The following is a 288358-nucleotide window of genomic DNA, read 5'->3' as shown; positions in this document are numbered from 1 at the left end:
TTAATTCCTGGGGCAAAGACGGCGAGGAATAGAACTAACTTTTCTATCCTGCTTAGTTTTGAGTTTTTTTTTTCAATTTGTTTACGTCGCACCGACACAGATAGGTCTTATGGTGACGATGGGATAGGAAAGGGCTAGGAACGGGAAGGGAGCGGCCGTGGCCTTAATTAAGATACAGTCCCAGCATTTGCCTGCTGTGAAAATGGGAAACTAAGAAAAACCATATTGAGGTCTGCCGACAGTGGGGTGCAAACCCACTATCTCCCGAATATTGGATACTAGCCGCACTTAAGCGACTGCAGCTATCGATTTCTTTAGTTTTAAGGTTACGGAGGGCCTGTACGGGGATGAGATTGCTATTTAATGCTGTTTTCTTATTGTATAGAAATATAGTATTATTCAGATAAATATGGCATGACCTTTTCAGAAGTTATTTACTGTTTCAGTATAAAACTAACTTACTGAAAATTATTTTACGACGTTAGATTACATTTTGATAATAGTGGCGCCATATTCTAAAGGATATGTAAAACAAAGCACCTTATTCGACCACATTGTGATTTAGCAGTTGTTGACACGACGGGTAGCAAGCAGTCTCTCATTGTGTCAAGTCCTTCACGAGCTATTCAGCAATCTCAGCGTGTGAGCTGTAGGTAATTTATGTGTTTTCTTGTATATGAAAACTTTACTACTGCACACATTCGTACACAATATTTGAATTATGATTTCTGTGACAAGAATAGGAGCCGTTAAATAGAGTGAATCGCCGAAAACTACCACCGCGAATATTTTCGAATTGAGATGTGAAGTTGATGCACTGTTTTCGCGGAATGTAAGTACATACAAGGCTATACAACGGTTCCAGCAATACTCGAAAAGTGGTTTTCGAGCACTGTTTTATATTGTTTAATTGAACAGTGCCTATTAACACAAGGGAATAAAAGTAGAGAAGATTAGAATCACTATGGCGGTCGTCATTTTATCTGGGAATGCAGTCTGCTCCAATTGAAAGTTGCATATTCAACTAGTTATACCAGAGAATTATTTTCCTTGATGGTATATGTACACTCTTCTGACATGATTGCCATATAACTGGTTTTTGAGGTGCAAAAATAACTTGCGTTTCAAAAATAAAAGTGTGTTATATATAATCCTTTATTTAAGTAAGTGGCCCTCAACGGGTTTGCTATAAGACACAGTAATGTACAGTTTTTATGTATTGCAATATAAATGGTTGCCTAAAAGAAAAACGGACCCATGCACAGCCACCGCGGCATTCATGGGTAGGTAGCTTTCCTTGACGGCAAACCTCTTCCAAAACTCGGCCTTCATCCCCGGTATGGTACCTCTTGCACCCACTAACACTCCGTAGTCAGTGACGGAGTTCACAATATATTTCTCCATGGTGCAATTGGATACTTGAACGTAGATTGCATCGTAAAAATATGTCTATCCTTTTGTTTAATATTTCCGAGTGCAGTAATTTTGTTTTCCTCTTTTCTTTTCAGTTGATACGCGAACAATTGTACCACAAATTACGTGGATTTTGCGCCTAGAAAGAGTATTAGTATGTGGTCCATTGTTAGGGATAAGTTCATTTAAATAACTCTTGAATACTCTGAGTGAAATTGCTTAAGATAAGAGACAGTTGTTGATTCATTCTTCAAGCGAGGAGATTTGCTTATGACCGGGCTCGTGAAATTTGAAGGATAACTCTGTACACAGAAATTAAAGTATTTTGAAATAATCGAACACTTGTCTAACGAATGACGGAGAACATCATGTTAACTCTGTCTGAAATAGGTAGTAGTACTCCATAATTGACAGTAAGTCCGGCTCCATGGCTAAATGGTTAGCGTGCTGGCCTTTGGTCACAGGGGTCCCGGGTTCGATTCCCGGCAGGGTCGGGAATTTTAACCATCATTGGTTAATTTCCCTGGCATGGGGGATGGGTGTATGCGTTGTCTTCATCATCATTTCATCCTCATCACGATGCGCAGGTCGCCTAAGGGAGTCAACTCAAAAGACTTGCACTTGACGAGCCCAGGATTTCCCGGCACAAAAAGCCATACGCCATTTCATTCATTGACAGTAAAATTCATAGTAACACATGTACAAAGGAAATACAGAGTAGTCACAACGATAATGATGGTGACGATGATGATGATGATGATGATGATGATGATGATAGCTTATTCTTGTACAGAGCTCGATAGCTGCAGTCGCTTGAGTGCGGCCAGCATCCAATATTCGGAAGATAGTGGGTTCGAACCCCACTGTGGACAGCCCTGAAGATAGTTTTCCGGGGTTTCCCATTTTCACACTAGGCAAATGCTGGGACTGTATCTTAATTAAGGCCACGGCCGATTCCTTCCCACTCCTAGCCCTTTCCTGTCCCATCGTCGCAATAAGACCTACCTGTGTCGGCGCGACGTAAAGCCACTAGCAAAAAAAAACTCATTCTTTTATATCCCTGTCGCATTATGTGCCTTTAACTCGGACATTCGTAATTACATGAGGTCGGTAGCCCAGTTTATCGACCAAACCTAGGGCCCAGGTTCTTCAACAAATGTTACCGGTAAGTGTTAACATTGCTGCTAAGGGAACTTAACACACAATTTAAGAAAATAGCCGTCTCATCAAGAATTGTTGACTCTTAAGAAACTGTTAATACCTGGGTGAAATTAACATCGCAGCAACCCTATGTTAAACCTCTTAACACGCGTTAAAATTTCAAAATGGTAGAATGTAGAAGACGTAAGTTTGAAGTTTTACTGATGTACGAAGACTATTTATAAATTGAAGAAGGCAAAGGAAGACCTATATTAAGGAAAAACGACATTTAGAGTTGTCAGAAGAAAGTTTTCTACAAAGATATATCATTACCAAAGTCATAATGAACAAGATACTGGAAGAAATTGAAAATAGATTAGAGTGTCCCACAGATTGAAACTTATCAGTGTCTTCAGTACTTCAGACCCTTTTCATGTAATGTTTTGGCGAATATGTTCATGAGTGAAAGACAAGAGTGTGTAGAATTCTGCAAAGAATCCCTGCTGCCATTGCAGCATTAACGAGGTATTACATTATTTTCCCCGCAGTAAGAGAATGCCCGAAAATCATTCAAGACATCAATTATCGCATTTTCCCGATGATCTAGCAGCCCTAGATTGCACTCAAATAGGTATATATTGAATGTTGTGATGTAACAGTCCGTTCTTTCATTTTTCAAGCATACTCGCATACTTTCAAATTGAATCTATAACAACACTTGTCTCGCATTCATCATAATAACTCTTTTGATGCATCTTACTTGACATGTTTACGTCGTATCGGTCTCCGCTAACCATAACCTATAATAATGTCAACCATGTGTGACGAAATACTAATTCAGCACACCATTAGGAGCGCTTTATGTAAAGAAACAAAAGACGCTCACTGCAAAACGCGTTCAGAAATCTCTCGAAAACCTGTTAATTTGTCTTTAACAATTGTTTCGTAACAAATGTTGGAAATATGTTTGTGAAACGGGGTACTTTTAACCGAAGTGTTAAATTAATAACAATTGTTAGTTAACATTTGTTAAGTAAAATTTAACACAGAGTAGAAGAAACCAGGCCTAGTTGTTGATCTTTACTGAGGTAATCACATTAACGAGGTTGTAAAGAAAGGCTACAGATCTCTTCACATGGTTACGAGGGTATTTAGGGGTTGTAGTAAGGATGTAAAGGTGATGGCTGGTAGTCTCTGGTAAGACCCACAATTAGAGTTTGGTTTCATACACACCTTCACTAGGACTAGGTACTTGATACGAGAACTGGAAAAGACCGAAACGAAAGCAGTACGATTTGTTCTTGACGATTTCCGACAAAAGGGTAGTGTTACGAAAATGTTGCAAACTTTGGGCTGGGAAGACTTGGGAGAAAGGAGACGAGCTGCACGACTAAGTGATATGTTTCGAGCTTTCAGTGGAGAGATGGCGTGGATGTCTTTAGTAGACAAATAAGCTTGAGCAGAGCTTTTAAAAGTAGGAAAAATAACAGTAATATGAAAATAAATGTGGAATTCAAGAGGATAAATGGGGGTGAATATCCATTTATAGGACTAGGAGTACGGGATTTTAATTATTTGTCAAGGGAAATGTTCGACAAATTTCCAAGTTCTTTAAAAATCTTTAAGAAAAGGCTAGGTAAACAACTGATAGGGAATCTGTCATCTGGGCAACAGTCCTAAATACAGATCATTGATTATTGATTTGATTGGCCAATTGGATTTCCTAACACCGGCACTATGTGTCCCCCGAACCTCAGTATTTAGTTATTACGTATCTGTGTGGTGGATGGGCATAGTATTGATCTTCTTAATGGAAAGGTGTACATTAATATAAATACAAACAACCAGATTCCAGGCCGAAGCATTAACCAGACTTGACTAAATCCGCCCCCTCCTCCTGCCCCCCACAACAAAAGAGCCGGGGCCTGATAAGCGACCTGCGCATCTGTGATAATGGAGCCCTACCTATGCTGAATTCTAATACTGAAGACGGCATTCGCAGCCAGTCCCCAAACTATCGGAATTAACCAATGAAGGTTAAAATCACCCAACCCAGCCGTAAATCGAAGCCGGGCCCCCTTGTCCTCCGACCGCAATGATATAGGCGGTTAGTCGTTTCCTCCTGTTCCATAGATGGCGAATTCGAAGTTGGCTGAGGTCGAAAGCATTTGAGGGCATTTAATTTCCACATATCTGAGTTGTTGCCTTCCAGCGCATCACTGAAGTCCAGTATCTCGTAAAATCTATAGGAACTGAAGGCACGTTAAAAATATAACATCATTATTAATATTTTTTCCAATTTGATACATTTTATATCCATAAATATTTGTTTCCCCATGTAGGCTTTCTGTTTAATAAATTTCGCAATGACATCTTTAAGTAGTTTTAGTGTTCTGTGTTTTGGAACCAGCAGGTACTTGCCGTCAATATTATCAAGAATTATCTTCTAATTATTGTCAAACACCATTTATATAATGCGATAAATTACAAATAAAGATTTCCATTCAGCTATGGGTGCATCAATGAAAAATGGACATTTTTATTTCAAAATTTTATTTAGATAGTTTTAAAAATCTATGAGACTGTATCTTCATGGTAACCCTTATACAAGTGCAACTATCCATTTTGGATTCTCTCTCAATTTCTCCTCTTTAAATTATTCGAATATAAGATCTTGATTTTACATTCTTCTCTTGGGAAGCAGATTCTAGTGTATTTAAATATTTTAATAATAATAATAATATCAATAATAATGGTTTTCGTTCATCTGACTCCATTTTTCATTTACGGAGATTCCAAGATACCGGAATTTTGTCTGATAGGAGTCCAGCAGGTAGATTTACCAGCAAAAGGCTGGCGTATTTGAGCACCTTTGAATAATCTCGGACTGAGCCAGGGTCGAACCCGCCTTCTTGGACTCAGAAAGTCAACGCTCTATCTTCTGAACCACTCTAAATTCTTGAATGGTGAAGGTCATATGTGGACCATCTGAACGGATTGGTCGAAGATATTTGTCTGAAAGTAGTTGGAAAAGCTATACTACTACTATTATTGCTGCTCTAAGAAGAAATGAAAGTGAAAAGAGGTGGTGTCAATCTCAGTGAACATTACAATGCTACACGCTGTTGGAAACTGTATCAGTGTAACGATTTTAATTAATTTGTGAGAGCAAATAGCATTCAGCTTCCTCCAAGTACAGACTGTCCAGGGGACAAAGCATCCCTAACATGTCATATGTAATATGTAATATCAAATTTGAGCGTCCTCCTCTGAAAATATAGAAAGTTATTACCTTTTTTCTGCCAGAATAAATAATCCAGTGTCCGCCTCTGTGGTGTAGTGGTTAGCGTGATTAGCTGCCACCCCCGGAGGCCCGGGTTCGATTCCCGGCTCTGCCACGAAATTTGAAAAGTGGTACGAGGGCTGGAACGGGGTCCACTCAGCCTCGGGAGGTCAACTGAGTAGAGGTGGGTTCGATTCCCACCTCAGCCATCCTCGAAGTGGTTTTCCGTGGTTTCCCACTTCACCTCCAGGCGAATGCCGGGATGGTACCTAACTTAAGGCCACGGCCGCTTGCTTCCCTCATCCTTGCCTATCCCTTCCAATCTTCCCATCCCCCTACAAGGCCCCTGTTCACCATAGCAGGTGAGGCCGCCTGGGCGATGTACTGGTCATACTCCCCAGTTGTATCCCCGACCAAGAGTCTGAAGCTCCAGGACACTGCCCTTGAGGCGGTAGAGGTGGGATCCCTCGCTGAGTCCGAGGGAAAAGCCGAACCTGGAGGGTAAGCAGATGATGATAAATAATGCAGTGCTGTAGCATGCTGCCGAATATGTCTATCTACTGTTTTGCAAGTAGCAGGACAGATCCTTAAACTACTGAATAATGTTTAGTTGTCGTGTGATATTTTTCTGGCACGTTAAGGCGCAGAACAAGCTCTGGACGTGTCCCTCGCCGCCATTTCAATTCGCTGATCCAGCAACACCGTGCGGCGCGGTGAGCGTTCAAGGGTCCTCAAGTGAGCCTGAATAGCGAGCCGTAATGAGGAGGTACACTCTCTTCTAAATAACATACATTGTATTGATTAATATAGGTCACAACTTGAGCTCGAAATAGATAGGTTTTTAAACCAATAACTTAGTAGAAAAGAATAGAAGCGTTTAAGCTGTACATCTCCACCCAACAAAAATTCATTAGCGCCGTGTTAACATGAAGTATTTCTGCCAGAAATCCTTCAGTATGAAATGAAAAAAAAGTTATTAATTCATCACTATTTCTTATAAGGACCATGGCGAGATGCTGACAAATTGAAAACAAATTTCTAAATCATCAGGAGCAGAGTATAAAAAGAGATTATTTCGATGTTTTAAGGGACAAAATACTCGTTGGCTGAATGGTCAGTGTACTGGCCTTCGGTTCAAAGGGTCCTGGGTTCGATTTCCGGTCGGGTCGGGGATTTTAACCTTCATTGGTTAATTCCGACGGCCCGGGGGCTGGCTGTTTGTGCTGTCCCCAACATCCCTGCAACTCACACACCACACATAGCACTATCCTCCACTACAATAACACGCAGTTACCTACACATGGCAGATGCCGCCCACCCTCATCGGAGGGTCTTCCTTACAAGGGCTGCACTCGGCTAGAAATAGCCACACGAAATTATTATTAAGGGACAAAATACAGTTTATCGCCCTCTCGTAACCTAAGTGGATGGTTGTCTAGTTGTACTTCCTCTTAAAACACTACTCACCGGGCGAGTTGGCCGTGCGCGTAGAGGCGCGCGGCTGTGAGCTTGCATCCGGGAGATAGTAGGTTCGAATCCCACTATCGGCAGCCCTGAAGATGGTTTTCCGTAGTTTCCCATTTTACACCAGGCAAATGCTGGGGCTGTACCTTAATTAAGGCCACGGCCGCTTCCTTCCAACTCCTAGGCCATTCCTATCCCCATCGTCGCCATAAGACCTATCTGTGTCAGTGCGACGTAAAACCCCTAGCAAAAAAAAAAAAAAATACACGCTACTCACCATCACCAACACTTCAGCTAATCCTAAGAGGATGGAGATATCTAAGACGAGGTTTTTTTTTTCAAAAGATGACGTATCGGAAATTATTAAATGTACTTACACAAATAGACACAGTTGCAGGCGCGCTTCTGCCTTTAGATCACATGTTCACGTGCCCCTCTATCGACTAAAACTATGACACGAATATTTTCCGGGTGTATGATTGTTTTAAAAATAATTGTCACCATACCAATGACGACTGTTGAATCTGAACGGTTCTTCTCCACTCAGAAAAGAATAAAGACATGTTTGTGAAGTTCCATGGGGAATGAGAGGTTGAATGCACTGGCGATGTTATCGATCGAGAAGCAGATGGTACATTCCATACCGGACTTCAGTAATCGAGTAATTGAAGAATTTGCTACTGTCAAAGACAGGAGAATCGAGCTGATATACAACAAATAAAAAGGAGGAATTAGTTTAATTGAATTGATTCCTAGTGTTCCTAACATGTTGAATGTGCCCCACCCATTTTAACATCACGAGTCGCCACTGCACAGTTGTCAGTCCGTCAGGAGATACTGGAGGTTCATTAGGCCGGTTGTAGTGATGGCTAACCTGGGACCGTTAATTTTCTGCATAATGCATGTCGTGCTGGAAAATTGCTATTACTGATCAGCTTATAATATACTCCTGGGTATATATGAGCCTTCTACAAAATTCATCTTTGAATTGTAGTTTTTTGTTCTTTGATTATTTTTTTTTACAAATTGCTTTACGTCGTCGCACCGACACAGATAGGTCTTATTGTGAAGATGGGATAGGAAAGGGCTAGGAGTGGGAAGGAAGCGGCCGTGGCCTTAATTAAGGTACAGCCCCAGCATTTTCCTGGTGTGAAAATGGGAAAGTACGGAAAACCATCTTCAGCACTGCCAACAGTGGAGTTCGAACCCACAATCTCCTGGAAGCAAACTCACAGCTACGCGCCCCTAACCACACGGCCAACTCGCTCGGTGAGTTGTAGTTATTTCTGTTGTTTTACGTCGCACCGACGATGGTGACGATGGGATAAGACACAGCTAGGACTGGTTTTAATTAAGGTACAGCCCCACAATTTTCCTGATGTTAAAATTTGGAAACCATGGAAAATTGTCTTCAGAACTGCCGACACTGAGGTTAAAACCCACCATCTCCCGAATGCAAGCTCACAGCAATGTAACCCAACCCACATTGCTAACTCGCTCGATCTTTGAGTTGTAGCTTTCACAGTCTGTTGAAATTAAATTTCGTTCTTCGTCCAAATTGGAGTATATTTATTTACTATGTCGTTTCCGAAAACTGGGATGGAGGCATCATAATAGGCTGAAAGATTATAAACAACCGGAGATATGCTGATGATAAATGTCAGCATCTAATGAAAAGTCCGGCTCCGTGGCTGAATAGTTAGCGTGCTGGTATTTGCTCCAAAGGTTCCGGTTTCGATTCCCAGCAGGCTCAGGTATTTTATCCTTAATTGGATAATGCTTCTGGCTCGAGGGCTCGGTGTGTGTGCCGTCTTCCATCTTCAAAATTACAGTTCATCGTAGGCATGGTCCTATCCTCACAGGCACCCAGGTCCCCTATAGGCGTCAGTTTGAAAGACCTGAACCAGGTCTCTCCAGAGGCCATGCGCCATTAACAAATGATCTAATGAAATTCAACTTCCGACCATTAATCTCCCACTGAGCGAAATATGTGTAGAGTTTGGATTTGATGTAAATACTAACAAGACCGGAGTAATAAAACCATACCACTCAAATAATTTCTATCACTTCAAAAGTATTGGTTATGAAGTGGCGGAAAGCTTTATTTACCTGGACTCCACTGTAACAAATCTCGTTAAATGTGAGAAGTAAATCCGAAGCACTACAATCAACAGAAGAGCCGTGGTGAAATTGATGATTATTTGGAAAGATCGTCACATATCCAGGTCACCAAAGTTGAAATTAGTCAACTCGCTCATATTTTAATTTGCGACATAATGCTGCTGATACATGGAAATCAAACAACAGTGACCAGCGAAGAAGTGATTCATTTGAGACTTGGTGCTACGCACATCGCATTAATGACTCTATACTGAAATAACTCGGAGTTTCAGCCCGACTTTCCTCTCGAATACAGCAACAAGCACTGAGGTTCTTTCCTTAGGAAAGCAAGATTTTCTGAGCACTTCGGAAGGCTCGCGTACAGTGGGACCCCATCCGATGCACTCGATTACGCAGATCAGTCATACTGGATTTTTTGAAGTAACAATCCATATGGCTAACTAGAAAGACACTTAGAGAAGATTGTCTCATCCGCCTGAGTGAGAAGTCAGAGGCAATGCCACATGTTACTAATAGCCTCTCCTTTTGAATTCTTGGAGATGTTACAAAAACTTCCAACAGAACGATAGAGTGAATTACAGATCTGTCGTCTTTCTTCCGTGGTGTGATATTTGATGTTTCGGTGTTGGTCATATTTCACTATGAATTGTAATTTTATGACATTTGCAGCACTACAGAGGTTGTTGTAAAAAAGTAAAAGAAAGTCCTAGTTGTATTCGCGAGTCTGATTATCGTATTAAATAGATTGTGATACCTAATTATTGCACGACATATGATATATTATGTTAAAATTATTAGCATCTCGCGACCGTGATAAGATAATTCTGGCCGTGTGATAATCCTATGAAGGTAAAGTAAGAGAAAGCTTACTTACGGTACACTTTTCGATTTCGACCGACGTAAAGACATTGCTGCTGTAAATGCAGTACTAGAAAGAAAGAACACTGTTACGTCGTTTATTTACAAGAGCGTTCAACATATTCCAGAACAAGATTGCTAAGGAAAATATGACACAGGAAGATGTTTTCACCTGTTTTAAGCTACTTGAAGATAAGGCCGATCGATTGTTTACACTTGGCGAGAGAATTCATGAAGCTTGGCGTATCAATGAAGTCACCGGCGAAGATGAAGCTACGGAGTATGAAGAAGTGGAATCATATCGAGATAAGTGGACAACAGTGAAATGTAAGTACAAGAAGTTCAATGAATGTCATATACCGTGTGATGTTTCTTCCACAATATCGAGTGTTTCTCAGACTAGTAGACTGGTTAGTAAATTGCCTAAGTTATCGTTTGTCAAATTCTCGAGAGATGTTAAGCAGTGGCTATCATTTAGGGTGCAGTTCAAACGAACACACGAAAGTAGTGAGCTGGATGGTGCAGAAAGGATTCTCTATCTAAGAGAATCTATGACTCCTGAAACAAGGGTTTATGAACTTGTGAATGGTTTTCCACCTATTGCTGAAAATCATAGTAAAGCTGTCCAGTTATTAAAAACACCCTATGGTGGAAAGGATTTAGTAATAGACATTCAAATAAGAGACACTATGAATCTAGTGACTGAGAAGCCTTCCTTGTCAGTGTTGTATGATCGAATTGAGGATAATGTTAGGTCGCTAGAATCGATGGGTCTAATTACTGACAACTATGACGCATTTTTATTTCCTCTAGAGGAGTCTTGTTTGACTGATGAACTAATCCGTATGTGACGCAGAAGATGAGATAATATGCAAGAAACTGGGTCACAAGAAAAACTCAAAAGACTGTTAAAATTTCTGAAATCTGAGTAGAAAATTAAGTATACATACAGTTAACTAGGAAGATCAGTAACACTCAAACATCAAAACCTTTGAGAAAATCTAATGTTCCAACTGCTCAAGGTTTAGTTTCCACTGGTGGTGTTCATAGACACCAGGTGTTCCAAGAAGTGGTTTTCCTTTGACTGGTCGAAAGAGGGACTTGAGCTTCCTGGATGTTGTCAGCTCTCTTAATGCACTCGAGCGGTTATCAGTATTATTCACCTTCATGTGCTTTGCCCTGATGAAAGCCAGTGAAACTTGGCTGAAACATCGGTTTGTTTGTTAAGACTCGTTAATATAAAATGGCTTTAATCCAGATATAATCTTCTTCTACCGCTTTTCCCACATGTGTGGGGTCGCGGGTGCGAACTGTGTCACACATGTGGATTTGACCCTGTTTTAGGTCCGGATGCCCTACCTGACGCCAATCCTACGGAGGGAAGTATTCATTATTGGGTATTTCTGCGGAGTTTGGTAGTGTAGTTTGTTGTCTGAATATGAAGAGGAATGTGTTGGGACAAACTCGGACACCCAGTCCCCCATCCGTTGGAGTCAACTATGTGCGGTTGAAATCTCCTGTCCAGCCAGGAATCGAATCCGGAGCCCTTTGAACCGAAAGTCTGTACGCCGATCATTCAGCCAAGGATCTGGACGAATCTTTCTTCCTCCAAAATATTTCTAGTCACTTCAGTCCCGAGAATTGTACGTTATTAAAATTAAAATATCTTCACTAGCCCCAACATGTCCACTTTATAAATTGCACCTTATATTATTTAATCAATATGTCTTACTAATTGAGGATATTAAGTCACGCTGCACGATCGAATAAGGAAACCGAACTGTTCTAACCTTCGGAACATGAGGTGCCGGTATTTATCCTGGATGTAGTTTTTAGACGGGCTCATTTTGATTTTGGCTGGGGGGTTTAAGGCTGGATACCCTTCCTGACGCCACGTGATATTTGAGTTGAAAATTCCTACTCAAGATCGAGCGGGATTCAAACTTCCGCCATGCGGGTGAAAAGACAACAGCTACGCCACTGCGCTAATCACGCGTTGGCAGGCATGCGTTCAATTACCCTTATACACCGGCCGGGATTTGAACAGCGACCGTCTTGATGGGATGCCACTGACAATGTCACTCGTTTACCACGCCCCAGCACCTCACTTATGATAACATATTTCCCTAGTGAAAATAATCTCCTCCTTTGTGCAACGACACACACGATTCATTCACTGTGTTCATGTCAACACTACACACAGTATCACTGAGCTACAAAGCGCTCTTCGTCCTCATCTGATGTAATGAGCGACAGTGATCCAGCTGAACGAAGACGCCCTCTCCGACGTATATCGACGTGGGACGGGGCTGCTTTGATCTTTGTCGTCAGTCTTGGTATTTGAATTGTAAAGCGAGCGCCTGGGATTCACGAAATATGGAAATAAATCCAGTGTAGGCTGATACAATCTTCGCGAGGGACCGTCCCTGAAGACTAGAAAAACTAGATTGGCCACAACGAGTGTTCTGTAGCATTACCGCCCTCGTGGTACTACCTTCAGTTCCAAGAATGGTAGGTTATTAAAATGAAAATATCTTCTCTAGCCCCAACTTTATAAATTGCACGTTGTAGATCGAATAGGGTTACTGAACTGTTCTAACCTACGGATCATGAGGTGTCAGTATTTATCCTGGATGTAGTTTTTAGATGGGGATGTCCATACTCAATCTATTTAAATGCTTGGATAGTTTCCGGGGGCATTTATCATAATTCACAATTCACTGTCAACAAACTTTGATTTACCAACTATCACAGATTTACACACATCTGATATGATGAAATTCTTACCAAAGAAAAAGAAAATGAACGGAAATTCACAATAAACAATAAGCTAAACATTCAGGTACATAATATTGTAAAACCAACAGATCTGTTGAATCTATTTTCTAAGAAGCCTCGAAAATTGGATTTAGATTATAAACTAAACATACAATTCGCTGTAAAACTGTTGACCTTGATCGTATTGTTCTTGTTCTGTGTTTTAATGGAAGATGTTGTAGTGTACAGCAATCTGAATACTAACATAATTCACTTGTATCAGTGTCTTAAGATGACAAAACATGCACCTTCATTATGTTCTATCAGCATTTTGTAACTGTAAACCCCCATCGGCCGAAAGAAAGAATCACCGTAGGGTCTTGCCACAGGAGATGGAAATGCTATCCATTTACGGTATATCATAGGTAGTATATTATACGCAATAATTCTCATGACACCGTAGTCGTGGTACTGAGTCTGTATGAGGTGTCATAAAACTGCGCACCCTTCCCTTGCAGCAATGCAGGCAAGAAATGTATCACCACTGCACACAAGGTGACAGGTAGCTGATCTGAGCTTCCTCCACAAGATTTTAAATAGATATTTCCGCTCGGAATATCTTATTTTACTGCCCCTTCCCATTCACCAGATTCAAAGAAATTTTCCACATTCCTCACTCTCTGCACAAAATTGTCTTTTTTTATTTGCTTTACGTCGCACCGACACAGATAGGCCTTATGGTGACGATGGGATAGGAAAGGCTTAGAAGTGGGAAGGAAACGGCCATGGCCTTAATTAAGGTGCACCTCCAGCATTTGTCTGGTGTGAAAATGGTAAACCATGGAAAACCATCTTCAGGGCAGCCGACAGTGGGTTTCAAACCCACTGTCTCCCGGTTGCAAGCTCCCTGACCGTAAGAGCACCTCGCCCGGTGCAAAATAGTCCAACGATCCTTCATGATCCATCTCCCAACCCGCTTTCTGCAATATTAAAAATAGATACGAGGTTGAGGTACAATCCAGTAAAGGTATATTCCAGAACAGGATAAACAGTCTCTTAAAATAAGTTAACGTGAAATGGATTGCTGTCATCTTGAACTACAACGACTTGACTATGAACACGGAGATTCTCGTGGTTTCCGATTTCGAATGAATGAATGACAAATGTTTTCACTCCCCACCCTGAGGGGGTGGGGCGGGCCACGTAGAGGGTGACGCCCTCTCCCTGGCCAGAACCGATTTCGATAGTCATTATTTATTAGTACCTGATCTTGTTGCATATTGGTTATGTTTGTTATATTTTGTTATCAAACTAAACGTTCGTTAATTCGTCTGTTGGTAGTGCAAGTGAGATGTGCTCGGTTTAGCTGTATATTTTGCTTTGCCAGGCTGAGTGGCTCAGATCGCTGACCCCAACTTGGCAGGTTCGATCCTGGCTCAGTCCGGTGCTATTTGAGGGTACTTAAATACGTCAGCCTCGTATTGGTAGATTTACTGGCACGTAATAGAACTCCCGCGGGACTAAATTCCGATACTTTGACGTCTCCGAAAACCGTAAAAGTAGTTAGTGGGACGCAAAGCCAATAATAGTATTATTAAAATTTTGATTTATGAATAAAGACAGAAAGTAATAAACAGTACTCCAATGGAAACGATCACAGAGGTTGTACATAATGGAACTCGATGTAGAATAGAATAGAATAGAATAGAATAGAATAGAATAGAATAGAATAGAATAGAATAGAATACTCCCGACTCCCAGTTCCGGATGGCCTGAAACTGGGGAGAGAGCATTCGTTTATTGCAATTCATTAAATTCAATACATGACTTATATTTCCCTCTCACTATTATTTTACTATTACTAATATAATTTATTTTGTCCTAGACGTTAACAATATTATATAGTCTAGGACAACATGTATCTTGTCCTTCCTTAGCTTATTTAATACAACAATTTCTATATTACTACATTTAATATTAATTAAACCTACTAGTGGTGCTAATATTTTTCCATCTCCTTCTGCCACATTCTACTTTTAATTTACATTCATAACCAAAATATTTAATTCTCAGTACATCATTTCCCCTACATACTAACAGTAACAGTACTTTTAGTTAGTGCTAATCTCTTTTCATTTCTTTCTGCCACATGCTTCTTAAAATACAAAAAAATCTATTCTTCCTAGGTTGCCCCATTCTTTATTTAACAATTTAGCTATTGTATAAAATTCCTTCTCTCTTTCTACTTTTAATTTATAGTCATCACCAAAATGTTTAGTTCTCAGTGCATTAGTTCCCCTATATGTTCTCAATAGATGAGCCTCTTCCATTATTTCTCCACAGAATAAACAATGATTTTCATTATGGTTCTCTCTCAGTCCCTTATTTTTATATATCCCCATTAGCCACCACACCTTTTAGTTCTCTATTTGGGAGTCTTTCTTTTCTTATTGACATATTTTGAATAATCCCGCAAAATTCTGCTAGTGTTCTTTTGGTTTCACATTCTGCCCTAATCATCTGTTTCTCTATGTCCCTCACTCTAATCGTTAATTTTTTTGATGAATCTCTTCTCTTTACTGTTCATCTCTTTATCCCAGTATTCTCCCATTCCTAGTCTGTCTAGCGTACTTTTCACTTTCGACACCTAATGATCATCATCTAGGTGTTTCATCTGGTGTTGGTATGCTAGGTTCAATATTTCCCTCCCTTCTCCCCTTCTTAATCTTAACCAATATTTTACTACTTTCCTGCTTATATCTGCTTGGATGCTGATATCTTCACATAAACTTCTAGCTCCACTATTTGCTATGTATTCTGGTAGACCCATTATTATTTTACAGAATTTATTACTTATTGCATCTAATTCTTTTTTGTCTACTTCGATACCCCATGATTCTGCACCAGACAGTGATCTTGATATCACAAGAGCATTAAAAACATTTTTTGTGTAGCTTATATTCCATACCCGGCATCTTCCTCTCTGATGACCTTATACGTGATAGGGCGGCCAGTCTTTTCAATCTGGCATGTCTTGTTTGTTCCTTCCACATCGCGTTCAATGTTATTATGATCCCTAGATATTCTAATTTATTTACAACTAATTCTACATCTTCTAACCACCAGCGCCTTTCGTTTCTCTTTAATTTCTTTCTTTTACAAACCATTACTTACTACTTTGCATACCGACTGTCGTTAGTGATAGCAGAAGGATGTCGTCTGCGAAGACTAGGCCAGACATTTCTTTGTTGTTTAAGCAAGGGCTTGTCCTATCCTCCTTACCCTGACAGACCATTACATCTTTAATAAAAAGTAAAAACAAAATTGGTGATAATTTACATCCCTGCTTAAGTCCAATATTCGAGTGTATCCTGCCTACCATTAGATCTTCCTTAACTTTATAATCGAGCATATCACTTCTGCATATAATTCTTCTATGGCTTTAATCATTTTATTTGACATCCCGATTCCAGCCAGCTTCGCAACGACAGCCCGTCTGCTAAACGAATAAAAAGCTTTTTGCAGGTCTATTGCTGCAATATATAATCCACCTCCTTTCCTCTTTATGTATTTATCTATTATTGTCTTAATTATATTATCTGTAGTTCTCATCCTTTCCTAAATCCTGACTGGTACACCGAGAGTATAGAGTAATTTTCTGCCCATTTCATAATTATTTTTGCTAAAATACCGATGTAAATCTTACTGAGCGTATCCAACAATGTAATATCTCTATAGTTATTCGTGTTCGATCTTCCCCCTTTCTTTTATATATCGGGAAAATTACTCCTCCTTGCCAACATCTCGGAATTTTTCTGCCATCAAAGATTTTGTTAAATATTTCAGTTATTATTTCTAGCATCTGGCTGTTATTCCCTATCTCTTTCCAAAATCCATACGTAATTCGATTGGCAGCACCTGATTTTCCTCCCTTCCCTTTTTTCAATGTATCTAGTACCTCATCTGTGGTTATTATATCGTCTAGTACAGGCAGAGTAAACTCCATATGTCTCAGTATACCAATCACATTTTTCTTTCCCATGTGTCTTTACCCCCTAATGACCCCTTAAAATGCGTTAACCACTCCTCATTGCATATGCTTACTTGATTAACGCTTTTTTTTGTTGCTGTTTTGCTTTACGTCGCAACGACACAGATTGGTCTTATGGCGACGATGGTATAGGAAAGGCCTAGGAAGGGGAAGGAAGCGGCCGTGGCCTTAATTAAGGTACAGCCCAGCATTTGCCTGGTGTGAAAATGGGGAACTACGGAAAACCATCTTCAGGGCTGCCGACAGTGGTATTCGAACCCATTGTCTCCCGGATGCGAGCTCACAGCTGCGCGCTCCTAAACGCAAAGCCAACTCGCCCGGTACAGCTTTTATAATCTTTACATATTGTGCTAATTCTTTTCCATAATTTTGCCTCTTTGGCCTGCCAATTCCTTTTGTTTTAGCTCATTAAATCTTTGTATCTCTTCCTCTTTTGACAAAAATCTGCTCGTAAATCCTGCGATCCCTCATTTCGGTACATTTTCAATACCTTTATCACTTAATTTTTTCTTCTCTTTACACTCATCAGCATATCATGCGTTTTGTTTAAATTGCCTTCTCTTACTCACAACCATTTTTTTTTACCAGCTACTGTGGTGTAGTTTGTCAATGTGGGGTGCTAATAAATATTATATTCATACCAATGGCAAAAAGGACGAAAATCTTAGCATAGATAATAATAGGATGGTCGACCCACAACATCAAAGATCGTCAAAAGGTAATCATTAGGACACCATAACGCTAAAGGCAAACAAATGTTATTTCACTGGTGGTGACTTGTCGGACCACGGAAAGGCATGCGCTTAATGCCTCGTTGGGTCAAACCTAGTATATCAGACTTATTATTCATCAATCAGCAGAGCCAGCGGACGCCACGGCGGGCTAACCGAGAGGGGTGTCCGTGGTAAGTACAATGTTTCAAAAAAAAATGGAGAAGGAAAAGGTAAAGAGCGAGAGAGAACGTACAACAAACCAAATGTAAAAAAAAGGAGAATTGATTTAAAATAAGTTGTATTTAAACTTCAAACGACTAGAATAGGCAGTGTATAACAAGCAAAGAATGGGAATTACAAACATTTAACAAGGACTCAGCCCGTTTGACAACCAAAATACAATCAAGAATAATAATAATTAAGAATTCTTGGGAATAACGATTATGATTTCAAGAAAAGCCCAAGACCAGAGTTCGACAAAAAAACAGAATCAGCACCTATATAAGTTCACAACCTTTTTTTAAAAAACACTTTAGTTAAGAAATAAAGGGGGTATATTTGAAAAATAATGATTTAAGGCCACCCTTACAATCTTCATTTAAAACCCAAAGGAGGGCAAGAAAGTTATAGCACGTCGGGAGACAAACATTTTTAAAGCTCAATATCGGAAAAGAAGAAAGGGAAAGAAAAAGGAAGCAGAGTGAGAAGGGAAGAAGAGAGAAAAAAGGGGGGGGAAATCCTTCCAGGCTGCTTAAACGCTATCACGTTGGCAATGTAAGCAACCACTCGGGCCTGTAAAAAGGTTCAGGATGTGGAAACACTTCTATCACTTGTCCAAGCACAGTTTATTTTGGCGTATGAGATAGATAAAGATATCAGTCTGAAGGACTTAGTTAGAATGGAGACCATGAAGCCACTAAATAATTTAACATTCAAAGTTCAAATCTTGATATAGACCACGAAAGATATAAAAGGTTGTAACATTTTGCTCACCCAGTCTGTTGGTAAACAATGCAGCTATTCACAAATAAAAGTAGGTAAAACGTCGCAACGGGCCAGCCGCTAGCGAACAGTTCCGCTCTCTCCACTCGTGTTGTTTTCCAACTCAATGTCTGACCGTGGAAACTAAGGAATAGCCTGCTTATATAGGTGGTGAACAGATTCGAGAAGTTACTCGATGAAAAATACGTAGGTGTGACGTCACAACGAGGAAGCAGCAACAGTGCCGGAGAACAGGCCAGTTAGTGAACATCTGGGCTAGCTAGCAGATGAATGCGACAGAAGACAGAAGGTAAGATGTAGTAGAGCGGTCGTAACACTACTTCTATTGGTCTTTCAAGCATTCTTATTGCTCCACCTATGTTGTTATCCTCTATCATATACTCGATACCTATCTTCAAAATTTCAAAAGTTTTACCCCCATAGTAGTCCCTAAATTCGTCTCTCTGTTGCTCACTCCACCTGTATCTTACTAATTTTCTCTGTCCATAGTTAAAATATTGTTTTCCTTCTTGTTTGGCTTCGTCTCTCAGTAATCGTATAGCAACTGGGAAATGATGAGACGCCGTCCAATTTTTTACCTGAATGTCCTTAACATAAGTTAAAGCCTCCCTAGATGCCAACACCAAGTCCATAACACTCCCTCCTGACTCGACTATGTATGTTAAGTTACCTGATTCGTCCCCCGACCAGCCCCTATTCAAAATGTACAATTCCTCTATCGCACACATTTCTAGTAATTTCTCTCCATTTTTGTTACACTCTTTTCCTTTGCTTCTCCTTTTTCTATTAATATTTCATCAATTTCTTTATCGTATAATGGATTATTTACGCCAACCCTTACGTTGAAATCACCCATTATAATTATTCCCGCTTCTTCATTTCCTAGTTTAATCTGGTTTGCAACATCAATAAGCTCTTCAAAGAAGTTTTTCTTCTCAAACGGGGACCCCGATGGACGGTTGTAACCAAAACCAATGAAAATCTCTCTCCCACTCTGATTAACTTTCTTTACTTTTACCCAAATCATTTCCTCACATCCCGATTCCCATGTCTCTACCTACTTGCATATTTCCTCTTTTACGATCACTGATATCCCTCCCGGTAACGCCCTTTCAGACTCATTTTATGTTTCGTTCTACTCCAGACCTTAAAACCCGGTATTTGTACATTGTGGCCAGGCGGCAACTAAGTCTCTACTATCCCAATAACCTCACTATCTCGCATTAGATCTATAAATTCATCATTTCTCAGTCTGCTCAATATACTCCCGATATTTATTAATTCCACTACCCAGTCTAGTTATTTGTTCGTGGGTATATCTGATGTCACCAAGGCCTTACTTCTCGTCATTCGTGCTTTTTCTAACTGTATAATGGATCCACTTGGGGAGCTAACTATTTCCTCTTCCAAACCCCTAGCTTCCTCAGACCTTGTCAACCCTTTTTTAGCCCAAATGTTTTTCTTCTTTTCTCCCTGGGTTGTCTTGCCACCTAGGGACCACCTCTTCTTCTTGAGTTGAGTTCCTGGGTTAGTGATGCCTGGTTTCGCGCGCCGCGTCATCTAGTTCACTGTCCGTGCTTTGTTGATTGCCACATGCAGCTGCTTTGCTGACTCGGATCTACTATCGTCACTCGCTAGACCGCTGGCCTTCCGTATGGCTGACACATCAGGGCAATGCTCCAGCTCGCAGAGCTGAATAACAGTCCATATCCTGCTCCAAGAATCGCCCGCTGTTATAAGCCTGTTTCCACGAATAAATGCTTTTAGCCCCGAAGGCCGCGCCTTCCCTTGATGAAAACGTAATGTTCACATATTTTCCATTTCTCCTTGATCAAATTATTTTTATCATATTTTTGTGAACTTCAAGCTCTTCGTACTTTCCATAAAATTTCGAGTCTTCAATCTAGATACCATACATACTTTCACTGGTCTTCTTCCCACATTCCTTCCTAATCTAAAGGCACTATCGATATCACTCTCGTTGCACTCGACCTTCAAATTCTCCCTGATTAAGGAAAGTATTCTGTCTAACATATCATTAAAGTTCTCTCTTTCTATTTCTACCAGCCCGTAGATTATTTTCTCTCCCTATCTTCCTTCGCTCGTGTCTTTTCCTTTTCTTCGAGGTTCCTTAACCTTTCTTCTAGCTCCAGGACTTTCGTCCTCATTTCATCTATCTCGTTTTTGTTCTGCAGTACGCTCTCTTTAATATCCTTGGGTACTGTTTGTATGAAGGTCTTCAAATCCTTGAATTCACTCTTTTGTTCCGTTAACATTTTCTTGGTCTTCTCCGCTTGGCATTCTTGCATGACCTCCTTGAGCTTCTCAATATCTTCCCATGACAGCTCCACTCCACCGATCACTAGTAGCAACCTCACCACCACCAATTAAAATACTATTTGCGTGATGTTGAAACAGATTTTCACCGTTTGAGTTAATTTCACTTTCAATCTGCCCTGCCATCTGCCTATAGCACACCTGTATTGATCAACTGAAACTCCCATGTTAGCACACTCCTATTTTTCACACGCTCAGCACCACGTCCTTTCACCTCGCAAGCTGAATTGCAACTGTGGAACTCCATGTAGCTTCCTCCTAGTGACCCAGTTGGGCAACAATGGTCACCTTTGTTGAAGATCGGGCTAGACGGCATCCTATCCAGTTCCGTTCATGCACCGTAGGTAACTCGTTGGAGAACACTTTGGATTTCACAAGTGGTACGTACTATGGCATCGTTTTGTAGGAACAGCATATTCTAGTTGCACATTAGGGCATATTCTGTACATGCCGCGTCCGGCTCCACGGCTAACGATTAGCGTGCTGGCCTTTGGCCACAGGAGTCCCGGGTTCGATTCCCGGCAGCGTCGGGAATTTTAACCATAATTGGTTAATTCCGCTGGCACTGGGGCTGGGTGTATGTGTCGTCTTCATCATCATTTCATCCTCATCACGACGCGCAGGTCGCCTAAGAGAGTCGAATCAAAAGACCTGCATCTGGCGAGCCGAACTTGTCCTCGGGCACTCCCGGCACTAAAAGCCATACGCCATTTTTTTGTATATGCCGCGAAATATTCCATGCTCCCTGCACAAACACTAGAGATGAACCGATATTGTTTGTTACGTCTCCCAAGACATGATTCATGACATTGGTCCTGTTGTCGCTACTATGTACTCTATGGAATGTGTCACCTGGGCTACGTCACACACGCTAATGATCACCATTACTATCAAATCAGAATATATTCTCGCCCGTTTTGTGTTGAGAGCTACTGGACTATTTCTTACTCTGTTGCTGACGGCGAGTACTGCTCGTGTACAGGTTTAAGCAGTACCCACATCGACAAGACTGGTGCGTGGCTGTATCAAATTATGCACATCATTATTTGACGCATTCATTCCACACAAATGTCATGGTTGCCAATGGTAACTGATTTCAGAAGAATGTGAGGAGTTGTTAAAGATATGGCGAGGAATCAGTCGGAGTTCCAGTTTACAGGAAATACATTATAATGACTGAAGTCCAGAAGACCTGCGCGGCGCATCATACTAGGCTGGGCGAGTCACAATTCCCCATTATCGAAGGTTGGACGGAACAATGACAACAGCCATCTCTAGCTAAGCAACAACGTATGAACACTCAGACAAGGTGTGTTGGACTCCATCTAACCAGACGTAAGTCAAAGATCTTGAATTGCATAAGAACTGACCAAGATGTGGTTATTCTCTCCAAAAATTAGGATGGCTGACTTCATCAGGCTATATCTTCAGAAACATACTACGGATCGTTCAGTATGTGGTCATTTATTGCTCTCCACGAGTTTTCCACGGCTTCTTAACGGACATCCTTGATGCAGTAGATGGAGTCGCTCTGAAAATATGAAATACGGTATTTTATGTTCAGTTTAAACTTTCCTGCTGCATCATTTCACTTGTACATCACAACCTAGATAAATATAAAAATACGTACGATTAATGAAAGCGTATTCCTATAATTTTATTACATTCTTGCCTGCATCAATATATGCAAAGATTGCAATTAGTTGTGGGTTGGAATGGTTCTGGAAATACGTAACTAAAGCTGGCATTCGAACAAATGTGCTTATATTAACAACATGGAACCTTACATGAGTTACTGTAGTAGGCTGTAAGATAAATTGTTATTTTCCGAGAATGAGTGCTCCATTTGACTGTTACATAGATTGCAATATAGAAGGTGTATATAAAGTCCCATTTTATACTTCGAAGGCTTGTGAGAGTGACCAGGTAGATAACATTTTGAATAGTAACCCATGTCCACAAACGTACTGTACCACTTTCCCGTTACAAGCAAAACAAGCGAGGTGGATATGCCGTGGTGGCCCAATTAACTAACCTGCATGTTCGCCAAACTTGACGCCGCTGGATTATTCCCTGTAGGGCCCACATGGAAAGTCGGATTTACAAGACCCAGGTGGAGCCAGAGGAAGACCAGGGGCCTGTTCCACGAACGAACTTTGCAACTTTTCAACTTTGCACTTTTCACTTTTCAATTCCTGCAAAGTGCAAAGTCTTTCTGTTCCACCATGAACTAGGCTGTACTTTTCAATTTCTCCGCAAAGTGAAAAATCTTTGCGAATAAGTGATCCGATCGAGTTTATTCCATGAGCAAACTGTATAGGCCTAATGCTCTATTATTTTAATGCTTTAATTTTCGCAGCGAACTTGACAGTATAATAGTGGTACCGGTTTAAGTTTTTATCATGGGAAAGAAAGGTAAAGTATTACAAGAAGCTGGCTGTGCTGAAAGTTGTCAAGGACAAACGTGACATCCTTTTTGACAACTTTAAAGATAATCTCTCAAATGATGACACACATCAATGTTAACGAGAGTACCGTCAACATATCCACGCACAGAAGGAAATTCGCCTTTCATTAGAAATCCCGTCGCTATATTATGTGGATAATCAGGCCATCCTACTGTTAGGAAATATTACATATACTATAACATCTACGACTTTGGTAACAGTACTGCAAATAATTGATTTTGATGTCCCATGCATTGCTGCTACACAGTACAGCTGGACACCATTTAATAACCAATGTACGCATATAAGTATTTGTTCTTTTTCGGAAAGGAATTGACTTCTTTTTATGGCATGTTTCAATAAATGACCGATAATTTCAGGAATATAGTCAGTCTGTGTTGAGGTAAAACGAAATCACTCGCGAAAGTCCGTCGAAGTGAGGTTATGAAAATTAATCTCATCTTTGTACGTTCTCTTATTGTATTCTTCATCACTGTCCTCATTTGATGCTAACAAAAGCTCACGTCGTAACGTGTTTATATCGCTAAACAAAATTCTACGCCGAGAAACTAGTGTACATACTTGTTAATTAACAGATGAAAAGGGAATCATCTCTTTGCAATATTTATGAAAACTTTTCACTTCATTTCTTTGCACTTTGCATTTCTGTACCAATGGAGGAACATAACAGGCTTGAAAAGTGAAAAGATTCCTAACTTTTCACTTTTCACTTTGCAAGCTAAATCTGAAAAGTGATGGTGGAACAAAATTTGAACTGAAAAGTGCAAAGTGAAAAGTTGCAAAGTTCGTTCGTAGAACAGGCCCCTGCTTGCGCGGGTTATGGCCGCAGTAAACGTTTGCCTACCAGGTGTTTGTGAGCGAGTACCAGAACATGATACCCAGGCACAATGTTTGTATCGAAGTGGGGTGGTCGTCACGTCAAATCATTCTTATTAATGGATGCAGAAGCAGTCTAACAACGCACGAACTCCACTACGCTGATTGACACCACAGATACGGGGCATTTGGACACGTGATGTTGTTTTGCTTGTATCGGGGAAATGATACGTTTCCGAACATGGGTTCCTATCCAGAAAATTATCGACTTGTTCCGACCACTACAAGCAGTAGCGACGATTGGAAGTAAGAAGTGGGGGGAGGGCACAAAAATGTATAGACAGAAAATTGTACCCGGGTTTAAGGGATAAAGGTATGGGGAATTAGGGAGGACATAAAATTTGGAAAAAAGGAAAGCTACAAAATGGTAACTTTTTAATGCTGTCTGAACGAATTTCTACAGTGACGTAAAGGTTGAGTCTACCAAATTTAATGCGATATTAATAGTACTATACAATAAAACTTTCACCAAAGGGACACTAATTACAGATTTATTAAATTAAATATAAATTCGGCGTGATTATACAATTAAAATGACATTCAGTATTTGACTACGTACTAACAAAGTAACAGACTTTTCTTTCTTAGTCTGTTTATCGTCCAGGGTTGGTTTTTCCCTCGGACGTAGCGAGGGATCCCACCTCTACCGCCTCAAGGGCAGTATCCTGGAGCTTCAGACATCGGGTCTGGAATACAACTGGGGAGAATGACCAGTACCTCGCCCAGGCGGCCTCACCTGCTATGCTGAACAGGGGCCGTACTGGGAGATGGGAAGATAGGAAGGGATATACAAGGAAGAGGGAAGGAAGCGGCCGTGGCCTTAAGTTAGGTACCATCCCGGCATTTTCCTGGAGGAGAAATGGGAAACCACGGAAAACCACTTCCAGGATGGATGAGGTGGGAATCGAACCCACCTCTACTCAGTTGACCTCCCGAGGCTGAGAGGACCCCGTTCCAGCCCTCATCCCACTTTTCAAATTTCGTGGCAGAGCCGGGAATCGAACCCGGGCCTCCGTGAGTGGCAGGTAATCACACTAACCACTACACCACAGAGGCTGAAAGTAACAGACACTAGATGGAACTGCAGTCTGCACAGATACATTTACAGAGTGAGACTGCCAGACTGACGAATGCGCGCGGCAAGCGGGTGAATCATACCTGAGTGTCCATGACGTTGACAAAAATATACCCATGCTACCCTTCCTCAATGCACTTGCTACACGCTGCTGCGCTGTATGAATCGGTTAGCCGTAACGGACGACATTTTTTGCGTATTTCCGCTGAGTATTTTTCTTAATAATTAAAATTAAAGGAAGAAATTAGCTTAAAAGCAGTAGTGGGTTGTACAAATTGCTTTTTTTAATATAATTTCTGGTTTGATGCGATTTTTTGGTAACTGTTAGGTTCTTCAGTCTGTCGAAACTTAAAAAAGGTCACGTGGCTAAATTGGAAAGTTGGGGCGACTACCCCCCCCCCCCCCCCCCCACCTCGCTCCACCCTAATCGCCGCTACTGACTACAATCCATCAAAGTGTATAACATTAATTTAGATATACCCTGTAGAACAGTTTTTCACACCTTCCTTCTATTCATAATGATCTCTTCCATAATGTCCGAACTCAAGGAGAACTCGAAGGATGAGTCAGCTAAGATGTTCACCTCAAATAACTCGTAAACCTTGAAAGACAACGAAAATCTGATTTCGCTTTCTGTGTTGTTACTAAGAAGGCGCATCATTGAACTTGCAGTACTTTTCTAGAATGTCAATATCTGCCTAGATTAGGGCCTCTCAAACGCCCAAAATCTCACGCGTGCAAACTGAAGTGCAGAGTTCGTGTGCACAGTGCATCGGTCCCACTCGGCTCAGACCAACGCTTCATCTCTGGGCTACTCGGCTAAGCTCGGCTCAACTCGGCTCGGATTTGGTGCGCTACGGAGTAAGTGAGGAAGAGGGAGACAGGCGTGGGGAAAGAGAGAGACAGCGCTATTGCTCCAAATCGAAGAGTGTGGGGTCTGCACCAAGCGAAGTCGTATTTTGCATCGCACACAGCGCAATGCACTGGTGCATTGCACCCTGAGACGCCCTGGCCTAGATACTCAACCAAAACCCAAACCCCATGGCGCAACAGCTCCGAAAAGCCATGGCCTGCCAAGCGAATGGTGCTCAGCCCGAAGGCGTGCAGATTACGAGGTGCCGTGTGGTCGGCACGATGAATCTTCCCGGCCGTTATTCTTGGCTTTCTATACCAGGGCCGCCAGATAGCTCCTTAAATTGCAATCACGTAGGCTAAGTGGACCTTCCCTTCCTTAGCCAGAAATCGAACCCGGGGCATCTGAGTAAGAGACGGGGTTATCTAATATCTGCCTAGATAACGGCACTAATTTATATTTATGAAATGGAAGTGTTTTCTACACTTAGGATTAGAGTCATGGACACTGTAAAATCAGGAGTACCGGGTGAGTTGGCCGTGCGGTCAGGAGCGCACAGTTGTGAGCTCGCATCCGGGAGATAGTGGTTTCGAACCTCACTGTCGGCAGCTCTGAAGATGGTTTTCCGTGGTTTACCATTTTCACACCAGGAAAATGCTGGGGCTGTACCTTAATTAAGACCACGGCCGCTTCATTCCCATTCCTAGGCCTTTCCCGTCCCATCGTCGCCATAAGACATATCTGTGTCGGTGCGACGTAAAGCAAAATAGCAGAAATAAAATCAGGAGTGTAATATTGTCAAAATCCGACAAGTATTTCTCGAGAAAATAGAATGTGTTCAAACGTGCTTCGTTCGCCAGCTGTGGGCCACTGTATTCACTAATCAGGTAGCCAAGACACGTGCTGTGAATGAATCCTGAAGAGTTGATAAAATTATATCCCTCACCGTTTCCTAGCAGCAAGGTGTTCGCCCTGATGTGCAAATCTTATTTAACCAGTGTCACTGGATATTTGAAATTATACCGAAATTGTATTCGTATATTGGGTATTCAGCCCGAAAGCAGGCTTAATCCTCAATAGCGCCACCATCAGCTATCAGAGATGGCTACGACAATATTAAAAGTTTTAAATCATAAAGTGTTGTACATGAATGAGAGAACGAGTATGTAGCTGCCAGAAGGAAATGAATAATTTTTGTATGTTAATAGGCTTAGAATTCATACGTAGCGTGTCCCTTGTTCGCCTGGTTAGTGATTCGTTCAAATAGGATGGCCCACGACTGGCTGACAAACGAAGCTCCTAAAATGTTACTAGTTGAATTTTAAATAACACCACTAACTTAAAAATATCCATGAATCTAGTGCTAGGTGTAGAAAGCTGTAGAGTTCCAGTTCAAAAATTATGTTAGTATTATTATCTCAATAGAATGATACTGACCCTCTGGAAAAGTACTGTAAGTTCAATTAGAGTCCCTAGGTAACATCACTAAAAGTGAAAATAGATGTTCAGTATTGTTAACTGTTTACGAGTTCTTTTGGGTGAACTTCTTAGCTGACTCATTAACAGTACAATTAAAATAACTTTGTGTTTCACAGTCAGACAAATGCGCGTAAGCACGTGTGTAGTGCAGCAGGCTGAAATTTGTGGAGGGCCGATGACCTTAGATGTTAGGGTCCTTTAAACAACAAGCAACAAGCGAAATTTGTGGACGGAAGGGCAAGAGAGGGTAAGATAGAGCAAGAAGCTGATTGGCTGCTTTCAAGGACAGCTCTGGTTGCCTAGACAAAGCTTTGCTTTTACGTGTGCACGGGCTGTCACCGTTAGATGTCGGGATCACAAAGTTAATTTAATAGAACTGTAGTTTCTGAAAATGTTTCATTGAAATAATTTTCCAATATGGTTTATTACTGTTAAGTTTCAAAATAAACCAAAGTTTACCTCTTTCTTCCGGCGTTTCTACGGAGATACAGCTTTTTGCCTCCTTTCTTCTTACGAAGTATTTCAAGAAGTAAGATCGTAGTAGACAAACCACAGCCGACGAGACAGATAGAAAGTATTGCTATGACGTCATGAAGCTCTAAGCTCTTTACCCCTTGATATTGAAATTTGGACATTGACGAAGGGTAGAACGACAGGTATAGCTTTCGAATCAGTCCGGATCGAACCATTTTCTGTAAACTGTAAAATAACAATAATAACAACAATAATAATGTTTACTTTAGACTTCTAACTGGAAATACTGGTCCTGTTTTTGGGGGGTATTTACCTATCTAGAGGGAAATTATCAATAACGATAAATCAATACGCTCTCCTCTCTGGAATCTGAAGCTTTCCTGTACCTCCTCAGATAACCGTTTCACACCCGAGGGTCAAAATTTTACGAAAAATTGAGTTTTATATTTTTCATTTAGAAAATAATGACTAATTATAGGGAAACGATCTCTAGAAATTTAACACAATTGTTTTTTCTGAAATTTACAACAAACACATTTGTGTGATCTGGGTCATAATGTTTTCTCAACTCCTTTGTCTTTATAATAGGTTAATGACACATATTGTTGTCAGTTGCTTCGAGTATCTAGGATCTATTGTCACAAACACTGGAGACTGTGAGCCTGAGATCCGCAAGCGCATTGTGATTGCGAGAAATTCAACAGCAAAACTTACTCGCATCTGGAAGAACACCTCCATCACTTCCAGGATAAAGCTCACCCTCATGCGAACTCTGATCTTCCCTATCGTGACCTATGCAGCAGAAACTTGGACGATGAAGACGGCGGATCGCCGCAGGATTGATGCTCTAGAAATGTGGTGCTATAGGAGATTACTGCGAATACTATGGACAGCACACCGTACTAATGAATCGATCCTGCAACAGCTCGACATCAGAACAAGACTGTCGACCCTTATCAACCAAAAACAACTTGGATATTTTGGTCATATTGCCAGAAGACAGGAGGCAATGGAAATACTTATCATAGAGGGAAAAGTCGAGGGCCGAAGACCTAGAGGACGTGCACCGTTACGATAGATGGACCAGATCAAGAACTTGACCAGGATGAGCTTACAGCAAGCAAGTCACCATGCCCAAAGCAGAGACTCCTGCAGGAGGATTACCAAAAGGATTGTCGCGTGATGCCACTACATCCTTCCGAAGGGTTGGATTAAGAGAGAGACACATATTGCTTAAGTACTTCATTTTCAACGGTGACAGACAATTTTATCACTTTGTATGAGATTTTCTAAATTAGACTGTATTTTTAAAGCTCAAATTCACAGTAATTATATAGAGTTATAACAGTTAAATGATATATTCCACACTCTTGCGAGGTGACCAATTCCAAATGTTCTTTGCATACAGTTCTCGTCGCAGTGTTCTGTCGCTAATAGGTTATGATGGACCTTCATTCACTGACTGCAGCAATTCTCCTGTCGGGTTTGGATGCGTTTTTTTTATTCACAAGCCGTGAAACGCGTCTCCGGTCCCTCTCAGTCAGAATCTTTTTCCGACCACAATTCTGACGTCGTCTTTCGAAGCCACATGTAGAACACCACTGCTTGTAAACACGTCGAACAGTCTGCTGCGAAACACCAACAAATCCAGAAACTTCACGCAGCGTTTGGCCATGGGAATGTTCCAAACACGATTGCTCCATTATGCCACCCTAACACATCCTTACGTCTACCCATGCTGACGTAAACTATCCGCTTGAAACATTAATGTTTCACCGATCGCTATTGCCTTATGCTCACGTAGAGGCAGTGCGCATACGGTTGTGCACGGGACGCCATCTGTGCATGCTTAACGATCCATCTGTGTGCGCACTAGATTGACAAATTTTTTGTTCTGTGAGCGTATTTCACCCTACATTTACTCTAATCTGTTTGAACATCTAGGCTTCACTGAAAAGGACTAATAGGGAAATGGGGAGGGAGGCACTTTCCTGTTGTCTTTCTCACCGAGACAGAAGGCACTTTTACACATCTGTCGGCCAAGCCCACTGAATCTACACACCAACTGACCCTAGAAGCGAAACTTTCTCATCATTCATCATAGACTCTGGCTGCATCATATTGTCAAAGCTAAAGATGAGACTGAGGCAGATTTATGAAAGCAACAAACTTGCTCTAGCCCATACGAAAAGATACACTGTAAACTCTACATCTCTGGGCTGATTAGGTGATGTTATACAGGTAAAATGCTAGTCCGCCCTCCGGAGCAGGCTTTAAACAAAGCACTATCGACCTCGTATGTCCTACCGAAAATCAAAATTATCTTTGCATGGGACTTCGCGTCACAATCAAACATGGAAATTATATAAATATTAGAACAATACAGCTATAATTAACAATACAGTATTGTAAGCAGTGGAAATACTTAAGTTGTGTGTGAATTTCACATGATGATGCTGGATTTAGAATGTTAAACTAGTGGTATTCCTTACAATATTCTCACTCCATGGAATTGCTTATTGTATTTTCTGTTGTTATTGTTGTGTAATTATGTTTTAACTTTGCTTTATTATCACAGTATTGCAAGTGATCGTTGCGATCATTACCACCGGTATATTTCCCAATTGCTATGTATTTGTTAATAATAATAATAATAATAATAATAATAATAATAATAATAATAATAATAATAACTTACGTGAAGTTGATCAGGCGTAGATATGGGCTCCCCTTAGCAAACCCCATAGCACACAGTAGAGGGAATGAAGCCTCAGGCAGGGCCTCTAAGCTGCATGGTACAGTATCAATGGTATTATAGTAGTCACACTCCGTCATGAACGCGTACTTGCCAGTGCAGCAACGAGTGAAGCCTTCCATGTTATCAAGAGGTTGCTTGTGCCTGTTGGGATGAATTTTCTTTTCGTATACTGCCTGCGCGATGGGCTCCTTGGCCATCTGTCGAAAAAGTAAACATTTAAAACCTAATTCTTTTACACACAATATTAGATTACAATACGTTAGGTATCTGCCAACAGCCAACATACTGGAACACCATAATTCATGATACTTTGATGTCGAAAGTGTTCATTACCACGATGGATGACCGCATGATAATAAACTGAAAGAACATGTCCGTACAAGCATTGCACCCATATCCCTTACCTTACAAGGGTACAGTATATAGTTTTGATACTTACCCTCATAATGAAGAGAATGATTTCTAAATTCACGCCAAAACATGGATGTTTAATGTATTATCAGTTCCCAAAATGAAAAACTAACTTTTGAAGTCAGGTATTCCGCTTGAGTTAACGTTGTCACACTCAAAAGCAAAATCACTCGGGATACTGAAGCACAGACGTTCATAAACTTCCGAGACCAAGTGATTCCACACAGCGCACACGTTAATATCCTTAGCGAAATTGCCAAGGAGGGTGGTCACCGATACAAGGTAGTCTTCAGAGATTTGACGACGATTCTAACGAACACACTGTCCCACACGAATTCGGGAATCATTGATGAAAAAGGGGAGTGTGTATGCGAGGATCTTCAAAAGGCAGAAGTATTCAGTCAGCAGTAAAGATTGTTGGTTACAAGGATAATGTCCAGATAGGGGAGGTGACAATACTAAAGAAGTGTTAAAATGTTTCTATGATAACGACATTTACAATAAAATACAAACTGAAAACTAGAAGAGCAGCCGGAATCGAAAGATTTTTTTAGATATACTGAAGACAGTTGTTTGGGATATAGTACCAATTCTAAAGTACTTATTTCATTGTTGGTCGCATGAAGGAGCTATACCAAATAAATGGAAAGTTGCTATAGTAGCCCCTGTGTATAAAGAAAAGATTGATAGACATAAAGCTGAAAATTACAGGCCAGTCAGTTTGACATGCATTGCATGTAAGCTTTGGGAAAGCATTCTTTCTGGTTATATTAAACATTTTTGCGAATATAATTGATTCGATAGAAGGCAGTTCGGGGCTAGGAAGGATTATTCCATTGAAGCTCAACTTGTAGGATTCCAGCAAGACATAGCACATATCTTGGATTCAGGAGTCCAAATGGACTGTATCGCGATTGACCTATCTAAGGCTTTTGATAGGGTAGATCATGGGAGACTACTGGCAGAAAAGAGGGAAATTGGACTAGACAAAAGAGTGACAATGTGTGGCTATATTTCTATAAACTAGATCTCAGAGAATGGGCGTAGGCGAAGCTTTATCTGACCCTGAAATAATTAAGAAGGGAATTCCTCAAGGCAGTATTTTTGGACTTTATATATATAGTATAATATATAATATGAGTGAAGAGGTGGAATCAGAGATAAGGCTTTTTGCGGATGATGTTATTCCGTATAGAGTAATAAATAAGTTACAAGATTGTGAAGAACTGCAAAATGACCTCGATAATGTTGTGAGATGGAAAGCAGGCAATGGTATGTTGATAAACGGAGTTAAAAGTCAGGTTGTGAGTTTCACAAATAGGATAAGTCCCCTCAGATTTAATACTGCGTTGATGGGGTCAAAGTTCCTTTTGGGGATCATTGTAAGTAGCCAGATGTTAATGTAAGGAAAGATCTTCATTGAGATAATCACATAAATGGGATTGTAAATAAAGGGTACAGATCTCTGCACATGATTATGAGATTATCTAGGTGTTGTATAAATAATGTAAAAGAGAGGGCATGTAAGTCTCTGGTAAGACCCCAACTACAATATGCTTCCAGAGTATGGGACGCTCACCAGGAATATTTGATTCGGGAACTGGAAAAATCTAAAGAAAAGCAGCTCGATTTGTTCTGAGTAGCGTTATAAAATTGTTGCAAAGTTTTGGCTGGGAAGGCTTGGGAGAAAGGAGATGAGCTGTTCAACTAAATGTTATGTTCCGAGCTATCAGTGTAGCGGTGGCGTAGAATGACATTAGAAGACGAATAAGTTTGAGTGGTGTCTTTAAAAGTAGGAAAGATCACAATATGAAGATAAAGTTGGAATTCAAGACGACAAATTGGGTCAAATATTAATTTAAATGAAAGGGAGTTAGGGATTGAAATAACTTACCAAGGAAGATGTTCAATAAATTCCCAGTTTATTTGTAATTACTTTAGGAAAGGCTAGGAAAACAACAGATAGGGAATCTGCCATCTGGGCGACTGCCCTAAATGCAGATCAGTATTGATTGTTTGACGATTTATGATTTAATACGTCTGTGCAGTCACAGTTAGACCAGAGTGCTCTTTATCGCCGATGAATTATCGTCTGCGCACGACGTTACTTCGCTATTCACGGGCGAATCCTTTCTGGTTATGGAAGGGAGGAGGAGTAGGATACATTTTGTGATTATGTTACTTTAACTACATGCTCGTGGTTTACCGCACAATCCTCGAACTTTTGGATGCTAGTTTGTTGATTGGACATCACACTTATAGAGCCCATTAGTGGATTCTCCTAATAATAATGTTATTGGCGTTTACGACCCACTAACTACTTTTTACGGTTCTTCGAAGACACTGAGGTGCCGGAATTTAGTCCAAAAGGAGTTATTTTACGTGTCAGTAAATCTACCGACACGAGACTGACGTATTTCAGCGCCTTCGAAAACCACCGGACTAATCCAGGATCGAACCTGCCAAGTTGGGGTCAGAAGACCAGCGCCTCAACCCTCTGAGCCACTCAGTCCGGTTGGATTCTCCTTGCACTCTGCGTGTCCTGAAACATAGATGAGGACATTTTCTCTGGTGTTCTTTTGTGGCAGATCAACGATCCCCTATCGTGGGCATTCTCTTTTCCCTATCTGGTCATGGGGGAAATGTGCACAGAAAAGAACCTTGAAGTACTCTTCCCAATAACGGTTAATTTTCGGTGCCATTTTACAACTTATAGGCACGACACCTTACCATACTACATGAGACTTCAGCCTAATAAACACAGCTGTAACGAAAAAACATAGTAATAGAAACAGCTCTAGGGTTGCTAGGCCGTATGCATTTGCAGCATTTCGCCAAAAACGTGCCACTTGGCCTCATCACTTGAACTGCCTCACATTTCCAAGCAGTGGAAAACTGATATAATATTAATCAAAACAGTTATTTCATTCCTACCCCCATCGTGGGGGTGAGCGGGCCATGAGCTATACAGTAGACTCTCGGCTATCCGGGTCGTGACTATGCGGCCTACTTAGTACTTTAATACAGTACAATCTTCTATCTTAATCTGTTTTCCCTCCAGGGATGGCTTTTCCCTCGGACTCAGCGAGGGATCCCACCTCTACCGCCTCAAGGGCAGTGTCCTGGAGCTTCAGACTTTGGGTCGCTGGATACAACTGGGGAGAATGACCAGTACCTCGCCCAGGCGGCCTCACCTGCTATGCTGAGCAGGGGCCTTGCGGGGGGATGGGAAGATTGGAAGGGATAGACAAGGAAGAGGGAAGGAAGCGGCCGTGGCCTTAAGTGAGGTACCATCCCGGCATTCGCCTAGAGGAGAAGTGGGAAACCACGGAAAACCACTTCCAGGATGGCTGAGGTGGGAATCGAACCCATCTCTACTCAGTTGACCTCCCGAGGCTGAGTGAACCCCATTCCAGCCCTCGTACCACTTTCCAAATTTCGTGGCAGAGCCGGGAATCGAACCCGGACTTCCGGGGGTGGAAGCTAACCACTACACCGCAGAGGCGGACATACAGTACAATACTCTTCCAAAGCTTTACCATGCGGGCTCATGCTAAAACACTATGCGGTCTTTCAAAATGTTTTATGCGTATCTTGTGCTTCTGGCACATGTTGAATCACAATTTTATAAGGTACGGTACAGAATTGTTAATACGTATGTATAGAATGAATTATAGGAGAAAGAAACTCTTGAAAACACGAGACCACCGGGCGAGTTGGCCGTGCGCGTAGAGGCGCGCGGCTGTGAGCTTGCATCCGGGAGATAGTAGGTTCGAATCCCACTGTCGGCAGCCCTGAAAATGGTTTTCCGTGGTTTCCCATTTTCACACCAGGCAAATGCTGGGGCTGTACCTTAATTAAGGCCACGGCCGCTTCCTTCCAACTCCTAGGCCTTTCCTATCCCATCGTCGCCATAAGACCTATCTGTGTCGGCGCGACGTAAAGCCCCTAGCAAAAAAAAAAAACACGAGACCAGAAGCTTTCTTTCAGCGCTTACAAATAACAATGAACACACGTAGAGATCAGTTCTGTTGGCAACACTGTGTTTTTTATTCGTCAGAAAAAACTTGTAATCACTATGGATGAGAAACTACGTGCAATAAGGCACCTAGATTCTGGAGTAAGAGCCTAAAGTATTGCTTTGGAGTTAGGGGTAGGAAAAAGTACAGTTGTAAACTGGCAGAGAAATCGAGCAAACATTGAAAAGTGGTGTGCTGGCCAAGGTAGCGGAAGTGGGATGAATGTAAGAAAAACGATGTTGAAAGCTAAGCATAATTTCAGAATGCAATTCGTACGTACAGTCTCGAAACTACAACACTGACCAATAGAGATAATTCCAAACTTCAGGTAGCTGAAATGAAATTCCTACGCACTATGATCCAGAAAACCAGGAAAGACAAAATTAGGAATGAGAAAATTAGAGAAGAAGTAGGAATAGATGATTCTCTCCTCAATAAGATTCAGATATCAAGACTGAAGTGGTTTGGTCACATGAAGAGGATGCCAATAAACAGAACTGCAAGGAAGGAATTTGACAGAAAGGTAGAAGGAAGACGACCCGTGGGAAGGCCACGAAGGAAATGGATAGATTTAGTTAAGAGCGATGTAATGCTGAGAGGTCATGATTGGGACAAGTTGGTGGAGGAAGAATGGTACAAGGACAGGATGAGATGGAGGAGGCTCATATACCACACCCGGGAAACTGGAGATGGTTTAGGATGATGATGATGATTATTATTTTTGTGGCGAACGCTTAAGAGAAAAAGGCTTGCCCGTTACTTAAAAAAAACAGGAAAATAGCGTTGCAATTTCAGTGACAAACAGAACGAGAATGTCCATAATTTACGGCCAGTGATTGGTAGTTAGATCGGTGGAGAAAAACGATTCAGTATTCGCCAGATTACCATTAGTGAAGAGGCTTTATCCGCTGACAATGAGGCTGTGCCATTGTTTAATCATTTCTGATACGTGCAGTACAGTACGTGCATATATAACAAATACTTATAACTAGCATGCACTACGTACGAAGTCATAAAATATTAATCATATTTGATTTTGATATAAAAAGGATTTTTAATGGTACGGCTGGGGTTGGAAGAGTATTTATAGAACTCCGGCTTTTTTTTGTTTTCCGGCTTTACGTTCCGCCAAATTATGCCGGATAGCCGAGGGTCTACTATACTAGGCAGTAGGGCCGTGCAATTAGTGAATCTGAGCTCATTACGTCTCCACATTTAAAGCACAGGTCGTTTGGTCAGAAAACGAGCTTGCTGCTAGAATGAACAGAGACACATTCATAAATGGACGAGTCTGGGCAGACTCGAACCACACTCACTGCTGGTCAGTCGAAATGGGCGATATTTAAACAGTGATCAGTGTGAATCAACCTAAACTCGAAATTCGATAACCGACTCGTTATACCAGACCACTCAATAGTTCAGCCACTCGGTGCGTGATCAAACCGCGAGTTGTTGCCAGTTTTCTACTTCACGTGTATGCGTTACGAGTGTTAAACGCAGTGGTTCTGCAAGAAAGATGTACGGAGAACCAATGCATGTGGCAACAGTGAGTCACTTGATCTTCCGCGTTTCCAAGCTACTCGATCTGTCCAGACACGTTTCTGCTCATTGCGATCAGACAGCTTCGACAGCTCGGCAGACTCATTTGTTCAGGGAGGTTGACCATCATTTCGAGTTTGGTTCTTCCACACACTCACTGAACTGCGTACTCGAGCAGGACGCTCTGAACAAGTCTAGACTGAGTGGGACTCATTTCCTGAAAATGAGTTTGACCGAGACTACTCGTCGTCTTGCACAGCTCTGCTAGATAGCTCTTAGGCCATAGAAAAAGAAGAGAGTTATTGAAAGTTAGTTGCCAACTGATAGCACATTCCCACCAGGATTGCTAACCGGCTAAAAGAGAATATAAAAAATCTGTACTGCCTATAGAGGTGCGATGAAAATTAAAGCTTTCACAGCTGCAGGTCCAAACAGGCATTCCAGTCCAACTGATGAGCCCAAGAGGCTAGCTCTGGGCGAAACGTTGCAAAAGTACACAACCTAACAACCCAAAAGCTGGTTTTATTCCTGTAAGTTTTCGGTGTGCAGCCGTGAAAGCCTTACTTGGAACAGCAGAATCGTCACTATAGTTCAGTCTCACAGATAGAGTTGGCGTTGCAGAATCATACAGATATATCCCGAACAATCTTCTAAAATTCTGTAACGTGACTGAACTCTATCGTTCCCTGATTTCTTCATTTCGAAAGTCTTTGAAACATTAAACTTTAAAATAATAATAATAATAATAATAATAATAATAATAATAATAATAATAATAATAATAATAATAATAATAATAATAATAACAGACCACAAATTTGTCCTTTAAATTATTGTATAACAGGATGGTGTTTCTTGTTCCCAAAGACGATGGAAAACCCTATTCTTTCAAAAATACTGTTTTTAAATGTCAAACCCTTTTCGAAAATCAGATCTTAACTATATTTTAACATTCATTAACAAATTATAATGAGCTATCCAGTAACTTTATTCTTAAAGTGATCATAAAAATTCATACACTTTTATCCAATCAGCCCAGCTCGCACATTTCAGTTCAGAGAAAATCAAGGCTACCCTTAAATCCATAGATTTTCGTTCCAGTTAATGAAAGAACGTCTTTTGGGAAATACGGTACTGGGTTTTAAAAATGCTAAGTTCTGCTCGCAAAATAAATCGTTTGTGTAAATATACAAAATATATACTCATTGTGTTGACAAAAGAACTGTGTTTTAGGTATAAAAAGAAATACTATAAAATATCCTACATAAAAATTGTTGAAAAGTGGTGTGTCTTCCCCTACACCGAAATCATATTCTTCATTCTTGGCAATGCCTTCCAGACTTGTGAACGGTAAGGATATTTGACGCACAGTGAGAAAGGAGATGAATACAGCAGAGTAGGCAGTGAATACAATGGCTGCTGAAATAAGTGCTGTCCACAGAAGCAGTCGCCCGGATGATGTTCTAGGGACGGTAGAGAAACCTGTAGAATAGACAGAGGAACTCGTGTATCAAAATTTCACTCTATTTTATCGAATTCGTAACAAATGTCCTGCTAATAGTTTTCTAACCTTGTTGGCAAAAAGCTCCAATAGTAGACAGTAATGATTCGGAAATGCTGAGGAAAAATGATAAGCAGCATGTTGATACCAAAATAACTCCTCCTATCGCCATCCAGACATTGCCACTGAAAGGAGAGAGGTATGCCCACCAGCTAATGTCTGGAGAGACGTGGATGAAGATACAGGATCTGAAACACACAAGAGAGATATGGTGGCAATATTCACACGACACAGATAAGTAATATATGTTTATGTCAATAGAAAATAAATTTTGTCTCCAGTTTGGTCAAAATTCTTAAAAATGCTTGTTTATATTTCGGCTACGTGTAAGTAGCATCCTGCTTCCGGGACTTTACCGAGCTCAGAATATATTGAGCAAGCCTCGATCTTAAGGAAGTAATGGAGTCCCATATCGACTATACAGATGAGGGACCCCATGAAAACTGCTTCGCGAATAAAATGGATATTAATTTGGTTTATGGAAGATATAATGTAGCACTGTTTGAGTCATCAAAGGGGATGCGTCTGGATGTGTTAGGATTTGATGATGTTCGGAAATGGCGAGATAACGAGAAAGAGATATGAGATTATAAAATGTTGTTAACAGATGTTAAAAAGAGAAGGCCAGAGTTTGGGGTTGGACTTTCCATCAATAATACTATTGCACGCAACATAGTTTCTGTTAAGCACGTAAATGAGCAAATGATGTGGGTAGATATAGCAGTTGGAGGAATTCGTACGAGTATTGCCTCACTGTATTTACAATGTGAGGCTGCAGATGAGGATGAAGTTGGTAAGTTCTATAAATCACTGGGTGACATCGTAGTCATGGTCAACAGCAAGGATCGAATAGTGCTAATGGGCAATTAACTGCAAGACTTCGAAAATAATAGAACAGAAGGATATGAGAAGGTGGTGGGTAAATGTGGCAAAGATATGGAAGATAATGGGAATGGGAAGCGTTTAACGGACTTCTTATGCTTGTATGAGATTAACAGTTACGAATACATTCTTCAAGTATGACACTAATCACCGCACCACACAGGAGGGTAGGGACACCGTATACAAAATAAACTACATACTCTGACAAAAGAAGTTAAGCACTCAGAAGGAGTGGTCCAATATTATCCCATTTCGGTATATTTGCATACCATTGATGTGTGAGTAAATGATTAGATTTACAAGGATCTGTAATGTGTAGAACGTCTACCAGAGTGCATTCGTGATGGCACTGTCCTGTTGTTGATAAGTTGTTACCAGTCAACTGCTGTGAGTGAGACAGTTAATCAAGACGCGCAGAGAGGACTGCGTACAGTACGAAGCACCGGCGATGCCTCGCAGACGCGTTAGACAGCCTATCCTCCAACTGACAGCATTTGACAGAGACAGCATTGTGGGACTGCATGAGGCTGGTTGGTCGTATCGTGCAATTGCCAGGCATGTGGGTCATTCAAATGCCGCAGTGGCCCTATGTTGGACTCAATGGGTACATGAGGGCACCCAGTCACGTCGTGTAGGTTCGGGTCGACCAAGAATACCCCAAGGGAGGACCGTCGTATGGTGCGCCAAGCATTCCGGGATCCCATAACTTCGGCACCCGCCATCCGCGAAGATGCACAGGAGACTCTGCAACATCCTGTGAGATTCCGCACAGTGTCTCGACGACTCGCATCCGTCGGATTGGCTACCGCCCCATGCGTCGGTTGCCATTGACACCAGAATACCAACGCCTGCGTTTTGAGTGGTGCCTTGCCCGGGAGGCATGGACAGAGGACGACTGGCGTCGCATCATGTTCAGTGATATATCCCGCTTCTCCATAACCTCCGATGACCATCGTGTGCGGGTTTGGCGGCATCGAGGGTAGAGGGAAGGTCCTGCCCATATTGTAGAAAGACACACAGGCGTAATCCCTGGCACCGTAGTGTTGGGAGCCAAAGGATATGCATTCAGGTCACCTCTAATAGTGCTTTGGGGACTTAGACGGCACAGCAATACGTCACAGACATTCTGCGTCTGCACGTCGTACCACTTATGGCACAGCACTCTGGGACAGTGTTCCAACAAAATTATGCATGTCCATATACAGCACGTCTGTCTATGGACTACCTAGAGCATGTTGACGATCTCCCGTTGTCAGCAAGATACCCGGACCTTTCCATCATTGAACAAGTGTGGTATGACATTGGAAAGGGACTCCGTCCCAGTACCAAATTTCGGGATCTGTAGGTACAGCTGCAACAACTGTGGACGAACTTGCCTCAGGAGAAGATCAGGCTTTCTGAAACAATTCCGAACCGCATAAGGGCAAGAGTTGCGGCCAAGGGATGGTGCGACACCCTACTGACCTGGCGCCAACATTCCACCTTATCTCTTTCATCACATATTGTATTCAGTTTAATAAAGGCACATGGTCTTTCAGCATTTGTAGTTTCATTCACTTTCAACCTCTCCTTTTTGGTGCTTAACTTTTATATCAGGATGTGTATATCATAACCGACTTTGAATTCAGGAAATCTGGTATGAATGTGCGGGTATTCCGGGCATTTTTCGGAGGTATTGACCACTATCTAATCTGTAGGGAATTAGGTGTTTCTAGACCTAGTATAGAGTAAGTAAAATCAGTCTGCAGACGAATAAATGTAGAGAATCTCCAGGGCGAGGGAATCAGACAAAAGTACAGTGCATGGAAATGATCAATGAAAAATTCTAAACAGTAGACAGAAGCAGAAAAAAGAAAAAGAACAGATGTCATACAGCGATTCTGTACTAGAAACAGCAAAGGAATGCCTTGAAACAACTGTATATATGGGTGAAAGCGAAAATCGTGATGGAATGATGTAGTGAGGGCAGCTGGTGAACGTGAAAAGAAGGCGCATCAGAAATGGCTCCAAAGAAGGAATGATGCAAACAGGGAATTGTATGTAGATAAAAGAGACAGAGCGAAACAAGTAATAGTTGAATTCGAGAAGAAGTCAAGGGAAGATTTTGATAAAAACTTGGAAAGGCTTGGTCAAGCGGCGCAGAAACTTTCGTGGATAGTATAAAGAATCCCAGAAAGGGAGGAAAAACGAAATGAGTAATGTTTTGAACAAATATCGCAGGGAATTATAGGATGGAGAGAAGGAACATTTTGAGAATAGTCTCAACGTAAAAGAAAGTTTTTCTGTTGACGTTGCAAACAAGCGTGATCATTGGACAGGCGAGGGACTCCTTGGAAAGAACTTGGCGAACGAAATGGAATTCGATGGGGAGTTATCAATATTAATGGGGCTTATGGAAGACAAATTTAGAACTGGCTGAGTCAGCAAAGAGGATGCATCGAGATGTGGTAAGAGTAAGTGATATTCAGGTAAGGGGAAATAACGAAAAAGAGATTATAAAGTGTACTTGACGGGTGTTAAAAAGGGAAGGGTAGAGTGTGGAGTAAAGCTGTTTATCAGGAATACTATTGCACGCAACATAGTTTCTGTTAGGCACATAAACGAGCGAATGATGTGGGTAAATTTGTCATTTGAAGGAATTAGGACTAGAATTGTCTAAGTGTATTTACCATATGAGGGTGCAGATGAGGATGAAATTGACAAGTTTTATGAAGCATTGAGTGACATCGTAGTCAGGGTCAACAGCAAGTCTTGTGGAGAATTATCTAATTGACCGTACCTGTTCGCTGCACAGCTAAGGAGTTTCAGCCTCCATGGACGTTAATATACTCTTGCTATCTACTTAATATGGACTCCATGAAAGTAATAGTATAGTAGTCATGGTGATGTTTTGATGCTGTTGTAGCAGAGGATGATTCGTTTTAAGAATAAATCAGCAACCTATGACATTTCAGTGTTCTTATGAAATAAAATATCACATAATGGTGCCGAAACCCGTTTATGGAACGATCAGCGGCAAGAAAGACGCGGACTGACAACAGTAAGCAGCATCACGCAACATCACGGTATCAACAAGAAACCAGCTAACGCAAGTAAGATCTCTACTTACATTCAATTTCTTAAGCAACGGATATACATTTGAAGGAATATACGAAATTATGTACCGGTACATTTCAGTGAAGTGTTACGAAACATCAGTGTACGTTTCAAAGTGCGTCGCAAAAACAGTGAATATTACAAGTGTGTAAAGCCTCTGTTGACAGGATCAGCACTATACGAAACCAACGCTTAAGATTTAACTGTCGTAAAAACATAATACGGAAACCCGGACTGTTCACGAATGCAGTGTAACTTCAGGTTGCAGTGAAATACCAATTACATTACAGATATAGGTTAAAGACAGGAATACGGTTATGTCCATGTACGTAGTGTGTGTTATTTTCGTTAACGGTATTCATGCATAATTCAGTTCAGTGAAACATGGAAAATACGAATATTAACGCACCTACTGCTCAGTTTACAGTTTCAAATGCAAACGTTTTACAGACTGAAAGACGCATTCGAACAGCAACCAGATCGTCGGAAACTAGACTTATTCAAAGACTACGAACAGCGATCGAAGATGGATATGATGACATCGAAATGGAAATATTAGCGCAAAGATTACACGAACTACTACTAGATTTGAGCGAAATTCAGAAACGGATACAGGCTTTGCAGGAAGACGATGCGAACGAACGGGATGCAGAAAAGTGTGAAAACCGTCGAATAGAAGGCCGAAAGCTAATTGCAATAGCAAACAAGAAGATCACAGAAATTAGGTTTCCCCAGCAGCAATCAAACGCAAAGAATGACACAACTATTCTTCAGTCTGCAATCGTGAGACCACGCTTACCTAAGCTTGAAATTAAACCTTTCATGGGCACCTTTTCAGACTGGCCAAGATTTTATCAGCAATTTGAATCAGCATTTCATAATAATTCGGCAATTACGCCAGTTGACAAACATCTGTATCTATGGAACTTGGTAGAAGGAGAAGCCAGACATCTCATCAGTGGGCTGAAAATGTCAGAGGAAAATTACAAGATCGCACTTCAGAAGCTGAAGGAACGCTTCGACAACACTAAATTACAGCAACAGGAACATATCGATTTCTTCCGTACCTTGAGAAAAAATTCAGATCCAACTACTACCGAGCTGAGAAGCACATATAACAGTTGACAGATGAATATTGCAGCTCTTAAAGGACTTGGGTTTGATGCCTGCATGCTTGGTTCCTTTTTATCTGCAGATATTTTACGCGCCTTTCCAGATGGAACAAAATTCGCCTGGTACACTACACAGGGCGATGATGATAACTTGGATGCCCTGATGAATTTCCTGGACAAATGGGTTCTCAGCAAAGAAAAATCGGAGAAGTTGAACGAGTTCAGTGACAGTTTAGGAGAAGAGTTATCTACAACAATGAATCTACACACCAGTCAATACAAGAAAGAAATGAAAAAAGGTAAGCATACTGAACAGAAAAATAACCCACCTAAACTAACGTACAGCGATGAAATAAAAACAAACCCAATCACATGCGCCTTTTGCGATAGAAGAGGCCACTGGAGTAACGAATGCCATAAAATAGTCTCAGTTGCAGCCAGACCAGAAAAATTAAAGAAAGACGGACGATGCTTCATCTGTTTAGGCAAAAACCACAAAATGAAAGACTGTAGAAAGAAAGATCAGAAATGTCGAGTCTGTAATAACACAGGACATCATAAATCCATTTGCAAGTCACCCTTGAATACAATAACGGTAGTAACCACAGGGGAGTCACTTACGAAAGAAACAACTGTTACAGCTGTTCATACTACAGAGACAAGGAATACACAATTGCATGAGATGTTTTTGAACACAGCATTAGTTTGGATTTCTGATCGCAACGGCATTCAGCATATGACAAAAATACTACTTGATGCCGAAAGTGAACGCAGTTATATCGCCAAAGATCTAACAGATAAACTAAACTTGGAAAAAATGGGAAAAGAGTCCTTAATTATTTCAACGCTTGAACATCACGGTAAAGCAACAATACACAACCGAGTACGATTTCAACTTACAGGAGCAGCCACGGGAACTGCAATCAAGATAGAAGCTTTAGAAGCTACACATACTTTTCAAGCTCTGAGACCAGTACCAATGGATATTAGGCAACAATTCAGCAGTTTAAAATTTGCAGATGCGGATGAAATATCGAAGAACATCCCTATTGGAATATTAGTTGGCTCTGATTACCATGAACGTATCTTCCAAGATGACATCATCCGCTTATCAGACTCACTCACCATTCGCAGAAGTATTTTTGGTTGGATTATATTTGGAAGTCGCACTGGGATTTCGATAAAAGAAACAACTTCATACTTCATTCACTCAGAAACAGACAACCTATTGAAGAGATTCTGGGAGCTAGAGAGCATCGGAATCAGGGATGACGAAACTCGCAAATTCATAGCCAAGGAACAGAAGATCTTGACAATAACCAATGAACAATTTGCGATAACTGAAAGACGGTGCACAGTATTCCGACCTTGGAAAAAGGATGAACCTAATCTACATGACAACAGGAATATTGCGTTAAATCGTTTCGATAGTTTGAAGAAGAGATTTGCAAGAGATAAGAAATACGAAGAGCGCTATGTACAAGCAATGCAGAAACACATTGAGAACGAACAAGCTGAATTCTGTAGTGAGGAATCACAAAGAGGCAAAACATTCTTCATGCCACATCATGCAGTAATTCGAGATGATCATGAAACAACCAAAGTGAGGATCGTATTTGACGCTTCTTCACATGAGAGGCGAATTGTCTTTGAACAGCAACTTAGAATCTGTCCCCAATCTGAATCCAGATTCAACAGCAATCTTACTTCGGTTACGAACGTTCAACAAATACATTGCAGCAGACGGGAATCAGAGCCTTTTACAGTTGATTCTGAATGAGAAAGACAGAGATTCCACTCGTTTTTTCTGGTTTAAAATGATTCGTTCAGAAGAAGGATGGCTGAGAACCAACGAGACCACAATATACCGTTTCTGTCGACTCCCATTTGGGCTGACATGCAGCCCGTATCTGCTGGCAGCAACTTTAAGACAACTAGTAACGGTGATGAAAGACAAATATTCAAACGCATTAAGAATTCTAGAAGACAACGTGTATGTTGACGATCTAGCAGCAGGCGGAGACACAAATGAAGAATTGATAGACATTTATACAGAGATGAAAAATTGTTTCAACGAGATCAGCATTCCACTTTCCAAATGGTTATCAAACTCAATAACAATGAACCAGATGAGGCGGAAACGAAAGAAGTGGTCCGCCAAAATACATCTATTTTAGGCATTCCAACTGATACAGATACGGATGAATTCTACTTCTCGTTCGAAAATACCGTAAGTACAGCAGCACTCATGCCCTGTACTAAAAGAGTTGTCCTGAAGACTGCACCAAGAATTTACGATCTATTAGGCCTCCTATCACCAGCAACAATTACAGGAAAGATTATTTTCCAAGAAACGTGGCTGAGAAACCTCGACTGGGATGAGCATCTGCTACATGATTTAGTTCAGAAGTGGAACCACTGGCTAGAAGGTTTAAAAAACCTACACACAGTTAAAATCCCACGATGGATAAGATCTTGGATCAAGCAAGACCAGACCAGAGAATTGCACATTTTCTGTGATGCCAGCGAACGAATATATGGCGCAGCAGTTCACATCAAGACGACCATAAACGAAGATGTCAGGATCGAATTAATCCCAGCCAAAAATCGACTTGCACCAGTTCAGAAAATATCCTTACCACGACTAGAACTCATGGGAGCTATCATAGCAGTTCGTCTTTCGGAGTATGTCAAACGTGAACTACACTTGGAATTACACCACGTCCAATTTTGGACCGATTCAACCATTGTATTACACTGGATAAGAGGAAACGCGTCGGAATGGAAGGTGTTCGTCTCGAACAGAATACATGAAATTCATCGAAAGTCACACCCAACACAGTGGCGTCATTGCCCTGGCAAGGAAAACCATGCAGATCATATAACAAGAGGGCTAACAGCAAATCAACTGTGTGAAAGTAACTCATGGTGGCATGGTCCAGACTGGCTTGTAAAACCAGAAGAGTATTGGCCGAAATCAGTTGAAACATCAAAAACATAACTTGATAAAACAGGAACAGAACGAAAGAAAACAGTTTCCCATGCTACCGCAGCTAAACAGTCAGAAGCGATTTTCGATATTACAAGATATAGCAGATTAACCAAAGTTCTCAGGATCACAGCATGGATTTGGCGATTTACACGAAATCCACGCTATCAAGAAAAAACGTTAGGCCCACTCCAATTAGAAGAAGTCCAAACTGCAAAGCTGTTCTGGATTAAACATTCATAGAGAAAATCGTTCTCAGAAGAAATAGAAGCACTACAGAAAAGGTCAGAACTACCCAAGCAGTCCAAATTTAGAAAGTTTTCTCCATTCATCTAAGGCGGCATCCTAAGAGTTGGTGGACGTTTACAATTTGCCAATTTAGATGAAAACGAGCAACATCCCATTATTTTAAATGGTGACCACCTTTTCACGAAACTGTTAGTAGAAGAAGAACACAAAACCCAATTTCATGTAGGAACTCTAATTTTGTTGAGTGTTTTAAGGACAGACTTTTGGATACTTCGAGGACGACAGATCGTCAAGAAAGTCATTAGACAGTGCTTACCGTGCAAAAAACTGAAAACAAAGGCAGCTTCGGAAGTTGAACCCCTCTTCCGGCAGAACGCGTAACTCCTAGCAGACCATTTGAGACCACTGGTGTGGACTTCGCAGGTCCGTTATATTCCAAGAAAGGAGGCATATTACGGAAAAGATACATTGCATTGTTCACATGCGCTGTCACACGTGCTGTACACTTGGAGCTTGTGACAGATATGAGTACGGAGAAATTCATTCACCCCTTGCAGCGATTTATTGGACGAAGAGGTTTATGTCGAACAATTTGGTCAGATAAGGCACGAACATTTAAGAAAGCTGAAAGAGAACTTAGCACATTATGGGAAAATCTGAAAACAGAAGAGATTGTGCATTTTTTGAATGGTAAAAATATTCATTGGCAATATATAGTCGAACGCTCTGCTTGGTGGGGAGGATTCTGGGAGAGAATGGTACAGACAGTGAAAAGCTGTTTGAAGAAAGCCTTAGGAAGCAGGCGGTTCGATGATGAAGAAATTTATACAGTTCTCGTCGGAACTGAAGCAACAATCAACAGTAGACCCTTGACATATGTGGAAAACGATCCTCAGCATCGTGCGCTGACACCAACACATTTTCTTATTGGTGATAACACAACAAGGCTACCAGATAGAAAGACCAATGTTGAAGATAGTAACAAAACAAAAGAAGAAATGGATCAGATGTGGATAGAAAAACAGTCTGCATTGAACACATTTTGGAAGCAGTGGAGGAACGAGTATCTATTGGATTTAAATCGTTTCCATGAAGTTCAGCAACGGAACCAGAATCGTCCACTTCTTCAACAAGGAGATCTGGCGCTGCTAATTGACGATAAACTACCAAGGCAAATTTGGAAGCTAGCTAGAATCTCCAAACTCATCATAGGACGAGATGGGAGGATCAGGTCCTGTGAGCTGACTGACAAAGAGGGAAGAATGTTTCGAAGACCCATTCAACTGGTACATCCATTGGAGTTGAGCAACCGTGATACGGCTCAAGGTGGGGAGTGTGGAGAATTATCTAATTGACCGTACCTGTTCGCTACACAGCTAAGGAATTTGAGCCTCCATGGACGTTAACATACTCTTGCTATCTACTTAATATGGACTCTATGAAAGTAATAGTATAGTAGTCATGGTGATGTTTTGATGCTGTTGTAGCAGAGGATGATTCTTTGTAAGAATAAATCAGCAACCTATGACATTTCAGTGTTCTTATGAAATAAAATATTACAAGGCTAGGATAGTGCTAATGGGCGATTTCAATGCGAGAATTGGGAATCGAGCTGAAGGATACGAAAGGGTGATTGGTAAATGTGGGGAAGATATGGAAGCTAATAGGAATGGAAAACGTTTGCCAGACTTCTGTGCTAGTATGGGATTATCAGTCACAAATGCATTCCTCAAGCATGGGAAAGTAGGGGCACCAAACCCATAATAGAAAATATCATAACCGATTTTGAATTCAGGAAATCTATCAGGAATGTGAGGGTATTCCGGGGTTTCTTTGACGTTAAAGACCATTATTTGATATGTAGTGACCTAAGTATCTCTAAACCTAGGATAGGAAAAGATAAATCTGTCTGTAGACGGATAAGGATAGAAAATCTCCAGAATGAGGAATTTAGACAGAAGTACATGGATATGATTAGTGAAAAGTTCCAAACAGTGGACAGTTAAGCAGGTTCATGATAGAAAGAGAATGGGTGACATACAAGGATGCTGTAGTAGAAACAACAAGGGAATGTCTAGGAACAATTGTGTGTAAAGAGAAAGCTAATATCTTGGTGGAATGATAAAGTGAGAGCAGCCTGTAAACATAAAAAGAAGGTGTATCAGAAATGGCTCCAAACAAGGACTAATGCAGACAGGGAATTGTATGTAGAGGAAAGAAACAGAGCGAAACATATAGTTGTAGAATCCAAGAAGAAGTCTTGGGAAGATTTTGGTAATAAACTGGAAAGGCTAGGTCAGGCGGCAGGGATACCTTTCTGGACAATGAAGAAGAATATTAAGGAAGGAGAAAAAAGAAATGAATAGTGTTTTGGGTAAATCAGGTGAACTCATAAAAGTTCCCGGGGAATCACTGGACAGGTGGAAAGAATATCTCGGAAATCTTCTCAACGTAAAAGGGCATCTTCCTTGTGATGTCGGAAACAACCGATCTCCTGGGGAGGAGTACAATGATATTGGAGAAATTACACTTGATGAAGTGGAAAAGATGGTAAATAAACTCCATTGTCATAAAGCACCAGAAATAGATGAAATTAGACCTGAAATGGTGGAATATAGTAGGAAGTCAGGGATAAAATTACTTCATATAGTAGTAATATTAGCATGGAGAGTTAGTAAGATAACTTCAGATTGGACAAAAGCAGTAATTGCACCTGTCTACAGTATAAGCAAGGGAACAGGAAGGACAACTATCGAGGTATCTCATTAATCAATATAACAGGCAAAGTTTACACTGGCATCTTGGAAGGGAGGGTGCGATCAGTGATTGAAAGAAAATAGAATTAAATCCAGGGTGGTTTCAGGCAACAGAGGAGCTTTTAGGATCAGATTTCCAGTATGCGGCAAGTAATTGAAAAATGCTACGAGAGGAATAGACAGTTATGTTTATGTTCCGTAGATCTAGATAAGGCATATAACCGAGTACCGAGGGAAGAGTTGTTCGCTGTACTGGGTGATTATGGGATTACGGGTAGATTATTAAAATCAATCAAAGGCATTTATGTTGACAATTGGGCAGCAGTGAGAATTGACAGTAGAATGAGTTCTTGGTTCAGGGTACTTACAGGGGTTAGACAAGGCTGTAATCTTCCCCCTTTATGGTTCATAGTTTACATGGATAATCTGCTGAACCTTATTAAGTGGCAAGGAGAGATTCAGTTAGGCAAAAATGTAGTAAGTAGTCTGACCTATGCTGAAGACCTGGTCTTAATGGCAGATTATGCCGAAAGCCTGCAGTCTAATATCTTGGAACTTTAAAATGGATACAATGAGAATGATATGAAAATTAGCCTTTCTAAGACTAAAATGATGTCAGTAGGTAAGAAATCCAAAATAATTTAATACCATATTGGGAATGCAAAGCTGGAACAGGTAGGTAATTTCAAGTATTTAGGAAGTGTGTTCTCTCAGGATGGTAGTATAGTGAGATGAATCAAGGTACAGTAAAGCTAATGCAGTGAGCTCGCAGTTGCGATCAACAGTATTCTGCAAGAAGGAAGTCAGCTCCCGGAATAAACTCTTTACATCGGTCTGTTTTCAGACCAACTTTGCTTTGTGGGAGCGATTGTTGGGTGGACTCAGGATATATTATTCATAAGCTAGAAGTAACAGGCATGATTGCTGGTACAGACAGGTGGGAACAATGGCAGGAGGGAAATCGGAATGATGAAATAAAGGCCAATTTAGGAATGAACTCAGAGAATAATCAGTTCTCATAAATCGACTTCGGTGGTGGGGTCATGAGAGGCGAATGGAGGAGGATAGGGTACCTAGGAAAATAATAGACTCTGTTATGCATGGTGAGAGGAGTAGATGGAGACCAAAATGACGATGATTAGACTCGGTTTCCAATGATTTAAAGATAACAGATATAGAACTAAACAAGGCCACAGAACTAGTTACAAATAGAGGATTGTGGCGGCGATCAGTAAATTCACAGAGGTTTGCAGACTGAACGCTGAAAGGCATAAAAGTTTATAATGAAGATGTATGTATGTAAAAAGTGAGGTGTGAAAATGTTTTATTGAAAACTGTCCACATTTGTATTCACGATAACAATTGTAGTTTCTCAGCATATTTACTCTGAGAAATGAAAATTGACTCGTATTGTGTGCTGTTATTCCAAAGATGCATACCTACGTACTGTTCAAGACAATGATTACAATTTTATCACAAAATTCGCCTACATATGCTTATAAACAAACTGAATGAAACTGCACTAATACCTACTTACAGTTACAGGTAGGCTTCCATTCCAGTACCTTCTACATTTATTGTGAAATATTTTAAGTGCTTAATGTTAAAGTTGTGAATGTTATTGTTGTAACGTTCCAGACGTCACAGTGTAATTATGTTAATTTTATTATGTGTAATTAATTCAGGAATTTAACGTCATGATATTTATCTTGGTATGTAATTTTATTATAATTCATGTTTAATCATTTGCTCACTATCATTTCATTACTTTGTAACTACGACTTGTAAACGAGGGCTGAATATCCTAATATTAACTTAGAGTCTTGCGACATTCGTTTAAATTTAACTTGCAGTAGATTTTCCTCTATCTTGCCACATCACCGAGGAAGAAGGAAGGACAAATTTAGACATCAAATTCTGGGAAAAGCGAGCACGTGTTCAAGCGTTGTAACGAAAGCTACTGTATTTCGACCAGAAGAATTCAAACTGATCACCGCCTATATTTTCAAAGGAGCGTCATGTTGCCATGGATACTGAGTGAAAGGGCTAATAGAAGAACAGTTGATATCTTGGTTGGGACCCATCAACTCTAATATCTGGAGTGGGGAGAGACGTGTCAACTGATTGGACCACGTGTAGCGACCTGTAATTAGAGCCAGAAAAGGTTATAAAAGGGCGTGTTGGAGCTCTTGGCATCATCTTCTGGATCTTCTTGATTATTCTTCTATCGTGTATTTCGCTTTAGGTCTGATAACTTGTCTTATGGTTGTTGTACCATAGTGGACCAGTGTGATAGTATATCACTTCTACATTCATTACTTCGTTACCACGACGTGGTACTTAGGAATTTCTGAATGATGGGTGTATAGCCACTCTCATCAGGAAGTACGAACAGCTCTGTATTAGACCAGTTTATACCAGTCTAAGACAATAGGTAGTATTAAACTAGATAGAAATGAAACTTCAGTGCACATTTTCAGTAAAGTTGGAAGGATTATTAATTGAGTATCCTCTCCACATAACCCAAGGAGGTTTTTCTAACTATGACTTAGGGCTCGTCTCCAATATATGGGATAGAGCATAACAGGGAGTGATAGTTTCAAAGCCATCATCCAATTAGTGGTTGATGCAATTTGCAAGGCAGGAATGGTACTTAGCTACAGATGAAGATATCTCAAAGACGACCGGTGATGTCCCAGCTACAAGGATGGAAGCTTTCCAAGGACCAGCAGAACAAGACTACATGGTGAGCAAGCGAGTTAAAAATATTGCAAGTTTTCGCGAAGTAGAGTCATTCAACTTTTTGTTAAATTCATTTCCTATTTTAAATTCAGTTCTCGTTAAACCGTCGTCATTTATATTCAATATAATAAATAGTATTTTCCTAGTTTACTTTAATCAATCTGCCTTAATTAGCCTTTTGATTTCTAATTCTCCTGCTTAATGATTAGTGCACTGATAAGAGTCCGTCCAAGCTTGATTACAAATTTTTATCTTTAAGTCATCAACTTAAAGATTGGCGCCGTTAGCTTGCATGGTTGCATTTCTCGTTCAATTAGTGTTCTCAAAGAGGGGAAGTCACATAAATGCCGCTCCAACGTAGGGCGAGAAAATCATTAAGTACGGAGCAGTTAATGACAGTAACGATATCAGAATTCGTATTATGGAAAAAAAATTTGGATATCCAAGTTGCATTAGGAGTGTTTGATTGTGGGGAGGGTCATGGCTGATCAGACGGAAGAGGAGAGGATGTTGCGCAGTGGACGGGCGATAAAAGGCAATAACGTATTGAGTTTAGAGGAAGAGTTGTGTAGTCTAGTAGAGGAAATTGAAGATAGAAGTGTAAGTAGTATGGAGAGTGAAGGCAAGCAGAAAGAAGTCAGTATGGAGTCAGATGATAGTAGGATGGGGGGCGAAGCGGAAGTAAACACTAACAATGAAAGTAATAATAATGATCAGTTAATGGGAATGATGCAGTTAATGTTGAGTAAGATAGAGGACAGTAAATCTGAAATAAAAAACTAATTGGAACAAATTAAAACAGATATAGAACAAACTAACACTAAAATTGAGAATATTAAATATGAACTTAAAGAACAGTTAGAGAAAACTAAAGCTGAATTAAGCAGGGAGATGAGGGAAAATAAGGAGGAAGCGAATCGGAGAATGGACGAACACAGTAGGCAGTTACGCGATCTGGTGGTAAAAAATGAACATTTTAATAAGCGATTAGAGGAACAGAAAAGTGAATGTGAACGGCAAGGGAAAGAGGTAGAAGAAAAGTGTGCGGAGCAGAGAAGTAAATTCCTGGAATTAATGGGGAAGGAAAGCAACTCTACTAGGGAGGAAGTAATGAGGCAGGTCACTAGTATTGATAAGAGAGTTGAGACTCAAAAAGGGGAAATACGGGTATTCAAAGACCACGTCCAACAAGAGATTGACACAGTAAAGCTTAGAATAGAAGATGAGACCCGGGCAAGTGAAGAAAGGTTTGCGATAGCTGAAGATAATAAGATTGAAATTAGGACACTGAAAGAGAAGCAGGTTAATTTGGAGAGCGAAATTTATAGGAGAGACAAAGATGTAGAATGCCGGATGGAGAAAGCAGAAAATCAGTTAAAACAGGTGGCAAAGGATAAACAGGTTTTCACGGGAAAGCAATGTCTAGGAAATAGCTACATTAGGGAAATTGAACTACCTAAATTTAATGGGAAACAAACGAACCCGCTAGATTTCCTTAAGATGATAGAAAAACGGTTTGAAAAGCGTCTAGAGGAAGGGTCTATGGACTGGGAAGACGTTATGGAAAATATTGACCATGCTTTTGCAGGAGAAACTCGGTCTTGGTTCATGGTATATAGGCAAACGATGACGAACCTGAAAGAATTCAGAAATAAGTTTAGAGAGAAATTCTGGAATGAAGCGATACAAGCTCGGGAGAGAGAAAGGGTGGTATTTGGGAGGTACAAACAGCATGAGGGAGTCACTATGACCGAATACTTCCTGGCCCATGTCATGATTTGTCAGAACTTAGATGGTATAACCGAGGGGTCTGATGTAGTTAGACTACTTTTGAGACATTTTCCGGACAGGGTGAGAGAAGCGGCCTGCATGCAAAGAGTTGGTACTATTCAGGAGATGGAGAACCTACTAGGCAGTTTTGATGCTTTAGGTAACCTTAGGAGTGGAACGGAGAATATTCAGAGCTTTAGTCATCACAACGGAATGAGACATAACGGAAGAACACAGAATCACGAAGCTCGCAATCAGTTCAGACCTCAGCATAACAGTAGGAGCGGAGCGCCTGAATATAGGACAGGAAATTCCCAACGGGGCCCAGAGCAATGTACTAATGAGTCCAACGTCAATACACAAAGGGAACCTTTAAACTAACTAGAGGCTGTAATCTTAGGTCAGAATTCCAGCCTAGTACGAAGGTAGCGAAGTGTCTTGTCATGAAAGTGTTACCATATGACCTAGATGTTAGAGACGATTTGTTGTATGAACCTGAGCAGAATAATGGAGATTCAAGTAATAAAGTAGTCAATCCCGTTGTTAAATTGAAAGTTTGGGGGGCGTGGGTTAAAGTTTTTATTGATTCTGGTAGCCAAATATCATGTATTAGTTCTCAGTGGTATGAATCATTAGTGAAACAGGGTATTCAGTTGGAGGAAATGCCTGTTAAGTCTACTTTCATCATTACGGCTGTTGGAAAGAGGTCTAAGCAAATTTGTAAACAAGTAGCTGTTCCGATCTGTATTAATAATTTTATTAGCGTTCAGATATGTTTGGTAATTCCGCATTTGATATTTGATCTTATCTTGGGATCTGACTGGTTAACGTTAAAATTGGCTGAGTTAAATTACAATGATTCAGTGCTAAATTTGAGGTGGAATAATGAGGATATCAAGGTCAAGTTTGAGGAGGAAATTCAGAGGAAAACGGAAGTTAGTACAGTGTGAAGAATGAGAGAGGTTTCTAAAGTTAATGAAGAGGCTAGTGAGGGCCTGAAGTTGTGCCAGTTGTGGATTAATGAGGTTAAAATATGTGGCTTGAAAGAAGCCGTAGGTAGAAATCAGTTAAATGAAGTCCAGAAGGACAAGTTATTTGAAGTGTTATATGAACACATGGAGATTTTCTCTGAGAAACCTGGTGTTACCCATCTGTACGAGCATTCTTTTTCTGTGCTGGATAAGAGTCCATTCAGCGGACCGCGGTATCCGATACCACACAAATATGCCATAGCCGTAGAGGATCAAATTCAAGCTATGTTAGCAGACGATGTGATTGAATTATCAAACAGTCAATACGTTAATCCCTTAATTGTCGTGCCTAAGTGTAATGGATCAATACGTCTGTGTATTGAATGCGAGAGCGTAGTGAATGGTTCATATAACAGTAGTTTACGGAGATACCTGTCGTGTGAGGTGGCTGAACCGGATTGTGAGATATAGGTCAGTAACACGGGGAAGTTGCTACCTGTTATGTCAGACTACGAGCGGAATGAGTTTACGTCTCAATTGTGGTGGTATTTCCTAGTTGTGTTTGTAAACAAGGGAGGTGTTTGTGTGTAGCGGTAGATTTACGCTCGTTCATTGACGATAGATCATTCTGTATGTGAGGCCATGAAATTTTATATCTTATCTGTTTTCTGAGATGTTACCGAAGGCTAATTAAAGCTGACGACGGCAAATAATAAATTTTCCCGTATGTGCATTTCTAACTTTCAATAATTTTACCGTGAGTTTGAGTCGCGTGTGTATTCGTGTGAAGTGTATTGCATCATGCTTCAAGATAAGGTTGAAACATTCGAGAGAGTGATTAAGGTGTAAATTGGTTTTATCATTTGTTTTCCATGGTTTTAAAGTAAAAGATTGGAAGAGAACGTGTTACTGCTATCTAGCAAAGAATGTCGGAAAGATGGAGAGTAAAAGGACTAATAGACACTCGGGAGAGTTTGTAATCTGAATTGTATATATATTATGTTATATTGTCAAAGATAATCTTGTTTTAAAAAATGGAAAGTTGCTCATATTGGGCATAATTTAGTATCTAAACCTCAAGATGAACTGAAATAACAGACATTCGCAATGGTAAGCAGTCTAAGAGAGATATGGAGACAGTGAGATATAATTAATTGTATGAAAATAATGTCGCTCGTAATGGGCAGGTAATAGAGGTATTTCAAGTCAATGTGGGAGTAAGTGTGTGAGTTCTCAACTCATGTGATATTTGTTAAGAACTAATGGGGGCGTATGTAACGTTCCAGACGTCACAGTGTAATTATGTTAATTTTATTATGTGTAATTAATTCAGGAATTTAACGTCATGATATTTATCTTGGTATGTAATTTTATTATAATTCATGTTTAATCATTTGCTCACTATCATTTCATTGTGTAATTATGTTAATTTTATTATGTGTAATTAATTCAGGAATTTAACGTCATGATATTTATCTTGGTGTGTAATTGTTAATTTTATTATGTGTAATTAATTCAGGAATTTAACGTCATGATATTTATCTTGGTATGTAATTTTATTATAATTCATGTTTAATCATTTGCTCACTATCATTTCATTACTTTGTAACTACGACTTGTAAACGAGGGCTGAATATCCCAATATTAACTTAGAGTCTTGCGACATTCGTTTAAATTTAACTTGCAGTAGATTTTCCTCTATCTTGCCACATCACCGAGGAAGAAGGAAGGACAAATTTAGACATCAAATTCTGGGAAAAGCGAGCACGTGTTCAAGCGTTGTAACGAAAGCTACTGTATTTCGACCAGAAGAATTCAAACTGATCACCGCCTATATTTTCAAAGGAGCGTCATGTTGCCATGGATACTGAGTGAAAGGGCTAATAGAAGAACAGTTGATATCTTGGTTGGGACCCATCAACTCTAATATCTGGAGTTGGGAGAGACGTGTCAACTGATTGGACCACGTGTAGCGACCTGTAATTAGAGCCAGAAAAGGTTATAAAAGGGCGTGTTGGAGCTCTTGGCATCATCTTCTGGATCTTCTTGATTATTCTTCTATCTTGTATTTCGCTTTAGGTCTGATAACTTGTCTTATGGTTGTTGTACCATAGTGGACCAGTGTGATAGTTTATCACTTCTACATTCATTACTTCGTTACCACGACGTGGTACTTAGGAATTTCTGAATGATGGGTGTATAGCCACTCTCATCAGGAAGTACGAACAGCTCTGTATTAGACCAGTTTATACCAGTCTAAGACAATAGGTAGTATTAAACTAGATAGAAATGAAACTTCAGTGCACATTTTCAGTAAAGTTGGAAGGATTATTAATTGAGTATCCTCTCCACATAACCCAAGGAGGTTTTTCTAACTATGACTTAGGGCTCATCTCCAATATATGGGATAGAGCATAACAGGGAGTGATAGTTTCAAAGCCATCATCCAATTAGTGGTTGATGCAATTTGCAAGGCAGGAATGGTACTTAGCTGCAGATGAAGATATCTCAAAGACGACCGGTGATGTCCCAGCTACAAGGATGGAAGCTTTCCAAGGACCAGCAGAACAAGACTACATGGTGAGCAAGCGAGTTAAAAATATTGCAAGTTTTCGCGAAGTAGAGTCATTCAATTTTTGTTAAATTCATTTCCTATTTTAAATTCAGTTCTCGTTAAACCGTCGTCATTTGTATTCAATATAATAAATAGAGTTTTCCTAGTTTACTTTAATCAATCTGCCTTAATTAGCCTTTTGATTTCTAATTCTCCTGCTTAATGATTAGTGCACTATCACCCCACCCCTGTGATAAGAGTCCGTCCAAGCTTGATTATAAATTTTTATCTTTAAGTCATCAACTTAAAGATTGGCGCCCTTAGCTTGCATGGTTGCATTTCTCGTTCAATTATTGTTCTCCAAGAGGGGAAGTCACATTGTTGGACTTAATATTTTTTTAGACATTGTTGGTCACTTTATCTGTCAGTGTGTTTGGTGCTAGTAATAAATGTTTGTCTCCTTATTTTGTTTGAATATTACTCCGCCAGTCCACCTGAAATATTTTATATATACTGTTTGAGCACACCTCAGGGACTGGAAGCTGAATGATTCCATTCATGCATTTTTATATGTTTCCTGTCTCAATGCATTTGATTCTGTTATTTTTATTTCCATGTGTTACTTGGGTCCTGATGTGAAATCCATTATATTTCGTATATTGTGCTCTGCTATCTTGCTTTCGAAGATATCTATTATTTATATCAGCTTTGTGTTTATGTATCGATCATTCATATCAAGGTAAAGCTACTTTGTGGTAAGGTTATGGTTGAGGTTATGCTCCTCAATAACATAGTATACCATGCAAACGAGGGATATCAGATCATTATTTTACAATATATTAAGTACTTGAAAATAAAAATATATGAATTGTAATGTATTAGGAATGGAAATAGTAGAACTGTATCATAATCGTCATAGTAGGTGATAGGGCGTTGTAGGAGGGAAGGAGGATCTGTGGTAAGCATAACCAGATGTGCGTCACTACACCGGAAATTACCTCTCTGCTTTATCTGTTAATAAATGCATATTAGTTAATTTCTTAAGAACGTTTTACATTTGATAATCACTCGTGCATAAGCATGTTCACTCCCTGTCCTAACATAAAATTTGCTGATCGCAACATATGACTCTTCTACAGAGAGTCGCCGCTAAAAGCTAGTCTCATTTAAAAGTGCATTTCCGCGCATGACCACCCCGCCTGTGACTGCTGCACTACAACCAGGCATGACTTAATTTGCTCTCAGCCGGGTGAAGGACTTAGCATCTGTAGCGCCACGATCGGTGATTGCTTGTCGAGTGATCACGTATGAGTGAACAAGAAGCCGATTGAAGCCGTGCCTGAGTGGACGAGTACAGCGCACGCGGCTTTGCCACGCGTTTGCAGTGCCCTAGTATTATCTGTTCTGTGTTTCTGTGGAGGTTAGTAATGTGATGTGTTGTATGTAAATGAAGATGTGTATTAAGACAATCACATATTCCAAGCCCCCGAGCAAGAAGAAAAATGTGGTTAAAATCCCCGAACGAGCCGGGAAACGAACCCGGAGTCCTATGGACCGAAGACCATTACACAAACCATTTATCCAGGGAGCTGGATGGTAAGATATTTGGACTGCAGAAACTATACCTTGTCATGAGGAGAGGTACGGTGTAGTCTATGACGTATGTTCGATCCGCGGTAACGTATCCTTCAACCATGGTTAAATCGATCGTACCATTGATCATCATGCCGATTGCTCCACGCCATCTTCCATCTTCAGTCAAGTAGCCAAAGGAATTGTCATCTGAGAGGTGTACCTTAAAGCTGCAAAATATCAAGGCAATTAATTGAGTAAACTTCCGATACGACTATGCAAATAGATATGAGGTACAATTGGTCCTACAATTGACAGACTATTATACAAATGAGTGCCAGTGTGATTAATTCTTGGTTGATTTCTATGACCCACCAGAAAAACATAAATTACTGTTCACGTTTCATCTACAAAGAAATGGTATAACTTTGTCTCCCTAAACACGACAGTTTTAGAAAAGCTCCATATTTCCATCCATATTTGACAACAAAGTCTCACTGAAGTAAGGAAGTCAAATATTTAAACTTCATTTGCTGTAGGTCTATTTATGCAACTACACTTAATCACATTCATCGGCGCCTCACGCAAGGGGATTAGAAGAACTTAATTAACAATATCATGTATTCAGTAGTGTGAAATGATTTATGGTAACCGTACCAATGTGGTGTCTGTACTGGTGTCTGTCATCTAAAATTAACTAAGGCTAAACGTGGGAGGAAAGCGACTGTGCCTGTGTATTAAATACCATCCCAGCATTCATCTGAAGTTGAATAGATAAACAACAGACAACTATTTATATGTATACCATAGTTCATTTCTTTCCTTAATTAAGGTACAGCCCCAGCATTTGCCTGGTGTGAAAATGGAAAACCACGGAAAACCATCTTCAGGGCTGCCGACAGTAGGATTCAAACCCACAATCTCCCGGATGCAAGCTCACGGCCGCGCGCCTCTAACCGCACGGCCAACTCGCCGGTAGTTTTTTGTTCTCGGATTAGTGAATGTATACAGGGAGTCTTATAACAGCTGTAAATATTTATTGGGTGTGTTGCTATCTTATATTTATTATGTGTTAATGAAGTGTTAATGTACAGGTTATGGTTAGTACAGAATATATATAGATTATTTTCAATTAGTGGAGAAATAATTGGAAAACCTAGGTGCAGTTCCTATCTGTCCTTTTGTGTTGAGGGGATTAGGTAAGGCCCAATCAGCAGAACCAGCTTTTTAGCTCTACGAACACGACCAGAGTGGATTTTTTAATTATTATTTCTCTTGTTATTAATATTCTAAATTGAAGGATCCTATGGTGACTCTGGTGCCCATTTACCTGCACTTTCGGCGAATTATAAATTATTATTATTATTATCAGTATCGTCAATTATTTATTTATTCATTCATTTTAAATTTTATTTCATTGGAAGTCGCCAAATGGTAATTACATTAGCGTGAGGCGATTAATCATTTATTCATATTTTATTACAATTGTCACTCAATAGTGGGTCAATGGTTAGTGGTAAATGACAATTAGCGTCCAACAGAATGGCAGTTATAATTAAATTACAACACTTCGATGAAATCGTTTGTAAAACCACTCAACAGCTACTCAAATGAAGCCAATTAAAGTTACTTATGACGAGCATGCATTGTGAACAATTCTTTTGTACAATGCTACGTTCTCTAAGATGATTAATATCAGTAGATTCCCGGAAACTATACTCTTGGTAACTCGACATTCCGTAAAACTCTACATCTTCAGAAGTTTTTATTTCACAGAGGATAAATCATGAAATTAGTCTCTGTATTCTTTACTTATACCGGTCAAGGAGTATGACTAGCGGCAATAATTTTTAGAATGCACTGTCATACTGTACATAGCAACGTTCCAGGTGACAAGTGACTTGTTCGGAGAAATTCCTGCTTACCCCAAGCTAGCAGCTCTTGAAGGTTATTGTCAGTTACCCATAACTCACTGCATTCATATATAGTTTTTCCGTTCATTATATGGGGTGGACTTTCCGGTGAAAAATGAATTGTAAAGATTAAATTGCATGCAGTATCTGCACGAATTTCTTCCAGTTAAACTTTCCGTGCACTGAATTTGCCATTTCTAAATGGTTCGTTGTGCGGAAAAGTTTTCAGTGTCATTGCCGTGTTGTTTTACTAGAGAAAATGTCGAGTAAGAAGAAGCGAATACAAAACAATATGACTATAGAAATTAAATTGGATGTGTTAAAAAGGCTAGATTAATGGGAAAATATAAATAACTAGCTGATGTACCCGTGCTTCGCTACGGGATTCTCAGAAAGACTGACTTGGTCGTTTTCCTAACTGAATTCAACATAGGTCATTATAAAAACGTCAGTAGGAATGTAGCGTTTGAAAGCAATGTTATCATATAAAATACTCGATCAAATAAAAAACCGCACACTTTCTCACTTTCAACGAACAGTACTACGGTGCCGATCCAACAGTCCAAAGTTCCAGAGCTGGAACAACCAAGTCGCAGACTGCCATGAACACTCCTCTGTCATTATTCCATTAAATATGCACACTACGCATTCCAATCAGTGCCTCAGAGTAGGGATTGAATAGCTCGAATGCTATGATGAACCATTGTGTTACGTACCTGCAGTATCAGAAAATGTATGAATCAGAGGAGTGGCATGCTAAAGAAGAAAGTTTTCCAACTCCCTAGCTATTTCCCGCCAATGTTCAGTCAGGCTGTTATACTCGGAACGCAGTAGTAATCCCATCTATCGGAGTTGAGCGGCGCGAAGAACATACAACAAACAATGGTCAATGTAAAGTTATTGTTGATCAGTGTTATGCGCTTTGGATATTTTAGGCCTTCTGAAATACCACTCTTATCATAGTCGGTACAGTAAAACTGAATGAAACATAAATGATCGGAAATTGTATTGTCTATAACTGTTGTTATGTAGTACCGTACTATTCGATAGCATCAATAACATAGGTACCGGTATTTAAAAATTAAATTTCAGGCGCCTTCCCCTAAACTACAATTTCATCTCGGGAAAATAAAATTATTTACAGCTTAGACTGTAGTTTCTTATTCCCGGACTCTATATAGCGGTTTTCGTTAAATTCTGTTAACCCATTTTCTCGTGGCTCGGCGTTGATGTGGACTTAGCAACAAAATTACAAATTCATTAATATCTGTTGTTATGAGAGCCGGTACGGTAAAAATGTATAAGACATAAATGATTGGAAATTGAATTCTATATAACTTTAGTTATATAGTATTCATCGATAGGACTGCTCATAAAATAAATATTCGATAATTCAATTTAAGTCCTTCCTCTAAACTACCATTTCACTCAGCGTGAATAAAATGATTTATAGCCTAGATTGTAGCGGCTCATCCCCCGACTTTACATACCGATTTTCATTACATTCTCTTCAGCCGTTTTCTCGTGATGCGTGTACATACATACAGACAGACAGATAGACAGACAGACAGAAATTACGGAAAAGTAAAAAGTACATTTTCTTGTTACTATGGGCATGACCTATACAGAAATACCATTCTTTTCAAATTCTGAGCAATGTACAGACAAAACTCTTATTTTATATATATAGATTTTCATTGAAATGAGAAATCGGACGGATAGCAATAATTGGCTCTATAAGCAACAGATGAAAGAATGAGAATTAGTGTATGAAGATTGTATGAAATAGAATGTTTTCGCTATTTTCTTATAACTGGAAATGGGTTTTATATAATCCATCCAAGAGTCTGTAAAATTAGATATTTTCGTGACTTGACGCCACCTCAGTCTTCGAGTTTGTGAGACTCTACTGTATCAGGCTGTGGGTGTACTTACGAGTGGGTCGATATTAACAAAGTAATAGCTCTGTTTATCCCTCCCAATGTGTGAGTTTGAAGGGTAAACAGGTGTTCTGACGCGTAGTAAGTTGACGCTTTAAGTGCTGTGGTGAACATGTTATTTACAGAATTAGATTTTGGAGATTAGTTTATCATCAAAGTTACGACTCTTACAGTTCGTTGTAAATATTACAGAATAACTTACTAATCTGTCCTTTAATGTTGTCTTCAGTGTTCATAGTACTGTATGTATGGTTTGTTCTGGAGACATGTAAGCCTCTCATAAACCAACAATTAGGCCCATGGTAAGTTGCGAAAGCACTGGAGTCATGGTAGTTACAGAATAACTTGCCCAGAACTGAGCAAGGAAGATAATGAGCTATTCCGGGCTGAATAGCTCAGGTGGTAGAGCGCTGGCTACCTGAGCTCAAGTTAGCGGGTTTGATCCCGGCTCAGTCCGATACATCAACGTCGTGTTGGTAGATCCTACAGGACAAAATTCCGTTACCTCGGTGTCTCCGAAAACCGTAAAACGAGTTAGTGTGGGACGTAAAATCAATAATATTACTTATTTTAATTATTAGAATGCGCGGTTTTAGTAATACCTCACTCTGCAGCAGGCCTGTGGCCCTTGGCTCGAGAACTGGAAACAATTAAAAGAAAACCAGCATAATTTGCTCTGGGTGATTTCCGACAAAAGTGTTGTAAACATTGGGCTGGAAAGACTGACAGTAAGGAGACGAGCTGCTGACTAAGTGGTATGTTCAGAGATGTCAGTGGAGAGGTAGCGTGGAATGACATTAGTAGTCAAATAAGTTTACAGTAAATTGAGTTTTTCAAAGTAGGAAGGATGATAATCTACATAAATAAAATCGCAACGACCCTATGTCTGTACTGTAATAGGAACGGACGTACGCTTTATCGGAGAGTGTGGGTTGACGCCAGAGCGTGTACGGTCCATGCTAGGAACCTCAGAGACAAGGGTATTTGAATAAGTTCTTTTGAAATTTAAGTAATTGTTTATTCAAGTTATGCAAGAAATATGCCACCTTTTACAGATGTAAAGGATGGATTTGAGAAATTCCAAACACTGGTTGGAAGTGACGCTGTCTCTCGGCATCGGAATCGGAGATATCCCACGTTGAAGGACGCCTTCCCCTCACCATGGATCTCCTCTCAGCAACATGGCATCACGTTATCCCACGGTGGTTGACAGGTCTTGAAGGTCCGATGAGGATCGGGATCGAATCGAGAGTCTGACGCCTGATGATCGATTACATGCAATGTGGAATTATTGACTTAGCATTTAATTTCACTTAGGTCCCATGAAGGGAGTAAAGAAGTGTATAGCCATCGCACAGAATGTCAATGAGATCTCGTACGACACTTCTTTACTGCACTGCACATTTTGCGAATTAATACCTTCACTGAATATTACTACTCAACACAGTTCGTAGAATTTACAAGTTCCACAGTCATAACGAAAGAAGAAGATTAACATAGTTCAACATAAATGAAATGATTGTCGTTCGATGCACTTGTCGACGTAACTCAAAGTAATAGAATTTCACAGTTCATAAGAAGATTAACACAGTTCAACATAAATGAAATGATTGTCGTTCGATACACTGTTCTAGTGCACCAAGCCTACTTAAGCGAACACAGTTCAAAACCTCGAGTCTATGCTGTCACTAAGGTACAGTCTCATGAAAACAAATTCTGTTATTAAAGCACAGCTTCTACGAAATAAATTATGTCACTAAGGCATAGTCTCATGAAAATAAATTATGTTATTAAAGCACAGTTTTCACGAAATAAATTAACTAATTAAGGCACAGTCTTATGAACTTAAAAGGCATGTTTATAACGGGATCATCATAGTTCGAAGGAAAGAAATTAACACTGTCCAACAAATAAATGGCACAGTTTTTAGACATTATTATGATACAGTTCGTTGCGAGAAACTGACATGAGTCAAGTGGTCTCGTTTGTAACTGAACTATCACTTCCCTGAATATGTACAATAACACGACGACAAATTATTATGTGGCGAGTATGCCCAGTTTATGCAAGTTGATAATAATTTATGGTTATTCGCTCGGATAATTTATTCCCGTTCTCGAGGTTGTTAATTACTCGAACTGTTCAAGTTTTATTACACGAACCTATCAGCTGTTGACGACTCAAAATATTATATAACTTCCAATTTCGCACAAAAATAGAGTTCAAAGTTTCCACCTTCGACACTTAGAAATGTGTACGTCCACACACGCGAACACTTGTACTTTCTGTAAACATAACTACCGTCCGCAGTCTGCCGAACAGAGTATCGATCTCTGACCGATATCTTCCACAGCTGGCCCGTACACCGTGGCAGCTGGGAATACACACAGACACTGATTTAAGCTAACTCAACTACCTCCTTTTATACCCGTAGTCCGAGCATCGTGGTTTCTGATTCGTCAATTTTCTATCTTCAATTTCTCGGTTATCTCATCGTCGATTTTAATTAAATTTGGTATTCTACCCTCTGTTGTTCTGCGTTACACGATGATGCAATTGGCATTTTTGTATAGCACTCGGTTCTGGAAATCATGAGATGGAACTAATCGAATGTTCGATGGCTACGTCATATGTCCCTGGCTGACTTTTCATCAGTGAGCAGGTTGCGTGCATAGCTGCTACATCCGTCACCTGCGCGCACAGCGGCCTTTTCAGATCTCTCGTAGAGCTGTTGTTATGAGTTGCGCTCGTTTACACCAGAAATACTTTGATAATGAATGTCGCAGTCACATTCCCGTTTAAGTACATTAAATATTTTGGCGACATTTTCGTACAGTTATCAGTTTCGGGTCTAATAATGACGATCTACATATTTTTTTAGCTTTGGGGTTCTGTTTGTTGGGTTGTCTGATTGAGTTCTTTTAACTAGAACGAGGAGCAGATTTCTTACCTATTTAAATATAAACATAACGACCAATGCGTCTGTACATTTAATATTTTGGCGAAATTTTCGTACAGTTATCCGTTTCACTTGTAATAATGATTAATGACCATCTGCATATTTTTAATCTTTGGTGTATGTTTTCCGGTTTTTCGGTTTTTCGTGTTATCTGAGTTCTTATAACTGGAGAACTACTGGATATATTTCTACCAAACTTTAAATATAGAATCCAACTGCACTTGGATAGGTTTTAGGGTAAAAATTATTTCTAAATCCCTAAATGTACTAGGGGTTTAGAGGAATATTGAAACAGAGATTTTACCCTCCCACAAAAGGTACCAGACCAAACTGGATGGGAATAGGCCAACCTTGATGGAAATCCATTTCTAAAACTTTTTCCTTATGTGCATTTTTTCGATAGGAGAATCACTAAGGGAGATAACATTAACGTACGGTTATACAGCCTAAGTCGCAGTAGGCATTGTGTGAAAGGTGTTGCAAGCTTTCTTATCTCTGTAACTAAAGCCGCAACGATCGTGTGTCTGTCCATTGACTATTTTGGTGAAATTTTCGTACAGTATCAGTTTCAGGTGTGATGATGACCATCTGCATACCTTTTAGCTTTGATGTCTGTTTTGTCGGTATGTTTGTTTGTTTGTTGTTTGTTTGTTTGTTTGTTTGTTTGTTTGTTTGTTTGTTTGTTTGTTTGTTTGTTTGTTTGTTTGTTTGTTTGTTTGTTTGTTTGTTTGTTTGTTTGTTTGTTTGTTTGTTTGTTTGTTTGTTTGTTTGTTTGTTTGTTTGTTTGTTTGTTTGTTTGTTTGTTTGTTTGTTTGTTTGTTTGTTTGTTTGTTTGTTTGTTTGTTTGTTTGTTTGTTTGTTTGTTTGTTTGTTTGTTTGTTTGTTTGTTTGTTTGTTTGTTTGTTTGTTTGTTTGTTTGTTTGTTTGTTTGTTTGTTTGTTTGTTTGTTTGTTTGTTTGTTTGTTTGTTTGTTTGTTTGTTTGTTTGTTTGTTTGTTTGTTTGTTTGTTTGTTTGTTTGTTTGTTTGTTTGTTTGTTTGTTTGTTTGTTTGTTTGTTTGTTTGTTTGTTTGTTTGTTTGTTTGTTTGTTTGTTTGTTTGTTTGTTTGTTTGTTTGTTTGTTTGTTTGTTTGTTTGTTTGTTTGTTTGTTTGTTTGTTTGTTTGTTTGTTTGTTTGTTTGTTTGTTTGTTTGTTTGTTTGTTTGTTTGTTTGTTTGTTTGTTTGTTTGTTTGTTTGTTTGTTTGTTTGTTTGTTTGTTTGTTTGTTTGTTTGTTTGTTTGTTTGTTTGTTTGTTTGTTTGTTTGTTTGTTTGTTTGTTTGTTTGTTTGTTTGTTTGTTTGTTTGTTTGTTTGTTTGTTTGTTTGTTTGTTTGTTTGTTTGTTTGTTTGTTTGTTTGTTTGTTTGTTTGTTTGTTTGTTTGTTTGTTTGTTTGTTTGTTTGTTTGTTTGTTTGTTTGTTTGTTTGTTTGTTTGTTTGTTTGTTTGTTTGTTTGTTTGTTTGTTTGTTTGTTTGTTTGTTTGTTTGTTTGTTTGTTTGTTTGTTTGTTTGTTTGTTTGTTTGTTTGTTTGTTTGTTTGTTTGTTTGTTTGTTTGTTTGTTTGTTTGTTTGTTTGTTTGTTTGTTTGTTTGTTTGTTTGTTTGTTTGTTTGTTTGTTTGTTTGTTTGTTTGTTTGTTTGTTTGTTTGTTTGTTTGTTTGTTTGTTTGTTTGTTTGTTTGTTTGTTTGTTTGTTTGTTTGTTTGTTTGTTTGTTTGTTTGTTTGTTTGTTTGTTTGTTTGTTTGTTTGTTTGTTTGTCAGAGTTCTTATAACAGGAAATCTACTGTATATATTTCTACCAAATTTCATGTTTAGGACCCACCTGTCTTTGGGTAAGTTTCAGGACCAATATTATTTCTAAATCACTCAATGAACTGGAGGTTGATAGGGAGATCGAAACAGTGACTTCATACTTCCACATAATATACATGACCAACCTTAATGTAAATCTGCCAGCCTTAATGGAAATCAATTTCCAAATCCTTTTCCTCTCATGTTGACCTTTCCGATAGAAGGATTAAGAAGGGAGATATCGTCAACGGACATTTTGCAGTCTAAGTCTCACCGGACTTAACCCAATAGCGGGTACAATTTGTAATCTGCTCATTCAGAATTGTGATTCCAGGTGCACTGACGCCAATACAAAATTTGGTGTTAGCGATGATGGAAAGACTTTTCACAATGTGTATTCGTTAAAATAGGTCTGTCAAAAAACTGTATACTACAAACGTTTAAGAATATATTATTTCCGTTCTTTTATGCCGTATGTGTATTTATCGTACGACGGATAATAACGGAGATGTTTACGAGAAATTATATTTTTAGTCCAAGTCGCGTAGATCACTTGGTGCATGTCGGTTGAAGGTGGGTTATCGGGTAGAAATGAAGAGCCATTGTACTCTATTCGATATCACACATAATAAGGAAGGTTAACGATGCTGAAAACAGGAAAATCAAGTAAAAGTTTGGAAAAAGGAAAACTACGTGTTGAATATTAAGAGCTCAGATGGAAAACCACTTCTAGGGAAAGAAGACACGGGAGAAAGATGGCAGGAACATGTACGACAATTGTATCAAGGTAAAGAAGAAGATGATATGGTACTGGAACAAGAAGAGGCCGTTGATGCTGATGAAATGGGAGACCCAATTTTGAGGTGAGAATTCGACAGAGCATTGAGAGACCTAAATAGGAATAAGGCACATGTAAAAGATAACATCCCCTCTGTATTACTGACCGCCATAGGAGAAACCAGCATGGCGAGGTTATTTCATTTAGTGTGTAAAATATATGATACAGGAGAAGTGCCATCCGATTTTCGCCAGAATTATGTTATACTTAATCCCAAGAAATTCGGTGCTGACGAGTGCAGCGCACCATTAGTGGGAAATCAAAGAGGAATTTTGAAAGGGAATCACAATCCGTGGAGAGGAAATTAAAAGCCTGAGATTTGCCAAGGATATTGTTATTTTATCTGAGTCTACCAAAGATCTGGAGAAATTGGTGAGTGATATGGACAGAGTCTTGGGAAAGGGGTACTGGGTGAAAATAATTAACTTGAAAACAAAAGTAAAGGAGTGAAGTCGAAGGAAGTCAAGTGATGCAAGAAATATTAGATTAGGAAATTAAGTCTTAAAGAAAGTAGATGAATATTGTTACTTGGGTAGTAAAATAACTAACGATGGTAGAAGTAAGGAGGACAGACAGTATAGACCAGCATAAGCAAGGAAGGTCTTTCTTAGGAAAATAAATTTGCTCACTTCGAACATTGGTATAGGAATTAGAAAGATGTTTTTGAAGACTTCGGATTTAGAATGTTAAACTAGTAGTATTTTTTGTAATATTTTATTTCCATGAAATTGCTTGTTGTACTCTTGTTGTTGTACTCTAGTAGTAGTAGTAGTAGTAGTTGTTGTTGTTGTTGTTGTTGTAGGGTAATTATGTTTTAATTTTACTTTATTATCACTTATTATGTTAAGCTAGTAGTAATCTTAACCTATAGTATTCCAATCCGTAGTGTTAAGCACTGGAAATACTTAATTTGTGTGTATTTGTATATGATGATGCTGGATTTAGTATGTTAAACTAGTAGTATTTCTTGTAATATTTTCTTTCCATTGAATTTCTTGTTGTACTCTTGTAGTTGTAGTTGAGTAATTATATCAATTTTACTTTAATGTTACACTACTGTAAGTGATATTGTCACCGGGATATTTCCCATGCAAAATTTTAACTCGTATTACTTATAGAAGAATGCACTCTATTGCAGCTAAAGCGGGCCTCATGATCAACATTGGAAAGACCGAGTTTATGACCAACATCAAAGATGCCCCTACAACAATGGGAGTCAGTGATACAAAACACATCAAGAGAGCTAAAAATGTGAAGTACCTCGGAGAGTGGGTATCGGAGGACCTAAGTGAAACGATGGCTCTTGAACAAAGGAGAATCAAATTAGACAAGGCCTACCATGCCTGCAGAAAACTGTATGCCTCAAAGCATTTATCAAAGAATGTAAAACTGAGACACTATAATGCAGTAGTCAGACCATCAGTCCTCTATGCAGCAGAATGCCTATCCCTAACTAAAAAACCCCACCGAGAGCCCTGGAAGTGCAAGAACGGAAATTCCTGAGAAGAATAATAGGGCCAAGGATCCTACCAGATGGAAGGCGATGGTACAAACCCAACAATGAGCTCTACCAGCATCAAGAAAACCTCATAGATGCCATCAGGAGAAAACGTCTGACTTTCTATGGACACCTATACAGAATGGATCCTAATAGATTATCCCATAAGATCTTCAAGGTTGCTAACAAAGGCAAAGCTACTGGATTCCCCTGGACCAAATAAGTGGACAAAGATCTTGCAGAGCTTAATATTAATCAAGCCGCCATTACTGACAGAAATGCATACCGTTTAATGGTCAAAACTAAACCTTTCCTAACATCCCTTACATCAGCTAGCCACAAAGGAGCCGGGTATTGGTCAGAGGAGCGCAGGAAAGAATTCAGCGAGAAAATGAAGGAATACTGGGCCAACAGGAAGGCTCAAGAGGCCACTAAGAACACAATCCAGTATGCTAAAAGGGGCAGACGAAGACAAAAATACAGCTAGAACACAAGCACCGTGGTCCACAGATGGCCTAAACGCAAAGAGAGAGAGAGAAGAATGAAAAAACAAGTTGAAACTCAGTTGGGAAGAGATCAATTTGGCATCAACTTAAAGCAATCCTGACTTTACGTCGGATCTTACAGGATCGAATTAAGGAGGGCAAGCCCACGTAAATGGCGTTCGTAGATCCAGAAAAGGCATTCGATAATATTTATTGGACCAAGATATTTGAGATTCTGAAGGTGATCAGATACTGACGAAGAAGAACTATGATCAATTTGGCATCAAAGGAAATGTAGGAACTCTTAAAGCAATCCTGACATTACGCCGGATCTTACAGGATCGAATTAAGGAGGGCAAGCCCACGTAAATGGCGTTCGTAGATCTAGAAAAGGCATTCGATAATATTTATTGGACCAAGATATTTGAGATTCTGAAGGTGATCAGATACTGACAAAGAAAAATTATCTACAGTGTGTATAAAAATCAGTCTGCAATGATAAGAATCGAAGGTTTTGAAAAAGCAGTAGCAATCCAGAAAAGAGTGAGGCAAGGCTGCAGTTTGTCCCCCCTGTTCTTCAATGTTTGTGTAGAACAGGTGGAAAAGGAAATCAAAGAGGAGTTTGGAAATGGAATCATAATCCAAGGAGCGCAAATTAACATCCGGAGATTATCCGATGATATTGTAATTTTAACTGAGCATGCAGAAGGTATGGAGAAATTGCTGCATGGCGGGGATAGTCTTGGGTAAAGAGTACAATTTGAAAATAAATAAGTCGCTTAAAAAGTTAATGGAGTGCAGTCGAACGAAGTCAAGTGTTGCAGGAATTATTAGATTAGGAAATTAAGTCTTAAATGAAGTAGATGAACATTGTTACTTGGGTAGTAAAATAACTAACGATGGTAGAAGTAACAAGGACAGACAATATAGACCAGCATGGAAGGTCTTTCTTAAGAAAAGAAATTTGTTCACTTCGAACATTGATATGGACATTAGAAATATGTTTTTGAAGAGATGTTTGGTTTGGAGCGTGACATTGTATTGAAGTGAAACATGGACGATAACTAGGTCAGAAAGAAAGAGAATAGAAGGTTTTGAAATGTGGTTTTACAGAAGAATGCTGAAGGTGAGATGGATATATCAAATCACGAATGAAGAGATACTGAATAGAATTTGCGAGAGCCAGCCACAGTGCGACTTCAGTGGTCAGAGAAAGAACAATATGTAACCGAGAAGCAGGAAGAATTTCGCACAACTTCAGACCTAAAACTGTACTGTACAATAAACTCTGTAATCGTCCTCATTCTGTCTCGACTTTGTTCATCTTTATCGTACTTCACGTTAGGGGCATGTGCTTTCGTAGAAAAATATATTTAACATGTCATATAAAATGTTTGAATATAGGCATGTAAATTCGTATAAATTTATGAAGGAAACATGTAATCCATTACAAATACCCGTGCGATGAACGGGTACAAATGCTACTATAAATGCTACTATAAAGGTAAAGTTGCAATTTAAGACCACAAATTTGGGAAAATATTTATTTATAGGATGAGGAATTATAAATTGGAAATATTTATTAAAAGCGATGTTCCAATTTCTTTTAAATAATTTAAGAAAAGATTCGGTATAATTGATGGGGAACATCCACCCGTGCAACAGCCCCATATGCAGATCAGTTGTAATATTGATTGATTGATTGATTGATTGATTGATTGATTGATTGATTGATTGATTGATTGATTGATTGATTGATTGATTGATTGATTGATTGATTGATTGATTGATTGATTGATTGATTGATTGATTGATTGATTGATTGATTGATTGATTGATTGATTGATTGATTGATTGATTGATTGATTGATTGATTGATTGATTGATTGATTGATTGATTGATTGATTGATTGATTGATTGATTGATTGATTGATTGATTGATTGATTGATTGATTTCAATCCCATTAAAATCCATATTTATTACTTCTGTCAAATCCTGTGTCGGACCTTCAAATGTAAACAAATCGACTGGCACAACAGTAAGCTGTTCAAGTCCCAGCTAAGGTTGAAATTGAATACTTCCTAACACAAAAACTAATTAAATGAAGTACAAGTACGATCAAAAGGCAAGAGCATGTTAACAAAGAGATATTTAGTTAGTTGATAACCTTTGGTAATAAAAGTTGCATTCCTTAAAAACGAGTTTAAATTATAACATTCACTACAAAATTTTCCTAAACACTGCTTGTCTCTTTCCTAATATGATAATACTCCCCAAGTGCTTTGGCAAAAAGTGTATTAGACAAATGTATGTTCCTTCCCTTTCCTTCACTATCTCAGTTTCGTTTTGGTTTTAAGAATTTCTACTCTCAATGTGCCGTATGTTCATTAACTATATGTACCCATTGTTTATTTATTACAACGCCGAATTCTCCCATCAAGTGCCAAATTAAGTACAACTGGAAAGTTAACTCCATACGAACACAATGGCTTCACTTTTTAAGCCACATTGCCTCACATTAACTTCGTATGTGTAATGTCCTGATTAATGAATACCATAACCTTCGTCTTAATCAAGCTCTTTCAGTTCATGCTGATGTCACTGATGCAAGCCTCAACAAGCTACAGTCGAGACATCCATTACATACAACTGAAAGGCTAGGTGCTGAGAATTTCGATCTGGTTCAACATTGGTCGCTTACCTGAAAATTGTTCGTTCCACCAGTATTTCATGATATGTCATCAATCACAACAAAGATTTCTGATTTCGGTCTTCCCCATGCGATATGGTAAAGATTAAACCACATCAGGACCATCTCCGGAGTATTTGCTGACTCAACGGTAGAGCCAATGCAAAGACGCTGAACATCCAGCAATGTGCCATTAGAGCCTTTACTTCTACGTTAGCGGACCACTTCGAATTTCTAATTTCTTTATTTGCTGTATTAGATTCTTTTAAAAATTAGTGTTTGCCATACGGTTAATAATAATCCTATCAGAATGGATCGCGGAAATTCGAGGTTCACGGCCTTTTTTCTGGATCGAAAGTAACAGGTTCAGATACTGTCCTTCTATGTTTTAAAAAGTTTCGTCTGTATGAGCGAGAAATGGTACCCATTTGTAGATATTCACTGGATGATTCAATCAAAACTGAATTATTTTATGACACAAAATGCTGGGTTAGATTTGGAGCTAGATTAATGCAATAACTACCTTCTACAGTTTGTTAAGCACAATTGCATTTTCTGTATGAAGCAACTTCGCTTTATTTGTTTACATTGTAAATAGTTCATCTCCTTTTCTCCTCGTCTCTTTAACCTTCTTTATATTCTTTCCATATTATTTCCACTTCCCTAATTCAGACCTACTTCTGTCTTCATTTTAAAGTAAATTCCTACTCCTCAATGTATTGATCTGATAATCTTGTTATTGTTTATTTTCCCAATCACGGACGAGAAAACATCCGACATGGAGCAGAGATGGTAACATGAATGTCTTCTCGGAGTATGACAGTGCGTAGTGATTCATTTGATGACGAATAGAGTTGTGATCTAACCTTTCACTTTTGTAAGAACAGTCGCAGTGGTGGTGGTTGGTCGAGTTTCTCTTCCGAGGACGTGGAGCAAAGTCTTCGTGAAACGAGCGGTTTGCCTCTTTCACATGGAAAAAAAATATCATGGATAAAAATACTTTATTGAGAAAGATCGCAGCACAGAACGGATCAGCGCTCATACCCGGAGTGTTCATCTGGTAAGTAGGCAAACCTTCATTACACTTTCTGAGGTCATGCACACGAGTCCCATGGCTGTATAGACTATGACTACTATGGATATGAGGAAGAATTGTGTGGTTCACCATTTTCAGTGTTCTTATTCCATGAAAACGCGTTTCTATTCTGAAGTCAAGCATTTGCTATCAGTAAAAGGAACTTGGAAGCAAATGTGGTGTACAATGAAAATGAGAAAACCCATACAAGATACCATTCTAAAATTGTGCAAGAAATGAGCCCTACATTTTAACAAGTCTCTTCGGAATATATTACTCGTCCCTAAACCTACGATGCAAAGCCTTTCCAATATTGCATCTTAAAATATCCCCCGGTTTTCAATATAGTGTTTGTCTTTTCTCGGAGCTTCTTGAGTTATAATTCTGGGTTATATTGTAGAGACGAGTTCAGTGTATTCGTTAATTTACAAATCATAGGCATAGTCTATAGTATTTCTTCTTTCAGAAAATAAAAATAATAGCCATAGGCTTATTCCCTAGTAAAAGAACAAATGCCACTACTTAATAGTTTCAAATTTATGTAACGTATCGTTAATCTTAATATACATTCCTCTAGGACTATACTCTTAAGATTACCGGGCGAGTTGGCCGTGCGGTTAGGGGCGCGCAGCTGTGAGCTTGCATCCGGAAGAGAGTGGGTTAGAACCCCACTGTCGGCAGCCCTGAAAATGGTTTTCCGTGTTTTCCGATTTTCACACCAGACAAATGCTGGGGTTGTACCTTAATTAAGGCCATGGCTGCTTCCTTCCCATTCCTAGGCCTTTCCTATACCATCGTCGCCATAAGACCTATCTGTGTCGGTGCGACGTAAAGCAAACAGCAAAAAAACTCTTAAGATTTTCTTCTCTTCCCTCTCTAGTTAGTTGGATGTAATCCATTGTGCGGGAGAGACGAAATCGTACGCTACGTCGCTAACTTACTTCCGAGTCGGCTGTCAGAGAGAAACTCGCCTACATCGAGACTGGTCGGTACACGTATGCACAGAAATGGTGTCCCGATATAAACAAAGCATGGCATCTCCTCCCCCACCCCATCTCCTCGTTTAACGCATTGCTGCCAGTAGCCAGCCCGCTACAAGACATTGTTTTAGTTGTAATGGGCGCAGTGGTAGATGTATAGCAATACACGCACTATGCCTTCAGCACTACCGTTTCACTCCTTTCCCCTCCTTTTCGGTACTGGAGTGGCCTTCAACACTACTCCTTAACTCTCACCCCTCCTTTTCAGTGCTGGAGTGAGACGGTGTTGATTTTTATATCAGGACACCATTTCTGTGCATGCGTGTACAAGCTCGCTGTACTAGTCGGCCGGCCCGGTTGAGTGTCAAAGCGGACAATACACCTCCATCGAGAGTCACTGGTACAAGCTCGCTGTACTAGTTGGCCGGTCCGGTTGGGTGTCAAAACGGAAAATACACCTCCATCGAGAGTCACTGGTACAACCTCGCTGTACTAGTCGGCGGGTCCAGTTGGGTGTCAAAGCGGAAAATACACCTCCATCGAGAGTCACTGGTACAACCTCGCTGTACTCGCCGGGTAAGAGAGTCGAGCTTGTGCAGAACAGGTTTTTATTCAAAGGTATACAAAGTTTTGAGGCTGGCTCTTCTCACTTTTGTGGCAGGAAGTCCTCTACAAGGTTCAGTGAAATATGCTCATCACAAGTAGACGATACAAAATTCCATAGACACATAGATGCACACAAGAAAAAAAAAGACAGTCTGTAATTTATCACTAAGTTGAGGAAATGCTAAATGTTCGTAGACGTACCTGAAATTTAAGAATGCTGATAACTCAAGCATTATTTTTGGAAAGAAACCATTAACGTAATATTCAGCATCATCTCCCTGCCACATAACGTTGAATGGGGGCTCCTGCAATCAAAGGAACGAAAAATGTTTTGGATTTCATTTTTTTAATAATACCACTGATCAAATGAATTAAATAGCAACAGAATACATCTAAGCTTTATTTTTTAATAAAGCTATTCAACATAATTTGTATACATCATCGATTTGTAAAACAGGGCCAAATCAACATATGCGACATAGTTCGCATCCACGACCCCACAGGTATACGAAAAGCGGTAGAGAATGATATTTAACTACGTGTTATGGGTCGTTAAGCTATAATCTTTAATTCTGGAGATGGCGAGTTTCGAACCTCACCGTTGGCAACCCATAAAACAGTTTTCCATTTTTTCTCATTTTCATAGCAGGGAAATACCGGGCATATCCCTCGTTCAGGATCGCAAAACTTGAGTGTGTCATAAACAAGATTAGCCTAACAGTGTTTCCACTTACTCGTGACAGGGTCTTCACTTTCGTCTTTTCTTAACCGACCTCCTTTGGTCAAGTCTTGTTCTATTCCGATCCTGACAGTATTGGGTTTGCAAGATATGGGGAGTCACTTTGTGGTGTTCTCAGCGACCTTTCCCTTTCTTTTGTCGATACGCTCATCCTTAGAAGGATAGAAAATCTTCCATTTTCCTGCTACCTGATTGAACTTTCCCTCAAAACAATAATCACCACCCCGACTACTAACGGGACGGCGTCTTAATAAAAGCCACGGGCACTACCACCCATACGGGCTGCCTAGCCGAAGCGGTAAGATGTGAGTTTGAGCCCCCGTTAAGAGGTAAAAAAATTGAAGAAGCAATATATCCACTTTTGCAGGCGCACATGATTCTGAGGTTCACTCTGCCTACACCAAAAATGAGTACCAAGATAATTCCTGGGGATAATGGTGGATGGGCATAAAGTTAACCACTCTACCCCCCATATTAGTGCTGAGGTTAAGGATTGAGGAAGTCTTTACCTTCCACTCTACCAATGACCTGTATCGAGATGACTTTCCCACCTTCCCTGTGGAAGAGGATTGGGCATATCGGACATATTCCACTCATCCAAACACGTTATATCTTCTCCTGATCTGTACTGTCATTTATTGTAAAATAGGTGTATTATCATACTACCATGTCTTCATTATAAACTGTTATACCCTTCAGCACTTAATCTGCAAACCTCTCTTATTTCATTGAACGCCTCCATAACCCCTTATTTGCAATTAGCTTTGTGCCCGCATTTTGTTCTGCGCTCTGATTGAGTTATCACATTGACCTTCCTCTACTCCTTTTATCGTCCATGGCTGAGTCCATTATCCTCCTAAGTAACCTACCCTCCTCTCTAAATATAGAATTAATGCAATAAATTAAAAAGAGAGAGAAGCGGGTTTACCAAGAGAACATGTCCCAACCTTTCATCAAACATCCACCACACGAAATTTCTCTTCCCCTTTTATTATCACCTCTCCCAAAAAATCCCTTAAAACCAAAAAAATATTCCCTCTTTTCATCAAACACAAAATTCTGATCTTTCCCAATTTCTGCCATCACACGAAGGCGAGTCTAATGAAAACCTTAAAAGCATAATAAAATATCGAAATGTTGCGCCATAGTCACGCTCGTTGGCAGTACTGTTACTAAGGCTTTAACGAATATCGTATATGTGGCAGCACATGCAGACAAGCCAATACCAACACAGCACCAGAGTAAAAATGGCCGCCCATTTTAGATATGTACGAAAGGAAAACATCGGCCTGTTATTGTTTTGAGCAGTGAAATCTTTTGAAATATCCATCAACGACTGAGGATTAGGCATGGTGATGCATGTTTGTCGCTCGGCCTCATACTGAGCGTTCAACAGTTGCGACAACCAAGACCTAACTTTTGAGTGTCTTACACATTCATCATATCAACGAGACGTCGGCTGTAGTAATTACCATACGTTCGGGCCACACAAGGAGGCTCCGGGAGGAAAGACGTTTCATTTGAATGAAGATTGAGGCCGTGCACGAGTGGCTGCACAGACAACCAAAGGACATTCTTCTGGAGGAACCCATGCACCTTGTAAATTATTAAGAACTTGTGATTAACATAATGGAAACTTGGCAAAAACTGATCCTGTTGTGTACCACTTTTGCTCAATAAAATTGAAAAAAAATAAGGTTTTCATTTGACTCGGCCATCCGGCTCATGTCTTGGTAAGGGAGTGGGAGTGACCCACACAAGTCAGTTCACAGAATCTGTGAAGTATTGTCGCACTACAGAGATGACGAAGCTACCTTCAATTTTTCCCCCATCTGGTCTCCAGAAGGAAGCAGGCAAGTTATTATCGCTCTGAGGGTCCCACATATTGCTTCTTGAATAACACAGATCTCCGGAACACATACTAAAACTAGTGTGATGTACCTGACTTCTATTACTCTAGCGATATTTAAAAATATTCGTGGTTCGATCCCCACTGTCGGCATCCCTGAAGATGGTTTTCCGTGGTTTCCCATTTTCACACCAGGCAAATGCTGTGGCTGTACCTTAATTAAGGCTACGGCCGCTTCCTTCCCACTCCTAGCCCTTCCCTGTCCCATCGTCGCTATAAGACCTATCTGTGTCGGTGCGACGTAAAGCAAGTAGCAAAAAAAATGTTTATATTAGTACGTATCTTTTCATTTCTAGTATGAAACATGTTTCATTTTCACATTTTGACGTATTCTCTGCTTCAAGAACAGCAGCCAAATGTGTAGCGTCAATGTGTTTGTTCCCTTTCCCACCCTATATCTTTCGCGCTGACCGGCGCAGAAGGCTTGTGTTCTCACTCCTACTTCACAGATTCCGTGTACCAACTACACGTGGCCCACCTAACTCTCATGTAGGGAATGAAATCATACACACCGACTTGTAAAATGTCATAGTATAGGGATCTGGTATCGTGTAGGCCCTCCTCTATCTTGGCAAAGTACAGTATCTCCTCTTAGAATCGATTCCTCAAGTGGAAGAAATACCTATGGAGAGATTTTGACCCATGCCGTTTGGATAGCTACCCACAGCCTCGTGCTATTCGTAGGTGCAGGGCCTTGTGTGTGAATGAACCTCACCATGACGTCCCATAAATGCTCGACAGGGTTCATATCAGGCGAGCGAAGTGGCTACAGCAGTCATTGTAACTCTCCATAACGCTCCTCAAACCAATTCTGGACAACTTGGTGGGCCCAATGACATGGCCCATTCTCCTGCTTCAGGGCTGCCGACAGTGGAGCCCGAACCCACGATCTCTCGGGTGCAAGCTCACAGATGCGCGCCCCTAACCGTATGGCCTACTTGCCCGGTAACTTTATAAGTATATAGTGTTTCACCCATTGAAAGTACATGGCGAGGAGGATGCTTGTAACTGTTGCTGTTCATTCAGTTCTATAGTACATATCCAGCAGTGGAAGAGAAATAATTTACTTCAGAAGCGGCTGCATTGAGCACTATGGACGTGAATTCCATGAAAAGCTGCGAGTTGTCAGCATGCAATTCAGCGTAGAGCAATCACTAGTCACCGATCTGTTCAGGTAGATCATAGGATCCAGCCCATGCCACGTGAATACGCCCCACACCATTATAAAGCTACGACCAGCCCGTATGGTGCCTTGTTGACAATCGGAGTCCATAGTTTCATGAGGCTTGCACCATATCCGAACCCTACCATCAGCTCGAAACAACTGGAACAGTGATTCATAGGACCAAGCTACATGTCGACAGTACTCCTGGGTCCAATTAACAACGCCATGTGCCAAGCTGAGTAGCTGTACTCGGTGTCGTGGTGTTAACAAGGGCACTCTGGTACGTCTTCTGCTCCCACACCCCCACCGACGCGCAGATATGAGCTTGCATACGGGGACAGAACGCCATATCTGCATCTGGTACCTCCTGTACTGAATGTGGATGTGATTTGAGCCAGTGTGGCTTCTCTGCTAGCAGGCGTAACTCTAGCCAGATGCCATCAATCGCGATCATTAACCATCCATGGTCGAGCATTCCGCTTTTCACTGTGGGTGGTAATGTGCCTTCCGTGGGATATTCCCGAGACACACGTGACACCGTCGATCGAGGAATGTTATTAAATGTCCGCATAACTTCAGAAATGGAATGTTCCATCCATCTGTCCCCGCAATCATGCCCCGTTCGAAAGAGATTCACGTCGCCTTGCAGCGACCAGTACAGACGGTGTTTATACTCACTCTCGATATGTCAGATCACATCTAAGAGACGTCTGGGCTCTTCCAAGACGTCACAGTACGGTGGTGCCACTGGCTATTACCATTAAATACTGTTATCCCATGACTTTCGGCATGTATGTGTATACAGAGAGATGAATGGAAGATACATAATTAGAGAACTTTATAAGTATATAGTGTTTCACTTTTTAAAAGTACATGATGTGGAGGATACTTGTAGCTTTTGCTGTTCACCCTATTCTATAGTATACCAAGAAGCAGAAGAGAAATAATTTACTTCATAAGCGGCTGCATTGAGCACTATTCCCTGTAAGTTGTTTCTTCTTTCATAGAGACTGCTGCTGGGAGCTGTAAGACCATCTGTAATGCTCCAGCTGCCCCAATGTGACGTCAAGAGTGGAAGGGTGCTGTTTATTCGATACACCTCTGTTAGCTCCATGATGTCCAAGTCAGGTTTTGGTCGCACAGCCACCAGAAATTCACAATTGAAGGGAATGTTGACGGCGCTAAGGGAATGTGCCATAGATGTTGTGGAGTTGGACATGAAGAGCAACCAGCGAGATTCAGATACATCCTTCCTGGTAAACAACTGAACAAATTGTTAAACATCGATCACTCTGAAGCGCTTATGGACATGTGTACGTGAAATATTGAAAAATAATTACTTACAAGCAACAGACTTTGGTAGGTATTCTCTGATTCATTCAGAATAACATTGAGACCCCGATTGCGTGTACATGGCATGAGAGTGTAATTTCTGATATCCAGAACGGCAGTTGGCATTTGCTTTCTTGAAAGGAGGAGTAGCATTTTCAGTACTCTTGTTTTCTTGAATAAATCTAAAAAAGGAAAGAAAGAGTACTGTTAATACTTCAGATAGACGTTCAGCTTATTAGATCGTGTCGAGTATACAGGGTGGTAGGAATCGAGTTAGCAAACTCACCAAGATGTGAAGGCTTGAATCAAAGTATGAATGATCAAGATAGTAATCAATACTCAATCACCACATTTGCCACGTCGGTTAAACTGAGCACGTGAATGCTTCTTAGTGTTAAAGTCATATGAAACGTAAGTATTTGCATACTAACGCAGTTTATACTTCATATGCTCACCCTTTTTCTTTCAGATAATGCCGTTTTCATTAACGATCATGACAGTTTACGTCACATAAAGAAATATCCTCCCGAAAACCTTTCTCCATATCTGAGTTGCATTGGTCGTACCTATGTGATCCCTAACTCCAATTTACTCCTTATGATATTCTCCTTCACATTCTTCCATTTTAGCTCGGTGCATTCCTACCACTCTACATATATAGCACATACCAAAGAGATGTTAAGTCCAGAACAAAAGAGGCCCACCGAACATCGGTGAGAGCCGAACCCACAACCTTTGAAAAGACCACCGTAGCTCAATGGTGGTGAACCGAACGTGAAATCTATTTTTATATTTTTGTTTACAATTTGTATTACGTCACACCAACGCAGACAGGTCTTATGGCGACGATGGGATATGAGGAAAGGGCTAGGAGTGGGAAGGAAGTGACCAAGAAAATGGGAAACCACGAAAAACCATTTTCAGGACTGCCGACAGTAGGGTTCGAACCCACTATCTCCAGAATGCAAGCTCATAACTACAAATGCTCGGTACGTGAAATACGACGGCTCCCATCGGTCTCCGCTTGGCCACTTTTAGTCTGCATTTGATACTTCTTCGACGTATATTGTGTGAAACATTTGCGAATTCACAGGATGAACTCAACAAATGCATGTCCCTAACCGCACAACCAACTCGCCCGGTGTAGCATTTGTTAATAAAATCACTAATAACGTAGTTAATTGAGAATTAAATTTCACCTAGCGGGAAAGTGAACTGGGTAGTGTTGTAATGAATTCTCAGAGCATTTTACAAGAAGTTTTACTTCAAACAGTGTTAGTGAAGTTGAAATTAGATGGAAAGGAGAGAATAGTGAGGGCTATTATTGACAGTGGGTCCCAGGCTATCGTATATCCTACGGAAGACGGCGGCTGAGATGAGTTACAAACCTTTACGAATGGAAAAAGTAGTACATTCAATCTTCGGAGGAATTGAAACAAGTAACGGAGAACATCGCCTTTTTGATATAACCCTGAACAGTCTGGAAGATGATCAGTCAACTGAGGTGCAAGTGCTGGATCAAAAAGTTGTTTACGGACGAATACCAAGACTGAAGTATGGGCCATGGATGAAAGAGATGAAGGAAGAAAACATATGGATTTCCGACTTCGGACTAGAAACCCCAGAGATCGAAATCCTTTTATGTGGCGATGTGGCTGGAAGGCTGATGGTTGGCGATGTTCGTAAACTGAAATCAGGTCTGGAATCTATAAAGACGTTGTTCGGTTGGACGCTGATGGGAAGATTATTGACAGACAGTACAACTAATTTTGTACCAATGGTGAACTCTATGTCTATCCCGAGTGCGTCTATAACAGAGCTTTGGAGATTGGACGCTATCGGCATAAACGACGCCATAGAAACCAAAACTAGGGAGGAAATGGAGTTAGCTGCTCTCACGTAATTTCAAGAAACCTTAAAATTTGATGAAGGAAGATACGAAGTGACACTTCCTTGGTTGGAACAACAGTACTTCAGACGAAAGAAAGAATTGACTGAAAAAGGATGTATTTCTGCAACCGACCGACTAGTTGGAGAAGGCAACTTTGAAGCTTAAGAAGCTGTTTTAATAACTGGCTTCGTGAAGTCGAGGAAGTCCCAGAAGAAGAAATAAAGAGCATCAACTATTACTTGCCTCACCGAGGAGTCTTCAAGTAGAACTCAACGACAGTTGTGAGACCAGTCTTCGATGCCTTCTGTAGAACTAAGGATTCCTCCTCTCTCAATGAATGCTTGGAAAAAGGACCAAATGCTATGGAAGTAATACCCGCTATCCTCAATACATGTCGTGAGTATGAAATAGGAGTAGTGTCAGACATTAGAAAGGCATTTCTTCAAATTTCTGTTAATAAAGATGACCGTGAATACTTAGGCCTTTTATGGTGGAAGGTTTTTGTTAAGAAAAGGCTGAAGATCTTTCGTCATCGGCGAGTAGTCTTCGAACTCAACTGCAGCCCCTTTCTGTTAGGAGCGGTATTGGATTTTCACTTTAAAACATCAGAGAAACCGCAGAAAACTGAGAAAGTCTTTCTATGGAGACAACTGTGCAACCTCTGTTAACACACCGGAATAGTTCAGTAAATTTGTTGATGAGTCCATGCACTTATTAGCCAGGGCACGATTCGACTTTCGAGGCCAAGAGAATACCTCCTTGGAGCAAGAAACTATACTAAGAGATAGAACTACTTCTGTATTGGGTCTGGTATGGGATCGACAGGGCGATGTCTTGTCCCGTGAGAAGATTGAAATGAAGTGTCATGATGGGAAAATCACGAAAAGAAGAATGCTAATTCTCACGCAGAGTTTATTTGATTCCATCGGATTCACGCGCCATCCTACGATTATCCCTAAATTCATATCACAAGAATAAAGGCAAGATGGGATGCAGAGTTGAGTGGCGAAACAAGAAAAATTTGAAAAGTGGTTAAAAGACATAGAGATTTTGACAAAAGTACGAATTCCTAGACGATTTATAAAATGTTCGAACCGAGCAGCTTGAACTTTAGACACCTTTTGTGACGCTAGCCAGGCGGCATACGCCGCAGCAGTATTCCTCCCATCTAAAAATGACCTGAGGGCGAATGTCCAACTTGTTCAAGCTAAGTCTCGTGTGGCACCCCTGAAGAGCACGATTCCAAAGCTGGAGTTATTGACATTTCGGCTAACTGAATCAATGAAAGGGATTTGGTAACTGTAACCACCTATTACTGGACAGATTCGCCAACTGCGCTTTGTTAGATAAAGAGGAGTGACACATGGAATACATTTTTGGCGAATAGAGTGAAGTAAATAAGGACCCTTTCGGATACAACTTATTGAAACCATGTCTCTGGATCAGAAAACCCTGCACTGCAGCACAGTTGTTGGAAGGTAAATGATGGGAGGGACCAACATGGCTGAAACTTAGCAACGATCGGTGGCCCTATACCGATCCGTCTCCCAATGAAAATGAAGTCTGCAAAGAAAGAAGAAAAGGAATTGTCAGTACACTGATATCGTCAGAAGACGAAGCGAGATGGTACCTCTGTTACTTTTCGAAGTATTGCAGAATCATGAGAATGTAGCGTGGATGTTAAGGTTTCTGTACAACGTTAAACCTAAGAAAGATATTCTTCGGCAGAGTCGTCTGTACCTGAAAATAAGATAGCTGAAAGGAAACTGTTGAAATTGATACAGAGTGAAGCGTTCTCTGACCGACAGAAATCTGATTTTAGTACCTTATGGTTTTAGAGGGTGAGGAAGGTATTTTTTGAGTCAATACTATAATAACACAACGATGTGATGAAAATGACTTCAAAGCCCCTATCTTGTTACTTTCTTAACATGAATTTGTTGCCGTGATAATTAGGAAGGACAACGATTCGCAAGGTTCCTTCGACATGTGTCAGATGTAGAAGGTTTGGTGTAAAGAAGATTGAAACTTAACCAGCATCTCTTCCGAAAATAGAGTGAGAGACGTCACGGTGTTTGACGTTGTTGAAAATGACTTGCCGGGACCTCTACATTTAAGCTGTGGGAAAAAGGCTTGGATAGTGATTTTCCCTTACGCCATTTACAGAGCAGTACATTTTGAATTAGTTACGTCCCTATCGACTTCAGAGTTTGTGCAGGATTTAAGAAGATTTATTGCAAGACGCGATCCTCCTCAAGTTGTCTACAACAACAATGGAACAAATTTTGTTTGCACTGAGAATCTATTCAAGTAACTCGATTGGAAGAAGATTTCTATAGAATCTTCGATCATGAGAATAGATTGGAAATTTAACCCTCCTTCTGTTGCAAGTAGGCCTAGGATGTATGATGGTAGCGCATCATCCAAACGGTAAACGCCTTTTACGTCGTGTCGTGGGTCGTGCATCTCTGAATTATGTGGAAATGTTGACCTTACTTACAGACTGTGAGGCTGTCATCAATTCTTGACCCCTTAGCTATTTATCGGAAGATCCGGAAGATTTAGTGGCATTAACACCAGCAGTATTTCTGCAAGACATTCAGAAGGTGGGAGTGCCAGATCTCGATTCCATCGAGGAAACCATCTTCTGCAGGAGGTACCAGTATTTACACAATCTGAGAGGGGAATTCAGAAAGGGATTCAGGGTTGAATATTTGGGCCAACTTTTACAGCGGGTTAATACACGTGGTCGAAACCAGATACACTTGGGAGCAGTTGTGGTCATCGGAGATGATAATAAGCGAAGAATCGAGTGGCCTATGGAACGAGTGGTAGCTACATATATTGGGAAGGACAGTGTTGTTCGGGTGGTGAAGGTGAATACAGCTTCATGAGAACTAACCAGACCTTTTCAATTACTTTACCGTCTAGAAACTTCCTCTGCAACGAAAAGAAAAAAGCATGATATGGTGCAGGGTGACCAGATGCCTGTTCTCAAAGCCATTTATAGGGTTCCTGATAGTGTAACTACAAGAACTGGAAGAAGAATAAAAGTTCCTCCTCGTTTTCTTCGTGATTAATGTCCGGTTCAAAATTTCATTGTCTTGCTTACAAAGTTTTGATTTTAATCGAGAATGAAAATCGAAAGGTGGGAGGATGTGACACTCAGACACACAGACCGGTGTAAGTAGGATATAAAATGATATTACTCCATGGACGAAATGTCCTTTTTATTTAGTGTCGTCTATGGTTTTTTTATTCATTCGTTGTCGTCGAGAAAAAAGAGAAAATGAGATAATGAAACTGATTGATTATTTTAAGGTCTCCTTGTGAACTGAAGCTTTTTTCAAGTCGTTCCGAGTTTCAGTCATTCAGGTCATACACTAAATCGGATAGATTAGTGTCCCTTGACAAGTGCTAAGAGTAGAGAGGATAAATTATTTAGGCTGTTCACTGAACGAGAGATGGGATCAGTACCAAGATATAGAAATCCCAATTTGGAAATCACGGACGGCAATCCATCGGATGAAGAAAATATTATGTAATCTAAACTTAAACATTCATCTTCGAACCCGAATCAAGTGCTTCGTCTTTTCCACTTCGTATTACGGTGCTGAGGCTTGGACACTCACGCCCGTAATAATATACCGTTAAATACCTTTGAGCTCTGGTGTTATTATCGTATTCTCAGAATATCTTGGTTGTAGCACGTAACGGACGAGTTGGTTATGCAGCGCACGAGAAAACAATTAGAAGTAACAAAGACCGTCAAAGAAAGGAAGACAGCATACTTTTGGCCACATTGTGTTTAACGACAAATACCACCTCAACTACTGATATTTCAAGGAAAAGTAAAAGGAAGAAGAGGCTCTGGAAGACGCATTTCCTGGTTGAGAAACTTCCGCCAGTGGTGCAGTTCATCATCGCCTGGCTTATTTAGAGTAGCTGTTAGTAGGGAGGCTTGCACCAGATTGACCGCCAACGTCCATTGAGTATATGGTACTTCCAGAAGACGAAGAAGAAGCTGTTACAACGTCACAGGTACATGAATGGGCGGATTTTAAAGAAACTTGGTATTTCAGTTTAGAATAAGGTTGAGAATGATCTTAGCTATAAGTTGTTCAAAACATTTCAGCAGGAGGGGATGCTTCAGAAGGGACCTAAAGCATAAAATTCGATGTATCTCTCTTGCGGTTGGTTCTACATGAAAATCACTTATGGTAACATGTATTTAGAACTTTTGTGGCATGCCTTTTTCCTATACAGTGAAAAATAGTGGAAATATCAGTGGCAGTTGTGTGAAAGTTTAAGTCCAAGAGCCGGTAACTAACTCTGTAGACTGTAAAGAGAGTTACTAAGGAGATCATTCCAGCAAATGTTTAAAGTCTTTGAACAGCTGTATTTTTTAAAAATAATATTAACCCGATACTTGGCTTTTTTCTTGTACCGGAAGTAAGAGATCAAATCAAGATCAGCAAAAATACAAAAAGTATGAAAATACAAACGGCCACAGAGAGCAAGGAAGTGAGTACGTGCGACAAGCTGCTGACAGGCTGATTCATGCCCACTTATTTACCGCAGAATCTGGGGAACATCATGAAGAATGTATTAATGCACATGCTAAGTGATTGTGCCATCAACGACGGGTACTACAGCTAATAACACATAAAGCTACCTATATGTAATGACTTCAGATGTCGTCTACTTTCAAACATACATCAGGCAAGAAATGAAAGTGCGTTCCTTTTCTCTCAGTAGCGTTTAAATTATTTTCCTTTAATTCCAAATGCCATAAACATAATAGTTATTACAAATATCAATTAAATATGCATGGGAAGAGTTAACTTACCGAAGGACGGTTCATTTTGTTGTGTCAGGAGAAATACACATCCTGATCTGAAGTAGTCTCTTACAGACAAAATGACTTCTACTTGTGATTCCTCGCATGATCTCACCACAGTGAGAGAAGAAAACGTCCAGATACAAAGCAGGAACACATAACGTAAGCCAATATTCCCCATCTCACTTCCAGTTTCCTAACATCTGTAAATTATGAAATATTGAGTATTAGTGAATACATTGGATTATAATACATACATACATACATACATACATACATACATACATACATACATACATACATACATACATACATACATACATACATACATACATACATACATACATACATACATACTGAACCAATCAATCAGTCAAAGTCATGAAAACTGATCCTAAACTTAGTAGCCACCATTGCCGCGAGATACGTTGTTGGGAAATGAGCATTCATTTTTGCATCATTACTTGAGGATCACCCTGCGTCTTCTTCACTTTTTGTATCCACGAGGCAGGAGATTTGAGGTTGGACTATAATTTCTTTATAAGATTCTAGGGGGGAATTTCGGTTGAATTCGAGTATACCTGTGGCTAATTTCTAAAATACGATGATTATCCAGATGTAAATTAAAACTTGGATTGGCACAGTGGAACGCCCAGTAAATTGGAAGGAATTATCATGTTATCAATTCTCTTCTGACCAAAGATGGAAAGAGTGTGTTAGACCGTGAGAAGATTCTGACCTACCAAAAGCCACACGCATATGTCGTCATGGTCGGGGAAAAATTATTTATCCGACACACGCTTCAGCATTTTAGACCCTTTAGAGGAAAATTAAAATTATGAAATCAGAAAATCCGTAATTCTCGAAATTTTTCAGCAATATGGATACTAATTACAGAAATGAGACATACAGGACGACATTTTTGGTAAAGGTTAGGCAATAAATCAATCAATACTGATCTGCATTTAGGGCAGTCGCCCAGGTGGCACATTCCCTATCTGTTGTTTTCCTAGCCTTTTCTTAAATGATTTCAAAGAAATTGGAAATTTATTGAACATCTCCCTTGGTAAGTTATTTCAATCCCTAACTCCCCTTCCTAAAAATGAATATTTGTCCCAATTTGTCCTCTTGAATTCCAACTTTATTTTCGTAATGTGATCTTTCCTACTTTTAAAAATGCCGCTCAAACTTATTCATCTACTAATGTCATTCCACGCCATCTCTCCGCTGACAGCTCGGAACATACCACTTAGTCGAGCAGCTCGCCTTCTTTCTCCCAATTCTTCCCAGTCCAAACTTTGCAACATTTTTGTAACGCTACTCTTTTGTCGGAAATCACCCAGAACAAACCGAGCTGCTATTCTTTGGATTTTTTCCTGTTCTTGAATCAAGTAATCCTGCTGAGGGTCCCATACACTGGAACCATACTTTAGTTGGGGTCTTACCAGAGACTTATATGCCCTCTCATTTACATCCTTACTACAACCCCTAAACACCCTCATAACCATGTGCAGAGATCTGTGCCCTTTATTTACAATCCCATTTATGTGATTACCCCAATGAAGATCTTTCCTTACATTACAAATTTTCTGGCTAACTCATTCCTGGTTGCCAGCGTTTCGCCCCCGTGTGCTAGGCTGGGCTCATCAGTTGGTACCTAGCACACCTACGAAGACGCATGGCTAGTGCATACCGTGGAGGCCACTGCGAAGTGCCAAGTAAAATAAGCATAGTGACAGACATACACAACTGCATCACAGAAGAAAATATTTGGTTTCTATTGTAATAAAATATGTGTATATTAGTAAGTTGTAAAATACAAGTGTAAATTATTCTTGTGATGTAAATTAAGAGGAAGAATTTGTGATATGTTGTCCATGTGCAGTGATATGGCTGGGTAAGGGTTATAAGCACAGGTGAACTGCCTCACCTGATGGCGTCCACCATTCAACAAACAAGGTTAGTGACATAAATTGTGTTATTTAAGTGTATTCTGCATCATTATGTTTCATAAGAAAATGGTCAAAAGTTTCAGTCCGGTATCTTTTGTTTTTTGTGCGTAAATAATTGAGCGCTTTCTGACGCAAGATTTTGCTCTTGTGGTTATTGGCAGAAATATTGTGTGAGAGGTCCGATGTCCAAATCTCAGATTTTCGGTTAAGGGTTGTAAATATTATTCGTGAAGGTATCGTGTAAATATCGGCTATAGTCCGTAGTTTTGTTGTAAGAGAATTTATGTGTTGAGAATTTTGTGGGTAAAATAAATAATATAAAAGTATTTCGAGTGTTGGGAATTATTTACCATTATCAGTTAAACTGTTTACCGCGTCAAAATTTTAGTGGGGATTAGCGTTGTGCCGTATTTTCTATGGGACAGTGAGAAGTTTGAGGAACTTGAAATAAGCCATGATGTTATATGTAATATTTGAAATTAACACAGGCCATGTAAAGTCTTTAGAGAAACTATCTGTGTTCGATTAGTTACGTTTAGAGCCAATGGAGTTGAATGTGAAGAAACTGAATCGCTGGAATGTATATGAGAAAATAGGTAGAGTGGAATGCATATGTTATTTATTTAGGCAGTGGAGATAAGATAACTCCCCTGATATGATCTTGAAGTCTGGGAAGTAATGTCCGATGGAAATATGTAGTGGGATGCCAGATGCGGCATTTATGATGCCTGTGGTTCGGATTCCGAGCGAATTTTTTTATGACTCGAGAGAGAATTTATTGGGAGAATGATTCGACCATCAGGTGGACGAGAGAAGTACGGCTTATTTCAAAGGGATTTTCATTGTGTTAAAGTTACCGCAAACAAGCAAGCAACAACAGATGTTCAAATCAGTGGTTCACTTAGCAAGGGGAGCGAGAAGGCAACGGTCTGAGATTCTGAAATAAAATATTCCGTAAGTTTGTTGGAGATAGATACGAAAGTTTAATATTACATTTTAGCATTTTTTAAATGTGATACTCTCATTTTGGGATTTTACAAAGATTAAAGGATGTTCCAACTGCGACATTTATTGAGGACAATAGCTAAGACTGGGAAGAAGATGATTTTTTTTATATATTGGAATAAATACTTGTATTTCGTCAGCTACCGAATCGGCCAGATTCTCAATTGGTTTCGTGAGTTCGTTATATTTGTTGTGAGATTTAATTTGTATAGTTTTGCCAGTGTTCGTGTCATTACGTGTGACATTGAGTGTGGCTTTGACTCACATGTATTTATATGAAGATGGTTAGATGATAGCCGACCACACGGGATAATTTGTTGTAAATGATGTTAGAATAATGTAGGATTAAGAGACATAACGATGCAAGAATGATTTTTCGTGTCGTTATTCCATGTTTTATGAATAGCAGGGAATCAACGTCCAGCACTGGAAAGGTCACTAGTTTGTAAAGTTAGTTTATTTTTTATGATAGTTGTTACCAGTTTTAGACAACTTACTCTGCAATGATCAGTGCTCAGTTTATTTTCAGTGTTAATCATTATCCAGGTCAGATAGACAACTCAATCTCGAATGATCAGTAGTTAGTTTGTTTTCGTGGATGATTGTTAATCAAATTAGACATCCGGTTCAGTATGCAATGATCAGTGTTTAGTTGTTTTAGTGACATTCGTGAGTTCAATTAGATGGTTAGCTCAGTCTGCAAGAACTAGCGGTTAGTTTATTCCAGTCATAGTTAACATTTTGTGGATGATCATTACACGTTCAGTTTAGTCTGCAATTATAACGCGTCAGCTGATTTTATTGGTGTTGATCACTGATGTTAAATGTTCAAGATAAAATTTAATTTTGTTTATGATAGTAGTGGTTATAGATTTGAGTAGCACATTTCTCCGATGGTCATGACGATGGTGGTAATTACTGAACCAAGAAACAAATCTTTCTTTTATATGAGTGAGATGTTTCACCTTTGTTTCCTACCACAGTGGTGGTAATGATTATTGTAATTAACTATGTTTTCCACATTTTGATGAAGACCATTTGTTCAATATAAGTTCACGTTAGTTGCTATTGATAATCTGGAGATGTTTATTATGAGACCGTCCATTTACGTTACTCTTTATTATTTTTTCATTATTATTCAGTGAAGCGACAAAATTAATTTTCGGATATCGGTGCTTATTGGTTTATTCATTTTAAATTAGTCTATTATAAACCGACATAACCAGAGAGTTATTTGTGTGTTAACTTAAATATAAACTCAAGCTTTTTCTTATTAAATATTGCAGTTCAGTGGAACAGTATTCTATATAATTTAAAATAGTTCATTATGAAAGTAACTTCATTTCTGGGTGTTTGGCTGTGACACATCCACTTCTTGAACATTATTTTAAGTAATAATTAGATTTCCTTATGCCACCCACCGATTCATGTCATCAAGTGGCTGAAGATCATGTGTTTCTACAGAGATTGGGGATTTATAATATTGAATTTTGGAGCACCATGCCTTGCCAAGGAACAAGTTAACCTGTGAAGTAAATTCCTTTTTTTTTTTTTTTTTGAATAAATAATTGCTTCAAATATAACCAGAGATGTTTCGATTCGATTAAGGGTCCATTCGGTGGCTGATGATATCCTACGTGGTATTTTGTAATCGGTGGATACCTTAGTTAGAGAAAAATTCGGAGTCCGCTTGCGGAAAATGAATCTTCACGGACCAAATGAATCGACTTGCAATCCGATAGTCATTTTCAGTTTTTTTCTCTTTGCATGTTTTTCTTATTGAATTATGTTCTAGCAATGGCAATTTACGTTAACTTAACCCAATAACAATAACACCATTTTTTCTCAAGTCTTTGCTTTATCCACATTTAGATCAAATTTCTGTCAGATGTTCCATTAATGTCAATCTTTTTATTTGATGCCTCACATCTATTGAACTCAGTATTCTTTTTTCATAATAAATCCATTTAGCCCACTTCTTGAATAGTATTTTAAGTAATAATTAGATTTTCTTATACCACCCACCGATTCATGTCGATAAGTGGCTGAAGAACCCGAAACCCCTCAAAATAGGAGCGTCTATATTTACAGGAGCCAGAGGCAGATGTTGACAATCGGTAGGCAAGGGGGCAATACATACATACATACATACATACATACATACATACATACATACATACATACATACATACATATACATATATACATACATATATATATATATACATACATACATACATACATACATACATACATACATACATACATACTTCATTATAGACTGATACGCCTTTTAACGTTCAGTCTGCAATCTTCTACGAATTAACTAAACGCCTCCACAGTCCTTTATTTTCAGCTAGCTCTATGGCCTCGTTTAATTCTACACCCCTCATCATGAAACCATTAAAATCTGAACCCAGTCATCGCCACCGTGATCTCTCTCTCCTTCTTGTATACTCCATGTACGAGTTCAATATTTTCATAAAGAACCTATTCTCCTTTATTTGCCTCACATGACCCAACCACTTAAGCTGGTTTATGCGTACAGCTTCATCCACCTGGTTTATTCCTAACAGCCTTAAACTACTCATTCCGAGTTGTCCGGCTCCATGGCTAAATGGTTAGCGTGCTGGCCTTTGGTCACAGGAGTCCCGGGTTCGATTTCCGGCGGGGTCGTGAATTTTAACCATAACTGGTTAATTTCGCTGACACGGGGGCTGGGCATATCTGTTGTCTCCATCATCATTTCATCCTCATCACGACGCACAGATCGCCTACGGGTATCAAATCAAAAAACCTGCATCTGGCCAGCCGAACTTGTCCACGGACACTCCCGGCACAAAAAGCCATACGCCATTTCATTCCGAGTTCACTCCTGTCACTGTTTCCATCTCTTTGTATCAATAATCATTTTCGATACTTTTATGTCTCTTACTTCTAACTTAGCCGAGCGGAGTGGCTCAGACGGTTGAGCACTGGTTTTCTGACCCCAAATTGGCGGGTTCGAACACAGCTCAGCCCGGCGGTATTTGAAGGCGCTCAAATACATTACCCTCGTATCGGTGGATTTACTGGCACGCAAAAGAGCTCATGTGAGATGAAACATCTCGGCATCTCCGAAAACCATTAAAGTAGTTAGTGGGACGTAAAACCAATAACATTATTATTCTTTCTTTCTTTTTTCTTTCTTTCTTTCATTCTTTCTTTCTTAATCCGTTTACCCTTCAGGGTTGGATTTCCACTCGGACACAGCGAGAAATACCAAATCTACCTCATGAAGCGTGACACTTTGGGACAGAGTGTACAATTGAGAAGGAGGACCAATACCTCGCCCAGGAAGTCTCACCTACTATGCTTGTGAGGGGATGGGAAGATTGGAAGGGATAGGCAAGTAAGAGGGAAGGAAGCGGCCGTGGTTTTAAGTTAGGTACCATCCCGGCATTTGCCTGGAGGAGAAGTGGGAAACCACGGAAAACCACGTCGAGGATAGCTGAGGTGGGAATCGAACCCCCTCTACACAGTTGACCTCCCGAGGCTGAGTAGACTCCGTTCTAGCCCTCGTACCACTTTCCAAATTTCGTGGCATAGCCGGGAATCGAACCCGGGCCTGCAGGGGTGGCAGATAATCACACTAACCACTACACCACAGAAGCGGACATTATTATTATTATTATTATTATTATTATTATTATTATTCTTTCTTCGTTTAGGCCTGCTATGGACCACGTTATTTCAACCGTTTGCATCCTTGAGCTTTAATTCTTCCCCAGTACTCACGCATTCTCGTTCTGTGAGCCTCCTTTCTTTCATTATTATTATTATTATTATTATTATTATTATTATTATTATTATTATTATTATTATTATTATTATATAATTCGCTGGGGCCATCAAGGACCACGTTAAGTCTTGTTGCATTTGACACTGAACTTGGCCTTCTTTAGAGCCCAAATTTCCCTCATTCTTTGCGAGTGGGCCTGCTTACGCTCCTCTGTCCAAGGGGCACCGTGTCTTCTCTTCGGCTGCTCGTCTCGGTTTAGCCCGTTCGTCAATATTTTCTTGCGGAAGAGATCTCTGTTAAGGGCGTATTCAGCTGAGATATGTAGCATTTGCAGGTCTTCTTTGGTATTTCTAAACCAGGGAATTGTGGTTTTGGGGTTTGAATCAAAAAAGTGAAAGATTTCTTTAGTTAACTTTCTTCCGTCCATTCTTTTCAGATGACCATAAAATCGTGCCCGTCTTTTTCTGATTGTGTCGGTAATTTTCTCTATTTTGCTGTAGACTTCCTTGTTGGATCTCTTTTGATGGATTCTATTTCTGTACTTTGATCCCAAGATTCCTCTCACAATTTTGCGTTCTTTTTTCTCCAGTTCTTCAAGGAGTCCTTTGTTGGCATTTAGAGACAGGGTTTCGGCTGCATATAGAACTACTGGCTTCAGAACTGTTTCATAGTGACGTATCTTCGTGTTTTGAGAAAGACATTGTTGTAGATTGTGCGGGATGTTTGGTAGGCTATTTCCAGTTTGCGTACTCGCTCCTGAAGTGCTTCTTTGTCCAGTCCATTTTTCATGATGATCTCACCCAGGTATTTGAATTTGTCTACTCGGGTGATGTCCCCGTATTTTGTATGGAGTTTTGGTGGAGCCTCTTTGATGTTAGTCATTACTTCTGTCTTCTCAAACGATATCTGCAAACCAGTTTGTTTGGCAATTTCCTTTAAAATTTCAACTTGAGCTCTAGCGGTTTCTATGTCGTTTGAGAGAACAGCAATATCATCGGCAAATGCTAAGCAGTCTGTTGCGATCCCCTTGGATTTGGTTCCTATTCTCAATGGACTGTAGTTGGTTTCCTGTAATCTCACCCGCCAGGTTCTGATGATCTTTTCAAGAACACAGTTGAAGAGTATCGGGGATAGCCCATCACCTTGTCGGACTGCTGTTTTGATGTCAAAGGAATGCGAGAGACATCCGTGGAACTTCACCTTGGATTTTGTATCGGTCAGGGTGGCTCTAATTAATGCCAGCAGTTTCAAATCAACTCCAAATTCATTTAAGATGTTTAATAGGACTTCCCGGTCAATGGAGTCGTACGCTTTCTTAAAGTCCACAAAGACAGACACATACTGCTTGGACCTTAGTGTACAATATCTGATGATCGTCTTGAGATTTTGGATTTGTTCAGCTGTTGAGCGACCTTTTCTGAACCCTCCTTGGTATTCACCTATTTGATGTTCGACTTGTGCTTCCAAACGCTCCAGGATGGCAAGTGATAGAATTTTTTAAGTCACGGGTAGCAAGGATATTCCTCTGTAGTTGTTGATGTTCTTCATGCTGCCTTTTTTGTGTAATGGATGGATCAAAGCTATTTTCCAATCTTCGGGTAGGGTCTCCTTGTTCCAAATTTCTTCTATTTGCTTTTGCAAGATATCAAGTGATTCCTCTGGGGCATATTTCCATAGTTCTGCTACTACTGAGTCTTCCCCCGGCGCTTTGTTATTTTTGAGACGGGCAATGTGGCGCTTGATTTCATCTCTGTCGGGTGGTCTGGAATCTGGGTACCTGAGTAAGGGTTCCTTGGTCTCAATGGCGCTTTGAGGTTTAGAGCAATTAAGTAAATTCTTGAAGTAATCTGCCAGAATGCTGCAATTTTCTTCATTTGATGTCGCCAGTGTGCCGTCCTTTCGCTCAAAGCATAGAGATGGTGGTTTATAGCCAGTGAGTTTGCGTTTGAAGGCTCTGTAGTACTCTCTGCTTTCATTCTTCCTAAAGTTTTGTTCTATCTTTTCAATGAGAGATTTTTCGTATTTACGTTTCTCAGTTCTGAACACCCTAGCTGCTTGGGCACGTTGAGTTTTGTAGGTTTCCCAATCATTTTCTGATTTCGTAGAGTAGTACTGTTTCCACGCATTGAGTCTTTCTTGGAAGACTGATTCGCAGGTACCATTCCACCAGGCATGCTTTTTGCCTCTCTTGATTTCTGTAACGTCTTTGGCGGCCTGAACAAGGAGACTTTTGGCGTTGTTAAAGTCAGTGTCATTTGTTCTAGCCTTCTCCTGGAACTCCTCGACCCTTTGCCGAAGTTTATCATTGTCGAAGCGTGTGATCTGTTTGGTTGTCTTCCTTGTGTTTGCGGGAATTGGTTTGAATTTGATAAGAGACATATAATGATCTGAGGCCACATTGATGCCTTTCTTTACCTTGACATTCATAACCTCAGGGCTGTTTCTCCTGGAGATTGCAACATGATCAATTTGGAACTCTCCGAGAGCTTGGACGGGAGAACGCCAAGTCATTTGCTTTCTGGGTAGATGGCGATGGGTCGTCATGACCTGCAGGTTGTGATTTTCGCAAATGTACACCAGTCTTTTGCCGTTGGGATTGGTTCTTTTGTGAGCAGGGTAATTTCCTATAACTCTCTTGTACTTCTGTTCACGACCTAGTTGGGCACTGAAGTCACCCAAAAGTAGCTTGACATGGTGTTTGGGGATTTTGTTTAATTTTTCATCCAGTAGGTCCCAGAAATTATCAACTTCGTCTGGATCAGACTTGTTCTTATCGTTTGTAGGAGCATGTGCGTTAACTAGGGCGTAGGTTTTGTTCGCGCATTTAATTGTGAGTATAGACAATCTGTCATTCACAGGTTCGAAATTTGCAACCGATTTAAGGATCTTGGTTCTAACAGCAAACGCGGTTCCAAGCATCACAGCTCCATTGAGGATTCCTCTTTGCGCTTTGCTCTTGAAAAATCGGTAGCCTTCAGATTCAAAAATCTCTTCATCTGGATACCTTGTTTCCTGTAGCGCCATTATGGATATCTGATTTTCGTGAAGAGCTTTGGTGAGGGTTTTCAGCTTGCCAGTTTGTGTAAGTGAATTTATGTTGAAAGTTGCTAGAAATTTTTTAGATTTTGGCCTGAGTTTTTGACTCTTCGGGGTACACCGAGACGCTCCGACTCGTCTCTTGCATGATGTCGAGTCTCCCTCAGAATCCGAACGAGACTCGTGTGCCGTGGCGTTCACGACGAGGGATTTATCCGAAAATTTACCCCCTGGGGTATGTTTCTTGAAATGTTGTGCCATCATGCTTTTTGACTTGACTTTGCTTTGGACGGGTACCCATCCTTTTACAACTAGGGTTGTTAGCCCTAGAGGTTGCCTCAAGATGTTTTCTGGCTTCTGGTCATTTACCAGTCTTCGCCGTAACCCTGGCAAGGGACCAGTTTTTTTCACGGTGGTATTTTATTTCCCTACTACCCTCTGACTCTGCTGGAGGCAGAGCCAGCGAGCTTCCCCAATTCCAATGGGACGCGCCCGATGGAGGTAACCGGTAAATCCCCACACGGGTTATTATTATTATTATTATTATTATTATTATTATTATTATTATTATTATTATTATTATTATTATTTCTTCGTTTCGGCCTGCTGTGGACCACGTTATTTCAACCGTTTGCATCCTTGAGCTTTAATTCTTCCCCAGTACTCACGCATTCTCGTTCTGTGAGCCTCCTTTCTTTCATTGTTATTATTATTATTATTATTATTATTATTATCTTTGAGCGGAGTAGTCACGCGCTTTAAGGCTCTAAGGGTAAAGAGACAAGCTCTGCATATGAAGCAAAAAAGAAATACATTTTTCAAACCTCCATAACTTTGCTCCTAAGAGTCCTAGGTCAACGGTTGTCGTGCCTTTATCTCGGTCTGAGAGAAATCTTGCTATCAGTATCACTACATGAGCCGTCTAAATTGAAGTCACATGGCCGATTTGTTTCAAAAATGTATTCGACTTCAAATTCTGAGCCCTTCCCTTGTTGTAGTTTTCTTTTGGGGTTCAGACTATTTTATTATGCGGATGCACGTAAGGCATCTTAACAACCTTCGCATGCCTTTGGATTTAGTGGTTATTAATCGCAAAGCACTCTGCTAAGTTTGCGATATTAAGGCAAAAACGAAAGAATGACGTAGTTTAAGAAAAATTGCCAAAATAACTGGAACAACTGTTGCTTTTGCCACATTTATTTAGTATATAAACAATATTATAGTAGACTGTATTATAGTTTCCTTCTATGAATTCACTTATTTATTATACTTGGGCTAAATCCGTAGCAGTTCTAGTAATTCCGAAACATGGTATGGCTAATTCCGCAATAATTCGTGAACTACTCTGTTTGAAAGTAGCAATAAATACTGTATTTACCTTAAAGAATTCTGTTATTCAAACAAAGTAAACAGTATTAATACTGACGTTTGTTGAGACTGCCAGCAATGGGATCCACTATACAGTTTACAACCTTTTCCATCAGAGTACAAGAAAAACCCGCCTGGTCGCCATGATCGTTAAGGCTATATGGCCTGACACTGTGGTTCGCCGGTTCGAGTTCCGTTGGTATTTTCACCGTCAAAATTTTGGCCGGCAGGGTTGGAGAGGTGATGGTATATAATTTATAATCACTCGCCTGCGTGCCATAAGCGTACATTCAATTCCAACCCTCTCCGCAGTGCTTATATGTAGTGGGGCGCTGTGAAAGCCAATCACACCAGACACTGTTGATGGTGACTCGTCCGTCAGATGGAGATGTAAACTCTTCAGCAGACCCCTTGGTGCTGTTCGACAGGAGCAGGCTATGTTCCGTCGTCGGGTTTCACCCTCTCACTTACTTCTAACATATATAACGTCATTCATTTCATCCCATGAACTCCTCTGATGAGCCTGGCGTCAGGAAAGGCATCCAGTCGCCACAAAGATGCATTTCACTTCATACCCGACCCCGTAGAGAAACGGGACAAGGGTTTTCCGTACCCCATCAGAGTACAAGATGTTTAGAGAACGCTAAAAGCCGATCAGACCTTCTCTTCGCTCGGAGTATAGCTGCTGTAAACTTATACTTCCGTTACTGCGGAATTAGCCGAGTCTTCCCTACCTTAAAACCATCACCCTATTTAAAGCTACCATCACCCTCGTTTCCAATTGAGCCCAACAATTGTTAAATGTATTCTCATGTCCTATATTTCCCACCAAAAGGCACCTCAACCATTCGGATCGGATCTTTAGTTCCGGAGTTTTATGCTCGAATTTGAGCCGCTTACCCTATGGCTCGAATGTACTATACATAGCCTGCTTTTATAGAAATTGTCACGTCAAGAGATAAAAGTTGTTTACATCTTTTATGCAGTATTTTCAAAGCCATGATAAATTGTACTAGACTGCTATTAACTCATTGAAAGATACTACCGGGACATGAGAATTGCGAGTTTACAATCATCTCATCAGTTCACAATAGTTCATGACAGACCTTCAGGTTTAGATATCATGTTAAGAGTAATTACGGTGGTATCCAAGTCCATTGAAAGACCCCATCGGGACACGAGAGGTGCATGTTCTCAATCATCTCGTAAGTTCACGATGGTTCATGACGGAAGTTTAGGGTTGGATGTCATGCAACGAGAAATAATGGTCGCATTCAAGTCTGTTGAACTTCGTACGTTATATGAGGATTGGCACTTAGTAGTGCCAACTATCTTGTTACATCCAGTACAAAGGGCTACCTCCATGAAACATCCATGGTCCCTCATGTAGTCACCAGCAATGTGTAGAACCCGTGTGCAGCGATGCTGATGTAGTATACCTGTTGCAGCGCCTATTTACTGGATAGTGCGAATGGAGCGGTTAACTGGCTGAAAAATGTATGGAACACTTCAGAAATAAAGGACACCACGAAGCTGTCCCTTCATCTTCGGAAATAAATGAAAATCGCAGAGGCTTAAGTCCAGAAAATATAGGAGACGGTCAAGCACTTAGCAGCACCACCGAGGGTATAGGTCAGCCACCGTCTGTGCCACATCCGCTCCAAAATGTCCCTGCAAAATTATGAGAAGAGTCTGCAGAAAGTGTCTCAGCTATATTATGTATTCAGGGTATGTCCTTGAAGTGCTGTAGGGTATAATCACAGTCGTACCTTTACACTGCTGGTGTTCTGACAAGCTGCTAATTTTAGTAGGGACTCGTAATGATGCCACTCATTCGATTGGTATTTCATTTTTGGCTCGTATGATCGGGTCCGTGTCTCATCCAGCGTAATGATACGACGCAAGATAGTCTCCCGATCTTGTTCATAGCACTAGAAATGAGTTTGTGCAGTATCGTATCGTTGCCATTTCACCAATTGCGTCAACATGTTCCCCTTTCGAGAACACCGTAGCTATTCACCGTTAGTCTGCCAGCCTATAGACGACGCTCTTCTTCGCAGTACGGCACATACGCTGAATGCTGGGTGGGAGAGTCTCTGTACTGTAAGGTAGGTTAGGTAAGGACCTCCTAAGGTAAGGTATAGGTGATAGACACTGGGTTTCCTTCCTGGTTTACATGCAGAAGGGTTGAGACTCTTGAAGTATTAACCCTTCTACTTCGGTTCATTAAAATAATGATGCGCAGTATCTTAAATCATGCCCACAATTTAAATATAAGCAATAGAGGACGAATAATCCAATAAATATAATGAGAGAGTTGCCTAGGGCCTCATTGCAATAAAACTATAATATTGAAGCAAGGACTCATTCTTAGCTTCTTAGCTGATCTTCGTAGCTTCGGATGATTAACTCCACATGTCGATATGACTCTCCAAGGTTATAAAATAGACATTTATTCATAATTCCATATTATTAGATTAAAACATACGAAATATTCTTTCATACGGACAACAAAATTTCGAACTACTCAGCTCTGCATTCCAACTTTTCTCGCGCGGTTAGAAAGATAGGGGAAGTCTAAATACTAATTCCAACAGCTGCCAGAGGGGGGAGGGGGTAGAAATAGCAGCAGGGTGCATATTCCAGCGCATTCTGGTAGTCGCACCCAACAACTGCGGCAAAGATGAATAGTTTGAATCTGCCCCCGTCACTTTTTCCTCTCTAATTTTCCTATCCCTAACCACTCTTTCTATTTTCCAAGTACGTCGGACACTTCTCCTTCTTCAAGCCATCCCATTTGGGATATGCAGCTTAGGAAATACGGTAAGGAAATTTAATTTTCTACACATGCCTGGAACTTCTTCACTTCCCAACATGAAATGAGCAATTTGTGAAGGTAATTTGAATCCTCCGACCGGCACAAGTCAATTATATCTATGAAATTTTCCAATAGTCATAGTCAATCACAATCAAGAGATCCTACACCAGCGTTCAAAGACCTATCAAGATGTTGCGCCTAAAAAACCTATTTGTCTCAACCATGTTGGGAAGTAGCATAATGCTACCTGGCATGTCATACCATTGATGCGATTTTTTCACATTCAGTTTCATATGACATAGGCTCGACCAGGATTACGGGATATGGTATTTTCCATATCAGTTTTTCCAGGTGCAATGAAGATATACTGCATGCAGTTTATGCAATATGAATTAAAATCATATCAAGCAAACAAAATATTAAAATGTTCTACAATCTTCAAACTTCAGTGCCTCCTGTCTTCTTCAGTCTTCAAAGGCATGTAATATCATTCTTCCAACCGATGCTATTAATAGAATAGATATACTAATTCCAGATCAACACATGAAAACTATGTTTTTGATATAATTTCATAATAGAATGAGAGATCACTTTAAACGGAGTGTCTGAATACGTTCAAATGCTTGTCTGTATTTCTAATCACTGTCTGAAGACAAATTCAATTCACGATGAAAAATACGCTTCCAAATATATATGTTCAGGGATGATTTTTCTGAAAGTAACAGACTGCAAATAATTTATGAGTGAATGTAAAGAATTCCCCACGTATCTTTTAAAGGGAAAATCTGCTAAAACTCTTTAAATTATGGGGGAACTCTATACAATCACTAAAATGTTATGCTGCAGTACCATCGCGTTTAACACTCTTAAAATTTACTATAATGATATTTTACTTAAGATGCTTAGACATATCCTCACTCTAATATTCTCCTATTAACTACAACAAGAACAAAGAGGGATAAAGCTGTTCGAAACTGTACTGGGTATCTATTTTAACTGAGGCAAGGATGAAAAAGAAAGTAACTGTATGCAGATGTGGAATCTGTGCAGGAGTACTTACTGCAATAATTCCATTGTATCAATGTATCTGTGGTTTATGCTGGAGTACTTCCTGTGATAAATTTGGGCTGGAGTGAAAAAGGAAGAAGCCGTATGCAGCAGTGGAGTTTGTGCTGGAGTACTTAGAGACTAGGGCTAGGGAGGAAAGGGAAAACGCCGCATGTATCTGTGATCTTAGTTGGAGAAACTACTGTTATAAACTGGGTCTAGGATGAAGAGGAGCAGGCCCTATGTAGCTTCTGTGCTGAAATAGGATAAGATCTCATAAATTGTACCACTTCGGGAATTTTTCGAACTTTCATGGAGAGTGTAATAGTTTAATGAAAATCAATGATATCGTACAGCCGGTCATTTAGACATGTACATATTTTTAAATATATGTTTTGGGCTTAAAGGCTGTAAGAGAAAAAGTGTGATTATGCAAATCGGTACAATTGTGATCATATACTATAAATTGTACCACCAGTATTATAAACTGTACCATTAATAACATGCAGGACTCTTAAGTGTGAACTATTTACAACACAGAATGCAACACGTATGGCATTTACCATATTATGCTTCTCCCAGGAGCGTTGTAACTCGTGCCAGAGTAATGTTACTATCTCTGCTTGTGGGAATCCCTTTGTCAGTTGCTTGGTTATAATACGTATCCAGTGGTTTGACGAATTACACATCTCACGGCTCGAGCGTGTGAATGGTATGTGGTGGAAGGCAGATCATTATCCCTGGCCAGATTTATGACGTGGAGATTTTTGGTGTGTGTTATTATGAAAAATAATTATTAGTGTTAATAATTAGAATTACATAATTTCTTATTTACTATATAATATTATTGATTTCTTATTTGCTATTCTGCTGATTAAACTTGTATAAATATCCCTCTATAGTTATTTTTTAAAAGTTCCTTTAAAATGTACCTGTACAAATTAGAAGAAGGTAGTGGTACAATTTAAACGACACGTCATTTTCTTTCCAGCTAAGGACCATTTTTACAACGGATTAAAAACATTTAAAATAATCCTGGCCTTAAATATGACGGCCCCCGTGGTGTAAGGGTAGCGTGCCTGCCTCTTACCCGGAGGCCCCGGGTTCGATTCCAGGCCAGGTCAGGGATTTTTACCTGGACTTGAGGGCTGGTTCGAGGTCCACTCAGCCTACGTGATTAGAATTGAGGAGCTATCTGACGGTGAGATAGCGGCCCCGGTCTAGAACGCCAAGAATAACGGCCGAGAGGATTCGTCGTGCTGACCACATGACACCTCGTAATCTGCAGGCCTTCGGGCTGAGCAGCGGTCGCTTGGTAGGCCGAGGCCCTTCAAGGACTGCGGTGCCATGGGGTTTGGTTTTTTTGCCCTTAAATATTGACATATAAGTTAAGTTATTTACAGTATATTTGGCATGAGACTGGATTCAGACTTACCTGTGATTGTGTAGAGGCTTAGATTTTCGCGGAGTTCTTTACTTCTTGGACCACAAAAATGAACAACCTGCTGCCTCCAAGGTAATACTGCTTCTAACTGACCCATTTTTACAAGAAATTCTCAACTTCTTCTAATATGCAATGCTTCCAGTAGGCAGCGCCACTTCTTGGATAGATCACCGAATATTCGAGTGGTACAATTTAAATTCTGATACAATTGATGAGATCTTGCTCTACTTATTGTAATAAACTAGGAGAAAGGTGAAAATGGAAGAGGCCGTGTGCAGCTTCGGATTATTTGTTGTAATAAACTTGGCTGGGATCAAAAGAGAGAAGAAGCGAGTGTAGCCGTAGAATCCGTGCTGGAGTATTTATTCTATAAACTGGTACCAGATTGAAAAGAGAGGAACCCATGTGTATCGATGGTCTATGCTGAAGTACTTATTGTGATAAACAGGGGCTAGTGTGGAAATGGAAGAAGCCGTATGCGGCAGTGGAATATATGCTGGAGTACTTATCAGTTGGAGCTAAAGTGAAAAGGGATGAAGTCGTGCGTAGCTGTGGAATCTCTGCTGGAGTACTTATTTTAAGTATCTGGGGCAAGGATGGAATCTGCATTGGAGTAGCCATGGGAGTTATTTGTGGGCAGGATGAAGAGGAATGAAGCTGTGAAATCTGTCCTATGCCATTCATTACCATTAACTGGGACTAAAATAGAGAGAAAGTAGCCGTGCGTAGCTATAATTTGTACTGTAGATTACTGGGGGCTAGGATAGGAATACAAATAACTTTATATGTCTTATATGTCTGAACGTGAGGTGGATAGATCGAATCACAAATGAAGAGATCCAGTACTGAATCGAATTGGTGAGAGGAGATCGATTTGGCTAAATTTGACAAGAAGAAGAGACAGAATGGTAGGACAAGACACCCAGGACTTGTTCAGTTAGTTTTTGAGGGAGGTGTAGGTGGTAAGAACAGTAGGGGCAGACCAAGGTATGAATGTGACAAGCGGATTAGAGGATTCATGGAAACGTTAGCACAGTACAGGGTGTCATAGAGGAGAGCTGCATCAAACCAGTCTATGGACTGATGACCCAACAACAACAACATGTCTTTGGTGTGTTAACTGGTGGATGTGTATTTACTGTATATTAAATACCAAGACCATCCAGGTAGGACACTGTTTCTTCTTCCAATCACAGAATTAGCTCATTTTGCTGCATTATTGCGTAATTAAATACCTGATCTTAATAATCTAATGTAAATGTAGACACCGATACTCACACAGTTTAAATGTAGTGATCAGCGCAGAAGAAGCAGTGCTGCCGTCATGTAAGTTGTTCCATTTCATATTATAAAGATAATTTACTCGCCCAGTGATCTATCAATTGATTTACGACAACCATTAGTTAAATGAACGCTGTGAATGACGAAGGTAACTCGTGTGGCTATGTTTATCTTACATCACTCCCTGCTGCAGTAATCAATAACAAACTTTGCCGTCAGTTCCTCATTAATACATTCCACTTGATGGTGATCATAGAACTGTTTCACCTCAGAATGTCAAGAAATGATATATGTCTATATGACCCAATTTGTTAACGTCCTCATGCATTATTTATATACCTTGTAATGGTTCAGAGATCTAAAGGTGTATTTTTCTGTTGCTAATAAATCATGAGCTGAATCACTAATTTACTACATGACGGCATCATGTTCGATACTATTGTTTTTAAATGGACACACATTACAAATACAAGTTCAGATATATGTATCAGAAGTTCCAGGTTACCTTCACTCGTGCAAACAGTTCAACACACAATATCTTAACACTCGTATGTGATGTGGTTTGCCATAATGGAATATCGCTAAACTTTTAACATTCAAAGACCTATCATTACTGCCTACTGGCCATGGGTACGTATTGCAAGGCGCAAGTATACTTGCACGATCGTAGGTCGGTAATGCCTTTGATGATGAGCCAGAGGTAGTCCTGAAGCTTGTGGTAATGTGATGGGGAGGGCCCACGGAAAATAAACGGTGGTTGGTACGCATGGATGTTGACGGGGTGGAAGAGGTGCCTTTGGTTGTAGGGCTGTTTTGTCGTCTGTTATGTAAAAGAAAACCAAGGCTTCACTGGTATATGTGTTTGATTGGCTGTACCGTAAAAGTACAGTAATAGGTTAAAGCAGCAAGCTAGAAAATTGTACGGTTCAAATATGAATCACTATGCATTGTAGGGTTAATATACTGCATGAAGGCAACATGTTCAATGCTGTTATGCTGACACACCGGTCACCTTACAAATACAAATTCAGATAAATGTGTCAGAAATTACATCTTACCTTCATTCGTACAAACAGATGGATTTCGCGTGACTCACCGCTATCCACATAAACCACGTTATGCTTGTAAGATCTCAGTCTGAAACCTTCCGTCTGCTAGGTAAATGCTCTTCCAGTGCTCGAAAAATAAATTCTATTTCGGTAATGAAATCCGCAGACAGATCTAATCTCCGGCTACAAAAGGGCGCCACTTCAGGCGGTGGGTTGCCTCTTGGAGGAAAAAAATTAGTTTTCCAAACAAGGACAGATAAGGCACTGCTCAATTGTATCAGGGTGCCTACAACGCCAACAGTCATTATGCTTCACCGGGCGAGTTGGCCGTGCGGATAGGAGCGCGCAGCTGTGAGCTTGCATCCAGGAGATAGTGGGTTCTAACCCCACTGTCGGCAGCCCTGAAAATGGTTTTCCGTGGTTTCCCATTTTCACACCAAGCAAATGCTAGGGTTGTTCCTTAATTACAGCCACGGCCGCTTCCTTCCCATTCCTAGGCCTTTCCTATCCCATCGTCGCCATAAGACCTATCTGTGTCGTTGCGACGTAAAACAAATAGCAAAAAAAGTCATTATGCTTCCAGCGCAAAACAAACAAGTCACGACAACACGCACAATACCGATAGCTATAGCGCTCCCAGCCTTAACAAAAATAAGTCACACAGCACGCATTCAGCCTCCAGTTACGACACAACTCCTTGAATTAAAATGATACTAACAATTCTAACACATGACTTATTGACTTGGGAGCTGTTGGTAACATAGAATTCCGCTTTCTACATATGATTTGCCGCATATTGGTAATATGGTAATGTGGTAATGTAATCACTGGCACTGATCACTCTTGTTTGACCTTTTTGCCAAGTCTTCACCTGATATGGCCTTCACAAGTGTTCAAATCCGCGGGAGAGGATAAGATAACTGAAAAAACTAGAAAGGAATAGAGAAATGATTTCGTTGAAGTCTGCTTACGTTACTACTTATAATATGCATATGGGGTAGTATTTATGTTCGAATCACCATTGAGAATATTACACTCCTCTTTTTGAGTGTCAGTGACGATATGCACCATGTTACCATTAAAACAGCGGATATCACAATTACCAGCATCTAAAAGTCGTCTATGGCCATCTCACACCTTCCAGACACTTCTTCATCCTGTTGTTCATACTGGGTGATTTCAATAGCCCCGATGTAAACTGGAAATAGTGGATAAGTGATGTGAATAGAGAATGCTTAACAAGTTTGGCAGAGCAACATGATGTTCATCTTGTCTTTGACGTAAGGGATATGTTTGTTGTTTAAAGGGGGCTAACAGCTATGTCATCGGCCCCTGGTAAGGGATAGAGCCACTTTAAAGTGGCAGGCGCAGTGAAATATAGTAAAATCATAGTGGGAAGGCAGGGACGAAATGGCCTCACAGAGTAATAAGATTAGTATGGAATGTTAGGTACTTTCTTATAGGTCGAAAGCAGTAATTGCACCTATCTATAAGGGAACAGAAAGGATTGCAAAAACTATCGAGATATTTCTTTGATCAGTATATTGGGCAAGGTGTTCACAGGCATTTTATTTATTTATTTATTTATTTATTTATTTATTTATTTATTTATTTATTTATTTATTTATTTATTTATTTATTTATTTATTTATTTATTTATTTATTTATTTATTTATTTATTTATTTATTTATTTATTTATTGTTCCACAGGCATTTCTGCCCACTTACAGAACATTCCAATTTCTTATTTCTAATTTTATAAATAATTTACAATACAAATTAAAATATAAACCTAATATTATACTTATGAACTATGGACTGTGGTAAGTGTGTGTTTCAAATTATTTTAGTTCCTCCTAAAATATACATTATTAATCTAAATTAATCTAAGGACTAAATTATTCATGGTACACAATAATGCAGTTCTATTTACTTTATGTCTTCTCAGCGAGTTCCCTTCTGACTGACCTTAACAAGATACTCTCGTCGTGAAATATGTCCATGTTTGGCATTTTATTAATTAACTGACATATTCTGTTTAATGGCGAATTCGTATGGTGATTTGTGTTTGACCTTTTAACAAAGAAAGTTAAATTATTTCTATTGCTTCCAAACGGTGGATGTTTGGTAAGGGACAGTGCGATCAGTGGTTGAGAGTAAGTTGTATAAAAACCAGTGAGGTTTCAAATCACAGAGGGGCTGTCAGGATCACATTTTCAGTATGCACATGTAATTAAAAAATGCTACGAGAGGAATAGGTGGTTATATTTATGTTTCGTAGATCTAGAGAAGGCATATGACAGAATACCGAAGGAAAAGATGTTCGCCATACTGGGGGACTATGAGATTAAGGGTAGATTATTAAAAGCAATCAAAAGCATTTATGTTGGCAATTGGGGTGCGGTGATAATTAATGGTAGAATGAGTTCGTGGTACAAGGTCCTTACAGAGGTTGCAGGTAGGGATTCAGATAGGTGGGCATGTAATAAGTTGATTGGCCTATACCGACGACTTGGTCTTAATGACAGATTGTGCTGAGAGCGTATAGTCTAACATTTTGGAGCTTGAAAATATGTTCAAAGAGTATGATATGAAAATTAGCCTTTCCAAGATTAAAGTGATGACAGTGTGTAGGAAACCTAAGAGAACTGACCATCAGTTTGCTAATACAAGGCTGGAACAGGTAGATGATGTCAAGTATTTAGAATGTTTATTATCCCAGGAAGGTAATATAGTTAGTGAGTTTGAATCAAGGTGCAGCAAATCTAATACAGTGAGATCGCAGTTGCGATCAACAGTATTATGTAAGAAAGAAATCACCTCACGGACGAAACTGTCTTTACACCAGTCTATTTTCAGACCAACTTTGATATACGCGAGAGAAAGATGGGGGAACTCAGAATATTTTATCCATAAGTTAGAAGTAACAGACATGAAAGTGGCGAGAATGATCGCTGGCAAAAAAGGTGGGAGCAATGGCAGGAGGGAAATAGAAATGAGGAGATAAAGGCTAAGTTATGAATGAAGTAGACCGATGAAGCTGTGCGCATAAACCGGCTTCGGTAGTGGGGTAATGTGAGGCGAATGGAGAGGGAATAGGTTACCTAAAGAATAATGACTCGGTCATGGAGGGTAAGAGAAGTAGAAGGATATCAAGATGACGATGGCTATCTCTGTTTCTAATAATTTAAGCTGAAGTATAGAACTAAACGAGCCACAGAACTAGTTACAAGTAGAGGATTGTGGCGGCATTTAGTAAATTCACAGAAGCTTGCAGACTGAACGCTGAAAGGCATAACAGTCTATAATGAATAATATGTATGTATGTATGTATGTATGTATGTATGTATGTATGTATGTATGTATGTATGTATGTATGTATGTAGGTAGGTAGGTAGGTAGGTAGGTAGGTATGTATGTATGTATGTATGTATGTATTGTCCCCTTCAAATTTGGCCTACAATAAGTATTTTATTGTGTCTGCGAGTGCAAGGTTATTATTCCATTAGCACGGGCGATATTTTCTAACCCTGTGTTATAGAGACGTTCCCATTTGTACGAAACCGGTCTTGCAAGCAAGGGAGCAGAGTATTAGTTTTTTATTGAGCTGTCAGCTGTCCACACGTGACCCACTGAGAGGAGCCAAGGTCGCCCCGGTCTGAATTACGCATGTCCACGTCTCAAATGAAAGTATTTTCGAGAATTGTAATAGCCTATCAGGGGCAAGACGACGGCCAATTACGAACCATTGTGGTGACACGCCCTCATTTGTGAAGTGCTTAAATACCCTAGTTTTCTGAAGAAACACTCTCTTATATTCTTAACTTACGCTCTTACTTACGAGCTACACTTGCTGCTGCTTTCCCTGTACGCTGTTTCACGACGCAGAAGCTCCGTCATTGGACTTGGATTATTTTATTCGGCAGTGCAAATCAACTACCTTCATTAACACCTTAGTCAACGAGTCTGGCAGATTTTCATAGGCAAAGTTACGTGTCATTCATCTTTAAAACTCATCGCGTGTGTGTGCAGAATATCTTCTAAAATTGCTTGTTAGTTTCAGCTTCTACTGTGTTAGAAGAAGGAAGAGGATCGCCATGTGTTGATTCGAGTGAATCAAGATGTTCCTACACCTTGAAGAGGAGAGCCACTACAATTCTGCATTGAACATCACGGCTACAATGGTGTTTTAAAATGTAGGCGACTTCTGACATGGGGAGATAGCGACCGGAAGCAGATAGTCCACTACATGTAATCCAGAGATTCCAGATCACCGGCAGAGATCCAGTTTCATCGTTCATTTAAGTACCATTTTTCTAATGTTTATCTGTTCATCTTTGTAGAAATAATGCTTACTTATTCATTAGTGGTAATATTTCTTCTAGTCTTGCAGTAATTTGAATATTTTTCATCCTTCCTTCACATGGAATATGGTACTATTTTCATTTGTATGTGAGTGATTATTTGTTTCTATTAGAACAGTTAGAACGTGCGTGTGTCTTCTACGATTATTCTAACTGTTCCATTTAATAGTCTAGTGCGATTTAAAAGTCATTGTCCTCACCGATAATTAATAATTTAATTTAATTTTGAATTTTTCTCGGAAGTCGTGTGGGACAGATTACGGCACGTTTTGTTACGCCCGATTTCTATTGAATAATTTCTTCTTCTATTATTATTATTATTATTATTATTATTATTATTATTATTATTATTATTATTATTATTATACATTTTTCACCTCGGGTCAAATGAATGGCTAAGGGTCATGAGTTTAAATATTGCTTGATCTTGTGTGTAAGATATTAATGTGTGCTCAATTAGGATGGATATGAGCCTGGAATATGGCAGAATCTTGACGGATCATTTATTGTATTTATTGACTTGTGAATGGATCATTTATTGTATTTATTGACTTGTGGATTCATTTATTGAGTTTATTTGAAGAATACGTGTGGTTAGACGTAATTCCTTCAAGTGTGAGCAGGTGTTAATTGATAGACGTGGAGTTGAGTAATAATAACGTCGTGACTCATGAACCATGAAAACGAATGCTAATATTTGACCTGTAGTATGTGCGTTTCTGTAGGCGACAATTTTTCCAGATATCAACCGCCGATGTTATCATGACCAACGTTGTAAATTTCATCACCTTTGACCAAGTGATCATCCAGACTTCATCACATTTCTGAGAGACGTGAATGGATTTTTCTTTACCCCATACCGTCATCGAGAGAATCCATATGCCTAGGATAAAAATCAAAATATAATATTCAAAGTCTACAATTCGTTGTAAATAATGTAAATAATTCTCGTGTGCCTTAGTGTGAATGCTGTATGTGTGTGGTAATAATTTCAGTGGATTGTGATATGTTATTTTGACTGTGGTTGCGACCCGGCCACGTGTTCGTTACATTGGGTCCTGCTTATCAGCATCGTTGTTTGAGTTGATTTAATTTTTGAGAGTTGAACCTTTAGTAAATTTTATTTTGAAATTAAGTTGAGAAAGGTTCAGAGTATCATACAGTAATGAATAAGAAAGAATTATTTCAGTGGACGAGATTCATTATCATTACTACTGTAAAACTTACAATGCTGAAAATCCTCAAGACGTCAGATGTTAAAGATTGACATCATGTTTTGTTCAATCGAATATTAAAGAAAGTTTCAGAGTAATAATTATTATTATACAAGCACGATTTTGTGAAATTAAGTCAGATAGAGACTTCTTTGAGTAATATTTCCGGTAAAAATTTGCTTATTTATTTTTCCAATTTAATGGAGAAGACATTTAATTCAGTACTCTAAAGGAGTAAAATTTCGTTTGAGATAATGAATGTAGAGATAAATGGATCTGATATTTAGATGTGTAAAACTAGTATGAATCAGACAGTCTTTTTTAGACTGAATTATTTTTAACTTGTAAATATTAATGACATTGTGAAAGGAGATTCTCCCATAGAAAGTTCACTTTTTTCTTGTGTTCGTTAGAAGTAGGCTAATATCCATCTGTATATTTACAGAATTAATGACGTCAAGGCTATTGGAGGAATTCAATGCTGTATTTGAATGAACTGGCAGAGAAGAAAAATATTGATTTTTCGTCAAGATTTATTTAATTTAATTTGTTATTGTTTAAGTGCTAGTTGATAATAAATGTCAAAAACCAGTTGTTTGATATTTTTGTATTATTGTCGCTAGTCCTTGTCTCTTTTCCTGCCTTCAAAATAAGCCAAGCCAGAAAACGAACGGTCCACTCGTGAGACTCTAATTCTCCGGCTGAGCAAGCCGGGTAAGAAGGGGACAGTATGTATGTATGTATGTATGTATGTATGTATGTATGTATGTATGTATGTATGTATGTATGTATGTATGTATGTATGTATGTATGTATGTATGTATGGTCCTTATCTCTTAAGTCATTCGCACATGAGTTTTCTATTGAGAACCTGTATGTGGAGTTACCTAAAGAGAAATATGAGTTGTCATACTAATTGCGCACCACTTTTCGACCAACACAAGAGGGAAATTTGAAATAAAAAGCCATGCATAATCGGTTCGGAGTCCACCATAAAACTTCAGGTCCTGTGGGTATTATCCCGACATCAACAGTCATGTTAAACTACAAGTTTTCCGTGGTTTACCATTTTCACACCAGCCAAATGCTGGGCCTGTACTTAATTAAGGCCACGGCCGCTTCCTTCCAACTCCTAGGCCTTTCCTATCCCATCGTCGCTATAAGACCTATCTGTGTCGGTGCGACGTAAAAGCCCTAGCAAAAAAAACTACAATGCATCCTTTCGTACAACTTCAACAGTTTGTGATCTATTTCAATATAGCAAGCCTAAGTATGAAACAAGTTGTCAGCAATTATCGGCTGTATTGACTGAAAAATATGAACCTACAACCTGTTTTCCAGTCAGTGACCGGCGGCTGTATTGACTAAGTAGCTTTAATACAAGGTAGCCTACACGAGATTTTTATTTATCGTGTATCTTCTGACTGGTAGGAGACAGCACTCTCCACACACACTTTTCCGACGATCATATCAGACGTCGGACAAATTCTACACTCATCAGAGAAACATCCTTCCCAGTTTCTGTCAGGAAGGGATTACATGGGCCTGTTGCGGATTCTTCTCGGTTCCCCCGAACCAAGATTCGCAAGTAGTGGTCATTAGCTTCTGTTGTTGACAGCGGGTGACAATGCGAGAACGATATTCAAGAACAGTTTACGTCCTAACAACGTCACTTCTGTGTACATCAACCAGGTGGATAGTTTTCCTCACTCGGATGTCTTGTTGACGCAATGTAACAATGTGCGTAGGATCAAATGCTGAACAGGCCACAAACTGCGTTCTGTGCATGTTGTGTCCAAATTAGATAGAGCGCACTCCTTCGGACTCTCCTGAGATTGCATATCGTACTTCCACGCACACCGAAGAGGGGCCGTTATAGTGCATTCTGAGGTCTCTCTTTAATGAGACTGCTATCGCGGCGGACTTCCTTTAGGAGCACCCAAAATACATTTAGTATAAAACTTTTTGAAATGTTGCGTGTATAGATGCAATTGTATCTCATTTCTCTGGAATTAGAACTCATACACACGTTGTCATGTTGCAAACTATGTCAAGCTCTTGTTTCAACAGTGGCATTGGCAGGTCTTGGAACACCCTCCGTACTCACCAGACATGAGCCCTTGTGATTTTGACCTGTTTCCGAAGTTGAAGGACCCCCTCCGAGGCCGCCGATTTCCTGACGTGGCATCTGTACTCCACGCAGCAAGGCGTTCCGTCGCAGTCATCAACAGAGAACACCTTGCTAAAGGTTCCCCAACGGCTTCCCGACATTTGGCAAAAGGTAACAGACTTTTCGTGTGACTATTTTGAAGGAATGTAATGCAATTGTACTTGATAGTTCATTAAATATTGCGTTCTATCAATATTGCTACCACTTTATGTACAGCCCTCGTATAAGGAATTCCTTCAATAACTACTTCTGAAAATCTCTTTGTAATAGCCACTATATTTGATTTTTTTCACTGCCTTGTAAATACTACTCCTCAGGTTACAAGTCAGAAAGAATTGCGAATCATCTTCGATCATTTCCAAACAGTTGCCTTTTAGATCTAATAATCTCATTTCGATAATATTTCAGTGATAGTCGACAGTGATTGGTTGAAACTGACACGATCTGAAAATTATATTGGTCAATATTCAGTGCATGGCAGATGAGGTAAATAGTCGATTAAATTGTTTAGGTACTAATGGATATGATTACAAATTGCCTTTCTTAATTCCTTCTGCCATTACTATGGACCTTGTGTGAACGTGTCTGAGTCCTCAAAAGCGCATGTAGTTCATGTGTATGTGACCCAGAGTAGTAAATACTTACCCTTCTAGCGCTGCATATTATATGCTAAAGAACTGGGGCTATTTTCCTTTCGAGAAGGTATTTGACTATAATTTTGCACTCCCACGTTACGACACTTAATGGAGTAGAGTGTCTCCTCTTCAGACTTCGTCAGGAACACTCAATTTTAATAACATGATTATTAAATGAAAATCCACAGCCTGTTTCCAGTCATCTGACTAGGTCAGGAATGGAATGAATGAAGCCCCCATCTAGCGACGAGGACAGGAAATGTGCCGGCTGCCGAAGCCTGTCGCACTCCGCTGGGGCAATGATTAATGACTGACAGATGAAATGAAATGATATTGGAGAGTGTTGCTGGAATGAAATATGACAGAAAAAATCGGAGTACTCGAAGAAAAACCTGTCCTGCCTCCGCTTTGTCCAGCACAAATCTCAAATGGAGTGACCGGGATTCGAACCACGGTATCTAGCGGTGAAGGGCCGGCGCGCTGCCGCTTGAGCCACGGAGGCTATGATTATTAACAATAACAAATTATTCTTTTTCCTCAAATTTGAATGTATATGATTGTTATCTCCGGAGAATTATAAAAGAAAAAGTACACATAGCAAATTCGTGCACTGAGGAGTAACTAGGAATACAGTATGTGAATATATTCCCCCATAGTTTGAAATGAAGAGCGCCGAGTATCGTGGTGGGTAATTCCATAGATACTGACAGAATTCGGCAAAAACCTTTGCCGCAGGTCAGCATCATGTTACATAACTTCACTGAGTAGTAATTTTAGAATATTGGCTGCTGAATGCATGATTCGAAGCAGTGTATCGACTCATTCAAGTGTCCGAGTGAATCGATTCACAGGAACGGCGAGCTCACGGCACACGATTCAGCTTACTCCCAGCGGACAGTGCTGAGTAGCGCACTCACGGCTCACTAGCGGGACACTGGTCGTTGGCGGGGAGCCGAGCTTCCGCTGCAGCGAGACAGTGAATCATGGCACACCGAAAGAATCGTGAAGAAGCACGGCTCAGTGAGACACAAGATACATACGGCTCCTTATCGGCACACTGGACACTGGCGGAGAGTCGAGCTCTCGCCGCAGCGAGACATACAGTGAGCTATGGCACACCGAAGGAATCGTACGCAGTCACGGATCAGTGAGACAACGCACACACGGTTCATGATCGGTACACTGGACATTGGCGGGGAGCCGAACTTCCTCTGAAGCAATACATACAGAGCCATGGTACACTGAAAGAATCGTATGCTATAATGGACTCTCGAGCTCAGCTCATTTGAAAATAATACCCACTTGCATTCACTGTCCTCTTCTTACAGGGATGTTTAAATAGTAGATGGATTTATTTGCAGTGTTAAAAAGGTGGTCAAAACATAATTCTAAAGTAGCTAGTAAGTAGCTAGGGTATTAGTTTTTACTATTTATTAGTTTAATGAATCTTAGTATTATAACTTAATTGATATTTGACAATTAATTAAAGTCGACTCTAGCCTTGCCTTTTGACTATGCGTCATGCTCATGACCACTCAAAAGTACCTGTTTTATATTGGGAAGAACGGCTCAGTATTCTCTCAGTTCATATGTCACATCGTTGCTCAAGACTTCAATCATATGTGGGCAGTAAGTGAGCCGACTGACGCAATAACGTAACCAGCAGTATGTTGAATCAGAAAACCAGTGGGCTACTGTACACCTCGGGCAGCCTATACAAAATATGACGATTTTAAAAAATCCTCTCGTGATAGAAAGATACATATTTTCAAAATGACTGAGCGAGTTGGACGTGCGGTTAGCATCGCGTAGCTATGCGCTTACATTCGGGGGATGGTGGCTTCGAATCCCACCGCCGGCAGCCGTTAAGAGGCGGCCGGAGTCAGTTCTAAATCCACATTTTATTTCAAAATATCGTCACTAGTCTCGTTGCTGTCGACAGCTAACTCCACTGATAGTTACATCGCGGGTGCATAGATGTCAGTAAGAAAAGCCAAGGCTGAGCGAGCGATTTCCCTCTCACCCTCCAGCGTCACATAGTCTGTCACCAGGAAATTGTGATACAGTACTTGCACGGAGCTGATGGTGTTGACATTTGTACGGAATGCGAAACATTCCAGGAAATTATTGAACATGGGTTAGTGCTGAGCAAAACAGTCAAAATAAGGTACTGTTTCCGACAAAAATAAATGAAATGGCGTATGGCTTTTAGTGCCGGGAGTGTCCGAAGACAAGTTCGGCTCGCCAGATGCAGGTCTTTTGATTTGACTCCCGTAGACGACCTGCGCGTCGTGATGAGGATGAAATGATGATGGAGACGACACATACACCCAGCCCCCATGCCAGAGAAATTAACCAATTATGGTTAAAATTCCCGACCCTGCCGAGAATCGAACCCAGGACCCCTGTGACCAAAGGCCAGCACGCCGGACACTGTTTCCGATGTTGAAATGAAGTAGTGCATCAACCCCGTCCCTGCCTCACGTCTTTCCCTGTACCGGCCAGTCAGTGATACATAATATAATTCTATCCAATGAAAATACAAACTGATATAACAGAAGTTAATTCATTTACGCATTTTTTTAGTCACACAGTGATACTTTGGACATACGATAAAGATTGTAACACGACCAAGAACGGAATTTTCCAACAACCCTGAGTTTAAAAAAAAGCCTTACAAATTTATAACAGTTTTTCCCCTTGGAAACAAACAGTTCTGAAATATATAAACAATGTATAAAACATCCCATTGCATATTGTGTTAAAATTTGAATTCGATCAAATAACTTGTTTTCGGAGACGCAGAGGTGCCGGAATGTTGTCCCGCAAGAGTTCTTTAACGTGTCGACCTTCCAATACCACCGCACTGAGCCAGGATCGAACCTGCCAAGGGGCAGAAGGCCTGCGTTCCAACCTTTGAGACGTTGTGAGAGTCTCTTTGTCTTTACAAAGACGGATTGGAAGTCGTATGTTTTCGTATAAGTTTTAAATAATAATAGTTACAGCACCTAAATATCCATTAGTTCTGTATCTCATGACTTGAGTGGAGTGTAATTAGAGTAACTACTAAGCTCAAAAAATACAATTTCATTCTCGCTCTCGGTGACGTCAGGCGCTTTAGCCAATAGCAACGCTGCTCACCGGAATGACCTATCTGACCTGTGAGTTATTCTAGTTACGTTGGAAAACCCCATTCCAAGAAATAAAAGGATTGTAAACGACGGTTTTGTATACCTACCCGTTATGAAACTCTGAAACGGTGCTGGTGAAGAAAGCGCTGAGGGGCACTGCAACTTCCCTCTGTAGGTGGAGGTAGTAGAATAACACCCACAGTATCCCCTGATGTCGTAAGAGGCGACTAAAGAGGGCCCCATGGGCTCTGAACTTGGGAGCCTGGGTTGGCGACTACGGAGCCCTTAGCTGAGTCCTAGCTTTATTTCCACTTACATGTGCCGGGCTCCTCACTTTCATATATCCTTCTTCAAGTGTCATCTTTTTTCTTTTTTTCTCTTGTTGCTAGTTGCTTTACGTCGCACCGACACAGATAGGTCTTATGGCGACAATGGGACAGGAAGGGGCTAGGAGTGGAAAGGAAGCGGCCGTGGCCTTAATTGAATTGATTATTTCAGAAAGCAGTCAAGTGCCAAAAAATGGAAAAATGAGTTAATGGCAGAATATGTTCCTAAGAGGGTATACGCACATTTTGGTGCTGAAACCAGTCAAGAAACGTCGTCCTATAATGGTCAGGCATTACGTTGAATTTCGTATTTAGTTCAGAAACCAGTTAAGTGACACCGCTTGGTTGGTTTCTGCGGTAAACTGCTGGTACCTTTCCGGTTGGCGCTGCTGTTCTGAATCCAGAATAACCAGCTGTTCATCTGTTTTTGTTGTCATTGTTGTGTTTCTGGTTTTGTGAACAACTGATTCAAAAAGTGTTTCTTTTATTTAGTGCAGTGTTTTTTTATATTCTTAGTGATATGTCTGAAAATTCAGAAGCGGGTTCGAATCCCACTGTCGGCAGCCTTGAAGATGGTTTTCCGTGGTTTCCCATTTTCACACCAGGCAAATGCTGGGGCTGTAACTTAATTGAGGCCACGGACGCTTCCTTCCAACTCCTAGGACTTTCCTATCCCGTCGTCGCCATAAGACCTATCTGTGTCGGTGCGATGTAAAGCAACTAGCAAAGAAAAAAAATTCAGAAGACGAACCTGTATCTAAAAAGGAAACAGGAGTGGTAGACAAACAAACTCACACGCGCAATACTATTCGGAATGCAAGGGTAAAAGGAGAAGGTTACATTTCTTACTCAGACAAGGAAGTACCTGGTCTGAGCCCTACATTATTCTTTGTTATTGTTTGTTTTAGGTGCCCATCAATATCAAGAAGATACGTGAACTAAATGCCTTAAAACCTTACCTGATGGAATATGAACACTTTTATGACAGCATTTTACAATGGCCTACTACAGAGACAGAATGTGCTGTGGAGTTTGTTTATGAGGACTGATTACCTCTTGCCATGATGAGCAGGCATTGCTGATTTCATCCTTTTGTATCAGCAATACAGTCTAAACCTATTAAAATATATATTTTAACAAATATGGGGTTTATGACAAAATCCCTTCAAAATTCAATAATTATCCCATAAAAATATGTTTGCAACACTCGTTTATTTCAGAAACCAGTCAAGTGGAAATTTTTTTCAGTTTTTTACAGCATAGTTAATAAGCACAAAATATTTTTCCTTAGATAGAAATTATTAAGAGAGATAATACTTTCAAGCTAAAATATTAAAACCCCTACCATAACATTTTTCTGATGCTAGACAGTTTTTTTTCATTTTCCCAAAAAAGACAGACTTGGCGCTTGACTGGTTTCTGAAATAATCGATTCAATTAAGGTACAGCCCCAGCATTTACCTGGTGTGAAAAATGGGTAACCACGGAAAACCATTTTCAGCGCTGCCGACAGTGGGGTGGTGGTGATTATTGTTTTAAGAGGAAGTACAACTAGGCAAACATCCTCTATTAACACTAATCAGAGGGGGAAAAAATTGAAGGGATCCGACACTTCGAAAAATGAAGATATCGGTCAAAGGAAGACAAGGACCACGAAGGGCGTGAAAATGAAAGACTCCTTAGCCCGCGCAAACCTAATAGCGTCGGGGTCGGAAGAGAACAAGAGTAGACCAAGGGAGGTCGGATAGGACAGATGAACGTGAGGAGCCTGGCACAAGTAAGTGGAAGCAATGCCAGGATTCAGCTAAGGGCCCCGTGGTCGCCAGCCCACGCTCCGAAGTACAGAGCCCCTGGGCCCCCTATTAGTCGCCTCTTACGACAGGCAGGGGATACCGTGGGTGTTATTCTACCACCCCCACCAACAGGGGGGCGACAGTGGGGTTCGAACCTACTATCTCCCGAATACTGGATACTGGCCGCACTTAAGCGACTGCAGCTATCGAGCTCGGTTTTTAAGTATCTAGAACCGCCACTGCCCATATTGTAATAGGCTACAACTGAAAGAGGAACGACATATATTTATAGCAATTTATTCTTATTCTACTAAACCTTAAAATAGTTTTATAAATGTATACACACAGAGATAATACAGAAACATTAGTAGCGACTGCTATTCAGTATGCGGATTCTCAACCATTACTGCATCTCTTTCTGTAACGTTACGCCATTTAGCCATTCTTTTAGTGAGATATGTTGTAGCTTATTCGAACTGACGATTCACCTCCGACCTACAATTACCAATAAAAATAAGTTAATTGTCTTAGTTTGAATAGTAAGCATCATTGCGTCACTAACATAAGAAAGGCAATTCAGTAAGTCGGATAACACCTACTTCAGATAAGGCAGCTGTTTTAAGTTCATTCGCAATTTCATGGTGTTCTTCACCAACGTATTTGTCATATTCTTCGGCGTGTTTTAAAGAATAATGTCGATGAATGTTAATTTTTTTGCTAGTGCTTTTACGTCGCACCGACATAGATAGGTCTTATGGCGACGATGGGATAGGAAAGGCCTAGGAGTTGGAAGGAAGCGGCCGTGGCCTTAATTAAGGTACAGCCCCAGCATTTGCCTGGTGTGAAAATGGGAAACCACGGAAAACCATCTTCAGGGCTGCCGACAGTGGGATTCGAACCCACTATCTCCCGGATGCAAGCTCACAGCCGCGCGCCTCTAACCGCACGGCCAACTCGCCCAGTGTTAACATTTTTAATAAAGTTTAATGCCTTATTACAAATCAAGCATTTTGCCATTCCATTGCACTCGGTAAAAAGATACGGCATAATAAAACACGACAAAATATAACGTGCTATTGAAAGGTCATACCACAACTAGCGAGTAACAAAGTATTGTCAGCGTGTCCACTGACCACAACTAGCAAGTAACAAAGTATTGTCAGCGTGTCCACTGACCACAACTAGCAAGTAACAAAGTATTGTCAGCGTGTCCACTGCCGCTTGTTATGAAGCAAGGGTGAGGAAGCGACTGATAGCAGCTGAAGATCTCACTCACCATACCCCTGCATGGGTAAGAGCTAATCTGTCATCATCCCTCTTCAAGGACAAGGCTTTGTGAAGCTGTGGCATCTGACGGAAACTGGCTGAACTACCAGCACTAGAATTCGGCCGACACTCGTAAGTCAATAAGCAGAGCTTTATTAAAATCACGATTAAATATATAAAGAATCCCTAATTTTGAAGTATGTTAAAGTAGCCCCTTAGAGAAAAAAATAAACTTCCCTACGGTATAGTTTGCTTCTAATTTGAACACCATCTTGACTTAAAACAAGTTTAGGAAAACCGCGGTTCAGAGCTGAATTTCATATGGAGATTTTTATTTTAACTACCATTTTATAACTATATTTGCATTTCTTTTAGAAATGCTTTTACACTAATGAAAAGTGTATCACAGACTACCGTGCGCTATAAAAACAAAATAATTTTACCTTGTTCCCTTTACTTATAAAAACTCTTACAAACGTTTGAACAATGTTACAACAATTACTGAACTGGTGGCCGGCCGTTCCAGCTCCGTCCGCCTCTTAAGGTGGTTTTCCGTAGTTTCCCCATTTTCACACCAGGAAATGCTGGGACTGTACCTTAATTAAGGCCATGGCTTCTACCTTCCTAATACTAGACCTTTCCCATCCTGCGTCGCCGGAAACCTTCGATGTTTGAGTATGTGTTTACAAAACTGTCTTGCAAACGAATAGAGTCTACGATTTCAAAAGCCGAGTTGACTCGTGAGATACGATTTGTCAAGTACTCGTCTAATTGATCTCCTTATTAGAGTATGAGGTGCTATTCTAAAGTCATTACAGAAACGTCACCATGACTACGGACTATCTACAAACCTCAGAGATGACAACGTCACTGTTGTCCTTAAGAGGTCATGCCATCTGGCTGCTCGCTTACAAGTGACATGTCACTGACCTATATAAACTTAAATTTCTCGTTTATTCAGATACAAAACTTACCATTCAACTCTGATAATGGAAACACAAAATAGGTAACATTAGTCTATGATGTTCAAAAATTCACACCATATAAATGCTGCTATTCACGTAGTTCATGGGAGTGGTGCATCAAATTATTGGCTGCAGAATATGGGGTTCATTTTCCTGGGGGCTACCATTGTTGAGAGGAAGTAGTATAATTTTAAAGAGGCAATGATTTTCTTTATTCGAAACAAGAACTCTAGATACAAATGAGATTTCAAATATCATCATTAAAACTGAGTTTACGTTAGAGCTACACTCGCAGGTATTGCAACAAGTGGCTGTCCTTCCTCTCTCTCCAGTCGATGACCCTCTGTACCACCATGATGGTGGTTCCCATGACACACCCTAGGGCCACAAGTGTCAACAGAGGTACCACGTCCCAGAAGTCAATACTGCCTGCCACTTTCACATTGTCTTCTCTGTAGAATCGAGGCTGTTTGTCCAGCTGCTGTCTTCTCACAAGACCGTAGTCCCTCATCTCCCGCAACCTACAAACGAGAACTCATTTACAAATATATAAAGCTGGAAGCATTCTCATTATTTTGTAATTCTCATCTCGACTTTAGTTGAAAATGGTTCTCTAAGACAGGTTTGCCCACTGAGGGCAGTGCAAGAAGAGGGAGTGGGAGCTATCTGCTCAAACATTTCACGTCTGAACAGAGACATGTGTAATATTATTCCCTAACTCTACTTCTTTCTAACCTGCATCTCCTCCTCCATCTTTTTATTTCTCTGTTGTAATATATTTTCCCATTCCATATCGCCATTAAAAGTTTTACACTCTTCAACAATTGTTTTAAAACTATCCCGTAGTCATATTACATTTTACATATTGCATTACTTGTTAAAAGTTCCCACATGCCTCTCTTTTCAACCATACGATATTGCCTAATAGTTCTACTTTTACAACCTTCCTTTCTATGGCATTTATTTTACCTCCCTCTCTTAATGAAATGGCAAGTTTGAAAATTATTATTATTATTATTATTATTATTATTATTATTATTATTATTATTATTATTATTATTATTGGTAGTAGTATTTCTACCAAAACAGCTTCGTGATCACTTATACCATTCATCAAAGTTTCTCAATAGAGCTCATCTGGTTTTATCAGCGCCACGTCTAGAATGATTCTCCCCTCTGGTGGGCTCCATCGCTTTCTGATTCAGCTTTCTTTTCCACATTGACTTATTTACCATTTGTTGGTCAAACTATATGTTATTCGCATTAATTTCCCAGTTTACATTTGGTACATTTAGATCACCCGCTACCATCACGTTTCTTTCAGTGTCGTTTCTCACATAGCTGATTAGCTTATCAAATAATTCTGTGCCAGCGTCGTTTCCAGGTCTGTACACACCAAAAACATCAATTTGCCTATTTAGAGTTGACCCTTGCACCTAAAATTTCAGGCTTCTCCTCCTGAGTTTTTACTAACTTACAAAGTTTTCTTTCACCGGTATGAATCCTCCTCCTATCGTTCCTATCCTGTCCTTACGGTAAAAATTCCAGTTTCGTGAAAAAAATTCTGCATCCATAATACCACTCGTGAGCCGTGATTTAACTCCTATTACGATATCTCATATATATATATCAATTAAATTAATTACATTTTTTGACAGTTCTTTTATAGTTTAGCATTAACAACTATATGATATCCTTACTTGAAATCCAGCTCCCAATACTTTCATTACCGCTCCTTAGTCCATCCCGTTTCCCTGAATGTATCTCCACATAACTTTTCTAATCAAACCCCCTAACGTATACATAGCCTACTATTTCGGTTCAAATCAGCCCAAGTACAGTTCCCCATCTCCTATCCACCCATTAGGATCTAAAAATCTCACTCCAAATTTCCCGCATAACCCTCCATAATGTCATTTAAATCCCCGATCACACTCCTGTAAGTATCCCTTCTACACAGTATTATCCCATTGATAACAATATCTACTCCCTTAAACTTCTGGAGCGTTGTCATAACCAGATCCCATACATCCCCAGCTATGCTGGTACCTGTTCCTGCTTTCCTTACATTGTTGGTACCAACGTAAAAATCACCTCCTCATTTCTTTCCACTTTCCTCAATATAGCCTTAGCCTAATTTCTGGGTACACTCTACGCCGGTTCCCTTTCTTTCACATCATTTCTCCCCATACCTAACAAGACCACAGCTCTAACCCCACTCATCTCATTAGATCCCCTTCTCTCCAGATCTATCATAACTTCCCTTACGCCTGCGGAACCTACTCTCTCCTCCTACCTCCCTCTCTCACGACCCTGTTCCACATCCCTCTTAGTACTTTACGTTCTCCTTTCCTACCGTTCCCTTCTCTCTTGCCTCGCCCCTCCTCTGTAACACTTCCCTGTTCCCCATCTTCCCTTTGCTGTTCTACCGAAGTGACTCATACTGATTCCTCGCCAATGCCTTTCCTGAACTCATGAAAGACCGTAAAAATAATTATTGATTTCCCTTCCACTTTAAGCATTAGCCCACCTGTCTTCCACAGCTTATCCCCTTCCTTTTTTTATTGGCTTTACGTCGCAATGACACAGATAAATTTTACGGCGACGATGGGTCAGGAAAAGGATAGGAGTGGGAAGGAAGCGGTCGTGGCCTTAATTAAGGTACAGCCCCAGCATTTGCCTGGTGTGAAAATGGGAAACCACGAAATACCATCTTCAGGGCTGCCGACAGTGGGGTTCGACGACACTTTCTCCCGAATACTGGATACTGGCCGCACTTAAGCGACTGCAGCTATCGAGCTCGGTACCCTTCATTTCCCTCCTTGCCTGCGTCATCCTGTGCATCCATTGAGGGAGACTTACCTTCATTCCTGTCCTCTGTTACAAGCCTAAATTATCTCCCTCAAACACACGATCTCTTCACTCATACTCCTTAACGCCTACTCACGCCCACAGTCCCTGCATCTGCTTCCCCCAGCCATTTTTTTATCTTCTTCCCAGAAATAAGATGTTACATGAAATATCAACAGAAACAAAATAGCGTGTTCTGCAATTTAATAGTTGAATTCACTTTAAAGAAAGAAATTTTGTGACGTTTTCTCAGGCGTTGCTATAAGTGAAAGCGGATTTCTGATACCTTTAAAGTTAGAAGTGAATGAGGTTAACATTTTAATTGATTAACGTTAACTATCCATAAGTAAAGGTTATAATAAAAAGCAAAGCAAAGTCATCTCCGTACAGGCCATGAAGGCCCTTGGAGGGGTGGAAGGTAAAGGCTTCCATCATTCGTAGCCTCGGTACTTGATGGGGTAGAGTGGTTAACTCAACGCCCGGCCGCCTTTGCCCCCAGGAATTAACCTGGTACTCATTTTGGTGTAGGTTGAGTGAACCTCAGGGCCATGTGTACCTCCGGAAGTGGAAATCTCGTTTCTTAAATTTTACGACTTCCTGACGGGGATTCGAACCCACGTCCTTACGGGCGAAAAAGGTTATAATACATGTTTTAATTTCTATATAAACGGTATTAATTAGATTTTCATAAAATTGCGCATTTTCGAATATATTTGTAATTATGAAATCATAAATTTAGGTGATATAAACAACCGTAATATTTGTGTTTGTAACATTATTAAACTTGCATAAAGCCAAGATGACGTCAAAACCAGAAGATCTACAAATATACGGCGAAAAACTAAAATACTACAAGAACCTACTACACAAAAACGCACTCAATACATAGAGAAAGAAGGTGAAAAAACCGCTGAAGAAGCAATAAAAGACCCATATGCAGCCATCAGACCCAGAAGATCATCAAGAAGTAGCAACGTAGAAATAGGAACCTGGGAAACGCACTTCACTCATATTCTCAACAATGCAAGGGAACAGGCGGCGTACGAAATTGAATACAACAACCAGCTTGAAGCGATACCTCCCATCACCAAAGCAGAGGTGTTAGACACTATCAAAGCTACAAAATGCAAAAGAGCCGCTGGACCAGACGGGTTTTAGAGCACCTTAAAGAATCCGCGCAGCATCTAGCAGAAATATGGTCCAAACTGTTTAATAAATGCCTAGAATTAGGAAATATTCCCGATGAATGGAGAAAATCAACATTTATAACCCTCTATAAAGGGAAAGGTGAAACCAGCGACCCAAACTCATACAGAGGAATCGTTCTAGAAAGCAATATCTTCAAGCTGTTAACAAGAATCCTAACCAACAGGATAGTTGAAGAAGTAGACCCCAAAATGCCAGAAGAGCAATTTGGATTTAGAAGAGGAAGAGGAACCCTGCATGCAATCCAAAACCTACTCAGTGACATAGAAGAAGCACAACGGCTTCACAAAGGAAAATTTTATGCAGTCTTCATTGACTATACAAAAGCCTTCGACATAATAGACAGGAAGATACTAATGTCAAAACTCCAAACTATGCTGGAAATACTCCCCTTACAGCTCTAATAAGAAATATTCTGGCATACAACCAGATCACCATAGATGATGCGACCCATAAAACAAAGGAAATCACCCAAACTAATGGAGTGCTGCAAGGTGATCCACTCAGCCCCCATACTATTCAATATTGCCACCGCGGACGTAACAAAAGCAATCAGAGAAAGAGCAAAGGATGCAGTGATCTACATATATGCAGACGACATGGTCCTAGGGTCAACAAAGAAGGAAGAGCTCCAACACGCTTTTTCAGCGCTGGCTGAATGGGCAGGAAATAACAGCCTGAAAATAAACTGGAAAAAACTCAACAGATGGTCTTTCGGAAAGGCGGACGAAACGCAGCAAACGACAACGTAGAATACGAAGACGGCAAAGTGGAAATAGTAAACTCATTCAAATACCTGGGAATAACCTTACAGACTACTGGGACGTTCAGACTACACATAAAAGACAAAGCAGTTGCAGCCATGAAAGCCATGTACGACATCAACAATCTACAGCAGTTATCCTTAAAAACAGCTACGCGCCTATTTGACACAACGATCCTACCAATACTCACCTATGGAATCCACTTGATATGGGAAAGACTAACAAAGAGAAACCTGGCCACCATAGAAGGAGTTAAGGCAAAATTCCTAAAGACCGTAATGGGCATCTCAAAATACACGCGTTCCCGCCTAACATACGAACTAGCACGGGAACCCTTTCTTATTGAAGAACTGAGGATAAAACTACCACTGCCATCCACAATGAATGTAGAAGCACACCTAGCGGAGAGACGGAAGAAGAGAGAAGAAATTCCGCTAGAGTTCTACAGCATAGATGCCATGTTGGATCGAAATTGGACGAACGCCAACCAGAAGCTAAGACATGTGATAATAAAACTAGCAGTACACGGGTACCACCATAAAATATGTAAAAATATGTCTTATCACGACCCAAATGAAAAATGTGAATGTTCACTGTGTGATCAGTTCTGTGACATGTATCACATCACAAGATGTAAAAACAACAACAAATCTCTATGCGATTATAGCAAAGACTAAAACGGTCAATGATCTTTGTAATGCACATTCGTGCGCTTTTCTAATAATAATAATAATAAACTTTCCTGGAAAACACTATAACATCTGGCTCAGTGTTAGATCAATTTTCTTTTTTCACATCATCTGAACTTGTGTCAGAAACGATGTACAGGCAGAGAATTATACTCTAATATGAAAATGATGGTATACAAGCAGACACTCGAATTCGTCGTTATATTAAGATTCTATATGAATACAAAGACAGCAGATAGGCGGTGATGATATTTCGTTCTCATCCTGATACTTACTTGGAGTTGAATAATTTTAGATATGGTGACGTCCTGGGCAAGAAGAGAGCTGTCGTTAAAGGAAACGAAGACTCTGGCAAAGTCGATAGTTTACAAGGAAGTCTGTTCTCCAGAGCTAATATGTAGTCGCATTCTGTCATGAAGGCAAACAGGTGATTACATGCAGTTTCAAATCCAAGTAGATTGTCTTCAGGAAGGCTATCCTTGTTAGGCAGTAATTTATTTTTATATATTTCCTGCAGTACCACATCACTGGAATTCTGAAATCAAAGAAAAACAGATTTATGTTTGTAGTTGGATAGATAGTAATTTATTTTTATATGTCACTTCTGGTACCAGTTTATATGTAGAGAATAAAACAGATTTCTGTATATAGCTAGATACTCTGATATAATAATAATAATAATAATAATAATAATAATAATAATAATAATAATAATAATAATAATAATAATAATAATAATAATTTCCAGATACATTTTATCTCGGTTCATGTAAAATATGTTTGGTGGCAATGTAGGCAAGAGAAATTTTCTCAGAAAGTACTAGCCTTAGCCTTCATTTCGTTTAATAAGGAAAGTTCACGTATCGAATTATTATGTGAAATGGTACACTGGACAGTTTCTCGCACCTTTGTAGGTTCAGGTTGGATTTTTTTTACAACGAGACTTAAGAAAGAAACCAACTGTGCTAGTAAAGATAGTGATCGTACGAGTCAGAACAGCAAGATGCAGGAGAAACAAATGGATGTCATCTTAGAAAATCGTGACAGCATGAGCAACTAAATGGCGAGCACCTCGGGAGAACCTCGGAATATCGTCACTCCATGAAGAAACCACGATGATAGAATGACAATCTTTCTTCATGTCCAAATGAGTGTTTAATTAAATATTTTGTCGACAATTTTCCTTTCTCCCTTTATTTCTTATGAGCACCCCTTACTCCTAATTTCAACGCGTAGACCTCTATGATGTTAATATTTCAATGTAGAATCTTATGTACTTGCGAGTAGATAGACGAATATCTTGATCTATCTTCTTTAGCACATGTCTCACAAGGTTTTGATATCCTGGAAGTAGCTGTATAATTTTGATTAGTCTGAGACCGTGAGGTTTATTACGAGTACGTTGAATAATGTACTATTTTCCTTTTCTTTTTTGACTAGTAGTCCACCTGGTTAAGGCGTCAGGTCCTTAAGGTCTGACACCGTACGCAGATGGTATGAGTCCCGTTGGTGGAAAACATCACCATCAGTGTTGTATGTCCGGCGCTCCCTTCTCCTCCGCCAGCCAGCTGCACGCGCGCCTGTGTATCATTCTGCTAGCTTCGACGCGCAGCCCTCAGTGCGCGTGCCTGACCATCGAGTGTACTATAAATAGGAGCTCCCTGACTGCTCACTTGCCCACTCGCCCGGTGTCCAGCTCCAGAATACACCCTACGTCGAGCACGGAGGCTACTCCTCTTGAAAATGTGCTTCGACCAGGTGGACTGAATTTCTGGCAGTACGAGGTTTCACCTCTGGTCACCGCTCCCTTACCTGTTTCCGCTGCCTATGTTCGTAATTCTTTTACAAGCCATTTTCATTCCCTAATTTACGCAAGCTCCCTTAGTTTCACTAGGTGGAATTTCTTCAATCAATTGAACTTGCTTTTTAGGAATTCAGGCACTTCAACAAACAAGGACTCTCAAAGACATTTATGTTAGTGTGCCAGATAGTTCTCGACTATCAACGTGTCAATTCACAAAGACTATCTTTTCAAGATAGAAGTGTATATAAAGACTGTAAACCTGTACATATTGTATAAAGACAGACTTTTCTCAAGATTCAATATTCCTTTTTGCTTCAAAATAAATTTCAGTTATTTGTGTAAATATCATAAAGTGAAGCAATAAAAGTTGTGTTTTGTAAACTTCATCCTTGGTTACAGCAGCAACTCTATGGCGACGAGGTAAAAAAGCAACTCTGCAATTCTTCGACCCCAGTTGCCAACTCTATAGCGACGCGGTAAAACAGCAACAAACTACACGTCATCAGCCCCAATCGCCAACTCTATAGCAACGAGGTACACACGACACTACAATTCAACAGGCCCAGTTGTCAACTCTACGGCGAAGTGCTACATAACAACGACACTCCAACCAGTTCTGACACACAGCTTACCTTACTCTTTCTTGCACGCATCTCGCAATGGCTACTGCGGAACAACTTGCTACGGTCTTCCAAGCCTTACAGCAGCAACAACAACAGTTTATGCAACAACAACAGGCAGCATTAATTCAGGCTATTCAAGCTATTTCTGTCTCTACACAGCCATCAGCTATTCCTCCGTTCTCTGCTTTTGATCCGGCTAAGGAAGAATGGTCAGTTTATTTAGCCCGTTTACAACAGCATTTCATCTGCCATTCTGTCACTGATGATCAACGCCGCCGCGCCCTATTTCTTAGTTCGGTTGGCAATGCTACGTGTGAATTACTACGTAAATTAAGTCCGGAAGAACACTTATCTGAGGTACCCTTCACGCAGCTCTTGGCCCGTCTCACGGAACACTATGCCAAAGCTCCTCACATAGTGGCTGCTCGCTATAAATTTTTTCAGAACAGAAAGCAACCCCATCAGACCCATACTGAATGGATAACTGAATTACGTGGTCTAGCTAAACCCTGCCAGTTCATATGCTCCAAGGACGGTTGTGGTTCATCCTACACTGATTCTCTCATTCGGGACATGATAATTTTACATACTACTGAAGACAAAATACGTTTTGACGCTGTCAAGCAGAGTAACCCTTCTTTAGAAGACGTCCAGCGTATTGCTACGGTTTATGAGCTTACTACCAAGACTGCCGCAGCCATAGCTTCTCCACACGAAGTTGCACAAGTCTCGCCTCAGGCCCGCAAGTCCTCTGCTACAGTGAACCGTACGGATAAGGCGCTCTACACCAAGCATTCTCGCCAGGTTCCCTCTCGTAATGCTACACGGAAGCCCAATTCTAAAAGCACCTCGAAACTCCTGCCTTCCTGCCGAGGTTGTTTCAAGCATCATGAACGTCGTGACTGTCGTTTTTTCAAAGCTACTTGTGAACGATGTAATAAACTTGGACACATTAAGACTGTCTGTCAAAGTTCGCTCCGCCCTGCTAAGACTACTGCAGCACGCCGGAAGCATATACAGCCCCGCCAAGACATGGAAGTTGATCAAATCAATCTTATTCTTCCCACAAAGGATTCTCACAAAATCATCATTCCTCTCTCATTCTCTGATCGATCTGTCGAATTTCAATTAGACACTGGATCACCTGTCTCTATTATTAACCTGACTACCTACCACGACTTAGATTCACCTTCATGCTCTCCAGCTGACATCCAGCTCGTGACATTTAACAAGAAGAAAATTGACATCAAAGGTCAAATCAAGCTTCAGGCTAGTTATAAAGGAATTCAGAAGGCCATTCCTCTTCTCGTAGTTAACAACTACACTGCATCAAACATTATGGGCATGGATCTATTTAACTTATTTGGTTTCCAGATACATGACAACATTAACGTCGTATCTACATTGCATCCTACTTCTGACGTTACCGCTCTCCTAGCGCAGTTTCCTGAAGTCTTCGACTCTCAGCTCGGAACAGCAAAAGACTATACAGCTCACATACAGCTGAAATCCGGAGCTAAGCCTCGCTTCCTCAAAGCTCGTCCAGTACCCCTAGCACTTCAAGACCAGGTCACGAAAGAATTAGAAAGATGGATACAAACTGGAATTGTTGTACCAGTTACTTCTAGTCAATGGGCTACTCCACTCGTGGTAATCAAGAAACCTGATGGTAATGTTCGACTTTGTGGCGATTTTCGATCTACAGTCAACGCACAACTCGACACAGATATCTTTCCTTTTCCACGTCCAGAAGACTTATTCCGTCGTCTCTCTGGTGGACAATTCTTCTCTCGAGTTGATCTTAAAGAAGCATATCTCCAGCTACTTTTAGACGAAGAATCTAAGAAATTTCTCACACTCAACACTCCTCTCGGACTGCTCCAGCTCCAGCGGCTCCCATTCGGTGTTTCATCCTCAGCGGCTATTTTTCAGCGCTATTTGGCTCAACTCACCGCCTCCATTCCCGGTTGTGCTAACTACCTGGATGATATTATTGTTACTGGAAAAGATCATCAGGAACATCTAACCAATCTACGCCTCCTTCTCCAGAAATTGAAAGACAATGGCTTACGAGCGAATCTCGCTAAATGTACCTTCTTTCAGCCTCACGTTCACTACCTAGGACATATACTTGATAAGAATGGAATTCGTCCTAGTACACAGAATGTCTCAGCGATAGTAAACATGCCAGCACCTCAGAACCTCAAGCAGCTTCAGTCCTTCATAGGCAAAGCGAACTATTATAATAAGTTCATTCCACGCTTCGCTACAGTGGCAGCTCCATTAAACGCTCTACGTAAAAAAGGTGTTAAGTTTCAGTGGACTCCGCAATGCCAACAGGCATGGAAAACAATCAACAACGCCTTAATTCAAGCTATACAACTCACTCATTTTCAGCCCGACAAGATCATCACGCTAGCTACTGACGCTTCAGACTACGGTGTCGGTGCCGTTCTCTCCCAGAAGGATCGTCATGGACAAGAACGCCCCATCGCCTTCGCTTCGAAAACACTTAATGACCATCAACGTCGATACTCACAGATAGAGAAAGAAGCTTTAGCCATCATCTTTGGTATTCGCCGTTTCAATGAATATCTCTATGGCAACCATTTCCTGATCATTACCGATCATAAGCCTCTCGTACACTTATTCCATCCTGGTAATAAGATCCCAGAGAATTCCCTCAGAAAGCTTCAAAGATGGTCCATGTTCCTTTCTGATTATTCCTATCAGATTGTATATCGAGCCACATCCCAGCATTGTAATGCTGATGCCCTCTCCCGCTTACCCGTTGGTCCTGATACTGCCTTCGATTCTCAAGAATCTGAATGTCTTCAATTGGACATAGACCTTGAAGATACTGTATCCAGTTTTCCTATTGATGCTACCTGCATAGCTAAAGCTACGGATAAGGACAGTACACTTGCTACTGTACGTACTTACATCCGCAACGGTTGGCCTCTTCAGAGCACACTTCCTGCCCACCTGGCTCCTTATCATCGTATGCAGCATCGTCTCACGACTCGTGCCGGAGTTGTATTACTAGAAGCAGGCACCATCTTCCGAGTGGTTATCCCACTTAGCCTACAGAAAAAAGTTCTCGAATTATTACACCAAAGCCATTGGGGTATCTCCAGAACGAAGCAACTCGCCCGTCAACACTGCTACTGGCCCGGTATTGATGCCGCCATCGAAAAGCTAATACGTCATTGTGAGCAATGTCAAACGAATCAGAACGCCCCGTCTTCTGATCTTGCTTCATGGCCTCCTGCTACTACTCCATGGGAACGAGTTCACATCGATTTCGCAGGTCCTTTCCTCAATTCCATGTGGTTAATAGTCATCGATTCACTGTCCAACTTTCCATATGTCGTGGATATGCATTCGACTACTACAACCGAAGCTACCATTCGTGCTCTCCAGAAAATCTTTACTACAGAAGGTTTACCGCAAGTACTCATTTCGGACAACGGACCTCAATTTACAGCTACTGCTTTTCAGAACTTTTGTACACATAATGGCATTCGTCATATCCTAGCACCCCCTTTTCACCCTCAATCTAATGGTGAAGCTGAACGCTTCGTACAAACATTTAAAAGAAGTATGAAGAAAGCTGTCTCTTCAGGCTTAACTAAAGACCAAGCCTTGCTCCAACTCTTAAACAACTACAGAACTCTACCCGGCGCGGATAATATCACTCCTGCACAGAAGCTCCATGGACGACCTCACAGAACTTTACTTTCTCTGTTACAGCCTCTTCCGACCCAGCGTAAGACCTCACCAACGAAGTTCTCCCTCAACGACAAGGTCTACACCAGGACATTCAAATCCAACCCACTCTGGATACCTGGAGTCATCTGCAGATCTTTGGGTCATCGTCTATACGAGATACAGACTACGGAGAAACGTATCTGCCGCCATCAAGATCAGATACGTCTGCGCTACCGCCCCTGTCCAGCTATTGATGCTATTGCTAAACCTGATAAATCTATTGCTGAACGAGCTTTAGATCATTTAATAACAATGGGTTCCTTTCAGGACGAGACAGCGCCACTCCGCCCAGTTCCAGCCCCGGACAATACAACAGAGAAATCAGCAGCTCCGCCCCAGCATCGCAGTCGCCGCCAGCGCCGCCGCCGTTTCACGCCGTACCGGCGTATTTAGGAGGGGAGGGTGTTGTATGTCCGGCGCTCCCTTCTCCTCCGCCAGCCAGCTGCACGCGCGCCTGTGTATCATTCTGCTAGCTTCGACGCGCAGCCCTCAGTGCGCGTGCCTGACCATCGAGTGTACTATAAATAGGAGCTCCCTGACTGCTCACTTGCCCACTCGCCCGGTGTCCAGCTCCAGAATACACCCTACGTCGAGCACGGAGGCTACTCCTCTTGAAAATGTGCTTCGACCAGGTGGACTGAATTTCTGGCAGTACGAGGTTTCACCTCTGGTCACCGCTCCCTTACCTGTTTCCGCTGCCTATGTTCGTAATTCTTTTACAAGCCATTTTCATTCCCTAATTTACGCAAGCTCCCTTAGTTTCACTAGGTGGAATTTCTTCAATCAATTGAACTTGCTTTTTAGGAATTCAGGCACTTCAACAAACAAGGACTCTCAAAGACATTTATGTTAGTGTGCCAGATAGTTCTCGACTATCAACGTGTCAATTCACAAAGACTATCTTTTCAAGATAGAAGTGTATATAAAGACTGTAAACCTGTACATATTGTATAAAGACAGACTTTTCTCAAGATTCAATATTCCTTTTTGCTTCAAAATAAATTTCAGTTATTTGTGTAAATATCATAAAGTGAAGCAATAAAAGTTGTGTTTTGTAAACTTCATCCTTGGTTACAACAATCAGAATGTTCGCAGGCAGGGTTGGAGAGGTAGTGGTATAAACTTTCCGATGATTAGATTGCGTGCCAAGAGCATGGGTTGCATTCCAAACCTCTCTGCAGTGTTCATATGGAATGAGGGCAATTGACGCTGTTGATGGTGATTCGTCCGTCGGATGGAGACGTTAGGCCTTGATCTGACGCCTTGGTGTTATTCGACAGGAGTAGGCTATGTGCCGAAACTGTGTTTCACCCTCTCCCTACCTCATTAACGTCATCACACAACCCAGGAGCAGATGCGCAGGCCGACCATGGACGTCAAATAGTAAGACATACATCAGGCCTCTCCTGAGGCCGTACACAATCATCATTGACAAGTCCTTTATAATAATACATTTTATTGCGCACAATGTGCAAATTTTACATATTATATCAAGTAAATTACAGTTCACTCAAGAAGAACTTTGTCCAGAGCAAAATAGATTCAGAGAGACTGTTCTGTTCTTACACTTCATTACGTGATATGTATCACACTGTTCATTGCACAATACACATACACACTCCTGGCTGGCCCGATGGTAGGATTTCTTGGCACAGATACGGTGGTGAAAGCCGTGTATTGCAAAGCGTGTCACCAAATGTCTCAACTCATATTCTTCTTTCATCCAATCCCTATACACAGATAGACGTGTGTGACCGTATATTTCACCTTGCAGCCAAAACTACCCCCTGCAGACCTCTGGTGTTTATGTGTGGTAGTAGCCTTGAGTCTTCCATCGTGCACTGTGGTGGTGTGGGAGATGTGTGGGTTGAAAGTGGCCGACTAGCATATAAATAGGTGTGTGTGTGTGTGTGTGTGTGTGTGTGTGTGTGTGTGTGTGTGTGTGTGTGTGTGTGTGTGTGCGTGTGTGTGTGTGTGTGTGTGTGTGTGTGTGTGTCCGCCTATATTTCGCCTTGCAGCCACAACTACCCATCGCAGACCACTGGTGTTTGCGTGTGGCAGTTGCCTTGAGACTCCCATCGTACACTATATTGATTGCGTGTTTGTAGCTGAGGTGGCGTGGTAGATGTGAGGCTTGAAAGTGGCTGATATCGTCATTGAATGTATTAAAATGAGTGATAATGTACTGAAAGAATCGGAGTGAGATGTACTCTAGAAGGCTGTGATGTGTATTCATTGGTTTTATATACCATCTTTGATACATCTCGCAGTCGCAGGAGTATGGCAATCTCAGAACCATAAGAGTTTGCTGCTTGAGTACATCTGTGAGTATTTTCTGTGATTCTTGAATATAAAGCACATACTCACGGAAACAGCTACTTAACAATATCACTGAGGCAGTAATCCTAACCGGCAAAGAAAAAAGGAAAATTGGTTTTCATACCAAAAATTCCATTGTACCCCGAAAAGAGAACAAAATTAAAAGAAGGCTCAGAAAAAGTGTGGTCTTCTGTATTATATAGAGAAAACCACACGGATGTTCAAAAATACCCTGCTAAGCGGGTTGTGTTCAATTAGTCTAATTATATACCGGTAAGTCAAAAAAATCAGATACCCACCTTCTACCATTATCATTTATTTTTGTGGCTAGATATTGTTTTCACATTGATTATTGAATATAACTGAGGTTGAGGGTTATTTTATTCGGACAGCGACGTCCGCGTAATAAATTAATTTGTTTTATTTGAGATGTCTCCATTTTACTTTTCCATTTAAATTGTTTTTACCTTTTTTTTAATGAGTATCAAGAGAATGCCTTAAGACTATCCTCTCTTGTAATATTTAAAACAATTTCAGAGTTCAACGTTCGTGTTTAAAACACATGTTAGCTAAATTTAGGGACTTTTAATATATCTCAACCCCACACCCACATCTACTTTTTGCTTAAAGATGTTACTTAGGAGTAACATAACCAAAATCATCAGTTAGATGGGTTTTATCCATATAAATAAAGTTGTAAGAGGTACGCTGTCTGTAATTTCGTTTGTTTTGCCAATTATTCAGATATTGATCCGTTTTAGGTCAAATCAAGACCGTATCAGTGGTTTTTTCGTGTCTGTCTGTTTGTTCCACCATCACGGCGAAACGACAGGATAGATCTCTACCAAACTTCACATTTAGAGTATACTCATCTCGGGGAAGGTTTTGATATGCATATGATTTAAAATCTCTTAATAGACGGGGGTTTATAGGAAAACCAGGAGTTTTCTTCCACTTTCTCTTATACTATTGATTTTCTGTAAAATCCGTGGACTATGTGTAAAACTTCTCTTCATTATAAACAAATTTTATTAAGTTCATTATTTCCCTTACTATTCAAATGACGGAGAAAATTACTATTTTCTGCGGGTCTCGTGCTCTGCACTGAGTGACCGACAGACCGACAACGAACCCACAGGTTACCATGGCAACGTCTCCAACTGCTTGGCTGCCGGGAAGTAAAGTATTGCCATTTTCATCATCATTCCTCTAAACTCGTGGTTGTTTCTTGGATAGAAAGCAAGAGAGACGTCAATCGGCCATTCTGCGGGATATTAGCAGAATACCGTTGGAGGTTACAATCGTCCTCGAATAGCACTAATGGGCGCTGTTAATATTTGAATATAGTACCGCGGAGTGTAGCCCATTATTTCACACCGTAAATTGTTATCTGGCCTTTGCTATCATTTATACTGTATTTCTTTTCTACATATGTTTTCCGCTTTAATATCTTGCCTCTGCCTTGCCTCTTTAGGCTTAAATAATAACACCATAAGTCATCTTTTTATCTGTTTACCTAAGAATTCCTGCACCTAAATTTCTCCTCTGTTAACGCCTTTACATATCCCTAACTCATATCATCACAATTTATTGAGGGACATTTTGCTTTCCAATACATCCACTTCGTATTTACATATTTGTCCTATCCGGCTGTCCTCCGTTATAATCCTATTTTCTATTATTTTCAACTTTCCTAACTGTATTACTTTCTTCCTTAATTATTCCGTATGTACGCGAGTGCTAATCGCGTAACCTGGACATTCTTTTCTTTGAGGAAAACTTCCAAGCTGTTCAAGCGTATAACTTTTGGCTCCGTAAAATATCGAAATATGGATGCATTTTAATGACGGTGCAGACCTTCGTTTCTGGGTAATTTGTGGCTAGACGGTAAGTCGCATTACAAAACGGATAGCACCATCGCCGTTGAATTTGAAGAGATCTACAGCTTACGTTCTATGACTTACTGCCGTGCCTCGATTGTTGATACGTTAGATAGCGCTGCATTTCTCGATTATAATCAAATCTCTCCAAATCGATTGTGACTGGCATTAGGAAAAGGAGCCTGTCTTTATAATGAAAACTCTCTACATCTATTGTAAATGGCAGCTGCCAAGTGAGCCTGCCGTTATAGTAGAAACTCTCGATTGTGATTGGCAGTAGGAAATGTGGCCTCCCTTTGTATTCAAAACTTCCCCTGTGCCTACTATGTCGTAAACAACGTCTGGCGTCCTCCCTGTTTTGTTTCTTGGATAACGCTAAGAGACATGCAATTTAATATATTCTTACTCACTGCCTTTACAATAATTTACGGAGAAATCCGTATAGAATGTAGAATACGGTAGCGAAGCACTGGTACATTTGCTAGTTGTGAATAAATGTTGCTTTTCACCTCACATTATGTTCCACGAATTATTTTATCCTTCTTAAATCAACATTTCCTGTAGGAACCACATTTGATTGCTCATTCAATGGTAAAGAGCGAAAAGATTTGACTGCATGTGGTATCTCATGGTTTAACGTTGAATAACCACTTCAAAAGCACGATTACGGATTGACTTAATTGGAGATCGGATTATTCATTCTACAACAGTGCCACAAATTCTCAAAAATGTTGACGACCTCCCACTCCGAAATTTATCATTTCCGGATTCTGTCATAAAAATCTTCCGTTTCCAGGCCAATGATGCTCCCTTCGATTGTTGTGCCTTCCGAAAATGCAGCTGGAAGTTGTTCATAATTTGCGCAGTTGTTTGTTCAGTATGTCGTCGTTCACCAACTTGTTTGGTGCTTGTCTCCTGTTCTCGAGATTTCGGAATCGAGTTCCAACGCAATAGTTTAGCATTTAGTACTTGACTGTGCTTAAATGTGAGAGATCTGTGCAAATTAATTCTTGACATGGTACAAAATTTCGATATCTCTTACGACTACTAGTCTTTCAAGGGATACTTCAAATAGCATGCCTCCCAGTAGAACCACTCAACCTCGAATACTGCAGTCATTCTAGAAAGGGACTTTTCATTCAGACAAATTGCATCCACTATAGTTAAATGGTGGATGTAGCTAATGTTCTATAACACGTCTTTCAAGCCGAAACTCAAAACAATTTTAAAAACTACAATATTCATATTAGTAAGGACGCCACAATGATACAGTATTTTAATTTACATTCACACAAATACACAGGATGGTGACAGTGGTTTCCATACATTTATTCAAGAAGAATATGCATAGGAAGCATAAGCATATGTATAGGAAGTAAGCCACTTCATACGAGACAAATAATAATTATTCACTTCAAATTCTCTTCATGATAGACATAACGAGTGCAAGTTTTGTGAGTTACTGCTCAATTGGTATTGCTCACATCTTTGTAAAGACCGGGCGAGTTGGCCGTGCGGTTATGGGTGCGCAGCTGTGAGATTCCATTCGGGAGATAGCGGGTTCGAACTCCACTGTCGGAAGCCATGAAGATGGTTTTCCGTGGTTTTCACGCCAGGCAATTGTTGGGGCTGTACCTTAATTAAGGCCATGACCGCTTCCTTCCCACTCCTTTCCTGTCCCATTATCACCGTTAAGATCTATCTGTGTCGGTGCCGGGCTGAGTGGCTCAGACGGTTGAGACACTGGCCTTCTGACCCCAACATGGCAGGTTCGATCCTGCTCAGTCCGGTGGTATTTGAAGGTGCTCAAATATGCCAGCCTCGTGTCGGTAGATTTGCGGGCACGTAAAAGAACTCCTGCGGGACAAACTTCCGGCACCTCAGCGTCTCCGAAAACCGAAAAAGTTGTTAGTGAGACGTAAAGCCAATAGCATTATTATTATTATAAACAAATTGTAAGAAAATAACATCTGTGTAAAGACCACATTGAGCGCACCAAATACCCTAATAATTTCTAATTATTCATTTTCTATTCCTGTATCATCCATATGCCATAAGAAATGTAATATGCACAGCAAGCTGATGATCACTTTGTGCATACTCCTGAATTAAACAACAAACCAATATACTGGAAGGTAATTGGGATAATTTTTTTATAATTCTCATTCACAAAAAGCCTTATTCTGATAACAGTTCTTACTTATATATAAATATAAAGAACTGGAATCGCAGTTAAGGCTTCTTGCAGATTATTTTATATAGCATAAAGTTACAAGATTGTGAGGTGCAAAAGGATCTAGACGATGTTATGAGATGGACAACAGACAATAATAATAATAAAGGGGGTGGAAAGTCGGGCTGTAAGATTTACCATGAGGAAAAGTCCTCTCATTTTTTATTGCCGTGTTGATGGGGTGAAAGTAATGAAGATCAGTGGAAGTACTTCGGTGTTAATGTAACGAAAGATCTTCATTGGAGTAATCGCATTAACGAGGTTGATCTCAACATCTCTCTTTATATCTCTCTTAACCAAAGAAGGTATTTATGGGTTGCAAATTAGAGTATGGCTCCAGTGTACGGGACCCTCACTAGAATCACTTGATTCGAGAAATGGAAAATATCCAAAGGAAAGTAGCACTATTTGTTCTTGGTTATTTCCGACAAACAGTAGTGAATGTTGCAAACTTTGGGCTGGGAAGACTTGGGAGTAAGGAGACAAGGTGTTCGACTAAGCGGTATATTCTGAGCTGTTACTGGAGAGATGGTGTGGAATAGTATTAGTATATGAATAAGTTTGAATAGAGGTTGTAAAAGTAGGAAAGATCACATGAAGATAAAGTTGGAATTCAAGAGAACAAATTGGGGAAATTTTCGTATATAGGAAGAGCAATTAGGGATTGGAATGATTTACCAAGGGAGATGTTCAAGAAATGTCCAACTTCTAAATCATTAAAGAAGATACTAGGTAAACAACTGATACAGAATGTGCAACCTGGACGACAGCCCCAAATGGTGACTGATCATTAAGTACTTTTCTTCTGAAGCCATCATCATTTCTACCCAAATATTGGGCGTGATATCCAAGTGCATCGTTACTGGCTTCTCAACAATGTGGCCGTGATTTAAATCCTGACCAATGCATGTCAGAAATGTTTATGAAAAGTCGCCCCTCTGCCGCTTGGATTTCACGTGACTATGATCACGGTATCAACAGTCACGTCAACCTACAACGTCATCGTTTCCATTCGAATAGGTAATAAAACCGATGTGACAAAACTGAGGTGACCATTGGACCTGGCTTGCAATCGTCCTTGAAATATTAGTAATTCAATTGTAACAGAGCTGTAAACACTTCAAATAACTGATGTGAAAGCCAAGAGGTGGCAGCACTGTATAATTTGGTGTTTGTAGCAACAGCTCAGAACAGACTCCTGCAGCCAGACCCACCGCGCAGCACTTCGAACCCACGGGCTCCGGCAGCCCAGCCCGTGCAGTGCCTTTCTCTTTCTGACGCGGCAACGTACTGCCCACAGCACTGGGCTCATACGGCCCACCGCAGTCCACCGCACTGGGCGGGCTCCGTGGAATATCCTTGAGTAGTTCTCCACAATAACATGTGCGCTGTGCACAACGAAATGTTCACGTCACACTACTATTCGGATCATTCACTCTACGAATTCCGTACGCTACTAATATATTGCAAAGTAGGCTAATCGCATTTTGAAATTAAACGGTAGATATTTCTCCTGCACTATAATAATAATAATAATAATAATAATAATAATAATAATAATAATAATAATAATAATAATAATAATAATAATAATAGTAATAGTAATAATTGAAAACAAACAAACTTTATTATAAACTAATATTCGTTTGCAATTGACATCAAGTTAACTGAAAATGAATCTAAATAACACGAAGCATATTCTTAGGACTTCATTCGCGTTTACCTCAAAATAAAATATAAACAGAAATGACGTGCAATTTGCCAACAACAAAAACAATCCTGAACATAGCTTTTACTTAGTGTGAGTAGTTTATTGGTCATTGTTAACGTGGTGGAATGGAATTACTGTGAATGAAAAGAAGAGCATCAGCATTGTCGTGCGTTGATAATGAAGCCCGCTGAACTGCAATTTATCTCTGAAGCTGAACATGATGCTTGCATACATATTACTTTCTTAGCAATCTGGTGAAATTTTGAATAGTTTTGTCCATTTGTTCTCCAATAGGATGCTATATCTATCTTCTTGCATTCCACATTTTTTCTTGGAATAGGAGCATCATGAACGTCAGTCCACGAAGAAAATTTCATTACTTTGGCAGGTTGTGGCATAGTTGTGGAGTCTGATGAAATGGCGTATGGCTTTTAGTGCCGGGAGTGTCCGAGGACATGTTCGGCTCGCCAGATGCAGGTCTTTTGATTTGACTCCTGTAGGCGACCTGCGCGTCGTGATGAGGATGAAATGATGATGAAGACGACACATGCACCCAGCCCCCGTGCCAGCGAAATTAACCAATTAAGGTTAAAATTCCCGACCCAGCCGGGAATCGAACCCGGGACCCCTGTGACCAAAGGCCAATACAAAATCAGTCCGACTCCTTTAATCTACACTAATATAATAAAGAGAGAGCGCGAATTTTGTTAGTTTATGTATATCTGGAGGGTAATCTCAGAAACTACTGGACCGATTCTAAAAGTCCTTTTACTAATGTAAATATACATTATCCCTGAGGGACATGGACTGTATTTTATTTTCAAAACAATTCGAGGTAGGGGCGACAGGGAAAGCATAAAAATAATGTATATATTGAACCCGAGTGACTTAGGCCCATAATCAATCATGATTTGATCGGTAAAATAATATGGTACATTTATTGAAATACAGAGGAGTGTATTTGAAAATATTTCGTTTAGGTAATGTCGAAATCAGAGCGAAGGAAGGACGACAGACTGGAGCCTGACGGATTAGCTCAACCCGACAACTTTTAGCTACTTCACAGCAGGGAATATCATTAGTTGGCGTACAAGGAAATACAGAGTCCACAAATAAGTCTTGGTCAGAAAGAGGAAGGGGGAGAGTCATACAAAGAAAACCCACCACATGAGTAAGACCTTGGGATATTTTTGGTAGGACGGAAATTCCATGACCTCATGGAAAATTACAGCGGCTGAGTGTACGTTCGCTAGCCTAAGTTCGAGCAGGTGGAGATTTAAATCACGTGACCGCTTGCCGGCCAATAGTAAAAATTTGATGGGAGACTCAGTGATACCATCTTAAGGAATGATGGATGAGATATTTTCGTAACTACAAAAGTATTCAGTAATAAATTAATATGAGTACGCGGATGGATGTAATGAATTTATTAGATGTCACGCATGGAAAAATAATCAATACTTATTGGCAAATTAATTAAATTGAAGGCTGGATTTCTTGGAAACCGGACAGCTTGAATCTCATTGGCTGAAAGAAGACCACGTTGTCAGGGACGCTTACAAAGGCGCGAAATGTGAGGAGCTAAATCCACCCATATCTCCTAAATCTGTGATCACCTGGAGTTCATATTTTATCCAGCAGATATGCTAGCGGAGTGGATTAATTTGATGTAAATTTTAACTTCCAATTCGGAGTGCAAGTACCGATATTAAAAATCCACCCCCTCCCTAAGGGGTATGACGTCAACGAATCCGCGGGAAAAAGGCTTCATCCATATATACGGAGCTGAATTGACGGTCGCCAGCCACTTGTCTTGAATCGTTGGAGCTGAATTGACGGTCGCCAGCCACTTGTCTTGAATCGTTGGAGCTGAATTGACGGTCGCCAGCACACGTGAATTGAATATCGGGAGCTGAACTGTTGGTCGCCGGTAACTTAGAATTCTACGGACGTACAGTCATTTAATGGCGCGAGCATCCGCCAGTGTTTGTAAAGTGTGATCGCGCTCAAGCAACATGTTAAATCTGGAAATAGTTAACGTAGGATAGTGTTTTTTTTATTTTATGAATAATCAGTGACGTAAAGTAATTACCCTGCAAGAGAGTAGTATAAAATATATCACCATAAGTACGTACATAATAGACTGTGTGACGAACAGTACTTTAAGGAAGTAGTAGCCTGTACTTAGCTATACCGAACCGATGTAAGGAACACGTCAAGAATGCCGTATAAATCGGGCGTATCGCGACGGGCGAAATAGTTGACACCTCGTCGTACGTGTCCAGGTCCATTGTGCGGTAGGTGGACGAAGATTAAATAGTGTAAATATATTAAATTCTTGGGTCTAGGATAGAAATTTGTTGTATCCAAATTAAAGTATACAGTGTTAACGTAGTAAATGGTGAAGGTTTGTGGTAATCAAGATATGAGTGTAAAATAATAATAATGTGCCAGGAAATCTTTTGTGAAACTACGCCATCAAGGATGGAGGAGTAAAACGCAGAGAGGGGCTGGATGAAGCCTCTCGTCTGCAAAGCTGCAATGGAATACCGATAACTAAGATGAGTACTAAACTGTAAAATATATTTGGGAAATGTTATCGTGATGGGAAAAATGGGAATAATTTGATTATACTTGGTTACCTTCTGTAACAAGATGGGTCGCTTAACGACCCCATCCTAAATTTGTAGCACGGACAGTAGTAAATCATAATAATGTAAATAATCGGGTCTTTTATGTATTCAGTTTGTTGGAGATGTAAATTTGTATATATAGTGTAGTACGTTAAGTCATGCATGCATTCATATTTCTTTGTAGTCAATAATTTTCTTTACATTTGATTTTGATTATGCTAGTTAAATAAGACCCGATATGTGCTTTTATGTTTTGTCATTTTAACGAGCCATTTAATGACATGGAAGGAAAATCCAGCTTCGCCATACCAAGAGTGTTTTGTTGAAATTAATATGGTCATATTTTCAAAGTGAAGTTGTTAAATTTGTGAGATGCGATTAATATAATATTCCAAAGTAAATCATATCTGGAGTGTTTAGTGCCAGAATAAATCGAATTTGTAAAAGGGGTTATGCGTTAAACATAATAAGAGTGGACTACCGTATTACAGGCGAAATTATTATTTTTTTTAAATATTAATAATAATAATAAATAAATAATATAACTATTTTTTTTAAAGAAGATATTTTTTTATATGATTTGGAGATAATAATAATTTATGTGATCAAGTGTTGAGTTTATTGGGAATCATTTAATGACGGGAGGTCGTTTTAATTTGGAATTAAAGTGCGTGATAACTTAATTTGATCGATTAATAATATTGAAATGTAGATCGGTGTTAATAATCCGTACATGTTAATGAACGTGTGGTTTAAATTACGGTCCAATTTTTTTTACGTATAAATGTCGCGTTTTGAAGTTGCGATTCATTAGCCGGAACATGTAGTGCTAATATTACGAGACCATGATTGTCCAATTTTGGTAAATATAATTTCAAGATGTTACGATTATTTGTGGAGAATGAACTAAGGCATAGATCCAAATGAGATAGAAAATGTGAAAGAATTTGCAGTCAGATAATAAAAGGTCGTACGATGTCCGAAATGAATAAATAAGTCAGTCGATAATTCTGTGAGGAATAAATAAATGAATCGAGGAATATTGAGATAGAGAGAAAAATAAATTCCGTACGAGAGACACTTAGGATATTGATATGAGTGTAAAATGTACGGGCAGTGTCACAGAGAAATACTGAGTTACGCAGCGGGTAGAATTCGAACCCGTGACAGCATGTACGAAATAAATAGACTGCACAGTTATTCGTTGAGATACAAGGGATCTAAGGATAATGAGAGTTCAGATTCCACAGAAATGGTCGTATATTGTATTCATTGTAATAACGAGTGAGGACAATCATGATGTCGTGATAATAATAATAATAAATATTGCAGATAAAGGATTGGACCGCCTTAATTAATTGAGCGTTGATAACGATGTTAAACGGGAATCTAATTGAGAATATGCAACCGATAATAATAACAATGTAAGGACGATGTTAAATCACCGCGGTCGGATTAATAATAATTGTCATAATAATAACTGTAATGATGTCGTTGGTTGATCAGTGAAATGTTTGTAATTGCACCGATATCTTAATATATAATTTGGCGGAAGTGACCGGTCCATTAATAATAATAACCTCTTAAGTGACGTGAATAACAATAATAATATCTTGAGTCACCTATTAATTAATAATAATAATAACCACGAGAGGGATATAATAATAATAACAGTAATAACCATTTGTGTTTGCATCCCGCATAATAATGATGATATTAATCAAACGTGACAGTGCCAGGAACCGTTGAATAATAATAATAATAATAATAATAATAATAATAATAATAATAATAATAATAATAATTTCGAGGATGATAATATCGTGAATTAAATTATTTGGTGACGATATCCCTCTATTCGTATGTTGAACAATGAGAATGATAATATTAGAGTCATTTGGTACCTCTTTATTGTACGGTTTCCGTACGGGACGATGTTACAGTCATACTTGCGTGTTTGTTTACTTCGCTCGCGATGCGAGGGGGGGCCATGGCCACGGTATTTCCCACCGCTTCTCGTTATCTCATCTGTGTCAGTAGTCTACTGAGGCTAACTGGTGACAATTCAGATCACATGTAAATAATATGTATATGCTAATTCATTGGTATGGCATCAGCTGGATATCGTAAGATAGGAACTGTCCGTGGAATCCAGTTTTCGCACTTCACGAGAAACATTACCCAGTCCGAGTACCGGTCTCGGAAAAATGTATATAGCCGGAGTACATCATCTTAGTTAAATCGGGAAGCCGACCGTAACATGGGTTATGCTCGGGCTCCCGATAGAAGGAAGCTATATCCTTGAGTAACGGTTCGATTCAAATGGAATCGATCCGTAAATTATACCTCCAAAATGTCATTTTATTTCAGAAGCAACGCAGCAAGATATTGATACCACTTGCGGTATGGCAAGTGATTTATATATGTAACATGTGTGTAAATTCAAATATTGTTGCCACGTGTATCAAAGTTTTATACGTCAAATGGCGTAATAAACCGCTCCTTCTGGCAAATTATTTCAATGGAAACCACTCTCATAATCTTTTTATTGTAGTTAGATGATGCCCTTTTTAAAGTAACAGTCACTTCCTAGTCCTATCATGGAGTCCTTAAATCCAAGTTATAATCGAGCCTTCCCCCTTTTAATTTTAAGTTGCTCCGTTCATCCCCGTGTTCTATTATGCCGTTATATTTATATTTGATGATTTAAATAATGAACCGACACCCCTGAGATAAATGCTAGTCTGGGACTCGGGAGGTGGACGGGTGCAATATATATAAAAGCAAGTCGGGCTGGAGCGATGTATATATAAATATTTAAAAATGAAAAAAGACGTGAGTTATGGAGGCACTTCCAGAAATCTCAAAATTTGAAACTTGGTACGGGAAAAGCTGATGACCCCAGGATCCCTAGAAAAATCGGAAATTCTCAAAATTCCCTGAAAGGGGCACGCTGGGGGGTTCAAATTTTGGGCTCTGCATAAGAACGCAGTCGTATAATATATCCGAAACGACAACCTATAGGTTTCGTGGGCTTAAAAATGTTCGGGAATTTCCTAATTTTTATCCCCCAACCCCCAAAACAAGATGGCGGCACAACCTGCCAGACGAGGTAGACAATTGAAATTTGGTGAAATTATAGCCCTTGGTCCCTAATCGACGGAAAAATTCCAAGATGTTCAAATATTTCACTTTTTACCCCCAATGATATCGAAATATAGAGGCAATTTTAATGACTGTGCAGACATTCCTTTTGAGTTTTGTTTTGTTTGGTTTTTTTTTTTTTTTTTTTTTTGACTAAACGGTAAGTCGTATCACTAAACGGATATCACAATGTCCCTTCAATTTGGAGTGATTTACAACTTTGGTCCTGTGACATTTTGTCGTATCTCTCTCCCTTATGCGTTAAATTTGGCCGTATTTCTGGATTGTTCGTAAATTTGTGGTTTTTTACAAGTATATTTCATTGTTCGACACACTTATAGAAATGATAGGATCATCACGTTAGGTGCGCACATTGGCACGATTAAGGGCCATATGTGAACCAAATTTCATGAATCTAGCTTAAAGGCATAAAGTAATGTAAAATGTTAAAAATGTACCCAAATTTCACCCTATTCAAAATTTGAACTCAATTTACCCCCTTAATATGGGAGGTACGAGGAAATGGTTTAGAAAAAAACATGTAGAGCGATAAATGTGGCGTCTGATGGCATAAATCGTTTCTTAATATCATGCACCGTTCAGGAGATATGAATCTCGAAGTGGAAGTCTGCACTTTTCAACGTGCTCATGCCTATCCGTCATCTATCTATCTATCTATCTATCTATATATATATATATATATATATATATATATATAATAAGAGTTTTGTCTGTACATTGCTCAGAATTTGAAAAGAATGGTATTTCTGTATCGGTCATGTCCACAGTAACAAGAAAATGCATTTTTTACTTTTCCGTAATGTCTGTCTGTCTGTCTGTCTGTCTGTCTGTCTGTCTGTCTGTCTGTCTGTCTGTCTGTCTGTCTGTCTGTCTGTCTGTCTGTCTGTCTGTCTGTCTGTCTGTCTGTCTGTCTGTCTGTCTGTCTGTCTGTCTGTCTGTACAAGCATCAATAGAAAACGGCTGAAGAGAATTTAATGAAAATCGGTATGTAATGTCGGGAGATGAACCACTGCAATCTAGGCTACAAATTATTTTATTCACGTTAAGTGAAATGGTAGTTTAGGGAAAGGCCTGAAATGTAATTCTCAAATAAGTTATTTATGTTATTTGTGGTCGTATCGATAAATACTACGTAACTAACATAACTTAAGTTATGTCGTAAGTTCGTAGTAGTTATGTAAGAAGTTATGAAATTTCCGATCACTTATGTCTTACACATTGTTACCGTACCGCATATAATCAGAGATATTCATGAATTTGTATTTTTGTTATTTAGTCCATATCAGCGCCGAGTCACGAGAAAATGGGTAAACAGAATTTAGTGAAAATCGGTATGTAAAGTCTGAGAATAAGGAACTACAGTCTACGATATAAATAATTTTGTAAGACACACTAATATAACAAGAGTCGAAAGAAAACTAATGTGAAGGCCTGCAATATAGAAAGCTCATAAACTTTATCAACAATAACATTACACTGACCATTGTTTGTTGTGATGTGCTTTTTGTCTTCTGTTTCCTCTAATCCCCGATAGATAGGATTACTGCACCGTACCGAGGTTTTTTTTTTAATTTGCTTGACGTCGCACCGACACAGGTAGGTCTTATGGCGACGATGGGATAGGAAATGAATAGTGGTGTGAAGGAAGCGGCCTTGGCTTTAAGGTACAGCCTGGTGTGACTGGTGTGAAAATGGGAAACCACGGAATACCATCTTCAGGGTTGCCGGCAGTGGGGTTCGAATCCACTATCTCCCGGATTCAAGCTCACAGCTGCGCGCCCCTAACCACGCGGGCAACTCGCCTGGTCGTACCGACTGTAACAACCTGCCTGTATATTGGCGGGAAGTAGCTGGAGAGTAAGATAACTTTCTTCTTTAGTATGCCATTCCTCTGGTTCATACATTTTCTGATATATCTGGTACGTAACACACTGGTCCATCATAGCACTCGAGCTAATCAATCCCTACTCTGAGGCACTGATTGGAATGAGTAGTGTGCATATTTAACGGAATAATGACATAGAAGTGTTCACGGCAGTCTGCGACCTGGTTATTCCAGCTCTGGAACTTTGCACTCTTAGATCGGCACCGTAGTACTGTTCGTTGAAAGTTAGAAAGTGTGTGGTTTTTCATTTGATCGAGTATTTTATGTGATAACATTGCTTTCAATCGCTACATTCCTACTGACGTTTTTGTAATGACCTATGTTGAATTCAGTTAGGAAAACCACCAAGTCAGTCTTTCTGAGAATCCCGTAGCGAAGCAAGGGTACATCAGCTAGTAGGCTAATATAGGCGAAATATCGAATTTGTCGTGCAAAGATAATACTAAGCTCATTTTAAGCCCCTTGACCCAAAGAACAAATCTCGGTAAGCCCTATTGGACCGAAAACTATGTTTTACGGCCCTGAAACCGACCGTTATGGAGATATTGGCACCACACTACTCCTGCTCTCGAAATCGGATAAGGAAATGAACTGCCGTAACCATGGCAACGCGAGCTCCAGGGTTCTACAGCAGCGCTATTATGTGTGTACGTTTGGGCATAGCTGCCAACCAAAATTTGTATGCATAATCCCTGAGCATATCTACAATATATCTCCAAAAATTAACATGTTACAGATGTGAACTGGTATTCATAATATCTTTTAAAAATAAAGAGACATGTCTCTCTTTTTTGTTTTAGGAAAATCCACGTAGGAGGGGGTGGTGGAAGGGCTGATAAAGGGGTTGAATTCTTTTTTTGCGGGTACTTATTCTCAAAGCCTGAAGATGTTACAGATGTGGAAATACGTATTTGTAATCTCCTTTAAAAATAAAGAAACGATGTTTTTTTACTTGAGAGAAGACGTTCTCACGTGTACAGTTCTATGTCGCATGGTCATCTCAAAAGGCAATACGACAAACTTTGTTTACAAAGAGTTTCTGCGGTACATGGAACTCAATATTTCAGTGAGGTTTTATACTTCAGGGATTTTCAGATAATGTCTTAGTACAGTACCGAGGAACGATTACTTTTATCAAATTACGAAATCCACGCGAGAAGCCGCGAGTAACTGCTAGTGTGTACATAAAGTTCACTGCAGATCGTACAGCACACAAAATTAACGTCTTTCCCATCACCGTCAACTGGAGGCTTGAATACCAACCAAATACGACTTTTAAGTTTAGGATCCGGTTCAGAAGTCTTGTATTGTGCGGTTTTTAGTTCGTTTGTTGCTTCTTTTTTTACTTCAAGGTTTTTTACCACGGTTTCTTTTCTTTTGGAATTACAGTCCACATTCGTTTCCGATAACAGGATAGACGGAGAAGTCAAACTGGAAACCACAGCAAATTTGATCGGCTCCACTCGACCGTAATGCAACGCACTCCGCGGACACGCAGTACACTGTACACATTGAAGCAGTCAGCCCATAGAACTACCACAGCGCTATCCTTGGCTCACCGCGTACGAATGACAGAGCGCTGGCCCAGACCGGCCCGTGCGATGACGTCACGGGCTTCGTTTGTTCGAGCCTTTCAAAGCCCATTGCAGTGTACTGCTGAAGCAGCTCATGGGCTGGGCCTCGCTGCAGGACTCTAGCTCAGAACGTGGTAGGTCTGAGACACGCGTACCGGTACGTTAAGTAGAGGACTAATGATTACGTCCAAACGAATACGAGCATGGCATGACTCAATTATTGTACAAAGAACAATCGGTGCTTTTTTTACCTGGGGTTTTGTGGATTACTCGCCTTACAGCGACAGTCCAGTCTTTAGTCTGCTGGAAAAAAAAAAAACCTGAAGAGTCAACATTTCACCACCGATCAAATGATTCCTGATTTTATGGAAGAGTAGTTCAATCAGCAAACATCATCATTCATTTTGGAGGGTACAGAAAAAATTCCAGGGATGGGAAAGGTATCTGAACTGTGAGGGTGATTATCCGTACAATCTAGAGGTCCGCATGACCAAGTGAAACCATCGATTAAATTAAACAATCAGCGAACTACTAAATGTTTCTGAGGAGAAGTATTGTATACAATAACCAAGAAAGAAATATTCGTTTTAATTCGTAGATGTTTGGTCATTTCTGGTAGTAATGTCTTCTTGGTTGTTCATAATAAGTATAGAAGCTAGGCTGCGGAGATGACAAATTGAAGAAAGCACAACAATACTTTATTAATTTGGTTTTTCGTTTTAATTGCTATTATACGCAAGAAAATAGTTTTCTTTAAATTATTATACACTAGTCATGTATATAGATAAAATAAGAGTTCCGTCTGTACATTGCTCAGAATTTAAAAAGTGGTATTTCTGTATTGGTCGTGCGTGTCCAACAAGGAAATGCACTTTTTTTATTTTTCCGTCATGTCTGTCTGTCTGTCTGTCTGTCTGTCTGTCTGAATGCGCATCGCGAGATAATACCTGGAGGGAATTTAATGAAAAATCGGTACCTAAATTCGGGGAATAAATGTCTACAATCTAAGCTATAAATAACTGTATTCACGCTGAGTGAAATGGTAGTTTAGGGGAAGGCTTAAACTTTTATTCTCAAATATCTATCTTATTAGTGGTCCTATCGACAAATAGTACACAACTAAAAGTTATACAGAATTAAATTCCCGATCATTATATATTTTTACCTTACTGGTTTTGCTATTTGCTTTACGTCGCACCGACACAGATATGTCTTATGGCGACGATGGGACAGGGAAGGTCTAGGAATTGGAAGGAAGTGGCCGTGGCCTTAATTAAGGTACAGCCCCGGCATTTGCCTAGTGTGAAAATGGGAAACCACGGAAAACCATCTTCAGGGCTGCCGACAGTGGGGCTCGAACCCACTATCTCCCGATTACTGGATACTGGCCGCACTTAAGCGACTGCAGCTATCGAGCTCGGTCATTATAGTTCCAAGTTTCATTATGATACAGGTTCTGCACCAATCATAGTTCAAATTGTCATTATGATACAGGTTCTCCACCAATCATAGTTCAGATTTTCATTGTGATACAACTGTTTGACCAATTAGGTAAGGATAGCATCGCACCTGCGCTCAATGCACTAACTTCGCACTTGTTTCCAAAATCAAACATGACGGACATACATATTAACATCAATGCACCTTCTACTTCCAATATTCCACAACCACACGGCACATTCCCGCAAATTCACTTCACCAACTGTGCAATAAACAATTTGTATTTGAAATAAAGCTAGGTTATGATAACCTTCTATCAAAGCTTTGAAAAACATTGTCAAGGTCTCTGATCCACTCACGGAAAATCAACAACCCAGCTCATACGCTCTGCGCTCTGTTCAGTAAACTCAACTGTCAAGCGACATCCCGACAGATATAATGAATATTTTTAAAAAATATTTATAATTATCGTCGAGTCGTATGAAACCATGTACTATTATTCACGCTGGATGAAGTGGTAGCTTAGGAAAAGGAACCTAAAATTTAATGTTTAAATACCTATGTTATTGGTCCCATCGAAAAGTAGTATGTAACCAAATGTTGTCGAGAATACAATTTCCCATCATATATGTCTTATACAGTTTTACCGTACCGACTATGATAACAGTATTCATGAATTTAGACTTCTGTTGCTCAGTCCATATCAACGCCGAGCATGGCTATCATGGAAATATTGTTAAATCGTGTTCATTGACGATTTGTTTTGTCGTGATTGTCGTCGTAAAATCGCGTAGTCAACGGTCCATATTGACAAGGAAAGTTGTGAAGATGATTATAAAAATATACGAAAAAATCGTGAAAATTAAGAGAAGAGGGATTCATGAAAGAAGGAAAGACTCCCTTTACATTAGATTCTCTTATATCACAGAGTCGGAAGAAAACTAAATGAGAAGGCCTACAATATCGAAAGCTCATAAATCTGATCAACAGTAACTCCGATAGATGGGATTACTGCTGCGTCCAAATAAAACAACATGCCTGAATATTGGGCAGAAAGTAGCTGTGGAGCTAGATAACTTTGCACATTCTATATGATTATTCCGTCAACCACAGACAGTACAGCTAGCTACCGCAAAGAAAATTGTAAATATGACTATCGAAATGAGAAAAGGTCGTGAGGGAACGTAATAAAAGGAGGAAGAAGGATTTCCTTTACATCTGGTGCCCTAATGTCACAGTCAAAAGAAAACTAGATGTGAAGGTCTACAATATCAGAACCCAGTACTTGGCTTTCTTTTATACCGGAAGGAAGAGACCAAAACAAAATCAGCAATAATACAAAACAATATTAAACTGCAAAGGGCCACAGAGAGCAAGGAAGTGAGTACGTCACGACAAGCCACTGACAAGGAGAGGCATGTCCACTTACATGCCTCAGAATCTGGGGAAGTGAGGGGTGGACAAAATATATAATCATGCACATGCTAAGTAATCATCCCGTGAACGACTGGTACTTTAACTAGTTAATTAATGTAATTATTGTTTAACGAAATTAAAATAAAGTCCAATATTTAAATCATTTAGCATAAGACTAGATCCCCTTGCTTATGACATACAGTATTTTATAGTTATGAGTTACGAATCGCAAATGCCTATTGACACAACCCATATCGTCGCTTAAGAACCAGTACGGTACAAGGAAAAAAAAATGTAGATTTTACACCAGAAGAAAGTCTCACGAATTGGTCTCTTGCAGTGAAATAGCTCAACTTATTTGTAAGTATGAGAAGAAACTTTGTAATTTCTGTACTTAATTTTCCATGTTAGTTCCGCGATATCTAATCACCACATTTAGCTCTACACGGTTAGCTACACGGCATTTTTTTTTTTAAGAAACGTTATACTCATGGACAAGACAGGTCCACTATGGAAATTCTGGCCGAGTACAATGATCACATCATGTAAATATTTCCTATTTTCACTCCAGGCAAATTCTGGGGCTGTACAGTACCTTAATTACGACCACGGTCACTTCCTTCGCACTCCTAGGTCTATCCTATCCCATCGTCGCCATAAGACCTATCTGTGTATGTGCGACGTAAAGCAAGTAATAAAGAAAATTATGTAAACCACTTTATGCAGGACTTAAGTGGACTCTCAATCTCCCTTCAGTATGGTATTGCTTTGATATAATATATGTTGTCCAATAATTAGAGTGTAAGCTTCTAGAAACCAGCCTCTGTTTCAACTGAACAACCCTTATATATTTCCGAAGCTCTGCATTTCCAACTTCATGTGAATGTTTCCTAAATAAAAGACCAAAAGGTCACAAAATTGTATACAGTGCTCATTACGACGGGAATCCCTCGCTTTGTCCGAGGATTAAGCCGCGTTTCGTGATGATCTGAGAAAAGAATTGGAAGTGAAAGGTAAAAATTCCAATCAATTGTGTGTGGTTGCCCTGAAGTCACATTTTAACCTTTCATCCATTATTTTCATTCAGATAGAGGACACGATATCTGATTGCATAGTTAAAACCTCACATGCAATGAATGGGATGCAAACCACGCCTTGATGCACTCGGCTATAATGTCCCCTATTGCAATAAAAATTATGGAAAATGAGGCGTACAGTGCAACATGACGACCGAGGTAGTTTGCCGTTGCTTCTCTCACTGGGCCAGAAAGTGTAATTGTTATGTCTTTTAATGTGAAGTGAATTAATTACCACTCGTCTTTTATGAAGTACCGGTAGTCTACTTTCTATATAATGCTAATCGTGTTTCTTTCTTTCTTTCTTTCTTTCTTTCTTTCTTTCTTTCTTTCTTAATCCGTTTACCCTCCAGGGTTGGTTTTTCCCTCGGACTCAGCGAGGGATTCGACCTCTACCCACTCAAGGGCAGTGTCCGGAAGCGTGAGACTTTGGATTGGGGAATACAACCAGGGAGGAGGACCAGTACCTCGCGCAGGCGGCCTCAACTGCTATTCTGAACAGGAGCCTTGTGGGGTAGGGAAGACTGGAAGGGAGAGACAAGGAAGAGGGAAGGAAGCAGCTGTGGCGTTAAGTTAAGTACCATCCCAACATTTGCCTGGAGATGATGTCGGAAACCACGGAATACCACTTCAAGGATGGCTGAGGTGTGAATCGAACCCCTCTACTCAGTTGGTCTCCCAAGGCTGGGGCTGTACCATAATTAAGGCCACGGCCGCTTCCTTCCAATTCCTAGGCCTTTCCTATCCCACCGTCGCCATAAGACCTATCTGTGTCGGTGCGACGTAAAGCCACTAGCAAAAAAAAACATTCTGCTCCGGCCTGTGCCAAGAGACTGGTTCAAAAATGTCTCGTCCATCAAGAAATAGTTACATGTATTAACTGGTATTATCATAACCGAACGAGTTGGTCATGCGGTTAGAAGGTGCGCAGCTGTGAGTTTGCATTCGGGAGATAGTGGGTTCGAACTCCAATGTCGGCAGCCCTGAAGATGGTTTCCCGTGATTTCTCATTTTCACACCAGGCAAAATAGTGGGTCTGTACCTTAATTAAGACCACTGCCACTTCCTTCCCACTCCTAGCCCTTTCTTATCCCATCGTCGCTAAAATAAGACCTGTGTCGGTGCGATGTAAAATAGATTGCAAGAAAAAAAGATAATAACTTATGTAAATTCAAGGTATTTTCAAATTTAATTTTTATTACGTGGAATGTGGAAGGAGAAAGAAATTCGATACATGCGATTCGTGACTTAAAAGGAATTGACCAATGGAGGAAGATTTTGCCCCCAAACAATAGCAAGCAAAGTCATCTCCGTACAGGCTATGAAGGCCCTTGGAGGGGTGGAAAGTAAAGTCTTCCACTATCCGTAACCTCGGCACTTGATGGGGTAGAGTAGTTAGCTCTACGCCCGGCCGCCTTTGCCCCCAGGAATTAACCTCGTACTCATTTTTGGTGTAGACTGAGTGAACCTCAGGGCCATATGCACCTCCGGAAATGGAAATCTCATTTCTTAAGTTTTACGACTTCCTGACGGGGATTTGAACCCACGTCCTTCCGGGCGAACTGAACCGAGCACGCCTTTACCGCCTCGAGCAGGCACCCCTCCTTTATAGCATAGGTAACTATAATAGAAGTATGGAAACAGGTAAATAGCTCTTAAGAACACCTTATCTTCCCCTTGACGCCAGCTGTATCGTATGTCATCAATACAACGACATGTCTTTGGCGATGCAAATTGTCCGGATAGACTGATTATATTTGAACGAGAAGAGGAATTTCATTCACCGTAATAATGAATAGTGCAATGTATTGTAAACGTTGATGAAATGTGTGCATGACGTACATAACCTGGGGAGGAGAGTGTACATTCAGTTCAACAGACCATGAACAACATCAATAATGTCCACACCAACATGTAGGCAGTCTAAGTCTCCGTAAATCACTGTTAGATTAGATTGAAGCGATTACATACAGTGATGGTAGTTACCAAACGCACTTTACAATATTGTTGAGTGGCGTAAGTCGACCAGAATTCAAACAATTTATCACTGTAATAATGCTTTGTTTGCCAATTGTAATTTTACACTTAAATCCCATTTTTCTTCCATAGTATTCTGCCAAATGTAACAAAACTTGTACGTTATATGTATCACAGCTATATTAAGAAACCTGCTTATGAAATTTTTTACTGCAGAATTTTTTCAAGTAGTAGGGATTTTTAAGTTCAAAATTTTACAACGTAAAAATAAAAAAAATAGTACGATATGTCTCCTTATATAAAATATGTACAGAAAAATCGATACGGAATGCTTTTAAAGGGAGTATTATCTACCTAATCACGAATTTACGTTAACATGTTAACTAAATTTCATGAAAAAATGGAATTAAAGATTTCAAAAAAATATTTTGGAAAACGATTAACTATATATGAAATAAATGTTCGTGATATCTTTAATGTAGGTGACATTCCCACAAAGTTTCGTGAAAATCCATCCATTAGGTAAAAATATATATTTTTTTCTCCGAAGTGTCGCCTTAAGGGGGCGTGATTAGCGCAGTGGTTTAGGTGCTCGCACTCCAGCCGGATGACTGAGGTCGATCCTGCTTTGGAATTTTCAGCTCAAAAATCACGTGGCGTCAGGAAGGACATCCGGCCCTAAACCCCCAGCCAAAACCAAAATGAGCCTAGGTGGCTCCAGTGACCCCTGAAATAACTGGGATAAGCTGAAGAAAGTTTAACAAAGGCATTTTAAATGGTCTGAGTATTGTCGTCGTAAGGAACTTATACACTAACATTCCAGACAATGTTATGAAGTATAGCGAGTGAGTGGCTGCGGGGTTTGGGTCGCGTAGTTGTCAGATTGCATTCGGGAGATAGTGGGTTCAAACTCCACTGTCGGAGGCCTCAAGATGATTTTCCATGGTTTCCGATTTTCACATCAGATCCGTGCCTAAATCAAGGTCACGGTCGCTTCCTTCCCACTCCTAGCCCTTTCCCGTCCCATCGTCACCATAAAACCTATCTGTGTCGGTGCGACGTAAAGCAAATTGTAAATATATAAATGCCATTCAGAAAGAAACGAGCTGGAGACTACAAAAGGAAAACCTGTACCGTTATTTCAAAAGTATTGTCCAGCACTGTTCAGGCACTTGTCCCACTGCGACACGAAGCTGTGAATGGCCGTCTCGTAAAATTCCTGGAGCTGCGTTGTGAACCACTTCCAAACGAACTGCTTGACGTCGTCGTCCGAGGTAAATCGTTTGCCTCTCAGAGCCTTCTTTAGCTCACATTGGGTTTTTTGGGTGTCGACGACCCTGCATGCTCTCACTGGAGACTTTGTCGTTTTGACTCGGGTTCTAAATGATGACACCATGTCTCCTCTCCAGCGACCACTCGTGACAGGAATTCATTCCCTTCCTTGGCAAAGCGCAGTAGATATTCAAGAGAGAGTCCCATTCGACATGCTGGTTGAATACTGTGAGGCCCCCACTGGGCGCACTTTTAGCGAAATTTCAATCTGTTTTTAATGATGGTGTGAACACTACCGACGCTAACTCCGACCTCTACGGCTACTGTAACTCGCCAGTCTTGCATAATGAGGGTGTCCAACTGCTGGACAATGGCATCGGCAATGCGGTGTGGCGTTCATCGGCCAACGACATCCGTCCTTCCCTGAATCGCTTGTGCCACGCATTGACACTTGCAACGGATATGCAGTGTTCTCCGTATACTTGTGCCATTCTTCGATTACTTTTCGTTCCCCGCACTCCTTCTGCTATCAGAAAACGCTCTACGCCCTTTTGCTCTTCGTTTAAAGCCCCCATTTCACTGTTGTCAGCACGACTGTGTGTGGTGGACGATCAACGGGTTTGCGTGCTCGATCTGTCGTCACGTGATGTGCACACATGTCCCTCCAGCGGCGAGTTTAGGACATCAGCGTTCTTATATGGACCCCACTTTATTCCGCAGGGAATTGTATTACAATTCTTTCGGTGGTTTTAATTTTACAGCCACCGGGCGAGTTGGCCGTGCGCGTAGAGGCGCGCGGCTCTGAGCTTGCATCCGGGAGATAGTAGGTTCGAATCCCACTATCGGCAGCCCTGAAGATGGTTTTCCGTGGTTTCCCATTTTCCCACCAGGCAAATGCTGGGGCTGTACCTTAATTAAGGCCACGGTCGTTTCCTTCCAACTCCTAGGCCTTTCCTATCCCATCGTCGCCATAAGACCTATCTGTGTCGGTGCGACGTAAAGTCCCTAGCAAAAAAAAAAATTTCCAGCCGCCGGCTCGTTTCTTTTCGAATTGCCCTCATATATAGGATATTTTCAAAATTACTGCATCTACCCTAAATGGTTTATAATTCTAGTGTCTTGGCCTCTCCCTACCCATTTTTACCCCATTACTCTTCTCTTTAAAACCAACTGAACAAGTTCTGCGTGTCTCACGATGAGTCCTATCAATCCCCTTTTTACTTGACAATATTCTACAAATTGTCTCCTCTCAGAAATCGATCAGAATCTCTTAAATTTAATCGGATCTACCCATCTCATCTTCAATATTTCTAAACCCCACATTTCATGAGCTTCTACTCTCTTTTCTTTATCCGTGCCTCTTATTGTTCATATTCCATTTCAATGCAGCGCCACGCACCACTCAGAGGGATTCAGCATAATTCTAATACGCATATCTAAGTATGTTTGAAGTGGACATATAGATTTTCCTTGCTTACGCTAGTCTACATTTTATGTTCTCCTTACTTCTTCCATAATTCAGTTTCTACTTCCCAAGTAACAATATTCACCTAATTTATTTAAAACAATTTCCTAATCTGATATTTCTTGCATCTCTTGACTTCATTCAATGTAGTTAATTAAATTTGTGAAGACACTGATGAGGTGAAATTTGACTAGTTGAAGAAGATTGAAATAACATGTCGCGCGTACCCAGAAATTGCTTGCTAAGTTTTACGTGAAAGTGTTGAGGGTGAAAATACTGTAGATATAACCATATTAAGGAGCCGAACCCGGGGCCCTATGAACCGAAGGTCACTACACTGATTGTTCTTTTTTTTTGCTAGTTGTTTTACGTCGCGTCCGCCTCTGTGGTGTAGTGGTTAGCGTGATTAGCTGCCACCCCCGGAGGCCCGGGTTCGATTCCCGGCTCTGCCACGAAATTTGAAAAGTGGTACGAGAGCTGGAACGGGGTCCACTCAGCCTCGGGAGGTCAACTGAGTAGAGGTGGGTTCGATTCCCACCTCAGCCATCCTCGAAGTGGTTTTCCGTGGTTTCCCACTTCTCCTCCAGGCGAATGCCGGGATGGCTCATAACTTAAGGCCACGGCCGCTTCCTTCCCTCTTCCTTGCCTATCCCTTCCAATCTTCCCATCCCTCCACAAGGCCCCTGTTCAGCATAGCAGGTGAGGCCGCCTGGGCGAGGTACTGGTCATACTCCCCAGTTGTATCCCACGACCAAGAGTCTGAAGCTCCAGGACACTGCCTTTGAGGCGGTAGAGGTGGGATCCCTCGCTAAGTCCGAGGGAAAAACCGAACCTGGAGGGTAAACAGATGATGATGATGATGATGATGATGATGATGATGTTTTTCGTCGCACCGACACAGATAGGTCTTACGGCGACGATGGGACAGGAAAGGGCTAGGAGTGGGAAGGAAGCGGCCGTGGCCTTAAGTAAGGTACAGCCTGGTGTGAAAATGGGAAACCACGGAAAACCATTTTTCAGGTCTGCCGACAGTGGGGTTCGAACCTACTATCTCCCGAATACTGGATACTGGCCGCACTTAAGCGACTGCAGCTATCGAGCTCGGTCGCTGATTGTTCAGCCACAGAGTCGGCCATACTGGAGATGGGTGAGACATAAGTATGAATACGACAAACAGATTAGAATAGATGAGGGACTCATTGTACATATTTTAAACTTAAGATAGAATGGCTGGGGTCGTAGGATCAAATGGACCACGGGTCTGGCACTCAATCAGAAATGGTATTATATGAACATTTTTCCAATTATGTACTAGCACTCTCTTCACCTGATATCTTAAGAAACTTAATTTCCTTCCATTGTACACAGTAGTCTGGACGGTTCATCAAAAAATTGTATTTGATATTCAATGGTTCATCAGTTGACTCTCATACAGTTCGGAACACCGGAGAAAAGCAATGACCCTTGAAAATGTCAAAGTGTTTAGCAAAACGTTGTAACATTCAAACCCATTGGACTACTGTTTAGAAACGCAGAACATGTTTTCTTCCTACCTTCTCTAGTTTATTAATTGCATCCTAATCTATATATATAAAATAAGAGATTTTTCTGTACATTGCTTAGAATTTGAAAAGAATGGTATTTCTGTATCTGTCATGCCCACAGTAACAAGGAAATGCATTTTTTACTTTTCCGTAACTTCTGTCTGTCTGTCTGTCTGTCTGTCTGTCTGTCTGTCTGTCTGTCTGTCTGTCTGTCTGTCTGTCTGTCTGTCTGTCTGTCTGTCTGTCTGTCTGTCTGTCTGTCTGTCTGTCTGTCTGTCTGTCTGTCTGTCTGTCTGTCTGTCTGTACACGCATCACGAGAAAACGGCTGAAGAGAATTTAATGAAAATCGGTATGTAAAGTCGGATGATGAACCACTACAATCTAGGCTATAAATTATTTTATTCACGCTGAGTGAAGTGGTAGTTTAGGGGAAGGCCTGAAATGTAATTCTCAATTTATATATGTTATTAGTGGTCTTATCGATAAATACTACATAACTAACATAACAGTTATGTCGTAAGTTAGTAGTAGTTATGTAAGAAGTTATTAAATTTCCGATCACTTATGTCTTATACATTGTCACCATACCGCATATAATCACAGAGATATTCATGAATTTGGATTTTTGTTACTAAGTCCATATCAGCGCCGAGTCACGAGAAAATGGGTAAACAGAATTTAGTGAAAATAGGTATGCAAAGTCCGAGAATAAGGAACTACAGTCTACGATAGGGCCTATAAATAATTTTGTAAGACGCCCTAATATCACAGAGTCGAAAGAAAACTAATGTGAAGGCCTGCAATATAGAAAGCTCATAAACTTTATCAACAATTACATTACATTGACCATTGTTTGTTGTGATGTGCTTTTTGTCTACTATTTCCACTTATCCCCGACAGATAGGATTACTGCAGCGTACCGAGTTTTTTAAATTTGCTTTACGTCACACCGACACAGGTAGGTTTTATGGCGACGATGGGATAGGAAAAGAATAGGGGTGTGAAAGAAGCGGCCTAGGCTTTAATTAAGGTACAGTCTGGTGTGACTGGTGTGAAAATGGGAAACCACGGAATACAATCTTCAGGGATGTCAGCAGTGGGGTTCGAATCCACTATCTCCCGGATGCAAGCTCACAGCTGCGCACCTCTAACCGCACGGCCAACTCGCCTGGTCGTACCAAATGTAACAGCCTGCCTGTATATTCTTCTTTAACATGCCATTCCTCTGGTTCATACATTTTCTGATATTACTGGTACGTAACACACTGGTTCATCATAGCATTCGAGCTACTCAATCCCTACTCTGAGGCACTGATTGGAATGAGTAGTGTGCATATTTAACGGAATAATTACAGAGGAGTGTTTACGGCAGTCTGTGGCCTGGTCATTCCAGCTCTGGAACTTTGGACTGTTAGATCGGCACCGTAGTACTGTTCGTTGAAAGTGAGAAAGTGTGCGGTTTTTCATTTGATCGAGTATTTTATATGATAACATTGCTTTCAATCGCTACATTCCTACTGACGTTTTTGTAATGACCTATGTTGAATTCAGTTAGGAAAACCACCAAGTCAGTCTTTCTGAGAATCCCGTAGCGAAGCACGGGTACATCAGCTAGTATTTTATAAATGTAAAGTAGTACTCTTTGTACTAACAAAAGATGTCTGATAGGATTAAGTCAATAATTTAAAAATTATGCATTCGGAGGTTCTTGATATCTATTTCACCTCCATCCATAATCACTAACGACGCTCCGTATTATTAATAATGGTTAGAAGTTGTGACAGGTTAAAAGCTACATGAACACGTAGCGATCTAGTCTTTAGGTGCTTAGTTAAAAACATTTAATAATAATAATAATAATAATAATAATAATAATAATAATAATAATAATAATAATAATAATAATAATAATAATAATAATAATGCCCCTGTCATAGAACTCAAGTCTTTTGCCATCCGGGCAATATGCCTACCAATTTCGACATTCCGATTGTACTGCTCTCTAGCAACGAAAACGGGATTCTACGAGACATTCCCTATGGCTCAGTTGATTGAATTGTATCGCGTGAAACTAAGTGTGCCGCCAAATATCTTTAATATGACAATGACATGGAGTGTCAATACTTTTGATTGTCCTTCAGAAATCAAAACCGTGAACTTGGGTCTATGAGTCGGACACGGTACCGAGGCCAAATATGTATTTCATGTTCCCACTATCTATGTAAGACCTTCAACTCTACCTTGTCATCAACGAGATTGTATAGAAAACAAGCCGCTTGGAATTAAAGGAACAGGTAAATAAAATATAGTGCCTTTGAACGTGAGAATACAAACGACAACCTTGGCCTCAGTACCATCTGGACCGAAGGAGAACGAATGTTAATCACAAATGATATCTACCGAGCTCGATAGCTGCAGTCGCTTAAGTGCGGCCAGTACCCAGTATTCGGGAGATAGTGAGTTCGAACCCCACTGCCGGCAGCTCAGAAGATGGTTTTCCGTGGTTTCCCATTTTCACACCAGGCAAATGCTGGGGCTGTACCTAAATTAAGGACATGGTCGCTTCCTTCCCCCTCTTAGCCCTTCCCTGTTCCATCGTCGCCATAAGACCTATCTGTTTCGGTGTGACGTAAAGCAACTAGCAAAAAAAGTGATATCTAATCAACGTTTCCATATAATCATTTGTATCCAAAGACTTTAGAGTTTACGTTTTCTTTATTATAACTAACTACATTTCAGTTTATGAATAACGGATTACATTACGAGCACTGAACTAAATTAGTCCGAAGAAACTTACTTCTAAGCCCAAGTCTGGATAGAAACCTCCAAATCAGCAAGTAGAGTAGCTTTAGGAAGGTTACGTTCATTTGATAATTCTATTTTTCTAGAGCTTACTCCAATACTTGAGTCTTTTTATACTCTTAATCACTTACTTGGAATGTTGTATAGAGTTCCGAATCGCGAAGCACACCAAAGCTGTACGTATTATCTCTTAGAATGTCTTCTAAACCCGCGAATGGTAGAACCGTTTGGCTCGTCGTTAGTTCCGAGATGAATGTTGCTGAATATGCAGTCAGGATGGTATACGCCGTAACAAATCCCGTCCACTGAATAAGGCGCCCCGACCACAGGTGGTGTGTTCTAGAATAAGCTATATAGAAAGAAAAAGTATTATTTTATAATTATTTCTGGAAACAGACTTAGATATTCCTCACCACACACACATATCTACGTACACCTGCCGATACAGAAAGCGAGCGCGAAGAAAAACCCTCTGCTAAGCAGTGAGCATTTGTTCCTTGGCCGCTCACCAGGATTGTAATCCTGCCTCATTCAGGGTCTCAAGGCCGTCGTAAAATGTATCATTCGACTAATCGCCTTGCTTTTGCCGAGGACAACGTTTTGCTGTCAATAACGGCATGATTAAACAAAGAAAGTTACCTGACTCGTCATAAAAGTCAGTGTAGGAATAAAAACAAGCACATTTTATCCTACAGAGACTCGAACTCTTGACACCAGAGGCAAGCGGAAGAACTCACGATTTAGCACGCATGGCTACCGCCTTAGCTGGCAGAGCTTGCATGTTCGGAGGCATTTCACAAAACTATAACACGACCACCGGCCAAAATATAGTTGCATACATTACGACTAATGTGGCCAGTAGATGGATAAATTAAGTCCCAGGCGAGGGACGTAACAATCCATGTCCTGTGTCCGTATAAGGACAACGAAATAGACCGTAACTCACAAGAGAACTATCCATATGGTCATATCGAAATCGACAATGAAATTTCGAACAGAGTATGAGGAGATCACAAAATAGCTATGTACAAAAGTTCAGCTGCCAATTCGAACTGAAAGTTGTCGAAATCTTAATACAAAATCCGTGTGACAACGCAACTACTGGACAACCCTTTTACCTTGCTGGCTCGCTCGGCGCACAGCGGAGTAGAGTTGCAGTTGTGCTGGAGAGAGAGAGAGAGAGAGAGAACGAACTGGCAGGCTACCATGCGCCACTTCACTTTGTTAGGGAACGAATGAGAAACATAAATGAGATTAATCGAATGATAAAAGCACAAATATTTTTTGGCACCGTGCACAACGAATATGCACTTTAAGGCCACATTGTTCTTCACAGTCTTCCTTACTTGTTTGAAGGCAATATGTCGCAGGCACTTCGAAATAGGAAGGTCTCTCCGTTGTGTAATTGGTTGCAAATCACAAATATTTCATCATGTCCTTGAACCACGGAGAAGAAAATTGAAAATGAATGAAGGATTGTATTTTCAGTATGCTGTTTCTCTGATAAACATCAAACTGAAAGTCTTCGCAAGTCGGCACAATGTCTATTAAACGGCGATACAAAGCCATCCATTTACGGCAGAAAACTTCAAGGGCTGTAATTTCCCTGTAGTGTCGGGACGAATCTGGAGAATTTCTATACTGTTGCCTGCAGGAACGTCTTCAAAACAACTTTTATCACTATAAGTAGTCTAGGAATCTAACAGTAGAAAATACTTATCTTCCGCGAATGGGAAGAAGAATCCTTTTAACCAATATTTTAATTCCTTTCTTCCCATTTTTCCTCATTTTATGGCTGTTACAATCATATTTCTGACATGAAACATTTCTTTGCAAACTCTCGGACCGAAAGTTCCAGTTGCCTTCTGTAGTAAAATAAATAATTTCAGGAAAAGAGTACCGGCCATATTGTAGGCATAATTTAGTACGCATGAGTGAGTGCAATAATTGATTGAACAACTGTTTCTGTATATTTCTCACCAACAAACGATAGAGTCCTTTCCTTTTTCAATTCGCGCACGAAACCACTCTGATCAGTATTGTATTATTGAAGAAGTGGTGTAGTCTAAAAATCGCCCTGTAACTGCTTCCACAAATTTCTCTGCCACTTTATATTTTTTGTCTTCTTCTTGCAGATACGCAAAGATACAAATTTCGTGATGTTTCTATTTTTTTTATTCTCTACTTTTTCTTGAAACGACGCAACCACTAGTAGATGCGCTGAAATTAGTTTTTCCCATTGAAATCTGTCTTGAAATTTCCAAGGCTCACAGTCGCAGGTCTTCATCACATATATTCCGCTTCAGCCTTCTTGCTTCTGCAAAGCGAGAAAATAATTTTGTATGAATCAATTTCCTGTGTGCAAAGGGACTTAATCATGTACATTGTAACTGGTTCTTCCACCTGTACGGTTGTCGTAGTGACGTTAACTTACGACAACTTTTGTGAACAGCGGTTAATGAAAGCCGCATCTTACACCCCTTAATTAACCATAAATTTACAGCTTTCCTCTTGTACGCAAGATCTAAGGTTTGTTTCATTTTCTTCTGTGGACTGGAAACATAGCTTGAATTAGTAGATTTGTTAGGTGACAGTGGAGTCTCTTCACTGGATTGACGGGAATCAGACTCGGGGCTCAAATTCGGATACGTAACACCTCTCGTACCTGGCAATGTTGTGCTGCCTACTCTTTCAGATAATGCAGATGAGGTGTCACTACTTCGACTGTCATTATTTTTCACTGTCACTATTTCACACGACTCCGAAACGATGTTGGCACATATGGGATGATTTTCAATTAGTCCGATCACATGTCGACCCATCTCTCTTTTCTCCGAAGTTATTTCACGTTAAGAGGAGAAACATTTTTCACAGAAGTAACGTAATGCATACTCCAGAACATTAGCCGGATTCTGGACTGCTCTCTCAAAGGAACATGTGTTACCTGCCTGGCACAGAAAGCTCAAGGTAAAGCCCTCGCTTCAGCTGGTCACCAGAGCTGTCCACGTCGAGCTACGTATAGGCCCTATGCTAACGCGTGCCTTCCTATTAGACATTTCCGTACCGAGCTCGACAGCCGCAGTCGCTTAAGTGCGGCAGGTATCTAGTATCCGGGAGATAGTGGGTTCGAACCCCACTGTCGACAGTCCTGAAAATGGTTTTCCGTGGTTTCCCATTATCACGCTAGGCAAATGCTGGGGCTGTATCTTAATTAAGGCCACGGACGCTTTCTTCCCACTCCTAGCCCTTTCCTATCCCATCGTCGCCATAAGACCTATCTCTGTCGGCGCAACGTAAAGCAACTTGCAAGAAAAAAGACATTTCCATGTCGATTTCAGGACCTTACAGCTCGAAATGGCAGCTAAAATTTTTTTACATTGCTTTCTTAGAGACCCCTCATCCTCTCTGAGAAATTGCATTGTCGGTTTCGATGTGACCGTATGGATAGTTTCCTTGTCAGCAAGGCCATGTTGCATGTTGTATCTTCCAACTTGTACGTGTTGTAACCAACTATACCTTCCAGGGACCGCTTACTTTCTCTGTCGGCAAGTTTGCATACTTACACGCATATGTAAATACTGCTCCCTATTTATCCGATCTAACTCAGCGAACATACGAGAAATCCCAAAGTGGACCGTTCGTTTGCTAGCTGTCCCATTTTTAGAGGTATTTAAAGGACAAGGCTTGACGACAATACAAAAGAAAACAATTTTAATCAGGCCTGACATTTATTTTAAGATCACAAATAAAATCAAGATTTAACAAAAATCGTCTCTTGCTAAACGTTGCCTGAATGACAGACGAATTTACAATTTCAAAAATAAATGTATAAATTCATATTGCTGGGTTTTTGCTGACAATGACATACATGCAATATTCTGCAAATGAATAAATAATAAAACTTAGCCTTTCATTCTGGCTGCGCAAAATTAAATAAATGGAAGAACTCCTTCCTATCCTTGGATAATTGATCTATCCTCATAAGTTATCCATAAATAATAATTCTGTGTATCTGAAATGGTCCATCTTATTTCCCTCATTTATAATTTTTAATTGCCCTTATATTACTTTCTATAACAAATTCAACAACAAAGTGGTCAATGAGTTTCAAATCAGATTTTACATATATCGTTCTTACAAAATCTATATGGTCAGTACCTCTGTAGATTGTCTTTAAGCTTAATGTGAGCCAAAAGATCTGAAACTTGGCATATGTATTATGCACATTTTGTAACTTTGCTAAAAGAAAGCTTGAAATTATCTGCAAGGCTTTGTGTTGTGTAAATTATGAGTTGTTTCTTGCGCGAAGTTTAAGTCTATCGGTCGATCACAATAGGCGTCTGCAAGCCGCGGTTTATTTACTAACCGTCACCACAATCCTCTGTTTGTAACAAGTTCTGTGGCCCCGTTTAGTTCTATACATCTTATCTTTAAATCGTTAGAAACTGAGTCTAACCATCGTCGTCCTGGTCTCCCTCTACTTCTGCTACCCCCCATAACTGAGTCCATAATTCTCTTAAGTAACCTATCTTCGTCCATTCGTCTCACGACCCCACGATCGTAGCCGGTTTTTTAGTATAGCGTCATCCATCGAGTTCATTCCTAACTTAGCCTTTATTCTCACTCCGAGTACCCTACTTCCATTGTTTCCACTTGTTTGTACCAGCAATCATTCTCACTACTTTCATGTCTGTTACTCCTAGCTTATGAATAAGGTATCTTGAGTCCACCCAGATTTCACTCCCGTAAAGCAAAGTTGATCTGAAAACAGAGCTATGTAAAGATACTATCGTCCGGGAGCTGAGTACATTTTTACAGAATACAATACTGTTGATCGCAACTGCGAGCTCACTCCATTAGTTTTGCTGCACCTTGATTCAATCTTTTGTCCAGCGATGAAGTCACAGCAATAAAGCAAGTTGAAATTCTCCAAGAATGTGCCAGAAAGGTCGGACTTTATTTCTCCTTCCAGAAAACTGAATTTACGAAGGGCGTACTATATTGTTTTACACTTTACTTTTTGTATGTCCGGGTATGGTTCACATTTCACTTTTGAAGATGGCGACGTGTAACTAGTGTCTTGTTCCACCGTTTGGTAGCAGCAGACGCACATGGGCCAACGCAAGGTCTATATATAGTACGCGAACCTGTTCTTGATACCAAGTTCCGATTCAGCACTAGGGAACTCAGGTCAGGACATGCACAAGTAGCCGCCGCCATATTGGGACTAAGTCTGGGCGTTCCCCACAGTATATCCGTGTTGGATACAGGCGAGTTTCGGATTTAAAAATGGATTTAAGAACAAAAAAGCTGTTAAAATTAGTTTTTTGCCTTTGATTACATGTAATTAATAGTTTTCTGGGAGCGTGACCAGACCTGTATATATAGACCTTGGGCCAACGAATGCACTCGTCATAGTCATTTCATAACAACACTGTCAGCACAGGAGCAGACAACATGGAAAGCAACCATCAGAGACAACGCTGTAATATAGTGTACAAATTAGGTTTATGGAATAACATGGTCATCGACCACGTGCACAAAGTTGGACATTTAACTCTTTTGCAAATAATGCAGCTGGTATTATGTTTAAAGATGTTACGATATGTCGGGTATTCAGCCCGAAGGCTGGTTTGATCTTCCAAAGCTCCACCAAAGGCTGCCATAATAGCCTAGGCGTCACTAAAGAGGCGTACTAGGGAAATTAGGAGTGAGGTAGTTTCCCGTTGTTTTCCTCACCGACCCAGAAGTTGTTATTACATATCAGTCTGCCAAGCCCATAGAAATGCGTGCACCAACCGGCCCTATGAGCGATATTTTCACGCCATTCATAACAGGGACTGGCTGTATAAGTAATGGTATTAGCATCACTCATACCTCAGTGACTTTCATATTTTCAAAGCCAATGATGACACTGAGACGGGCCAATGAAAGTAACGAATTTATTCTAGCCCATACCAGCGCTGTATGACTTGGTTCCTATGGAAAGAAGGCGTGACCACTACAGAATTTCATCGGCGCTTGGTGGCAGTCTGTGGAGAACATTCGCCGTCACGGAAAACAGTTTACAACTGGGTGGAATGTTGGAAAAGAGGGCGCACATCGGTGAACAAGGGAACTAGTTCTGGAAGGAATGTCAACACCAGCCATACGAAAAGCAAATGCGTGTGGACGTGTGCAGAGAACTTTTGTAACGCCATGATCAAGATCCAGCCGACTTCATGGCTAGGCTTGTGACTGGTGATGAGACATGGCTCCTTTACCATTAGCTACAAACGAAACAACAATCGATGCAATGGAAGTATAGGGGCAGTCCACCGACAAAGAAATGTCGAACAATGCCAATGAATTTCTGCAGTGGTCGCGCCATCTTTCCATCGGAACCAAGTCGTATAGGGACCGTGCGCGCACGAGATTTTTAGTAGCTAGCGCCCCTAACGGGAACAGCTGCAGTCGTTTGATGGGGCACTCACGAGACCATTGACAGTGCAGTTCATTACAACCAGGGCAGTTAGTTTTGACTTGTGATTGTAAAATAAAGAGGTAAAGCCGGACAATAATGGCTTCGACTGTAGCAGCGACCGCTATAAATTATGTAGGGTTTCAGTCAGTGCAACACTCAGATTATTTCCGGGAATCCGCGCTAAAGGAAGGTGAAGATTTAAATAGCAGTAACCATGTCTTTGACGTGAAGGAAAGGTTAGGGCAAGAAATATTCGGCAAGTGTCTAAGGGAAATGAGTATTAATGTCACCATACAACGTTGAAATCAAGGTATTTACTATATTTTATTCCTACTTCGGGAAATTGTTAATTATTTATTCACATTAACTTTAGTTATAAATTATTGAATCATTGCGCGGGGCCATTGCATACACTGAGTCATGTAAGAGTTGTAATCATGAATTTAGAGTCGGATGCCTTTCCTGAAACACAATTCTTTCAACTTAAAATCGCACTTCAGTGACACTGGGGTTCAAACCACGGTCACTAAAGTCAGAGGCTAGCAGCTAAGCTAACATAGGAAAAGCAAGCCAATTTTTCTCAGTTATTCTACTATATTATAAAGGAGGTAGCGAGCGGCTTGCTTCAAGTTCCGGCGACTGTAGTTCAAATCCGACAGAATTTCACTTTATAAATAATGAGTGAGGAAGGACAACCGACCCGCAATTCATGGCGACAACTTCTTCTTGAGTGTACTTCCCCTGCAGGCGGATTAAGCTGTGAATGATGATGAGATGGTTCAAAGATTATAACAAAAATATTTAATTCCTAAAGGTGATGCGATAAATAATTCCTCATTATAAGTATTTTTATTTATTTTCACGTTGACAGTAACAGGAACATTGTTGACGGTGATTGTGGATGCAAAGCAGGTCAGTCGAAACGCTGTAAGCACATTGCTGCTTTGTGTTCCTTTATTAACTCCGAGAGGGACTCCTCCAAAACAACCATAGTGCAGCAATGGAAAAAATAAACCTAAGTGCGCTCGTAAGGATCTATGTTCGAAAGGAAAGAAGATAGCAGAACTGTTGAAACCATACGTCTACATTGCTGAACAAACAGAATCAAGCACTTTCAATAAAACTTGTTTGTACCAACGAGTAAAAACATATTGAGTGTGCCCTCACTGATATGCTTAAAGCCGAATGTGAGAGTGAAAATTACGTGGTGGCAAGTTCCATTCTACAAAAAATTATAGATGATGCTGTAGAACGTAACGAAATTGAGGATTTGATCAAGTGTCTGAACGAAGTACAAAATCAGAATACCCATGCAGTCCATAGGTGCTATTTTGTTACAAAAAGGTCCGCTGTTAAATTCAATCAAACCTGTGAATTATCTCGATTTCTTGCCTCAATATGTGCAACTATTTTATATCTTATATGTTACAGTTACAATAGAACAGATGTACAAAATCGCATTTGACACAAGGTTTCAATATCGCTGTGCTGCATGGTTCAAACAAAGAAAATTACGCTTATCTGCCAGCCAGCAAGCTGATCAGATTAAGACACTGAGAAGTGGTGGTTATGATCAGCTTTCAAGGTCATTTCTAATTTCCACATCCCTTAACACTCCTGCGATGAGGTACGGTAGGAACACTGAACAACTTGCGGTGGCTGAGTACTGCAAACTCAATGACTGTTTTGTAAAACAGGTGAGAGTGTGTATCAAAGTAGAGCACACATTGCTGTGTTCGAGTCCAGACGGGATAGTATTTCATCCCAGTGATTTTTCTCTCCTGGAAATTAAGTGTCCTTTTTCGTGTAAAGGAAAGCCTATTATTCAAGATAAACGGAGCAATGTACCGTATTTGTATGTGATACAACAATAATATTAGAGATAGTCACGTCTACTACACCCAAGTGCAGATATCCATGTATGTTTTGAACATCAACTTATGTGAAATGTTTGTATATTCTCCTAAAGGAAGTATCACTGTGAAAATTTCAAGGCATGAGCAATTCCTGTGTACTGCCATTCCCTTACTGGAAAGGTTTTATTTTCAGTATTATCTGCCATTAATTTGGAATATGTCATTACGGGTACCGGTAGTGTCACATTGAGGGGCACGTGTATGCACTTTTATCTTTTTATTTTGCTCACTGACGTACTTCAAAGTTTTCAATGCAGAGAACTAACAGTAACAAAGATACATTTTATTCGGTCCCAGGCGCTATCAGGGGTTGAGGAGACATTGCTTTCTCTTTTTTGGCTAACGTTGAGAGGCTTACCATGCTGTAAAACCCACCTTATGTCTCATAATGAAACAGGGTGAACACAACGAGGCTAGTTCATTTTAATTTGAAGCAGAAGTCCCCTACAATAAATGTTAATGTCAATTCCTTGCTGGGAGATGAGTGAAAGTTTAGTTTACTTTTACTCGTTCGACTCTCCATTCTTTCAGTTAACACCGTCATGAGCTAACTCGAGCGCTGGCTTGCAGCTTACCCCATCAAACGTTTTCTGAAGTAGTCGCAAGAGCGCACAACTCGCCATTCGCACGGTCCCTATAGCGCTGTCCCTGACGGTTGCTTTCCATGTTGTCTGCTCCTACGCTGATAGTAGTGATGGGCGAATGATACGGAAGTTCGAGCAGGCTCGAGTCGGCCCGATACGCTACGTAGGCTCGATGCCGTATCGAACCTGTTCGAACTGTCAGGCGACACCACACATCGACTAAGCGGAGCGCGGACGGAAAATTCGTCCTATTAGATTACTACTAGGTACACTCAGTATATTTATGTGTGTGCGGGGGGGGGGGGGTGAACACAACGTTCTCAGTGAACGGAAAGAGCATGTGTTTAAGTCTTTCTGGCAGTACGAACAACAGATTGGTAATATTTATTTCGTTAATATGTACCTTTGCATTTTACATTTTGTCCGCTCTTCAGAAATACGTTTCTGTATAACTTTGTCGTGTTTTGCAGGCTTAATGTTGTTAATCATTATTTTCAAGTACCGATAGTTAACATCTTTTTCGTATGCTACGAGCTATTATTTTCTCATTAATAATTAGTAATACATTATTATTTTATTTGCTATTGGCTTTACGTCGCACCGACACAGATAGGTCTTATGGCGACGATGGGACAGGAAAGGGCTAGGACTGGGAAGGAAGCGGCCGTAGCATTAGTTAAGGTACAGCCCCAGCATTTTCCTGGTGTGAAAATGGGAAACCACGGAAAACCATCTTCAGGGCTGCCGACGGTGGGGCTCGAACCCACTATCTCCCAATAATACATTATGTCCGCCTCTGTGGTGTAGTGGTTAGTGTGATTAGCTGTCACCCCCGGAGGCCCGGGTTCGATTCCCGGCTCTGCCACGAAATTTGAAAAGTATCACGAGGGCTGGAACAGGGTCCACTCAGTCTCTGGAGGTCAACTGAGTAGAGGTGGGTTCCATTCCCACCTCAGCCATCCTGGAAGTGGTTTTCCGTGGTTTCCCACTTCTTCTCCAGGCAAATGCCGGGATGGTACCTAACTTAAGGCTACGCAGGTGAGGCCGCCTGGGCGAGGTACTGCTCATCCTCCCCAGTTGTATCCCACGACCCAGAGTCTGAAGCTCCCGGACACTGCCCTTGAGGCGGTAGAGGTGGGATCCCTAGCTGAGTTCGAGGGAAAAACCGACCCTGGAGGGTAAACAGATTAAGAAAGAAAGAAAATACATTATTATAATAGACGAATTTGTTATTAGTTCAGACAGAGCAGACCATGGCCGGTAGAAAAAAGTCATGGACTTGGGACTACTTTGAGGAGCTTCCAGACAAACGAGTAAAATGCACTCGAAGTGATAAAATATTAAAACGATAGTAACAATATATCGACGATGATAAGATACTTAAAAATTCATAATATTCGTCCTTCGTCGAATGACACCATTCCAAATGAGGGGGAAGACACATCCACGTAAACGACGTCGACATATGCAGGTAAAATATTCTTAATAGGTTCCGTTTTGTTTTTCATGAATAGCACAGTGGACGGCCGCTCGCATTTGACTGGCGAAAGGCTCTACATAGTTTACTGTTGAGGTATACAGATTATACCGATTTTACGTGCGTAAGCATTACGTTATGAAACCATCAATTTATTAATTGATTGGCAATTAGTCCGCCTCTGTTGTAGAGTGGTTAGTGTGATTAGCTGCCACCCCCGGAGGTCCGGGTTCGATTCCCGGCTCTGCCATGAAATTTGAAAAGTGGTGCGAAGGCTGGAACGGGGTACACGCAGCCTCTGGATGTCAACTGAGTAGAGGTGGGTTGGATTCCCACCTCAGTCATCCTCGAAGTGGTTTTCCGTGGTTGCCCACTTCTACTCCAGGCTATTGCCGTGATGGTACCTAACTTACGGACACGGCCGCTTCCTTCCCTCTTCCTTGTCTATCCCTTCCAATCTTCCCATCCTCCCGCAGGGCCCCTGTTCAGCATAACAGGAAAGGCCGCGTGGGCAACGTACTGGTCATCCTCCCCAGTTGTATCCCCGACCCAGAGCCTGAAGCTCCAGGATACTGCCCTTGAGGCGGTGGAGGTAGGATCCCTCGCTGAGCCCGAGGGAAAAACCGACCCTGGAGGGTGAGCAGATTAAGACGAAGAAGAAGATGGGCAATTAAAGAAAACGATGCCGAAAACCGAAAAAGTAGCTAGTGGGTCGTAAAACCAATAACGAACAATGGGGTTCTTTACTTCTATGGTTATGGCCCCAAACAGAAAATAAACACCCCTTACATCCTCGTTTTAAAGCGCTGGGTAAATCGGGCTAGAAAAATATAAGGGCCAAGAAAGAATAATAATTTTATTGGCTTTACGTCCCACTAACAACTTTTACCGTTTTCGGACACGCCAAGGTGCCGGAAGTTAGTTCCGCAGGAGTTCTTTGCGTGCCATTAAATCTACCGACAAGAGGTTGACGTATTTGAGCTCGAACCTCGGCGCGTATCGGGTCGGCTCGATCCTGCTCGAACACGGGTATCGTTCGCCCATCACCAGCTGTAGCCCGAGTCAATTGCGCCTTCGGTCACGTGACTGCTCGAACCTCGGCGCGTATCGGGTCGGCTCGATCCTGCCCGATCACGGGTATCGTTCGCCCATCACTAGCTGTAGCCCGAGTCAACTGCGCCTTCGGTCACGTGACTGCTCGAGCTTACTTCGAACAGACTCGAACCTCGGCTCGTATCGGATTGGCTCGATCCCGCTACAACACGGGTATCGTTTGCCTATCACAAGCTGTAGCCCGAGTCAGACTCACCCTTCGGTCATGTGACAGCTCGAGCTTGCTTCGAACAGGCTCGAACCTCGGCTTGTATCGGGTCGGCTCGATCCCGCTACAACACGGGTATCGTTTGCCTATAACTAGCTGTAGCCCGAGTCAGAATCCGCCTTCGGTCATGTGACAGCTCGAGCTTGCTTCAAACAGGCTCGAACCTCGGCTCGTATCGGGTCGGCTCGATCCCGCTAGAACACAGGTATCGTTTGTCCATCACTAGCTGTACCCCGAGTCAGAATCCGCCTTCGGTCTTGTGACAGCTCGAGATTGCTTCGAACAGGCTCAAACCTCGGCGCGTATCGGGTCGGCTCGATCTCGCTAGAACACAGGTATCGTTTGCTTATCACTAGCTGTAGCCCGAGTCAAAATCCGCCTTCGGTCATGTGACAGCTCGAGCTTGCTTCGAACAGGCTCGAACCTCGGCGCGTATCGGGTCGGCTCGATCCCGCTAGAACACAGGTATCGTTTGCTTATCACTAGCAGTAGTCCGAGTCAGAATCCGCCTTCGGTCTTGTGACAGCTCGAGCTTGCTTCGAACAGGCTCGGACCTCGGCGCGTAGCAGGTCGGCTCGATCCCGCTAGAACACAGGTATTGTTTGCTTATCACTAGCAGTAGCCCGAGTCAGAACCCGCCTTCGATCACGTGACTGATCGAACTTGCTTCGAACCTCGGCGCGTATCGGGTCGGCTCGATCCCGCTAGAACACAGGTATCTTTTGCTTATCACTAGCTGTAGCCCGAGTCAGAACCCGCTTTCGGTCATGTGACACCTCGAGCTTGCTTCAAACAGGCTCGAACCTCGGCTCGTATCGGGTCGGCTCGATCCCGCTAGAACACAGGTATCGTTTGTCCATCACTAGCTGTACCCCGAGTCAGAATCCGCCTTCGGTCTTGTGACAGCTCGAGCTTGCTTCGAACAGGCTCGAACCTCGGCGCCTATCGGGTCGGCTCGATCCCGCTAGAACACAGGTATCTTTTGCTTATCACTAGCTGTAGCCCGAGTCAGAACCCGCTTTCGGTCATGTGACACCTCGAGCTTGCTTCAAACAGGCTCGAACCTCGGCTCGTATCGGGTCGGCTTGATCCCGCTAGAACACAGGTATCGTTTGTCCATCACTAGCTGTACCCCGAGTCAGAATCCGCCTTCGGTCTTGTGACAGCTCGAGCTTGCTTCGAACAGGCTCGAACCTCGGCGCCTATCGGGTCGGCTCGATCTCGCTAGAACACAGGTTTTGTTTGCTTATGACTAGCTGTAGCCCGAGTCAGAATCCGCCTTCGATCACGTGACTGCTCTAGCTTGCTTCAAACAGGCTCGAACCTCGGCTCGTATCGGGTCGGCTCGATCCCGCTAGAACACAGGTATCGTTTGTCCATCACTAGCTGTACCCCGAGTCAGAACCCGCCTTCGGTCATGTGACAGCTCGAGCTTGCTTCGAACAGGCTCGAACCTCGGCTCGTATCGGGTCGGCTCGATCCCGCTAGAACACAGGTATCGTTTGTCCATCACTAGCTGTAGCTCGAGTCAGAACCCGCCTTCGATCACGTGACTGCTCTAGCTTGCTTCAAACAGGCTCGAACCTCGGCTCGTATCGGGTCGGCTCGACCCCGCTAGAACACAGGTATCGTTTGTCCATCACTAGCTGTACCTCGAGTCAGAACCCGCCTTCGGTCATGTGACAGCTCGAGCTTGCTTCGAACAGGCTCGAACCTCGGCTCGTATGGGGTCGGCTTGATCCCGCTAGAACACAGGTATCGTTTGTCCATCACTAGCTGTACTCCGAGTCAGAACCCGCCTTCGGTCATGTGACAGCTCGAGGTTGCTTCAAACAGGCTCGAACCTCGGCTCGTATCGGGTCGGCTCGATCCCGCTAGAACACAGGTATCGTTTGTCCATCACTAGCTGTAGCCCGAGTCAGAACCCGCCTTCGATCACGTGACTGCTCTAGCTTGCTTCAAACAGGCTCGAACCTCGGCTCGTATCGGGTCGGCTCGATCCCGCTAGAACACAGGTATCGTTTGTCCATCACTAGCTGTACCCCGAGTCAGAACCCGCCTTCGGTCACGTGACAGCTCGAGCTTGCTTCGAACAGGCTCGAACCTCGGCTCGTATCGGGTCGGCTCGATCCCGCTACAACACGGGTATCGTTTGCCTATCACTAGCTGTAGCCCGAGTCAGAATCCGCCTTCGGTCATGTGACAGCTCGAGCTTGCTTCAAACAGGCTCGTATCGGGTCGGCTCGATCCCGCTAGAACACAGGTATCGTTTGTCCATCACTAGCTATACCCCGAGTCAGAATCCGCCTTCGGTCTTGTGACAGCTCGAGCTTGCTTCGAACAGGCTCGAACCTTGGCGCGTATCGGGTGGGCTCGATCTCGCTAGAACACAGGTATCGTTTGCCTATCACTAGCTGTAGCCCGAGTCAGAATCCGCCTTCGGTCATGTGACAGCTCGAGCTTGCTTCAAACAGGCTCGTATCGGGTCGGCTCGATCCCGCTAGAACACAGGTATCGTTTGTCCATCACTAGCTATACCCCGAGTCAGAATCCGCCTTCGGTCTTGTGACAGCTCGAGCTTGCTTCGAACAGGCTCGAACCTTGGCGCGTATCGGGTGGGCTCGATCTCGCTAGAACACAGGTATCGTTTGCTTATCACTAGCTGTAGCCCGAGTCAGAATCCGCCTTCGGTCATGTGACAGCTCGAGCTTGCTTCAAACAGGCTCGAACATCGGGTCGGCTCGATCCCGCTAGAACACGGGTATCGTTTGTCCATCACTAGCTGTACCCCGAGTCAGAACCCGCCTTCGGTCATGTGACAGCTCGAGCTTGCTTCGAACAGGCTCGAACCTCGGCTCGTATCGGGTCGGCTCGATCCCGCTACAACACGGGTATCGTTTGCCTATCACTAGCTGTAGCCCGAGTCAGAATCCGCCTTCGGTCATGTGACAGCTCGAGCTTGCTTCAAACAGGCTCGAACCTCGGCTCGTATCGGGTCGGCTCGATCCCGCTAGAACACAGGTATCGTTTGTCCATCACTAGCTGTACCCCGAGTCAGAATCCGCCTTCGGTCTTGTGACAGCTCGAGCTTGCTTCGAACAGGCTCGAACCTTGGCGCGTATCGGGTCGGCTCGATCCCGCTACAACACGGGTATCGTTTGTCTATCACTAGCTGTAGCCCGAGTCAGAATCCGCCTTCGGTCATGTGACAGCTCGAGCTTGCTTCAAACAGGCTCGAACCTCGGCTCGTATCGGGTCAGCTCGATCCCGCTAGAACACAGGTATCGTTTGCTTATCACTAGCTGTAGCCCGAGTCAGAATCCGCCTTCGGTCTTGTGACAGCTCGAGCTTGCTTCGAACAGGCTCGGACCTCGGCGCGTAGCGGGTCGGCTCGATCCCGCTAGAACACAGGTATTGTTTGCTTATCACTAGCAGTAGCCCGAGTCAGAACCCGCCTTCGATCACGTGACTGCTCTAGCTTGCTTCAAACAGGCTCGAACCTCGGCTCGTATCGGGTCGGCTCGATCCCGCTAGAACACAGGTATCGTTTGTCCATCACTAGCTGTACCCCGAGTCAGAATCCGCCTTCGGTCATGTGACAGCTCGAGCTTGCTTCAAACAGGCTCGAACCTCGGCTCGTATCGGGTCGGCTCGATCCCGCTAGAACACAGGTATCGTTTGTCCATCACTAGCCGTACCCCGAGTCAGAATCCGCCTTCGGTCTTGTGACAGCTCGAGCTAGCTTCGAACAAGCTCGAACCTCAGCGCGTATCGGGTCAGCTCGATCTCGCTAGAACACAGGTTTTGTTTGCTTATCACTAGCTGTAGCCCGAGTCAGAACCCGCCTTCGATCACGTGACTGCTCGAACTTGCTTCGAACCTCGGCCCGTAACGGTTCGGCTCGATCCCGCTTGAACACGGGTATCGTTTGCCCATCACACGCTCGAGCAGTCACGTGATCGAAGGCGGAGTCTGTCTCGGGCTACAGATAGAACGTGCAGATTAGCAAACAGCATATGAAGTGAAGCACCTTTCACACATGTGTGTGTATAATATTTATAACGAAGGTGCGTGCTTTCACATATTACTACATTCAGTCATTGACGTATATCTTATGAGGAATAAAGGTTGGCCATAAAATTAGAAGGCTTAGATTATGATAATTGTTACGGAGTTTTCCGTGGTAGGTAGAGGTGAAAGAAGGTGCGGGTGTGAATAGGTCTCCAGCTACGAAAGCAAAATTAATTTAAAATTTAACAAGGTTATATTTTCTTTTCAAAAACAAAGAAATAACAAGCATGGCAGGTACAAAGTAGCAAATCCAAAGGGTAATTACAATATTTACAGGAATTGGGCTTCGCGCCCTGATTTTACACTGCTTGGGCAATCAGCTCAGGTTTACCCCAAACACGAGTTTTAACAGAGGGGCAGAAAACCCCATTCATACCTAGGAGCCCTTGCTCCAAATTACACAGAAAAGCCTCTACGAGGCATACAACACTCAATTTTCAAAAGAGCCACTCGCTCTCAAAATTTAAGCCTCTCCCAGGCCACACCAAACTCCACCTTCAAGTTGTCCTCACTGGACATAGACACAGGGGTAAAATACCCAACCTACTGAGGTCTATTAAATAAAAATGGGCAATTACATGACCTCTAAAATAACAATTTGAGAGGAGGCGATCTTGCACTCCTAATACACTTGTTTTTAAAAAACCTAATCTGGCTCTAGGGCACTAATGCAAGGGCTAATCCCATACTACCGAGGTGACTTTAGAAAAGAGCAATTTGTTTTACCTTAACGAAGAATAGGTTGAGAAAATAAGTTCACCTCAAGACAATGTGAGTGGGAGCTCGAGAGGGTTAGCACTCTCTATCCCAATATGCAGCTTAAAAGAGAATAGAAGAAAAGATCGTTACATTTTAGGAAAAGGTTACATGGAGGAACGCTTCGCACCCGCCCCGAGAGTTAAACTGCTGAGCTAGCAAAGAAAGAATTTATTAATCGGCCATTACCTTATTGATGACCGCTGCCGAGGAAAGAGGCGCTTCCCGCCTCCTGCTATGTACTTTATACACTGAAAGATGGAACAGAAGTGGCCCGGAGACCCAAAAATCAGCAGTTTATATCCTCTCGCGGAAGGTTCTAGGTGTCAGGGGAATGAAAACACCCTCCCACAAACTTTTTATTGGCTAGGGTACAGAAACATATTCAAGTTGGGGGACGATACCTATGATTGGTCAGAGATTAATAACAGAAATTCGGGATTGGTTAAATGCAAAACAAGGGGAAAGAGAGGGGTATACAGCCAACTTAAACAATAACAGAAAAAAGAATTTAGCAAAGACAAACATATGAAATAAAAATTTCTCCAACAAAATAGTTCTTTGACTCCGCACTAGGTTGCACTATTGTTGATCTTCAGTAGTGTCCTCTAGAAGAGAAAGTTCACACTTCTTACTTCAAGCGAAACAAAAACACATCACAAATGACACAGTTCAAAAACTCAAAATTTTCCACGTGGTGACATCTTCTGAGAAAGTAGAGAATTAATAGCGTAGATAAAGTTCAGACTTCCTCCAGCAGAGGAGTTTCAACTGGCGCACATTTTAAATTAGCGGAGTGGAGGTGTACCGCCCGGTACAATAATATGCAATGAAAAGGACAAAGCATGTATTTGTAATATTCCCCGCGTATTAACAGAAGTATTTCCTCCCAAGGCAGTACTTGTGTGCCGTGTAACAACTGCACGTTGGACGCAACATTATGAATAAAAAACCAAACCAGACCCCATGGCGCAACAGCCCCGACGGGCCATGGCCTACCAAGCGACCGCTGCTCAGCCCGAAGGTCTGCAGATTACGAGGTGTCGTGTGGTCAGCACGACAGATCCTCTCGTCTGTTAATCTTGGCTTTCTAGACCGTGCAAAATTATGAATACGGTAATATTATTCTTACAATGCGATGCTTTGGGCGGCTAAGACAGCTGGCAGCGCCTCAGGCGAGGTTCTCCTTCTGTCCTCAATGTTGGGGGGTTTGAATCCACTCCTTGGGAGAGTATTACCCTTGTTGCTCGTATAGAAGACTTTGAGTAAGAAAGGATTGACATCTCATCAATCGTATACACAAATACATGTATAAATATTATGATGCAGCAATGTTACTGTCTGATTGCGTGGTATATAGGCTATATGAAACTCAAACGTGACTCGCGATTTCAAGCTGTATCATTTACAATAATTCAGGTCAATCGGGTCAGTAGTTTTCGAGCCCATCTGGAATAAATAAAACAAGACATCATCTTATGGTTTTAAAAATCCTGATCCTACCGGGTATCGAACCCGGGACCCCTGCAACCAAAGGCCAACACGCTTACCATTGAGCCACACACCCGAGCGAGAAACGTGTCAACAACAACTGCAGGTAAAATATACATTTTTAGTCTTTGTAACCATTTACATATGTAACTATTACGACACGTGAATGGTTTCCTTTTTCTGTCTTTATACGGCCCAAACAACACATTTTAGTAGAGAATTGGTTTATTCGGATGGAGGCATGTGTAACGAATCATCGCACAAACAAACATTTTGACTGTCTCCAATATATAGGTATGGGTCGAAATTATATTATGTACAAAATACACGGAAGTAACAGTAGAGAGGACGAACCGGTACTGTCCAGCATAAATACTCTTACATATCCTTCTCAAGTTTGCTGGGTGTTAGTAACAGCAAGGCGCTAGGTTGCGGCGCGCGCAAAAGCTCGAGCAAAGCTCGAACAGGCTCGAGCTCTGACGTCATCTGTTCGAGCAGCTCGAGCCGGGCTCAAGCACATCACTAGCTGATAGTGTTGTTATGAAATGGCTATGACGAGTGCATTCGTTGGCCCCTGTGCGTGTGCTGCTACCAAACGGTGGAAAAAGACACTAGTTACACGTCACCACCCTCAAAAGTGAAATGCAAGTTGCTTTACGTCGCACACACACAGATAGGTCTTACGGCGACGATGGGAGAGGAAAGGGCTAGGAGTGGTTAGGAAGCGGCCGTGGCCTTAATTAAGGTACAACCCCACCATTTGCCTGGTGTGAAAATGGGGAAACCACGGAAAACCATCTTCAGGCCTGCCGACAGTGGGGTTCGAACCCACTATCTCCCGAATACTGGATACTGGCCGCACTTAAGCGACTGCAGCTATCGAACTCGGTCAAAAGTGAAATGTGAACCATACACGGACGTACAAAGAATAAAGTGTAAAAACAATATAGTACGCCCCTCGTAAATTAATCATTAAATCATTTATCGTCGTTATTTAATTACCATTAAATCCCACTCTTTGGTTAGACGGTCAGCGTAAATATCTTCACTTCAGAGGGTCTCGGATTCGACTTCCGGCCGGGCCGAGGATTTTAACCTCGTCTGGTTAATTTCTCTGACTCGGGGACTGGATATTTTTCCCAATACACTCTTCATAAACAATACACCACACTACCAACTACCACCGAAACATGCAATAGTGAATTCATCCCTCCATATAGTGTTGGTGCCAGGAAGGACATCAAGCCGTAACAGGATTAAATACACATGTGCAATACAGTTCGCACCCGTGACCTCACCGGAGTGTGGGAAGAGCAATAGAAGAAGAAGAAGAAGAAGAAGAAGAAGAAGATTAACTTAAAAGAAACCTAAGAATACTGATGGTCTAACATTTGAAATCGAATATGAAATGTTGAAACCGAATTAGAGCAAGTAATTTGGTACAAAGTTGTGACCGAGCGAGTTGGCCGTGCGGTTAGGGGCGTGTAGCTGTGAGCCTGCATTCGAGAGATAGTGGATATGAATCCCACTGTCGGTAGCCCAGAGGATGCTTTTCCATTGTTTTCCATTTTCACAGTTGGGGCTAAACCTTAATTTATTAAGGTCACGGCCGCTTCCTTCCCATTCCTAGCCCTTTCCTATCCTGTCGTCGCCATAAGACCTATTTGTGTGGGTGCGACGTAAAGCCAATTGTAAAAAAGAAAGTTGTGAAGACTGTTACTGGAAGGAATTAGGTGTGGACTAGAAGGACAGACGACAAGTTGAGCAAAACTGGCAGTGGTGATGTAATATTCTCTACTCCTTTCCTGATGCGGTCTCGGGGATGAGGTGAGGTGAAGTTTCAAGATCAGACGCCCTTCCAGACGCCAAACTCAGTTGAGCAGTTAATGATTAAATGAATGACGGTGAATTAAATTGGGTAAGGGGGTAGAAAGAATCGGCTCTGGCCCATGAATAGGAACTTTCGCGGCATTTGTCTGGAAGTGAAGATGGAAACCACAGAAAACTATTCTCAGGACAGACGACGGTTGGGTTAGAACCCATATTACTTAAATAGGATGGAATGTTCTACTTGAAAATACACCGTAAATGCTAGTCATAAATAATAGCCCCATACAAATTCTGGTCAAGAAATATAATATTACACTGTGAGCAGAAAGCTCCCCAGACACAAAGGAGAGAATCACGAAAGCCGAAGCCAAGGAGATGACGTTGCTTGTAACGTATGAAACGACGTGCCAGCAGGTCTGCAGATGCCAAGCAACAGGAAATGCATAGGAAACAAGCGCCTACAGCAAGCCACAGCGTCGCAGAGAAAGGAGACAGGATGGCCTTCCAGTGAGCACCAGAGGAGTCCTCGGCGCGAATGAATATGCAGGACCTGAAAGAAAACAGGAAAACTTTAGATTTCGTTATAATGAAACACACGAGTCGGAATATTATGACTCTATCCACATTATAAGCTGATGAATCTTCCTTCCTTCCTTCCTTACGCCATATCTATAAAATCAAAAGTAAGTTTGTTTGTTTGTTTGTTTCTTTCTTTCTTTCTTTCTTTCTTTCTTTCTTTCTTTCTTATACATACACGCCTCCACTGACCAGTACCAAAATTTGCACCAAGGTTCATGAGGCACTCGGACGGGTCGCACAGGTAGTTATATAATGAAATCTATACATATAAAATAAGAGTTTTGTCTGTACATTGCTCAGAATTTGAAAAGAATAGTATTTCTGTGTCGGTCATGTCCACAGTAACAAGGAAATGCATTTTTTACTTTTCCGTAATTTCTGTCTGCCTGTATGTATGTATGTATGTATGTATGTATGTATGTATGTACATGCATCACGAGAAAACGGCTGAAGAGAATTTAATGAAAATCGGAATGTAAAGTTGGGTGATGAACCACTACAATATAGGCTACAAATTATTTTATTCAAGCTGAGTGAAATGGTAGTTTAGGGTGCAAGCTCACAGCTGCGCGCCTCTAACCACACGGCCAACTCGCCTGGTCGTACCGAGTGTAACAGCCTGCCTGTATATTGGCGGGAAGTAGCTGGCGAGTTAGATAACTTTCTTCTTTAGCATGCCATTCCTCTGGTTCATACATTTTCTGATATTACTGGTACGTAACACACTGGTTCATCATAGCATTCGAGCTATTCAGTCCCTACTCTGAGGCACTGATTGGAATGAGTAGTGTACATATTTAGCGGAATAATGATAGAGGAGTGTTCACGGCAGTCTGCGACCTGGTTATTCCAGCTCTGGAACTTTAGACTGTTAGATCGGCACCGTAGTACACTGTTCGTTGAAAGTGAGAAAGTGTGCGGTTTTTCATTTGATCGAGTATTTTATATGATAACATTGCTTTCAATCGCTACATTCCTACTGACGTTTTTGTAATGACCTATGTTGAATTCAGTTAGGAAAACCACCAAGTCAATCTTTCTGAGAATCCCGTAGCGAAGCACGGGTACATCAGCTAGTATTTCATAAAAATGAGCCATAATAGGGGATATACGGGCCGAAGGATAGCAAGGAATATCTGTGATATAATATAGCGATGCATTCTCTGGAAAATCAATCTCAGTAATATGAAAGCGTATCAAATGATTGTTTACATGTGATGGATTTTGCTTTATGATACAACACGGGGCTTAAAACAGTAAGGAATGTCAATGATATAATTTACCGATTTATTCTCTGGAAATGAATCTCAGTTCCTAAAATGAGTATCAAATGATTGTTTACATGTGGCGGACTTTGCTCTAATACAACATAGCAATTTGTTGTCTTGAATGAGTATTGAGTGATTGCTTTCAGACATATTTTCTGACTCTGTTTATTCCAACCTATACAGACTTCCTGTTAGGCATAGATTGGATAACTCTGCTTGAATCAATCGTATGTATCATAGTTTTGAATTCCACTACGTTTCTTAACTTCAGTTATATACACGTATATCAAATGACATTTTTTCGAAAACGTAAGAGTATTGACCCAAACGAGTTACTGTTGAGTGCCCCGCAGCAGGTGCATTGAAGCTCGTTGAAATCGGTTGACCGCAGGGTCTGGCCTCTCCTTGTCTGTCTTGGCGACATGAAAGTGACGTATGAGCGCCGCTCATGCAGGGTCAGTTGGGGCGTGCATTTAGATAGGCTTGGTGGACTACCATGTAATCTTGAGCCCGCGCTTTTAAGCACTAATTCGTAAGAATGCTCACTTATTTGGCTGGTAGCAAGTGCTGCCTATTCTGCTCTGCAATTCTGTAGGTGGTCAAGGTACCCGTTTTCTGGAGAAACAGGGAAATCACGTTAAAATTAAGCTTACCGGGCGAGTCGGCCTTGCGGTTAGGGGTGCACAGCTGTGAGGTTGCATGCGGGAGATAGTGGGTTCGAGCCCCACTGTCGGCAGCCCTGAAGATGGTTTTCCTTTGTTTCCCATGTTTACACCAGATGAATGCTGGGGCTGTGACTTAATTAAAGCCGCTTCCTTCCCACATCTAGTTCTTTCCTATCCCATCGTCGCCATAAGACCTAACTGTGTCGGCGCGACGTAAAACAAACTTTAAAAAATTAGCTTCCATCTAAGTAGACCCGAACGGAATGATCGAGCGACTGATACGTAGACGAGACGCGAGTTATACGCAGTGAGTAGTACTTTAAGAATGAGTGAAAGGTAATGTAATTCCAGATCTGTACTTTGATAGTAGAATAATAACTTCTTCTTCTTCTTCTTCTTCTTCATCTGTTTACCCTCTAGGGTTGGCTTTTACCGCGGACTCAGCGAGGGATCCCACCTCTACCGCCTCAAGGGCAGTGTTCTCGAGCGTGAGACTTTGGGTTGGGGATACAACTGGGGAGGAGGACTAGTGCCTCGCCCAGGCAGCCTCACGTGCTATGCTGAACAGGGGCCTTGTAGGGGGATGGGAAGATTGGAAGGGATAGACAAGGAAGAGGGAAGGAAGCGGTCTTGGCCTTAGGTACTATTCCGGCATTTGCCTGGAGGAGATGTGGGAAACCACGGAAAACCACTTCCAGGATTACTGCGGTCGGAAACGAACCCCCTCTACTCAGTTGACCTCCCGAGGGTGAGTGAACCCCATTCCAGCCCTCATACCACTTTTCAATTTTTGTGGCGGAGCCGGGAATCGAACCTGAGCCTCCGGGGGTGGCAGATAATCACGCTAACCACTACACCACAGAGGCGGACAGAATAATAACTCCCTTCCATTAATTTGTTAATGCTTTTTATTATTAAACCAAAATTCAAATTATAATAATATTTTTATAAAGATAATAACTCTTATCTTCTTAATGTTCGTTTTAGAACACCCAGTGTTTAAAAAGCTTTCAATATGTGCTATAATGGATTGCCCCGAAATATGGGTTTCGCCTCACTTAAGGGGAAACTATTACGGAAAGGCAAAATCATTAGAGAAAAAAATGTACAAGGAAAGGAATGTGTCAGTGGTGCTTGTTCGGGGACAAAACATGATGACCTCACCTCACACCTCTACCCTCCGCCGGCAGCCCGGTGTTTATTAGCGGCTTGTAGGATTTATAGGATTTACTACGTCTATTGTAGCCGGAGTTGCCAATTCGTAAGGAAAGATCTTCATAGGAGCAATCACATAAATGGGATTTCGAATAAATGGTACAGATCTCTGCACATGTTTGTGTGGGTATTTAGGGGGTGTAGTAAGGATGTAAAGGAGGGGACATATAAGTCTCTGGTAAGAACCCAACTAGAGTATAGTTCCAGTGTATGGGACTCTCACCAGGATTACTTGATTCAAGAACTGGAGATTTGTGCTTGGTGATTTCCGACAAAAGAGTAGCGTTACAAAACTGTTGCAAACTTTGGGCTGGGAAGACTTAGGAGAAAGGAGTCGAGCTGCTCGACTAAGTGGTATGTTCCCAGCTGTCAGTGAAGAGATGGCGTGGAATGACATTAGTAGACGAATAAGTTTGAGTGGTGTCTTTAAAAGTAGGAAAGATCCCAATATCAAGATAAAGTTGGAATTTAAGTCAACAAATTGGGGCAAATATTCGTTTATAGGAATGGGAGTTAGGGTTTAGAATAATTTAGCAAGGGAGGTGTTCAATAAATTTCCAATAACTTTGCAAACATTTAAGAAAAGGCTAGGAAAACAACAGGTAGGGAAGCTGCCATCTGGGCAACTGCCATAAATGCAGATCAGTGATGATTGATTGGAGAGGGAAAACCACTTGGAAGAGACATGGTGCCTTTTCAAGGGGATTACTCGTGAAACAGCAGCCGAGATTTGAGGTAATGCTAACAGAAAAATAAAACCGAGAATGGCACCTTGGTGGATGGAAGATATGAAAAGACATACTGTATTAATAAAAATAAAGATTTTTGGAAGATCTGCTTAACACGTCAGAAACCCAAGAGACTATGGTGCCTACAAAAACCAGATGCCATTAGCAAATAACACGTGAAAGATCCAAAACAACAATCCTGAAAGATTTTTGAGATACAATGGAAGAAAAAACTGCAAAACAACCAGAAATTTCTCTATAGAGCGCGAACGGATGAACAATGTCCTGTCAGTTTATAAAGGAATGGTAACCTACTGCGAAACGAGGAGAACATTTTGGAAAGCTGGAAGGAACACTTCAAAGAATTACGTGGAGGAAACATGGGAAGTCAAGAAGAGATGATCATGTAGAGGGAGAGCAACATCAACCAGAGGAAGCTTGGAGAAAGGATAAGGACAAAAGGACATTGCTTTGCGCAAAATGAAACTGGGCCAAGTGCAGTCCACGAGCAGATAGCATCTGAAATGCTCACATTTATGGACAGAAAAGGCGAAGAACTCCTTCACCGAGCAGTTAAATTTGTTTTGAAAACAAAGGAGGTACCGTCTAACCGAGGGTGCAATATTATTATGCCTATCTTAAAACAGGGCAATAACAGGGAGTGCACGAATTATCGTATACTATCCATGCTCGGCGTAGCAGGGAAAGCAGTTACCAGAATCCTTGGAAGGCCGGCTTCGACAAATCAGTCACCCTGTTTCCAAATTCTAAGTTCAATGACAAATAGCACATGCATACTAGGATAAAAAGTACAAGAATGCAGCTTACCAGGCAGATCATATCAGCATAAAACCCACGACGTTCCAAATTTATAGAATACTCGCTGTTATACCCGTCGCTGACAGAACAATCAGCATGTGCAACTGAGGCACTATGCCTCTCCCCTCTGGCCTCTTGTCGTGACGTACTCGCTTCCTGGCTCTCTCTGACCTTTTCCAGTTTCATCACATTTACATTATTACATTACTGCTGCTCTTGTTTTGAACTCTTCTTTTCGGTTTACAAACCAAGTATCAAGATAATATTTTTAAAAATACAGACAGATATGCAAAACATTTAAAATGTTGCCGGGATAATCTCTATAGCAACCCTCTATACAGCTAGTTATCGATTCTTGAACTGACATTTTCACAGGACCGCCATTAATATTTCCTGTATTTTTCAATGTATGGGGAAATGGCACAGAATAAAACACTTTTGAAACATAATTCTTAACAAATTTTGCCATTAACATTGTTTTCTGTAAAACCAAGAGTAAGAGGGAGATATCGACGTCTATGTTTTATACCTCATCTTCACATTTCCCTTTTCACTATGTCGGAAACAAATTATTGAACAAAATAGATTGTAAATAATATTCTAAATAAAATCTGTCATTAACAATTTCCTGTAAAATCAACATCGACCTTTATATACGAGGCCCCTCTGAAGCCCTCTTCCACTGAACTATTTTTAACAACATGTGGGTAAGCTCCTGCTCGCCCTTATTGTTGTATACAAGATAAGGTATACTGGAACACAACATAAATTTATTGCTTCAATATGACTTTATACAATATATACATGAATTTAACTTAAACTTGTCTTGAAGCTGAGTAAATTCGCAAGTAATTAATCTTGATAGTAGACTGAGAGTCTGTAGAAATGTACACTTTATACACATTAACTTTAGGTACACTCGAAGCTATCTTGATGAGATAGTTTGTAAAAAGGTAGAGTTCATGATAGTCGAAAACTATCGGCCATGAAAGTTCCTACTAACATAATGCAGTTATTTCTATTGGCTTGTCATGAAATGACATGAATATTCACAATTAGAGAATCTAATGTAGGTGTCGGAGCCTGAGTGAGGACAGAGGATGTGTAGAATACAGGCATCGGGGCTCAACGTGGCTGCAGGAACGGGAACTGAGGCAGTGGCCCGAGGTGAAACCTCATACAACCAGAATTCAGTCCACCTGGCCGAGACACATGTTTAAGAGGAATAACCTCCGTGTTCGACGTCAGTGTAATCTGGTGCTGGACACTGGGGAGTCCTACTAAGTGGCTGCAAGGTGCTTCTTTTATAGTGCAGACTGACGTCACAAGCAAGCGCACTGGAGTCGTCTCTGAGCCTGAGCCTCGCGCTGCGACTGCTGCCGCTTGAAGAGCGACAGCTGTGGTTGTGTTGGAATTACCGACCGATTGGGTCCTTACATTCCATTTTAATATGTGGCTCGTAGAGCGTGCAACTCATGGTAATGTTTGGTAATAAATTAGTTTAGTTTAATTTGCTACAGTAGGTTCTTTCCTGGAGTTCAGGAGTGTTCTATAGGATATATACATTATGTAACTTAATATTGATCTAAGCCTATTACTAACTATATTTAGCTTAATGAATAATATTAATTGTTAAAATGTATGTGAGACATGGTAAATATGTACATATGTACAGGTGTATTTTTTGAGGTGGTACGTATTTGGGCCTTTTCGAATTTGATCGTCTCCATTTACTGGCAGGCAAACAGATGACGATAGACTACTGCCTCCAGGGTCATCCCTGCAGGTGGGTAAAGTATGTCTAACAGCATGTTTGTTATCCTGTCTGCGATACCACTGAAGTGTATGTGACTCATGAGGATTGAGTATCTTTCCTCCGGTGGTACTTCAGACAGCATTTCTATCGCCTCCTGTCGGGTTGGGGGCATTGTTCTCTTCTGGTAGACGTAGTCTGCCTGTTTCTTCTTGCTTGGTATTTGCTTCTCTGGCTGTGACTTTTCCTCCTGTCCTGGATGCTGTGGTAGTGGTGGGAAGTCGGTCGGTCTCAGCTGGAACGTCTGTGAGGTGGCTATACTGGGAGCCTCTCTCTCCTTCTTCTTCCTGAGGGTCTACCCTTCCTTGGCCTTGATTATAACGGGACAACCACCGTAGTTAGCGGGGGTGGTTGCCCTTGCAGTTTACACAGGTAAACTTTTTGCTGTCTGTGAGGGTACACTCTGCTGTGCTGTGCGCCCCCGGGCATTTGACACAGCGCGGCAAAAGGTTGCAACTTTTGTGCGTGTGCCCTGTGCGCTGGCAGCGTTTGCACTGTGGCGGTTCTATGGGTTTCTTGGGTCATTCTACCTTAATGACCAGATCCATCAGTGTATTCTCATTGAATACTTGTCTCGATTTGTCTGAATATTGTAGTGTTACGGCGAACAGTAGGATGAGCTTCCTCTCTCGGATTATCTCTTCCTCTGTGCCGTTCTCTGCAGGTCTTCTTATATTGTATGAATGCGTGAATATGCATTTGAACTGGGTGTTCACGTGCTCATGTACTCCTGAGAGCCCACCGCCACTGCTTGGGACACATAAAATTGTTTTATCTATCACATTGTCTATGGCATAGCGAGTGGCAAAATCTACACGTTTCGTTTCGTTCATGGAAATGAGTCTTTACACAAATTTTATGGATTTGTGGTATTTTCCATGATACATGGTATCATGTATTTTAATTTCCATGCTATTCGTTTGTCCAGTCTATTCCTACAGAGCTTCGGTATAAAAAATGGCGTAAAAACATAATAAAGTATTCTACCCGTATACCACATGAAAAATGAAAATGAAAATCCACAGCCTGTTTCCAGTCATTCGACCGGGTCAGGAATGGAATGAATGAAGCCCCCAACTAGCGGCGAGGATAGGAATTGTGTCGGCTGCCGAAGTCTGTCGCACTCCTCTGGGACAATGATTAATGAATGATAGATGAAATGAAATTATATTGGAGAGTGTTTCTGGAATAAAATATGACAGGGGAAAACCGGAGTACCCGGAGATAAACCAGTCCCGCCTCCGCTTTGTGCAGCACAAATCTCACATGGAGTGACCGGGATTTAAACCACGGAACCCAGCGGTGAGAGGCCGGCGCGCTGCCGCCTGATCCACGGAGGCTCCACCCGTACATCACACATCATGACCAATTTTCTGTTATTAAATCTTTGACTATGTAACTATCTCTATGACCCGTCCGAGTGCCTCATGAACCTTGGTGCAAATTTTGGTACTGATCAGTGGTGGCGTGTATAACGAACAAACAAACTTACCTTTCATTTTATAGATACATGGCACATAGCTTACAAATAATGATAGCTCATGTGACTTACTTGGACTGCAAGAGAGGAATGGAGAAACCTACCACTCCTGTAGCCTCTCCAGTTATATACTCGCCAGTCAAGGTTAGGTCCAACTCTCCTCTCAGAATCATCCCTACTTCTCCTCCCCACGTGCCGTTATCATCTATTCTATTGTAATCTTCTGGATCCGTTTCAACAACGTGTAAACTGGAACAAAAACAATCCAGTCAAAACTTTTGTGTTTTCAGTATTGAGTCTTAATGATAGACGAAAATGCACAAAAAATAATAACGTCAAAAGTTTTTATTTTGTCTCCTTATTCGTCAGTTTACTAAGCTCGGAGTCAACTGAAGTCCTAAGCTGTCCTTTTCTTGTTATATAATTATGTTAAATTTAAGTCGCTTACGTTACCCGTCAGGTTTGGGACGAGAACCTAGATGCAGAATGGGAAAGAGGGGAAGTGGTCACACGCATAAGGATATTTCCCTCAGTTCTTCCGTTGACTACCGCTATAACATCAAAGGGACCGTTTAGGACTTGAGTTGACGCCGACTATAGCAGGTATGATAGTTTCTCACCGAGCAACTGCAGTTCCAATGACAATCAATTAATAGACACTCAGAAATGTATATTCCACGTAAAACTTAAGCTCCTATGGCTGATGGTCGCAAAATTTTAAGTTCCGTAAATCGGTATGTGACAACCCATTAATTCCATTATAAAACACCGGGTGGGATAAATATTTCTTTGCCCAAAAATTCGTTCTCAATTTTCATACTTGTCCATGCCCAAACATATACAGGGTTAATTAACCGAAGATGTTAAACCAAAATAACTTACGTGACATGCTTGGCGATGGACGTAAATCAGTGAGTATCTTCACTATCAATAAATTTGAAGGTGTTATTCGGCAGTGGAAGAGATCAGAGTGAAAGTGTGCCATTTGTATGTAATAATAAGATCCCTACACTCTTTTCTGTATTAATAGCATATTTCTAAATTTGTAACTCATATAAAATGGGTCGCCAGAACAACGGAATTAGAAGTCCAGCCACAACCAGTGCTACCAACATAGACCGTCTAGTGAAGTGCGCGCTACACGACTTCATTGACTCGGACAGCTTCATTCAAAAAATTGTGCAGGCCATATCAACCCGTATAACAGAAGTGGTTATTAAGTAGCTCGAAAAGTGTTTAAAATTTAAAATGTAATAGTAGCGAAGCGTAGTCAGAGCTAACTGGAAATCTTGAGAGGAAGGAGGTGGAAGTCCGCAAACTGAGAGGAAGATATGGACGCTAAGAGTGGCTCTTTGGAACAATATAATACGAAAAATAATGTAGTCTAAGGACTTTCGGCAATCTTGAAAGTGCTAATGATACCTGTGTCGAACTAGTGCTCAACGTGTGCAAAGCAGTAGGTGCAGACGATAGACTTAATAATATTGACAGGTATCACTGAGTCGCTCCTCGATCATCAGGGTAATCGCGACAGATCCAATTGAAGTTTTTATCATATCGCTGCAGGCAGGACGTTATCACGACGAAAAGGGAATTGAAAGGATCATCCATAACTACCCGTGATGATCTTACGGCTATTACAATGTCCATCATGAAGACAGCAATCCAGTAATTTGGAATTACGAACACTTGGACTGATTCCGAGAACATCTTGATCCATAAGTCTGCTGGGACGAAATTAAAGATACGGCAGCTAAAGGAACAGCTCATGACATAAGTTCACTTTATTGCTTCTTTACCACTTGAGTATGTGTACCACTTTCACAGCAAGTCACAACTCAGAAGCTATCTTTTTAAGAATAATAATAACTGTATAATGTTTCTTTAATTACTATTAAATATTTCCGTGATAGTTATCGACGTGCCTGAAGCCAACGGCTCTCTTTTACGAATTAGTGACGTTTTACCAAGTTTGTCACTAGTTCCTCCGTAAAAGAGTCCTCTCAGTTTTCGTATCAAGAATTCATATAGTTGAAGAGGGAATTTTATTTTCTAGAATGGCCGAGAACGAGATTTTGAACCTATTAATTCTCTACCGAATCATAGCTAAGACTGGATTTCTAACAGCTGGGAAACACCCCGAAGACCACAAATTTGGGTTGTATTTCAGTCTATACAGTATTTCTTGTTCTCCTTCTGAGTATGTTCATATTATTTCCCTCTTACAAGAAAACAAACTGCTTGTTTAAATATCAGCTCAGAATGTCTGTCTGTCTGTCTGTCTGTCTGTCTGTCTGTCTGTCTGTCTGTCTGTCTGTCTGTCTGTCTGTCTGTCTGTCTGTCTGTCTGTCTGTCTGTCTGTCTGTCAAGACTTCAACCCAGAAACTCTTTGGATCCTCAAACAGCGCTACAAACGATGATGATGATAATCATAATAATAATAATAATAATAATAATAATAATAATAATAATAATAATAATAATAATAATAATAATAGAGCTCCGTCTCTGTGGTGTAGTGGTTAGTGTGATAAGCTGCCACCTCCGGAGGCCCAGGTTCTATTCCCGGCTCTGCCAGGAAATTTGAAAAGTGGTACGAGGGCTGGAACGGGGTCCACTCAGGCTCAGGAGGTCAAATGAGTAGAGGTGGGTTCGATTCCCACCTCAGCCATCCTGGAAGTGGTTTTCCGTGGTTTTCCACTTCTCCTCCAGGCAAACGCCAAGATGGTACCTATCTTAATGCCACGGCCGCCTCCTTTCCTCTTCCTTGTCTATCCCTTCCAATCTTCACATCCCCCTTACCAAGGCCCCTGTTTAGCATAGCAGGTGAGGCCGCCTTGGCGAGGTATTGGTCACTCTCCCGAGTTGTATCCCCGACCCAAAGTTTCACGCTCCAAGACACTGCCTTGAGACGGTAGAGGTGGGATCCCTCGCTGAGTCCGAGGGAAAAACCAACCCTGGAGGGTAAACAGATTAAGAAGGAAAAGATGATAACAGAGTGACTCTATGCTAGTGCAGTCTGCTTTCGTGAGCGCACCAGGTAGGTCGTGCTAGCTGCGCTCCTCGCAAGTGGTTACACATTTGACTCGGGCAATCGGAACGCAGTGTAGCAAGCGTTGTTTGTTTGTGTTACGAATCTAGTACTCTTTCAGTTTACTACAGTGTATTGTACATAAGTGAACAGTGTTTTACTGATGGACGGTGGAACATACGGGGAGGGAGGCCCTCCCCCTATTCAACCGAACAATGCCATAGAGGATCTTCCCACGCCTTCTTTACATTCTACACTGAAGGCAGCTCTCCTCACCCTCATTGAAGACCAGCATTACGACGTAGAAATGGAGCGTCGAAGCAATTCAGTCCAGAAGCGTCAGATGGATCACCAGCCACACAGCAAGGAAAAAAGTTAGAGACATCCACTAATGAATTACAAGGTAAACACATATCTTTGCTATCTTCAGATAAACTTCCGAGTACACTTAACACACGCCCCTCCCCCTATGCGAACAACAAAAACAATAGATACAAGGACGATTCTCCTGGTCCATTCTATATTTACGTAGATGGTACGGCTGGCAATATTGGAAAATTTCATCCAATGGGATTAGGGAAATTGCTTTACAGTAGTCTGCCAACACTTAGGCCTAGTATTTTGAACATTAGTCCCATTGGACGGAACAGAATCAAGATTGACCTAAAAACAGCTCGAGCTGCTTACTTGTAGAGTCCCCCCTGTTTGCTGAGAAACAATTGCAAGCTTATGTTCCAGCTTTCCAGCTCATGTAATTACTCGCCAAGGAGTTATCCGTAATGTTGATGTCAGTCTAGGTGACGAAGAGCTCCTACAAAACATTTGTTCGCCGATTAGCATTCTCAGGGTACGCCGTATGATGAAGAAAATCCATCACAATGGCACACAAGAGAGTATTCCTCTTCAGACATGTGTAGTACAATTCGATTCCCAGTTTTTGCCGGACAGTGTGTCTATTTACGGTATGCGGTGTGAGGTCACCCCATACGTTGCTCCTGTACGCCAATGTTTTAAGTGTTTACGGTTTGGCCACACTCAGCTATATTGCCGTTCAACAGGAAGATGCGCTAAATGTGGTAATCAGCACCCTGTAGAACAGTGCTCATCCTTGCAATTAGTGTGTGTACATTGTAATGGTGCACATATTGCCACAAGTAAAAATTGTCCAGAATACTCTAAACAGCAGAAGGTGAACGAACTATCAGCTACTAGGAATATTCCTTTCAAGGACGCACTCAACATTTTGGAACACCGACCCTACGCAGAAGTAGTGAGATCAACCCTTCCCATCGAAGATGAACGGACCTTTCCCTCGCTCCCAACGCGGCGCTCTAATAGATTCACTGCCTTCAAAAAACCTCGCCTAGCCCCACCACCTGTCTCCCGTACTTATGAGCAACCACCTCTGTTTTATTCCCCTCATGAACTTCCACAAGGCCCCATCAGACAAAACCCCTACCCACCTCAACCTCATCGTATTCCCTCCCAAATGACCGTGGATAACTCTGTTTCAAAGACTAATTCTCCTTTTGTGGTGGATGTCTTAATATCCAATGTTCACAATCTTATTTTACATATTCTACAAGGAATAACCTCATCTTTGACAGGCCCTCCAACGTCTGAAGAATTACGTGAAATGATTTCTCGGTGCATTAACAATGGCAATTAATCTAAAAATATTACAGTGGAACGCTCATTCTTTGACAGCTAACAAAGACAGTTTATTAAAGGAGATTCATGACAGGCAGATTTCTGTCGTTGCCATATCTGAAAGTTGGACATCTCCAGATCTGGAGGTGCGGTTTAGAGGCTTCAGAGTGTACAGAGATGATCGTGTGGATGGTTACGGTGGAGCAGCTCTCCTTGTTTCCTCTCAAGTACGACATAAGATGATCCATCTGAATTTTAGACAAGTGCCGTCTTTCCAGGCCGTAGCTGTACGGATAGACTTGCCTCCCAAGCCTTTTACCCTGTTATCAATGTATTGCCCTCCTCGATGTGCGATTGAGCTTAACGAATGGTACACTCTGATATCACAACTCGACCCGCCATACTTAATATGTGGAGATCTGAATGCACATTGTGAAGCCTGGGGTTGTGCGTTCACCGATGCTGCGGGTACTGCCCTATTGAACACCCTCGACGAATTTAACTTTAAATGATGGATCTCCAACTCTCGTCCCTCAACTTGGACAGCGTCCTTCTGCTGTTGATGTTACATTGTGTTCTTCTACACTCTTGAATACAGTGTCTTGGAAAACTTTGCCATATGTCATCGGTTCGGACCATTATGCGATTGAAATTTTGTTGCATACTCTTTATATCTCACCATGCAATATTTACCCATCTCTATGCTAGTGAATGCCTTCAAATGACAGGAATGTCGGGACTAAGAGAAACCGAGAAATTTGAGAGAAAGATCCTCCGCAAGATAATGGGTCCAAAAATCGTGGATGGCCAGTATAAGTTATGAGGAAGGAGAGAATTATACCAGGAAAGAGAGAGACTGATTGAATCAATGAAGAAAAGAATATCAAATTTTATGGACATGTGTTTAGAATGGACGAGAAGAGGTTGAAAAAACAGTTTTTAAAACACTTGACCGTAGACCTAAAGTTTCGAACAAATAGTTCAGGGAGGTAAGAAACGGTCTTAAGCAATCTGGATTAAATCGGGATGACATCCTAAACCGAATAAAGTATAGATCAGTGATCGACAGCTTCAGAGGCTCCCATGACGAACAGAAACTGAATAGGGGAGGGACAGAGAAAATAAGAACCCACCCCCCATTGGCTCAACAACCCCAAAGGGCCATGGCCTGCCAAGCGACCGCTGCTCAACCAGAAGGTCTGCAGATTCCAAGGTGTCGTGTGGTCAGCACGACGAATCCTCTCGGCCGTTATTCTTGGCTTTCTAGACCGGGGCCGCCATCTCACCGTCAGATAGCTCCACAATTTTAATCACGTAGGCTGAGTTGACCTCGAACCAGCCCTCAGGTACAGGTAAAAATCCCTGACCTGGCCGGAAATCGAATTCGGGGCCTCCGGGTAAGAGGAAGGCAACCCCTACACCGCGGGGCCGGCGGAAATAAGACAAGCTGCCAGAAAAATGCACAGACTTTGGGCTGCAAAGAAGGCTTCCAGTAATGTGTGATTGTTGCTTAACGTGGTCTCAAATGGCCGGAGACGAATATAATAATAATAATAATAATAATAATAATAATAATAATAATAATAATAATAATACCGTGTGCGGGGATTTTAATTTGATACCATCTGGCTGCCTCCTCGTCAATTTTGACATTCCGTTTCACTCTATTAGATGGCAGAGTAAGGCGAAGTCTGTTTCTGTAATTTAATTAATAGGGAACATGCATGATCCGGGGTTTTAATTAAAAATATGCTAATCTGATTCAAAATTTTATGCAGAATTCAAAAATGTGATCAGAATGTACAAATAATAACTCCAAACATGATAAAAATCTACGAAAATGTCACGTCACGCAAGTACGCGATCTCATTGGTCTGACGTCATCGTACAGGTTGACTGAATTAGCAGACGAAATAACACATAGTGTGCTGTGAGAAGCAGGATACACTTCGCGTATTTCTACTTTACGTTAGTGTCTAGTATGGTTAAATTCGAGGTCTATACATTGGATAATAATCTGAGTGGTATATTTTAGACTTAAAATGAATCCTGCGCAGACAGTGAGGCAGAAAACTTGTAAATGGTGTAGAGTTCCGATGTGCAATAGCACATCACATACCATACCAAACAAATTGTTTATACATGTTCCAAAGACGCTAAAACTAGGGAGAAATGGATTTTGGCGAGCCGGAGAAATGCTGGTGATATATCGGAAAAGTCTACAGTTTATTTTTTGAAGATTTTAACGTATGATGAATTTGTTTGAATTTTCAAATCACTTTTCCATGTCAGCTGTTCTAGTGGTAAAACTTTAAATTTTAATGTATGATGCTTTATTTAAATGCTTCAATTACATCTTGGAATATGAAAGTAATAAACAGTACATTAAATAATGCTGATTATTAAAGTATTCTCCAAACCTAACCTATGTTTTGGGTGATCCATGTCAAGATAATAAATCAAAGGGGTTATGAACCATTTTGACAGCTCTAATTCTACCAATATATCTTGGCATGGGACAGTTATGTATGTCTTTATTGAAGAGCTTAATTGGTAAAGAAATTTAGGCCATATCTAAATACTCTATAATGTAACAAAGAATAGGCGTGTACATCATGAAAGGAAACAACGTGAATTTAACAAATGTATAACTCTACACAAAACCAATGCTTGTCTGTTGGGGTCTTATAAGTTAACAATGCTCAATTATAATAATTATCATAATATTAATGAAATAAATAACATAATTGCACACAGGTGAAAATAGTGATGTAGGTGTTTAAAATATTATCCAACTTAGCCTAAGTTTCAGGTTATACAAGCCAAGTCAATAAACCGAAGGGTAAAAATACCGCGCGAGTTGGCCGTGCGGTTAGGAGCGCGCAGCTGTGAGCTCGCATCCGGGAGATAGAAGGTTTTGAACCCCACTGCCGGCAGCCCTGAAGATGGTTTTCCGTGGTTTCCCATTTTCACACCAGGCAAATGCTGAGGCTGTACCTAAGGCCACGGCCGCTTTGTTCCCATTCCTAGGCCTTTCCTGTCCCATCGTCGCCATAAGACCTATATGTGACGGTGTGACGTAAAGAAAAAAAAAAAAAGTAAAAGTCACAGCACCCAGAGACATTCCTGTATTGAGCGACTAAAATGTCACCAGGACACTTTTCTTTCCTGATATGCTCAGCTTGTTAAAAGCCAAATGTAATTAATGTTATTGGCTTCACGCCCCGCTAACTACTTCTACGATTTTCGGAGACGCCGATGTGCAGGAATTTAGTCCTGCAGGAGTTTTTTTACGTGCCAGTAAATCTACCGACACGAGGCTGACGTATTTGAGCACCTTCAACTACCACCGGACTGAACCAGGATCGAACCTGCCAAGTTGGGGTCAGAAGGCCAGCACCTCAACCGTCTGAACCACTCAGCCCAACTTGTGAAAACTAGATGAAGTCATGTTTATCTTTATCATGTTTAACTTTTTCCCTCCACAAAGATATTTAATTATATTTCATGGGCCCCGGAAATGGGTAGGCCAGTTGCCCCAACACCACAGAAGCGGACTAGTACTATAATGCTACCTATATGTTTATGTTAGTGCTGAAATCCGATTTCTTACTTTACTAATGCTGAAAGCCCGAAAATGTAATGTTATTCTTTAATAGGGGAATCAGTCTAGAAAGAAATGTTGAAAGTGATGTGAAATCTATCCAGGTTCGTTGTTATCCTAATACTATGGTTTACAGTACATTGCACGTATATAAAGAACGCCACTTACAAACTTGCTTGTTATCCGCTAATTTCTGCGGCCACAAAAGTCACATTTTTCAAGAATGATGACATCTACACATGGTAGATTGTCTGACTGTGCTGTTTTGAACCTTTCTTCTGTCATTTCGAAGTTATTCGCGATCATGAATAATAAACAATCGGCTTTTAGCAACGGCTGATGCACAACGGCTGGCAGAGCTCCATGCGGTACTGGATCGTGACGTCACAGCGCGCCGCTTACGTCAGAGGCCGTTTCACTCGCCTTGCGGAAAGGCACTATTAAATATTTTTTTAATGGTAGAAAACAAGGCAACATACCACAATGTAATACGTTTACGTACTATTTCATTGGTGTACTTTTCAAAAAAAATATTTTTGAAAATGATGCATGTTCCCAATTATGTCGGGTAAACACGAAATGTCTCACCAGAGATCTTTTACATGCCGACGTCGTACGACATGGAGTGTCGAATGGACCTTTCCCCATCCTTCAAAAATCCGACGAGCTCTGCCGTGTTTGAACCCGCTATTTCGAATCCGGAGACCACCACATTACCACAAGTCCATAAAAGGAGCTGTTATCGAAGTTTAGGCATATGCAGTAGTGGGGAAACTGCAAAAGATGATAGCTGCGCGATTATGAGGTAAATAAGGCATGATGAGCAATGTGATAATCTGTTATTGGTTTCCTTATTGGGCCATGTGCTATTGCAGCACGACCAATCAATCATAACATTCAGATGGCTGATATTCTTTACCTGAGAGTTTTTTCATGATGCTAATGAGTGTTAATCATTTTAATTATCAATACAGTCTGCAGACGCTTTCTCGACTGTACTGTGTATTACGATTGAAATTTGAAGTCCCTCTGAAAATTCCAAATACAATCTTGGCTGTAGCGTACTTATTTAATAACAAATTTATCCGCAATGGGAAATATTTTGCCATGCTGAGTGTCTCAGAGCTCTGGCTTTCTGAATCCAAGTTGATGGGTTCAATCCCGGCTCAGTATAATGGTACTGAAGGTGCTCACATACTCCAGCTTCGCGTTGGTACATCTGCCTCCGACTCGAGGGCTAGGTGTTTGTGTTCGTCTTAAAATACATCTTTATTTACACACATCAGATCGATTTGGAGTCAGAAAAGGCATCTGGCCGTAAAACTGGGCTTCATACAAGTCTTACCGAGCTCGATAGCTGCAGTCGCTTAAGTGCGGCCAGTATCCAGTATTAGGGAGATAGTGGGTTCGAACTCCTCTGTCGGCAGCCCTGAAGATGGTTTTCCGTGGTTTCCCATTTTCACACCAGGCAAATGCTAGGAATATACCTTAACTAAGGCCACGGCCACTTCCTTCCCACTCCTGGCCCTTTCCTGTCCCATCATCGCTATAAGACCTACCTGTGTCGGTGCGACGTAAAGCAACTACAGTAAGAAAAAAATACAGGTCTTATGGCGACGATGGGACAGGAAAGGAGTGGGTAAGAAGAGGCCGTGGCCTTAATTAAGGTACAGCCCCAGCATTTTCCTGGTGTGAAAATCGGAAACCGCGGAAAACCATCTTCAGGGCTGCCGACAGTGGGGTTCGAAGTCACTATCTCCCGAATGCAAGCTCACAACTGAGCGCCCCTAACGGCCAACTCGCCCGGTTGCTGACACGTAAAAGAACTCCTACGGGCAGGGGCGTATTCTCCTTGAATGCAAGGCATTCATTGCATGCGTTATGATAACACAAAGAACTGTCTGATGAACAATTTTAGGTTGTTTCAAGTCAAATATTAACGATTTCATCTCTCAGAAGTTCAAAAGGTCCGCACAACTCTACCAGTTCCGTTGCTTGACTACGTGTGGTGCTGGTGTAGTCTCGCCGTCTACTCCACTCTAGAAAGAAAGGGACAGCAAATGGAGGAGTTACGAATGTAAGGCATTCAATCTTAAAATTGCATTCAGTGGCAGACGTAGTTCTGAAACACTCCGAACGATGTCGCTGCAATTGAAACTTGGTCAGAATTTGTCACCCCATACCCGTGCTACCCTCTGCCATCTTTTAGCAATTTGGAGAAAGTCGGCATGTTTACAACGAACGGGACCCACAGATTACCCCCCAGCAAGAACCCAACGTGACGGAACTGACCAGTGCCACTGGGGTGGCTTAACTCCAGTGCTTGAGTTGTGGCTAACTAGTGAGTTAATTCATTGTGTGTTTTGCTGATTAGTGAGTTCATTCTGTGTGTGCTGTTCCTGTGCTATTCGTTGTTTTCGGTGTTTTATTATATTTTGCGCACATGTGGTATTAACGATGGATGAGTCTAAAACGGATATAATTGTAAATCAGTTTGAAAAGCCATTTACTGTCCGTTCGTTTGATGAAAAGTTTCAAATAGTTAAAGCCGGGAAACCTCTACCTTCCCTCGTAAATTTCTTCTTCTTCTTCTTCTTCTTCTTATTCTTCTTCTTCTTCTTCTTCTTCTTAATCTGCTTACCCTCCAGAGTTGGTTTATCCCTCGGACTCAGCGAGGGATCCCACCTCTACCGCCTCAAGGGCAGTGTCCTGGAGCTTCAGACTCTGGGTCGGGGTATATCACTGGGGAGGATGACCAGTACCTCGCCCAGGCTGCCTCACCTGCTATGCTGAACAGGGTCCTTGCGATGGAAGGGAAGATTGGAAGGGATAGACAAGGAAGAGGGAAGGCAGCGGCCGTGGCCTGAAAATAGGCACCATCCCAGCATTTGCCTGGAGGAGAAGTGGGAAACCACGGAAAACCACTTTGAGGATGGCTGAGGTGGGAATCGAACCCACCTCTTCTCAGTTGACCTACCGAGGCTGAGTGGACCCCGTTCCAGCCCTCGTACCACTTTTCAAATTTCGTGGCATAGCCGGGAAGCGAACCCGGGCCTCCGGGGGTGGCAGCTAATCACACTAACCACTACACCACAGAGGCGGACCCCCGTAAATTTAAACACAGAAAACAAGAATTGTGTACGCACGTTCAGTCCAGAAACTTACCGTAAAACTGTTTGGCTCGAGTTCACCTACATGTAATTAGGGTGAGTAGAATTTAAATTTACTTAAAATACATTGTGTTAACTGCATGGTTACTAGTTGCATGCTTCAGTGGAGATTCCAGGATACGCCACTGCCTACAGGCCTAAATTCCGGCACCTCGGCGTCTCCGAAAACCGTAAAAATAGTTAGAGGGACGTAAACAAATAACATTAATAGTAGTCGTAGTAGTAGTTATCTTTACATCGGTCAGTTTTCAGCCTGACTCTGCTGTATAGGAGTGAAGGTTGGGTGGACTCACGATTGTTCATAAGTTGGAAGTAGCAGACATGAAAGTGGATAGAATGATTGCTGTTACAAACAACTGGGAATATAACAGGAATGTAGGAGCTACGAGGAGAATTAAACTCGATGGATGAAGCTGTACGTATGAAGAGTATTTTAAATAATAATGTTATTGGCTTTACGTCCCACTAACTACTTCTTCGGTTTTCAGAGTCGCCGAGGTGCCGGAATTTTATCCCGCAGGAGCTCTTTTACGTGCCAGTAAATCTACCGACATGGGGCTGACGTATTTGAGCACCTTCAAATACCACCGGACTGAGCCAGGATCGAACCTGCCAAGTTGGGGTCAGAAGGCCAGCGCCTCAACCGTCTGAGCCACTCAGCCCGGCTGAACAGTAGTTGACAGGTTACCTAGGAGAATAATTTACTCGGTTATTGAGAGAAAGAGAAGTAGAGGGAAACGAAGATGGTGATGGAAAGACTCAATTTTTTATTATCTAGAGATAGGAGGTATGGAACGAAATGAGGCCACAGAGCTAGTTGCAAATAAAGACACCTATTTAAATCGCAGAGGTCTGAACACTGAATGCTAAAGATATTATTATTATTATTATTATTATTATTATTATTATTATTATTATTATTATTATTATTATTATTATTATTATTATTATTATTATTATTATTATTATTATTATTATTATTATTATTATTATTATTATTATTATTATTGTACCGGGTGGTACACCTCCACGCCGCTAATTCAAACTTTGCACCAGTTGAAACTCCTCTACTGGAGGAAGTCTGAACTTTATCTACTGAGTAAATTTTCAAGTTTCTCAGAATATGTCACTACTTGTAAATTTTGAAGTTTCTGAACTGGGTCGTTTTCGATGTATTGTTGTTTTGCCTGTAGTAAGAAGTGTGGACATTCTCTTCCAGATGGCACTACTGAAGAAATACAATTATGCACCCTAGTGCGAAGTGAAAGAACTATGTTTTGAAGAAATTTTGTGTACATAAGTTTGTTCTTTGTTAAATTTCTTTTAGTTAGTGTTTATGTTGGCAATATTAACCCCTTCTTTCCGCCAGGTTTGAATTTAGCCAATCCCCAATTTCTTTAATTCATTTATGACCAATCAGGTGTATCTTCTTCAACTTGGATATGTTGCTTAACCCTAACCAATAAAATTCTTGTGGGAGGGTGTTCTCATTCCTGAAACGCCTCGAACTTTCCGCGAGGGTTTATAAACTGCTGATTTTCGGGTCTCCGCGCCACTTCAGTAACATCTATCAGTGCATAAAGTACGTAGCAGGGGGCAGGAAGCGCCTCTTTCTTCGGGCAGCAGTTCAACCACAAGGTAATGGCCGTTTAATAACTTCTTTTCTTGCTAGCTCAGCAGTTTAACTCTCGGGGCAGGTCCGAAGCTTTTCCACCATGTAACTTTTCCCCTAATATGTAAAGACACTCGGTATCAATTCTATCTGTTTAAACTATAAATTGGGATAGAGAGTGCTTAAACCTCTCGAGCTCCCACTCATACTGCTTTGAGGTGAACTTATTTTCTCAACCGTTTCTTCCATTCTAGTGTAATGTAAATTGTTTGCTTCTAAAAGTCACCTCTTTAGTATGGGATTAGCCCTTGCAGTAACGGCCTAGTGCCAAGTAGGTTTTATATAAAGTGTATTAGGAGTGCAAGAACGCCTCCTCTCAAGTTGGTATTTTAGAGGCCATGTAATTAACCTTTCCTTACTTAATTGGCCTCAATAGGTTGGGTATTTTACCCCTGTTTTCATGTCCTTGGAGGACAACTTGAAAGTGGAGTTTGGTGTGGCCTGGGATAGGCTCGTACTTAAGAGCAGGTTGCTCTTTCTAAAAATTTTGTTTTCTGCGCGCCTCGAGCAGGCTTTACTGTGTAATTGGGAGCAAGTGCTCCTGAACATGATTGGGGTCTTCTACCCCTTTGTCGAATCTTGTTTTTTGGGTAAAGTTGGGCTAATTGCTCAAGAATTGTGAGTCCGGGGCTCGAAGCCCAAATCCTGTGAATACTGTAATTGTACATTTGGTGCCTTGCTACTCTGTACCTGCCATTCTTGTTATTTCTTAATCTTGAAAAGAAATATAACCTTGTTAAATTTTATCTTAACTTTAATTTCGTATTTTGAGACCTGTTCACCCCCGCACCTTCTTTCACCTCTGCTGTTCCACAGATACCTCGGAACAATTATTATTATTATTATTATTATTATTATTATTATTATTATTATTATTATTATTATTACTGGTAACAACGATGTTGATTATGGTAATGATTGCACTGCAATAACCATAAATCAATTAGGGACATTGTTTGGTTGTTAACAACAGCTATAATGTATATAAATGGTATTTTAATGGACGCAAGTAAGGTTCCACTCAACAAGATCAATCAAAGACCGTTGGGAAGAATTACAGCAATGAATATGGCGATATTATTAATCACAAGCACGCTACGTTTTGATATTATCGGCACAGAATGAATTGTTTTACTCCGTTTGTCGATTAAAGTCAAGGACAGAAACGTAAAAACACATTAAGCATGAAACATATCAAGAGGAGTGAAACTGGATATGTCAACAGTAATAGTAATTGATTTCCGTTTTAAAAATAGCAATAATCTCTAAACATTGTTCGTAAAACCTTCGAAATAATAATAATAATAATTAATCCTTTTGCCTGGCTCAGTGGCTCCGATAGTAGAAGCATTGACCTTATAAGACTACGTTTGTTGGTTCGATTCCGACTCAGTTTAATGGCATGTGAAGGTGCTCAAATACGTCAGCCTCGTGTCAGTAGATTTACCAACACGTACTGTATATCAGGGGTGGCCACTAACCTAAACTGGGAGCATGTTTAGAAAATGGTTTATAAAATGAAGAGACGTTTTTCGTTTTATAACAAATGAAGGAACTTTTATTTTTTACATTACACAGAACGTTATTGTTCAGGTACACGTCAAGAAATGAAATTTTACTTTTGAGAAGTGTTTTTTTGAGTGTTCATTTTTGCTGTTAGTTTTTTTGAAATCTGGCTGATAATTGGTAAGCCCAGTTCGCACAAGTTAACTTAAATGTTCATCAGTTAGTTAAGATCGATATTTAGATTTAATGAACTTAAGCGGTGAGTACAGTGATTCACACACACACACATGTAGTCCCAAAGATTGAGATAAGTCTCTTAGCACACTCTTTTGTTAGTGGGTATTTTTCTTCTGGAGCATTCTTCCAAAAGTCTATGGTAAAAACGCCACTTCGTTTGAGTCCTTTTAGTCCTTCGTCCTTTTGCAGTTCTAGTAGCTCAACTCTACAGCTGCTGTGTCCTTTGTTATTGGTGATGAAACAGGACAGCCATCGCCCACAACATAAAACAACAAAAGGATTTTTCAGGAATGAAAATGAAGGTTTAATTGATCTCAAATCATTAAATGACGTTAAGCCGCACATCGCTGCTACTGACTGCCGCCAGCCGCGAGGTGTTGTTAGTTTGCATTAATTATATAAATTAATTTTACTTTAAGTTTGATGTCAAGAGCGGCACGAGACTGGCTCAAGAGCCGCATGCGGCTCGCGAGCCTCGTTGTGGACAGCCCTGCTGTATATAAACTGCGGGACAAAATTCCGGGATCTCGGCGTCTCAGCGGATCGTGAAAGTAGAGTAGAATATTCCCGTCCCCTAGTTCCGGATCATCTGAAACTGAGGAGCGAGTATTCGTGTATTGAAATCCATTGATGAAGCAATACAGATGGTGGAAATACCAATAGTAATGGCTGGCAGCAAGATGGTTGTGAGAGGGAGAAGGGAAAATATGTAAAACGTTTGGTATAATGATGAGTGTAAGAAAAAGAAATTTGAAGTGATAAAGGCACTAAGAGCGTTGAGAAATGAAGGTTCACAGGAGTTAAGGATAGAATTCTGTAGAAAAGGAAGGAGTAACGGCTGAAAGCAACGGAGAAACTACAGTCGTAACTAACACCCAAGGACGTGCTGCTCTCTCTCTGTATGAATTATGTACTGATGACGGCTTCTTCTCTGGTAAAATATTCCGGATGTAAAATAGTCCCCCATTCGGATCTCTGGAGACTACACGAGAAGTGAGAAATGACCAGGAAGATGGATACTGACATTATGCGAGTCGGAACGTAGAATGTTAGAAGTTTGTATCGTCGTGGTAAGTTAGAGAATCTGAAAAGGGATATGGATAGACCAAAGTGAGATGTAGTTGGTATAAGTGAAGTACGTTGGCAATAAGAGTAGAATTTTTGGCCAGGCGACTGCAGAATTATTAACACAAAATCAATCACGGCAAGTCCTGCAAACTGGATGATGCAGTATGAAACACCTCTTCACTACCTTGTATGTATTTGCATACAATACTGTGATCTAGGCCAGATACAATTGAATATATCTGCTACTTATGATATCAGTCCGACCATGAGCAGCGCCTATTACGGGTATGCTATCCGGTCACAACAAGTCCGTATGGCAGTTAACTTACGCGTACCGCACTAAATTGAAGAAATGTTGCTCAGTAGTATAGACATTCATTTTGCGATGTAACAAACGGTAATAACACGTTTCTATTTTGCATTCCTTTGCATTTTTGCCGATTTCGGATAATGAGTTCACAAGGCAGCTTTGCTATGGAGCACTACTTCTTCGATAATTACAACACTCGTTATACTTCCTGAGCAAAACATAAAACAACCCCAATGACACAGACAAGATCGATTGCTTCAACACTCCCTAATTTTAGAGTCTTGTACCGGGTGTATACACCACTCATATGCAAATAATTTGGTACTAATAAACCGTGTATAAGCGTCCTGTGTATACATCTGTTTTAGTTCACTGAATTGCTTATACAAACTAGGACCCTTGTACAAGCGTTGTAAAGCAGCGAGTGACAAAAAGTAAATGAGTGATCAATGTACAATTATTTTAGAGGTATTTACTGTCTGTAGTAATACATTCGTGGTGAAATATCCGACTTACACTTTAATCATACGTTGAAAGAATAGAAAAAAAAAGTTGATGATTACCACGATATTTTAACATAGAAGGCAGAATATTTAGAGCTTATGGAGACTGGAAATATTCGTAAAATAAGACGCTTTAAGAGATGGAGTGACCCAATTCTCCTGGATGATGAAAGTTTCAAAATGATTTTGAAATGAAATACTGATTTACGAAGGAGTATGCTCAAATAGTCATTATCACAATCAGAAATGACTTAATGAAAGAAACAAGACGTGGTTCTATATCTTGCGAACTTCATGTTCTTACAGCATTACGGACATGGGCGCGGAATGAAGTTAGTAATTATTATCAGTGATATAATTATTACAGGTGAGAATAATATACCACTAAAATACGTGTATTAATGTTCTTGTTTATTCAAACATTATATTCTGTCGTTTATTCGATGTTTGACTATACAAGTGTTAAACAACCGTATAAGGATTTTGTTATTAGTAAGACTGTTAATATAAAATGTGTTACTGCACCACGCACTAATCTTCATCTACAACTTGCCAGCCATGTTTAACATATTTTTATAGTGAATGGATACTCTTTTTTATAAGTTATGTTACATAGATCGAATTGTTTTACAAAATCTATCGTTTTAACGTTAAGAACTCCGGCATGCAGCATCAAAATCCCTTCAGAACGACAAACGTTTCGTTTATTCCTTCGAAGCCGAGGATCGAAGAGGAAAACGGCATCTGTAATGGCGTTCCCAGGTGTCGAGTGTCAACCTTCAGGATCCAGTGTACACAGCGCTAGAATATGCTAATTCCACAACGCAGCCCTGGATGGCGCGCTGAGGTAATGACGGATGGTTTCAAGTAAGTTGAACTGCATATAAGCATGACTCGTAACTATACGACTCAGGGCATTTTTCAGTAATGTAAATGTTAAATATGTAACTTTCAATGCCTTAGGCATGTTTATTTCAAGTGTAGGTTAAGTAAATTTAGCTTGGGGCTAACCGCCTGCGCCAGCCATGCGTTTTATTAGCTATTCTGTAGATGTGACGGTAATGATATAATTTAGTGGTTATTACGCGATTTTGAACGTAGATTTCTTATGCGCCATATGACGCAAGTGTCATGTTGATGTCAAAGCCTTCAGAATGAGTTGGAGGTCAACTTACCAACAGAGAACCTATAATTGTAAAATTGTGAACCCGGTATGGAAGACGACGTGGTTAACAACGTCAGTCAGTGCGTGTTGACGCAGAGGAAATGTTTTCCAGCTTGCAGCGAGTGCACAGAGATATATACACCGTTGTAACTCAGTGTCTTTGTTATATATTCTCGCGACAGACTAAACCATAGCCGTGTGGGGGATGTAAAGCTAGTAAGGATAGATGCGTGGCCGTGAAGTGCCGAAATGTGTGCGTGATACCGCAGTGAGATACTTGTGAAAATAGCCTGAGGAGGCTTAGATGTGAGAAAAGGCCGAGTTAGAGCCTGGGTGCGAAGCTGAATATTCTAGATACGAGGCCGTGAGAAGCCGTAGAGAGTGTATTGCACCCATCTAAATGGTGCCTCAGTTAATTTAGGAAAGATGGAAAAATTTTATTACGGAATATTGGTTTACGAGAACGCGGGTATCAGCTGTTACCGTGCCGTGCCGATGGGAGCCAGCCGAAAGTAGGTCAACAGCTGATGAAGGCCGCCAGCGCACGCAGTTACGTCACCTGACACACCGGCAGACGAGAGGGGGTATTATTCTCGAAGAATCCACTCACAGCTGTGAAAGACGAATCACGGCGCATGATGGCCAACAGCCAATGGAAATAGAGGAAGGTGCAAGAAAATCTTAGGATTTTTCTAGAACAAAGTCGAGGAAGAGTCTCTTGTGAAACACCGAACAGGACAGAAGAGTACCTTACGAAACGACGAACAGAATAATTTTGAAGAAAGTCGTACAGTCGTATTCTTACGGAGAAGATGAACAGTGCATTCTCTACGGAAAAGAAGAGTATTTGCAGACGACGTTAATACCTGTATAATTCTTGTAAGGCACAACCATTGCTTTATTTGAGTGGCCGTGCAACTTGTCGTTAGCTCCATGCAGTATTCAGCGGGTTTATTACAGCCGCACATTTTCCCGTGTGGAACTTGCTGAACCGCAGACAGTTCGTGTGTTTATTGAAGCCGAGTTTTATAATAGAAACTCATGGAATGTTTCATTGGACAGTATAAAGGAAAGGCACGATCTTAGGGGAATATTCGAGAAGTAATCTGGCTTTTAAACATCGTAGTAACCAGTAATATTTTTTGTCAGCTTTAAGACGTACCGTAAATAGGTGGATGTGTTTGGAAGTCGAAGCTGGTAGTAAACCTGGACCTGAAAATACATCGTTGCACCAGTTAAGTGTTGTGAATAATTTAGTGAGTTACAACTAGTGTGGATCCTATTGTTAAGGCAGAATTTCAGTTTCAGCTATCTCCGTGAAACCTAGCAGCCAAGATGCAACGAACACGGCAAAGGATTGGAATTTTCCGGAACTTTGCTGGAGTAATACGACGATGCTGGACGTAGCCATAGTCATGATGGATTAGACTCCAGTGTGCACGCCAACACGATGACCTTGTACACCTGTAAACCATCATAGCTGAGGAAGAGGACACCGACGCCCATAGCAGCATCCCGACGCCACGAATTCTCATCGGAACTATAAGTACCACTGTAAAATTTCTTCTCTTTTAGTAGATGCCTAGTAGATTGTATTCTTGCTTAGGGGAATGTGGTTTCTTTAGTAATGTTGTACTTAATGGTGATGGTAGAGTATTCATTCCTTCGTTGATTTGTGATTTCAATATTGTCCTATCTTTGCATTTTCTTGGAATAATGGTTTCCTTTTTTTCGAATTCGGTGATGAGTAATCCCTGTTGCCAGTGAGTTTACAAGGTCAGAAGTAATTACGATCTTCAAAAGGACATTATAAGGGATTAAGACCTAATAATGAGAATAATAATAATAATAATAATAATAATAATAATAATAATAAGGTAATAATAATCATGACAAAGAGGATGTGATTAAATAGGAGTAAATTATGATTAAATCGTAATCTTGAAAAACTGTTAGACGTGTATGATGATTGATACTAGAAGGGAAGGTAATCGACGAGTAATAGGAAGAGTTCATCGAGAGAACGTTCTAGGAGCCATTGTAGGAAATAAAAATAATTTTAATAACAATAATGAAGGTCGGGAAATTGTAACGAGTTGTTGAGAAAATTGAGCGATCATTGTGATAGTAAATTTTGATGAATTGACGATATGGGACCACTAGGGTGCATATCAGTCATAATAATTATAATGAATCACAGTGATTATATTGAGTGATGGTGGTGATAGTGATTTGTGATGGTATGAAAAGATTTAGGGACTAATAATAGTTCTTATTCTTCGCTCAACAACTGATATGAATAATGCACGACTTAAACGCATATTTCTAATGATGGTGATGATTATTCATCGAGAAAAATTTTGTCATCCTATTTCATCTTATAACTACAGTCATGAGGAGTTCTCATTATGGTCAGGTAATGTTGTAAGGGTCTTCAACCGAATTCAAGAGGAAGAGAAAGTTACAATAAAATAATAATAATAATAATAATAATAATATAGTTCTATTGTGTGATAAATCTACTTATAAACAGTTCTTAGAATTATGTTATTTCGTGACATTTACCCACATCATTCCAGGAATGCTTATCTTTTGTGTATTTGATGTGATTGATGATGCATTGATATTGTTGTTGTTGATTCCATATAGTGTTGCGTGATACTCTGTCCATCTATAGAATACTAGTTAGTTAGGAAACGTTATTAAGAATTCTAAAAGAATACAGTCGAGCGAAGTCTACGAGAGAGGGGAAGTTCGCCAAAGGATTTTTCAAAATTTTCAAACATTGTAAAGAAGTTTCTCGAAGTGGTAAAGAGTTTTTCAAAATTATAACGACGATCTGAAACATTGTAAGGAGTTTTCCAAAAGTGATTTCTGCAGAATTTATTAAGAATAAGCTAAAGAATTTCATGATAGTGATAAGTGATTTAGAAAGGATTTTTCACAAGTGTGGTAAAGTAAATCTTTAACAATTTTTTTTTAATAAGTAAATGCAATTTCGATAGTGAAGTTTCTCAAAGAGGTATTAAAGTAATTTACCTGAGAATTTTCTAAACCTGTGTTGCAATTGAAAATTATAGCATTGCTAATCACATGATTAATTCAATGTCGCAGAGTAAAATGTTGGAGGGAGTTTCATTGAAGAAGTAATGGAATCAAATGAAACCGAGAAGCATGCAAGGACCCACAGTCGTTTTATTTGTTCACAAACAATAATGAATTGAATTATTTTGGTGAAATATCATATTAGATCTTTTTATTTTGCATTTGTCCAGACTGAGTTTTCATTATATTTTAATAAACATTGTTGTTATTTTGTCCTGATTTTCATTCAACATTATGTCTCCTATCCAGTCACCAATGGCCCTGTAAAAATTAATGTTCTGTCGGTCGGTCCCGTAAAAGCAAGTTGGCCCTGCGAACAGTCCACCCTTTGGGACTCTCGCTCCGCCGACTGAGCGACCCCGGAGAAGGGGACAGTATGTATGCTCATATGAGATGAGAAATATGTATTTTAGTACAGGGTGAAGAGTAGCCTAGATTTGGAATAGTATGGGTCACAATTTAGTGTGTCATAACAAGGCTCATGGTTATGTCAGACAGCGTCCGGCCTGACCATGTATTGAAAGGCGAGACTTCTTTCTGTAAGCCGTGAGGATAAATTGGCTATTGACCCAATGACGTATTTATGCAGGTATAGACCCGGTGAAGGTTTACTAAGATACAAATGAATAAACCTGGTGTACACACAAAACCCGTTATCCGGCCCAAGAAACGTTAGCCTGTTCGCGTGTAAAATATTTGTTAATGACGTTCTCTGCATAAGTGACCAGGAGTTGATAGTGTTAACTGGCAACACTCCGCTGTTGTATGCACGACAGTGGTATGTTCCGAACTGTCAGTGGATAAATGGCGTGGAATGAAATAAGTACACGAATAAGCTTGAGTGGAGCTTTCAATTGTAGGAAGGATCATAATCTGTGTATATGTCACAAACACAATAAAGCATGCAACTTTCACATCAACAAAGGTCTCGAATGCCGTTTAAGTCGAAGTTCAGCCCTCATCACCATGGTGGAGTGAGGAGGGGTGATAAAGAAAATGTCCAAGTTCAACCCCCATAAAGTTGTGGAATGAGAAGGAATGAAAAAGAAAATGTCCAAAATGACCGAGATTATGGATCTATGTATGTTTCAAAATAGTTTTCAACTATACTTGGTACACATGACCTACTATTTCGAAAATTACTGTGGGAGTAAGACACACCCAGGGGTGGGATGGGAGGGGCATACCACGTAAAAATAATCGGAAACGATATTAGTCTCGAATCCATAGTTTTCGGGGTCACCGACATAGATAGTGACACTCTGGATGCCAAGTCCAAGTTCAGCCACCAACTGCATGTGGGGGGAGGGGGGTGAAAGATAAAATGATCAAAATTACCCAGATTAGGTGTATTTTACAAGCATAGCTTTAAACCAAACTTTGCACACGAGTGACCTACTATGTGGAAAAAAGCACTGTTGGGGAACTACACCTCTACGGGTAGGTGTGAGGATGACATGTAAAAATAATCGAAAACGACCGATATTAGTGTCAAATCCATAGTTCTTGGGTTCGTTGAGATGAATTGTGCCACTCTGAAGGCCGTTTAAGTGCAATTTCAACCCAATGGCATGCGGATGAGAAGGGGTGAAAAATGAGATGTCCAAAGTAACCGAAGTTATGGTTGTATTTGTGTATGTTCCAGCATAGCTCTCAACCAAACTTCTTGCACAAATTACACACTGTCTGGAGAAAGTACTATGGGGTGTAAGAGACCTCTAGAACCCGTAGGATTTGGGTGGTTAGAGGGTGACATATAAAAATAATCGGAAACGACCAATATTAGTGTTGAATCCGTAGTTTTCGTGGTCGCTGAGGTGAACTGTGACAATTCGAATGACATTTAAGTCTAAGTTCAACCCATCAGCATGGTGAATTGAGAAGGGGTGATAAACAAAATGTCCAAAAAATAACCCCTAGTACTCCTAGAGTCGGTGATTGGCATGGGGTGTCTTGTAAAAATAATCGAAAACGACAGACAATAATGTCGGATCCATGGTGTTCGGGTACGCTAAGATTAATTGTGACACTCTCGATGCCGTTTAAGTCGTATGGGGATGAGAAGGGGTGAAAATGTCCAAAATGACCGAGATTCATGTTGAATCCACAGTTTTCGAGGTCACTAGACTGACTGGTGGTCCCAATGACAGTTGGAATCGTGTACATCGTATCTATAGCGCGACGCGTAAATACATACAGTTAACAGTGAAAATGAAAACCTACAACCTGTTTTCCAGTCTTTGACCGGGTCAGGGATGGAATGAATGAAGCAAATATAGACTATTAGTACGATGGGGTCGCCACTCCCAAAGTGACAGTTAACAGTATTATCACTGTTTGTATTATTTATAGAAAGGATCAAGTGCTTGGCAATCAATCTGGCTGCCACAAGGACAAAGTTTAATGCGAAATAAATTAATTTAAAACAAAAATAAACATATAGCAATAACTCTAAAAACTACAAAATAGTTCATAAAATATTAATCAACGTCACAAAGAAATGTACATAAAATCACTTCACACATAATTAAGAGGTAATGAAGAAACCTACAACCTGTTTTCCAGTCTTTGACCGGGTCAGGGATGGAATGAATGAATCAGATATAGGCTGTTAGTACGATGGGGTCGCCACTCCCAAAGTGATTTATATTAATGACTGATAGATGCTATGAAATGGGAATGGAGAGTGTTGCTGCAATGAAAGACGACAGGGAAAACTGGAGTACCCGGAGAAAAACCTGTCCTGCCTTCGCTTTGTCCAACACAAATCTCATATGGAGCGACCAGGATTTGAACCACGGTATCCAGCGGTGAGCGGCCGACGCGCTGCCGTCTGAGCCAAGGAGGCTCTTTATTTATGAACAGACTAGGTAAAATGTTGATAGGCAATCTGCCATCTTGATGGCAGTCCTAAGTGCTGTGCCTTCCTTCAGTCTCATTATACTACCAACCTCGGAGAAAACACATCCTAAATATTTTCATTGATCTACTTGTGCCACCTTTTTATTCCCAGTGTGGTGACTGGTGGTGATTATTGTTTTAAGAGGAAGTATAACTAGGCAACCATCCTCTACATAACACTAATCAGAGAGAAAAAATGGAAGGGGTCCGACACTTCGAAAAATGAAGGTATCGGGCAAAGGAAAACAAGGGCCACGAAGGGCATGAAAATGAAAGACTCCCTAGGCCTCAATACGTAATACCGTCGGGGTCTGAAAAGAACAAGAGGTAACTAAGGGAGGTCGGATAGGTTACATGAAAGTGAGGAGCCTGGCACAAGTAAGTGGAAGCAATGCCAGGACTCAGCTGAGGGCTTCATGGTCGCCACCCCACGCCCAAAATTTCAGAGCCCCTGAGGCCCCTTTTAGACGCCTCTTACGACAGGCAGGCGATACCTTGGGTGTTAATTCTACCGCCCGCACCCTTAGGGGAATTTTATTCCCAATCTGACATTCAGTTCTCTTGGATGTCTTACCTACTGACATCAATTTATTATTGGAAAGGCTAATTTTCATACCAAACTCATTGCACCTATTTTCAACTCCCAAGATATTAGACTGCAGGCTTTCAGAACAATCTGCCATTAAGACCAAGTCAAAGCATAGGCTAAACTGCTTACCACATGTTCACCTAATTGAATCCCTCTCTTCCACTTAATAGCTTTCAGTAGACGATCCATGTAAACTATGAACAACAAAGGTGAAAGATTACAGCCTTGTATAACCCCTGTTAGTATATTGAACCAACAACTCATTCTACCATCAATTCTCACTGCAACCCAACTGTCAACATTGATTGATTTTAATAATCTGCCCTTAATCCCATAATACCCCAGTACGGCTAATACCTTTTCCCTTGGTACTCTGTCATAACTGTGCTTTCTCTAGATCTACAGAACATAAACATAACTGTCTACTCCTCGCGTAGCATTTTTCATTTACCTGGCGCATACAGGAACAAGAAATGGCAATAAATTGACTCAGATGTAAATGATAACAGCTTGTAATGTCATAAGAAGAACATACTGTAGTACTAAACTTACTTGAAATTCAGAATATCCGCTAGATCTTCACACAATGCAGCGAACATACCGTATGCTTTAAGGTCACCACTTTCTTTCTTCGTTAGCGTACTGAATGGTGGATCCTAGGAACATAAAGGTAAATATTACTAAATCATTTATTTCCCCATACTTCTACTTGTAGTAATAGCTGAAGGATACATTACTCTGTAGGAGGAGCCGGTGAGTGTTATCCCTTGCAGGTTATGCCTCCTTTGATACAGGCTGTTAACGGGAAAAGTCAGTCCTTTCGTACTACTCCAACTGCCCCACCGGGACGTTTGTAGGGGGTGAGTCCTGCTGACCCTATAAACCTCCACCAGCTCCAGAACGTCACAGTCAGAGAAACACGGCATGGCAACCAGAAACTCACAGTCGAATGGGATGTTAACATCACTTAAGAAGTTATCGACACTTTGGTTGCCACTCAAGAAGAGCAACCAACGGGGCTCGGAGACGTAAGAATCGGCGAAAAGCTGTAATAAAATAATGCGCTTAGAATAATCAATTCCTGTTAATCTGAAAAATCTATTTATGCAGAATTCCTGACTTACAGCTGAAAATTTTCAAGGCGTCAAGTATGACCGAAGTTAAGAAGCAAATTATCTTAGAGATTTCATGGCTAGTGAAACACAAAGAGTTATCCACAACTTGCCAATAAACGGGTGAACTTATGAGCAATTAGAACTAGTTTGAATAGCATTAACTACAAAAAGCCCTAACCGTTGCTTGCCACTTTCCTAACGTAATATAACTACGTGTTTATTTGGAAAGTTTTTGTTGGATAAATGTATACAGTATTGTCCCGGAAACTTGACTCTTGGTAATTCCATATCTGCAGAAGTTCCTCTTTTTCCCGCAGTTGAAATATCATCAAATTAATCTTATTTTATTTATTTATTTACTTACACTGGTCAAACAGTTCGTCTAGGTTTAGCAATTTTTGGAACAAACTGTAACACATAACAACGTTTCGGACGACAAGTAACTTACGCATATAGGCCTACAGGAAAAATTCCTGCCTACCTTCAGATAGCAGCTTTCGAAGTAGTGACAGCTTCAAATACTCATCGATCATTTGCATTCCCTTCTATAGTACTTTTCCCGTTATTATATAGGGTAGAATGTTCACAGGAAAATGAATTGCAAATATTGAATGGTATGCAGTACCTGCACAAATTTCTTTCAGTTAAACTTTCCGTGGATTCAACTTGCTGTTTATAAGTGAATCGTTATATCTAGGAGCAAGGTTCTCTGCCATGGATATTTTATTCTTCCTGCGCTACCACGATCGCCAAGCGTGCGCTGAAGGTTGGAGTAGCTTTTTACTACAGGAATGATTTAAAATGCAAGATTATCTGCACCTCAGACCCAAGCCTTCCCCGGCGACCTGAGTATAGGTTTGTTGAACTCAACTGTAACAATAAAATGTTAATAGGAATTGTATATAAGCCACCTAATATTAGAGAAACGGAGGACTTCTAAGCAGCCTTAACAGATCGTATCTCGGTCTACGAAGATGTCATAGTCATGGGTGACTTTAAGACAAACTAGTGAATCGGATAAATTGTGTCACATATTCCATGCCCTGAGCATGGAAATCCTACCACTTAACACTACGAACCATGTTAACTACCCTGACTACTTCACTCACACATTAATTGACCTTATAATTGCATATCAACTCCAGAAAGTCATTAAGCACAGACAGATCCCAGTTCCTCGGATTTCAACTCACGACTTATGTACTTATATTACTCTATCCGAGGACCGAAGTATAAATCACGCTACGTTATTTTAAGAGACAAAAAAGCATATTGAATTAGTGTCCTACGCAGTGACGCATATAACTTACCGTGGAATGACATACGTAACATTCATGACATTGAGTCGTATGAATAAAAGTAGGTAACTTCTCAGGAGTAGTTTCTTCGAAGCAATGGAAAAGTAGCTTGCTCGAATGAGCAATTGATCCATTTGTGGTAAGAATAAAACGTTGTTTACAACTGCAGATACCTTGGTCTGCGACTTGGGCAATCGCTTAGCTACTGCTCTCTTATGACATCAGCGTAATCGTACTTTTATCACTTCTAACAAGAGTTGTGTAAGAATAAACAAAACCGGACAGCATTCAGGATGGTTTATAACCTCTTAATTTCTTCATCATTATGGCATGGACAGCAGCTATGAAGAAGAAACTGGCCGAGAGGCTCAGACGGTATCAATTATTAAAGGTTTCTCGTCTTTTTTTCTGAAAAGTCGCAGTTACTAGGGTCCAAAAAAGCAGAAATCTGCAGCTTTAAAACAAATTGTGTCGATATATCAATCAAAATATGGTGTAGGAATTACAGAAGCGCAGTTATCTAAGAAAATCTTCAATGTGCGAAGCAGGCTGAAAAAGAAGACAGACCTAAAGAAGGCTGGAAACAAAGGGTTAGCGCTTAAAAACTTGGAGCAGACCCTTAACGGTCGTACGGAAGGAGACAGCAATACATCAGTTTCAAGACTTAAAGGTAGTACAAAATAATAAAATAATTTCAAAGTAACACTTTTTTAATATTGAGATATATATTTTATGAAAAAGTACTGGAATATAACTTAGATATTTTAATGTTTTATCTCAGTTTAACATAATTTTACAATTAACAGGGGCGGTCACCTGTGGCACTCGGGAAAATCCGTCATCTACAGGTGTAGATGATGGTGGTGCTGGTGCTGGTGGGGGTGGGGGTGGTCCAGAGACTTTTTACTGTGCAAGTGACAGTTCATAGCCAGCTTCTATGCCCATGTCCAGCTCCGGAGACTATCCTAAAAGAGGAGACAAGAAGTATACGGATAACGTTGAAGAAATAGAGGAAACCAAATAGTTTTCCAATCACAAGCTGCAGAGATTAGTTCTTCTAGAGCAACTAATTGTGCTGAGACTAAAAAAATGAAAGGATCTCATGGGAGAAACAGTGCCGAGAAAATATTAAAAGGGCTGAAAGTGTTGAAACTGTTACAAATATTAATCGCACGTACTTACACTGTGAGTTCAGTGATAACATTCAAGTGTATAATACAGTAGTGAATTTTGCTTTTAGTTTCTGTAAAAGGTGAAGAAGTGATTAAATGCTGTCGCAAACTACCGGGGAAAAAATAGTAGAAGTTGCTTACTTACTTACTTATCACTGAAATCCGTACACAATCCTTGCAATGTAATGTCGGCTTCGTTGCCATCTCTCTCTCTCTCTCTCTCTCTCTCTCTCTTTCTCTTACACGCAAAAGTGGAGCAGCTTCATCTTCCCCAATGATTTCGTTTACAAATTCCTCAATTTCGGGCACATCATAATCCTGATCATTTAAATGTTTAGCAGTATTGTGTAGAACAAAGCAGCACAGAACAACTGAAGGTGCTTTCAGTGTAGCTGGTCTAACTTTACTCTGTAGTATAGGAAAGCATTGTTTTACTTCACCGAAACATCTTTCAGTTGTTGCTCTTTCCTTTTTATGGCACTTATAAGACAGCTGCTCTGGAGCTGCAGGGTTGTGATAAGGTGTCATCAGCTAAGGCGCAACTGCATAACCAGCATCAGCAAGTAGCTGAGCATTTGCTGTGTTCTCTCCTCGTACTCTGCACGCATGCGAATATCTCCAGATGCGGGAATCGTGAACAGATCCAGGCCAAGAAGCATCCATGCTTGTAAATTCTTCCTTTGCATTACATGTGGCTTGGACCTTAATGCTGGCAAGTACTTTTCTATTAATATTATGTTCATCTCCAAATCTACTAGCATTTTTTATTAATACATGAGTACATGAGTACAATAGAGAGCTCCAATAGCCGCAGGGAATCTGTACTTCCCTTGCCATTCGGCTTTTGCGGCTTCAAAGGCATCGTCCGTAACAGGAAATCGTACCCATTGGTCTGCCTTTCCTACGATGGCATTTATTACCTCTGTGTAGGTTATAGATACAGTGTTGTAATTCAATCCTACATCTTCTCCTACTCCACGCTGAAATACTGGATCACCCACACAACGCAAGAAGATTCGCATTTGCTCTTCTCTACACAACGCTCCCCGTCGTCCTTCGTTGGAGTCCTCCAAGAAGTGCTGCTCTAACCACTCAACATTCTGCTGATGAAACCTATAAAACTCTTTATAGTTAACTAAACGTGACTCTCTATGGATTTTATAAACTTTTCAGCGTCTCTGTTGTACCGTAAACATGCTCCATCGTTTCACGTTTTCACTGTATACTCCTCGATCTTGAGTCATCTACTGAGGTAACTCAAAAATTCACGAACAGTTACTCAATCAGGTGAGAAAAATGTATATTTTATTCATACCAGTATTGAGTAAATGCCCTGCGACTGAATAAGAAGCGAGCGACTGTTCAAGGTGGAGAATTTGCTCTCAAAGTGAGCACGTACTGCCGTGTTTTATTCATACCAGTGCGACTAACTGCTCCAAAACTGTGAGCAAAGAGTAATTAGGCATACTCACTTTTATTCGTATGACTCATTGACTCAAAAGTTAACAGATTCAACTCATTAGTGCAGAACTTGTATGACAAACATGCTGCGGAGAGGCAGGTAAGATTTACCCGCCCCTCTTTCCCCTGAATGACGACCGAAATAAGATCTTCTATGGCCAGCCGTGACCGTTGGTACAGACAATTCAGACGAACACGTGACAGAGGTGACTTTGAGCAATACAGGAAACTTAGGAACAAAGTTAAACAGCTAATTAAGAACAGTAAATGCCATTACTTTCAACAGTTGGCGGGAAAGAATAATTTAAACCAAACCTGGAAGAAACTACGATCGGGCACGTGAACGAATCGTATCCATGAAATTTCATTATAATGTGTGTCCTGTTTTAAGTAAATTAAGAGTAAAATCAGTGCTAAATTAATAAATACGATTATTATCAGAGAAATATATACATACATACGTTGCTACATTGCGACTATGAATTATACTACTTCACAGCGTTGCAGTATCTCATTTGTTCATGTAACACTTTTGTGTGTGAATTCTTTGCTCACTTAACTTCTTTGAACTTCTTAGCTTTGCTTGATGTTAGCTGGTGGGATGAATTGGTGATATGTGCTCATAACTTATTATTTAATGTAATTATTATTGGCTCAGGGATCGTTCTATTTTTCTTTCAACAAAAATCGTTTTTGTGTTATTTACGATATTCTTTCCACCTCCATCTTCCTGTTTGAACTGCCCGCGCTAGCCATGACTCATGATGAACAAACATATTGAAAATTCACAGACACAACACTTCCATTCATCGGTTCTTGCCCAGGACCTTCAGGAAATAAACAAAAGACGGTACGATGAAGCGGAATGCCACAGAAGATAGTCGTGTTTACAGCGAAATAGTCGCCGTAGTTACGTATCTATATGTCTCTACGGTAGTAATAATGGTATTTATTAATTTACCACTACCTAATTTTACTGTTGATTTGTGTGAAAGCAATTATTATCCTCCATTTAGGACAAAAATTACAATGAAATTCATGGATACAATTCGTTCACATAACCGCTACAATCTTTTGTCATGGGCAAAGCCGTAGAAGAGCACATTCCCACCATATCTCTGGATACGTTAAATGATTACTTTTCTCGGCCAAAAGTCGGAACAGTTCCATTACCGGCTAATCCCACAAACTTCACATGCAGTTCCGAGCGCGACCAGTTCTCTTTGCGCACCGTAGCGCAAACGATGTTAAACGTGTGCTGTACTCTATCACTTCCGATGCGATAGGTAATGACGGTATCTCTATAAAATTAAAAGCATCATCGGGGCTGTACTGCCAATACTTACATTTTCAACTACTGCTTGACCAGTGGAGTATTCACTAACGTTTGAAAAGACGCACAAATAAGGCCAATCCCGAAAAACACTACCTTGGATTCTCCATCAGATTACCACCCTGTGTCCAGCCTGCCACCCCTTGCAGAAGCGCTCGAACGTTGATTCATGCACAAATCACTGCATATCTGACCAAGAATTCCCTCCTTGGCCCTTTTCAATCCGACTTTGAAAAAAGACATAGTACCGCGACAACATTATGGCGAGTTACGGGTGATATAAGACATGCAATATACCAACGATATGTGACTGTAGCAACACTACTAGGCCTAAGCAGTGCCTTTGACACAGTTAGTCCAGAGTTATTACTACTCAAACTTCGCAGTGTCAACTTTAATGGGACATCCCTTAATTTTTTTAACTCCTATCACACTGACCGTCGGCAATGAGTATCAATGGGAACAATGTATTCAGGATAGCATAACAAGTCAATAGGTGCCCCGTAGGGGTCGGTTTTGGGTCCGCTTTTATTTGTTGTTAGTGTGAACGACATAGGGGCGCATTGAAATGGAGCAAGTACCACATCTATGCAGATGATCTTCATATTTATTATCACTCAATCCACAAGATATAGATGTAGCCATTGACAGAGTAAATTTTGACTTACGACGACTGAATGACTATGCCAAAAATAACAGCTTGTTAATAAAACCTAACAAAATTCAGACTTTAATATTTGGTACTAAAAGAAACCTTAACTTGTTAAAAAGTAGCCATGTACCCCCAATTACAGTATTTTAAATGATACTGTCGTGCCCTGTTGTACGTCAGTAAGAAACTTAGGTGTTATAATGACTGAGACGCTAAAGTGGACTGAAAAAGTAACAAATACATGACGTTAAGTGCAGAAATCCCTTTTTCCTCTCTAACGCTACTCTACTATATTTCCAAAACATCTTAAAATAAACAACTGGTAAAATCCCTAATCTTACCAATTCTAGACTACTTACGGACATATCTCAAGACAGTAACAAGATGCTCGAACGGAGTTTAAACACTTGTATTCGATTTACATTTAAGCTGCAATATGATTCTCACAGTTCACCTTATTATAGGAAGTTGTTATGACTTCGTGTTCATGAGCACCGCACTCTCCATACCTTATCTCTTCTGCATGGAGTTCTAAACTCGCGTGTAAGGGGATATCTCTCACCAAACTTTAATTACCTCTCCTCCTATCACAACCACGATACACGATCTGGCTCCTCTTTAACAATATCTTTCAGTCACTCCAGGACTTACAATCGCTCCTTTGTAGTCACTGCCGCTAGGCTGTGAAATCAGTACCCTCCCTGCTACCATTAGGGATTTGCGTTCTCGTAAGAGATTTAAGATGGATTGCCGAAATCACTTGCTGAATACTTCTAGCTGACTTGTACGATGAGTGGAGTGTGAATGAGTGCGTAAATGAGCATATTTTAATAAAAATTAGAAATTTATTTGCTAGCTATAGACTTTTACTGTGTTTCCTTTTTTATTACGGTATTACGTTTGTTTGTTTTATAATTATTATCGTGTTCATTTATATTGTCAAGTTGTACATTCTACATACGTATAATGTTTTCTTCTATTACTGTTACTATAATTAATCATATACAGTCGTATCAGCACACTAAACTTTATTTCAAAACCGGTTTTCGGGCTCTAAGGTCCATCATCAATGTTGAAATTATTTTAAAACATTTGGTTTCACATGAGTGTGTTGTCACAATGAGTTGAAATAAGTTTTAAACAGTTAAAATGGAGCCATGTTGAGATGAGCTGTAAAATGAGAAAAAGAAGAAACAAGTGTAAAAGTATGCACACAATACATATAAAACTTAATAATGATGTTGTAAAAAAATATATGACATTCCATAGGAAAGGCTGGCTTATTCTCATGCTCAAGCGGCTGCTCTAGTATTAGACAAACGTTAAGCTTTAAGTACGGGGCACGCTGGAAGCATATGATAATACGTCACCTCGTGGTTGTGAACAGTATGTTGCTTGTGACTGTTTAATTTAAAATTTTATCAGGTTCTGTTATCTGCGCCAGGAATATCTCATTGTTTTCGCGGGTATTTAGTTCAAATCCATAATTATATTTAACAATTAATTTCATGTCCTTTTCGATCCCTAAAAAGTGATGATTATTGTTATAAAAGTGTCCCGCAAAAGCAGAATGTTTGTTGTACTTTGTTGCCTTGAAATGTTCCTGATATATTTGATTTAAGGCTCGGCCAGGCCTTCCTATATAAAATATTTTTCAGCCGTCACAAGTGAGCCTATATACTCCCGAATTGGTGTAGACATATCTTGTTGATACTATGTGCATTATCGTTCTCATATTTTATTTCTGGTTCTAAAAGCTGTTTTGAGTTGAAATTTCTTAAATATGTTAGCGATTTTAAAAACTTGATTTCCAAAATGCGTAAATGTTACAAATTGACTACGTTCAGAGATTTATTTCCTTCTCTGATGGTTTTTCTTTTTCTCCATTTTCCTTTTTACGTATAATTTTATCTATCACTAGCATGTACCCGCGGCTTTGCCCGCGTTTATTAATTCAGCAGTTTTATACAATAAAACATTATTTTTCCTTATAGATCTCCTGGTTGAACTATATTAGTGTCCTCCCAAATGGAGCTAAGATATATAGTGCCTTTGCCTTTCCAACTCTTGAACAAACCACGTACAGATGACAAAAGGAGAAGCAGATGAAGTCCTACAACTTTAAGAGATTGTTCTTGTGCCGTGCTGATATTCATAGCAAAACTGAAACAAACGGGGAACTGCAGACATCTAGACTTAAACTGTATATCCGCAGAAATTATTCGAATCCGAGGAATGAATATTACTTCGCTTGCGGCATGCCCAATCATGAGAATGGCTTCAATAATATTAGTCATCAGTTTCAGAGTCGTGTTCATTGCAGAGGGCAGGATTCTTATTATTAAGAAGGATAATCGGTGCAACAATCGTCCCCTCTAAGATGTTCGAGGGTACTCCAGGTGACTCCAAGTCTTTCGAAAGCTCTGCCGTGTAGTCGATAGACTTGTAACTTTGTACAATATCGGGTAATTCTTGTAAAATCTGCTTGTTGATGACGTTGACATCTTCACTGCTTGAAGCAAGAATTTCTGTTTGACATAGCCATGCGTAATTGGTGAAATGCTGTGGCCACGAATGTTAAAAATGTCAGATATGTGCGTGTTTATTATAATCTAATCATCTTTACTCTATAGCCTATGTTTTCTCTAAATGAAATAATAAAACATGAGATTGAGTTAGCTGAAAGAAAACATGGTAAGTGGATAATTCTTGTGAGTGTTGCTTATTGATGACGTTGACAGCTTCATGTCCTGGTGTAAGAATTGCTCTTAAGACACAGCCATGCGTCTTAGGTGAAAACCTGTGCCCACCTATGACAAATACGTCAGATCTTTGTTTGCTGTAGATTGTGCTAGGCATCGCACACATGCACACAGACAGACAGACATCATGGACCGAAGGAAAATGGCTTCCTATAGAACGGACTTAAAACCGTCTATCTTGTGTCCTATATATTTGTTCTAAATGTATACATGTCCAACCCTTGTCCCCTTTCTCTACACGGTTTGGGTATGAAGTGAGATGAATCTTCGTAGCGAGCTTTTACGACCGGATATCTTTCATGACGTCAACCTAATCAGATGAGTTAATGAGATGAAATGAATGACATGAAATATGATAGTAAGAATGAAGGGGATGAAACCCGGCGCTGGCACATAGACCACTTCTCACGAATAGCTCAAGACTTTACGTTCCCAACCGACGGACGAATCACCATCAACAGCGTCATATGCCTTCACACCATATAAGACCAAAAACGGCTTCCTACGCCATGGATGTAAAATGGTTCCTTGAAATGTGTTCTCTACCTACCTTATGTACGTTGCCTAGCGACAGTGACTCTCCAACGAAAGCGAAAATGAAAATTCCGGCTGCGAGGTGCATTCGGACCCCCTTCCATCCACCTATGTTCAAAATTTCAGATCTCTGCGTGCTGTAGATTTTGCTGGGCATCGCGCACAGACAGAAGACAGACAGACAGACAGACACTTCCTTTTATTATTATAGATTTTTGGGTTGTAGCCATTTGCTTTAGCAATTTGTTTTATTATTCTAATTTATTTCAGTTTGTTTTCATTACTCATGGGAATTTTTAATAATCTATTAATATAGCTGTTGTAAGCTGCTTGTTCGTGAGTTCCTGGCTGTTTGGAATTTTTGTTGATGGTGGTGATGGACTGTTTGGGTTTCCTAAAAATATCGAAATCGGTAGCGCCCTAGTGTAGGCACTCCAGAATATAACACACAACTTCGCGAAGAATGATATAGGAATTGTACCTTAAAATCTTTTTAGAAGAGATGCATTCATTACCCATGCCGAGGACCCACCTACCCACACAAAAGGTATGTTTACTTTTATAACCCCATGAAAGTTTTCACGCGCTATCGACCATTAGCCGGCCAGCTACAAGCACGTCCATTGGCCGACATGACGTCATTCCCATAATCCGTAACTCGCTGGTTCCGTTACCAACCCGCGCAGAATGAAAACATAGCAAGAAATACGCCAAGAAAATATGTAATTTAGTAGCTGTGACCTATCTTTCCAAATCTAGGCCAAGCTCTGTCATGAGAACAGTGGCCCGCTTCGGGGACCACACTCCCTTCGAGAGGCTCTTATCTATCGCCGCGGTGCATACTGCCCGTACGGCAAGAAAAAGTAACCTAATAACTAATTTCGCAACAACAGTTCGTTGGACATTTCCTTAACAGTTGGCAACAGTTCGAAGATCGCTGGCAGATCGTAAAGGACGTTCCTATCGGCAATCCCGTGAACTAAAAACAAAAGAGCATCACTGGCCGCCGAGCTTCCGTGTACAGCAAGCGGAGTGGGTGGAGTGCCTACACTAGGGCTATGCCTCGAAATCTACCCTATCGTTGTTTTTTGTTAATGTGAGGTCCAATAAATGTAACATTTTATCGTTTTGTTTTTCCATAGTTAATTTGATGTTGCTGTCAAGCAATGAGTAATGAGGTCTCCATTTAAAAATACTACCATGTCGTCAACATAACGGGCCCATAATTTTATTTCCTTCTGATGTACGTCCAATGTGGTTTTCTCAAGGTTATTTAAATAAATGTTGGCTAAGAAACCTGATAGTGGACCCCCATTGGTAAACCTGTGTTTTGCTAGTAGTACCCCAAATATAAAGTGAAGTAATTATTGTCTAATATTAGACTTTATAAATTTTATCGCTTCATTGATTTCTATGTGACTTAAACTTCTTGGTTCTTTAAATTTTCTCCTATTAAGTCAATGTCTCTTTAAATAGGAATGTTAGAATACATGTTGGTCACATCATATGATACCATTATAGTTTCCTCGTTTATTTCCGTTTAGTGTGTTTTGGGAATGGCTCCCAAAGTGTTCGATATTGATTTCTTGTTTCCTAATAAGATGTTTTTGTGGGTGCTTAAGTAAAAATTTAGATAGTTCAAAAGTGCGACTGTTTCGACAATTTATTATGAGACTAATGGGGTAATTCTCTTTGTGGATTTTTGGGAGAGACTTTAAAGCTGGGCATTTTGGGTTCATCGGGACATTTTTGCTTGTTTTTCGTTTATTATGAACTGTGTGTCCTTCATTGTTTCTTTTATTTTTGTGTTTAAATTCCTGGGTCCTTCTTTATTTCCTTTATGTGTTTGTTTCTATGAATTCAATTGTTTTTTGGATGTAGTCACATTTACTTAGGATAACTGTGACGTTGCCCTTGTCTGCTTTAGTTACAATTAGTTTATTACTTTTATTTTAGATTTTAGGTTATTAAATTTTTGGTGTGTACTACTTCCTTTGTTTTCTTTCATTCGTTTTTTTCTCAATTTAATTTCCTACTAAGTGTCACACAGTTTCCCTTTTTGTTGTCAGGGACTTTTTGCATAGCCAATTCAGTCTCTGTTATTAGTTGTTTTGGTGTGGCATAATTAAGGTTATGTTTATGATTGTGTTTATGACCTAGTTTCAATAGGTTGGTTTCATCTTGGGTTAAAGGTGTGTCTGAAACGATGGCAACAGGTTCACAAAATTTATGATCAACTAAATCATCAAAACTATTACCTGTGTCTGTTTTCTTAATTTACTGAATTTGTTTTGAATGGTTTTCGTTTTTTCTCAAGTCTAATTCTTATGTATTCGTGAATATGTGTTGTAAGATAGGTCATTCCAGTTTATTGTATGTGTTCATAAGTTATAGCTGAAGGAGGAAATCTTCTTCGTTTAAATGATCCTTCTTTGCATGTAGGTCCTTGATTTCACTTTTTAACCATGTTGTCCGTGCTATTTTGACGGCGCGTTGACAGGATACTGATGTGTTGTGGCTTTTCAGATTAACGACTGTATATGATTAATTATAATAATAAGTGTTACCATCAGCACTGTTAATAAGTTGGCTTTATCATTTTTAATGATTATAATTCTATTAACATCTCCATATTTTCTGTTAATGATATGTACATTACTTAATAACAGATTTGTTGTATTTAAAAATTTATATTTCAGTTCATTATTTTAAATGGCGTAGTTAAGTGTATGAGAGGGCTCTGATCCCTAACTTCATCACGAATTAATTAATTAATTAATTAATTAATTAATTGCTTGTTTGCTTGCGACGTCTACGTGACGATACTACCAGAAGAAGAAACGAGTGTAACAGACAAACTACCATCACCATACTTTTCTCCAAAAATAAGACAAAAAGTTTAATGTATGCCGTAGATGTAAGTTAAGTTGTTCTATTATTTTTAAACACATTTTTTTAAATTTTTCTTTCGGATTCTATATTTTTCGGTATCTTAATACAACCTTTAATGAGCTCTATACAACCCTTCCACGAGTCTGCGAAACTTGACATATTCGTAATTTGACACCCTCTCAGTCCTCATTAGGTCGAGTCTGTGAGTCTCCAGGGCATTAAGAAGTAAGACAAATATTTTACTACAAGAGAACGTAACACGGGATGAGTTGTGTAAAACCTCACACATTTTCTGTGTCAATAAATGTTCCTACAAAATCAGTATGACAAATTTCAGTGCCATCAAATTTCATTAACCTTCTTAATGCTGAACTCAACAGGTAAGTAATAATTATTTTTCAGCAAGCAGTGTAGAAATTTAATGCATAGAATTTCTACTCAAGGCGTTATCCGTGACAATGTGTGAGGAAATGTCACATAGCCACGAGTTTACATGATGGAGAATATCAGCAATATTGAAGCTGATCTAAGATATCAAGCCCCTGAGGCCCATGTTGTGCATTAAAGCGTTACTACTAGAATTTAAACTAACAAAGAACTCCATCAAGAGGGAATGGATATCAAAATATTGATAAGTAGTACACTTATGACATGAAATTATTCATGACACATGCTATGAAGGCTTCATTACACTCATACTAGCCTAAAATGATAGTTACCTAATAATATTATTGGTATTGCGTCCCACTATCTACTTTTATGGTTTTCGGAGACGCCGAGGTGCCTAACTTTAGTCCCGCAGGATTTTTCTACGTTCCAATAAATCTATTGACAAGAGGCTGACGTATTTTAGCACCTTTAAATACCATCGGTAAAACCCGATGAGCTCTATAGAGAAACCGAGGTAAATGATGGTATTCGTGATCACGAAGCTGTTTTTGTCGTAGTTAAAAATGAATGTGATAGAAAGGAAGGTCTCAAAAGTAGGTGTATTAGGCAGTACCATATGGCTGATAAAACAGGCATGGGGGAGTTTTTAAAAAGTAACTCTGATCGGTGGAAAACGGTCAATAAAAATGTAAACATGCTCTGGGATGGGTTTAAATCAATTGTTGAGGAATGTGAAAATAGGTTTGTACCTTTAAAGGCGGTAAGGAATGGTAAAAATCCACTATATTATAACAGATAAAGAGACTAAGAAGGAGGCGCGGGTTGGGAAGAAATAGAGTTAGAAATGGCTGTGGAAGTAAGGACAAATTGAAGGAACTTACTAGGAAATGGAATCTAGCAAAGAAGTCAGCTAAGGATAACATGATGGCAAGCAAAATTGGCGGCCAATCTAATTTTAGTGAAAAATGGAAGACTATGTATAGGTACTTTAAGACAGAAACAGATTTCAAGAAGGATATTCCAGAAATTATTAATAAACAAGGGGGTTGTGTTGCGAGGATCTACAAAAGGCAGAAGTGTTCAGAGAGCAGTATGTAAATATTGTTGGTTACAAGGATAATGTCCACATAGAGGAGTTGACTAATACTAAAAAAGTATTAGAATTTACATATGATAACGACGATATTTAAAATAAGATACAAAAGTTGAAAATTAGAAAAGCGGCTGGAATTGAGAAGATGTCTGGGGACATACTGAACCCATGACCTTTGAGTCATAAGGAACTAGAGTTCTAATATCATTACATGAGGTCCCATATAAATTACAAGTCAGGAGCTCTACCTAGATTTTTATCTCTACCAGAGACGGCACGTGGAATAACAGGTGGTGTGTCTCATTCTCACACTAAATAAATTACGTCACCCGCACGTGTAAAAGGAGCATGGATATGTTGGACTATTTGTTGTAGAAAAAAGTACATTTTAAGAAGAATTGGAGACGAAACTGCCGTAGTAAACGTTAGGAAATTGTAAGTGAAACAATGTTGTCATTAATGATACATATTTTAGTTCGCTAAATAGCTTCAGAAGGAAATTTGTCAAAAGACGTGCCTGTTCGTCAAAATGGCATGAGAGTGGGAGTAAATCGTATAAAAGAGTGATGCGCCATCTTACAAACTTGCATTGTGTCCAGTGAATTCGAGGCGAGCATGTATTTCAGAGTAACTTTATAAACCAGCATTTGAAGCACTAAGTCCCAAGGGAAGATGGCGGTAATTTCATCTCCAAGTGGAGATAGGTTTTAAAAGTACGGGATCACAAAAATTCTATGAAATACAATTTAAACTGTTGTGTGATAGGATTGAGGTAGGCAATTGCCAAAAGTTGCATAACATAAAAGTAATGGACAGCATCCCAAGTGAGGAATCATCACGTCATTTTTGAAGGACAAGTATCAGACGGTCATTCTAAAGCTGCGATCCTGCAATTCCTGCAATTGAAGTTGTAAATATAATTGTTGTAGTTTACAGTATTGCGTGTGCGGATCGCTGTTCGACAGACGTATTCGGTCCGTGCAAGGAAGAGGGCGGTGAAGAGCATTTTATGTCATTGTTTTCAGGTGGATGGAAATAAAATTTTAAAAAAAGGAAAATTATGTTTTGTGAAGCCACTATCTGTCGAGGTGGCTAAATAAAAAGATTGAGATGCTGGTTGATGTGTAATGATGGGAGACGACGTACGAATTCAGGTATGTGAATTGTCACATTTGTAGAATGCTTTTATTTATTTCATGATGTCACCATTTTTGTGTGTATCTGTGACGCATTTTGGTCACCCTTTTATTTCGTGAAAATGTCAGAGAAATATGACAAAAGGTCATTTGTTTTATGTTTCTTGGATAATCGGGAAAGTCGCGAAACTAGCGTGTGAAGTGTTGTTGAGTAGTTATTTGATGATTGAGAAACGAATATAACGTCTAAAGTAAAGTATCACTTACGTACGTTTATTTTCTATATTTGTGATTTGTCAGAGTTAAGATATTAATTTATCGTAAAATTCTGTTCGATGTAAAGTTGAAATTCATGTAAGCGTAATCCATGGTTATTCAGTTAAAGCTGGCGTGAAGGCACACCATTGTGTTGAGCGATGTAAATTTTTGTCAAGGGAAGTTACGAGGCGAGATCGATAAAATTTGTTACAGGGATTGCTATTCCAAAGTCTGTTGAAATTTGTGTAGAGTTGATGAGAGAAGATAACGGTGAAAATTTTGTAAGTCAAGTTGTGAGTTTCGATTTGGAAATATTAGATCAGATATGCGGGAAGAGATGGTTAGTTGTAACGAAGTGTTTGTGTAACAGCATTGTGGGTCATCCAAAGAGATATTCCATATTATTGTCGTGTGGAGAATTTGTGTTAAGCGAGTGTTTCAAGTCTTGCAAAAATGGAGGAGGAATAAAGTATTGTGGATCAGGTTGTTGAAACCCTGTAGTGTTAATGCCGGGATGTTCAGTTTAGGAAACCCGAGGAATTATTTTGTGTAATTTATTGAGATGGGAAAAGGGTCAGTCCATAATTAGGAGTCCACGTGAAACCGTAGGACCATGATGGATAATAATATTTGAGTAACGTCTTAAATTAAATCTCTTCGCATAATGTATGTAGGTCAAGAATTATATTTCATGTGAATTGCCAGCAAGGCAAGTTTTTCCCTTTCATTTGACGCAGGTTAAAATACGAATAATATGTGTTTCGTCTCAAGATAACGTGGAGAGACTCGCGTCTCGTTACTCTAGCCAGCTGTTAGGTTTTCAATTTAACTCGCTACTAGAATCAACTAACTGTAACTGAGATTTGTCGTTTGTAGTAAAATGTTTCGAATTAGATTTTGTTCTTAAGAAGAGACTCGTTCTAATAGAGATTTGAATTCATTTTTGAAGCGACGGAAAGGTTGGAGATAACCATTTTCAGGGATGTCAAAATTTGAGAATCAGTAGTGATGATGTCTGACATTATTCGAGGGTTGTACAAAGTCTTATTTTGAATGTCACGAAGCTATGTGACATGGATGGTTATATTGCGTTGTGTGTTAATTTATGCAGATTGTAGGATTTAATGTTAGGATTATGCAAGCCAGTTTCTTAGTAATTGTTAGTGTTATAGCGTAAGCTTGCTGAGTGACGTCATGAAATAAATAAATAATACTGGTGACTATAAAATGTATTCGATTTTCAGCAGCAATGAAGAAAGTATGAGCAATAGGACTATTGTGTAATTACGTAAATAATTATGGATTTTAAAGAAGCCATTCGTCCAGGGTAGATAAAATTTGTTGTTAACTAGGATTAAGAGATCACTTCATTTTATTAAATTCACTGAAATCGTATTTTGAGAATTAGCTCAAAACCAAGTGACTAACTTGAAAATGCATTCTGGAAATCTTAATTTTATTTGCTGGGAAATCTCAACTTATTAACGTAACGATTAAGGGGACATGTCCGATTGCAAAGGACTTTACTGCCACAAGTGTTTTGAGCGTTTGTTGTTGTTGTTATCACTTTTATTTTGATTTCTTGAGCATCAGATGTGCTGGGGACATATTAATGTGGAAACCTTGGTTATCAACTACTGTAACTTGTGTTCAGCCTTCAGCTTAGAAATTTGGATGGTTAGGGGGTCATCAACCTCAGTGACTTAGATTAGGGCCATCTGCCATTATAGCATCATTTTCCTTATGGTCATCATCCACAATGACTTTAACGTAAATCACAAAGTTAGATGTCGGTTCATGACATAGTCGCAGGTCACATCGATTCAATTAAGAGTCCATGCCGTACAACCACTTTGTGGCACATACCGGGCTCGTGCTACGGGGGCTGGATCATCACGAATCATTATGATGGTACATGCAGTCTCACATGAAAGCCGATCTTAGGGATCTCCAAACTTTCTTTATTTCACTCTTAAATTAAGACAGTGATTTCTAGTATAGATGCCCCTCAGGCATTTGAGTTAATGTTCCAAAGCCAGTGTCTCTCATCATCCTTATTACTGTTATTAGTTAATTTTACGGACCAGAATTAGTTCGTTGTTTATTGATGTAAAAATGGCATGTGTCTTTTCGACCTCATTTTAAATTATTTAAATAAACATCAATTTCTTTGACTCGATTCCTCTCATTTAGTAGATAGTTTAAATTACTGAAACCCGCCTCTTACATAAGCAAGTGACGAAGAACCCGTAGACGACCCGAGAGTAAGATCTTATGCCGATTTGTTAATAGGTAAAGAAGGTAGGTATCCTCCGAAGGACCTTGAAGGGTTCAATACCAAAGCCAAAGGGTTGAGATATAGTACTATATCTGAAGTACTTACTTGATTATCGTTTGCATGAAGGAGCTATACCAAATGAATGGAGAGTTGCTATAGTAGCCCCTGTGTACAAAACAATGGTTGATAGACATAAAGCTGAAAATTACAGGCCAGTCAGTTTGACATGCATTACATGTAAAAAAAACTTTGGAAAAGCATTCTTTCTGATTAAATTATCCATTTTTGCGAAATTAATAACTGGTTCGATGAAAGGCAGTTCGGCTTTAGGAAAGGATATTCCACTGAAGCTCAACTTGTTCTATTCCAGCAAGATATAACAGATATATTAGATTCAGCAGGTCAAATAGACTGTGTCGCGGATGACCTGTCTAAGGCATTTTATAGGGTGGACCAAGGAAGCCTACTGGCAAAAATGAGTGCGATTGGACTAGACAAACGATTGACTGAATGGATGGCTATGTTTCAAGAAAATAGAACTCAGAGGATTTGAGTATGTGAAGCTTTATCTGGCCGCCTCTGTGGTGTAGTGGTCACCGTGATTAGCTGCCACCCCGGAGGCCCGTGTTCGATTTCCGGCTCTGCCATGAAATTTCAAAAGTGGTACGAGGGCTGGAACCGGGTCTACTCATCATCGGGAGGTCAAAGTGGATTCGATTCCCACCACAGCCATCCTGTAAGTGGTTTTCCGTGGTTTCCCACTTTTCTTTCTTTCTTTCTTTCTTTCTTTCTTTCTTTCTTTCTTTCTTTCTTTCTTTCTTTCTTTCTTACTTAATCTTTACCCTCGAGGGTTGGTGTTTACCTCGGACTCTGCGAGGGATCCCACCTCTACCGACTCAAGGGCAGTGTCCTGGAGCGTGAGACATTGGGTCGGGGATACAACTGGGGAGAATGACCAGCCTCGCCCAGGTGGCCTCAACTGCTATGCTAAACAGGGGCCTTGGTGGGGGATGTGATAGGCAAGGAAGAGCGAAGGAAGCGGCCGTAGCCTTAAGTTAGGTACCATCTCGGCATTTGCCTGGAGGAGAAATAGGAAACCATGGAAAACTACATCCAGGATGGCTGAGGAGGGAATAGAACCCCCTCTCCTCAGTTGACCTCCCGAGGCTGAGTGGACCCCGTTCCAGGCCTCGTAAAACTTCTCAAATTACGTGGCAGAGCCGGGAATCTAACCTGGGCCTCTGGGGGTGGCAGCTAATCACACTAACCACTACACCACAGAGGCGGACTGTTTCAATATTTAATTTTAAAACTTCCGTCATCCAGAATTATTATTATTATTATTATTATTATTATTATTATTATTATTATTATTATTATTATTATTATTATTATTATTATTATTATTATTATTATTATTATTATTAAGAAATACATCGCAATAGGGAAATAGGGCGGTGCAATGGTCGCTTACAGTAGTGTAATAATAAGGTAACGTTGACCATAATTACCCAACAACAACAACAACAACACTAGCTTAACAGTACAAGTGATAATAAAGTAAAGTTAAAATCTAACTACCCAAAAACACCACTACAACAGCTGGAGTACAACAAGCAATTCCATGAAATTAAAATACGACAAGAAATACGATTGGTTTAACATTTTAAATCCAGAATTATCATCACGTACAACTTAAGTATTTCCAGTGCTTAACACTACGTCTTACAACACTATAGGTTGAGCTTAGTACTAGCTTAGCATTGCAAGTGATAATGAAGAAAATTTAAAACATAATTACACAAACAACTACAACAACAACAGCAACAAGAGTGCAACAAGCAATCCAATGGAAAGAAACTATTAAGTTACAAGAAATACTGCTAGTTTAACATTCTAAATCCAGCATCATAATATACGAATTTATCTATGCTTGTGTTGAGGATGTAAATCCACAACATTTTACATCAATATGTATCAAAAAACAATTGGTGATGGCGATTGTTGTCATCTTATGAGGAAAACAACTTTAAAAATATTTGTAAATATCTGTAGGTTCGTTGGTTATACTTACAAAGGCAGATTATCATAAGGAATAGTACCGTAACTTCCGCAGCAACTTCTCCGGTATTTCGTATAGATATCCGTTCAAACTATCGCGAAGGTGATAATTTACTACATTAAAAAACACGATACGCCTGTAAACTTCCATTTAAAAAGAATTTAAAGAGATTACACGGTAATAGTTAACAGTCGTTGTATTGTTATTGATTATTGTCGCTCCTCATATTCAAATATTGCATTGTTTGCTACAGTCGTGAACAAAGGGTGTAGTGTAGTCAAGTAAATATAAATAAAAATCAGCTGACCTTGTATTCCATTCATTTGTACTTCTGAGTAGGTAGTTAAAGTATCCGTAATTTATATTTCGCTTCCTCGATCTTTCAGTATTTATGAGCGGTTAGCTATTAATAAAAATAAAGTTCATATATCTCAGTAATTGCAGTTCAAGTCCCTGGAGTAGTAGTAGTAGTTTTGATAGAAATATTTGAGAAATTACTGTAGACAACATCGTATTTTTCAGTAGGCCTAATTAAGGACACTTTTATTCTCCGTCCCGTAGAGTAGGGAAAATAATAGTACTCCACCAGCTGTAATAATCACATAACCACATTTCAGTAGAATTGTAGTGAAGATAAGGTATAACATATTAGATAGTATCTTGCCAGTTATATTCGTGTTTTTCTTCGTGTACGGCAATCCTTTCGATACTTAAGCATTTAACCAAACGCAGTGTAGTGTAGTGTAGATACATTGTAGTATAGATACAGTACATTTAGATAGTGCCGTATCTTGCCTGCTATATTCGTGTGTTATTTTACGTGTGTATCTATTAGACCGTAATACTAATAATAATTTGTCTAAGCATTTAGCTTCGTTGGTAATCTTTTGAGTACAGTAGTTCTTGCAAATTTCATTTCTGTTGTGCTTAGTTTACTGACATACGGTACGGTACCGCTATCGTAATTAGGATACGTCTGAAAGTAGTTTAAAATTACTGTAGTGTACTGTTCAGTAGATTACGAATAATATCCTATTAGAATTTAGTGTGATTATTTTATTATTGTAAAATATTTGTGTTGTACTGGTGTAGTAGAGGTATCCGTAGAAACTCTTACTAAAATACAGTTGTTGTAATTAGAATAGTCTTAATTGCAGTTTGGAATTGTGTATTTCTTGTGTAGGCTATTACTTTCGATATTCAGTAATTAACAGCAGTTTTTATCCTGTCAGGGGTTGTGGGAACAAAGAGCACGACTAAGTAGTATTGTAGTGTAGTCGCATATTAATTACCTTATTGTTGTGTACTATCCCAGACAATATATCCCTCCGTTCATTTATTTTTTGCAAATAAGTTATTTTATTTTTCATTTCATTTTTTCCGTAAAGAATGGCTAAGGAGCGCGAGTGTACTTACTGTGGGTGTGGCGAGGCATTGAGGGGTATGAGGGAGGAGTTGGAAAGTTTGAGGGAGATAATTAGGATTCTCACAGAAGACAGGAAGGAAGACAGGACTCCCTCAAACAATGTACAGGTTACAGTAGGTCTACAAGAGGGAGGGGAAGGAAAGGGAGGAGTTGTAGAAGACAGGTGGTCTAATGTTCTAAGGGGAAGGAGATTGCAGGCTAAGGGCTCTATTCAGGATCAGAATTCAGGACAGGTGTCTGTGCGAAATCGGTACGAGTCACTCCAGGTAGAACAACAGAGAGAAGATGAGGGAGAGGGAACTGTTGCTGAGATGTGTGGAAGTAGGAGGAAGGGAAAAGGTAGGAAAGGAAAATGTAGAGTAGAGGATAGGAAAAGACAGGTGGAACAGGGTCATGGGAAGGAGAAAAGGGAGGAGGAAGTAGCTTCTGCAACGATCAGGAAAGATAGGGCTGACCAGGAGGGGAGGGGATCAAATGAGGTGGGTAGGGTTGAGGCTCTGATCATGGGGGATTCCATCGTTAGGCACGTGGGGAAAGTGTGTGGAGGAAAGTGTACCAGTGTAGAGTGTTATCCAGGAATTAGGTTGAGGCAGATGTTGAGGAAAGTAGAAGAGAGGGAGGAGGGGAAGGAGAAGGTGGTAGTGTTTCACGTTGGTACCAACAACGTAAGGCAAGCTGATATAAGTACCAACATAGTTGGAGATGTGTGGGATCTGGTAAATGCAGCACGAGTGAAGTTTAAGAAAGCGGAGATTGTTATTAGTGGAATACTGTGTAGAAGGGATACTGACTGGAGGGTGATTGGGGATTTAAATGAGATTATGGAGTGGGTATGTGGGAAACTGGGACTGAAATTTCTAGATCCTAATGGGTGGGTAAGAGATAGGGATCTGCGCTCAGATGGCCTTCATTTAAACTGCAGTGGTACGTATAAGTTAGGAAATTTGTTTGGAAGGGTAATAGGGAGGTACATTCAGGGAAACGGGATGGCCCAGAGAGCGGTGATAAGGGAACAGGGAACTGGAAATCAAGTAGGGATGACATAAAATTGTTAGTGTTGAACTGTAGAAGTATTGTAAGGAAAGGAATAGAATTAAGTTATTTAATAGATATATATACACTGACTGACAGAGCAAATGCAACACCAAGAAGGAGTGGTCAGAACTTTATGCCAATTGCAGGGTAGACTGACGTCACTGAGGTATGCTCATGATGTGAAATGCGCCGCTGTGCTGCGCACGTAGCGAACGATAAATGGGACACGGCGTTGGCGAATGGCCCACTTCGTACCGTGATTTCTCAGCCGACAGTCATTGTAGAACGTGTTGTCGTGTGCCACAGGACACGTATATAGCTAAGAATGCCAGGCCGCCGTCAACGGAGGCATTTCCAGCAGACAGACGACTTTACGAGGGGTATGGTGATCGGGCTGAGAACGGCAGGTTGGTCGCTTCGTCAAATCGCAGCCGATACCCATAGGGATGTGTCCACGGTGCAGCGCCTGTGGCGAAGATGGTTGGCGCAGAGACATGTGGCACGTGCGAGGGGTCCAGGCGCAGCCCGAGTGACGTCAGCACGCGAGGATCGGCGCATCCGCCGCCAAGCGGTGGCAGCCCCGCACGCCACGTCAACCGCCATTCTTCAGCATGTGCAAGACACCCTGGCTGTTCCAATATCGACCAGAATAATTTCCCGTCGATTGGTTGAAGGAGGCCTGCACTCCCGGCCCCGGCGTCCGCTCAGAAGACTACCATTGACTCCACAGCATAGACGTGCACGCCTGGCATGGTGCCGGGCTAGAGCGACTTGGATGAGGGAATGGCGGAACGTCGTGTTCTCCGATGAGTCACGCTTCTGTTCTGTCAGTGATAGTCACCGCAGACGAGTGTGGCGTCGGCGTGGAGAAAGGTCAAATCCGGCAGTAACTGTGGAGCGCCCTACCGCTAGACAACGCGGCATCATGGTTTGGGGCGCTATTGCGTATGATTCCACGTCACATCTAGTGCGTATTCAAGGCACGTTAAATGCCCACCGCTACGTGCAGCATGTGCTGCGGCCGGTGGCACTCCCGTACCTTCAGGGGCTGCCCAATGCTCTGTTTCAGCAGGATAATGCCCGCCCACACACTGCTCGCATCTCCCAACAGGCTCTACGAGGTGTACAGATGCTTCCGTGGCCAGCGTACTCTCCGGATCTCTCACCAATCGAACACGTGTGGGATCTCATTGGACGCCGTTTGCAAACTCTGCCCCAGCCTCGTACGGACAACCAACTGTGGCAAATGGTTGACAGAGAATGGAGAACCATCCCTCAGGACACCAGCCGCACTCTTATTGACTCTGTACCTCGAAGTGTTTCTGCGTGCATCGCCGCTCGCGGTGGTCCTACATCCTACTGAGTCGATGCCGTGCGCATTGTGTAACCTGCATATCGGTTTGAAATAAACATCAATTATTCGTCCGTGCCGTCTCTGTTTTTTCCCCAACTTTCATCCCTTTCGAACCACTCCTTCTTGGTGTTGCATTTGCTCTGTCAGTCAGTGTATATACCAGATATTGTAATAGGAGTTGAATCATGGCTGAGAAATTATATAACGGATGCAGAAATTTTCTCACGGCACTGGAGTGTATATCGTAGAAATAGGATAGGAGGGGGAGTGTTCATTCTGGTGAAAGAAGTATTTGTCAGCTACGAAAAAGTTAAAGATGAGACACATGAAATTCTAGGTGTAAGGCTCATTTCTAAAGATAATAGGCAACTTAATATATTTGGAGTGTACAGATCGGGAAAGGGTAGCACTGACGCGGATTCGGAATTATTTGATAGGATAGTCAGCTATGTGGGAAACGACATGGAAAGAAATGTGATTGTAGCGGGAGATCTGAATTTGCCAGATGTCAATTGGGAAGGAAATGCGAACGACAGGAAGCATGACCAACAAATGGCAAATAAGTTAATATGGGAAGGACAGCTGATTCAGAAAGTGATGGAACCAACCAGAGGGAAAAATATCCTGGATGTGGTGCTGATAAAACCAGATGAGCTCTATAGGGAAACTGAAGTAATAGATGGTATTAGTGATCATGAAGCTGTTTTTGTGGTAGTTAAAAATAAATGTGATAGAAAGGAAGGTCTTAAAAGTAGGACTGTTAGGCAGTACCATATGGCTGATAAAGCAGGCATGAGGCAGTTTCTAAAAAGTAACTATGATCGGTGAAAAACGGTAAATAAAAATGTAAACAGACTCTGGGATGGGTTTAAAGAAATTGTTGAGGAATGCGAAAACAGGTTTGTACCTTTAAGGGTGGTAAGGAATGGTAAAGACCCACCTTATTATAATAGAGAAATAAAGAGACTAAGAAGGAGGTGCAGACTGGAAAGAAATAGAGTTAGAAATGGCTGTGGAAGTAAGGAGAAATTGAAGGAACTTACTAGAAAATTGAATTTAGCAAAAAAGGCAGCTAAGGATAACATGTTGGCAAGCATAATTGGCAGTCATACGAATTTTAGTGAAAAATGGAAGGGTATGTATAGGTATTTTAAGGCAGAAACATGTTCCAAGAAGGACATTCCAGGAATAAATAATGAACAAGGTGAGTGTGTATGTGAGGATCTTCAAAAGGCAGAAGTATTCAGTCAGCAGTATGTAAAGATTGTTGGTTACAAGGATAATGTCGAGATAGAGGAGGAGGCTAAGGCCAAAGAAGTAATAAAATTTACATATGATAACAATGACATTTACAATAAGATACAAAAGTTGAAAACTAGAAAAGCGGCTGGAATTGATCAGATTTCTGGGGATATACTAAAGACAATGGGTTGGGATATAGTACCATATCTGAAGTATTTATTTGATTATTGTTTGGTCGGAGGAGCTATACCAGATGAATGGAGAGTTGCTATAGTAGCCCCTGTGTATAAAGGAAAGGGTCATAGACATAAAGCTGAAAATTACAGGCCAGTAAGTTTGACATGCATTGTATGTAAGCTTTGGGAAGGCATTCTTTCTGATTATATTAGACATGTTTGTGAAATTAATAACTGGTTCGATAGAAGGAAATTCGGTTTTAGGAAAGGTTATTCCACTGAAGCTCAACTTGTAGAATTCCAGCAAGATATAGCAGATATCTTGGATTCTGGAGGTCAAATGGACTGTATCGCGATTGACCTGTCTAAAGCATTTAATAGAGTGGATCATGGGAGACTACTGGCAAAAATGAGTGCAATTGGACTAGACAAAAGAGTGACTGAATGGGTTGCTATATTTCTAGAAAATAGATCTCAGAGAATTAGAGTAGGTGAAGCTTTATCTGACCCTGTAATAATTAAGAGGGGAATGCCTGAAGGCAGTATTATCGGACCTTTATGTTTTCTTATATATATAAATGATATGAGTAAAGGAGTGGAATCGGAGGTAAGGCATTTTGCGGATGATGTTATTCTCTATAGAATGATAAATAAGTTACAAGATTGTGAGCAACTGCAACGTGACCTCGAAAGTGTTGCGAGATGGACAGCGGGCAATGGTATGTTGATAAACGTGGTTAAAAGTCAGGTTGTGAGTTTCACAAATAGAAGAAGTCCTCTCAGTTTTAATTACTGCGTTGATGGGGTGAAAGTTCCTTTTGGGGATCATTGTAAGTATCTAGGTGTTAATATAAGGAAAGATCTTCATTGGGGTAATCACATAAATGGGATTGTAAATAAAGGGTACAGATCTCTGCACATCGTTATGAAGGTGTTTAGGGGTTGTAGTAAGGATGTAAAGGAGAGTGCATATAAGTCTCTGGTAAGACCCCAACTAGAGTATGGTTCCCTCACCAGGATTACCTGATTCAAGAACTGGAAAACTCCAAAGAAAAGCAGCTCGATTTGTTCCGGGTGATTTCCGACAAAAGAGTAGCGTTACAAAAATGTTGAATGGTTTGGGTTGGGAAGAATTGAGAGAAAGAAGAAAAGCTGCTCGACTAAGTGGTATGTTCCGAGCTGTCAGCGGAGAGATGGCGTGGAATGACATTAGTACACGAATAAGTTTGAATGGCGTTTATAAAAGTAGGAAAGATCACAATATGAAGATAAAGTTGGAATTCAAGGGGACAAACTGGGGCAAATATTCATCTATAGGAAGGGGAGTTAGGGATTGGAATAACTTACCAAGGGAGACGTTCAATAAATTTCCAATTTCTTTGAAATCATTTAGGAAAAGGCTAGGAAAGCAACAGATAGGGAATCTGCCACCTGGGCGACTGCCCTAAATGCAGATCAGTATTGATTTATTGATTGATTGTTTTGCACTCGTGTTGATTATATTTAACAGTATTTCATATACAGTGTGAGTGTTCTGTTTCTTGGAATTTTAGATCATCTACCACTTTTGAAATGTCACATGCCCGGAAGGTCTAAATTCCTTTGCCTACCCAGGCATTGAGTAGAACTAGCCTCTAAGTTTAGATGACGTCATTACAGGAAGATCGTTGTAAAAACACGTATGCGTCCGATGGTTACAAAATGAATCTATCAGCCAAACGATAGCGGTAAGGGATCGTGCCAAATGATCTGACACTGTAAAATATGAGAGGAATGCTGAAAACAACGACACAGAGGTATTAAAAGTGAAACGGAAGTGAGTGTACATTAAGAACGATTTGAAGACGTTGGGCATGTGCTATCGTCGTTTCTGAGTTGGCTGAACAGCACATAGAACGTGCTGTAGGTAATGTCCCTCGCGCTGTTTGCTCATTCTTCGAATTTCCCCTCGAAATTTGTACTATACGCGAACTTTTTCTTGAGCCCGATTTTTACGGGGTGAGGAGTAAGGAGGGAGTGCTGCCAGTTCCGGTTATACTGCCAACTGAAAGGAAATGAAATCTGAACTGAATCGATAATATGATCGATATGAATTTTCTAAACGTTTATTATCTTACGCCAACAACTCTGTCACACATACATTATTTAACATTATATAACATTTCTCGATGCGATTCTTGTTCCTAGCATGAATGATATAGTTCGGCTTTGCTGTGTAAACAACAATTGTACTAGTTCGTAAAGTGTACGCCAGGTGTCGAAAAGCGATGAATAAGCGATTCATAGTTTGTGTTTCAAAGGTTGCCAATATGGATGTCGAAGATAACCGAGGTCTACCGATTCAGCACTAGGGAGCTCAATGCTCAAGAAAAGGTTCGCGCATAGTATCTGCTTTGCAATCGGAGCTTCGGCTATCAAACCCAGCATGTTCGAGTCACATTCGACCAACAGGAAACAGTTTTATCGGGATATGAATGTGAACTGTCCCAATTCAAATACCATAGTTTACATATGAGTAGTCCTGTCCAAAGACCCTACTGCTACAGAAAATATCGGTAAAATATACGGGTATTATTTAGGTATTTTCCAATACCGCTACAGGAAACCGTACATCCTTAACACCAGAATTATGTCGTAATAGAATGTGCATACCGGTACGGACGTACATCAACGATACACCGGTATAATACCGGTAAAAGCATCCAAGATTGAAAGAGTAAAGCCAGAATGCTTAAGAACTATTTAAATAGTTCTGATAGGCCTAGTCATTGCGTTTACATTGTAAAAAGAATGGCCTTCCTGATCACCTGCTTGTTGTTTCGTTTAGCTGACTGTGCAGTCTTCTGTTTCGTTACTTAGTGGGGTTATGCAGTAATATTTAGTCGGAATGCAGTCGTAACACCTATATAATAATTTCGTGTGGCTATTTCTAGCCTACTGCAGCCCTTGTAAGGCAGACCTTCCGACGAGGGTGGGTGGCATCTGCCATGTGTAGGTCATTGCGTGTGTTATTGTGGTGGAGGATGTTGGGGACAGCACAAACACCCAGCCCCCGGGCCACTGGAATTAACTAATGAAGGTTGAAATCCCCGACCCGGCCGGGAGTCGAACTCGGGTCCCTCTGAACCGAAGGCCAGTACGCTGACCATTCAGCCAACGAGTCGGACGTCGTAACACCTGTTGTGTGGTGAGCAAGTAAAAATGATTAGAAAACAAAACCCGTATACCGGTACTTTGAATATCAGCGAACATCAGTCATATCCAGATGCATAATAAACTACTGCTTGCATGTTGTGAAGATTTGTATATTATATTACTTATTCATAATAATAATAATAATAATAATAATAATAATAATAATAATAATACTTGAATTCCTGCACACCACATGCTTACTGTGATGTAAGTTGGGCGTATCTATGTTCTATTGTATCTACGATGGATAACTCCTGAGAACATAATAATATTAATGCGAGCGTTATACGGGCGGAATTCGGAAGTACATTTGAGCAACTCGCATACAGACGAATTCACGACAATTACATCCGCACAAGCAAGTAGCATTAAAGTACGTACTGTATCTTCATCGTTGTTACTTACGCAGCTGCAAGAGAAGGTATCTTGTTAACCAAGACTAATCCATTGTGAACGTTGTTGTCTGGTTATCATTGCACTCCAGAATACATGCACACGACATTCAGCCGTGCCGCCCCGATATGGTTGTAAAGGCACTCGGAAACAAACGAAAACGGAAGCACTAGGCCCTTCCACTTATAAGTAAACGTTGTGCCCGTTCATACCTCCGCGACAGCTTTCAAAATGGCGCCGAGTGAAGGTATGGCCCATTTGATCTATAGGAAGCAAAGAATAGATACCAGTTGCGGTTATATAGAAGGCCATACACGTCATGGAACGGTCGAGTATTGAGAGTGAAACGGACAGTGGACTGTCTACTGTATTGTTTTACGAAAAAAGTAGAAAACTACGGATTGTTAAGAAAACTCCATCTTAATTTTTTTTCAACGGAGAGTGAAGACGGAACTGCCGACCGCGCTATAATTTTAAAGGAAGAAGAAGCGACCTGAGGCTATACTAAAGGAAAAAGCGTCGGAAAAGAGAAGAAAACAAGTTAATTCACCGGAAAATAAACAGAGTTGATTCGAGGTATTAAAAAAAGAAATCAGCTAGTACCACGAAATACGCGTGGGCGGATACAGAGCGCACTTGATATATACCCTACAAAGGAAGACCAAGCCAGCATCTAAAAGAAAAGGATCTCATACAAGAAGAGATACATCTCGATTTATTGAAACAGAATAAAAATAAGTTTAAGAGATCCACAAGAAGCAGCCGACAGAGATAGATTCACTGAAATTAAACCAACGAGACCGAAGATATACGTCGGAGACCAACAAAAGAAATAATAATTCAAGGATTACAAACTTCAAAAAGGATTATATAATGGCTGTTCACTGCGCTGTAATCCATATTTTAGTTGCTGACAAGAATACCATGAAGATGATGTGCTAAATATATATGATGGACCAAGCTGAGGACCAGTACATCTTGCCATACGACCGAGCCATGATGAGGAAGGCGACGGGAAACCATTCGACCAACCCATGATGAGGAAGGCGACGGCAAACCATTCGACCAACCCATGATGAGGAAGGGAATGAGAAACCAGACAGCAATTCCGTGATGAGGAAGCCGACGATGTACCAGATGTCCAACCCATGACCTGACCGCAGACCCAACTACATCCATTTGGGAAGCAGAACAGCTGGACCAGGACCAACCATGAGCGAGCTAAGTCATTTACAATACTTAATCGCTTAATTTTTGGTTTGCCTACACATGTGCCTTAGGCATGTGCCGATAGGTTGAATATTATACCGATATATAAGAAATGCAAGTGAGTGTTACCAGTGAAGTGTGAGATACTTAAGTCCGTAGTTACATGATCTGGCAATATAGCATACGATTCTAATGTGTTGGATATATACGTCATCGTATATCGGTCAAAATAACACGTATGTAGCGAGAGGTTTGAAAAATAATTTTGGAAACAGCTGATAGTAATGACATACTGGCAGATTACAGAGATTTCGTATTGGTAATGCTACAAGTCGACGTCACGTTTGGTTGCGCGCGGTGTAAAATAAACATATGGAATCACACATTATTTTGCTTCGCAATAAGGGCATTGAACTCAATCATAGGTTATGAGATATAGCAACATTAATATGTACTTTTAAGAAATAGTGTGGCAATTTGACATGGTCATGTATATGGGAACGCGACGAGTTAATATTGAGGCTACGATGTTAAGGTATTATATGAATGTTGAAATAAGGTTACAATTGTGCTAACTTGAGCAAAAGTATGAGTTATATAGTGATATGAGGAGATTTATACGCACTACGTAGGGGCCATCGAGTGCCCGCAGTTTAAGATATGCCACGCTACATTCTTTAGATTCGTATACGTGAGATTGCCCACACCGCAGGATTGACCTAAGCCAAGGTATGAATAGAATTTACTATTGTAGAATTATGCTTGTGGCGGAATCGTATGTCAACTTTAGATGTGCTGTAATGAATATCGGAATTCTACGATTCGTTTTATAGCTGTGTTTTGACCAAATGCATTCACGACACCGATAAATATGATATTATGTTTCTGAATACAACGACATAGCACTTGCATTGTAACTGCGCGTATGAATAAAATAGCTTGCATTGAAGTAGAACGTTATGGAATATAACGAAGGAAAGGGACATTGAGCCTAAAAGACATGTGTATGACAGCCAAAGGTTATGTTGAAGTTAGTTAGATAGCTGAATAGATTAACATATACTCTGTTTGAACTTGCATTTTTCTCAACGAACAACATCTAGGGAAATGTTAGAGTAGGAGCCAAATTTAACAGGCACGAGGAACAAATGCCTTAGTCCGTAAGTAGTTGTCCATGCACAACGTGAAAGAAGTAATAAAGCATGAGTTCGGATTTATTCATATGGATTTATGCATTCAAATTTACGCATCCAGATTTACTTATTCGAGTTTACTTATGTGGATTTACTTATTAGTGACTCGTCATTTACCGAGTATCAGCTACGATTTACTATTTAATATTCTCAACGCTCAATTCTAATATGATTGGTGATTAAATATAACTGTGATATACAGTTCAGTCCTCCAATTTAAAGTTATAATTTGGTTTAATTTCAAGTTTGAGCTTATTAGTGGACTTTATATACACTTCAGCTTAACCGTGTGTTTTATTCAGACTTGTTTAACTAGTCTTAAAGCAAATGAGCTCTCGTAACAACCTATGTATGTTGGTGTTGTATCTATGACTTAACTTCAGAATGGACCTTAGATGTCCAGTGATCGATTGTAAATATGTACATACTCAATTTTGATTTCATGATGGAACTGATCTGCATAATTTAATACTAGATATTATTTCCCTTTTTATGAGCCAGCGCTGACTCACAATCCATACTTGTAAATACGCAATGACAAGTAATGACATGGATTAAATTCCAATTTAATAGTCCAATATCTAAATATATAAAATAACTTGTCCTGACTGACTGACTGACTGACTGACTGACTGACTGACTGACTGACTGACTGACTGACTGACTGACTGACTGACTGACTGACTGACTGACTGACTGACTGACTGACTGACTGACTGACTGACTGACTGACTGACAGATTCATCATCGCCGAGCCAAAACTACTGGACATAAAGAAATGAAATTTTGGGGTTACATTTATATTAAGATGTAGGTGCTCGCTAAGAGAGGATTTTTGGATATTCCGTCGATAAGTGGGTGAAAAGGGGGGTAAAATTTTAAAATGAGCGTATCTATATCTCAAAATTTTGAAAGTTTACAGATGTAAAAATTGGTTTTTAGAATCTTCATTTAAAATAAAGAAACACGTATTTTTTTGTTTTCGAAAAATCCCAATAGAAGGGGTGAAAAGGGGAGAAAAAGGGGTTGAAAGCATTTAATGAGGAAACTTATATCTCAGAAACTGAAGATATTACAGACCTGAAAATTGGTGTTTGGGATCTCCTTTAAAAATAAAGAAACACGTATTTTTTGGTTTTGGAGAATCCAATTAATAGGGGGGGGGTGAAAAGGGGGTGAATTGTTAAAATGAGTGTATCTATATCTCAAAACTTTTAAAGTTTATAGATGTAAAATTAGTATTTAGAATCTCCTTTACAAATAAAGAAATACGTATTTTTTGTTTTCGGAAAATCCCAGTAGGAAGGGTGGAAAAGGGTGAAAAAGTGTTGAATGCCTTTAATGAGGCTACTTATATTTCAGAACCTGAAGTTATTACAGACCTGAAAATTGGTATTTGGGATCTACCTTAAAAATAAAGAAACAGGTATTTTTTCGTTTTGGGAAAATCCAAATAATGGGGGGTGAAAAGGGGGGTGACTTTTTTTTAAATGAGTGTATCTACATCTTAAAACTTTAAAAGTGTGAGGGGGCGGGGTGAAAAGGAGTTGGGTTTTAAAATGAGTGTATCTACATCTCAAAACTCAAAGTTTGCACATTTAGAAATTGATATTTAGAATCTGCTTTAAACATAAAGGAACACTCACTTTTTTTCTGTAAATCCCAACAGGAGGGGTGTAAAAGAGTGAATAATGGGTTGAATGCCTTTAATGAGGATACATATATCTCAGAAACTGAAGATATTACAGAACTGAAAATTTGTATATGGGATCTCCTTTAAAAATAAAGAAACACGTATTTTTTTTGTTTTTGGAAAATCCAATTAATGGCGGTTAAAGAGGAGTGACAAATTGGGGTGAATTTTTTGAAAGACTACATCTACAGAATACCTGAGAAACGTAGAAGGCTACAGACGTAAAAAGTGGTATTTGGAATCTCCTGTAAATGTAAAGAAATATAGGTGATTTGTTTTTGGAAATTCCTCTTAAGGGGAACTAAAAACGGGGTGAAATTTTAAAATGAGAATTTATACAGTACATCTCAAGAAACTTAACATGTTACAGATGTGAAAATGGTATTTTTATCTCTATTAAAAATAAAGAAACGTGTATTTTTAGTTTTCGGAAATACCACTTGGGTTGAGGGGGGGGGGTAAAAGTGACCGAAAATGGTGTTGAATTCATTTAATTAGGCTACTGTTATCTCAAAAATGAAGATGTTACAGACGTGAAATTTGATATTTGGAATCTGCTTTAAAAGTAAGGAAAAGTTATTAGGGCCTACAGACGTGAAAATTGGTATTTGGTTCTCCTTTAAAAACAAAGACAACCCCGTTTTGGGGGGGGATCATCTTGGGGGACGGGAGTGAAAAGGAATTGAATTCCTTTCATGAGGACACATAAATCAAAAACTGAAGAAGTTAGAGTCGTGATAATTGGTATTTAGAAGATCCTTTACTATTAAAGAAACAAGTAATTTTTGCCGGAAAATTTACTTGGGGGAGGGGGGAAGGAGTGTGAAAGTGAAAAAAAGGGAATTATTTTTATCTCAAAACTGAAGGTAATAGACGTGAACATTGGTGTTTGGAATCTACTTTAAACATGAAGAAACACGCCTTATTTTAGTTTTTTTTGGGGGGGGGGAAGGGTAGATAAACTTAACGGCGGTGGGGTGTAAAAGGAGGTGAGACCAATTTATTTTACTGTTCATAATGTATTTATAAGCAGCCTCCGTTGCTCAGGCGGCAGCGCGCCGGCCTCTCACAGCTGGGTTCCGTGGTTCAAATCCCGGTCTCTCCATGTGACATTCGTGCTGGACAAAACGGAGGCGGGACAGGTTTTTCTCCGGATACTCCGGTTTTCCCTGTCATCATTCATTCCAGCAACACTGTCCAATATAATTTCATTTCATTTGTCATTCATTAATCATTGGCCCAGAGGAGTGTGACAGGTTTCGGCAGCCGGCACAATTCCTATTGTCGCCGCTAGATGGTGGCTTTATCATTCCATTCCTGACCCTGTTGAATGACTGGAAACAGGCTGTAGATTTTCTATGTACTTATTCTGATCATAAACCGATCATTTTTAATCTTTCCTGGGTTCGTTATCAAGAGCCATCTTTTCCTTCGGAGAACGTTCTTAGATTACAATAGATTCTCCTGGCATATAAATAAACTTTAAAACACATTTGAAATAAACGATAGGAATGAGATTGGCCGTCCAATTGTTCACCTCTATAATAAGGTCAATAATGCACGGAAGTATGTCATTCGTATCGCCAGAAATCCCGGACACTTGCCTACGCGCGACAATGGTGCTGGTCACATTCTCAACAATTACAATGGCAGCAGATGTAATTTGCCGCCAAGTAGCGGTCTTGCATCTTGCTATGGGGTCCAGAACATATAATAATAATAATAACAATAATAATAATAATAATAATATTCTAGACCGTCGTCAAATGTGCGGACCGCGCTGGAAACGGATCCTGGACGGGTAATGACTAAGAATGTAGTCCGGACGCGGGTTCAGTATCACCAAGGCACCCAAGACGACACACGATGGATCTCCTGAATGATTTGATCCATATTAAAAATGCTTACAGGAAAAGATGGCAAAGATTTAGGGACCCAACTGACCGGGTGGAATACCTGGACCTAGCCCGGGAAGTACGAAATCGATTGCTGGAAAGAAAGATTGAAAATGGGAGGAAACTTGCCGTAATCTATTAGAAAACAAATCAGATCGCGAATTTTGGCGGATTCTCTCAGAAAACGAGTCAGATCGCGAATTTCGGCGGATTATATATTTAAAAATAAGCATTCAATTCTAAATTTCAGTATAATACCGTAGCGAAGCACGGGTATCTTGCTAGTCTATCTATATAAATAAAATCGTAACGACTGTGTGCCTCTACATTGACTATTTTGGCGAAATTTTCGCACAGCTACACGTTTAAGGGGCAATAATGACCATTTGCATATTTTTTGGTTTAGTTTCCTGAACGTCCTAATTTTTACCCCCCTCGCCCAAAATCCAGATTGCGGCATAATCTGCCAGACGAAAAATAACATTGAAATTTGACAAAATTATACGTTTTAGCCTGTAACGGACGGAAAACATTTTTAAATTTTTCACTTTTTATCCCCGAAGAATATCGAAATATGGAGGCAATTTTAATGATGGTGCAGACCTTCGGGAATTCCTATCACATAACGGATAGCACAATCTCCGTTCAATTTGGAATGATCTACAACCTTGGTCTTATGACTTTTGTCGTATATGTATCCCTTTTACGTTTGATTTTCTCTTTTAATCGATGTTAAGTAAATTTGGACTTTTCACATGCAGAATTCATACTTTCAATCACTTATAGGAAATCTAGAATCATCAAACTCTTCACGAAAATTGGCCCACCCAGTAGTCATATATGAGCCAAATGCTATGTACGTAGCTGTCACATAATTATCCGAAAAGTTCTAACTCAATCTGACCCAAGAATAGATGAGATATCAGAGGAACAGCCATTTAGGCCACTAAATCCAGTGTCTTATGGTATAATCCTTTGTCGATATGACGTACGTTTAGCAGCAGTTAATCTGTAAATGAAGGTCTGCAATATTGTAAACACGCATATACTTTCGTATGTCGATCTATATATATTCACTGATGTCGATTTGTAGCGATCGAGAAAGGGTGTGTCTGCTATTGTAATCAGTACTCCCCACACCGACTTTGGCTGGCAGTAGGAATGGGTCCTTCTCCATTCCTGTATAACTGGCATTAGTAAGGAAGGCCTACCATTATAATGAATAGTTCACTTCTCGATTTGAGTTGCAGAAGGCTAGGGATCATGCAGTTTTGTTTAAAACTCCCCTACTCGATTGTGTTTGGCAGTAGGCAAAGTTGCCCGCAATTATAAACAAATGTCCTCATCTAAAATGTGACTGGCATTAGGCATAGTGACCTGTTATTTTGATGGAAACTCACCAACTTGGTGACTGGCAGTAAGCTGGCTGGCAGTAGGAAAAGGGGCCTGACATTATAATGATAACTTCACAACTCACTTTTGACTGATAGTAAAGTAGTTGCCTGCCATTATAATATAAACTCCTCAACAGTTACGGTATCTGTCTGGAAGTAGGAAAGGGGGCTGCCATTGTAACGAAAACTCCCCAAATCGACTGTGACCGCGCAGTAGGCAATGGGGCTTGCAATTATAATGTAAACTTCCCAACTCGATTCTGAATAGCAGTAGGCAAGTGAGACTACCGTTATATTACACATCTGTAGCAAACACTTTACATTGGAAACAGCGTATGGAGACCTCTCCAAGCTGTTTCTCGGATAACTCTAAGAGACGTGCAATTTTAAAACAATCTTATTTACTGCATGTACAGTATTTACTTCGATATTCGAATACAATGTAGAATACCGTAGCAAAGCACGGGTACATTTGCTAGTTTAGTCAATAAATATCTTGTTTTTTTTTTTTTACAATTTAATGTGTCATGAATTATTTCATTATAGCCTAGTTGGTAAGTTAGTTGCTTAGCTAAGTGAATTGTTGATTAATTAAGTACTCCATTTAGTCATGACCAGTTCTCCCGTCGTCGAGTACTTTGATTTAAGAAATTGGTTGATGATTATTACTATTATGTCATGAGATTCTATAGGCGTCTCCCGTGCGTTGTTAATCTTTTCATACTCACGTAAAGTGTAACTTGAAGTAAGATTTCATGTCTTATTTGGCATCTAAAAACCCTGAGGTATCCGCTGAGCGAACCCCATTTCGTCTGATTAGGCAGCCCAATTTCGAGTTCGAAATGGAGGTATCGGGTAAAGAATGTAAGGCGTTAAAACGTTGATTTTGCTTATTCAATATTCAGGATCTGGGTTTATTTTTCCGACTCAGCTCGCTACGGCTAGTTTCACTGATGTGGCTTATGCTCGTGAACGTTTTCTCTAGAATCTCTCTCTTCGTAATTAATTATATTCCAATTTATGAATTCAATCGCCGATAAAAAAAATGTACGATTATATTTTCCCGCAGTCTTTACCGGTAATGTAACCTTTATATACCGGTATGAGAATACCGGTGTTGGACGTATTTTATGTGTAATAATAACGGTTTCCGCAGTTACGATTATATTTGGGTATAGGTATTTAGTAATACCGGTATTATATCCAAACCTAAACTATTCGGGTATGCAGTCTATGGCGCTGTCCACTTCTTCACTATGTAGTCAATGCATGAGTACGTTGATATGCTCCTAATTTACGGTGAATCAAGAGTGAACGCACTTGAAGCTCAAAGCATTATTTTTCAAGAGAGATCTCTACGCGGACGTCAAACAGCCGCAGTAATGTGGAAAGCAGTTTGCATACAACAGGGTCACTCTTTCGAGACTGCCTCCACTTAGAGACGCCCTGCGACCTCTGGAGCTAGTGCAGAGGTTATGTTGAACGCATCTCGGACCCACACACCTAATATCACCCACTCGCAGAGCCTCTGTGGCTCAGGTGGCCGGCCTTTCATCGCTGGTTTCCGTGGTTCAAATCCCGATCACTCCATGTGAGATTTGTACTGGACAAAGCGGAGGTGGGACAGGTTTTCTCCGGGTAATCCCATTTTCCCTGTCATTTTTTATTCCAACAACACACTTCAATATCACTTCATTGTATCCGTCAGTCATGAATCATTGCCCCCAGAAGAGTGCGACAAGCTTCGGCAGTCGGCACAGTTCTATCCTCGCCGCTGGATGCGGCTTCATTATTTCCATTCATGACCCGGTTGAAACAGGGTGTGGATTTACATTTTCATCAGTCGGTCGTCTGTAGGGTACGTACCTTGCATGACAGTCACTTTCATCCTATCACCTGCAACTACACCAGGAGCTCCACGGGGCAGATTTCGGAGTTCGGGTCAACTTTTGCGAATGGATACTGAGGCAAGTTGCAAGTGATGGGGTGTTCGTTTCGACCACCTTGTCCTAGGACGAACCATGGTACTGTGAATCGGCACAAAATGCATTATTAGAACGTTGACAATCCCCATTGGACAAGAGAGGACGATGGGGATTAAATTTTTGATGTGGTATTTTTGGTAACAACCTCATTGGCACACGATTTCCCGAGTCCCATTTGACAGGAGCTCGCTACCTACTGTGCATTTTCTCCGCCATCAGTTACCACTGTTAAAGGATCTGCCTGTAAGACATCGTGTTACCATGTGGTTTCAGCATGACGGAGCTCCACCACACAATTCAGCAGTCGTCTGCTATCACATGAATGCTACACCTCCTGGACAGTGGATAGGAAAGAGAGGACCTGCCCCCTGGCCAGCCATATCACCGGATTTAACACTATTTGACTTCTTTCCGTAGAGACATTTAAAATAAGTAGTCTACGCACAACAGCCGGAAAATCATGAGAGCCATCGACATCTGATTACGGAGACCTGCAGATCCGCTACTCTAACATGCCCCAGCAAGTCAGAGTCTTAGTTCAACGGCGTGCCCAATTGTGCGTTAACAAAGGTCACCATTTTGAGCACATATTAATTGTGTTCACGTACCTCAAGTCCCTTGCACCGGTCATACTGTTCACGTCTAGACCTGCGCTTTTTAGGGCCGCATAAACATCTAGTCGTTGAAAACATTCAAGTGAGAAAACATACCCGCAAAGTAAAAATTTTAAAACAGCGTCACCAGGTTCATAATCTATAAGTTTCATTTCCGTATTGATTATATTCACAAATATGAAGTATTGAAGCTTCCACCTAATAATTACATATATTTATATACTAGCAAATGTACCCGTGCTTTGCTACGGTATTCTACATTGTATTCGAATATCGAAGTAAATACTGCACATGCAGTAAATAAGATTGTTTTAAAATTGCACGTCTCTTAGAGTTATCCGAGAAACAGCATGGAGAGGTCCCCATACGCTGTTTCCAATGTAAAGTGTTTGCTACAGATGTGTGATATAACGGCAGTCTCACTTGCCTACTGCTATTCACAATCGAGTTGGGAAGTTTACATTATAATTGCAAGCCCCATTGCCTACTGCGCGGTCACAGTCGATTTGGGGAGTTTTCGTTACAATGGCAGCCCCCCTTTCCTACTTCCAGACAGATAACTGTTGAGGAGTTTATATTATAATGGCAGGCAACTACCTTACTATCAGTCGAAAGTGAGTTGTGAAGTTATCATTATAATGTCAGGCCCCTTTTCCTACTGCCAGCCACCTTACTGCCAGTCAACAAGTTGGTGAGTTTCCATCAAAACAGGTCACTACGCCTAATGCCAGTCACATTTTAGATGAGGACATTTGTTTATAATTGCGGGCACCCTTGCCTACTGCCAAACACAATCGAGTAGGGGAGTTTTAAACAAAACTGCATGATCCCTTGCCTTCTGCAACTGAAATCGAGAAGTGAACTATTCATTATAATGGTAGGCCTTCCTTACTAATGCCAGTTACACAGGAATGGAGAAGGACCCATTCCTACTGCCAGCCAAAGTCGGTGTGGGGAGTACTGATTACAATAGCAGACACACCCTTTCTCGATCGCTACAAATCGACATCAGTGAATATATATAGATCGACATACGAAAGTATATGCGTGTTTACAATATTGCAGACCTTCATTTACAGATTAACTGCTGCTAAACGTACGTCATATCGACAAAGGATTATACCATAAGACACTGGATTTAGTGGCCTAAATGGCTGTTCCTCTGATATCTCATCTATTCTTGGGTCAGATTGAGTTAGAACTTTTCGGATAATTATGTGACAGCTACGTACATAGCATTTGGCTCATATATGACTACTGGGTGGGCCAATTTTCGTGAAGAGTTTGATGATTCTAGATTTCCTATAAGTGATTGAAAGTATGAATTCTGCATGTGAAAAGTCCAAATTTACTTAACATCGATTAAAAGAGAAAATCAAACGTAAAAGGGATACATATACGACAAAAGTCATAAGACCAAGGTTGTAGATCATTCCAAATTGAACGGAGATTGTGCAATCCGTTATGTGATAGGAATTCCCGAAGGTCTGCACCATCATTAAAATTGCCTCCATATTTCGATATTCTTCGGGGATAAAAAGTGAAAAATTTAAAAATGTTTTCCGTCCGTTACAGGCTAAAACGTATAATTTTGTCAAATTTCAATGTTATTTTTCGTCTGGCAGATTATGCCGCAATCTGGATTTTGGGCGAGGGGGGTAAAAATTAGGACGTTCAGGAAACTAAACCAAAAAATATGCAAATGGTCATTATTGCCCCTTAAACGTGTAGCTGTGCGAAAATTTCGCCAAAATTGTCAATGTAGAGGCACACAGTCGTTACGATTTTATTTATATAGATAGATAAGGAATCTTCTCCACGTACAACACCTTTTGGGCTATGTCTGCTAGACTTAACCTGCAAAACTGACCATTCACGATATCTCCCTTATTAATCCTCCTGACGAAAAAAATGCACATGAAAAAACTTTTAGAGTTGGAATCCCATCATTTTTGGTCGATTTCCAGTCAGGTTGGTCTTGTACTTTATACATTGTGGAAGAGTAAAATAACCATTTCGGTTCCCTTTAAACCACCAGTCCATTCCGGGAACATGATATGTTATTGACCTTTAAAACCTACCTTTGGACAGGTGGATGCTAAATATAATGTTTGGTTCGAATATCTTCAGTAGTTTTCAAGTTGTAAGAAATACGCTTTACACGCACCCGCTCTTGAGTTAAGTCCGATGGGACTGGAGTAGTATAATAGGCGGGTTCTGCGGCCACCACCCCCACCGGCTCCCAGAGGCCTCCTCCACCACCACAACAGCCAGAGGCCTCCCAGAGGCCTCCTCCACCACCACCACAGCCAGAGGCCTCCCAGAGGTCTCCTCCACCACCCGCGGGAAATTTGAATTTGTAAACAAAGCCACGTGCTTTTTGACAGCTATCATCGACAACAACGCATCGCTAACCTCAGTACTGCCACCTTGACGGGCCTAAACCTCAGTAGTGCCAACTTAACCTCACAAGCGCGAGATAAACAAAGCCACGTGTTTTTTGACAGCCACGTGCTTTTTGACAGACAACAACGCATCGCTAACCTCAGTACTGCCATCTTGACGGGCCTAAACCTCAGTAGTACCAACTTAACCTAACTAGCGTGAGATAAACAAATCCACGTGCTTTTTTGGCAGCTGTCATCCGCCATCTTTAAACTACAGAGCACCGTGCTGCCCTCTTTATCGCAGTAGCTGAAAATTCGTCACCTGTCATCGGCAGTGCTGCCATCTTGGCGGGCTTAAACCTTAGTGCTACCAACTTAACCTCACTAGCGTGAGATAAACGAATTCACGTGCTTTTTGACAGCTGTCACCAACCATCTTTAATCTATAGAGCACAATGCTGCCCTCTTGCGTTAGCTGTCATCCGCCATCTTTAATGAACAGAGCACCGTGCTGCCCTCATGCGGGGCAATTTCGTGAGCTGTCATCCGCCATCTTTAAACTACAGAGCACCGTGCCGCACTCTTGCGTCAGCTGTCATCCGCCATCATTAAACTACAGAGCACCGTACCGCACTCTTGCGGGCAATTCCGTCAGCTGGCATCCGCCATCTTTAATCAAGAGAGCGCAGTGCCGCACTCTATGTGGTGGTGACAAATTCCACATTCGCCATCTTTAATCTACAGAGCGACGCGCTGCACTCTGTGGTGGCGGACAATTTGAAAAGCTGCCAAGAGAGCGTCGTGCTGGTATCTTTATTCTTTGACATGTGGTGGCGGATAATTTGAAAAATGCTTTTTGACAGCAGCCATCTTTAACCAACAGAGCACCGTGCTGCCCTCATGCGGGACAATTTCGCTAGCTGTCATCCGCCATCTTTAATGAACAGAGCACCGTGCTGCCCTCATGCGGGGCAATTTCGTTAGCTGTCATCCGCTATCTTTTAATGAACAGAGCACCGTGCTGCCATCTTTGTGTTGGCATCTTTATTCTTTGACATGTGGTGGCGGCAAGTTCTACATCCACAATCTGAGAGCACCGTGACGTACTCTTCGTTGTGGCAGACAATTTAAAAAAGAACATCGAACACGCATTGCTGTAAAACATACTTTTAATCCCAAGAGAATCGAACCCGAGACTGCCGGGTGAGAGGCAAGCACACTAAACCAAACCGTAGGAGCTGGCAATTCTCTTTCTATATAATAATTTCATGTAGCTATTTCTAGCCAAGTGCAGTCTAAAAATAAATCCTAGTCTTGTTACATCAGGAAGGGTAACTGGCTAAATCCTGGTCTTTCAGCGTCAGGAAGGGCAACCGGTCGTACCGTAAAACAATAGTGTATGATGTAAGAGGCTATATACTGCTTTTTAAATTTCTAAGAAGAGCATCTAGCTGTAAAACCCCGATTCTCGTGTTAAAAAGAGCATCTAGTTGTAAAACAGATTCTTAATACCAGTTCTTTGCCGTTAGGAAGGGCGACCGACTGTAAAACAATAGTGTATGATGTAAGAGGCTAGATACTGCTATTTAAAATCCTAGGAGGGCATCCAGTTGAAAAACAGATTCTTGTGTCAGGAAGGGCAACAGGTCGAAAACAATAGTGTATGATGTAAGAGGCTAGATACTGCTATTTAAAATCCTAGGAGGGCATCCAGTTGTAAAACAGATTCTTGTGATTTAAAATCTCGCGTCAGGAAGGGCAACCGGTCGTACCGTAAAACAACAGTGTATGATGTAAGAGGCTAGATACTGCTTTTTAAAATCCTAGGAGGGCATCATGTTGTAACACGGATTCTTGCGATTTAAAATCTCGCGTCAGGAAGGGCAACCGGTCGTAAAACAGATTCTTGCGATTTAAACTCTTGCGTCAGGAGGAGGCACTCGGCTGTAAAACATATTTTTAATCCCGGCCCTGCTACGTTAGGTAGCTGTAGAAACAGGAGTTCCAAACATTTACAGTTTTAAGCTTTAGGAACGGGTTATGGGTTACATTTTTTGTTCTACTACATAGAACACTATCTTTGAAGTTGTATCGGCGCAGTTAGTTAGAGCGGAGTGCGGAATGCATGCGTTGGCTGAAATTGCACACTCGGCTTCCGGCTGTACTAACCTTGAACGAGGACACTGCGTGCTGATAAGCCACTTGTAACTCACGGGACGTTTTCTTAGCCGCGTAGCATTTAGCTCGTGTAAGTTCCTAACATAAAATATTATGATTGTACGGAGAGGTTAAAACCCAGTACTAGCACATAGCCTACCCCTATCGAAAGAGCCTGCACGGTGCCGGCATATAGGCTACTCCTGTTGAAGGAGCCTGTACAAGGTTTAACACCCCCTATCAACAGCCCTTACTTAATGCTGGCTTTTTTGCACGCCCTCGAAACTACCTAAGAATGTAATATACTACCGTAGGGAGAGGGTAAAACCCGGTGCCGGCACATAGCCTACTCCTACCGAAGAAGCCTGCACAAGGCTTAACGCCTCCATCCGACAGATGAATCACCATCAACGTCTTATACTCATAATCATTTTCGAAGGAGTCTGCACAATGTATAACGTCCCCATTTACAGCCCTTACTTAATGCTGGCTTTTTGCACACCCCGCCTCTTAGATCATACACCATAGTTCTACGACCGGTTACCCTTCCTGACGTTAAAGGGCTAGGATTTTAAATCGCAGTATACGCGATAAATTTGTTGTAGCGGGTTTTATAACTAGATATCCCGGTACCGGCGCATAGCCTACTCCTACTGAAGAAGCCTGCACAAGGCTTAACGCCTCCATCCGACAGATGAATCACCATCAACGTCTTATACTCATAATCATTTTCGAAGGAGTCTGCACAAGGTTTAACGTCCCCATTTACAGCCCTTACTTAATGCTGGCTTTTTGCACACCCCGCCTCTTAGATCATACACCATAGTTTTACGACCGGTTACCCTTCCTGACGTTAAAGGACTAGGATTTTAAATCGCAGTATACGCGATAAATTTGTTGTAGCGGGTTTTATAACTAGATATCCCGGTACCGGCGCATAGCCTACTCCTACTGAAGAAGCCTGCACAAGGCTTAACGCCTCCATCCGACAGATGAATCACCATCAATATCCTATACTCACAATCATTTTCGAAGGAGTCTGCCCAAGGTTTAACGCCCCCCATCAACAGCCCTTACTTAATGCTGGCTTTTTGCACACCCCGCCTCTTAGATCATACACCATAGTTTTACGACCGGTTACCCTTCCTGACGTAAAAGGACTAGGATTTTAAATCGCAGTATACGCGATAAATTTGTTGTAGCGGGTTTTATAACTAGATATCCCGGTACCGGCGCATAGCCTACTCCTACTGAAGAAGCCTGCACAAGGCTTAACGCCTCCATCCGACAGATGAATCACCATCAATATCTTATACTCACAAACATTTTCGAAGGAGTCTGCCCAAGGTTTAACGTCCCCCATCAACAGCCCTTACTTAATGCTGGCTTTTTGCACACCCCGCCTCTTAGATCATACACCATAGTTTTACGACCGGTTACCCTTCCTGACGTTAAAGGACTAGGATTTTAAATCGCAGTACACGCGATAAATTTGTTGTAGCGGGTTTTATAACTAGATATCCCGGTACCGACACATAGCCTACTCCTACCGAAGAAGCCTGCACAAGGCTTATCACCTCCATCCGACAAATGAATCATCATCAACGTCTTGTACTCACAATCATTTTCGAAGGAGTCTGCACAAGGTTTAACGTCCCCCATCAACAGCCCTTACTTAATGCTGGCTTTTTGCACACCCCGCCTCTTAGATCATACACCATAGTTTTACGACCGGTTACCCTTCCTGACGTTAAAGGACTAGGATTTTAAATCGCAGTACACGCGATAAATTTGTTGTAGCGGGTTTTATAACTAGATATCCCGGTACCGGCACATAGCCTACTCCTACTGAAGAAGCCTGCACAAGGCTTATCACCTCTATCCGACAAATGAATCACCCTCAACACTCTTGTACCCGCAATCATTTTCGCTACTTCGGGAGATAGCGGGTTCGAACTCCTACTGTCGGAAGCCGTAAAAAATAGCAAATGCTAGGCGAGGGGCCTGCGCGATCGTCATAACGTGTAATTACATGATCTAGCTAAATGTAGTTTTAGCTCAATACCTTTAAGTGCCTACAGGTAAGGAATACCGCGGATGTCGGCTTCTTGCTTAGCTTAGTAACCTCCCGTTTAAGTCCAGAAGTCGAGGATCGCGTGCTAACTTTCCAAGGCTCGATCCGCAGCAGAACTCTTAAATTCTGACACCTCGGCATCAACAGCAGGTTCGATCCCGGCTTAAATACATCAGCCTGCGGAACTCAGCGTAAGACCCTCAGGAGAGCTTTTGTTCCATAAACATTTCGTTCCGACTGTACCGCAAACGTCTGCAATTCTTGATATCCGCTTGGCAACAAGGAGCATATTTACTCGCTGCAGTCTGCGCGAAGCGCTCACAGTTCTTTGTATGTGCTTATTACGTGCACATCTCCCGTCTAAGTACTGTCCGCTGTGAATATTATTCTTCAGCCTTTAGCTTAAGGTAAGCCTGAACTGCTAGTTACTGTTTGCAAAGCAACGTCTACGCTAGGTAACAGACATCTACATTCATATATGTTTGTTCTTTTCTTTTTAGGTACAACTAGAATATTATCATTCGAGTTACAGGCTTGAAAGTACGCATTTTATTCATCCGAGTAACAGTCTGCAGCACGTGCATTTTTAAGGTATGTTTTCGAACTTTGAGTTATAAAGATAGCTAGGTTAGCTGATGTACCCTACACTACATTCATATATGTTTGTTCTTTTCTTTTTAAGTACAACTAGAATATTATCATTCGAGTTACAGGCTTGAAAGTACGCATTTTATTCATCCAAGTAACAGTCTGCAACACGTGCATTTCTAAGGTATGTTTTCGAACTTTGAGTTGTAAAGATAGCTAGGCTAGCTGATGTACCCTACACTATATTCATATATGTTTGTTCTTTTCTTTTTAAGTACGACCAGAATATTATCATTCGAGTTTCAGGCTTGAACGCACGCATATTATTCATCCGAGTAACAGTTTGCAGCGCGAAGATTTTAAGGTATGTCTGACCTCTATACGTTGAAACTTGGTTTCTTCCGAACATCTTAACTTTAAGCTAATCATAAATAGTCGCTCTCTTCAATCCTCATGCTATAGACGAGGTTAATTTTATAATTTCAAACACACATAGCTATGTCTGACCTCAACAGGCTGAAACTTGGTTTCTTCTAAAACATCGGAACTTTAGTCTATTGATAAATAGTCGTTCTCTTCAATCCTCATGCTATAGACGAGGTTAATTTTATAATTTCAAACACACACATACCTATGTCTGACCTCAACAGGCTGAAACTTGGTTTCTTCTAAAACATCGTAATTTTAGTCTATTGATAAATAGTTATTTTCTTTAATCTGCATGTCATAGAAGAGGTTAATCTTATAATTTCAAACTCACGACCATGTCTGACCTTAATAGGCTGAAACTTGGTTTCTTCCGAACATCTTAATTTTAAGCTAATCATAAATAGTTGTTCTCTTCAATCCTCATGCTATAGATGAGGTTCATCTTATAATTTCAAACTCACAGCAATGTCCGACCTCTATACGTTGAAACTTGGTTTCTTCCGAACATCGTAACATTAGTCTATTGATAAATAGTCGTTCTCTTCAATCCTCATGCTATAGACGAGGTTAATGTTATAATTTCAAACACACACATAGCTATGTCTGACCTCAACAGGCTGAAACTTGGTTTCTTCCGAACATCGTAACTTTCACCTAATCTCTATTGGTTGTTCTCTTTTTAGATGTTCCCCTGCTGTGAGGAATGCAATGTAACGTTTACAAGACGAGATGCTCTTACACGACATTTAAAAATGAAACATGGAGAAGCGTCTACTACGTTCACCAGCGAGCAGTGTGAGGCGACGTTTACGAGGGTAGATGCCCTTACGCGGCATAAAAAAGTAAAACACCCTAGCATAACATCCGCTTTATGTGAAGTTTGTGTGGTGTATTTCGCTAATGTAGAGCAATACCAGGCTCACTTAGTAGAGGTACATCAAATATCTACTTACCCTCAGGTAGTAGTAGGGAAAAAGCGTGCAGCTACTGATGTAGCTGTAGAAAGTACTAGTAGTAAAAACCTAGGAAAAATGAAATTCAAACTATTTACTGCGAACACTGTAATACTGATGTACCATCTTCGCATTTTCAGGGACACTTACGGAGTAATGCACATAAAAATAATGCGTGTAGAAGTGGTAGTAACGCAAACATCGAGGAAATTAATACAGCATTTAAAAGTAGGATTTCTAGTTACAGAATTCGCACCAGTCAAAAGTTTCAGAGCACTTAAAAACTTTTTAAATTGTGTTCAACCGGATGTACAACAGCTTCTTGCTAAATCTTTGGCCAATCATAATTTATTTAAAGTTAATTTTGAACTTTTCGCCTTGTACATTAAAAGCACGGATGAATCCGAAATAACGGACATTAAATCATTTAATACGAAGAATTTTGTCATAAGTCAGTCAACTAATTTTGGTGATGTACTTAGGGATGTCTCTAACATTATTTCAACTAAGAGCGAGGAATTTCAGGAAAAGGAATCAGGGTGGGCTTTAGTTGAAATAATGTATCTAGAAGTTAACATCAATAAGTACAATCCTATGCTTGGATCTTCGCACATCGAGCTGCCGACATGGATTCAGCAAAGAAAAGCTGTTGTAAACATCCAAAACAATGACGAAGCATGTTTTGCATGGGCGGTGATGTCGGCTTTAAATCCAGCTAAATCAGACGTAGCTAAGAGAACATTATCGTATCTACACTATTCAACGCAACTAAATTTCGATAGTATAGAATTTCCTATGCAGTTAAAAGATATTAAGCGCTTTGAGGAACTAAATAACATTAGCATTAATGTGTATGGTGTAGAGAAAAAGTCTGTAGTAGGTCCTCTGTATTATACATGTCATAAGAAGAGTACTCATGTTAACTTACTCTATATCGAAAACAGTGAAAATAGCCACTTTTGCTGGATTAAAAATCTGAGTAGACTTGTTAGTAGTCAGTTGTCGAAAGATAGGTGTAAAAAGTGGCTATGTGATGGATGCTTGCAGTATTTTAGAACTGAAGATCAGTTAACGAAGCATTCCAAGAATGACTGCAATCATGTACGTACAGAGATACCTACTACGGGCAATAATGTTTTAAAATTTACAAATTTTCACAAGCAGATGTGGGTACCGTTCGTGACTTATGCAGACTTTGAAGCCATCCTCACGCCATGCAACACATGCTCACCTAATCCTGACAACTCTTTCACTAATACTACGCACATGCATGTCCCGTATAGCTTCGCGTATTACATCAAGTGTAGTTATGATAGTACGCTTAACAAGTTAGAGCTGTATCGAGGACATGATGCTGCTAAAGTATTTTTAGAAAGACTTGAAAGTGATGCAGTTCGTCTTGGTCGTATTCTAAATAGTAATATTCCTATGAAGCCACTCACCGAAATTCAGTTAAATGATCATGAACGTGCTACAAAGTGTAGCATTTGTGATGGGGAATTTTCCGAAAATGACCCGAAAGTTTTTGATCATGATCATTTAACTGGTTTCTACAGATGTGCCGCTCATTATAGCTGTAATCTTAAGTACAGAGTTCCTAAATTTATCCCTGTAATTTTTCATAACTTATCTGGTTACGACTCACATTTCATCATTTCACAATTTGGAGCTTCAGATGAAAAAGTAGATATAATCCCTTAGAATAAAGAGCGGTACATTGCGTTTGCAAAGTCTGTAAAAGTAGATGCTGAGCATTCTATAAAACTGAGATTCCTTGACTCGTTTCGCTTTATGGCGAGTAGCCTCGATAAACTTTCTAGTCATTTACAGCCTGAACAATTTACGGAAATTCGACGCGTTTTTCCTGAAGAAGCGCAGTTTAATTTACTTCGGCGTAAGGGTGTTTTTGTTGTGAATATCTTGACTGCTTAGAACGCCTCGAAGAACGTGCCTTACCATCGAAACAATCCTTTTACAGCTCGCTGAATTCGGCAGATATTAGTGATGATGACTATTTACATGCACAACATATCTGGGAGCAGTTCCACATTGAAACGCTGGGTGAATACTCCGATTTATATTTAAAGACGGATGTACTTTTGTTAGCTGATGTTTTTGAAAATTTTCGCTGTGTTTGCAAGAAAACCTACAGCCTTGACCCATGTCAGTATTTTACTGCGCCTGGGTTAAGTTGGGACGCGATGTTAAAATACACGCAGGTGAATTTGGAACTGCTAACTGATATTGATATGGTGCACTTTATAAAATCATCTATTCGAGGCGGTCTAAGTCAGTGCAGCGGGCGGTATTCCAAGGCAAATAATAAGTACATGCCGAGTTTCGATTCTAGTCAGGAATCTCAGTATATCGTTTATCTCGATGCTAATAATCAGTATGGGTGGGCGATGAGTCAGCATCTACCGGTGAGTGGTTTCCGCTGGCTAACGCAGTGCGAAATTGATGCTTTACAGCTGCACGCCCTAGGCGATGAAGCTGATAAAGGCTATTTCCTCGAAGTTGACTTACAGTATCCTAAAGAGTTACACACTTCTCATAATGACTTAACGTTCTGCCCTGAAAATATGAAGCCCCCGTACATCGCATCAACGACGAAAATGCTAATTGCTAATTTGTGTGATAAATCTAAGTATATCATTCATTACCGAAATTTAAAAAAGTGTTTGCAGCATGGTTTGAAGTTATCCAAAATTCATCGCGTACTAGAATTTAATCAGTCACCGTGGCTAAAGCCATATATCGATCTGAACAATAATTTAAGAACGAATGCGGTTAACGAGTTTGAAAAAGATTTCTACAAGCTCATGAATAACAGTGTGCTTGGTAAGACTATGGAAAATGTTGACAAACGCGTTGATGTAAAATTGATTACAAACTGGGAAAATATTAAGAAAAGGTATGGTGCTAACTATTTAATAAGTAAACCAAATTTCCACAGCTGCACCATCATACATGAGAATTTAGTTATTATACAGATGAATCGTGTTAAGGTTAAGTATGACAAACCTACCTACGTCGGCTTTGCAGTACTTGAATTGGCTAAAACACTCATGTATGAATTCCATTACGATTATATGATGAAGAAGTACGCGCATAATGCGCAATTGCTCTACACAGATACCGATTCGTTTATTTATCAAATCAAAACTGATGACTATTACAATGATATAAAGCCAGACTTGGGTAGGTTTGATACAAGTAACTATCCTGCAAATAATCAATATCATCTACCGCTAGTGAACAAAAAGGTTCTAGGTAAAATGAAAGATGAATGTGCTGGGAATATTATCGATTCATTTGTAGGTACTAAATCCAAGTCATATTGCATAAAACTCTTAAATGAATTACAAATAAAGAGATTGAAGGGGGTTAAAAAGAATGTCGTTCAGAATCAGCTAAGTTTTGAAAACTATAACAATTGCATTAAAAGTAATCCACCTGTTTTGCATAAGCAAATGTCTGTCATTAGAAGCAAGAAGCACCAGTTGTACACTCATTTAATTAGTAAGGTAGCCCTTAATAATGTTGATTGCAAACGGTTTGTCATTCCGAATTCTACCAACACTCTAGCTTGGGGGCATAGTAGTATTGATCGGTACTACTTTACATAAAGCAGATGCATGTGTGTGTGTGCGTGTGTGTGTGTGTGTGTGTGTGTGTGTGTGTAAACATTATGCTAGAGGTGTGTACTTTGTAAAATATGTACGTTAAGCTGTCTTACATCACAATTCACTGTACATATTGTATAAAGATAATAAGAAGTACGCTGAGAGTATAGAACAGCAAATAATTCAAGTTTAAACTTGTACATACAAGAATTGTGTTGAGAAGGGAGAAGTACGCAAACATCACTACGGTAAAACGATTCGAGATAAAACTTGTACATACAAGATGTAAATAAATAATGTAGAATTAGCATATACTTTTATTTTAGATTAGGTATTACATTCCTCCCGCTCCTTATTTGCAAGATAGACTTTTTGTTTATTACTCATAGAAGAAAAGCAAGAAAGAAGGTGTTGAGCAGATTCGTAAGTATAGTATCGTCTAGTTCGGTAAGTATGTCGAGAACAGAATTTTTTTTTCCTCAAAAGTGTTTGATTCTAGTCTTGCAATGCAGTGTTCTACAACATCGAACTATGAACAGCAGTATGTGTTCAAGGATGAACATGCAGGTACGCGATATGTGCACTGCCTTATGCATAAGATTGCGTTGTATGTTCGATAAAGCTATGCCTTAGCAAAGTAAAGGAAGTTATAAGAGTTGCTATCTTACGCAAGCTGTTCAAAATTTTAGTCTTACTTTTTCTCTTAGAACAAAGGTATACACCAGATATGTTGTAAACACATCAACCGATGTTCTAATCATATGTTGTATCGAGTACCGTGTTCGATTATATTCTTAATCACTTCTCTTGTAATATCTTCTTAGAACAAAGGTATTCCTTGACATGTTCTTTTAAATTGTCTACCGCTACCACAAAGAGTGCACAGCATGGTGCTCTGTTGATTAAAGATGGCTGCTGTCAAAAAGCATTTTTCAAATTATCCGCCACCACATGTCAAAGAATAAAGATACCAGCACGACGCTCTCTTGGCAGCTTTTCAAATTGTCCGCCACCACAGAGTGCAGCGCGGCGCTCTGTAGATTAAAGATGGCGAATGTGGAATTTGTCACCACCACATAGAGTGCGGCACTGCGCTCTCTTGATTAAAGATGGCGGATGCCAGCTGACGGAATTGCCCGCAAGAGTGCGGTACGGTGCTCTGTAGTTTAATGATGGCGGATGACAGCTGACGCAAGAGTGCGGCACGGTGCTCTGTAGTTTAAAGATGGCGGATGACAGCTAACGAAATTGCCCCGCATGAGGGCAGCACGGTGCTCTGTTCATTAAAGATGGCGGATGACAGCTAACGCAAGAGGGCAGCACGGTGCTCTGTCGATTAAAGATGGCGGATGACAGCTGTCAAAAAAGCACGTGAGTTTGTAGAGTACGTGGAATTTGCCGCCACCACAAAGAGGGGCAGCACTGTGCTCAAAGATGGCTGCTGTCACGTGGAATTGTCTGCCACCACATTTCAAAGGTATCTAGCTAAAGAGGGCAGCACTGAGGTTTGCGATGCAAGATGGCTGCTGTCAAAAAGCATTTTTCAAATTATCCGCCACCACATTTCAAAGGTAAGTAGCTAAAGAGGGCAACACTGTGCTCTATAGATTAAAGATGGCTGGTGACAGCTGTCAAAAAGCACGTGGATTTGTTTATCTCACGCTAGTGAGGTTAAGTTGGTAGCACTAAGGTTTAGGCCCGCCAAGATGGCAGCACTGCCGATGACAGGTGACGAATTTGCAGCTACTGCGATAAAGAGGGCAGCACGGTGCTCTGTAGTTTAAAGATGGCGGATGACAGCTGTCAAAAAAGCACGTGGATTTGTTTATCTCACACTAGTTAGGTTAAGTTGGTACTACTGAGGTTTAGGCCCGTCAAGATGGCAGTACTGAGGTTAGCGATGCGTTGTTGTCTGTCAAAAAGCACGTGGCTGTCAAAAAACACGTGGCTTTGTTTATCTCGCGCTTGTGAGGTTAAGTTGGCACTACTGAGGTTTAGGCCCGTCAAGATGGCAGTACTGAGGTTAGCGATGCGTTGTTGTCGATGATAGCTGTCAAAAAGCACGTGGCTTTGTTTACAAATTCAAATTTCCCGCGGGTGGTGGAGGAGACCTCTGGGAGGCCTCTGGCTGTGGTGGTGGTGGAGGAGGCCTCTGGGAGCCGGTGGGGGTGGTGGCCGCAGAACCCGCCTATTATACTACTGACTGGTACCGAAAAATGGTCCGTTAGTGATATCTCCCTTATTAATCCTCGTATCGAAATGATGCACATGAGAAAAAAGGTTTAGAAATTAATTTCCATTAAGGCAGGTAGATTTCCATTAAGTTTAGTTGTGTATATTTTGTGGGAGTGCAATATCACGGTTTCATGTCGTATAAACCCCGCCAGTCAGTTCAGGGATTTAGAAACAATATTTGCCCTAAAACCCACCCAAGGACAGGTGGATTCTAAATAGGAAGTTTGGTGGAAATATATCCAGTAGATTCTAGCACTCGCGTACATAAGGAGTAATTAAGGAAGAAAATAGTACAGTTAAGAAAGTTGAAATTAATAGAAAATGGATTATAAATGAGGACAGCCGGATAAAGACAAATACGTAAATGCCAAGTGAATGTATTGGAAAATCAAATGCCCCTCAATACATTATGGAGTTATGGATATAACAAAGCGGTAACAGAGAAGAAATTTAGGCGCAGTAATTCTTAGGTAAACAGATAAGAAGATGACTAATGGTGTTATTACTTAATCTATTCGAGGAGGTTATAACCTCCAACGATATTCCGCCAATATCCCTTAGATAGGCCGATTGACGCCTCTCTTGCCTTCTACCCAAGGAACAACCACACATTTAAAAGCATGATGAGGAAAATGGCAATACGTTACTTCCCTGCTGGCAAGCAGTCAGAGACGTTGCCATGGTAACCTGTAGGTTCGTTATCGGTCTGTCGGTCTGTCGGCCACTCAATGCAGAGCATAATACCCGCAGAAAATAGTAAATTTCTCCGTCATGTGAAGAGTAAGGTAAATTATGAACATAACGAAAGTTGTTTATAATGAAGAGACGTTTCACGTACGGTTCACGGAGAATTAACCTGTACTTCAAAATGTTTTATTCAGCTAGTCATAAGTTTTAATGTGGAACAGTGGACACTTCACAATCCAAGAATATTGTACGTTCAACATATATCACCTGCGCACATAATATTATTGCAAAGTTTTAACTCTCATACCGATTAACGTAGACGAAGATAAGACGAAAAACACTTGCAAATTGATAACGTTTTTATCCGTCCTATGTGACACCTTTATAATTTAAGAAAAGTATATTTTAACATACATCATTCATGTACATATAGTAATGTTAAGTTTTAATTATTATATCAGTTAATGTAGGCAATTATTTAAACTAGAACATTTGTAATGACAATGTTTTCATCCATATCATGTGACATTCTAATTGTGATGTTTTAATTGTATGTTATGATTGTCAGCTGAAGATGACCTTCATAAGGTCGAAACCGGTCCTGTAGAACAATAATATATAAATATATGTATTGATTAGGTGGAAGCTTCAATACTTCATATTAGCGTCACCAGGATTCGAACCAGCTCGCACTTCATCCGGCCGCTCATGACTGCTCTACCAGTTGCAACTGAATTAACAAGGGACCTAGGTTATCACTGGAAGATTACACTTTATCCAGTATGCTTGCCGTAGACCTAAGGCACTTTTCCACTTGTATAAAAGTTTCATTCGTCGTTGCAAATGATTAATGAGTTCATTCGGGAGCGCTACTCCGCCCAAATCCATGGCATAAGATCGTCAAATCTCTTCGAACTGTACTCAATAACATCCGTAGTGTGTTTGAACACTGGCATGGCCCGATGCCTGAGGTATCGACAAAAATGCTTGTGTACGAAGTATAGCCTAAAACTACATTCAGATAGACAGAAGACTCGCACTGTATTTACAAATCGAATATTGCTGCTTTTGTTTTATTATGTTATGCTTAACATGATCAAATTTCCACAAATATACGTCAAGGGATCCTTCGTGGACATGCTTGATCTGAGGATCGATTAGAGTGAAAATCGGTTCACACTATTATAGCCAACGATTACCGACAACGATTACCAGGTACGTTTCGGCACCCTCAATCACATGGGGGAATGGTTTACAATTTCCTTAACCCCTATATCAATAATATTACAATTATGTTATGGCTCTTAAAGCATCAATCGACATTCATTTTAATTAAGGAAATATCAAAGAGAAGAAACTGGAATGCAGACGCAGTGTGGTATGCTGTACGCGTAATCTTCGTCTAAACATTTCTTAACCTCTGATGATGCAAAATTACATTAAATTACAATATGCTGGTAGGTAAAACACTCAAAGATGAATATAAAGATGAAGTGACAGCTGGCTGCCTCCAAAACGACATCCCATTTAAACCTAAGGGCATAATTTCATCAAATTTTGCACAAACGTTCTCAGAGGGAACTGTCATGTGACTATATTTTATTTCAAAATTTTGAAATGAAAATACTCAAAAACTACAGGCCAATTGAGTTGAAATTTCGTATGGATATATTTCATATGATCAGTTCAAATAAAACCTTATTATGACTTTTTCAGTAATTAACTGGTTCTAAAATGGTGGCCACTAATATGTGGTATTTACTGAACTGGAGTGTATTGTATCCGCTAAAAATCTAATGTTAAAAACTTCCTATTTGGTCCGTATTGAAAGGAGATTAACACACAACAGATAAGAGTATAAATGATCCACCTTATATCAATACAAATTATGTTGTTAATACAAAATCATAACATTTTTATTAGGGACCGGTTTCGATGTCTTTGGACATCATCCTCAGCCATAACAGGTTAAATGAACAAATATATATATCTTACAATACAGAATATAAACCATTAATAATGAGATAATATAAAATGGGAGAAATATACAACATGATGCTCAAGAATCATTTTTACGAAATGTACAAGTTAAAACTTGATGGTCAGACAATAAAATAGGAATGAAAATGTTATCACTAGTTTAAAAAGTCCTTGCCATTATATGATGTCTAAAAGTTTTTGACCGAGCTCGATAGCTGTAGTCGCTTAAGTGCGGCCAGTATCCAGTAATCGGGAGATCGTGGGTTCGAGCCCCACTGTCGGCAGCCCTGAAGATGGTTTTTCCGTGGTTTCCCATTTTCACACCAGTCAAATGCTGGGGCTGTACCTTAATTAAGGCCACGGCCGCTTCCTTCCCATTCCTAGGCCTTTCCTATCCCATCGTCGCCATAAGACATATCTGTGTCGGTGCGACGTAAAGCAAATAGCAAGAAGAAGAAGAAAAGTTTTTGAGCGTGGCATAAATTTAAAAAATTTAAAAAAATTTGACGTCTGAAAGTTGACGTAAATCGTTGTTCCTCTGTAGAAAAATTGTCGTAATCGTTGATCCTCTGTAGAAAATGTGTAACTTGGTAGTGGCCTGTATCTCAGTTTTCATGAGATAAACATTGAGTCATAAGGTGGTTAAGTAAGTGGATCATGTTTACAGTGTTGACATAAGTATGTGTTGTAAGACCAGAAAGTTCTCGATCCAATGCGGGACCTGAAGTGTAAGAAATTTTGAATTAAAATAATTTGATGGAAAAGAGGGCATTATGTTAAAAGAATTTTAAAGTACAGGACTCACCTTGATCGGCCTGTTTGTACGGAGAGCGGAGAGGAACCGAAGGTTGAATCTTACAGGGAGCATAGCACAATGTTTTTTTTTATTTATGCCACGCTCAAAAACTTTTAGACATCACATAATGGCAAAAACTTTTTAAACTAGTGATAACATTTTCATTCCTATTTTATTGTCTGACCAAGTTTTAACTTGTACATTTCTTAAAAATGATTCTTGAGCATCATGTTGTATATTTCTCCCGTTTTATATTATCTCATTATTAATGGTTTATATTCTGTATTGTAAGATATATATCTTTGTTCATTTAACCTGTTATGGCTGAGGATGATGTCCAAAGACATTGAAACCGGTCCCTAATAAAAATGTTGTGATTTTGTATTAACAAGATTTGTATTAATATAAGGTGGATCATTTATACTCTCTTCCGCTAAAAAGCCAAAACACTGAACAAATTGTTAGTCCTACCACAAAATAAAGCCCAGCGTGTTTACTTAAAATTCATTTTTTTTAAGAAAATAAATCATGACCATTTCCTTTTAACTATAATGCTTCTCCAGGAAATTAAGTTTTTACGTGCTAAAGCATGCCTTCCTGAATATTCACCAGTCGAGCGCTACACAGGTAGGTTGATTAGCGTAAAAATCGATATACACTAATATAGCTACCACAATGACACTAGTTATCAGTTACATTTTAACACACTCGAGTACATGGAATTGATGGTTTACAATTTCCTAACCGCTACAATCAATAACATTACACCGATTGACTGTTGTTAATTGACTTGTGTTTGCTGCCACTCAACTTTACTAGATGGCACTTCTGTTTCAGTTGTACATACAATATTTGAGGCGTCCAGAAGCAAAACGCTGTGAGTGCACTAGAACATTTTTTTCAGGAAACACGATAAAGTCTTGCTTCCTTTGGCTCGCAGATATGCAAAATTCCTTTTCATTGTAGATTTATATTCACTTACGGACTATTTTTATGACAAACTTTAAAATATTTGGGTTTTATTTTTTTTAGTTATTACCTAAAATGGTTTGGATTCACCGAGTTTTGCTCCTGTTTTCATGGATCTATGTAGGTTTGCTTCTGTAGAGATATTATAACGTAATTGGAAAGACGATGCCTTAATGCTGGTTCAAATGACAAAAGAAATTATTTATCGACTACAAGTAAGTGTGATTACATAGTATATTACATCAAATGAAAGTCTGCAAGAAGTAAAAAGGCCGCAACCTTGCAAGTCCTGTCCTGTTCCATCGAAATTACACAGACAACTCATTGTCTTCTGGATGAATTTCAAACTCTGAGTCCTCCTCTGCATTGTTCACAGCTGTTTGAGAACCCATCAGATTCTTATAGAAAACAAGATCTTAGTTTTCTTCCCAAGTCTCCCCGAAATGCTTTCTAAGCAGAAAATCAATGTCCCTAACTTTCACTTCCTTTGAGGCTCTTCCAATCTGGATAACATTCGGCTTCATAGACGAGTAGGCTTTGCCTCGTCTGCATATCCCTCTCCCTTCACCAGAGTCCATTCTGTAGGCGACTTCACCTCTTTTACTAGCGCGTTTCCGTGTTTACTCCTGGTGATCACAACCCTTTTTACAGAGTGCCACTGACCACAGGGCTTGACGACATCAGCAACTGCATCTTTCCAACACCAATTGACGATATCTGCTCCCAGCTGGAAAACTATTCCGTCATCCTTGAATGTTGCATGGTAGGTACTCACTTGGTAATATGACAGTAACTTTCGACCTGAGAACTTTTTCTATTCGACCAAAAATTCCATGGAGAAAAAACTTGTAAAATAGCATTATTCAAATACAGGACACAGTGTGTATTAAGGTAGTTTTGCACCTGCAAACCACCTTAAGTAATGGCGCTTGGTAAGGTTACACCAAGTTCTGCTTCTTTATAATGAAAATGGATTCACTCAGTTTTGCTTTGCAAACAGATGTGGATACACACACTTTTGCATCTGTAGGCTGTTTTCGGGGTGCAATTTAAAGTAGACGGAAGCAGTTTTGCTTGAGTTTTAAGGGTCTAATCAACAGACGACAGCATAGAGAACAAAATGGTGGCAACAACTCATTTTCGAGCAAAAGTGGATTTACTGCACTTTGCATCTGGACGCCTCATTTGTCGGTCGGTGACGGGTTCAACAGTTGGAAGGAAATAAAACTGAGTTAATATTACGGAATAATAAATGCGTACCTTTTCTAGAAGTGAAGGCGAATTCTCGTCGCTTGCAATAAGTGTATACAAAGGCCGATTGCGTTGACAAACAAAGAATTCAAGAGCCGTTCTTACACTCGTGCCATCAAGTGCAGCAGTTGGTACTTGTCGTTGCGACAGATCAAGTTGTAACTGAATTATATTGCGTTTCACACCAATATCTGGAAAAAGCGAGGTTAAGTTACTATTAGTATTATGTAAATAACCTCCAATCAGAGTAACAGTTAGAATGTACACAATGTTAATTGAATACTTACCTACAAGGTAAATAATAATAATAATAATAATAATAATAATAATAATAATAATAATAATAATAATAATAATAATAATAATAATAATAATAATAATAATAATAATAATAATAATAATATGCCATGTGAATTGGTTACGCGATATAGGTCTTGTAGCTGTAAGCTTGAATTCTTGTGATGGCGGGTATTGTCAGCAGCTTTGAAAATGATTTTCCATAGTCGTTCCGTTTTCATACCAGTAAATACTGGAGTTGTGACTGCTTCCTTTCCAGTCCTAGATCCTTTGAACCCTACCATCGCCGAAATATTATTATTATTATTATTATTATTATTATTATTATTTTGCTGGTTGCTTTACGTCGCACTGACACAGATAGGTCTTATGGTGACGATGGGACAGCAAAGGGCTGTGCCTGGTGTGAAAATGGGAAACCACAGAAAACCATTTTCAGGGCTGCCGACAGTGGGGTTCGAACCTATCTCCCGAATACTGGATACTGGCCGCACTTAAGCGACTGCAGCTATCGAGCTCGGTCGCCGAAAATTTTAGGGCAACATGTAAAGTGGTTTAATGTCACACTAACATATCGAAAGTTTTCGGCGACACAAGGATGGGAAAAAAGCTAAGATTGGGAAGGTAGAGGCCGTAGCCTTAATCAAGTTACAGCCTGGTGAAATTAAGGCTGCCGGCGGTGGGATTCGACGGTCTACAATACATACTGTTGGTTTGTAAAATTAGGTAAGAAAACAAAAGATGTACATCGGAGCTGTTTCGGAAAATAATCAGTTATGGTTGTGATTCACATGAGATGACATGACTATGAAATTACAGAATATATATGAAGCTCTGCACCGAGCAAGTGACCACGCCGTTGGGTCTCGTAACTATCACCTTGCATTCGGGAGAGAGTGTGTTCGAACCCCACTGTCGGTAGCCCTGAATATGTTTTCCTAGGTTTCCCACTTGTACACAAGGCAAATGACGGGGCTGTACTTCAATTATGACCACGGTCGCTTCCTTCCAACTCCTAACCCTTTCCTATCCTCTTGTCACCATAAGACCTATCTTTGTAGGTGCGATGTAAAGCAAATTGTGAATAATAAAATAAGAAGCTCTGTATTATTATTACTGTCGTTGAACTGTATTGATCGGCGTTTACTGCTGCTGTTCTGAAATTTGTCTTTGATATGCACAGATACTGATATCCTGAATTTTATAGCAATTTCTTGAAAAATATGTAAAAGATGGTACTGTGAAGGGTTAGTAGTGGTTTCTATAGATATTTATAAACAAGTCATTTATTGTTTTGTTTTTGTTTTTTACAATTTGCTTTACGTCACACCACCGCAGATAGGTCTTATGGCAACGATGGGACAGAAGAAGACTAGGAATGGGAAGCGAGTGACCGTGGCATTAATTAAGGTACAGCCCCAGCAGTTGCCTGGTGTGAAAATGGGGAAAAAACGGAAAACCATCTTCAGGGCTATCGACAGTGGGGTTCAAACCCACTCTCTCCCGAATGTTCTTTTTTTGCTATTTGTTTTACGTTGCACCGACACAGATAGGTCTTATGACGACGATGGGATGGGAAAGAGCTAGGAATGGGAAGGAAGTGGCCGTGGATTTCATTAAGGTACAGCCCCAGCATTTGCCTGGTGTGAAAATGGGAAACCATGTGACGTACCCACTCGGCCCACAGATGTTTGACAAAATTATACCGTGGCGGGTCGCTTTAATATTAAAATAAATAAATGATATCTCATTGTTTCTCCATAAACAATATCCCATGGGCGCCAGCCTTCAAGCTTATGGCTTGAAAACGAAAGTTGATAATTAATAATAATAATAATAATAATAATAATAATACGTAATGAGACTCAAAAAACTCCCAGGGATGAGGTGACGAAACACAAATTCATTAAGTACACTAGCTTGGAATTTAAGGATCATTAATAATAATTTCAGAACATACAAATTAAAACAGCTATTTATTAGGATGAAAAACGTGACGTAACGGCGTATTAACGAAATCTGAACTTACGGAAGCAAAAGAAAAATTGAATGAAATTAACTCTAAGAAAATGAACTGTTGCGCGAAGACTTGCAGTAACGTATGCCATAAGCTCACCATATGTAGACTCTGTTGTCTTGAAGGCGATGATCGATGGATCTCTCGTACCGGCTGCCTCATCTGTTGTTGGATTCCAGTCCTACTTATGCATTTCCTGCCTTTAACACCTCCTACTGTACTCCTTACATAAAGTCGTAATGAGTCCTAATTTCAAATGCAAAACCACCATGGGTTATGTTCTTGGAGAGAATACACTTGTATTCTTCCGTATTATGGAACAGTAGCGTAGCTAAATTCATAATAAAAGCTCTCCTCCCCTATAGTAGTCAAAACCGGTCTCCCGTTGACTACCTCTCGTCATTGAGATAACAAGTCCCAATGAGAGTAACTTTTGAGTAGTATCCTACGGTACTACTCAGATGCGAAGTGAACTAAGTTAAAATCTTCTCCGATGTGCAGACGTAGAATCGTAGTAAGAGTGTCTTCCAAGAGTGTCTCAGTGTCTAAGAGTGAGAATAAGAATGTCCTCTCCAGCTCTTGCCTTCGACGTATATAGGTTCAAAAATCTCCTTCCATCAGCCTTATCACATGGTCCAGTAATATTCGAGGTCTCATCCCTTCTCGTATGTATTGCTGTCAATCCATCACATTGCTTCATTATGTTTATTCACATAGGCTGAACTTTCCCGCTGAAATAAAGCGTCAGGTAGCGAAGTTCGAAAAGTGGGCGTTCATAATGTATCAACTGTCTCTTCATGAGGTGGAGAGGGTAAGATCTCTCGTAAACTTGATGACGTTCTTTTCCTGGAAATGGGCTGAAATTAGCCTGCTGACTCTGGTCACAACGGCTATTGGAAAATTTACTGCAAGCTATTAATATGAATGATGTTGAAATACTTCACCCAATATATGGTTCGTTCAGAATACGTTATAGCCGCGATACAAAGAAATGAAATGATGGTGTGAAATGGACGATTAAAACCCTATATATATATATATGTGGACGATTAAAACCCTATATATATATATATATGGACGAAATCTGAACTTACGGAAGCAAAAGAAAAATTGAATGAAATTAACTCTAAGAAAATGAACTGTTGCGCGAAGACTTCAATAATTGAAAACATGCAGTGATGTCCCAAACATCACAACCATGGAAAACCATCATCAGGGAAGCCTACAGTGGGGTTCGAACCCACTATCTCCAGAATATTTCATACTGGCCGCACTTAAGCGGATGCAGCTATCGAGCTCGGTCCCAGAGTTTGTAACATTTTCGTAAAACAACTCTTTAGTCAGAAATCACCCATCACAAATCGTGCTGGTTTCCTTTGGATCTTTTCCCGTTCTCGTATCAAGTAAACCTGGTGAGGGTCCCATACACTACAACTATAATCAAATTGAGACCAGTGATTTATACACCCTCTCCTTTACATACCTAAATACCCTCTTAACCATATGAAGAGATCTGTAACCTTTAGTTACAATCCCGGTCATTACTCCAAGGCAGGTATTTCCTTATATTAACACTAAGGTAAGTTGCTTACAATGATCCTAATGAGTTACTCTCATCCCAACAAAACAGAAAACTCGTTGGTTATTTTAATCTCATTATTTATTGAAACTGTCTTAATGTTTACACAAATATAAAATATAATTGTGTTTGGAAAGTCACTTCCTTCTCTACCATTAACCACTAACCTTGTGAATTTCTGTGATAATCCCAAGTCTGGTTTGCCCCATATGTTATTAAACAAGATAAAATCATGAAGATCGTATTCGTCATCATTGTAGGCATTTACTTGTTGATAAGTATAACGATTGGCTTCCAAGTTCATCAGTGTGGCCGATTGTGGTTTCTGGGTGGATGAAGTGATCAATTGAATAGCCCAAGCCAATAAGTGCCTAAGTGACATTTCTCGACAAATTTAGTAAAGACCGCCAGTTCATGCTTTAGGTAGATGAGCATCATATTAATATCAGTAAGTGCCCAAGTTTGAGCTTTTAGACCATATTTGCAAGGCATTGAAAATTAGCCTCAAGGCAATAACTGACCATGTGCGTGTCACGTGGGCATTTCTTGCCATAAAGTTGGCAACCGTGTTTGAAACCAGCTGTTTCCGGTTGTTGATCTTTCTAGGCGTTATAACATCTGTCGTGGTAAGTTTCAGGGTCAGAGCATGGTTTTTACGTTGCTTAGCAATTTCGGGAAAAAATTAGTAGTACAGATTGTTTCCAGTGACAATTTGCCAGGGAAAAAGAAAAGGAAATCCAAAATAATGGAATGGAAACAAACTACGAGTGGAGAAATGTGCAGGAAAAGATCATGTGGGATGGAAAGGGTAAATTATTTCAGCAAGAACAAGGTCCACCATGCGGGTAGGTTTTCGGTTTCACATTCCTGTATACTATCATAGATTTCGTACGTGCTACGTCCTTATTACGTATTTAAAGCTTAGCACATGGACTAGTGCAGCACCTCCTGCTTAACCTAAAGGCAATTATTTCTGATCTTTTGGATACTAAAAGGAGTCCTACAGCCAATTCACAGAGATAACCTTTAGTTATAAAGTTCACCGGGCGAGTTGGCCGTGCGCGTAGAGGCGCGCGGCTGTGAGCTTGCATCCGGAAGATAGTAGGTTCGAATCCCACTATCGGCAGCCCCGAAAATGGTTTTCCGTGGTTTCCCATTTTCACACCAGGCAAATGCTGGGGCTGTACCTTAATTAAGGCCACGGCCGCTTCCTTCCAACTCCTAAGCCTTTCCTATCCCATCGTCGCCATAAGACCTATCTGTGTCGGTGCGACGTAAAGCCCCTAGCAAGAGTTATAAAGTTCCACGGTTTAAGGTAAAAAATGGATCACGATGCACTCACTGCATCCTCAAGTTATCTGAAAGACAGAATGTAATAACTCACGAAACAGCCTCATATTATGATTTCATTTTCAAAGGTTCACCAAAGGTCAATATTTTTCACAAAGCACACTGCAGCTTGCATGGAGTGAACGATGGAAGAATTAGAAGACTAGAAACACATACAGCACAAGGTGTATTGCTAAGATATGGACGTGGAAAACTCCACAATAGGCCTAATGCCGACAAAGAAGAGATCCGAAACTAATAGATGAACATGTTAGGTCAATCTCAATATAACAGACACATTATTGTAATACTGTATCTTATGCATAACCTGCGTTACGTGTTGTAAAGGTGCATCGTCTTTTCTTTGAAAACCATTACCCTTGTTATGAAATGGACAGAAGTGGAGTTGATCAAGATAGTGGGTGCTGCTTAGTAAGACAATGATTCAATAACGAATGACTTCGGTAATACCGAACGCTTTAAAATCGTTAAATCAGTTTTTCACAACATGAGGCACTTTTTCCTACCTTGTGATGCGGACTTTGGGCAACTTGCAGAAATAAAGGAGAGGAAGCAAAAGATCAGGTGAGCAGGCGAGTTGGCCGTGCGCGTAGAGGCGCGCGGCTGTGAGCTTGCATCCGGGAGATAGTAGGCTCGAATCCCACTATCGGCAGCCCTGAAGATGGTTTTCCGTGGTTTCCCATTTTCACACCAGGCAAATGCTAGGGGTGTACCTTAAGGTCACGGCCGCTTCCTTCCAACTCCTAGGCCTTTCCCATCCCATCGTCGCCATAAGACCTATCTGTGTCGGTGCGACGTAAAGCCCCTAGCAAAAAAAAAAAAAAAAGATCAGGTGTCCCAGGGGACTGGATAAATCATTTTCAAGAAAATTTTTCACAACGTTATTGTGTTTCCATATATTAAGTTAAATTATTTTAACGGCTTTGTCCCGATCCATGGCGTGCTGGCCTTTGGTCCAAGCATTCCCGGATTCGATTCCCGGACAGCTCGGAGATTTTAACCTTCATTGGTTCATTGCGATGCTATGAGGGTTGGATGTGTGTATCGTTTTAAACATTAGAATTTTCACCACACGTAGGGCCCCATTCTCACAGACACGCAGGACGCTTATCAGGCGTCATCTCGAAAGACCTGCACCAGGCCTCTCCGGAGGCCACACGCCATTATTATTATTATTATTATTATTATTATTATTATTATTATTATTATTATTATTATTATTATTATTATTATTATTATTATGCTAGCTGCTTTACGTCGCACCCTCACAGACAGGTTTTATGGAGACGATGGGACAGGAAAGGCCTAGGAATGGGAAGGGAGCGGCCATGGCCTTAATTAAGGTAGAGCTCCAGCATTTGCCTGGTGTGAAAATGGGAAACCACGGAAAACCGTCTTCAGGGCTGCCGACAGTGGGGTTCGAACCCACTATCTCCCGGATGCGAGCTCTCAGCTGCGAACCAACTCGCCCGGCCGCCATTAATTTAATTTACTCATTCCTTAAGAAACCAGTACGACTCCTTGGCTGAGTGGTCAGTGTTGAGGCCTTCGTTTCAGAGGGTCCCAGGTTCGATTCCCGCCCCGGGTTTGAGATTTTAATCGCGTCTGATTAATTATTTTGGCTCGGGGACTGGATGTTTGTGTTTGCCCCAACACTTTCCTCTTCATATTCAGACAACATTCTACAGTACCAACCAGCACAAAAACACGCAATAGTGATTACACCTCTCCATATAGGGTTGGCGTCAGGAAGGGTATCCGGTCGTAAGACAGGGCTAAATCCACACGTGCGACACAGTTCGCATCCGCGACCTCGTGAGTGTGGGAAAAGTGGTAGAAGAAAAAGAAGATTATTTAATAAACCAATCATGTCAAGAGATGAAAAGTTTGCAGTCACAAAATATAAGAGAGTTGTTTACACCAAAGGAAGCAACTGCTTTCAAGTATCTCAGGTAGCCTCTAGTGATGTGTGGTCTACGTTTAGTTTACTGAAAGGTGGTGTTGCTTTTAGTTATGCCTCAAAATCCGATTTTTCTTGCTCCTTTTACTGCCCTCATGAAAAAAAGGTTGGATGATATAAAAAAAACTTCCCCAGTTCAGCTTAGGTAAGCAACGAGTGTAGACGTGTGGAGTGGTGAGTGCGGAGAGGTATGGTTGGAATTGAGCAATACAGATCGGCGATCGGGAGCTGGCAGCGAAAGCTGAAGAAGACTTCGATGCGGCCGGCGAACAAGAGAGTACAAGGGATGTTGAGCGAAGCGTTATTGGTGGCTACTGTGATAACAATACTATTAGTTATAGGAGGCGTGGAGTTGAACCCCTGGCCATGTGGAAGTGGCAACAAGGGCTGGGAGGACTGGGAGAAGATGAAGGAGGTGGTGAGAGAAGTAAATAAAGACAGTGGTATCAAGCAGATAAAAGAAATGATCAAAGACCAAGTTAAGGGATTCGAAAATATGAAGATATGGTTTCAAGGACAAATGGGAGACACAATAAAAAAGGTAGGAAGCAATGAGAAGGAAATTGAAACGCTAAGGGAGAAAGTGAAAACCCTGGAAAAGGAGGTGTCGATGTTGAAGAAGGAGGCGGTAAACATCAGTCAAGATTCCTGATTAAATAAGTTTCTATATTGCTATAAGGACAACCATCACTGAGCCCTTATTAGATGATAATATCGATGGCCTTTGAAAGTAAAAGAACTCCTTGAATCATTGTTATTACTTTGACAAGCCCAAGTGACTATTCCTCACAATATTTTTAAGATTGTTTCTTTAGTAGGTTTTGTTTTATTATTAAAGTTTCATTAGGAAAGTAAGAAGGGAAGAAACAATAAAATGAATTTAATTTCAGAATATTTCATTGTGAATGTAATTGTGTTCTATATTATTTGAAAAAAAGAAGCATGTTAATAAGGATATATAATCAAACCGAAAAAGAAACGGGAGGAAATTGTATTTTAAGATACGTTTGATAAAAATCTTGTGATAAATTCTTGCAGTTAACATAAGGCATAGCCAAGCGATAACCCAAGTCAATAACTAACCAAGTTCATAAAATTAATTTACATTTTTTCCAAAAATTGGAAGTCCATAGAAATAAGTAAGTACATTTATCATATTCAGCTTGTCAAGAAAGGAAAATTTGGCATTGCAGTACGGTTCTTTAGTTTTCTCAGAACTTGGTCTTTATTACTTGGGCACTTATTCACTTGGTTTATTGAATTCTAGACCTATAAGCTCCGGCGCATCAAATCTATCACAACTCCGTGTTGTTGTAGAATTTGGCAGTCATTTCTTCCCTGATTTTCTAATTGTCTTCTGAGTTCTCTTTTATCGGACTAGTGCCGTCGCCGCTACTGTTCGAAATACGGTGGACTTCTGCCGACGATACATTACCACGTCGGCCGATTAGAAGATGCATTCTCCCAGTTGCCGATGTCAGTTTGAAAGTTTTTCATATTAAACATCAGAAAGTCCGTGTATCGTTTCTTATGTCCTCCCTGATTGCGTTGTTCATCCTCCAAATGAGAGTGCATCACTTTGGAAGGTGTGTGTTAGACATGCGGATGACGTGTCCGGAAAATTCAAACTGATGTTTGGTAATCATTGCCTCAATCCTTCCCTGTGTGGATCAATTGTGGATTGCCACCCTCCGAATCCCAAGATCGCGAAGAACCCGACAGAGGTAGTCAGACTTTTCAAGAGAGGAAAAGCAGTCACTTCGACGCTCCATGTCGTACAATGATGGCATGTAAAAGATCTCTGGCACACTCTGTGTTTACCCGACATAATTAACTAAAACTCAGCCACAGATCGCCCAAGAAAGATCGGATTTATTTTACCATCTGATAAAGTGAAATGAAACATCGAAATTGATGCGCAGGTAGGCTATATAACCTTAGATCAAAATGCTTGCACACGGTACCTGAGGTTGTACGAATTATTATTATTATTATTATTATTATTATTATTATTATTATTATTATTATTATTATTATTATTATTATTATTATTATTATTATTATTATTATTATTATTATTATTATTATTATTATTTGGCAGGTTCGATCCTGGCTCAGTCCGGTGGTATTTGAAAGTGCTCAAATACGTCATACTCGTGTCGGTAGGTTTACTGGAACGTAAAAAACTCCTTGGGACAAAATTCCGGCACCTCGGCGTCTCCGAAAACCGTAAAAATAGTTAGTGGTTCGTAAAGCAAATAACATTATTATTAATATTATTATTATTATTATTATTATTATTATTATTATTATTACTAACTCAGTGCTTTTAGTCTTGGCCTCTTCCAAGTTATGTTTGTACGACGGTACTGCCATTTTATGTGATTAGATTTATTATACTTCATTTCTCGCAGTACCAACAGTATGTCCATCCAGTCACCCAGGTAATCAGAACTGCGCACGTGACACTATTACCTAATCATTTAGACAAGTTTCGTATATAGGATTCACAGGAATTAAAACTTCGAAACTTCTAACGGTACATGAGCTAATACGCGTCGATGGGATTTAATGTAGTTGAGCCACGAAGAGAAACATTTTTATTTGTCGACGTAAGTACTGCCTGAAGCACGATTAAAATACACTGAGTGGCCAAAAGTCATGGGAAGACACTGAATGTGACGTTAATAACGAGTTGCTCCTCTGCGAGCCCTCCAAACGGCAGCAGTACGGTGAGGCATCGATTCTATAACGTGTTGGAATCGTTCTGCAGGAAACTGGACCCACGTATCTTGAACTGCTACCCACAATTGGTCTTGTGTAGTTAGTGCGAGGTTCATGGCGCGTACACCAGCATCGACAGCATACCGTAAATGCTCGATTGGTCTAAGTTTTGGGGATCTGGAGGGCCAATCTACGGCCCTAACTTCACTGGAGTATGCCTCCAGAGCGGTGACATGGCGCATTGTCCTGTTGAAACATAGCATCATCAGGGTACTCTAGGGCCAGAAAGGGATGCAGATGGTCTGAAAGAATGTCCACATATGTGCATCCGTCAGCGCTCCCTGCAGCCGGACAATGAGGCCTAATTGCTACAATGAGAACGCCGCCCAGACCAGAACTACACCTACCGCCTGGACACAGCCTTGTTGACACGCAGGATCCATAGCTTCATGGGGCATACGCCACACTCTCACGTGCCTATCAGATCGATATAACTGGAACCGAGATTCATCAAGCCATACCACACGCTGCCACTGTTCCATGGTCCACTGCCGATGTGTCGAGGTGTCAGCAAAGGGACACGAGTTGGTCGTCGGCTGGTGAAGCCTATGCGGTGCTGTTGCCTCATTACAATCCTGGTAGAAATGGGTTCCTAACTCCCAACATTCAACTTGGCGGTGATCTGACTCACAGTAGTCCGTCGAGTGCCCAGTATGGTTCTGCGGAGGCGACGTGATGTCCGTTTGTTAAACACCTGTGGTCTTCCCGTGCGGCGGTTTACGTGGGTGGTAATATTCTGTCTGCGATATTGAAAATCCACCTTCAACACTGTTGACCTCGGGAAACCGAGTTCGCGTGTAATCTCCGCAATGCTACGACCCATGCGCCGTGCACCGATGATCATCCCACGTTCAAAGTCGGTTAACTCGTGACGTGTTGTCATCTTCACGACACCTGTGTCTGTGAGAGACTGCTCAGCTTCGCCGTAGCTAGCTGCAACGCTCAGGGGTCATACACGGCACATTTTCTAATGGGACACCCCTTCCCGTGACTTTTGGCCACTCAGTGTACAATTCCTTTCCTTGTTCTTAATTTCTAGAATTAACTGTAGGGGTTTCCCGCGCCCTAAATTGCAAATAATTTTAATGTAGACCTACTAATTAACACATAATTTCCATACCTGTTTCTGGACTTCCTTGAAGGATGACAAGAAATACACAGCCTGTCCAAAGGTGTGCTTGAATCGCACAAACGAGGTCAGGGACAACACTACAATGAACCAATGTCTTTATCGTG

The sequence above is a fragment of the Anabrus simplex genome, chromosome 1 (assembly GCF_040414725.1).
Source record: "Anabrus simplex isolate iqAnaSimp1 chromosome 1, ASM4041472v1, whole genome shotgun sequence".
Lineage (NCBI taxonomy): Eukaryota > Metazoa > Arthropoda > Insecta > Orthoptera > Tettigoniidae > Anabrus > Anabrus simplex.
The sequence above is the reverse complement of the archived record's forward strand: the minus strand, read 5'-3'. Positions refer to the sequence as shown.